Source organism: Podarcis melisellensis, assembly GCF_964234715.1.
Source record: "Podarcis melisellensis genome assembly, chromosome: 12".
Lineage (NCBI taxonomy): Eukaryota > Metazoa > Chordata > Lepidosauria > Squamata > Lacertidae > Podarcis > Podarcis melisellensis.
In genome coordinates, this window is record NC_138544.1 from 3,212,693 (window position 1) to 3,474,617 (window position 261,925).

At 43.1% G+C, this 261,925-nt stretch overlaps 3 protein-coding genes and 2 long non-coding RNA genes across 14 annotated transcripts; 3 read left to right on the forward strand and 2 right to left on the reverse strand.

Moving 5' to 3' along the window:
- The first annotated feature begins 4,433 nt into the window (after nt 1–4,433).
- On the forward strand, nt 4,434–15,172 carry COA1 (cytochrome c oxidase assembly factor 1). Of its 2 annotated transcripts, XM_081931192.1 has the most exons (7): nt 4,434–4,680; nt 7,616–7,670; nt 9,014–9,146; nt 9,338–9,441; nt 11,784–11,935; nt 13,137–13,213; nt 13,724–15,172. In XM_081931192.1, exons 3-7 carry the CDS (start codon nt 9,127–9,129, stop codon nt 13,821–13,823), a joined length of 453 nt encoding a protein of 150 aa, XP_081787318.1. In that variant the 5' UTR covers nt 4,434–4,680; nt 7,616–7,670; nt 9,014–9,126; the 3' UTR covers nt 13,824–15,172. The 2 variants fall into 2 exon arrangements, with proteins under 2 accessions (XP_081787318.1, XP_081787319.1); XM_081931193.1 differs by lacking the exon at nt 9,014–9,146 and having other exon boundaries at nt 4,442–4,680; nt 7,616–7,671.
- A 2,860-nt stretch (nt 15,173–18,032) lies between these two features.
- On the reverse strand, nt 18,033–37,000 carry STK17A (serine/threonine kinase 17a). 2 transcript variants are annotated; one of them, XM_081931141.1, is made up of 7 exons: nt 36,839–37,000; nt 23,982–24,194; nt 21,872–22,016; nt 21,417–21,543; nt 20,490–20,538; nt 20,227–20,403; nt 18,033–18,480 (listed from the first exon to the last, which is right to left on the reverse strand). In XM_081931141.1, the coding sequence occupies exons 1-7, from the start codon at nt 36,886–36,888 to the stop codon at nt 18,156–18,158; spliced, it is 1,086 nt and encodes a 361-aa protein (XP_081787267.1). In that variant the 5' UTR covers nt 36,889–37,000; the 3' UTR covers nt 18,033–18,155. The 2 variants fall into 2 exon arrangements, with proteins under 2 accessions (XP_081787267.1, XP_081787266.1); XM_081931140.1 differs by lacking the exon at nt 36,839–37,000 and adding an exon at nt 35,243–35,553.
- A 4,066-nt stretch (nt 37,001–41,066) lies between these two features.
- Nucleotides 41,067–42,692, forward strand: LOC309380983. Its single transcript, XR_014173255.1, has 2 exons — nt 41,067–42,352; nt 42,615–42,692. It is a non-coding gene; the product is annotated as an uncharacterized lncRNA (long non-coding RNA).
- Nucleotides 42,693–42,832: 140 nt separating this feature from the next.
- HECW1 (HECT, C2 and WW domain containing E3 ubiquitin protein ligase 1) lies at nt 42,833–234,877 on the reverse strand. 7 transcript variants are annotated; one of them, XM_081930971.1, is made up of 29 exons: nt 234,819–234,877; nt 184,595–184,652; nt 168,124–168,448; nt 158,004–158,111; nt 137,788–137,882; nt 133,086–133,164; nt 128,954–129,123; nt 109,313–109,455; nt 108,624–108,724; nt 103,520–104,884; nt 98,832–98,933; nt 92,931–93,081; nt 84,375–84,505; nt 83,603–83,724; nt 79,746–79,931; nt 78,495–78,629; nt 74,383–74,488; nt 73,244–73,340; nt 70,725–70,808; nt 69,339–69,448; nt 68,633–68,753; nt 64,288–64,401; nt 63,503–63,655; nt 56,840–56,938; nt 54,518–54,647; nt 53,176–53,322; nt 51,820–51,934; nt 49,847–50,045; nt 42,833–47,302 (listed from the first exon to the last, which is right to left on the reverse strand). In XM_081930971.1, the coding sequence occupies exons 2-29, from the start codon at nt 184,619–184,621 to the stop codon at nt 47,191–47,193; spliced, it is 4,827 nt and encodes a 1,608-aa protein (XP_081787097.1). In that variant the 5' UTR covers nt 184,622–184,652; nt 234,819–234,877; the 3' UTR covers nt 42,833–47,190. The 7 variants fall into 7 exon arrangements, with proteins under 7 accessions (XP_081787097.1, XP_081787098.1, XP_081787101.1 ...); XM_081930972.1 differs by lacking the exon at nt 184,595–184,652 and having other exon boundaries at nt 133,086–133,161; nt 234,819–234,871; XM_081930975.1 differs by lacking the exon at nt 184,595–184,652 and having other exon boundaries at nt 104,798–104,884; nt 234,819–234,871.
- LOC309380971 lies at nt 218,068–226,534 on the forward strand. Of its 2 annotated transcripts, none has more exons than XR_014173242.1 (2): nt 218,068–218,322; nt 226,252–226,534. It is a non-coding gene; the product is annotated as an uncharacterized lncRNA (long non-coding RNA). The 2 variants fall into 2 exon arrangements; XR_014173243.1 differs by lacking the exon at nt 218,068–218,322 and adding an exon at nt 221,104–221,184.
- Nucleotides 234,878–261,925: the final 27,048 nt, after the last annotated feature.

Consider the following 261,925-nt stretch of genomic DNA (forward strand, 5'->3'; position numbering starts at 1 on the left):
CTGCCGCCGTGCTACAGGAGCACAATTTCTGTTCTCATCCTGAAGCAAAGTACTTAACCTGAAGCACTATTTCTGGGTTAGCAGAGTATGTAACCTGGAGCGTATGTAACCTGAAGCGTATGTAACCCGAGATACCACTGTATAAGGTTGGGGAAGAAGACGGGGGAGCGGAGGGGTGGGTTGGTGAGGCTTATGTCCTTTTGTATAGTGTACCTGTGGGGTTTTGTGTCAACGTCAGCTGGGTAGGTTCTTTTTCTATTCATTTACGGTGGTACCTTGGTTCTAGAACGGCTTGGCTCCCAAACAAATTGGCTCCCAAAAGCCACAAACCCAGAAGTATGTCCTTTTTGGAAGCTGAACGTCTGACGCAGCTTCGGTTTGACTGCAGGAAACTCCTGCAGCCAATTGGAAGCTGTGTCTTGGTTTTTGAATGGTTTCGGAAGTCAAATAGGACTCCCGGAACAGATTAAGTTCGAGAACCAAGGTACCACTGTATTTCTGTTTGATTATTGCATCTTCTTGGGGGGCAGGGTGTGGCTGGTTGTCTGCGGTTGTCTGCAGTGGGGTTTGTTTGCATTTGTGAGGAGGAGGCATGTTCGCATGTTGTCGGTGGATTCCTCTTGTTGTCTCGCTGGGCTGTGTAGGTGATAAAGGGAAGCCAGGCGAAGGCGTCCTCTTCTATTTGTCCCTGTGTCAGTTTCAGTTTATTGGTTAGCTTTTCTAGCAAGGCCGTTTCCCATACAAATAAATCCCATTGGTTCAAGTTTACTCCTGACAGGTCTCTCCAGTGTCCGTCTGTGAGGCTTCTGGCTGCTGAGAGTAGGTGGGTTATAAGCTCTGTGTAATGTGAGCGGTCGCTATGATCTTAGAAGATGTTCAGTAGGGCCAGTTCTGGGGTGAGTTCTAATACCTGTTTAGTTATTTTCCGTGCTTTTGTTCTGGGGGGACACATACCCCTAAACATTTTGTGAATCTAAGTTTGGCCTCATTGAGGGGCAGTATTTCAATATGAGAAGGAAAATGAGAGTACCCCTAAACATCTTTTAAGGGGGAAAAGCACTGATTATTTTGCATATCTCTTATAGGACTGCTGTCCAGAAGGGTTGGACTTCTGAGGAAGGGAGGTACAGGTATTTGGGGCTTATTCTTGGCTTTTTGTGTGAGAAAATAAACGAATGTAGTTTTTTCTGCTACTTCTGGAGTTGGGAAATCCAGATTGGGAGGGTTTGGAATAAATAGGTTAGTTTTGGGAGGGTGGTCATTTTGATCATAGCTATTTTGTCTGAGAGGGTGAAGTTGGTGTTGTTCCATTTCCTCAAGTCTCTGTTGATTTGTCGCTACAGGGGCTTGTCATCGTGGAGGTATATTTTGTTGAGGTTTCTGGTTATTTGAATCACTAGGTACCTGAATTTGGTACGGCAGAGTTTTATCTTTGTGGTGTTGGTGAATTCATTTTGGGTAGATCCCATTACCTGTTGTGCTTGTGATGTTGGTGTATTTAGAGGAGCTGGGTTCACAATGCCAAATTAGGGAACTATTTGTTAAATTGCTGCTAGAATTCTAGTTGTTCAGTTTGGGAAAAGATCAAAGATTTCATCAGATAGTGGAAGATTATAATTGATTATATATGTTAATACGTAAAGCATAGGAAATATGGGAGGTAGGTTAATTTTTCCATTACTGGGAAAGGAACTATGGCCTCAGTTTAAGTAACTGAGTTCATGTTGAGGTGAAAATATGTAGGAGATCAGAAATTAGGTAGCAAAGTGGGGTTTTTTTGTTTGGTTTTGGTTGTGTTGGTCATAATGTGGTCTGAGTGTGACTAATTTGATAATATATAATGTATGTATGGAAGTGAGAGCTGGACGATAAAGAAAGCTGATCGCCGAAGAATTGATGCTTTTGAATTATGGTGCTGGAGGAGACTCTTGAGAGTCTCATGGACTGCAAGAAGATCAAACCGATCCATTCTTAAGGAAATCAACCCTGAGTGCTCACTGGAAGGACAGATCCTGAAGCTGAGGCTCCAATACTTTGGCCACCTCATGAGAAGAGAAGACTCCCTGGAAAAGACCCTGATGCTGGGAAAGATGGAGGGCACAAGGAGAAGGGGACGACAGAAGACAAGATGGTTGGACAGTGTTCTCGAAGATACAAACATGGGTCTGATCAAACTGCGGGAGGCAGTGGAAGACAGGAGTGCCTGGCGTGCTCTGGTTCAGGGGATCACGAAGAGGCGGACACGACTAAACAACAACAACAATACTACAACATTTTAATATGCTTCTGTCTCTTCGTTGTTTTTTTTTTAAGTGTTACATAATTACTTTTTATTATATGCTTCTCATGTAAGTTGCCAGTCCTCTTAAGCAGATGACCTTTGGCAACTCAGTATTCCTCCTGCTGGTCATAATTCAATTGGAAAACCTATCTGGCAGCAATGGTGTGGGAAATTTCAGTCAAAATCAACCATGCATGAGCACTAGTTAGTTCATGAGGGGGTTAAGGTAATAGAGATGGGTTTCTAGATTCAGCTAGGTCATGCCACCCTTTTTCTGATGAGGAAGTGAAGCTTTTCTCTTCCTGTTTCCTGTTTCTCCATGCCATGTAACCTGCCAGGGAGGACGTATCTTAAGCCTGCTCCAAGCTTAGAACATGTTTGAAGTTATCTTTCTGTATTTTATACCCAAGAGCAGTGCTTTGTTTCTTAAAAAATGTTTAGGGGTACTCTCATTTTCCTACTCATATTGAAATACTGCCCCTCAATGAGGCCAAAGTTAGATTCACAAAATGTTTAGGGGTATGTCTACCCCTGCGTCCCCCCCAGGGGAAAAAGAGTATTTTGCCTGCGTTCTCCTTGTTGCTGCTGAATAAATGCATGAATCTGACCTTTGGTATGTTTTGTAAATAAAATGTTTTAAACATACTTCTGCTCGTTGCAAGAGGGGTAGAAAACAGGGAGTGCTGTATTCAACTAAATGACGTACGAAAATAGTTCTAACAACCTATATTCCTAACCCTGTGCTGCTGCTTAACTTCTGTGAGTTTAAACTCTGCTACTGGGAACTCTCTCCTGCTGGAGAATGTGTTTCGCTCCCCGTTTTGAATTTAGGCACTCAGCTGATTATTTTATTCACCCCGTGGGTGAATTTCCACCCAACAAATGGAAGACTAGATGAATCAGTGCATGGTTTGGGAATTGTTAATAAGCAGTGAAAGCCAATTTCTATAATATGTTTTATTCATTGTATTCCTACATATATTGGCCATTCCCTGTGTATGTCATAGAGTTCAGTCCCATGAATATCTCTGCCTCAGACATAATGTGTTGCCCCCAATAACTATGTAGATCTTGTGCCAGTTCCCATTGTGACCACGTGCTCCATACAGCCTTCCAATACCAGCACACATGTGTTTTTGTGGTTAGGCTGATAAGTAGATAAAGCAGTTCTTATAAACTGGTCTGGTAATGAGATAATGTTTGAAATAGAAGTAACCAGGGACAAGGGACATAAAAGAAACCTGTTAGCCTTCCAGAGTGCTGTGATGGACTTGCTTGCTTCACTTTGCCTGTCTGAAGAAGCATGAAGATGGTGATTGATTCACCAGTGACTAGATTTAACTTCAGTGCTCTAAAGCAGCAACAGTGATATAATTGCACTGTTGTTCTTTATAACACACCCCACTATTATAGTGTCTAACCTTTTCGTTTTCCTCCCCCTTCAAGCAGCAGTAAAATTCAGAGTAGTATTATGTAACAGGAATTTGCATTCCTTTGCTCATCCTTGCTTCTCATCTGCACTTAAAGTACTTTTATTTTATGAAGAACCTAAAGCACTTCATAAGAACTGCAGTCACCCACGTTGAGGAAATTACCGATTTATCTTTTTATGCTGGATTTGGGCTTAAGCAGATCATCTATGACCAAGCTCTGAACCATTAGAAATGTTGCTTCTTTTATGAGAAATAAAAAAGTGAGAGGCCCAGCGCTTTACAGGAGGATTTCATTTAAAATGAGAAAGTTTTAATGTGTATATATATAACAGTGTTCATCTCCAAGTGTTCTGAACAGCTGATGATTAAAAAGACAAAGCAGCACCAAACTGCAACAGCCCCCCAAAACAAACCCCAGAATGACAACTAAGATCCAGGTGTATGTAGATGAAATATTGTTCTCAAAGAGCAATCATAGGGTCAGTTGTGTTAACATAGGTGCCATTCTGAAAAATAATACCACAAGATGGTAGAATTTATTATTAAATGATTGAATAGCATCATGGTACATCTATTGCATTTTTTAAAAAAATATTCCTGCGGGACTTTAAATATAGTCAGAAGCTGAAACTAGATAAATATCAAATATTATTATATAACATTAGAAATGAATGAACAAGACTAAATGTTTCAATGCAGCCTCATTTTGTATCAGTTTTGATGAGATTTGAAAAGTGCCTCCTGTCTTATCAGGCTTGCAAACACATCCTCCTGGGTGTCACATTTTTCTTCCCGCTTTTCCTCAGCACCAGGGCAATGCACATGATTTTTGTTGATGCCAGCATGATGCAGTAAGTCCGTCAGTGAACAGAAAACCAGTTTGGATCAAATCATGGTGTGGCGAAGAAAGAGGGAAAATGGCATCAAGAAGGATCAGCTGACGGGCAGAAAGGGCATCAAAACTAGGTGAATGTTTTACATAGTGAGGGTCTCCTCCCACCCACCATGCCTGATAATTTGCTTGGCTGCTTTGAATGGTTAATTCTTACGCAAATATCAAAACTGATGGACATTCAGCACAAACCTAAATAGACCGAGTGAATATTAATAACCAGTTTTATATATTCAGTTTCTTTTTCTACTTGGGGAAGTATGTTCGGGCAGCATTATATGCGTGTGTGGCGGAAAGGGTAAGTGCTAATCTTAACTAAATGCTAAAGGTACCACCGACATGGTGTGAACAAGTGGAATTGAAAAACAGGGTGCCATGAAATGGCAAATGAAAGGTGGGAAGGTGAGAGAACATGCACATGGAAATGTCTGTCACTTATGGTTGTTGGCCATTCTGTTTTGCTGAACCTGCTAAGGATCCTTGGGTGCAGCGACACAATAATTAAATCTAGGACTAGGGTTTAAGAGCAGTCTCTCTTGCAAGCAGGAGCCTGTGAATGTTCTCCACTGCCTGCTTGCACCTTCTTTGTTTCTCTGATCTACTCCAATCCCCTGTAGTGCTTAGCATGGCATATTGCTTAGCAGGGGCAGTGAGCATAGCCCCCACCCCATGACTTTGGCCCAATCACATAAAATACTGAGGGGCCCTTCAAGCATGTGGTTGTTGTTTTTTAATGCCTGCAAATTTCCCTCCACACAAATCCAGTAATCCGCACGGGGAGAATTCCCTCCAGGTGCTGATCCAAATCCTTTTCTCCTGCAGCTGCCCTTTAAATGGGGAAAGAATGGGAACCAGAAAGGCCAGAGTTGGAGAGTTGAGTTGTGTGTAGTTGAAGGTAGAAGCAAGGCTGAAGGTTAGGCAGCTGAGAGAGAGCTATGCCTGATTTCTGCTGGAATCCAAGGCTGTGGCTATGGAGCAGGCAAGGCCCCCTTGGGGGTGTTAATGCTGTGAACCCCTCCATTGTAGACTCTGGTGGTAAAGGTAAAGGGACAGTCGTAGCCGACTCTGGGGTTGTGATGCTCATCTCGCTTTATTGGCCGAGGGAGCCAGCATACAGCTTCCGGGTCATGTGGCCAGCAGGACTAAGCCGCTTCTGGCGAACCAGAGCAGCGCACGGAAACACCGTTTACCTTCCTGCCGGAGCAGCACCTATTTATCTATTACACTTTCAACGTGCTTTCGAACTGCTAGGTTGGCAGGAGCAGGGACTGAGCAACGGGAGCTCACCCCGTCACGGGGATTTGAACCGCCGACCTTCTGATCGGCAAGTCCTAGGCTCTGTGGTTTAACCCACAGCGCCACCCGCGTCCTAGACTCTGGTGGTATATATGTGTAAATAAACCATATATCATAAAACTACCACAGTCTCTGCTGTGCCTCATTCCCAAAGGACACACAAACCCTGGGTGTCTAGAACCCCTGGAATCTCACACCAAGCAGAGATTGGGATGACATGCAATAATATGTAAGATGGGCAAAAATAACCTGTAATGTTTCCTAAAGAGAGAGATTTCATTGTTTTTCGCAAAGTTTTCAATAGTCCCCAGCAAGTAATGTTTATCAACTCCTAACCTTTGATTTTACTCAGAAACAAATGTGGTATGGCACTTCCAGGCCTTGTTTCTGAAAGCAACATACCAAGTATGTGGCGTCATACTAGGGAGGTGAGGATGTCTCAGGCGCTCTCTTATGACTCTCTTATGAGCAAGCAAAGTTAGACATGCAAATAGCATCACCTGAGAAAGATCCCAATATAGACTAAAGGAAGGAAAGGGTTTTCCATTTTCTACATAAGTGGCCATTAGTTTCCATTGTGACATTTAATAAGATGTTTGATAGCAGTTCTGCTGAAGCCTTACTTTCTAAGGTTTCCAGTAGCCCAATGTAGGCTGAAATCCACTTTAGAGACTCTGCTTTCAAAGAAGCCAAAATAATCTGGGTGGGGCTGATTTGAAGAGGTGAGGTAGCCTGAGGGAAGGCAAGAATTTAGTCAGCATCCTTGAAGGAAGTCAGGACGCCAAAACACAAACAGGATATTTGGGATGTGGGCGTTGCTCTGTTTTTTTGTGGAACCAAGTAAAAAAGGAGTCGGACCCTTGAATGAGTGTTTTCCAGAGATTGCTTTCCTAGGGGATTTCTAGCACTTCTCTGCAAGAACTCTTTTTCTCAGATGCCTTTCTGTTGAGAAGAGAGGCATGAGGAGGAGAAGGGTTAAAGACTTAGGTAGATGTACCACAAAGGCTGCCAGAAAACCTGTGGGAAGCACCCGTTTCCATCAAGGGAAAGGATACTTACAGAGAGGGCAGTTCGAATATATATATTTTTAGCATGTAGTTGTTACAATGACATTAGGATTCCTTAAGTTCATGTCTTGTTTCCAACTTCACCAGAATCTTGGGTGTGAGGAATGCTACTTAGAATCAAAGAATTGTAGAGTTGGAAGGAACCCAAGGGTCATCTAGTCCAACTCCCTGAATGCAGGAATCTCAGCATCCATGATAGCTAGCCATCCAACCTCTGCTTTAAAGAGTCCACAACCTTCTGAGGGAAGGATAAGGCCTCGGTTCCTTATCACACAAAGTTACCATTATTTTCTCTGTGCTCTCCAATTGTTTCCTTCTTCTGTGCCTCTGTTCCCATTCAAGAAAATGTTTTGCCGACTCCATCCTGCATGAGTCAATTATGAATGAATAAGATACAACTATCTAAGACAAAAAAAATGACAAGATAGAGAAGGTAGAGTGGAAGAGGGAATAAGCCAGAATAAAAAATGAGACACAGATGTTTCAGAATGTACACATGATCTTGACTACAAGATCCTGAAGCAGAGATGTTTTCTGGCTCCCAAAGTAGTAGTTAGGCCTTGTCATCTGCTCCTACTTCTTCTTCTACAGGAAACAGAGATATTACTGTTGCAGAGGAGCTAAAAAATCCTGTTTTTTATTTCAGATTAGCTTTTCTTGACTAAGAAGATCAAACAACCTGTAAAGGAGGAATGTAAAAAGGTAGGCACATCATCATGATAGGCTTCTGTCCTTTTGTACACCCTGCCGCTTGCTGCACACAAAAGAAAGTTAAATTCTAGTTAGGGGTGCTTTTGTATCCTTCATTCCCCCAAGATATTCTTAAGGAGAAAGGATTGTTATGTTTATGTACTGTACTAGTGTTTCCTCTTATTCCACTCACGTAAGGTAGAACTCACCAGATGAAGAAACGTCTGACTTGAGGGACTTCTCTCCTGTAAACAGCTGTCCCCCTTCAACAGACCAGTGCATTTCTGTCACTGTTATTTGGAACATGGAACATGATCTATTGAGAATATTTTTAGGCAAGCCCCATCAAAGCTAATGAGTGTTGCAGTTAATTCCATCTCAGTGTGGTTTATGCAGATGAAGCTTCTGCTGTGGAGTGCCATGACTATTGCAGTCACATAGGTGTGGCTGATCCTGTGACTCTTTCCGATTTAATTGGGACTGTCCACATAGCCTCAGATGCAGAATGGTACTATGATTCATCTAGAGATGGTAGTTTATAAATCTGTTTCAATTATGCTGTGCTTACGGTGGTGTGTTTTTTTCTTTCTTTTTCGGAAATGATTACTTATAAACAGCAGGCATTTACCCTGAAAGGCGGGGTTGGCAGAACCTGCGGCCCTCCAGATGTTGCTGGACCACAACTCCCATCTCTGACCACTGGCCCCATTGGCTGGGGTTGGTGGGAGATGTAGTCTAACAGCACCTGGTGGGCCACAGGTCTCTGCTTGAAGGAGACCTAAATAAAGGACAGTGTGCCTTGTTCACTCTGCTACTTGGATTCCTGTGATTTATATGCATAAATCACTGAAAATATTTACAACTTTCATAGTTATCCAAGTCCTGCTTGTTTACATACTGCACAGAGGTGGATAAGAGCCTTTCATACAAATAACACAGTAAGCTGTTAAACAAAGGAACAGCTGTAACTTCCTGTACTCAGCTGTTTAATGGTATTCTCTGCTAGTCAGACTCATGCCCTTTTACTTTCACTGTGTATTTGTCATTTGTCTGCATGACAGAACAAAATGACAAATATGTGGTCCACATGAAAAGGGCAGGACAGAAGACTAAAAGGATGAGGGGAGAGACCATTGCAAAACCTTCCTGTTTTTCACTTCTGCCTTGTGTCTGTGCACACGCAAGTGAAAGCTGCTAAAGTGTGGCAACTGTGGACTTACTGGACACTTGGCTTACTTATCCCTCCCCACACCTTCTTAGCGAAATTCACTCATAAGGTTTACTTTCTTTACTTCAGGGTGACATTTCACTAGCCCCCCTAAAACCTGAATAATACTCCCCTGTGTTTTATTTTGCACTTATGGGAACCTGCAGAACAATATGCTGCTTTTCTGGCTGCTGGCCGCACCAAACGAGTTATTTTCTGCTTGGCAATTAGTGAAGCAGCAGCATCCCTAAAAGAAACAGATGAACATATTCAGGCTGAGGTGAGCAGCCCCTGCTCAATTCTCATCTATATATCATCTGAGTGAACCATGGGGCCCTCAAAAATGCTTGAATAATACATGCAGGGCTTTCATTCAGGCCTATTTTGCTGGAATATTGAAAGGGCTTTGGCAACATTCCCTTGTTTTGCTAATATACAATAAATCTATTTCTGATCCTTCTTTCCCCTTAGGGAACAAAACATGCCAGCATCCGTGAGAAAACTTCAGCAAATGGCTCTTTATCTGGCAGTTGTGTCTGGTGGAGGAAGTGCTCTTATGTATTACTACATACAAAGTAAGTTTCATCACAGTTAGCAAGTTAACCCTGAGCCACACGTTCAGCAGAATGAGATGGAAGAGCATTGGGTTGGTAGAATGCAAGTTGCAAATCACATCTTTGAATTTCCAGCATGCTAAAAATTCTGTGAAAAGAAAACCAGTAGTTACTAGAGAAGAACGTTCCTCCCTTCAGTGCTAGTTTTCTGCTTGCAAGGCAATTGTACATAAAGTAGTCTTCTGAAGTAGTATCCCTGTCTGTCACCTTCAGTACATCTAAAACAGGGGTAAGGGATCTGTGGCCTTCAGATGTTGTTGGACTCCAACTCCCATCAGGTCTAGCCAGCATGGCCAGTGGGCAGGGGTGTATGGGGTGGGAGTTGTGGTCCAATGATATCTGGAGGGCTGCAGCTTCCCTGCTATATATAATCATTAATAGGAAGGGGTGTGGCCGAGTGGTGGAGTGCAAAGCAACCCAGATGCAATCCCCGTCACTTGCAGGAATGACAGGAAAAAGTCCTTTCTGAAATCTTGGGAGAGCTTCTGGAAACCAGTGTAGACAACACTAAGTTTGTTGGACTAAGGTCTGATTTGGTATAAAATGGTTTCCTATGTTACTATTTAGAGACAGGGGTGGTAGTGGACATGATATGACTTGACCCCTTAAACTTTCAAGTCAATTTTATGCTCTGTATAAGGTAAAGGTAAAGGGACCCCTGACCATTAGGTCCAGTCGTGACCGACTCTGGAGTTGCGGCACTCATCTCGCTCTACTGGCTGAGGGAGCCGTTGTACAGCTTCCGGGTCATGTAACCAGCATGACTCAGTCGCTTCTGGCGAACCAGAGCAGCGCACGGAAACGCCATTTACCTTTCCACCGGAGTGGTACCTCTTTATCTACTTGCACTTTGACGTGCTTTCGAACTGCTAGGTTGGCAGGAGCTGGGACCGAGCAAGGGGAGCTCACCCTGTTGCGGGGATTCGAACCGCTGACCTTCTGATAGGCAAGTCCTAGGCTCTGTGGTTTAACCCACAGTGCCACCCGCGTCCCATGCTCTGTATGTAAAGGTAAAGGTAAAGGTACCCCTGCCCATACGGGCCAGTTGTGTCCGACTCTAGGGTTGTGCGCCCATCTCGCTTTATTGGCCGGGAGCTGGCGCTGTCCGAAGACACTTCCGGGTCATGTGGCCAGCATGATGAAGCTGCTCTGGCGAGCCAGCACCAGCACAGCACACGGAAACGCCGTTTACCTTCCCGCTAAAAAGCGGTACCTATTTATCTACTTGCACTTAAGGGTGCTTTCGAACTGCTAGGTGGGCAGGAGCTGGGACCGAAAGACAGGAGCTCACCCCGCTGCGGGGATTCGAACCGCCGACCATACGATTGGCAAGCCCTAGACACTGTGGTTTTACCCACAGCGCCACCCGCATCCCATTGCTCTGTATACAGCAGTGCTAAAAACAAACAAAAGTCTACAACCAAGCAACCTAAATTTTGTGCCCCAAATGTTGAGTTCAACTTGTAAAAATTTAGCAACTTTATATAATTGCTCTTATTTTGCATATTCTGCAATGTTTACTATTTTGTATAATTTATTGAATTTTCCCATCACTGGGAGCAGCAGACAATCTTATGCAGTGTTAAAATGCTGCTCTTATCCTCTGGAAATATTATTCAACTACTGGCTTTCATTTGTGCTTCTGAAATTTCAACAGTCATTGCCCACACTCTTTCAAGGAAGCATTCACAGCTATAACCAGAAACTTGTACTAAAAAAAGAAAAGAAAGCAAACATTCTTGGGAAGCTTAATTTTGCACCAAATGCCACATTTTACACCTTTTCTTCAGTATCTTAGAAATGTGACATTACACAGACCTGTCTGTAAAAATTATTAGAAAAGACTAATGCACTTTGTGGCTGGGACTGCTATTGGCAGTGGGTGGAATATAGTCATGATTTGTACCAGTAGAATTATCTTCACCTGCACAAGAGGCTGGTTTTCTCAGACTCCCCAGTGGTTTTTGGATAACGCCGGCTGTTCCAGGCATAGCTCCCAGTATCAATGTTGCTTGTGTAGGCCATGTACATACGTTTTAAACAGGCCTTACACATTTGGAATGAGTAAGTATAACTGCAGTCATCTGTCGCCTTTGATTATATATTTTGAAATAACAAGGAAACCTTCAAATTTAGTTTATCTACAGATAACCGTAGAAAGGGCAGTGCCATGGCCACTGTGACTTTGGTACCTGTCAAGGCAATTAGACACCATTCTGTCTCTGTTTCTGATTAATATTTATCACTATTCCATTTCTGTTTAATATTAATACAATAACTTGTGTCTTTTCTCTTTGCTCCAGAGAATTTTGCCAGAACACAGTACTATCAGCAGGCTCTTGAGCAGCTTCATAAAGACTCCGCCGCCCTGGAGGCACTTGGTGCTCCTCCTCTTAAAGTACATTACATCAGGCTGACTGACAAGACCAATTGTGTTGACATGTCAAGAGCTCAGGTAATACCGGCTGAATTAAGACCTGATGTGAGAGAAGAGAAGCAATGGGGAGGAGTGCTCTACATTATAGCTTGACCACAGGATTTCTTAGAATATGTTTGAAGATGTTGTCTGCCGTGCCATCAGCTATCTCAGCATAAAATTATTATGCTGCAATGTTAATAGGCTAGGATTCCATATACCATTAAGACACTACTATTTCAATCTACACATTTTCTCATAACGTATCTGCTTTAAATCAGCCTTGTCTAATAAATAGTAACCACATCAACTTGGTGCAGATCTTATACACCAGCTTAACTTAAAAGTCTGGATTCATCAAACAATTTGCCCAGCAGCAGAGAGCTGAATGTGCATATGATGAAGTAGTGCTTCAGTGCTGGGGACTAGTTTGTAGCTTAGTACCAGAATATATACTTTTCATGCAAAATGTCTCAGATTCAATCTCCAATATCATCTTCTTCTTGTTGTTGAAGCAGGCTTTCTATTATTAGAATATCTTCTGCAGGTCTTGGAGAGCTGTGCCATTTGACTTACATGGTATTGGGTTAGACAGGCCAATGGTTCGGCAAGGCAGTTTGTATTATGCTAATATAGTCTCTGTTGGATGTGCCCACAAATGGGAATGAGTTCCCTTAGACAGACTCCCTAGTCACACACAAGAAAGCACAACTAGCAGCCTAGCAAGATAATAACCAAATTGAGTGCAGATTGTACTACACGGGGGGGGGGGGGGGGGAGGGATCAGTGGCCCTTCAGATATTTCCAGACTACAACTCCCATCATCAGTGTTTGTTGGCCATGTTGGCTGGGGATGATGGGAGTTCGGAGTCTTAACTTCTGGAAGGTCACAGGTCTCCCAAACTGTCCTAATGGAACAAGCAGAGCTTTCAACAGCTACTAAAAACCTAGATTGGATTTGCCCATTCTTCTGCAGTAAAGACTTAAGCTTATGTGTGACCTAATAAGGAATTATTTGTATGAATGTGCAGAGGATAAATGACTTGTTGTGCTTAGTTAAATGCCTGCATGGTTGTCATCCTGATATAATTTGGAACTTCAAGACAATGGATAATTTAAATTCTGTTCTGAGTTGTAAATTATTAAATATGAATTTTGCTTTGTTTGACTTACTTCTCTCTGTGTGGGGGAGGGATGTATTTACCAAAAAATCATAAGAATTTGACTTTTGCATTTACAGTTAAGGATACCAGTATCTGGAACAAAGTCAGCTGGTTATCTTCATGTCTGTTCAGAGAAGGACTTCACCCTTAACAGGTGCGTACCAGGAGATTATTAAGTGCATCAAGTATGGACTAAGTGCCATTTACAAAATGTTACCTTTGTGAAACAGGTGGCAGTTCTGCCATAGATGCAGTTGCATTGCCAGTAGACCGATTTACATGCATAAATTAAGCCAAGGTGTCAGCTGAATTGCTATTAGGTGCTTCCACCAAGATCATTTCTTCTATCAGTTTGGAAGCAAATTCTGGCTGGATAATATGTTAACGTTACAGTGTTTCAGCCTGGTGCTTCACAGGGCTGGGGCCAATGAAGCTTGTTCCTCCCTCTGCTTTTCAACATTGCAATGTATCACTATATCGCAATGTTTGACTGATACATCACGATGTTGAAAAGCTGTTATCGCCCAGCCCTAGTTCCTTAATGGTAGCATTTCCCAAGCCTTTTAATGTCATTGTGATGTTAAGAAAATACTACATAAGCAAACTTATTCTAAGTACATACTAATTACTGGATTTCTTCCCCTATCTTTCTGTGGTTGGATAGCTGGCATCTGCAAGAAGTCACACTGCAGCTCCGTAATGGCCAAAGTGTTCCAGTCTTCCTTTCGTCACAGAAGGAGGATGCTTCTCAGCAGGAGATGTAAAAATCAAAAAGTTCAAGACTTCAGTGGGGGGGGGGGATGATTTGTGTTGTCACAAGTTTTAAATGCTAGTTGGGAGCCAAAAGGTTTGTTTGGACATCCACAAGGGTCTGCTCTTATGTAGAAGGATATTCTACCACGTAGGGCATACCCAAAGCTTTTAGCTTTCCACATGCTTTTGGAAAAAAGCTATCCTCAGCTAAAAATATTGGGTGGCTTCCTGTAGCCAGGATCCAACAGGTTTCTTCAACTTTATCAAGGTAGCATAGTAGGGGTTTTCCCTGTGCACAACCAGTTCTGGCCTTTTAGCTTCTGGTTACATAATAAAAGCCTTTTTAACATAGGACAGAATAAGACTCATCTCTGTTCTGGAAGCTGCTGTGCATTTAACAGATGAGTTATACACCTTTGGCTCTCCAGGTGTTGCTGAACATTCAATTCTCATCACCCCCGGCCATTAGGCCCTGCTTTCTGGGTTTGGAAGACCAAAAGCTCCCCACACTTGCTTTATAAGTAACATTAAGGACAGTATAGCACCATCCCATACAAATGGCCCCTGGTAGCAAAGCCTAACTCAAAAAAATAAGCTAGCTGATTTGTTGCCAGCATATTGCTACTTCAAGAGTGCATGCCACCTTAATCCTACACTAATTCACAAAGCACATGCTGTTTCATAAAGTACATGCCACTATCCCTTTAACGTTAAAAAAAAGCTGCCAACAAAAGATGCTGCCTTGGGGGGGAAAGTTTAAAAGTTTCACAAAGGTGAACTCATTTATTAACCACCTTAATATTTGAATATATTACAGAGTGTGAACAATTAAAGATGTCACATACATTTTCCAAATGACTAGATATTGCTCTCATTGTTAATGAGACTGATGTTGAAGGAATGGACATTTCACTGTCATTCATCTATTTCCATTAGTAGCACTTTTCAATTGTGTTATTCCTCGCATCATGAGCTGATCAAGCCCAATGGTCACAGAATAATTTCTAGCTACAAAGAGAAGTCAGTGCTTGTGTAGAGCAAATAAACTGATTCAGCTTTGTTGAATATTCAATATGCTAACAGAATTTAAAATAAAATGCTGAAGTCAGGGAAACAAGTTGAATTCTAGCCAGTTCAAGGAAAGAAATGCAGCTTTTATCTGAATTCCTACTGGTGTGTTGACAGAAGAAAAGCAATTACGACAATGTAACCCTCTCCTGATATAGCACCACACTAAATGAAAACAGATTTCTCTTATTGACTTGTGGCAGCAGTTGCAAACCTCAACCTGTTTCACAGTTGTTCTGGACTACTCTTAGACTTCAACTGAACTTCATGGAAAATAAAGGGCTGTCTCCTACCTGCACAGTGTAACATTTGCTTTTTAGTAGACACTGGACACTGCTGAAACAAATGCTACAGTCAGCTATTAGAAGGTGGCAATGGTTTTCGAAAGGCAATGAGGCCATTAATGCCCCAGTTACAATACTTGATGACCAAGCTTTGGGATTCCAGCTACTTCGCTTTAGCACTTATGAGGAACAGAAAACCACTTGAGGTAAGGGCTCCCTAAGACTTGTGGAGTTTATAACATTTTAAAAAAATGTAATGTTACAGTAGGTAAGTGCTAAAAAACATAATCAGAGAACAGGAAAAAACAGTTTATTACATTAAAGCAAATGGTTTCACATTTGCCAACCGATCTTGTGTGTTTAAAGGCACACAGTAAGCATAAATCTGCCAGGAGTTTTCAGAAATATTTAAAGGCACAGCACTTCTTTACATTACTATAAGTTAAATTGGTCTGACTCATTTTGCTTTGGATCTCATTTCATCTTTCCCTTAGATGTACTTATATAGTACTTAGAAGGAGTTGATCATAATCTAATTTAACTCTGCCATCCCAGGTATCTGATACCTAGAGGTGGTAATTTGCAATTGATCCAGCTAAACCCATGTGCTGCTTCTCAGAAACTCAGTAGTTCCTGTAAGAAAAGCACCATAGCTTATGAGAAAGGACAGCTCATTTCAGAACATTATGAACTGCAGCTACAGGAACCAAAGCCCAGAATCCCTTTTTCTACATTTGGAGAATTTCCCCTTCCTACTATATACAGGCACTTATTTACATTTTTCATAAGGTTAATTTTTGTACTGTAGCATTTCAGATTGAAAGTATTACGCTTGTGGAATTAATTGGCATCCCTACGTATTAGCTACTTTTTCCAATACAGAATTACTTACATTTTGCTTATAACTTACATTAGACTTCCACATCATTATACAAACTTGCAACGATTTGTGAACTGCACAAAGCCAATCTTAAGGCACAGCAAGTTAATATAACAGTACAGCAAAGTTTCCAAGCAGCCAACCAAGATCAAGCTGGCCTTGTTAGAAGTACATTTAAAAACTCAATTTTTTTTACCAAATTTACTACTGTACAATGCAAACTGAAAGGTAATGGGACAGACACACACAGCACTTGAAAATTTGCCTTTTTAATGTGTGCTGGAAAAAATGAGTTGTGCTTATTTTCCCCAGCTCCACTCCCTCCCTACCCGAGAGCCAGCCCATTTTGGAGGTTCTACTACTGGCTACAGCCTGCAGTTGTACCACCCACCATTTCAGTAGGCCCAGCAAAGCCCAGCAGAGGGACATGTCTGCCACATCCAAATCCCGCCCAGCACAGTGGTTCAGGACTTTGGATTAGTCTATAGCTACGTCTAATAGCAACTTAGAATTTGGGCATAACTATTTTGGTAGTTTGCTGCACTTGGTGAAAATCAATGTTTATCAGCTTGTCCAAACAAGTGGGATACTTATCAGTGGTCACTTGCACTGGGACAGCAACCCCAACCATGAATAGTTAAAACACAGGATATAGTACAAAAGCTTTACACATACCAACAGAAGAAGAAAAAAGAACTACTGCTTTCTGTTTTTTTCTGTAAGGGCATTTAACTTGCATGGCACAGACACCCCTCCCTGCATACCCATCACCCGAATAAACAGGACAACATTGCTTAGGGTGAAATTAGGCCACAACTTTGCTGGCTACAGATGTAGAGGTTTAGCATATGCATGGGGTATAACCACTGAACTACCAGCACGCCTGCTGGGGTATACCTGTTATGGGTCAACCCTAGGCAAAGAGGTCCTATGACACACATCAAGTAGAAATCCCCTGCAGGGCTGCCGCCTTGAGGATGCTATGATACGACTCCTACCAGATCCCTTTTAAGGGGACACCCCTGAATACTGGACGAGCAGGCAGAGGCTACACCCTCCTCTCCACCAAAGACGAAGGCTTACCCAATGCCTAAACCGCCACTCAAGCCAAACTTGGCTGGTTGCAAAACCCCCTACATATGCAACCAGGACCTAAGGCCCTCAATGATATTTTGAGAGCATTTGAGACATCATTACCCATGCCTCATAGGTGCACACCATCATGCCTGAAAAGCACATCCTTGTCATGGGTGATGTCTGGGTGCCAAATCACCGTTCCGCCAGTCTCCTCAATTCTGTGCACCACTGCACAGTTCACCACCTTCCTTGCCCTGGTAATCTTAGCAAGTTCCAGAATATGCCACCACTGACGTGCCTTTAGCAACTCAGACCAGCATATGGCCATTTTAGGGTATAGTTCATTTAGAGCCTTGAGGCTATCCACGATGGCCAAAATCAGGTCTATGCGCCTTTCCATGGGCCCAGGTCATTTTTGCCCAGCTGGATGACTAACAGATCTAGACAACAAGCTTTGATTCTAGAGGACAGGAAAGGCATAAGTTGTTCCCAACACATACTCCTGTGGCCCAGCCACGTAATCTGGACACTGGATGTTAAGCCAAGTCGGCAGCCCAGGAAGATGAAAAAGCAAGCACACATGCCCAACTCTGTGGCTGCATATCCAAATTCTTTTTGGTGCCATACCAAGGAGGTGGAAAACTGGCCCAGGTGAAGTACCCCAGAGGTGGACCAGCTAGCCAAGCAGCCTGCCACGACTGGCCAATTTTGGGGAGGCTGCGATCTGCTTCCCCCGCCAGTGCAACGACTCAATTTTCATCGTGCCAGTTGGAGAAAACCCCTCGAGACACAGTCTGCTGCCAGATCATGGTGGGGTGGTGGGTGTCATCCTGCAATGCTGCCTGACCAATTAAGGTAAGCACACACATACCACTTCCACAAAAATTAAGATGTTTGGCACAGTTTTCTCATTGACTTTTGAATCCTACTTTATCAAGAAATGTATTTGCATATAAATGTACATTTGGCAATACATAAATTGGTCTCCCAAGTTGATGTTCCAAGGTCTCAAAAGAGCAGAAACAAGTTGCAATTCAGTAAATAAATTCTCCAGGTATTTCTTGCAGCAATGGTTCTTCAAATTTAAAGCGCTTGGAAATGGTCTTCTGTTCAACAATTTTATCTTTTTCCGATTGCCTACATTGGCCCATTGTATATGAAGCTACTACAATCAGCTCTTCTGACACTAATGACTCTTCTGTTTTTTCTCCATCTGTAGAATTTTCAGAAGTAAAAGCTTCTTCATTTACAATAACAGTGTTTGCTTCCTCTGTGTTCTTTATCCAGTATATAGTATCAGGAACATCCATTTGTGCTAGCCAAGAATGTACCAAACATTCATCTGCTGTTGCCCGTTCCCTAGAGAGAAAAGAGGGAACACTTGCTCAAAAAGACTGGCCAAAAGGATGAAATGCTAAAAATCCAGTTCAGAACACATTAGCCATTATGTCAACAGTTTCCTCCCACTAGAGATTCATCATTAAACTGATCTGTGCTTAACATGCATTCAGATGCAAATTTGGCAATTCCATCTTGTCAAAGCCATGTTTAACCTTTTTCATAATAGTCCCCATGCAGTGAAAAAGATGTTGCATTAACTACTTGCGTATAGCATGTTTTGTACAGAGGGCAGGCTCAGGTCCACCTCATACCATATAGTTAGTTAGGCAGCTGGCTGCTCAAAATTGCCTCTATCAGGCAGAGAAGGGTGTTTGTGCAGCAACTTGTCAATTGGACTGGCCAAACTGTTGCAAGTCTTCCACATAAATCTTTTACAGAAGTGTGATGACAAACCACATAGCAGCAACCAAGCTATGTGGTGAGCAACGGTAGACAACTGTATCTAGATACAATTTTGTTGCCTCCATCTGACAACTGTTTTATGTGGCTCACATTTTAGATCACTAGAGAGCAAGTGGATCTTGAGAGCCCCTTCTCAAATTTCAGAATATTTCTACTTCAATGTAAAGATTTTGGATTTTCCTAATGTTAAGATACAGTCCGCAAGTGGGTTTTAAAAGCTGAAATGGATTTTCAGTAGTGTTCACTTTGGAATGGTCACATGAAGTCACAAGTAGTACTGTATATGAATCTGTAGAAATGTACAATCTTCAAGAATTCTAAATATTTTGAACATTCCTCTCCAAAGAGTTCAGCTACTTTACCAATATCATAGCAGTTATATCCTTTGAGCAAGTTTTCTAGTTTAGGCTTCAAAACTACTGAAGAATAGCTAAATTCACTTCTGATGCAAAAATCAGAGACAACTTCCTGAAATACATTGTAACTGCAATTAGCCAGCAACCTATAGAACATGTTTAGAACAGTAGTCTGTGGCTGCCGGAGTGGCTTTTCAAAGCCAAGCATATGAAGAGGTGGGGCCTCCAACTTGCTTGTAAATTCAAGGGTTTCCTAATTGTTCAAATAGCTAGCAGGTCAGCAGTAAATGGATGTTTTTCATTTGCTATGCTGCATTAGCTCCCGCAGTAGAAGATATACTGCTACATTACTAGAAGAACTTACGGAGTAATGTGTAATTAAATTTGGTTTATTTCGGGGGGGGGCATTTTAAAAGGCGGGAAAACTTCTTTAATTCAAAGACATTGATTACTTCAATGTTTAAAATTCATAGAATACCTCTATAAATTTATGGAAGCATAGTTTTATGATCTCAGATCTTATAGTACATAAAAAAGTGAGAAATTGTCAAATGATAGAGATCTGTCCTGTATCAGGAACAATGTGGCCCATGCTACTGTGGGTAATCTGCGAAAAAATTAATCAACGTCAATGGCCTGGTTTGAATGTAAATGCTGCCACCTTCATAGACCATGGTTTATTAATATTAGGATCCTGGTTTAATACCGTAGTTAGTTAGCTGCCATTAAACCAGAGTTCCCCATTTCAGAATTCAAGATTTAAAAATAAGCCAGGATCACCATGCACAAGCCAGCATCTTATGGAAGTAGCCCACGGGACTAATACACACACCTGGCTTCCATAACCATGGTTTCATAAACCAGCAGTGTTTCAACTGAACTGAATTTTATTTGTGCCTTGTATGGTTTAAAGCAATGAAGCAAAAAACTTTTAAATATAACTTACTCAGGCTTTTTAACCAGAAGAGATTTGATGAAATCCACAGCAAATTCAGATATAAGGTCAAAATCCTCAGAGTAATTAACATTCATCTGAGATATATTTAAGAATGTTTCCTGTTTATCGTTTCCTAAGAAAGGTGATACTCCTGTGAGCATAACATATGCTAGCACTCCAATGCTCCTAAAATAAAAAAACACACACATAAGCTTCTTAAGAGGAAAACTTGCAGTTTACAAAACAATTATTCAATAAAGAGCTCTCCTTACCACATATCTGTTGCAGTGCTGATTGGATCATAACTCAGAATTTCTGGAGCTATTGTAGGGGGGAAAATAGAGCTGGTTGCTATGCATTCTACTAAAAATGTGAACAATTTAAGATATAGATGCCAGTAGTATAGAATCATCAACCTACTTCTGTAGCTTTTACCAATGAAGGTATCAGAAGCTTGAGAACTAATAAAGGTAGCTTGCACTAGTTCTGTATACCGTATTTTTCGCCCTATAGGACGCACTTTTTCCCCTCCAAAAATGAAGGGAAAATGTGTGTGCGTCCTATGGGGCGAATGCAGGCTTTTGCTGAAGCCTGAAGAGCGAGAGGGGTTGGTGCGCACCAATCCCTCTCGCTCTCCAGGCTTCAGGAGAGCCCCACCGCCAGCCCCACAAGCTCGGGGGACAGCAGGGTGGCGGAACGCCGCCATCCCGCTGCCCCCCGACCTGGTTTGGAGGCTGCTGGCGGGGAGAAGCCCCCTTCTCCCCGCCGCCAGCCCCGCAAGCTCAGGGACAGCGGGGAGGCGCAGCGCGCCATCCCACTATCTCCCGACCTGGTTTGGAGGCTGGCGGCGGGCTTCCCCCTCCCCCACAAGCTACCAGAGCGATGCCGAAGCTGCGTCTGGGACCCGTTCTGGTGGCGGGGGAAGCTCGGGCTTCCCCCACCCTAGCCCCGCGCCTTTATTCCCCCCCAAAAAAAATCTAGGTGCGTCCTATGGGCCGATGCGTCCTATAGGGTGAAAAATACGGTATGTTTCTTAAAGTGTGTTCTTGGATATTCTGAATCACTGCCACAACTCAATTACCAGGTCTTTGAAGAGAACATGCATTTTTGAAACTATGACTGATACTTTTAATCCAAATATTTGGATTACCCCATTACTGCTTGCCCATTATCACATTAGTTACTTGCTAAGAACTTACCCACATACTCAGGTGTTCCCATAATTTCTCTTAGTTCTTCACTATTCTTCATTACTCTGGAGAGGCCAAAGTCAACTATTCTGACATCTCCCAGTGGTGATTCACTGGTTAGCAGAATATTTTGGGGCTGAAAGTAAGTGAATAAACGTAGTATTAGCAGAATCTATTAAGAAATCCACAGCAGTCCTAATGGCTTAAAATTTGCTACAGCACCAAGATAATAGGTAAGCCTGTGTCTGCTCTTTGAACTGCAGTAGGCTTTGTTGCTTGCTGCCTTTTAATTCTCTGCCCAAATTTAGATTTGAGCAGCTGACACGATGTAAACTGATAGCTGGGTGACCACCTACCTGTCTAAAATGGTCCATAGGGTGGGGCGGGTTATGGAAATGGTCCCTCACTCTGAACTACAAATTTGGTTCTTCATATTGCCTCCATACTTCTAAACCATATCTTACCTTCAAGTCAAGGTGAACTACATTATTTCGATGCAAAAATGAAACACCTTCTAAAATTTGCCTCATGAGACGCTTAACCTCTTTTTCCTTGAAGGCATCATCTCTTTCAGCTACACACTGGTCAAATATTTCTCCTCCAGCAGCACTGAGGAAAAACAGATATATTTAAACTTTTCTAGAGAAGAGAAATAATACCCAACAATTCACTCCAATAGCCTTATTGCTCAAAGAGTATGTGAAATGTGTATGCTTGCCTTAAATAGGTCAAACTGGTAAATAAACAGCTTTTCAGTATTCTGGTAATCTACCTAGCCATTCAGTGACCTAGTCCAAATGAATTGCTAAGCAAAACCATGACTAAGCATGAAAGAGCAAGTGTACTGGTACTCAAGATGAAAAATAATGGGTGCTTTGCTCCTTCCCTACTCTTTCTGCTGCTGTTCTACCCCAAGGTTAATCCATGGCTTGGCTCAGTTAGTGTTATGATTTTGAGAAAAGTCATCTGAATATAGACAGAATCAAAAAAATAATTCTACAGCATCAGGACTAACTTCTCTTTTACTGATCCAGTCCCAAAACTGTGAGCGCCAAAAGAAAATGTCTAGGCACTATTATTATTATTATTTGCTGCCCGCTACCAGACCTGGTGCTGGAGAGTCCCATGGACTGCAAGAAGATCAAACCTATCCATTCTTAAGGAAATCAGCCCTGAGTGCTCACTAGAAGGACAGATCCTAAAGCTGAGGCTCCAATACTTTGGCCACCTCATGAGAAGAGAAGACTCCCTGGAAAAGACCCTGATGTTGGGAAAGATGGAGGGCACAAGGAGAAGGGGACGACAGAAGACAAGATGGTTGGACAGTGTTCTCGAGGATACAAACATGAGTTTGACCAAACTGCGGGAGGCAGTGGAAGACAGGAGTGCCTGGCATGCTCTGGCCCATGGGGTCACGTAGAGTTGGATACGACTAAACGACTAAACACCACCAGACCAAGCAGCCCTGCAGGAACCCCCCCCCCACATATTTTGCTACCATGCTACCCTGCCAAATACCCGATTCTCCCAGCAGCACAGCACACAGCTAATTTTGAACGTTGGTTGATATATCACAATGTCGAAAACCAGGTATTGCTCAGCCCTAGTTGGGGTTTACAAATACTGCAGCCAGTCATTTATTTATCCAGCAATTACGATTACTAAATATAAATGATAAAAAAGAAATTGGATGTTTTTATTCATGTGTAACTGTCTTATTCTGCATTTGGCTATGTATTTTATTGCTGTTAACATTCTTGAGCACCATTTCATAGTTTAATTGCAGGATGCAATTAAAGAACAAACAAAACAATGCAGAGCACTGTGATATTAGTCTCCAAATTCTCAGGGACTTATGGTCCCTGTACTAAAAAACTGCACCAAACAGAGACAAGCATTGCTTTCCTAGTTCAGTCATATATCTAAGCATGAAAATAGGAACTTTCTACAATTCATAGTAGTTATGCTTCAATGAGTCAATATGTTCCAGGAACATTAGGAATCTGCTGGTTAGTGACGAATCTTTTTGAAGCCTATAATTATTCTCTTAGAATAAAACATCCTTAAAGACATATTTGACAATAGTACTGCTGTAAACCTCATACCTCTAGAACCCCAAGAACACTTTACTTGGGGAGATATCTTCAAACACTAGTTAGGCGCCTCATCAGACTGAGGACCCACTAACTTCTCCTTTCAACTTCCTTCAAGGTTTCAGCTCTGAGGTTGCAGTCCTACAGAGAGTAAACTCCCACTGAAGTCAATGGGCTATCAACCAGTATCAACCAATCCTTTCCATGCCATGGTCTGGTTTCCAGTGTTTAGAACCTTAAAGCTATGTACTCCATTTTGCTGAAATCCTGGCAAAGTCAGTATCATTAGTAGCATTAAGCTGCTATGGATGAAACGTTAAGACAATACACACACACACCTGGTTATGCACCATTTTGAAAAACTAACAAGAGCTCCAAAAATGGGGCAAAAATTTGGCATTGCTTTTGAATAAAATACGTTAATGATAAATCCTGTCATTTTATAAACCCACCACATGATTATAATGAAATTAATACTTACTATTCCAAAACCAAAATAATTTCTGTTGGTGTTTCATATACTTCATGCAAGTTAATAACCCAACGATTTCGTTGTGCCAGTTCCAGAACTGCAATCTCATGAATTATCTCCATCCGGCAATCTTGGCCCTTTCTTCTTTTCCTCATGAATTTTGCTGCAAATTCTTTTTCAGTTTCTTTCTTTACACACTTTTTTACTACTGCAAATTTCCCCCTAGAAGAAATAAAAGTTAAGTTGGATGCAAATTTCAACTACACACAGGCCCCACATTACACACACAATGTGTTCCCTGGAAATTGTTCATTAGGCAAGTGTTTGCATAATGAGTTGACGATTTCCATTATATCCTATAGTAATCAATAAATTGATTTGTCTGATCTTGTTCACAAAAATGGCTGTCGCTGATCAACAAAGAACGCATAAAAAATAAGGAAGTAAGGAAGTCAGATTTTCAGATAAGCGAATCTGCAGAGTGTTAGAAACTCAGGTAGATAAGCCAGGCACCACATGAAGCCTGAAAACTAGGTTCTGGGCTCAATAACAGAATGTCTGGGAGCCCTCTTTTTTTTTTTGGTATAACAAGATTACAAAGCAGAAAATGAATTAACTCCAGCTAAAATCTTACGTTCACTTTACATATAGTCCAGTCCTCACCTGAAGACTGAAAAAAAACAAAGCTTCCCCTGCCTGCCCACTTAGTACAGTGGTGCCCCGCAAGACGAATGCCTCGCAAGACGAAAAACCCGCAAGACGAAAGGGTTTTTCAGGTTTTGCGACGCTTCGCTAGACGATTTTCCCTATGGGCTTGCATCGCAAGACGAAAGCCCATAGGGAAATCTCGGGGACCTTTTTTTAAATGCTGGCGGTGGGGAGCAAAGCCTTTTTCCCCCCTCCGGACTTCAGAAGAGGTCCAGGAAGGCCAGCGGGGGCGAAAGGCTTTGCTCCCCACCGCCAGCATTTTAAAAGGGGTCCGGGATAGCAGGGAAGCGCTTCCCGCTATCCCGGATGGCTTTTGAAGGCAGGCAGGGGGGGCAAAGACTTTTGCCCCCCCGCCCACCTTGGGAAGAGGTCCTGGACCTCTTCCCAAGGCGGGCGGGGGGGCAAAAGTCTTTGCCCCCCTGCCTGCCTAACCGGGGGCTTTTAAATCGCCCCGGGACTGTCCGGGGCGATTTAAAAGCCCCCGGACGGCTTGTGAAGCCTCCCCCCGCCGCCCGGCATCGGGGCATCGTCCCGATGCCGGGCGGCGGGGCAGGAACGCCTCCCCCCGCCGCCCGGCTTCGGGGCATCGTCCCGATGCCGGGCGACGGGGCGAGAAAGCCTCCCCCCGCCGCCTGGCGTCGGAACCATGTCCCGATGCCGGGCGGCGGGGCAGGAACGCCTCCCCCCGCCGCCTGGCGTCGGAACCATGTCCCGATGCCGGGCGGCGGGGCGGGAAAGCCTCCCCCCGCCGCCCGGCTTCGGGGCATTGTCCCGATGCCGGGCGACGGGGCGAGAAAGCCTCCCCCCGCCGCCTGGCATCGGAACCATGTCCCGATGCCGGGTGACGGGGCGAGAAAGCCTGGGCGCGCTTGCAACTCTCCGCAAGGAGCGCGCTGCTTGCGGAGAGGTCCGCGCCTGTCCTGGACCTTTTCTGAAGGCAGGCGGGGGGGGGGGGCAAAAGTCTTTGTCCCCCCTGCCTGCCTTCCCAGGGGCTTTTAAATCGCCCCGGACAGCGGAGAAGTCCTCCAGAAGGTCCTCATGCCGCCCGCCAGAAGAGGTCGGGGGAAGGCGGTTTCCATAGGAACGCATTAATTGATTTTCAATGCATTCCTATGGAAAACCGTGCATCGCAAGACGAAAAACTCGCAAGACGAAGAGACTTGCGGAACGAATTAATTTCGTCTTGCGAGGCACCACTGTATTCATACAGTATGTGGGTCCCTTCTCCAGTCTTCAGAGAGTGGGTAGAAGTGGGGAGGCAGATAAACGTCCTCCTTTCCTTCCACTCTGCATACAAACTCTGGATTCTCCCTAACCCCCACCCCTTTCCTTCATATTACATATATCTTTCTGGCACAACAACTAACACGTATTATAGGCCTACAGAACTGACAGCAGACACACACACCTTGAATATCCACTTTAGTTTGCACAAGGCTTCAGTGTCCCTGAATGCCCCCACTCCTTAGTTTGTTTAGATTTTAAGCACCACTGTTGAGAGTCTGAGGTAGATAACACCTTAAAGTGCACTACTTAAAACTGTCGTAAACTAACCCAGTGTTTCCCAACCTTGTGCCTCCAGCTGTTTTTGGCCTACAATTCCCATCATCCCTTGCCACTGGTCTTGCTAGTCAGGGATGATGGGAGTTGTAGGCCAAAAACATCTGGAGGCACAAGGTTGGGAAACACTGAACTAACCTGCTAGTTTATATGAAATTAAAAGCATATCATACATTAAAAGTACATTAAACAAGGCAACTAAAACTTAACCAAAACATTGGGTTTTAAAAAAAGAAAAGCAGAGAGAGATGGGGAGAGAAAGGGGGAGCGAGTGATGGAGGGAGGGAGCCCAGCAGCAAAGCTGAATGGGGCACCCAAATCTCCCTCCATGAGGAAAAGAAAGGGGGGGGGGAATCCGTGCATTGCCACGGCCTGAGTCCAAACCAGAGGCACATTCCCGGTTAAAGGCAAGATACACATAGCCAGGCCATCACATGGCCTCCCTGAGGTGGAGCCACGGTTGGGCTTCAGGGTTTGTGTCCTGGTGGCTCAGACTTGCACTGACCTCTCCCCACCCTCAAACTCCCATCCCGTTCGCTTCTCCTTTCCCACTCTGGTAACTGGCTAAAAGAGCGGGGCAGTGTCAGGAAGCCAACCTGCAATGGCGCCTGGCACCTGTGGGGTACCAGAGCACAGCTCCAACTGAGAAAAAGCCTTGGATGTGGATATGGATACTATTAAGACTTCTCAGATTTATAGTCCACAAAAACTGAAAAAATGTCAACCTATTAACTCTCCGTAGTCTGAAATACCAAATTTGTCCGCATGAGCTGATAAGCAGAACAAGTACTGATCCATTTAAATTTGTAACTTTCATTAAAAATCCTTATGCTTTTAATATGTATACTAAATTTAAGATTCATGTTTTATTAATTAGTCTTTAAAAGCATCATTCATCAAAACTGCCTTGCTTTTAAAAAAATCCCCTGCACACACACAGACTTGGACATACAAGCTCCACTAAAATTAATGGTAATTAGTTTCAAGTAAATGTGGCTAAGTGCAGGGCGTGAGAATTTACTTTAAGAGGCAAACTAAGGGGAACCAGGAAGTTGGAGCACTACAGGAATACAAATGTATTTCCCCCAGGAAAAGGAAGGTTTCTTGGTTGGTTTCTTGCTATGAAACATGTATTTTAATTGGGAAAGAAAATTCTGGGTAAAGTTAAATGGTTTCATTAGCTAAATCTGATGTCTGCAGTATGGCATTGGCTAAAAATCTGAATGGTTTCACTGGAACTCAGAGTTGAATTAAAAAGAGCTCAATGTCATTTCTTGAAACTACCAACCTCAAAGGCATGGTTTAAGTTGGCATGCCTCCTGGCTTGAAGAAAAGAAACAAAGGCCCTACTGATCACAAGTCAAGCTCAATAAGCAAAATACTTTTACGTCATATGTTTACCCACTCTCTGGTTGTCATGGATCCACTAGTGAACATCTAAGAATGTGACATCAAATAATAGTTTCTTAAAGTAAACTACAATATCATGTCACTATTGTGGGTGCTATACGTATTAATAGTAACTTCAGGAAAGAAACTAATTGTTTTGAAAGTGAGAAAGAGGATTTGCAAGTAACGGAATTGCATTTGATTTACAGAATTCCACACTATTTATATAGGGATATTCAAAGTCTTCCCATACATTCTGGTTTGGGGGGGGGGGCATTGTAAAAGTCATACTCTACTGCCAGCAGTTCCTTTTTCAATGAAAGGTTTCATTACTTGTGTTGTTTTACTGGGCAATTCTAAGCATGTTTACTCAAAAGCAAGTCCTAAACAATTCAATGGAACATACTCCCTAGGAAGCAAGACTACAGACTTAAGAGGCTGCAATTAGAAGATGAATGAGATGTAGGACAGAAGTGAATTCTCTAGTTAGGTTCAATATGCATAACAAAGAATACATTCCCTTGATTCTCTTTCCTATCTCAAACATTGTATTTATGAAACAAAATCCACATTTTTGCATTTTAATATGAAAATATTGAACATAGAGTCGATTAATAACATTTATTAAAGTTATCATACTTCATATGATGGGTGGAATTGCCAAAGTCATTTTACCTGGAACCCCATGCCCTTTCTGCCTGTTAAAAAAAGTTAGTGTTTTGCCAATTGCATGAAGCAATACACACAATTTAAATGTGTTTAAGTTGCAGGCTTAATGCAATTTGTAAATAATGAGCATATGAAGCTATCTTATACCAAGTCAGACTACCGACCCACCTAACTCAGTTCTGTCTACAGTGCAAGTTCCACAAAACGTTACAAGGTTCACTAGGAGATATATGAACTTCCTAAGTTGGCTCAAAGGCTCCTGACCAAAAATTCAGGTATACTGATATTTGATCCCTTTTGGGACACAGAAAGTAAAATGGCAAGTGTGGAGTGCACATCATTTTAAGCTGCAATGCTACTTTAAAAAAATCACCAAGTTCACCTTGCTCAATATTTAAGCATCATACTATTTGCATGTGTCATCTCTATTGCTCTAGCAACTAAACTACTGTTATTTTATATTACATTGTAAATTAGGGAAAGAGGCTGGTATCCCTAATGTAGATGCCAGCTACTAGGTAAAGGTAAAGGTACCCCTGCCCGTACGGGCCAGTCTTGACAGACTCTGGGGTTGTGCGCCCATCTCACTTAAGAGGCCAGGGGCCAGCGCTGTCCGGAGACACTTCCGGGTCACGTGGCCAGCATGACATCGCTGCTCTGGCGAGCCAGAGCCGCACACGGAAACGCCGTTTACCTTCCCGCTGGTAAGCGGTCCCTATTTATCTACTTGCACCCGGAGGTGCTTTCGAACTGCTAGGTTGGCAGGCGCTGGGACCGAGCAGCGGGAGCGCACCCCGCCGCAGGGATTTGAACCGCCGACCTTTTGATCGGCAAGTCCTAGGCGCTGAGGCTTTAACCCACAGCGCCACCTGCGTCCCCAGGTGCCAGCTACTACCAACATAGATTTAAGCAGATGCAAATGGAATTTATGACAGATTTAGAAAACTAAAACAATTATCTTAATATTTGAAGGCAAGAAGACTCCAAGTAATTGTATTTTGGGTTGAATTATAGGTTTATCTATTTGTGATCACTCTGGGAGAATCTACATATATGTCTGTACAGCACCTAAGCCTGGTTTTTCTACTATTTCCCTTGAATAAGTACAGGAATTTATACAAGGAAATAACATGGATTGAGGGAAAAGCAGATTATGGCAAGGTATGCAAACATGAAAATACACAATAACCCTCAATATTTTCCACTCTTTCCCCTATAGTCAACCAATGTATTAAATGCTACCCAGAAAATAAGTGATGAGACCCATACCTTGTCCATCTTCTAAGGAAGTGAAGGGAAAGCTATGGATTTACATACCATTAGTATTAGAATGGGTCAGAAGGGTACCCAATCTAATACAAAGTAGATTTTCAGTCACTTTCAGAAATGGTTGGAATACCAGAACCAGAAATGGTTGCCATTTAGTTTTCTATATACTTTAAGAAATTAAAGCCATCCAGACCTAAGCCTGATGTTCTCTAGCAAATCCAGTTACTATAGATCAGGTCTCCCCAGTCTGGTGCCCTCCAGATGTTTTGGGCTACTCCCACATCTGGAAGGTATCAGGTTAGGAACATAGGAAGTGTCTTCTACAAGTCAGCCCAATTTCGCTCATAATCATGGGCATATCCAGGATTTATTTTAGGGAGGGGCAGGCTTTATGTTGGGGGTGGAGTTATCTGTAGCAAAATTGGTCAGTTAGTTAAGTATTTTTATTTATTTACTTGATTTAAGGGGTGCAGCTGCCCCCCCGGCTATGCCCAAGGCTCATATGTACGAGCATGCTACTCTCCACCACATGGCAAGGATGCAATCTTTGATGAACCTCAAGTGAGATTTCATTTATAATAGGTGCTGTTATGCTTTACTGAGCTTCACAAACCAAAACACACACACATCCTTATGTGTGGCAAAGTACACAGAACCTCTACTGAGTCAGACTGTTGGTTCATATAGCTCGATACTGTCAACGCAAACTGGCAGCAGCTATCCAGGTTGTTTACAAGGAGTCTTTTCCAGACCAATCAGGGACATGCCAGGGATTGAACCTAGGTCCTTCTGCATGCAAAGCAGATGGTCAATCACCGAGTTATGGCCCTTCCAGATTGCGGAAGGCTGCCCTTCATCATCCCTTCCCCATTATTGTCCAAAGTGATTTCTCAATCAATTAATTACTGTATTTTTTGCTCTATAAGATGCACTTTTCCCCTCCTAAAAAGTAAGGGGAAACGTGTGTGCGTCTTATGGAGTGAGTGCAGGCGGGAAGCTCTGCTCAGCACTCCCTTTAAAGCCCCCAAGAGCTGCACCCCGCTCGCTCTTTAAAGGGAGCACAGCTTTTGGTGGAGCCTTAGCTGCGTGCAGGCTCTCCCTGGGCAGTGGGGAGAGGCTGCGTGCAGCTATCCCATAAGCCAGGACAGCCAGCGGGATCACTGCGCTGCGATCCCGCTGGCTGTCCTGGATTCTTGCTTAGCTGTGCGAAGCCTCTTCCAGGCAGGGGGAGCCTTCATCCCACTGCCCAGGAGAGGCTGCACAGGCTATCCCATAAGCCAGATCCCACTTGCTGTCCTGGCTTCTGAGATTCAGAATTTTTTTTTTCTTGTTTTCCTCTTCCAAAAACTAGGTGCGTCTTATGGAGCGAAAAATACAGTATATAGAAATCTATCACATAATTTTTTAGTTTGATACCATTATCCTGCTGGCAAAATAGAATGCAAACCTCAGAGAACTGTGAACAATGTAATTTCATGGAAACAGAATTTCATGTAAAAATACACTTTTATGCTATTTAGGTTCAGAGACTGTGTTTACTTCTGATCTCTTCATTGTGGACAATTGCCAATAAAAGACTTGATGACCACTAAGCAGGGACTCAGCTACCACACAAAGTCACAGAAATTATTTCTTTATCTTCCACCTGCAAGTTTTCATAAATTTCTATCAGTGCTTCAATACAAAAATACCCAAGTATAATCCTCAGGCCTTTTTTCAATAGCAGTCACTAGAACTTTTGTGGGCTTTGCTATCACCAGCTTATTTTGACTGCAAGGAGAAAAGTCCCAACAGTCAGCTGAACATCATGGATTAAATAATAATAGGAGGGTGGTTAACATTTTGTGCAAATCTCTGTAAGAAGAGCAAAATACCAATAAATGAACCAATATTTCAGTACAGCCATCTACCCATGGATATGTTATCCAACTATAATTACAACAGGCTAGGAAGCCTTCTCATTCTGCTAGTTATATCATGATCCCCAATACAGGTTTGTTTTGCACATTAAGACCAAATATTTTTTAAATAAATAAGTGTAGGTTATTAGTATACTGGCAGCTTTCACTTTAAATTGTATTTAAATGACATGTTGATTTACTGTATTTTAACATTCCACACTCTGGAATTATATGAACTATGAAGAGGAAGTTATAAGTAATTTAAATAAAAACACAAACAAATATTTCACTATGCAGAGCACTGACTAATATGCAGATTCTTGCTGTAGTACACTTGTTAAGGACTATCACTGCACTATGGATTAGGGAATAGCATCCCACAGTAATTCAACAAAAATAATTTCCATGGATATTTTCATATATGAAATTAAAGAGATCCACATATGAATTCTGTTAACATCAGAGAAAACTCAGAACACCAAACATACAGTCCCAGCCATATTATTATTATTACTACTATTACTATTACTATTAAGCCCAATTTAAGCCTTATGCAGATACACTTAACTCCCAAAGTTGTCTCTGATCTCCTGCCTAACGTTTAGCCACAGTCTGCTATTTGTCAATGAAACACACATACAATTGGTGCAGCCTACATCTACTTTTCATTGACTGGACTTTTTTGTTTTGCATTTTGTTGCAACCTGAAGATTTTGGTAAGGACAGGACGTCTACACCCTTGATGATCATATTATGTTCCAATAAGATGCACAACTCATTTTGAGTCTCAGAGCAGATACTCATGTTACATTTTTATATATGCAGGCCCACACTTGTTTACAAAGATGTGTGCTTGATTTGTAAATGAAAAAATGGCTGCATTTGATGTTTTGTTCTGTTTTTAATCTGTTGGGAGCCGCCCAGAGTGGCTGGGGAAACCCAGCTGAATGGGTGGGGTATAATTAATTAATATTATCATCATCATCAATCTACGGATTTGTATTTTATTTTATTGCTTAACTTGCAAGGAAGTCAATGGAGTAGATGGCAGGATCAGCTAACCAAAAGATCTGGGATAGCTCAGTCAGTAGAGGATGAGATTCTTAATCTCGGATACAGTGGTACTACACCTCGGTTCTCAAACTTAATCTGCTCTAGGCATCCGTTTGACTCCCGAAACTGTTCGAAAACCAAGGAACGGCTTCCAATTGGCTGCAGGAGGTTCCTGCACTCAAGCAGAAGGCTTGTCGGATGTTTGGCTCCCGAAAAACATTTGCAAACTGGAACACTTACTTTGAGGTTTGCAGCGTTCAGGAGCCGATTTGTTCGACGACTAAACCATTTAAGAACCAAGGTACCATTGTATTCTGGGGCGGGGTGGGGGGTAGAGAGAACCACACAATTGGGACTGGAAGCTTTAACTCAGTAGGCCATTGTTATGATACAATCAAAATTAAGCATTTTAGAAACATTTTAATAGAAGTTTACATTTCACCTGGCTTGCACCTGACCATTTAAAATTGGCTATCACCAATAAATCAACTGCCCAGATATCTGTTACAGATAGGTTGGTCTGCCATAGTCAAAACAAAAAAAAATTCCTTCCAGTAGCACCTTAAAGACCAACTAAGTGTGCATGCACACGAAAGCTCATACCAAGAACTAACTTAGTTGGTCTTTAAGGTGCTACTGGAAGGAATTTTTTTTGTTTTGCCCAGATATCTGCAATACAAAATTGAATTGCAGCAATGCACCAGAAAAAAAGCAGATATAGTACTTATTTTTTGACCAATACAGTCAAACCTCATCCCCCAAATGCCTCCATTTTGGAACGTTTCGTCTCCTGAACGCCAAAAACCCAGAAGTAAATGTTCCAGTTTTCGAATGTTTTTCAGAGCACAGCCAACACAGCCTCTGCTTGCGTTCAGGAAGCTCCTGCAACCAACTGGAAGCCGCACCACAGCTGTCAAACATTTTGGAAGCAGAACAGAGGTTTGACTGTATTACTGAATTTCCTTTATTGCTTTTGAAATATTTTCAGGTTTTGCTAAGTTAGATTAGCTTCAACCAGAGCCAGGGCCTTTTCAACTCTGGCTCCGGCCTGGTGGAACGCTCTGCCTCATGAGACCAGGGCCCTGCAGGATCTGATTTCTTTCCGCGGGGCCTGTAAGACAGAGTTGTTCCACCTGGCCTTTGGCTTGGAGCCAATTTGATTCCCTCCCCCCCTCTCTTTTTTCTTTTCCTTCTCCTCCTGCGATGAGGCTACATTTTAATATTTTAATGTTTCAATATTTTTATGTTGTATTTTAATTTTGATTTTAAGTTGTAATCATTCAACTTGTTTTTATTATTGCTTGTAAGCCGCTCTGAGCCCGGCCTTGGCTGGGAAGGGCGGGGTATAAATAAAAATTATTATTATTACAAGGAAACTGCATATACAACATACATGCATTTTTAGATTTAAAAAACACACACCTGACTACAAGATCAGTACTGTGCCTGTACTGTAGTATGAAAACTGTATACCTTCATACTGGATAGACTCACAACTCACGTACTTTAAACAAGGGTGAAGTATAAAACCTTCACTCATCAGTTACCTTGAATTTTTCAAGATTAAGTATACATCAACCAGTGGTGTATCCAAAGTCCGTTTTGGGGGCCTAATCTTTGGTTGCAGGGGGCCTGAACTTTGGTTGGCCCTTACGCATGTAATGTTCACTTCATCAAATCTGGCCCTCTTCGGAAAAAGTTTGGGCAAACTCACACCTCTGATCCCTACAAAATAAAGTACACTTCCAATAGTGCACAAAATACACACTTTTGCTCATAGAAGTAGACTGCCAACAACTCCTATGTGCACCATTAAACCTGGAAACAACACTGCCCCAAAAGGGTGGAAACCTGCTTTTGTAGGGCAGAGGGGTGTGTACGGGGGAAGAGCACAATGTCTCCGTGGGCATACAAAGCCAAGATACCTGATTCCACACATATAGGATCAAATATATTTTGCCAGGTCACAAATGGTTGGGGGTGAGGCGAGGGAGAGACATAGGCTAAAGGGGAATTTGTGGGAACAGTTCTCTCCCACCATCCCCACAAACAATGAAAAACAAAGTCTTTCTTTTACACCTTGAAATCACTCAGACAAGGAGGAGGAGGAGGAGAGTAGCAGGAGAGCCACCAGATCTTATTTGTTTGTTGCATTTATACCCCACCTTTTTCTCCGAAGAGTTCAATGGGGAGCAGCCTGGCTCCCCCCTCAAGTCCCACAACCCTGTGAGGCGGGTTAGGGCTGAGAGGCAGGGACGCCCCCCGCCCCCCCCTTTACGGCAAAGGGAAGGGGAGTTGTTCATCTCATGAAACTTATACGCCGCTTGATTGCAAGAAGTCTCAAAACGTTTACAAAAAGGTAAAGCGAGAAGTCGGGGACGGGGGGGGGGGCCAGAGACGAATTTTAAAAACATGCGAAAGTAAAATACTAATGCAGGTTAAGACTGCCTCCGCCTCCCAGGCACCTGGCCAGGCTCCTCTCGGCAGGGGCGTTTTCAGCTGCCGCCGAAAGGAGCGCAGCCAGCTCCGAAGTGGAGGCGCCGAGGTCTCGCCACCGCGGAGTAAGAGGGGGCGCCACTTCCCTCCCGGCCCCCCTGCGCCCCCGGCCTCTCTCCTCTCGCGCTGCCCCTCCGCCCTGCCGCCTCCCCGCTTCTCCCGCCACGGGCTCCGAGATCCTTGGCCCGCAAGAAGCAGGGCGCCGTCCCCACGTGCCGAGCTCACCTGCCGAGCTCGCGGCCGGGGCTGAGGCCGTATCTCTCCTGGAAGGGCTCGGTGAGGATGCGCGTCCGGATCTCCGTCAAGAGGCCCCCGCGCCGCGGCTGAGGGGGCGCCCGGCTGCCCCGGGAGCGGCGCGGCGGAGGAGGCTTCTCCTCGGGACTCATGGCGAGAGAGAGAGAGAAGTCCGAAGAGAGACGAAGGCGGGCGGGCGGCGTCCTCCTCCTCAGCCCCTCGCCGCTCTCTTAGGGATGGGAGGCAGGCGGCGCTGCCCGGCTTCTGCCGCTCGCTCTTGCCTGAGGTGACTCGAAGCAGCGGCGAGGAGGCGGACTGCGCCTGCGCGGGGGAGGGGCGGAGGGGAGGAGTCTCCACCGCCGTCGCAAGCGCCCTTTGGGCAGACGGCTTAAGAGTGGCGGGAGGAAGCCACGCCCTCCACGCCAAACCCCGCCCCGCCGCGCCCGCCCAGCCAACCGCGCCTTAGCGGAGGGTAAAGGTCGAAAGGCCCCGAGGCAAAGGAGGAGGGTTCCGGGCTGGGCGGCTGGGCAGCGCCCCCTGCAGGCTCGGCTTGGCGCTGCGCGAGCCTCAACGGACACGCGGGGAGGATATAGCCGCCTCATTCCAGTAACCTATTTATTTCCCGCCTTGTCCCCTGACAGGGTCTCAAGGCGGCATACAGGAAAAAATATGAACATAGGAAAACGTAGGAAAACACAATTGAACATTAATACGTAGAACTAAAACACACACACTAGATAGATAGAGAAATGGATAAATAGATCTATTAAAAACACAGATAATTACAGTATCACAAAAGCCCCCTCATTAAAAGCAGTCAGTTCCCAAGGGGCTGTTGGAGCAAGGAAGTCTTTACCTGTCAGAGGAATGAAAGCAGGGAGGGAGCCAGCCGGCTTCTCAAGGCAGGGAGGAGTTCCAAAGGTGCCTGGGAGCAGCCACCACCAAGAAGGCCCTCCTGGTCCCCATCAAGCCTGCCTGTGAGGGAGACACTACATCAACATCTTGGCTCTGCAGCCATCCATGCAGAAAGAAAAGGCGTCATTCGGCTTGTGCAACACCACCACCACACCACACGCCCCGAAATTTGGAGAGGTACTAACAGCCAAGAAGTTAAAACATGGGAAGGGGGAAAAGCAACAAACCTAAAACAGAAGAGAAAATTTAATAAAGGTGTGCAGAGCATGATAGGCATTTAGTGGAACCCTGGCTGGAACCCAGAAGAGGAGCTCACTCCATTGACTTGACAAAAAATAATAATTATGGTATGTCTGTATGATCTTGTCTGCAGCTGCAAATAACTGCAACCTAAAAGACAAAACAAAAAAGCAGCCCCCACAAGGATGATAGGATGATAATACTTTATTCGGCTATAAGCCCACAAAACCAATCAATAAATAAAATAGCATTTTACATTCTAAAATATCAACTAAAATATTTCAACGCATAATCTCCTTCACATTACATACAATCTCTAGAGCCCCCCCAAGACTTCTATTCATGAAGAACTGGTCTTAGTGCTATTTTCAATTCGGGCCAGAAAAACCTATAGACAAGTCCCCAACCAAGAATGCTGCTGTATATACTGACCTGAGCTCCTTGGACTCGTGGATGGCTAATCTGTGTCCTGGGTGCTGCATGTGTGGATGGCCTGTGTGGCCAGTCTGCAGGTCAGGCTTGGCCGTGGCAAGGCCTCCAGTTGCTTCTTCCTGCTCCTCAGCTTGAGAATCAGCTCCTTTGCTTTGGAGGACCTTGGTGGGAACTCCCACCTGAGGTTGATGGAAGTCAATAATACAGTAAGACCATGATTTACGCAAGGGTTATGTTCTGTGGATCACACCAAAGCCAAAATTGTGTCTAGTCAAAACCCATTGGGCTCAATGGTAAGTGGGGTTGCCAAAGTCATTCCTCTTGGAACCCCACCCCTTTAAATTTTATTTTTATTTTTGGCCAATCACATAAAGCCGAATGCACATAAGTTAAATGTGCGCAAGTTGTGCGCTTACTTACTGTATGTAAATGTGAATAGCTTAGCAGCTACCCAACCTCAACATACATACCCATGTTTACTGAGAGCTAAGTGTCAGTTGTGCACAAGGTTGTAGCCGTAATGTGTTTAGTTTACTGGGGACATGTATGAAATTCTAAGCAGCCAATACTGGTTAGAGTGCAGCAACAGGACACAACAGTAAGGTTACCAGAATATTTTTCAAAGAATCTGGGGTCACTTTTTTTTCCTGAAACGAGAAAAAAAGTTATTAAAAAATATTTATTTTTTTAAAAAAAGAAATAATGTCTTCTCTTCTGTGGTCTCCTCTGTCGCGTGGCCTTCCTCCGGGCCCTGGCCTGTTGGAGCGTTAGCCACCTTGGAGTAGGCTTGGGTCGGGCCTGGGCTTGGCCACGTGTCCTTGCCCTCCTGGTGCTCTCCTACCTCTCCTCCTCAGCGGCGGTGGTGGTGCAGCAAGGGTGGGGCTCCCCTCTTTTTTCTCCTTCCTCTTTCTCTCTCTTCCTTCTCCTTCTCCTCTCCTCCTTCTCCCTGCGTCAGCTCCAGGGTTTTTCCTGGTCCCAGTCGGCCGGGCACTCTTGCTCCCGGCTCAATTTGGGTCGCGGGGGTGTGTGTGTCTGCGGTTCCCCCTGTTGACACGCCGGGCATCCCTGGTTCCCCTTCGGTAGTGGTGGTGGCAGCGGCAGTCTCAGCAGCCCGGAGCCATCCTGGTAGCGCAGTTAATTCTGGCTTTCTTCAGGAGCTGCTCGCTCCTGTGGCGCTTGCCATTTTGCTTCACCGGAAGTCCCCATATGATGTGTCTTTTGCCGTTGAACCAATCACACAACATTCATTCCCTACTAATAAATCTACAACACTTAAAATATAAATCCAGGGACATTAAATGAAACCCGGGGACATTCTGGGGATGGATTTAGTCTGGGGACAGATTTGTAAATCCAGGGACTGTCCCCGGATTGTTGGTAACCATATCCAACAGGCCAGGGTTCAAATCCCCACTCAACCACAAAGCTCACTTAATGACCTTGGGCTGGTCATTGTCTCACAGACTTCCTCAGCAGCTGTGAGGATAATATGGAATGTGGTGGGAGAGAAACCATGGGTGTCACCTTGAGCTCCTTGAAGGAAAAAGTGGGATATACATTTAATAATAATTAAAATAAACTGTCACTGTTGCCTAAGCCAATGCAAATCCTGGGAACTGTAGCTTATTAGGTGCTGAGAGGTGTTAGAAGAGCCCTCTTCCCCTCACAGAGATACATTTCCCAGAGTTCTGTAGGAAGAGGGATTGCCTGCTAAACCATTCTGAGAACAGTAGCTCTGCGAGGATAAAAGTCTTCTAACAACTCTTATCATCCTCAACAAACTACAGTTTCCAGAACTTTTTAAGGGGAAGCTATGATTCCTTAAAGTGATATTACACTGCTTTAAATGTATGGTGCAGATAGAGCCTACAGTTGTCTAAACCAGTGTTTTTCAACCACTGTTCCGCGGCACACTAGTGTGCCACGAGATGTTGCCTGGTGTGCCGTGGGAAAAATTGAAAAATTCGAAAGATTTAAAAATAAAGTATTTTATAATTTTTCATATTTCTGTTTACTTACTATTTCATAATAAAGTAATTATAAAATACTTTCTTTGTGTTTATTTGATTCCTATTCAAGAGAATTACTTTATGTATAGTCAATATAGGCACAGAGTTAAATTTTTTAACATTTTCTAATGGTGGTGTGCCTCGTGATTTTTTTCATGAAACAAGTGTGCCTTTGCCCAAAAAAGGTTGAAAAACACTGGTCTAAACTGCCCCAGCAGTGGAGGAATGGTCATGAATCAGACTTTTTGCCAGTACTGAGACATGGATGGAAAGGTGTGTTTATGAAAGGTGACTGTACACATACTTGTAGGGTGAATAATTCCCAAAGAATAAAGAGCTCCCATACTTTTCAGTGTTGTGCAGGAGAGAACATTTCAGCAGGTACACTTTTTCTCGCCACCTGCCAAAATTCTCTTTCATGATTCATTAAAAGTAAGTTAGACACTTTGATTTATTCTGTGCCTTGTCCCTTTACATGCTGGTGAGAAACATAGGCGATTGGGCAGAATAAAGTATGAGAATACAAAAAAACAGAAATAATTTGTGCATGTGCTGGTGAAACAAACAAACCTGAAGACATTGCCCAGCAGCCACTGTGCCTATGGACTGCTCTCTCGTGTGTGCCGAGCTCAGCAGCTTTAGTGGAGATGGTTTCTTAGCAGTGGCAGCGACAGGAAAAAGCATTGACACCTTCTTCTTAATGTTAAATGGTACAGGTACTCTTGGGAAGTTCAGATGTTGGAAAACCATGCTATGTACATATTTAGCTCCTCTTTGCAAGCAGAATTTTACCTGCTTGGAAGCTAGTCGGTAGAGAATTCCTGCGATGCAGTGAGGGGCACTAATCTTCCTTCTTGCATTTGTGGTTTGCTTATAATTTAGAGGAATACTGAATTGTTCATATTCAAATAGTGTTGGCAGATATGTGGACTAACTGCATTCGCCTCCTGCAGTTGTAGACCGATGTTTCTGAACGCATTATCCTCAGTGATACATACTTGGCTTTCAAGCAGTACAGAAAGCTGTGGAGTGGAGGACAATGGCCTCTAGTGTTTTGCTGTGGAGAATGTCCTTTCTGATTTACGTTCTGTATGCACTGAAATGACAGCCTGATTTTTGTGTCGGCCTTGAGAGACTGTGCAGTTTGCAAAGTATAAAGCTCTGTCTCTTTAAGGTACAAAACATGTGTAGTACCTGGTGTTTCAGGGACAAATTAACCCAGGGGTAGGCAACCTAAGGCCCAGGAGCCGGATGCGGCCCAATCGCCTTCTCAATCCAGCCCACGGATGGTCCGGGAATCAGCGTGTTTTTACATGAGTAGAATGTGTCCTTTTATTTAAAATGCATTTCTGGGTTATTTGTGGGGCATAGGATGTCTTTCATCCCCCCCCCATATAGTCTGGCCCACCACATGGTCTGAGGGACGGTGGACCGGCCCACTGCTGAAAAAGGTTGCTGACTCCTGAATTAACCTCTGTTGAATCTCTAGTATTGCAGATTGGGTGATTTACATAATTTGTTACAGAGGAGGAAATCCCCTTCCTGGCTCAAATTGCAACAAACCATATTACCTCTGAAGTGCAACACTGATTTCATCTACAGTCTTTTCTCAAAGCACAGATCTAATTCCTATTTAAATCAATAGATTTCTGCTGGTGGTTTGGTTTGATCTCCCCACAATGGAAAATACATTCAATTATAAAATATCATCCTTCTCCTCCTCCTCCTCATCATCAATAAGTCATTTACTGAAAGCATCTAGCAGACTAACCTCACCAGGCCCCCCAAGTAAAATTTTTATGGCTGCTAATACCATACCAGTTTTGGCAGTAACAGCCATAAAGAGGGGGAAACATAAAGCAGGCACAGCCTTAACCTCCACCCAGTTCAGCATGCTGATAGGGATGCTCATTGCTTCCTCTCTGTCATCAGATTGGCCATCTGATTAATGGAAAAGCATAGATCTGCTAAGGGGAGAGAGGCTGTGTGTCCAGGGTGTGTGTATGCCAGAGTGTGGGGCACGCACACCCCACACTGCCTTATGGTCCTCCAGGGAGTTGGCAAAGTTGAATGCAGCCCTCAGGTAAAAAATGTTAGACTTTCCTGCTTTAGGTAATGTAACGCCTGCTTTGAAGCATGAGATTCTATCAAACAAGAGGGCACAGAAGAAAGCAAGCCATAGGAGGTAAACTATTAATAACCACACCACCTGATGCCATAACAAAGAGATTTTTTTATTGACATTCCTTTACAGTGATATGATTGAATAGAAAGCGAAGCCTGAGTATCATGTGACATTTTCCTGTCAATATAAGCAAAATTAGCCCAGTAACGAGGACCTTTCCTGCCATTGACTTGTATGAAGTCTTTAATGAAACCATAATAGACACTTGGTTTTAGGTAAATTGGAAGCTGCAGGGAATTCAGCTAATGTTTCAATATTGACTATAGCTAGTATCCACTATCTACAGACACCTGTTGACTTGATCAAAGGAACTATGGTGTACTAGGGAGAAAATAATACAACCTTTTGGGACATAATAACTTGGAAATGCTATCCCAGATTTGTGGCATATTGCAGTCAATTTTTTAAGCACTGAGGTACAGCAAGAGGAATAATCGTAAAAAGCACCATCTTTAACGTAGAAAGATTTGTTGGTATATGTATGACTGAACAGGTTCGATTTCCACTGGGAATTCGTTCCTGACATGTGTTTGTTGAAATTAATGGCAGTAGTCCTGCTGACTTCAAAAAGCCTAGGATTTAATTTAGGGCAGAGATAGTTCACTGAAAAATGAATAATAGAATTCTAAAGTCATAACTCTCTTAACTGAAATGGGATTGCCTTCCAGCAACCTTATATGATTGTGGAAAGAATTCCATTGTTTTCAGTAAATTGAGTGCCAGTTAAGTGTGTCCATGGCTTTAGATTATGATCTTAACATATATGCGTTGATTTTATTCAAATTAATATGTGGGAATTTCAGATTAATGCATTTAGGATTAAACAACAAGTCTCATACTGTAGCAGTGCCAAGCTTTTGTTGTTGTGATGAGACCTGTAGAAAAGCAAAGAATCAACCTGGTTGTGAACTCCAAATTTTCTCTCCATTACTAAAACTTCATTGGCACTTGAATGAAGTTGGGATGCTGATCCCTTCCTCCCCCAACCCCCGATGAATTAATGCAGAAACTATGACTGTGCAGTGGGAAACTGGGCAAAATCCACTTTGTGGAATCATCACACCAAAGCAAACTTGAAAATGGCTAAATAGAAGCAAAAATTGTTTTAGTAACATGAAATTACAGTATAGTTAAAATAAATGCAGACAGGAATGTGGGGAAATGAAGCTAGTGTTTACAAGAAAGGAAAATGAATCTTATCAATTGTACTAAGGACAGCAGGGTTTGAGTTTGTGTTGCAAGCAGAACCTGGACTGCTATATAAAGTGGCATTTGTTTTAATTAGCCGGGTGTCTGAGACTTGAAAGGGCTTGGATTACCGTATTTTTCGCTCTATAACACACACCAGAGCACAAGACGCACCTAGTTTTTGGAGGAGGAAAACAAGAAAAAGAAATATTCTGAATCTCAGAAGCCAGAACAGCAAGAGGGATCGCTGCACAGTGAAAGCAGCAATCCCTCTTGCTGTTCTGGCTTCTGGGATAGCTGCGCAGCCTGCATTCGCTCCATAAGACGCACACACATTTCCTCTTACTTTTTAGGAGGGAAAAAGTGAGTCTTATAGAGCAAAAAATATGGTAAGTAGTCTATTGAATGACATAACAAGGTATTAGATTCAGGTAGGGAGCCGTGTTGGTCTGACACAGTAGAAATATATATTTTTAAAAAAATAATTGTCCAGTAGCACCTTAGAGACCAACTAAGTTTGTTCTTGGTATGAGCTTTTGTGTGCATACACATGAAAGCTGATACCAAGAACAAACCTAGTTGGTCTCTAAGGTGCTACTGGACATCCCCCCCTTTTTATATATAACAAGGTATGAATTTCCCCTTCATTTGACAATATTTGCATGTACTTTATTGATGTGGAAACCACATTCCCCTATTGCCCACTCCCATGGTAGGTCAAGACTCATGAGACTGGCTCCACCCATGTGGTTACTTCATTAATGCACCCCCTCCCCTAGAATGAGACAGGTGTCACAGGGGAGCAGCTTACATGCTACTATTAATGGGTCCCAGAATGATATACCTGCATTTTTCAATGCAATCTCTCCAGATTGTGATAATCTGGGTCCTAGGTCCACAAATATATTCTTTGTCACCTGCAAAATGGAATGTTAAAGATTGCCCTCCTCTTTTTCTTAAAATTAATTTATTTTCCTCACCAAGCTAATTTCTCAGCCTTTCTCCTCTGCTGTTTAGTCTCTTGCATAGGAGAGGCTACCCAATGCAATGTTGACTTGGAAAAAAAATCCAACTCCTAGGGGCCAAAGGGTCTTTGCCCCCCCCCGATAAAATATTTGAGGGGGGTAGCCCCCCAAAGTTGATTGGCATTGCCATTCAAATGGTTTCCGTGCGCCATGTCAAGTGACTGATTTTCCGTGGTGGGGTTTACCTGCCTCCCCAATATTTTCGTCAAGTCGGCACCTCTGATCCAATGCATAAATGTATAAAAAGAAATAGATGATGATAAATTGGACAGATAAGTAGTTTTTAATACTGTAATGAGTTGACAAAAGCCCATACTGTGGAACAGATGAAAAATGGATTTGTTTAGGTGTCATGAAAAATGAAAGGTATGAAGAAGAAAGCTTCCTGTCTGGATTCTTTACAGCACTGCCTTTGCCTGAGATTTAGAGAACAAAATCTACAATGTGTTTTCCTAGAAAGGAACAGACAAACATTCTGGGGGCCAAATCCAAAGACACCTATATCCTATTTCAGTTCCCAGACTATATCTGGCATTGGTACATAACTGTATAGTGACATTTTGAGCATCACTCTTGCTTCAGATGCCTTCATTGCATATACAAATTCTTCCGCCACTCTACAAAAAATAGTTTACTTTTTAATAAAATATAGTTTTTAAATAGTTTTAAAAATCCTGACTATACAACATTATAAATAAAGGATGTTGTTTTAATTCTTGGTATATAGTACTGTTATATTTGGCCCGCCTCAAACTAACCAGTCAGATGGTTGTGCCTTCTCTAATTAAGTTCCATTCCATTTCTTGAAAAAGATGATACCTCATCTTCAACACCATACATATGACTTTGTAGTGACATTGGCTGTAATTTTAAATACATGTACACATGCCCAAGATACAATGATTTCCCTAAGATTTTGTGCACAGGGGATTGCAGAGGCTGTATATTGGACAATTGCTTTTAGGTTAATATTTCAGGAACCTCCATTTGTTTTAGAGAGGTATGCAAAGAAGCTCCATTGAAATGAGTGGAAACTGCATTCCAAGTTTTGTTTGGCAGGCTGCTTCAACACTCATCTATTTAGAGGCTTCCTACAGCAATTATGGAGTTGGATCCCAACTTAGTCGTACGTAGCATAGGCCGATTGAAATAAATGGGACTTGTTAGAGGTGACTACTTTAACTACCATTATTTCTAATGAGTCTGTTATAAGCATGACTAAGCCTGTATCCAAACAGTAATATACGCGATATAGTGTGTGCTTGTAAAATGTATATTAAATGCAGTTGATATGGACGTGAAAAATGTAATGATGTCAACTGATTCCAAATTAATTGGTTTTACTGAAACTGGCATTTCAATCTAAAATGCTAGATTGGATTATTTAATGTAAGGTAAGATTTCACCTTGGGGAGGAGTAAAGTGGCTGCAGTTTCAGCAGCATGCAGCAGGATGCTGCTCATTCACCTTTAAACCATAGTTTAGTTTAACAATGGTTTAAAGTTTCATGTGAATAAGGCCACAATATGGTAGTGATGAATGAACAAACCTTTATCAGGTGTTTGCCTAATAAAGGATTCATCACACAAACACAGGTTAGTTTAGGTTAGTTTTCATATCAGCTAAAATAGCCGGCATTCACCAGGCCACTTACTTCCCAGCTCAACACCCAAACCAGTAATGAATATCTGTTCTTCATATACCTACTTGTTCCCAGGTCCCATGGCTTTTGTTTTGTCCATTTTTTCCTCTTTGAAGAGTGTAAATGTTCCCAAAAAGAACATACATGATCCAGCCACAGTTAAGCACAAATGAGAGATGTACAAATGTCCTTAAATTTCTCTTACCCAAGCCTAAAAGTTAGAAACTTTGGATTCTAAATTGCCCATAATTTTTTAAAAATTAGGTCAATTTTTTGTGGTTTACCTTAAAAGTTATATTTTCCTGATTTGGGTGGGGAACTATTCTGAGAATGTTTCCTGTCTGAGCATAGGTTTAGGTTTCTAAACAGAAAAGCAACCTTATTGAAGTGACTACCACATCGCTTTGCTAAATATTGGAGTATCAGTACTGTGTCACTCAATTTTTGGAATTTGTTGGGCATATGCATCAGTTACATAACCAGAGGATCACATCTAGGATAAGTGAGGGAGCATAACTTGAGTTCAGGAGCCCCATCTATTCACATACTTATCCCATTGTCCTTACCACACTTAGACGTTAAGGGCAGTGACCGTGTGTATTAGCATCTCTTCCACAGTGAGAGAAAAGGACAGCATACAAGCACAATACTTGTACCTCCCCTAGGGCAAAAGAAGAGGAGGATCGGTCCCTTTTCAGAGACAGCATATAACTAAGCACCATTTCCTATGATCTCTTTGTTGATGTGATCACATACATGCTTAACAACTTACACTGTCTTGATTTTTAAAAAAAGACTGCATAGAAATAGGGACTACTCTTGATGGAGACAAAATACACATGCAGCCCAATCCTAAACATGCTTACTCAGAAGTAATTTCCACTGAGTTAGCTGGACATTACTCCCATGTAATTGCATGCAGGATTCCAGCCTTATTCTCAGATCTGGCTTAGCTCAAAAAAGGCTGATTTCCCACCCCATCCCCACCCTTTCAGCAGTACCCACCAAAGTATGCATGTTCCAACATGTCTTACTGTCTTGATTTTGGCAACGGAAGGCACAGTTCTCAAAGTTAAGCCATGGATTTTTCCATCTGGTTACAAAAGAGGCCAAACTTTACAATTCACTAATAACTAATGTGCCTGGTAGACAAATGGTGCGTTAGGAACCCCAACAGCAATGCAGACAATACTGTCATTCATATTGCCTCAGCACCATCATTCTCTGCAGCTTCACTAACTAAATCCCTTTACGTAGAACCAATTCCGCAATTATGGAGGATTTGAGATCAAAGAGAAATGAAACAAAAACCACAATTCTGTGTCGATCAATATGCCTCAAATAAGTAATTGCTTCCATTACAGGGTGCAAGATTGTCTATATTTCTTTTCTGTAAGGAAGTATTTAAACATCAAAAAACAAGAAATCAATTAGCAGAACCAGAAAATATTAGGAAGAAAGAGGGTTATTCTTCCTGTTACTTTTGCTATGTACATTAATTAGGTAAGGTGATGTTGTCTATTATGCTGTATAATAAAATATCCTTCTTGGGTGCTTCATGGGTGTTGTCATTACACTACCTCCCATCAGTGCCTCTGCAGTGCAAGTTCCTTCCTGTTCTGGCAATCAACAATTGTCAACAATCACAGGCACACTCTGCTTTGCACTACAGGTTTGTTTTGTTGTGAATGTCTTATCTACACCTTAGGCCTGGCCCAGCTCCAGATGATGTAGTTGATTTGGGTTATGAGTTCTTGTATTAAAAAACAAAACAAAAACAGTTTTGCTCATAGGTGCTATCTCACCTTTGTGTGATATGTACAAGAAAATCAAAGATGAATGACAAGACTCTTGGCCATCTCCCATCAGCAGATACAGCTGTTAAGATGCAATATTAACAGCGTGTTTAATCCTGAAGAGATGTGCATATAAAAGCTTGGAATGCTTGATGTTTTGTTGTTGTTTTTTAATCAACGTAGGTGGGAGTAAACATTTATTAACATTTGGTCAAGTGTAGCATAACTTGCATTCATATTTTCATTGTTACTAATGGAGGTATGTGGAGATATACAGAGACCTTGAGATAGGGTTTTTTTATATTGCATACAGGTGAGTTGTCCATTGGAAATCAAAGATGAAAGCATGAAGGTTAGTTCTTAAAGGAAGGCTGTTCTTCATGCACAGCTTTTGTCAATCCCGATGTTTTTTCCCAGATTATAAAACACAGAAAACCAAAATCATATGGCAGCCGGGAAAGTAGTGATGTTACTGACCAGGAACACAGTCAAAAAGTCTGAATGTCCTCATTCAAGTCCAAAGGTGCTAGTCTCTTCAACAGCTGTCAACAGCTTTTCATATAGCATAGAATAGGATGGATAGGGAGGAAGATCCAGGCGATTGAAACATGTATGTGCCCTGAAAGTGAAAGAACACCATGTGTACAGTTTTTAAAGAATAGAAATATGTAACCCCTTGCATAATCCCTGACTACTAGTCATGTTAGCTGAGGGGTGATGGGAGCTGGAATCCCACAACTTTTGTAGAGTCGCAGGTGAGCCACCCATGGTCTTAAGAAGAGGTTGAATCATTAGTCATGGTGGACGAACCACATAGCAATGGAATCTGTGTCTTGCCTGGACTGAGACTCAATTTATTCACCCTCATCCAGTTATTGTTTGCAATAAGTATCACAAGCACCCAAAGCCCAAATCTGGAGCTGTCCTCAGTGAGCTTCACCAGCATCCCAGGGCAAAACTGTAGTGCTCTAACACCTCACAATAATCTGACAAGAAACTTGCAGGAATATGTTCCTACTCAGGAATGAGAAAGTCACCCTTTGCTTCTGTGGCTAAACCACATATGTGGGAAAGCCTAAAAGATCTAATTTTGTAGAGAAAGCTTATTTTGCAAAGAATTCAGTTATTTAGCAGATGAACATTAAATAGTGAATATTAATATATTCAGTCTAGCTGAATAAAATTCATAAATCTTATCTAGGAGAACAAGTTAGGCAAGTAGAAAGAGGCCAATTACCTTTCTAGTATTTGGCAGGCCAAAAGCCTGAGGCATCTTTCTAAAACTCTAAATCTTTCCTTTCTTCTACCCAGCAAGTTAATTGCAGTAGATTTCTACAGGAAACTTTAACAATGTGTAATTAGTACATTTTCTGAAAAATATGAGCACTTCTCAAAAGCTTTAGGGGAATAGTTAGTCCTTGGAGAGCGTCCTGAAAGGAACTCAGTTTGGGCTGATGCAAAGGCTTTCTTCCTTTGGAAAGGTTTGAGCCAGTCTCTCAGGTGGATTCAGACTGATTCCAGTTATACTCGGGCTCTCCTCCTCCATAAAGGACACACAGATACGTGGCAGTTTTTGCCTGAACATTAATCATTACTTGAATCTGGTGTTTCCAGAAATGAGGCCATTTCTGACTCTCAAGATTTTGAGGGCTCTTGACTGAGACACACATAAAGGCCCCCTGGACATGGAAGAAATGGAGAACTCTTTCATGCCACCTCCAGCCTTCTTGGGTGCTTTGTGAGAATGGAAAGGGAGGGGCATTTTGCTTTTGGGAAATCAAGCCCATTGTCGGTCTTGGAGTCTGGCAAATCCCCAATCTTGCCACCCTCTGGAGCTGTACCAGCTCTTCCCCCTCCTCCCAAATATGTTCTTAGCTTAATTATAGTGAATCTACCCCAGGTGGAGATATTCCTGGCATGTAGCATAGCTGGTCTTTCCCTTTAATTATAGGACTAAAACAAAGGTTGTGAAGTGTGGCGCCATAGTTGTGAGCACCTAGCAGAATCAAAAGCCACATTATGTGTTTGCCACAAGTTGTACAGGTACCAAGTGTGCTGGGCAAATCATTGTTTTGCAGAGCCAGCTCTGCCAACCTCAAGTCACAGGTTCTGGGATACCTTTAAATGGCATCAAGTTCTAAATGATTTAGCTTTTGTGTATGTATATATATATTTCTTCATTTCCATTTATATACATGTGTGTGTGTAAACACACACAAACACGCGCACGCACGCACGCACACACACACACACACACACACAGAGAGAGAGAGAGAGAGAGAGAGAGAGAGAGAAATGGAAATGAAGAAGTAGATATATATATATTTAACCATTTTGTGGTATACTGTTTGAATTTTCTGCCACAGGCACCAAAATAGTTCTTCACTTGCCTATTCTGTATGCTTCTCAATAAGCAGATAACAGGGAATAAGGAAAATGGATAAATATTATCAGAATGCTACAAGTTCCTGTAGCCCATTTTCTTCTTAAGCTATCCTAATAAATATATACAAATGCTAAAAGAAAAGATGACAAAGTGGAAGACTAAGTGGGAATGGAAAGAGCTGGGCAGAGGTTCTTCTAAGTTTATTTTTATTTGTTCTCCAAAGGCCTCAGGGTGCAAACAAGAGACTTTCTCTATTATATATATATGGCAGCACCCTGACATAGGCTAGGCTGAGCAAAAGAGAATACTTCAATTCCTTGGAAGATGGATGAGAACAAAATGTGATAGCAAAAAGTGATAAAATCACTTGCAGTCATTTGAGTTTGGATCCCACTGCTTCAATTGTGCCCTCAATGCCAATTGCCCCTTCTTCTCTGGATCACTTTCAATCTGGTTTTCAATATGCATCTTCTGTGATCCAGGAGGGTATTTAGAGAAAGTGTCTTTAAAGAAACCCAACTTAGCATGACAACTTAGGACATCTAAGTGACACTGTCAGATGTTTGTAAGAGCCCAAACCTCTGCTGAAGAGATGAAACTTTTAGAATGGAAAATGAGCCTTTTTTAAACGAGACATTTAAGTTTCTTTTTAACACTTTTTTCTATTTTACTGAGCAGATCATATAAAGTTATCTGCCTCTAGGATATAAATGGAAATGACGAAATGCCATGAAATGTTTTAGAACATGTATGATCTTATTCAAAATGCAAGCATACCTTGGGAGGGATGTTATTTTACCCCATTTCTCTATACAGAAGCGTCGCAATCCATTGCTCCCTCGAAGGGCTGCAAAGCCCTCATACGGCACACTAGATGTCCCAGTGACAAACTGCAGCAACCGTAGCCTTTGCTCATTGTTGAACCTCTCTACTGCTGCCCAGAACCATCGTATTACGATATGTCCATCATGGTAACCTAAAACAGAAAGTGTGCAAATGAGAAATGTGTTAGAAACATATAAAGAGAAGCCACAACTGCTTATGATGATGAAATAAAGCAGCAGGATTTTTCTGCCTTCCCTTTTTTGTTTTGGCTCTCACTAATGGTACATCTAAAGAAGTACCTCTGGGGAACAATTTTCACCTCAGCTGGTCTGCCAAGAAACCCCTCTGGGCCTGCCATGGAATTCTTGCACTTTACAGAGGATTCTGAGATGGGTGCATATTCATGCCATGTGGGCAGCTTAGTTGAGCCTTACTGAATGAATAGGAAGTGCACCCTAAAACATTTCCAACAACTTTCATGTGGCACATTTCAGGGGCAGGACCATAACAGTGGTAATTCAGCAAAACTTGTCTGCCATTACTAATCTTCTCAAGTAAAAACTTCTGATAGGCTTCCTAAGAACCACAGGATTCCCTGGAACAGTTTGAAAACCACTGAACTAAATGAGTGGCAATGTACACAGAAAAAAATAGTTAATGTGGCAAACTGCATTTGTATATAGCCAACTCCTCCCAATGTTCTAGTCTAGTTATAAGAAATATCAATGCAGTAGGCTTGCAAATTGTGCAGGGGTTACATCCCTGGGGGTTGTGCGTAAAGCTGAAATCATATATAGTCACTCAGAACCACTCCAATCACTCCCTGGGTGATGACCCCTACTTTTCTAAAGCCCATGCTCTAAGCGGGCCTTGCTCTCCATGCAAAGCAAGGAGCTTTTAAGCTCTCTGCCTTGCTTACCAGACTCTGGCAAGGTCTCATGTGGGCTCTGGAGGTTCTCGCAAGATCTCGTGGAGCCATCTGAGCAAAGGAGCCAACTCCTAGGGGCTGAGGGCCCTTCACTCCCCCAATAAAAAAATTGAGGGGGCAACCCCTGCTCCAGTTGATGGGACATTGCCATTGAAATGGTGTGTCTTGGGATCGATTTTGCGGGACTTACCTGCCCCCCAAATATTTTATTCAAGTTGGCACTCCTCCAACTTGCAGGAGCCTCTCTAAGCCCACACAAGTCTTTCCCATAGCTCAGTAAGCAAGGCAGAGAGTTTAAAAGCTCTGTCCATGCTGGGAAAGCCCAGGACAGAAAGCGCTTTTAAGCTCTCTGCCTTGTGTGCCTTTACTTTGTGCAACTGTGTGCTGGCTGGCTGCCTAACATGTAAAGCTGTGATTGTGAAAATTAAATGCGTGCAAGTTGACTGCATTTCCCTTCTAATGCTGCAGTTTTAAATGACCAGGATTCCCAGGACAAGAATAATTGTGCAGTGCTATACATTCTTTTTCTCTTGTTATTCTGTGTCCTATCTGTGATCATATCAGATTTGCTCATCCTCATCTTAAAACTTGGACACATCCTCAGTTGTATCCCATGAGAACAAGAAGTAGACCTATATATTAGTACATGAGACTGGAAAAATTCTTGGAATTGCTACAGGACCATAAAGGACTGCCTGTGCTTAAATGAATCCCTGCAGTCCTATAATATCCTAGTATACATGTATACTTTCTTCATAGTATTTGTAAGTGATTGCAGGTGTGTGTAAGCCTGAGGACAAGTACAAACAAGCCAAGTATGACCATGGGGTGGATTTTTTTGGAGGGGGTGGATCAGTAGTGTTATTAGACATCTGGGCCAACTCATAGTCTATGGTCCAGTCTCTCTTAAGAGGACAGTGAGAATTTCCACCAAGAGGAGGAGGGCAAAAGCATCATGAAATGGAAGATGAGAAGGAGAAACAACTGCATAGTTTACCACCCCGATATTCTGTGTTGTTGCGCCAGTCATTGAGGTCTATTTCCGCAGTGCCAGCTATCACCAATTCCAGCTCTCTAGCGTCGAAAACAGAGACAAGCCTTGAGTCTACAACCTGAAAGACAAACCACAGTTGAAGCTGACAGTACAACACATACAAAGCCTTGTCAAAGTGAAAAACCACATGCAGGCATGACTGCTCTTAGGCAGGCTAAAACATGTTGGCAGATATCTGCCAACTACATTCTGGGCAATGAGGATTTGAACCAAGTTGCCCCCTTTACTAACAAATTCAGGCTGAACAATTAGAGTTGATTTGGAGCTCTTGTGAAACAAGCCTGCTTCCTCAAAAGATCAAACGTTTTGTAATAAGGAAATCAATGAGGAAATGGACTGGAAAGTGTGGACCAATGCTTTATTGATGCAAGGTTGTCCAATCTCCTCACAAACAAGTCAGGACCTAAGTTACCTACAGTCTCCCTGCCCCCAACAACATTATCAACTTATTCATGTAGTATTTCCCAATCCCCCTAATGTACTACATCAACAAAGGCATATTTATTTACTTTTAACATTTGTAATAATGGCCAATTAACTAAGTCCTCTGGGTGGTTATGATGATCAGATATTGCTAAATAAATTTTGCAGATTTTTTCTGCTATATACAATGCTGACCAGTAAAAATATAAGATGTATATAGAAGAGAAAGAATGAGAATAGTCATACAATGTTCCAGCACAAAGATATATGTGCGTAAGATAGGGCACACCTACACTGCAATAGCAGCAACATTTGATGTGGAAGGGGTCACACGTTCTTGTGTGCAACTAGTTGTGTGAAATCTGGGCTAGGTCAGGGCTAGTGTGTTGAACTGCACTTTTCCTGCTACTCTGCTTTTACAAAGCAATATTAATGATCAGCCTTAACCAGCAAGCAATTTTATCCCATGATATCTGTAGCTTCAATTTTCCCCACACCTACAACTGAAAGCATAGGGAACAGTTTGAGGATTACATTCCTTGGAGTGAAAAATTAATAAATCCTCAGACATATTAATCATTCTATGAAAAAATGGACACAGCCACAAATCCCGCCACAATACAGTTTACCTTTTAAGCTATATCTGTCATCTGTGCAAACTGACATTCTGTAATACTGTGCAATGGTCAACAACAGTTTGCAATAACACTGTGCATGCTCAAATACTGGTTAGTCATTACCATGCACATTCAACTAATACAGATGTTCCCTATTAATATTCCATGAGGAAAGCCACTCTTTTTGTTATTTATTTCTCCGGCCAGAATGCCTTTGTGCCCGTGACTGAGAAGGACGCTGCCCCTCTTTGGTACTTACTTCATAGAAGCCACGGACCAGGGCCTCCGTTTGCTGAACCACACCTCTTTCCACTCGCCACTTCACCATCCTTTCAATGTACTCCTTCTTATTCTTTTCAGTCACCTGTGTATTTGCACCTCCTGATTTCAACTCCCTTTCTGTTACCTAGCAAACAAATTAATCAACAAAAATAAACACTGAGCAGCAGAGTAAAAGGAACCATAGTAACACATTTCAAAATTCAAATACAGACTGCAGAACAAGAGTTTTCTATCAATGTATGGTTAATACCCCTTTTTATTATTTTATGTATTAATGCTGTTTTATATTAACTTCTTAGTATTTTTATGGCGCAATTTCAAACGGTGTTGTTTTGTTGTGGCTTTGTCAGCTGCCACAGTGTTGTAATGGACATGAACTAAGAAGGCCTGGGTTCAAATCCTTGTTCAACTATGAAACTGACTAGGTGATCTGGGGGCCATTCAGTTTAGCCTCCTTATTGTGAGGATAAAGTGGGGTGAAGGGTAGCATACAAATGGGTGCCTGCAAAATGACAATTTTTTTTTTACATATTCCAGATTGGTATTTGCATATACGGGTTATCACAATCAGTGCTTTTACACCACAAAGGGTGTGTGTGCGACAATGGTCAACTTTCAATTGTAAAACAAACCCTCTGTAACCTCTGTATTTGTGGTCATCATCCTGAATTTGTTTTTGAAATATCTGCTGGTTGCTTGAAAGTCCACATTTCCCCATGAAATTCACTGGATGACTTAATTACTTCACAGGGCTATTGTGAAGATAAAAGTGCAGTAACTCCCACTTCTGCCATCCTGAACTCATTGAAAGAAGGAGAGCATAACTGGAGGAAGGCTATGGTCCCTGGGCAGAGAGGAGGACTCCATTTAAGCCAATGGTGTCAATGCAGCCGTACTACTTTCTCTCACTTGACATTGCTGTGAACTACCTCTGTGGTGCAAATGTACCTTATTGAAACTCATGATTCTCAACCTTCTTTTGCCCTTTTGGTTTGAATATGGGTTTTTTGCTCAACTCAGGCAACTGAATTGCAGGGGACTGGACTGGATGACCCTCAAAGTCCCTTCCAACTCTGCAATTCTATGAACTTCCTATTTCCTCCAATATCACCAGCTCTGCTGATGTGTCGCCAACCAGTTGTGTGCCATCTCTTATTTTCCAACTCTCGCTTATTCAGCTCTCAGTCTCTTATTCCTTTTATGTTGCACCAACAGCGACTCATTTTGTCCAAGTGATTGTGGTCTTCCAGCCTGAATATACCTGCTTCACCCTATTTTCCAAATCTCTGGTAGTTTATCACATACATATAATTGCTTACCTGTCCAAACACTTCCTCATTAACTGTGAAAGTGAGGTCCAGAATATCAGTGATGTTGTTGTCCTTCATCCACTGTAAACTTTGATGGAACTCTTCATCCAGGTACTCCAAGTCGCTTAGATCACATGGCCTGATTGTACAATAGAACACAGATCATACCACCACCTTCTGGCTTCTACAGAGATGGCTTATTGCACAAAAGTGGCTGCAGTTCAAAGTCTAGCATGAACAAAAGTTCCCAACTGAATGGATTCATCAGTGGCTACTAGCCATGATAGCTAAAATAGCTAAAACATCTGTCTTCAGAGACTGTAGACTTTTAAATATCAGATGCCAGAGAAAATCTGTTCTGGGCTTCTTCGGCAGTCTGGCCACTCTTGGAAACATGATGCTGGGCTATGTCAGCCAATGGCTTGACCTAGCAGGGCTTTTATGTTTTTCTGGCTATGCTGGATGGGGTGCCACAAACACGTATAGTTTGTTCCCTGTAATATGCTGACAATAGAGAAGGTTTGCTTGTGCACCTGATTCCACCATTTTGGATCACAGCTACTACTGCCCTTTTCTGACAAAGCAAATGCTACTTGGTCTTACATCAAATTCTGTTATATAGATTTTCTTTGAAACAGGCAAATTCAAAGTGCTTCAACCACAAAGTGAACAATATAGATGTTCTGCCTCTTTCCATATGAACCTACCTGGACCCTGAGATCATCTTCTGAGGCCCTTCTGCATGTGCCTCCTCAGCAAGATGTCCAGAGGGCGGCAACATGAGAATGGGCCTTTTCTGCAGTGGCTTCCTGTCTGTGGAATGCTCTCCTCAGGGAATTCCTCCTGATGCCTTCATTATACACCTTTAGGCGCCAGGCAAAAACATTCCTCTTTAACAAGAGCTTTGGCTGACTGACATTCAATGCCCTTTAAAAATGTGTTGGGGGGGTTATTGGGTTAGTCTTGTTTTTATTTTGATTATGTATTTTGTTTTTATATTGTGATTTTATCATGTGAACCACCCTTAGATCTGCAGGTATAGGACAGTATAACAATTTAATAAATGATAATAATAATAATTGTGACTTAAACCCTTTTACCTGCCCAGGGTTTGCAAGTTTATGCAAGGACAGCAGATTCAGGTTGTGAAACACAATTGTGTTTGGTTCTTACCCATAAAATAATAACATAAAATGTAATCTTAGATACGTACTATAAGGTCCCACCACTATTACAAGGGCAAGTAAACTATTTTCTACTGAACAGCAAGCAATCTCCTTTTGGAGCTCTGCTACAAATGACTCAGTGTTACTTGAACTCAATCTGAATGCTTTTCAATGGCATTTACAACAGTACATTTTGGAGCAACAGGGATTGCACATATGATTTTAAAAAGTATGCAATGGAGATCAGCAGTATCCACAGTCAAAATCAGCAGTTGCACTGAAATAGCAGGCAGCAACAGAGCTATTTTGTTGTGAGTGTTGCTGGGCTTGTGCTTGTTTCTGCTCTGATCTGTTGGCATTCCTCCCTCTCACGTGCCCCTGCCCCCTGCATGGCTGCTACAAGGCATGAGGGTGAGGGCACTCTGGGATGCTGAAGCCCTGCCCCCCCCCATCTGCACTGTTTGTCTCTTGCTTCACCTGAAATACTGCAGGTGGGAGCATCATCCAGTGCCTTACAGTGGGACTGCAGTTATGCAGTCCCAGTCTATGCATCTTCGCAATATTCAATGGGGCTTACTAACAGGCATGCATGGACAGGATTGCAACATTTTTCTATCAAGTGCTAACAATAGGCTTGATTTTAAAAAAATGCTTTCTGTCAGGCCTGGTCGTTGTCCTCTTCAGATCACCACACAAACGCTTCTTGTTCTTTTATAACTTTTTATTGTGTATTAACAAAATAATCTTATAAACAGTTCTTAACTATTATTCCTCAGAGTCACTTCTTTCAGATACCTTCTGAGCTCTGCTTCTCCGTGACCAGCCCCCCTCAAAATGGCGAAGGCGCCCTTCGCTTTGTTTTCCTGCTCTTTTTCCTACCCTCCTGGCTAGAGCTGGCCTGTATCTCCCCTCCTCCCAATCTGAGCTAGAACTGAACCCTTGCCTTTCCTGTGAACAGCCAGTCCCTCCCTTTTGTTCCTCTTGCTCCCTTCTCTTCAATTCACTGCTCTCCTTCCCCCCTTGGGGAATGCTTTCTCCCTCTGATAAACTGGAAACTTCTAACTCTTCCCTGACACTTTCCAAATTATTTAATTCCCCTTCCACCCCCAAAAGGGGGGAGATGCAGTTTTGGATCAGCATCTACCATGATGTGCAAAATACTCACAGTCTCAACAGTGCTTTGTAGAATGGCCTTGTGAAGAAGGCGTCAAGAAGGTACTGATGAATAAGAGCGAGGCCAAGGATACGGCCACTGAAGCGGAACCTGCCACAGGAAGAATGCACAATAAATGGTGTTATTCAGGAGACAAGAACATGGAGCATATTCTCCTGTAGTCTCATTCGCACATACAACTAAGTCAAATTATGGCTCGGCGTGGACAAGCAAGCATGCTGCCACACTAGGAAATGTAGTCATTTCGCTGTGCTGCTCCTGCTGCTGCTGTGCTATTAAGAGCTAATCCACAGCTTGGTTTAGCTTTTTTTAAACCCCCCCCCAAAAAAATCAACCTAAATGAATTCCCTTCTCAAACACAAAACTGGGTTGAGCCATTTTGAAAATAATTGAAGGAATTTGGTCCCAGAGCAGCTTTGTTCTGATCCTGCTTTGCATCCACTCCACACAAGTATGGTGCACTAGTATCATCGCTAGAATACTTGATGTCGACACAATATGTTTGAACTTACTTTATTGAAAAGTAGTGTGTAGAAAAGGATGTGAAGTGATATCAAAATTGTATATGTGGCTACTAGACCTGCGATAGCTCATTCATACATGGAGGGTCTCATGTGTGACCCACCCCAAGGGTTTGAAATAGAGAGTGATTGAGAAGGCCAAGCTAGCTTTTTTTTTCTTAAAAAAAGAAAAACACTGATCTTATTAAAGCATCATTTCTCCCTATCAGGCAACTGTATCCTTGTGGGGATAACTCAGGAGCGCAGTTTATGCACTTGGGACAAATGTCATGCTTTGGACTCCTGCGGCCCTTTGTAATCTAGTTGGAGCTAACTCTAAATTCTCTCCATTTCAGAGAAGGCGCTTATGTTGTTCCAGTGACCATTAACACATGATGGGGTTATATGACTCTTACAGGTGTTTCCACACCCAAGACAAAAGGCCAATGTTCAGTATGCTTGAAAAATTGCTTCATTTCATTTTTGTGGCAGTGCAATGTGTTGAGAAGCCGAGGGAGAGAATTACACAGGAATGGCAGGAGGCTGAGCAAGGTTAGAAACTTGCACAATGAAAGCCAGATGCTACAAGTTAAAAATATAAATCAGATTGGGTAAAAGATCTGTCTCAGCAATTACAATAGGTATTGTAGCAATGTAGAAACATGAGAAACACCCCACTCTTTTACTATGGGTCAAGGGCAGAGGTAGATAGAGAAGCTGTAGCAACTTTCAAAGAACTCAGATGCCTGCAATGGAAGTACACTCTCATGATCCTATTTGTTTCCGTAAGACTTCCCAGTAAATTAGTCATGATTATTTAAAAAACTGACATATGGACAGCCTTCTAATCCTCTCCATTTGATGGTTCTTGAAGGAACAATGTTCCTTCTTTATCAGCAGCCTTCCTGCAGAAGAGGTTTGGGCATATTGAAATCTCTTGCCTGTTAGACTCTATCCAATTTCGGCTCTGATAATAGTAACAATAATAACTATGTTTTCAGATAAGGTGACAGTTTCTTTTAATTTGCTTTTGCTTTTTCATCTGTATGTATAGTTGAGAAAATTAAAGAGAAATTAGTTAATGCAGGGCAAGTAATCCATTATGGATTCCTATGCAGTTGGATGCAATCCAATCAAATTATATGCTTGGATTCTGTTTGTATTAGGTGGGTGTTTTCTGTAATAAGACAATGTAAACCAGATAATAAATAATGCCTTGCTGAGCTTAGATTGCACCATCTAAATATCACATCTGGAAGGTCTGTCAAAAAACAAGAATGGCTATTGTGAGATTGCAGTCTTTTCTGCTGACGGAGACTTGGGGACAGAGACGGAGACTTAGTATGTATACTGGGCGACAGCCAATTAAGTCAAAGAGAAGACCCACTGAATTATGTTTCAATGGGTCTGTTCGAAGTATTCCAGTCCAACACTGGAAAGCACCCATTGCCTATAGAGGGACTGGAGCTGCTTTGACAGGGCCACTCCCACACTATTGCCACATGCAAAGTGATGCGGTTGCTTCTCACGCCTGCGTTGTTGTTCCCTTGGGTAGGGTGATGCTTGTGTGGAGGGTGCCATGCATACAACCGTGTTACTGCTAACCATCTTAGCAGTGGTGTGGGGGCAGGTTCATCACAGCAGACCACTGCTGATAATGTATGAATGAACTCTATATAGTATGCATATAAGATAAAGCAGCAATTTAACAAGCAAAGAAAGTATGTCTATGCCAGAAACAGTGTGCAAGGTTCTTCCCTCACAACAACCCTATGAGGTAGGTTAGGCTGACCCAAAGCCACCAAGAGAGTTTTTGGCAGAGTGGAGATTTGAACCCTGGTCTCCCAATGTCTTAGTCTGACATTCTAACCACTGCACCAAACTAGCTTTTACCCAGTGATTTTTTTACATTACCATGCAGCTATTAAAGACACAGGAATCTTAAAAAAGAAGGTAGCAGCCCTTTCATTGGATGTTCCAGTAACACAAAACCAGGGCCTTTGTCCCTGTGCTAACTTTAAAATAAAGCATTTCCTTTTGAAAGGGTGTGTTTTAAAATAGAAATAGTTTAAAAATTCACTGTATTATTTAAAAAGGATAATGAATTTTTGACAAAATCTACATGAGATGTTTCTCTCAAGGAATTGAAATATGAGATAGTTTGGTGAGGTGTGATTTTCAGGTAAAATAAAACTTATATAGAAGAACGAACAGAATTAATTCAAATCCTACCTGGAGGGCAAATACTTCAGTTAAACTTGACTCTTGTTTATCTTCCTAACTATACAAGTGGAATGTTTGGGGGAGGTGAATTCTAGCAGAAGGAGAAGAAAATCGGGAGCAGGGATGTGATATGTAAGAACTGGTTCACATGCTACCTCATTTCTCTACAGATGCACTGTAGGCAAACATAAATCTCCTGTTTAGGGAAGTTTTTAATGTTTGATATTTTATCATGTTTTTAATATTCTGTTGGGAGCTGCCAGATGTGCGGGATACACGTAATCAAATAATAATAATAATAATAATAAGAAGAAGAAGAAGAAGAAGAAGAAGAAGAAGAAGTAAATCCCAATGAGTGATGATCCTGCATCTATATATGTTGGAAAGTTGAATATTATCCTGGGTACATATATGCACAGTGAAAACCCAGATGTATGATCCTTACATATAACAAGCAAAATTCACAGAGGATAAGTCTATCAGGGGCTAATACATATTTTAGCTAAAGGAAACCTTCAAGGCCAAAGGCAGTATACCTGAATACCAGATACTTTGGACAAACCATGCAGGATGGCTATTGCCTTCATGTCTTGTTTGAAGATTTGCTTGGGCATCTGAATGACCACTGTTGGGGGTGGGGTGGGGTGGGGAAAGGAGGCTGGACTAAATGAAACCCTTGACCTGATCCAAGAGGGATCTTCTTATGTATTTATGAGGACCAATCCTGGTCTTTCTGTTTATTAAGGTAGATCCCGTCCCTTATTTCTGTTCATAATTGCAGTAGGTTAGCAGCTTTATACATAAAGGTTGTGTTGCTTAAGACAGGAAGAAACTCTGCAACTATTATTGCTGTCAATGGCAAAAGTGCACTTTTATCACCAGGCAAAATAAATAGATGGCATGGTGCTATTTGGCTGCTGGCTTACTTCGTATTTCACTCCTGCTAGCTCCTACAAGGACAACTGCCCCTCGCTGTGGCTCTGCTACAGTAGCTCTAACCACATCCAGCCTGCCATGCAGAAATACGGCAGGTGAAGTTTTCCCTATCATTTTATCACCAAGTGAGGAATAACTTTCCCTGCTATGCTTCTGTGTGTAAGGCTGTTCTTAAAGGCAGAAGAGCAGAGCTACTAAAAAGCTGGCTACTCAAGCACCTGAACTACCAGGGGCAAGAGGGAAAATGAGCAAGGGAGGGCAGGGAAGGTTAATGAGTACAAATGCTACTTAGCTGTGACTGCCTGTTGACACCTTTAATCCAGCCAAAAAGTTCTCTGCGCACACCTGCTTCCTTTCTTCCATAATGCTAATCCTTCAGCACTTACAATTTCCTATGCGCTCCTTCATCAGCCAATTGTACACAAGTCTTTCAGACCATTCCGTTTACACAGACGCACAGCCTGGTACTATGCATGTTTAATCAGAACTGAATCTTATTACATTCAGTGGAACTTGGTCCCAGATAACTGTGCTTTGTATTCCACAGAACTCTACAGTACTTTGAGGGCTTACTCCCAGGAAAACAGCCATAGCATTGCATCCTTAATGACAAAAGACTCTCTCAATGATACGTTATTCAATGTTGTATTCTTTTTATGCCACAAATAGTGAATTCCCTGGGAAAGTTCTTAGGTACAACCAGTAAACAGGAATAAAATTTTATTTTTAAAAGCGCTCCCTGTTCATCTCTGCATCAAAGCAGACCAGTATGATAAAGTTCAGAGAAGGATTAATAGCCTACTGTGATAAAACACTGGATGAATCTGTTATACTGTCCCAGATTGATAACACTGTTAGCTTCTGGTGTTAATTTTCTGTAAATGTTCATTTCTGTCTCACTGGCTGTTTTAAAAAAAATTGAGTCTTTTTTAAAAAGAAAGAAGATTGCTGCTTGGCGCCACCTCCTTTCTCCCCACCTCTCCTGCAGCTCTGTAACACATGGTTGCTGTTCAACAATCTCTATCTCATGGGCTCCAGGGGATTTTCTTCCGGGCCCCTCAAAGTCCTTCATTCCTCTTGACCTTCCTGCCCCAAGATGAAGGTGGGATTGCAATAGGAATCACCTCAAAAAGTAGAGTGAGGATAGGAACAGAAGAAAGCCCCTCCTGAGCCTTCTGTAGCAGTGTGAGGACTTGGCATGGGACCAAATATTGGCTGTGACAGGGAAGCAGAGAACGTATCTCTGCACGCTATCAGTTCTTCTGTGCTTGCAGGGGCAGGGCACTTTCCTACATATGAGTAATACTGTTGATGTTCAACATTAACCAGATCGTAATAATTTTCCCTGCCTGCACTAAAGCTTCTTATTGTGGAGCAAGCCCCTTTGCCCTGAAATTATGTATACACTATAGCTTACAATTGTGCTCCACGGTTGTGCCTGCATGGAGTTTCCTATCATGAACTGAGAAAGGTGCCTACATAATAGCTATGCATTGTTGAGCAAGGTTGTTTCTGTTGCCTTACTATTGTTGAGGGAGCACAGGGACCTGCAGTCAGTCCAGAATTTCTTGATCCCCTCTAATCCAGACCCCACCACCACAAGTATGCTTGCCCTTACCTCGTCCAGCAGTGTTGCGGGCTGGTTTTGCCCTCCTGATGCAATGTGGCGACAGGGCACCTTTCAGGCGGCAACCATTGGCCACCAGAGGCTTACAGCCTACCTTGAAGGCTGTGGCTGATAGGCCAATTTGCGGGTAGGCTATCACCAGCAGGCTAGGGGGCTGGCAAAGCCCAGGGCACAGGCCCAACTGTGCCCGCAGGTTTCGCTTGGTTCCATTCCAGGGGTATATAAGAGCCACCCTCAACCTTATCATCCACTTTGTTGCCGGATCTCCCACTTCTCCCTCCCTTATATTCTGCTCTAGACCTTGCTATGGACATTGTAGGTCGCTGTATTCGGGGCCAGGCAGAAATTTTGTCATGTGGAAAATTGGCTCTTGCCTTGTGGCTTTGCTATCTCATAGCAATCGTTACGACTTTGGTGGTTTAGGCACTGCAGACACACATTGCAGTGACTGATGGGGCATGAGAGCAGCTTGAGGGAATCTCCCCCACCCAGCCAGTCAGCACTCTATCGCCACTGAGCACACTCAGTCCTGGGGGGGGGCACTCCTTGGGCTTCCCCCTAAAGCTTTTTTCTACTTCTGCAAATATTGGCCCCCCCCCCTGCAAATCTCCCTCTTGTAAGTGGATGGTACTCTTTCAGCTACAGGACATGGGGATGAACCCTCACTCCTGAACGTTGGAAATAAAAGGAGCAAGTGAGACCTGAGACAAAATCTTGCCATGTCTTGTTCTGGTTTCTAGCCATTCGGTTCAATGCAGACCCCATCTTTCTCCCCACAACAGCCAGTCAACATTTTTTGCCCACTAATCATGGTAGTCCTCATCAGGCAGCTTTTTTGGGGGGGCTTCTTTTAGGAACTTTGCAGAAAGATTTTTAGACTTTGTGGGGAGAGGAAACCTCACCCATGACAAGAACTGAAAAGTATAACAGGAAGGAAAGGGCCTGAACATAGCACCACCTTGTGGTGCTTGTGGAAAAGACAAAGATGTTTAGGTGTACATGTTATTTTTATATGTCTATTACACACACACACACACACACACACACACACACACAGACTCATAGGTCAGGGAACTGTGGTTCATTCTAAGCAGAAGTTACTAAAATATGATCTGAAACCATGGCTTAAGAAAAGGGAAATCTAAAGAAAAAAAGAGGGTTCAGAAACTAGTAAAAAACTTAGCTTGGACAGGAGAGCCAGGAGGAACGTACTGTCTGTGTCTAGACGGGAGGAAAAACTGAGGGAGTTCAGCCTGCTTCCCACAAGTCTTTGCACCTGTCTAGTGTCTTGCGACACCCATTTCATTGGATACGATGCCCCACAAACTAAAATTACTGTTACAAATAGCACCTAAACAGGAGGCTTACCATTCCAGGTGGTTTTCTACAAATGCTGACATGGGGCTGATCTGTACTGTGTAAGTGTCATTGGCTGAATACTCAAAGAGGCCATAGTATGGATTGAAGAGCTCCTGAGACAAAAGGAAGAAGAACTCTCGGGACGGGCCGCTGTAGTCCAAGCTGGAAAAAACCCACACAGGACAAACACTTTTACAATTCATACACGTTTCACGACACAGGGTGCTGTTGTCTCCTAATCAAGCCTATGCAGGTACATATTACTTTCAATCTGTGTTGTGAGTAGATTGTAAATCTATTCAGATAAAGTACTGGAGTGTATCCCTATCCAACTTAACATTCTGTTTCTAAATAAACAGTACAAACAACAAGGAACTCAGAACTATTAATCTGTAAACTTTCCATTTGTGGCTATTTTTATGGCTTCACAATTCATAAAACCTGATTCCAAAATTTGTTTAAAGCAGTGATACTGCCACAAAGTTGTATAGATTTTGTTTGTTTCCACTATGTAATTGGAAAGGAAGAAACAGGGGAGCTATTGCTGGCATAGAAGAACCATGCATGCACTGGAACTCTAACACTTCTGCTGTTTTCTGAACTGGGCTGACTACTTCCAATGTGTCTAGAATGATGAACACTAGAAAGTGGACTTTAAAAAAATTCTGATTCTGTGCCAGCTGTATTGGGTGCCATATTTCATATGAAGTTCAGTGCATACAGAACTGCAGAAAACAAACTTGTTTCAGCCATGGGGCTTAGCATATCAGGGGTTCAGACTTCTCAGCACCTACCCTTCCTCTCCAACAAATGTGACGTAGAGTTTGTTTCTTTGGAGCTCTTTCCGAGAGTAAGCCATCACCTGATTAAATGTGCCTTCCAGCAGGTGGTCGCGCCGTATTATTAACCTACAATGAGGTAGAGGAAAGACAGCCAAAAAGTTAAAATTGGGACTGCTGGAATTTTAAAATTATTATTTTGTAAACATTGGTCACAGATAGTTATTATCATACCTTATCAGTTTGTGAAGAACAAACATGAAACAGTAAAAACCCATTTGACCCATTATTTTTCATCATTAAAAAGTTCCATGGGAATAAAAATGGGCAGACAGTGGCTCAATTCAGATGTCATAGCAAAAGTTCTTTGCAGAGAACCAATGTGAAAAGTGTGTGAGAAGTGTGCAGTTTTCTGCATAATTCATTGTGGGAGAGAAATTCAACTCAGTTCACAGTTAAAGGTAAGCTTACCAAATTACACGCACATACACAAACACATACTAAATGCTAATTTGGGGAATAATCAATACTAATCAGGATATTTACTGGAGATAATTGCATGCAGACACACTGCTATGACCATTTTGAATTATACCACAAAGTTAGTATAATTATGCTCACAAGCGAGTATGTCTTGCTTGGGGAAATTAGCACTGACCAAATAAAACTGATATCACTGTGCTTGCTCCAGAGAGCTGCTAATAACCACACCTGGGTTGATGTTATATATTTAAAAAGTAAGGCCCATTTTTCACCACATCTGGGTCCTAAAGAGGCTTAAAAAATTGCAACATACAGAACTGTAAACATCAGAAGCAGGATCAAAATATCAGAACAGATTTCCAGCTGGTTTTATTCCTAGTTTTATTGGCATATGAGGACATTGGGGGGGGGGTGACTCCATACCCTCCAAGTGCCCCAATTTTCCAGGGACACTCCTGGAATTATGAAAGCCATCCCAGCTTCAGATCCAATGCCAGAATGTCCCTATTCCCCTACCAGCACCACCAGTGCTAAGCTTGGGAAGGAGGGTGAGCCAGCGCTTTTCCTGAGCGATGGTGGCAGTAGCTGCTGTGAGGGAGCATCCTGTTGCCTCTCCATGGCCTCTCCATGGCTGCTGTTGGCCTCCTCCCTTGGGCAGCTCATAGTGGCTGCAGGAGAGCAGCTAGCAGAGGCTGCCACCACTAAGGCCCAGCCCTGGGTGATGCTCTGGCTCTGAGGGGCAGGCAGAGTGCAGGGTGGGAAGAAGAGTGGCAGTCAAAACTGACTGAATATGCCCATTTGGCAAATCTATAACAAATAGAGATCAAGAAGATGCAGACTATAGGGAGTACTGGAAACCCTTTGTTGAATATTTAAAGAATTATTGTAAACATGTAAAGACGCAGGTCGGATCTGAATGAAGTACAGCAGTAAAATATGTACTGAAGACTATATATGACACAGAATAATCATAATATGCAGCAGTTTTAGAAAATAAGAGAAAACAATGGAGGGGTGGAGGGGAAGCCAAATCTGAAATGAATGTGAATTGGGAAAATATGTATCAAATTTGTAAACTTTTGAAACCTAAAATATATTTTTTTAAAAGAAAAGAAGGGGGAGCAGAGCGGAGCATAAGGAGTCTGTATTATGATTTGTGTGTCTGCATTTAATCCTGCTGCTTTCTAAATTTTATTCATTGGTGTATGTTTTTCTTTTTGTAAATCTACCAAATAATAAAATAAGATTGGGATTAAAGAATTTTCTCAGGATGGTGGAGCGTGTGCTGTGTCCCATTTGAGTAGTAGTGGTGACACCCACCCTTCTTCTGCTAGGAAATGCTCAGGGGTGGGGGGTCAAGGGGGTCAAGGAGGGATTGAGAAGTGTCCCTATTTTCATCTGAGGAATGTTGAGGCGTATGGGCTTTGTATGTTGGGCTTTTCATTAGCCCACCTGATTATGAGGGGCTGTGCCAGCACCTACTGTAGAAGGAGGCCTTTAGGCGACTGATATTGATTTTATCATTTATTGCATTCACATCCTACCTTTTTTTGACCAAGGAGCTCAAGCTGGCATACATGGTTGCCCCCCCCCCCATTATTTAATCACAACAACAACCCTGTGAGGTAGGTTAAGCCAAGAGGCAGTGACTGGAGTCAAGGTCACTCAGTGAACTTTATGGCCGAGTGGGGGATTTGAACCCTGGTCCCCCAGGTCCTAGTCCAGCACTCTAACCACTACACCACACTGGCTCTTTTCAAACCACCATGGCTCCAGAATAAGTACAGTGTTTCAGCTGATAACAGAGGTATCCAAGATTCTTTAATATTCATATCATATCAAGCTGAAATGTCTTCCCAGATTGCAATGCCTGAACATGTCCCATAGTACGCCTACAACCTTCAACATATAAATGTATTATATAAGGAGAAAGGTTTTAGAAAAGTATCCGAATAATTTGACATGTATAGGAAATGCTTATTTTAAAATACAGAATTGGAATGGTCTAATTTCACATTCTTTTCAGCTCCCCTTCAATAGAAGCACTCAAGTGTTCAATAATATTTCAATCAATGCAGCCCTTTTAGGAACGGAACATTACCCTTTTCTGGATTCTCCCCTTGAACCTGCATAGCAAGATCAGATGGCATGAGCAGGTAATCAGCAATTAGGGCTTCTCCTGGCTCAGGGTAGCATATTCTGCCCATGACACTCGTCTAGATTTAATTGTTTAGTTTTCAAAGCTATGAAAGTGGTTTGGGACAGAAGCCAGGCTGAACTTTCAAGGCTGAGGTATTGCATATTTCTGACTATCCCTTGGAAAAGGGTATAGATAGGCAGGTCTGCTGCCAAACCACTCAGAATGTGAATTGCACAGCCCAGCATCAGAAAATTATAGAGGTCAGATCTCAAAATATTCAGAAAGCATGTTAAGCAATGCATGTCTTTAAGCCACAAAAGCTCCTTTCTCATAGGGAAAAGCAGATTTGAGAGGGGCAATTTGTACTGAATAATCGGGAAGAAGGAGAGTTTAAATCTTTTCATGCCTATCATCTTTTGAGTACTATTCCTCCCCAGCAGAGCTTTCTTTCTTTCTTTGTTGTAACATAGTTTTTATTCATTTTCATCTTTATACTGCTTAACATGGTTGCATTGAGATATATCTTTGTTTACATTAGAACATATGACATGCAACAATTACATAAAATCAAAATTAAAAGAACAAGAAACACTCAGATAAACATTTTCCCAACAGGGTGTTCTCTATGGGGCTCTGGAATGTATTTACTGCCTGACACCTTGCAGGAGACCTTCCACTTCTATGGAAGATTCAGGACAGATAAAAGAAGTTCTTTCTTCACCGCTCCCCCCCCTTCCTCTGCCACTGCCTCCTAAAACTGTGGAACTCACTCCCCCAGGAGCAGTGATGGTTCATCCAAACTTCCGCTTGTCCCACCACTTTCCCCCAGGGAAACCCTCCTTTTACTGCTCAACTGTAGCAAACGTCAGTTGAGTTTTCGGCAGATTGATGTTTGTTCTAATTCAGCATTAAAGAGAGGGTTTGCCTGCGGAAAGTAGCAGGGCAAACAGAAAACTGCTTGGACCTATGCGTAGAAAGCATGGGAGAAATGGATGCTGTGGGAACAGCCTGATCCAAAAGACTATTCTTATGTTCTTATGCTGAAAATCCTGTCTCCATGGATAGAGCTACTCCCAGGGAGAAACAGCTTTAAACACAATCAATTTTCCTTACTTACATGTAATGTTTTAGTTTGGTCCAAGTATCAGCGAAGAAAGTCAACATACACAGCATCTATATACAACATGTATTTAACTTCTGGACTTGTTATTAGACTTTTTATGAATTAGAAACCTTGCCCGGTTGCACAATTTGGAGTGAATGTTTTGAGTAAAAGGCAGCAGCAGCAGCAGCATTTTCTCTTAGCACATGTGCTTCAGCTGCACAACTGCCAGAAACAGGACTGTCCAGGGAAGAAGGATGTCTGGTATGTTGGGCTAGAAAGCCCTCCCTGCTTTCCTCACCCCAGTTAACTAGTGGCTCTGTGATCTCTTGTGATCAGGAACTGCCTACGTTCAGAACAATGGACCACAAATCACCAACATACCATTAACACACCACTAGCATTCCCCCCTAGATGACACGTGATGAGTGGGAGATTTTTCTTGCTTCCTATGCCCCAACCGACCCATCCTGAATGCTCAAAGATCATAGGCTGCATATTTTGCGCTTTCCTTTGTTTCCTGTTCTTGATTTGTCTCTGCCATTTAAACTGTAAACATTCCCAACAGGGCCCCCTCCCCTCTTTTTACTTGTCCTCAGGAAAATAATAGAAAGGGTTCAATAACACACACTTACTTAATTTTACCTGGTCCCTGACCAAATCCTTTGGCTTCTAGTTTTCGGTAAAAGTTGCGAAGCTTGGCTTCAAAATCTCTCCTGTAAGGAGAGGGGGCTCTTGCACTGGCCCGCTGCAAGCCTGAGGAGGGGAAAACAGAAGACAGCATTTAAAGAAGCGTTGCAACTTCATACAAGCAATGTTTTCAACAAACATTTGCTAAGGCACCTTACACATTTATTTCACAGGGACAACATATGGCCTGTTTCAAATGTTTGGAAGCTGACATGCAATTGCCTAGGGGAGCATGTGCGACTGTTGGAGGGCTTCAAAAGGATTTCTTTCCATCAGAATACTCACCATGTTAGTTTCCTTAAGATTTTTAGGGCCAAGCTAGATGTGGTTGGGGAGGGGTGCAGTACATTTATGGTTTATGTATCTGCCCTGTAGAGATATAAAGTGGGTGGGTGGGGATATCTGCTTTTTTGCACCCAAAGGGACACATGCATGGAATGCGCGCTGACTCTCCCCCACTCCATTGCTTCAAAAGTACTTTTATTCTCTGTTTACATAATTCTAGCAACATATCTTGAAATAAAAATATAGCCACTTAAGGGGAGGGGGAGACAACATGGTAGTCCCCTCCCCTTTCTTCTATCACACAAAACATTTTGAGAAACAAGAAACAAGCATCTGACCAGATAATATTCTCTCCCAGTGCTGTACCTGGAGAATTCTGAGGTGATGAGCAGGGTGAACAGCGAGGAGAAAAGCTGTAGCCAGGATGGAAAGCTGCTTGAAGAGGGATGTAAGACATAACGTCTTCTTCAAAAAGGCTGACAAGGGGAGAAATAGGAGAAGCTTGGCTCATTTGCATGTGACAAATGCAAACAAATATGCAGTTTGGGGAATCTGTGAACTACAATAATTAATTTGTCCACCACTTTGTTACGTTTTAATAGGGAACATTCTATTGATTAAAATCTGTTGTTAGAGTTTCAAATCCCCTCCAGCCCTGAGCAGTCACTCCCCCAAAACAAGCAGACCACTCTGGCGAGACAGTCCGTGGGCAGATAGGGTCTTAGCCTGCGTACCAGATGGAGCTGGCAGACAACCGCCCTGGACACAGAATTGACCTGCGCTTCCATGGACAACTGTGAGTCCAAAATGACTCCCAGGCTGCACACCTGGTCCTTTAGGGGCACGGTTACCCCATTCAGGACCATGGAGTCCCCCACAGCTGTCCCCCCCTGTCCCCCCAAAACAGTACTTCTGTCTTGTCAGGATTCAACCGCAATCTGTAGGAAATAGCCTCAAAAAAGATTAAACAATAAAATTATCACTTAAAAAAATTACAAATACAATTTAAAAAATACAGTTAAAACCACAATAAAATAGACCAATACAGATTAAAACGCATACAAACTTTCTAAACCAAATAAGAATGTCTCCAGCAGGCATCAAAAAGAATACAGTGAAAACAGCTGCCTTGATATCAGTAGGCAGGGAGTTCCAAAGTGTCGGTGCTGCCACACTTCCTCCTCCTACTCAGTCAGCTCTACAAACGATAAATAATGCCAGAGCCCCATTCCCTGAACTGTCATGAGATGACTGAGGTTCCCTTAGACCTATCCTTTTCGGTCTATTCTTTTCTGTGAGTTGGGCATAGGCTCCAGACTGCCCCATACCTAGGTCTAAAAACTGGACAAGAGAAGCCTTTTTATATCAGAAAACTATCAAAGGAGGACATCAGTTGATAGCCAACTGAGTAATACTCAGAGTAGATGTTACTTATTTCAACGGCACTGCTCAGAGTATGACTAATATTGGCTACAATAACCTAGAAGCATGAAATACGGACATACTCTTGCCAATATTTTCATTTTATCTGAGGTAGATCTAGATTTTTTAAAAGCCAATTTACAAGTTGCATTCATTCTAGAGATGTTCTTGCCTCTCTTACAAGGAACTCAGCATTGATATTCTCTCAATTGTGCTTGATACATGCATGGAAATTCCCCCGGATTAGGGGTGTGTCTTGCTGGGAAGCAGCTGGAAGGGACTTGCTTAGAAGCAGGATGAAAAGTATACAGTTATTGCCAATTTTATTACCTCAGTAGTATTACTAAATCTGCATCACAGGACAACTTCTCAAGCCCATGTGTGCCTTCTGTCCGAATGTAGTGGATCTTTTCCCTGTAAAGTGAACAACACAGAAGGAAGTTGCAATGGGACGAAGGAAAACATAGGTGTGCCTTGTTTCTGCAACACCAATTCTGTTTCTCTTCAAAAAGCCAATATAAAAATAGCTAGTGCTGAGAAATAATCTGAATCCTATAATCAATGTCTTTGAGTGAAATCAATTTATATTCCATTGGATTTTCTTTGCAGTCCAGAATGTTTCAGAGAAGGGAATGATGTCAGATTGTCTGAAATTAAAACCTCACGTGAGCATTAGAGATAAATGTGAGAAACTTTTCAAAGAAGGCTGAAGAACGGGGAGGAAACCCAAGGAAGTAAGAAGGCAAAATGCTCAAAGGTACAGAGTGAGAAAGGGGTTGAAAAAGAAGAATCTGAAGGAAGTGTAAAGGAAAAAGAGGAAAAGGAAAGAAGGGGCAACAGGAGTAGAAGGCTTTGTAAAACCTGGAAGTCGTGTATGGAATTTCACAGTACTGGTGGTGGCAGGGAGACACAGGAGGGCACAGAAATGGGGGAAAGTAGGCATATTTCTGTGTGTCATGGCTTTCCCCCTTCTCTGCCACCTGTAGCCTGGCAATCTCAAGGGGATGATAAGGCTCATTTCTTTTTCTGAAGCAAAATTGTCTATCCAAAATAGCAATCACCGAGGGCCCACCTTTTAATGTTGCAATTGCATGTAATGTTGGCTTAGCAGCCAATTTCCCAGTTCTGAAATAGGAAGAGTGATTTGCCGAGGGAAAGCAGCAAGCATTGGAGAGAGAGGGTGCCTAACTCTCCTGCAAGAGCTCTCCCTCTGCCGACAGTTTTTACTCCTACTGGGTTTCTAGACCTTTGTTTATCTCAGATACAAGGGTCTAACATACATTTCCCCCCATGGTGGTGGTGGTGGGGGGGGGGATGAGCTAGTGGAAGAGCAGTGAGTGGAAGAGAGGCGAAGCATAATTCCTTGTTGTCTCTTTTGACTAGTCTTCAGAACTAAATAAGACAAATTGGCAAGCAAGGCAAGAAAAAAAATGAGAGAATGGGGGGGGGGTGAAGGAAATTGGGCAGGGGTGGGGGAAAAATCTCACTACGAAAATCTGGATATTCTCTGTTATATTCGTAATAAAACAGACTTTATTGATAGCCTCCCTAGACCACAGTGGAGTTTGCAAAAATTAACATCCTTGACAGGTGACAGTTAAGTAATGCTACTTCCATCAGTTCAGGGTCTCCCTGAAAATCCCAATTCATTCCACCATGTGCATGTGAGAGCCCATTCAATAAACCTCCTGCTTTTGCTGCCTGTCTAGGACAGCAACAATGGTGTTTCTGAGGTTGTGTGTGTGTGTTAAGGTTCTATTGGAGGAAACTGGTTTGCTAGATCCATTTCAGTTGGGAGCTTAGGCCCGGTTTTGGCACAGAAACTGTAGGATGATCTATGTCAGGAGACAGGGAAAATGTGTCCTTGTTAATTCTCATCAACTTCTCAATGGCATTCAATACCATCAACCACAGTATCCTTCTGGAGCGGTTGTCTGAGTTAGGGGTAGGTGGCACCCTTCTGTGGTGGTTCTGGTCCTACTTGGATGGTCGTTTCCAGAGGGTGATGCTTGGGGGGTGCTTTTCAGCCCCATGGAGCCTTCAATGTGGGGTTCCACAGGGCTCAACTCTATCTGTTCAACATCTTCATGAAACACGGAGTGGAGTCATCTGGGTTGTTGGAGTATGTTGTCAGCAATATGCTGATGACACAAAGCTCTACTTTCCCTTTTCATCTGCATCTGTGGCAGCAGATGTGCTGGACCATTGTCTTGCCTTAGTAATGGACTGGATAAGAGCCAACAAACTGAAGCTGCCAGGCAAAACCACTCCTCTTTCCCCAGGCCTTTGGCTAATTAAACAATCTATGGCCTTTTAAACTTGGGGGGGGGGGAGTTACTGTTTTGTTTTTATTTTATGTATTTTCTGTTTTTATACAGTAAACCGCCCTGTGATCCTCAGATTAAGGGTGCTATAGAAATATAATAAATAATAAAAATGATAATAATTAATCACCTTGCCCCAACCATAATATGTGGCTGTTGGGCTGTGTTTGGCTCAAGTATCCGGGTTGTGACTCAAGTATCCAGGGTTTTTTGATTATAATTTATACACTGGAACAAGAGGTTTATTAGACTACGCATGACTAGGGGTTATTCTGCTGTTATAAGCATTGCTTACAATCTGCTTTTCAGCACATAATGCTTTGCTGCTAAAATATCTGTATTAGTAGGCAACAATATTCTCCATATAGATACTTTATATATAGCAGAGATCTTGCTTAAACTGGAGACGCCAGTGAATGAATCTGTGACCTTGTGCACGTAAAGCACAGTCTACCACCAATCTATGGGTCCTCGCATTTTACATGCAACAAAAGAATTAAATAATTCAACTACAGGAAGCTGTACCTGAGTGCATGATTTCTTGCCAAACTTGGCTGGCGCTCCTGCAGCATTTCAAAGATGTTGGGCTGGCGTAGAAATGCAACAATTTTATCATTGTATGCTGGATTGGGGGAAAGAACACAAACATCATAGAAATTTCAGTTAAAGACATATTCTGTTGTTTTAGCATTTTTAAACATTAAAGCACTTGGGTGCCTTGGTAGAAAAGGTAACATGTAAAGTAAGTAAATAAATTTTGTTTAACAAATAATTTATTTTAAAAGATACACTGCTTATCAGGATTCAAGGCAGAACAAGACACTTGGAGAAGGAAAGCAGGTTTAACAGGTAAAGGGGTGGAGAGATACATGCCAATGAAAGCTCAGCTGAAGAAGGCCTGCTTCTTGGGAGGTGGGTTTTAAAATACGCCTGGTGTTAAGTTGTGGGTGAACATATCAGATGACACAGTGACTCTCCAAACAGCTCTTGTTTATTCACAGGTCAGAACAGAAGTGAACTGAAGGGTTCAACCAGCCTGCTTATATAGAGCTCCAGTACAACGTAATTGTAACAACTTTCTGTAACTATCCAATCACTGAACGTCACTTTCGATCCCTTATTTGCATATATGGACCTGAGTAGAAACTATCTACAGTATCCCCTTGCTGGCCCAGGGTGAGAACTTCAGTACATAACACCTGGAAATTCCTAGAGCCGTCCAGGCTACCTCACCTAAGGGAGTAGTTTATTTATTCAAAGCCCTTTTATCCCACTTCATCATGTGTTCGAAGTGACTTGCGTATAAAGGGCTTGAAGTAAGCACTCACCAAAAGGTGTAGATCTAGGAACCTGAGTGAATGCTAAAAAGCTGCAACAAAGAAGGAGGAGAGCTATGATTTGAAGTGGAAAAGCAGCAGGCTGGAGGGGGTACTCAATCCTTCTCCTGCCCCCTACTTTTGCTCTGCAAACCTAGATGTGACGCACCCACCCACTCCAATGGAGCTGAGAGACTTGTTTCAGCCAGTCATCCTCTCTTCCTCTGCATAGGATCACAATGAAAAAACAAGAATACACAAAAAATACGCAAGATGCTGTTTTCTTCCTGTGGGGAGAGACTTATAAAGAGCTACAATGTAAACTCATTGAAAAGCAGCCATACATACCCAGAGGTAAAGACTCATGATGGTGCTGATTTCGAATTGCGGTTACAAGACTGTTGCCTGGCCTGGTCAACAGAGAAACTCCTCTGTTTCGAGAGACCTCTGACGCCTAGAGGGATAGAACCATAGAATTGTAGTGTTGGAAGGGACCTCAAGGATCATCTAGTCCAACCCTGTACAATCTTTTGCCCAAGGTGTGGGGGAGGGAGGTGCGATTGGCTCTGAGATTAAGAGTCTCACACTCTACTGACTGAGGGGTTGCTAGTAAAATACTTTGTGTGATTTCATAAATAGTTGTTGGTGTTTTTCTGTGTGTGTGTACTTACAGGCAAGTAATGTTTATCTGTCGGACTATAGGTAGAACAGGAGAAAGTGTTTGATGGTTTTGGATGGATTTGGAAAACATGAAGAGTACCGGTATGTTATTAATCGAAAGATAATGTTACTAATGACCGGAGTTTAGCTGCACTCCTGCACTGTACACATCAGTGGCTCCCAGCCATGAGGCCTACGATCTGCCACAAGACAGGCATATGCTCTTTCTGCTGTGGTCCTGCTTGTGGGTTTCTCACAGGCATCTGTGAGAAGAGGACGCTGGACTAGATGGGCTACTGGCCTGATCTAGCAGGCTCGTCTTATGTTCTTATGCTTTACTTGCCCATAAATCCCAGTCATATACTAATCCAGGCAGACACAATATGCATGTGTTCCCAGCCGCCTACATACATAACAACCAGACATTCAACTCTTATCCTTTATCCAATAGACAAGACTGTATGCAGTAAATTCTTTTCAAAGAACTGTAATCTCACCAAACATCTGTTGGGAGGTAAAGGGAGAGGGGCTGCATTTAGCTGATACTCCCTCTTGCCAACAGCTGTTTAAGTATGACTGCTTTCTGAAGAGGATGTATAATAATAATAATAATAATAATAATAATAATAATAATAATAATAATAAATTTATTTATATCCCGCCCTCCCCAGCCGAAGCCAGGCTCAGGGCGGCTAACAACAATAAAACAGTACAACTGTACAGCACAACACAACACTCTAAAATCATTCCTTATAAAATTAATTCAAATCAAACCAATGTCAACCATTGTGCCAGAGCTCCGCGAAGATTGCCGAAGGAGGGAGTCAGGCTGTGCCCTGTCCAAAGGCCTGGTGGAACAGCTCTGTCTTGCAGGCCCTGCGGAAAGATGTCAAGTCCCGCAGGGCCCTAGTCTCTTGTGACAGAGTATTCCACCAGATTGGAGCCACAGCCTCAGTACCTATGGACTTCTCATTTGGATCAGGGCTACTCATTCTGTGTTCAGGTTTTCAGCCTCAGACAGCTGATTTATCAAAATCAAAAATATTAATAATTATCCACGGCATTTGAGAATTATTGCAATAAGAAAGTGCACATATTCAAGGAGTTGGTGTTAAATTCAAGGTTTCAGGTGTACCTATTCAATTTCTGTATCACAGTAAAGCACCAGTTCTTTTAAATTATCTATTTATAAAAAGTAGCTACCGTATTTTTCGCCCTATAGGACGCACCGTCCCATAGGACGCACCTAGATTTTTTTGTGGGAGAAATAAAGGGGGGGAAATTATTCTCCCCCCCACAGGTGCAGGGCTGGGGCGGGGGAAGGCCGAGCTTCCCCCAACCCCAGAACGGGAGCCAGAGCAATGCCGAAGCTGAGCGCACATTCGGGAGCGCAGGCAGCTCTGCGCAACCTTCGGGAGCCCGGCGCGGAGCTGCGCCGAGCCCAACAGCGCAGTCAGCTCTGCACAACCTTTGGAAGCCTGGCGCAGCTTCGCGCCAGGCTCCGGAGGATTGTGCAGAGCTTCCTGAAGCCTGGAGAGCGAGAGGCTTCAGCGAAAGCCTGTATTCGCCCCATAGGACGCACACACATTTTCCCTTCATTTTTGGAGGGGAAAAAGTGCGTCCTATAGGGCGAAAAATACGGTAAATGTGACAAATCACTTCTGAAAAGGAGAACATACATGTAGCATATAGGTAATGAGGAACCACCCAATATAGCAACGTATGTGTTGAAAAACAAATTGCTGCACACTATTGAGAGAATTTTAAAAATATGTTCCCTACTATTCAAAATAGAAACACGCTGTGTACTGCCTGCTAAGAAAGGAAACTGCCTGCTTTTGATTCCCGCTCTTTTGTATGTGATGGGCACCATTATATCAGTCTCAGTGGAGTTATTCCTATTGTGTTTAGATAGATTTAAGCACTTAACAAACCAACATGAAAATTGTCACAGAAAGATTGCAGAACAAAACCCATCCACAAAGCAGATAGTTCACCTGAACAACAAAGACGACAAAGCTGGTGAAAGGTAAGACCCCAGCCTCCAACCATAATATTTCGTTGCAATTTGGGACAGGGGGAATAATACACAAAGGAAAGAAGAATTAGTGAAGCCTAGCTTCTAAGAAATGTTGGAGAACTGCATGCTGCAATGAAGGCTGACGCTGAGCATGTGTCAGAAGGATGGGTCTAAGAGACTCCCTCACCCAAAAAGCCCATAGGTACCAAGGAGTCTTTTATGTTTTTCTGGCCCCAAGGCCTTCCTTAATTCGCAGCTCCTACTTTGTTTGAACTGTCTTATGGCCCATCCAGCTACTATGCCAATGCACTCCAGGCCAGAACGGTTAGTGTTCCCACCAAGGCCTGTGCTTTGTTTCTCTGTGTTTTGTGAATGACAGAAGGACCCACATCTTGAAGTTGTGCATTCTACAGAAAACCTAGGCAACTGTATAATCTGTGGACGGGCAGCACCAGCCCTAAAGACAGGCAGCTGCAAATAAAAAGATGCATGCATGCATCATTTTATTTGTATGCTGCCTTTCCATGCTCAAGGTGGCTTACAACATGGGAAAAAGTACATTACAAACATAACAAAAGTAGTCATAAACAATAAATAAAACATCAAAAGGTACACAACCAAATTAAACAATTGCCACATAAATCATAAGAAGATCTAAAAGTAAAGATACAAAAAAAATCAATAATAGCAACAACTCCCCTCGCAACCCTCCCCCCCAAAAAACTCTTAAACTATACCGCAGTCCCAGAGTCTCAGCCTCAGCTTTTGTAGCTGGAGTCAGTCAGGGCCCCTCCTCCCCAGGCCTCGTGGGAAAGGCCTGCAAGGCAGGGAGCAAGTCTTCCAGGACTCACAGCCAAGATACAATCTGCTGTTGACAGCCAGCAAATGAATTGCTTGGAAACAAGCAGATATAAATCTGTTCTAATCACTTTACAAGATATGAAGGCTGCAAGAGGCATTGATAGCCGTGCTGAAGCTAATATCTGCAGATGTTTATAAGGTCATTTATTTTTCGTACCACACTGGCAACTTATAGCTGGGTAAGCTCTGTCTTTCTTTACCACTACGATATGCCTTCTTGCCCCCTCCCCAATATGGCTTAGTCCATATCATTTAATCTTCTGGAATTTTTCTTTTCTTACTAGACTGTGTCATGGTGAGTGTAGCCTGCTCCTGGTATCTACCAAGTATTGAATGGGCTGAATAGGGGTTCAGTTAATAGGGTATACGTACAGTGGTGCCTCGCAAGACGAAATTAATCCGTTCTGTGAGGCTCTTCGTATAGCGGTTTTTTCGTCTTGCGAAGCAAGCCCATTGACAGCTTAGCGGATTAGCGCTACAGCTGTCAAGCGGCTTCCAGCGATCAGCTGTTAAGCGGCTTATCAGCGGAACAGCTGATAAGCGGCTTAGCGGCTTTAAAAAAGGAAGAAAAAAGCGAAAAAAACCCGCGGGGGGATGCAAGATTTTTTTCGTCTTGCGAAGCAACCCCATAGGGGAATTCGTTTTACGAAGCGCCTCCAAAACGGAAAACCCTTTCGTCTAGCGGGTTTTTCGTCTTGCGAGGCGTTCGTCTTGCGGGGCACCACTGTATCTGAATTCTAATTCATCATCATTCTCTCCCCCCCCCCCGGTTTCAGGCCACAATATAATAATTATTTATTACATATCCAGCCACTTCCTACAAATTATAAAGCTAGCAAGGTGAATACGAAGAAATTGCTTTGTTGTGAATATACCCATTTATCCAGAAATCCTAATGAATTAGAGCAAGAAATCATACCTCTCCAGCACTGTAGCTGCGGAGTCGCTGAAGATGCTGTCTGTGAGTCAAATGATTGGGTAGGCGGCCATTTTGAAGTGGGATCCTGGGATCAATGAAAGTAGTAGCACGGCTGTTGTGGTCAACAAAGAAGGACTGTAATAAAATAATGTTGGAAAAGAACAATGATTATAATACTGATAGAGCAACCAGAGTAAACAATGTATTCGGCAGGATTCTGCATGGTCCTCTAAGGCAGTGTTTCCCAACCTTGTGCCTCCAGCTGTTTTTGGCCTACAATTCCCATCATCCCTTGCCACTGGTCTTGCTAGTCAGGGATGATGGGAGTTGTAGGCCAAAAACATCTGGAGGCACAAGGTTGGGAAACACTGCTCTAAGGCATCTTGCCTGGCTCTTCCATTTGAACAATTAGATGTTCAGGTGTGGACTTGTTGCAAGCGGTCAAACCCTATAAAACCCCCTAAGTTTCTTGTCAATAAGACTCAGGAGCTGGGAGGAGATAAAGTCCAGCCATTTATTGATCCAGTGGGATATGTTCTGCAAAGTCTGGACCCCCTCCTAGTGGCAAGAGGGGGTATATATAAGTTTTTTACAAAGCATTTCAATTTCCACCTGCCATATACGGCACATCATTACCTCATTCAAGTTGTTAGACCAAACATATGCATAAAAATACATCTCAAGTTGTTGCACTTGCACGCAGCTTTGATTCCCACCCATGGCCGTTGCATTGTTGCAAAAGCCCCTGTGTGTGCTGGGAACCTGTGTAGCAAGTTACGTGTAGCCATTTGCGTTCTATTATATGCTATGTTTCTTCCTCTAGCTTTGTGCTGTGGCTTGTGATTTATGTGTTAGCTGTTTTTCTACCCCAATGGGGAAGGTGAACTTTTCTATTAGCAGCAGACGCAAGGGCTTACAGGGGTACACCTTATCACATTTACTGTAGCCCTTTGGACCACCTCCACCGACTGAGGTGCTTGTGGTCCACTTGTCCTTTGTGACTGCTCAGCGGCCTGATTGGCTGTAGACGGCCAGCACTGGCAGTTGTGTCCTGTAAATGTATTCAGGTCCCCAAATTCATATACTTAGCCTATTAATGTGTATGCCACTGAATGACTCAGGAGGAGACATCTGAGAATAAGGCACAAACTTCAAAGCTAATACATTTCAACACCTTGGGCATTCTTGGTCAACTCATAAAATAAGTCAGATAAATTTGCAGAGAACTCAATATTGTATAAATTATTGTACCTTGCCTTGTTGATCAGTTTTGATCTCCCAGCCGCGGGGAAGCTCCAGCCGTGTGTCAGCAAACATGTTGATGAAATTTACCAGGTCCCTGTTGTGCTGATACCGCTCAAAATTCCGAGCATCTCTGCGGATCTTTAGAATCATATGCTTTAAGCAGGTGCTGTTGGTAAACACTCGATAGGCACTCTGGATACAAAAAGCAGGAGGGGAAAACAAAGATTTCACGACTGCAAATGTGTCACCTCTAATGACCTTTTCCAGAATCTGTATGACTCATACAGGCAACCCCCTCCCCCCAAACTCTCTTGTCTGAAATAGTAAATCATGTAACTGTTTTTAAGAGCCTTGTGAGCTGCTAGACTCCAAAGTCTGGTTATTTACAGAAGGATAGGCTTGTCTTTTAATAAAGGGTCCAAAGAATATGCATTTAATACAGGCAATGGCCATTTCATGTGCGGGTTCCATTCCTTCCTGTCCCCGTTCCATCCCTCTTCCGGGTCCAAGAGGACCTGCTTGTCATTTGGACACACCTAAAATGGTTGCTGCCTGTATGTCTTCTCCCACATTAAAAGGTTAAGGGATCCCTGACCATTAGGTCCAGTCACAGACAACTCTGGGGTTGCAGCGTTCATCTTGCTTTACTGGCCGAGGGATCCGGCGTACAGTTTCCAGGTCATGTGGCCGGCATGACTAAGCCGCTTCTGGCGAACCAGAGCAGTGCACGGAAATGCCATTTACCTTCCTGCCGGAGCGGTACTTATTTATCTTCGTGCTTTCGAACTGCTGGTTGGCAGGAGCTGAGACCGAGCCACGGAAGCTCACCCCGTCGCAGGGATTCGAACCGCCAACCTTCTGATTGGCAAACCCTAGGCTCTGTGGTTTAACCCAACGTGCCACCCGCATTAAGAGCCTTTAAATGCTCAGCAAGAAAGTTCACAAATACCAAGATTATTCCAGATCAAATTGAGACATGGTTGGTCTTAGTGGTCAGACTATAGCCATCCAGAATGCATAACACTACATCCTCCTGTGATTCAGTGGGTCCCTTGCCCCTGTAGCAACATCTGTAAGAAAGAGCCATGTGGCTCTGGTAAGTAAGCAGTCGTTGCCTGAGGGCCTATGATATTGGCATGGGAAGGAATCATATCATGTGCCTCAACCTTCCAGTTCCTTCCTACAGATATTGCTGCAGTGAAATATCATGTAGGCACATGGAAGAGGCTCTCACATTGCTCCAGCACGCATGTAACTTGCTAAGTATTTATGATCACACACAGTGAATGATCGTTAATTTCTGGAAATATATGATAATGTTCTTGCTATTTAGCTTGGGGTTGGGATTACAGAAACTTAGTAGTACAAACTCTGGAATTCCACCACCAGCTCATTGACCATTTTAGTAGCTCTCTGAGACCTTAAAAGAGACAAAAAATTTCATAGGTTTTTTTAAAGCCTTCAAGTAAAGAAGAGATCTGTTTTCCATTTCGGCTCCAGCTGCTGGATAATATTTTCCAATTCAATTTTCATGGCCATAATTAATGCTTCTAAATTTTAATTGGAGTTTGTGGTTAAAATATCATAACGACATTAAGCCCAAATTTATGTAGCATATTATTTTTACATAAGTGGAATTTGTATTACTGCCTTAACAGATGTTTCAGCAGGTCATTCTGGTTTCTTTGGCAGAATCGAAATCATTGCTGTAACAGAAAAGGTGTTGCTCTGTTCAAATTAATTTGATACCTGCTTTGATGTAAGATCTACTAATATAAAGTGAAAGCCACAAAAAGTTCAAAGAGGAATATTCAGATTAATCTTAGACGTTTTCTTTCTGAATAGTATTTGACTCCCCTGACCAAACCAAAACTGGATCATAAGAAAACTGCTTATGCTCTACCAGTCATTCCAACATACTTCTCAGAGAAAGCTTGAAATGATTTTTAAAACTGTATTTGTTTCTGCTTAGCCAATTATGAGGGGAAAGTGTGCATTTGCCAAAAGAGTAGAGATAATTGATAAATACTGTACTTTCTTGCCTTGTGACAGTGCAGTTTTCAAGTTTTCAACTTCCTGGGGAACTTCTTTGTATCAACGTGCCTACCAAGAAACCCCTGAACATCTGCCAAAGAGCCCCAGGATAGTGCACACTATTCTCAGATGAATTCTAGGGCATATAGTCAGTTCATCTATGGCACGAACCAGCTGCTGAACCCCACAATGCCTTGCATGAATGAACAAGCAACCTAGAATACACACAACATTCCCATTTGGCTGCATGTTTTAGGGGCTGAGATGTGTTGATTTAATATTTGTATTCTGCTTTTCCAACAACAAATGTTGAGTTCAAAGTGGTTCACAATAATCACAACACCATTTAAAAAGCAGCAAGCACTGCAAGCACTGCTATAATATCAAACACAAAAGCATATAAAACTAACAACAACAAATTCATCAAAACAATTAATGCAATTCAATAAAGTCACAGTAACTCCCTGATAGCATTGCAAGGATACTTCCTCATCACTTGGAAGCTTCCTTCAGAACAACAAAAAAAGGGGGGGTTAGCTTTTCAACACAGCCTCATTCACTGTCATGAAGTATAGAATCTTAAATGGAACTATGCTTTTAAAAACCATTTTGAGTGGGTGGGAGATCAGTAATGCCACACAAGTTCTCTCTTGGGGAGGTTGTCTCCTACTACTGATTTTCTCCTTGAGGATGTGAAGCTTTCAAAAGGCATTCCAGGATCTGAAAACCTCTGTTCTGAGATACTTGTTAGAGTTTGGTAAAATACTGATTTAGTGATTGTGTGGGAATTCCTTTTTTACTACAAAGGAATTTCAGAAATAGACTGGAAAGAGAAGCTGCTGAATTGCAACTTATTACCAAACTTAAAACCATGGAGAGACCTGGTCTGAACAAAGACATTGGATTCTTATCTCATTATACATGACAAAGCCACTTTTCACCTTCTCACCCCTTGCTTTTTCCTGTAATACCTATTGCAGTCGTTAAGAGTCGTCAACAGGCTCATCACAGCTATCTGCCCATCACCCATTCCCACCACCCTTCTGAGTAATACCCCTCCCCACCTTCTCACTATATAGAAGGGTCTGGTAACTTCTGTTTCAGTGTATCTGAAGAAGTGTGCATGCACACGAAAGCTCATACCAGGAACGAACTTAGTTGGTCTTTAAGGCGCTACTGGAAGGATTTTTTTTTTATTTGTGTGGGAGCATGGAGAAATGGGAAGAGTATGAGTTGTACATATGACAAGCTAGTGGCCTTGCTAACCAAAATGTTGCATAAGGATTATAATGTAGATCCAGGTCTATTAAGGCAGAAACAGATGAGCACAGTAATTGTCCAACATCTTCTGAAATATCTTAGCAGCGAGAAAAGCTACCTTTATGCATTATGATTCCCCCTGAACATGCATGACTCAACAATACTCTGTTGTGGATCAATGACTAAACATCTCATTGTAGTTTATGTTCAGTGATAAGGTTTGATATCGTACATTGGCAAACCACCAAATGCTCCTTTTTCAAAAAGAAGGCACATGTAGAGGGGTTTTTGCAAACCATGCTGCTGGATTGCTGCAAAGCCAAATTTCTTCTGCATGACCATCCAGGTGTACAAATTCAAGTGGGGATGAATTTATCACTTGGATAATTGTATTTTCTTCCCTAGAATTCAGTTCTCTCCCCGCAATTCTGGATTTTGCGTAGTTTCTCCGATCACTTTCATTCTTTCTCACACATTCTCAATTGCAGAGAGAGAACTGAAGTGCCACCTGGATGCTGCTATCAAAGTATATCAGCAATTTGAAAGATAAATGAGGGTCAAGCACTTACATAGTTTGCATGCAGCACCGTGAAAAACTCAGGGTTGGTGATGAACTTTACAGCTGGAGACTGCAGCAACAAAGTGATTTTTTGAGAATTCACAGGTGAAACAGGTACTTCTCTTCTAATTTCTGAAAATAAAAAGGCTTCCATGTAATACACAGCAAGAGAACATTTGAATTTGGAATGACTATTCTCCCCTCTTCTGCTTTCCCCCTCTAAAGTACGGCTTCTGGCCAACTTCCTGGTAGTTACAGAAAGGACTTGTTAATCCATGGCACAACCCTCCCCAACAAACCTGTGCTTCTTGTGTTTTCAAATCCTTATTTGTCGATTCCTTTAGCTAAGTCTTGGCTTTTAGGCAACAAGTTCTTTCCAACTTAGTTTTATAAATAAATATCCAGTGTAAAAGTGAATAGTTCTTTTTATCTCTGACATCCACAAGTATCTTTTCAAGTATCTTAACTTCTTGTGCATTTAACATATTAAATATTTTTCCTGATGTTATGGTTTTGGCTTTTTGTTAACCGCTCTGGGATTTTTTACAGTCAAGCTGCATATAAATTTTATGAAATAAATAAACCAACAGGAGGGAATATGGAAGCGCAATGACACTTGGGACCCACCAATTACGGCCCCAACATAGACTTTATCACAACAGTGAGAACCAGACCCTCACTGAGAAGCATCTGTGAAACGTGATGCTACCCCCCCCACTCATCTACAAAGCTCATACAATACCTTAGTAAGAGGAGGACCCTGACTCATGTAAATGTCTTACCTGAATTTGGCTGGGAAGGGTCTGCCTCAGAATCACTTCCTCCTCCAGCGGGAAGCCTCTCTACCCTGCTGCTAACCACAGTGTCCTCATCTGTTCTTTCCGTAGCAATAGTTCGCTGAATATTTTGGTACCTTGATTTTGAAAAAGGGGAGGAAGTAAAATATGTTAGTCAGATGCACATTACCCCTTCATGCTTAGCCACGATTTGGCTTAGTGTTATGTGTGGTCATTGCCTGTTGTTATTTTGAAGTATTTGGGCACAGTGAATTAACTATGCACGATCTCCTTAAGTACAGCCTAACAGGAAAGAAAGACAGAAAGTGAAAGTCTGGCTCCTCTTGGCCTGACCTTACAGTCAGCTATGGTTGCCCTAAATAAAGATTATTTATTTATTTCACAAAATGTATATACTGCTTGATGGTAAAAGAAAACTCAAAGCAGTTTATGAAAAAGATAGAACAATAAAATTATTACTAAAAAGTTACAACCATAATTTAAACCATACAGAAAGTTTTAACGACAATAGAATAGACTAAAACAAATTAAAACTCACACAAACTAAATAAAAATCTGGGTAGACTTGTCTAAATAAAAATGTCTTCAGCGGGCATGAAGGCCTGTTAAAAATAGGCAGGGAGCTCCAAAGTGTTGAGGCTTCCAAACTAAACAATTGAGTTCTTATAGATGTGGTGCAGGTATTATGCGGCACCCGTAAAAGTGCAAATTCTGCCGATCAAAGCTGTCAAGTGGGAGCATATCGGGTAAGTCAATCTTATAGGTTAAACTGAAGAAAATGTGAAACTTTGATATTAGGTAGGCTTACTGGCTTGGATTGGCAAATTTTGAGTATTGGTCCAATATTATTAGCTAAATATAATTAGGTAGTTTATATTTAATATTTTTTAGAATTATGCTTTAGGTTTCTCAAGTGTTTGTGGCATTTGGATTGGAATAATAATAATAATAATAATAACAATAATAATAATTTATAATTTCTTATACCCCACTCATCTGATTGGGTTACCCCAACTACTCTGGGTGGCTTCCAACAAGAATACAAATCAAACAACAAAAAATCAAACATTAAAAGCTTCCCGAAACAGGGCTGCCTTCAGATGTCTACAAAAATTTATATAGTTGTTTAACTCTTTGACATCCTCCAGGAGGGTATTCTACAGGGGGAAATGATATAAGCCTCCAAATAATTTCATTCTTAGTAAAGATGCAGGGAATTAATAATAGTAATATTAATAATAATATTAATAATAATAATAATTTTGTTTTTAGGTTATTTCTTAGTTTGGTTTGATTTATGATTTGACAGTCTTGGAAGTTTTAATAAAATACTTGAATTGAATTGAATTGGGAAGAAGGTGAAAATATAAAGATTTATGCTTGGCTGAAAGAGTAGACTGCTTTTGTTTCATTAATTTCCTCAATAATCAATTCTTTATATTTAACTTTACATGCACATACACATATTAGCAAGAAGGCAAATAGCATAATAAAATTAGCTTTAAAAAAACACTACAAGAACTAAGGATTTGTTGTTTTGCCTTTAAATATGCCCTTTGCAAACAAATTATTATATTTGGACTTCACACCATATTAACATAGCTCTATTTTCCCCCACTCTCTCTTTTATAAGAACCTATAAACATTTTTATTCACTTCACAGCAGGCTGACTGAACAAACTTTCCATTCCAGTGCAGGCTGAGTTTTATGCCCCCCTCATGCAATAGCAGAACAGAAAAACGTAGTTCACCTATTTAGAGGGATATACACAGTGCATAAGCTTCCCATTTAATTAGATGGTAGAAAAATCCCCTGGGGGCTAATAATGCCTAGGAAGGAAAGCAATGGACCAAGAGACTCCTGAAGTTTAGTCAAAACTGTGTAAAGCAATCTTCAAGATATTCTGAAAAAACGGCCACATATGTGGAAAAAACTTGAAGCAGCTATGTGGGTGCATTTGAAAAATCCAGCACTTTTTCAAATGATGATTGTGATGGTGGGTACATTTACTGTGTATGCATTATAATGGTGGTTTTGAAACTTTCTGTCCTCAGAGAGCCCCTAAAGACTGGTTTTCCAAGGAACTGCCACAGCATGCTGCAGGATATGTGCTCTGGGACACACTGCCAGCCTGATGTGCCTCGCTGCCCGATTCCCTCTTCTGTAACTGGCTTTTGTTAGGTGAACAACCAGTCTTTCAGGGAGGCTTCCTTGATGGCCATCATTAAGCATCTCGTTGAGATGAGTCGGTGCGTCTCAGGCGAGATGGGAAGATGCCGCTCTGCCTCTGCCACCACCAAAGCCTTCCTTACATGGCAACACCCAGAAAGCAGTGGCAATAACAGTGGGTTCTGGTGAGATCTCACACAAGGTCTCACAGAGTACATTAGATCTCACAACATTTTGGCAAGATATTGCCGGTAGCTACCAGAGCTGCTGCTGGTACCCCTTCTTCACCAGTAGTGGAGCATGAGGCATGCTCTCAGGGGTGCTGCTTCCTGGGCTCCCGCCACCCAAGGCAGCTGCCTCACTCAGCCAGCCTCATGAATAGGCCGGCCCTACACTGAAAACCCCTTGGAACAACCCCAGTATGCTTTTCAATAGTTTCAAAACCATAGTTTTGTTTAGTCTAGTCTAGACCCTAAAGGACCTTGAACGCTGTCTGTGCCAGCTGAAAAGAAGACGAGAGATGAGGGACACCAGCAAACCCATCTGCATGTCTCTACCTGGCAACTCTGTGGTTTTCTCAGGACTGGGAAAGGGAGAGAAAAACTGGCTGGGGTTTATCGCTACCTAGTTTTTATTTTGGGTGTGTTCTTTTTTCTGTTGTCATTGTGGATAAGAGATGGGAGTTTCTTGCTGTGGATGCTTGTGGGCAACCATTTACACTGCTCAGGGTGAGATCCTGGATGACTGGGGGGGGGGGCTGCAGTTGTTAAGTTATTCAAAAGTCACAGATTTAGGGTCTGTTGTCACACAGACTTTGTGTGAGAGACGGAGAGGGAGGGAGTAGACCGCCTAAGTGAGGATTCAGATGGGAAGTGATGCTAAAACCTTTGGTTGTTTCGTCTGCTTCTGTCTGCTTGAATGTTTTGTTTACTTTTACCTAGTCATTTGGTTAAATTTGAAATATTAATTTTTGCTGCTGTAGTTTTGCTTGTTTACCTTGGGTTAGAATTGTGTTTTATTGGACCTAATTTTGTAGTTTTTGTACATTCAAGGAAGAGCCGACTATAAATACTGCAAACTAACAAAAGTATTTTGTTCATTTTCATCTGAGGAAAAGCCTAGCAGCTGCACAAATACTGCCCAGTTCATCTCAATATTTAAGCCTAATGCAGAAGGAATGTTTTCTAAACTAGATAAAAGGCAGTACATAGAATACTTTAAAATGACCTTCATGGACCTGCCACAACCACCAGAGGGAAGCAAGGTGAGGCTCAAGGAAGGTCTCATTTATATGTTACTGGTATGACGTAACTGTGGCTTTCTAAAGGATGGATCCCGCAATGTATTTGGCTGAAGGAATCTTATGGGATAAGTGGATCATAGGACGTCTCCCTATCAGTCTTGCTGCTGGACCACAGAGAAGTTTGGTGCCAATTCAATTATTTCTCACATAATTTTATAAAGGTGGGCTTTTATTAATTAAGTTTAATTATTCCATGTGCTGTTTCTATTTTCCCTTAGCTTTCAGTTGTTTAATTACTTATTATTTGTTTAACAGGGTTTTTAAAATTGTTGTTAGCTGCCTTAATCTTTTTTTATTCTAAAATAAAAATACCCCCTCCACACACCTCTTCCGGCACCTCTTTTTCTAGAAAGAGTTCTGGCATCTCTGTTTCTTGAAAAACAGCATTGTATGTAAGCGTAATTTGAGATCAAGACAGCATATAACGGGGTGAGGAAGCAGCCCTGTCTTTTGGAACATCAGTGTAGATCTGGACTGCAGAAGGTGCCATGTGCTGGCTGACGCAGGAGTCCCGTCCATTGCTGTTCTAAAGTGTCTTCGGAAACTAAATGAAGGGGTGTAAGCACTGTTGCCTTCTTTATTATTCTTATTCTTATTATTTATTTATTTAATTAATTAATTTCTATACTGCCTTTCAGCCAAGGATCACAGGGTGATTTTCGATATAAAAACACAAAAATACATACCACAGTAGCAAACAAAAACACTAACCCTGCCACACACAGTTTAAAAGACCACAGACTGTTCAATTAGTCAAAGGCCTAGGAGAAGAGGAATGTTTTTACACCTAAAGAAGTGTAAGGAAAGCACCAAGCAAGCTTCCCTGGGGAGAACATTCCACAAGTGGGGCCACCAGAGAAAAGATCTGTTCTGTAGCTTTATGCCATAGCCCAGTGGTGGCGAACCTGTGGCATTTGTGCCAGAGGGGGCACTCAGAACTCTCTCTGCACAGAGCCGGCAGAAGGTGAGGGCAGGTGCATTGAGTCCTCAGCTCAACGTGTGTCGAAGCAGAAGCGCCTCAGATGGGGCGTCAGGGTGTGTGTGTGTGTGCAAAATGGAGCCACAACCTCCAGGGTGCGCGCTTTCCCTTGGGGAGCTTCTGCTGTGGGTGGGGAGGGCACAGCGCTCTGCAAGCGCTCAGAGGCGCACTGCCGCATTGGTGGGCTGTGGAGTGGAGGGTTCGCACTCCCCAGCTGAGCTGCCTGCTCCCGCTCCTACTTGTGCAGGAGCAGGGTGGGGATCTCTCAGCTGGGAAGCACGAAGCCTCCACTTTGCAAGGAGAAGCGGGAGAAGGCAGCTCAGTTGAGGAGCGGCTGGCTGCCTTCAGGTGGTGCAGGGGCTCTTTTAAACTTCTTCCTTGAGGGGAGTGCAGCCGAGAACCCCTCAATGGAAAGTGTGACAGAGCCTGCACCTCCCCAGCTGAGCAGCCCCGATCCAGCTCCTGTTCCCGTGCAAACAGAACAGCCTGATCCCTCTCCTACTTGCCTGCAAGCAGGAGCAGGCAGGGGTGGGAGTGACGCGCAGCGTAAATTAATAATGCAGACTTTTAAAGAATAAAAGCTTTTCTGATTTAAAATAAACTTCTTCATAAACATCATGGTTCCAAACAGTTTGACTGAGATGCCATACTGACTCTGCTCATAACTGAGGCAGACTGACTCTGACTGAAATCTTACTGAGAACACAGAGAGAAAATGGCTGCTCTTATAAGGAGAATGAGTCCCATGTCAGAGTGACTCCACAGTTAGCAGTTAGGCCTGAATAACTTGAGTAGGCCCAAATGATTGTGCAGTCCCAGCACTTCTGCTCTCGTCTGTCTTTGTCACATGACAGGGGGGGGGGGTGGCAACATCCCTTGCCTGCTCGCTTGCCAGCCCAGCCTTCCCTCATTCAGCGTCTCCGGAGCTGGGGGGGGGGGGTTTGCTGTTGTGGCTGCAGAGGCAGAGGGACACAGCGCTGGAGAGCGGCAGGGACCTGTTTGCTTGCCACCCAGCTCGTCTTCCCTCATTCTGGAAACGGAAGTGTGGCAATCAAAACGAAAGTTATACTCAGAGCATGTTCTGCTTCCAAAAAAAGTTCAAAAACCAGAACACTCATTTCCAGGTTTGAAGTGTATGGGTTCCAAGTAGTTTGAGAACTAAGCTGTTTGAAAACTGAGGTACCACTGTATTGCTCCACTCTCTCTCCACATGGATGCGCCAACCTCCCCTTCTAAACCAAAACCTCAGTATTCAGGTTAAATTGCCGTGTTGGCACTTGGCGATAAATAAGTGGGTTTTGGGTTGCAGTTTGGGCACTAGTCTTTCTTTGCATGCATTAATGAAGAATTTCTAGCCTTCACCTATTATTGTATTCATTGTCTCTGAATCTTAAAAGAACCACCGCCTTCTGGCAACACGTAGGCCTGTGTTACGTAAGTGTGTAGGGCAAAGAGAAAGGAGCGCATCTTGGGCAGGAAGTGAAGCATGCATGGCACAATTAACAGAGAAAGGGGAGCAAGAAGGTTGTGTTAACAGCATACCTGGCACACAAGCTAGCACATTCAAAATAAATATTTCAAATATTTCAATTACATCAAGCTAATCTTGATTCAATTAAATGTTATTTTTATAAAATAAACCAAATGATCTCTTCTAGCAAGGTCTGGAACTGGTTTTTTTTCCATTGCTCCCTAAAAAAGTATTTTTTCATTGCCTAGTTCTTGCAAACAGCAAGTGAGATGGTAAACCTGTAGATTGATGGTACCATGGCTAAATTGTCCTCCAGACATAATAATAATAATAATAATAATAATAATAATAATAATAATAATAATAATAATAGAAAACTGGTAGAAAACCAGGGCTTTGGTGTAGTTGTATTCCCTACACATACATTTATCACAGCAAATGCAGCAGCTTGAGGGCACCCAACCATATTTCTATTTCACCTTCCTCGCAGGAGATCTGGATGACATATCCCCGGCCCACACACATACCTTACACTTTTTTGTTCTCACAACAACCCTGTGAGGTAGATTGCACTGAGAAAGAGTGACTGGCCCATGGTTACCCAGTGAGTTTTGTGGACGAATTGGGATTTGTAGTAGTCTGACCTACTACACTAGTATGCTTGAGATAATACTTTGTGGGACTCACTGGTGTTATGTTCTCTTATGCACAAAAGATATTTTTAGAGGAATTAAAGCCTTTAGGGAAACTACTAAAATTCCTGGTGGCTGCCGCTTGGCAGCTGATTTCTATAATCCTTCTTTCTGCAAATTGGACTGAAGAACTCCCATCCTGTTTGGCTGTCTTGAAAGGAAGAAACTTTGAATTTGCCTGCTTAGCACACCAAAGATAATTATCCCACATTTTAAAGTATAAGAAACCCCCAACTAGCCTGCCTGTTCGCTCTAAGGTGTGTAATTAGAGGATAGATGTTCCAGGCCCAGGTTTTTCCAATGGAAAACAATATCATTATGGTAAACTGAGAGAGGAGGAAAAACAAAAACATTTCCTGAGGTTATAGTGAAAAATGATTTTGCTGTCATATAACGTCTAGTGAAATTATAAATTATTTAACAAGAGAAACAGAAGCATGCATCTTCATGTACTGACCCACTTTGTTTGGTGTGACCTGGATTTAGGTCAAGTAAAGACATTTAAAATAAATCTGCCCATAAACATCTCAGACAGATTTGTAAACTGACGCTCACCTGCCTTATACTGGAATACTAGGACTGCTGCCCCTGCTTGCTTTGCTCACCAGCCCCACCTACCCCCACCCCTGCCATCCTACCCACCCTTGCCAACCACCTCCCTTTACACCTCACTCAACGCCACATCCCACCAGAGCTCCTTCAACCCCCCCACACCACCCCATTGTCAATTCCCACCCTCTGTTTGCTCCAAACTCTCCCTCCCTCAGAGTTCACCCAAACTTCCCCCTCACAATCTGACCCCAACCCCCCATTACCCCACAACTCATCCCAATCCCCCAATCCCACCGCTGCTGCCATTCACAGACCGCCCTGGCTGCCTGTTCACTCATGTGCTTGGCTGGACCACCTGTTTGTGTGCTCAGCTGCAGCACTGAGCTTCCCTTGTATATGCAAGTGGGCAGGCATGTGGTGGTGACAGGAGGAACATGGGAAGACCATGATGAGGAGCATCAAAATATCCTTCCAGCAACACTTAGTAGCCCCTGATTATTACTTTAAAAAACTCATACATGCTTGAGAATTCATAGATCCAGCTGTGATTCTGAAAGCAAAATTAAACATTACAAGCAGCAGGAGGTTCCTGCTGAAGACTACGTTGAGCTCTTCCTTCTTCTTAACACCTATCAAAGCATACCCTGTTTTCTCTATGTAATGTAAGATTTTCATTTATTTCACCCCACATTTTGGTCCAAAAACCTAAAAGGCACCTCACACTTAATTAAAATGCAAAAACATAATATAAAACAAAAACAACAAAGAAATTAACAAACTACTGCACATACACCCACCAATATAAAACTTACAGGCGGTAACATAACATAATGTAATGTAACTTAATATATAATAATAATAATAATAATAATAATAATAATAATAATAATAATAATATTCACTCAAATAATAATCTTCACTCGAAGATCCCAGGGCAGGTTACATTAAAATACAATATAAAGTACAGTTTAAAACAACTTGCAATCACAAAAATAAGCTGGCATTGATTGCATTTATGCTGTGTATTGTCCAGTGACTCTGTGTATGTTGTAATATTAACTCTGCCCTCCTTGAGAGAACATCTTTTTGTGTGTCTCCCTTTATACAATTTTCAAATCTTTTGGAAACTGCATTCTGCCTCTAATCTGGTAAGCACCTTTTATGATGCTCCCAGCCTGCAGTTATATACCCACTTACCTTGAATTAAGCTCCACTGAAGTCAGTGGGGCTCAGTTTTGAGCAGACATGTATAGGATTGCACTTGCAGTCTCTTGTCTGCATAGTGTGCCAGATCCTAAAGGCATGGGAGATGAAGGCAAATAGGATGGTTTTCAGCTAGAACTTTTTTAGAAATTTGGTCCAGCATAAACTCACCGCCGATTGAGTTGCTCCATTTGTTGGATTGACCCTGATCTGCGTATTCCATCAAGAGTAGCTGCTGCAGTCGGACGCTGCCAAGTTGTAGTTCGATTCACATGATCCACATAGAATACTCGACCATGGCTATCTATCCGAGCTTCCCAGTCTTCCATTAAATGGTTTTTTAGGAAATTGGAAAAAAGACAGAAAATGAGGTCATTTGTGGACATCCAGAAATCTAGACTATTAGGGGAATCCAGACATATAAACATTCCTGCCCAAAATGTATAGTATTATGCAGACATATTTACCAAAAAGAAAACATTCCTAAATTAAATACAAGATTTAAAAAGTGACCAACAACTTGTAAAACACACTGTTTAAGAACATCAGCACAGGAGCATTCTAATGCTTAACAGCGAAGGAATCCAGAAGCAAAGGAAACACCACCCTGGCAAAAAAGTGGGGGAAATACGGTGCCCAAGTCACATTTTGATTATGTGGACTTCCTGAACTGCACTAGCTCTGCCAGCTAAAGTACAGGCAAAAATGGATCCAGCACAGGTTCAGATTCCAAGACCATGAGGTGCCCAGGTTTTTGGTGGAGGGAAGCTGAACTGGACAGGGTATCCCAACACTGCAGAGTGGGGCTCTTGCCTAATGCAAATTTTGTAGTTTTACTTCTTGAGCTTCCTAATCAGTCTCCAGTCTTAAAGCTGTAACCAAATGGTGCTTGTCCCATCCACTGAAATTAATGGTTCTTAAACACATGAGATTTCTAAGTGTGCTTTGGCCCTCCTGCCCATAGAGAAGGCTTTCTGGATCAGGGCCAGTATCTCAAAATCACATGCATTTTTTAAATGGGTTTTTAAAAAGGGTTTAGGACCCTGATGGGGGCTAGAAAATCTATGGAATTGTCCTTTATCCCATATTTAGCCTTATTCATAGTCCCAAGTTTCATGAGGGAGATCCCTAAAAAGTAAAGGGTACATTTTACCCATAACTGTGGGCATGCGTAGAAGGAGATGAAAAGTAGATGTATGCTTTGCTGGACAAAAAGCCACACTATGGAATGTTTGGACTCCAAATCAACATCCTTAAATTACTTTACATAACAAACAAACATGCAGTGTTTGGGACACCATTTCCTGCCCAGGTTATATTTGAATTACTATGGCTAGTAAGCCTGCCACAATGTGCAATAATGCAATGGATCGTGTAGAAAGCACTCACAAATCACATACAATGGTTAATGCCCACTTGAAAGCCCAGAGCTAGAGGTTTGCCAGCTTAATTGGATAGCACCATAGTGGCATGACAAGCAGTGGGGAAGGATTGCAAATACTAGACATTATGGTACATGTACCCACATAATTGGTGAACATTGAAGATCTGCCCAACAGTGCAGATGGACAACGTATTGCAAAGAACACAGACAGTTGTGAAAGAAGGTCTCTGAGTTAGGGCCATTTCATGTTTAACATAGAGTTTGGGTGTAGAAAAAACATAGCATATGAAACAGCCCAGCCAGTGAAGTAGGAGCTTGCTGACGTACAATTGCTAAAAAGGAGAATATGGTGGGGACCTGCCAAGATGATGGGGACAGAGTGGCAGAAAGTGGCAACAATCCAGTTGGGCATCACTTCAAGCAGATTGTGTGCATGTCTTCTCAGATGTTTGTCCCAAAGAGCCGGGCATGATTCTGAAGTAGGTGTATTTAGGACTGCAGCTATTCAGTCACATCCTATGCATACTCCACTACGTACAATGGTTCGTGTTCCCTATAAGTGTGTGTTTAGGATTACAGCTTAAATCTCACTGACAGCAATAAGATTATTTGTTTCAACAGCACTGAATTTTAACTGGAATGGAGTCAGTGGTTATATCGGGCTAGTTTTTTTTGAAAGGTACACATAAGTTCTTGCCTCTCAGGTCCCAGAAAAGCTGTTGTGAATATTCTGTGGTCCTTTGAATTCTCCCAAGTGGCCATACCCTAGACCTTTCAGGAAGATTTCATCTTATTCTAACCATCCCTCCTTGGCTTTCACTGGAAAAATACTTTAAGACAAGCACATCTTTCTCCATCAAGTCAAGCATACGATAATCCATGTTTACACCTTCAGATATAAAATAGATTCTCCCTGCTTAAGGGCGAGTTACTCAGGAAGCAATAAAGGCATATTACAAATGCCAGAAAAAAATGAAAAATCTTTAGATCAGGCTGCAGTGTGTAGTTAAAAAAATGTGCTTTAAAAATTCATGCCGCTGAGAATTATCGTCCCTATGTGGCTTTCAAATCAAATGGAAAACTGAATAATTCAATTCTGGCAGCAACTATTCAGTTGGCATGGCACATGAAAGACAACAAACATGTTCAGGGACATAGAATATATAGCTACTAAAGATTCAGTGATACGAATGGATATATTAGTAAATACCTTTTAGTTGTTTATGCTTCTATGTTTGGGATTTCGTATCAATTAATCTCCACAATAAACACTGTCAATAAACCTATCAGTAAAATATAGATGAAAATGTAGAAGGGTGAATTAAAGGGCCCCTAGGACTGAAAATAACTGGAATCCATAGAATCTTCATAGATTTAGGTAAAGAGTCCACATAAGCATTCTTCCTAAACTACAGTAGGCCATCTGGCTGTAATCTGAAATCTAATTTGCCTTCACTTGCAAAGATTTTGGAGGAGAGACATATTTGCCTATTATATGAACTTCTCTTATTTCCTTCTTCTCTCTTAATCTACAGCAGACTTCAGCTAAGGCTCCAGGCAACTGACGCTTCCTTTGGCTTTACTGCATCAACAAAGTAAGAATCAAATCCAGTGATGAAGTTTAGGGATCACCCACAGCCCAGTGGAGGAAGGTCACCAAAAACAAAGTAACCGGATTAAAAACAAAAACATAAAGCTTTCTTTGCAAACTTTACCTAGTTTTTGAACACACTGGGCACTTTCTATAACCAAGCAGTAATATCTTAGACCTGAAAGATCACAACAGTGCTACAGGTCAGAGTGTGCCATCTACTGGACATTTTTTGTTAATGCAAGATGCTAGGTACTCCTTATGAAGAATAGGCATATTAAAAGTGGTGAAAAATGCATAAACCCGGAAGGACAAAACAGAAATATTCAAGTTCTGCTCCAGAAATGTCACTGCCACTCCAGGAATTTCACCCCACTAACATGCTATCTGTTAATGAATACTTTCCAGTCTGCACAGCCCAAGGATGTACGGGATCCTAGGAAATGTGAGAGCTACTACACATTTAAGGAGGCCGTTATAAGACCTCTATTGAAAAAGCCCTCCCACACTGGCAATCTCAATATCCCATTTTTGGGATCCCATCTCATCTCCAGGGGTTTCTGGAGGACACTGATTATCTAGATCCACTTCAATCTTGTTTCAGACCTGGTTACAGGACAGACGGCTTTGGTCACCTTGGTGGATTTCTTGATAATTGGATGGAGGAGTGTGTCCCTGTTGGTTCTGCTGGACCTCTCCGTGACTTTCAGTAGCATCGACCATGGTTATCCTTTTGGGCCAATGGTCTCCTGCTGGGAAGGGACTTGGAGGCCCTGTTTTACAATGGCTCTGTTCCTTCCTGAGGGGCTTATGCCAGATTGTTGACTGGGGCTGCTATAGGGAGCATCCATAACAGTTCCCAAGCTACATAACAGCTCCCCTGCTAACCATCTGTTTCTGGGCACAATTCAAAGTGCTGGTTGTGACCTGTAAGACCCTCTATGGCTTAGATCCAAGCGATCTGACAGACTACCTATATATTCCCTCAAATGAAATTGCCCAGGTTTTGAGATCTTAGAATCATACAATCATAGAATCATAGAGTTGGAAGAGACCACAAGGGCCATCGAGTCCAACCCCCTGCCAAGCAGGAAACACCATCAGAGCACTCCTGACATATGGTTGTCAAGCCTCTGCTTAAAGACCTCCAAAGAAGGAGACTCCACCACACTCCTTGGCAGCAGCAAATTCCACTGTCGAACAGCTCTTACTGTCAGGAAGTTCTTCCTAATGTTTAGGTGGAATCTTCTTTGGAGTTGGAAGAGACCACAAGGGCCATCGAGTCCAACCCCCTGCCCACCAGACCTTCTGTCTGTCAAATAATGTTATTTTAAAAATTAAGGGAACATTCTCACTTTACCTTTGATATCTATGCTACTAATATGCTACAGCTTTAATTTTAGAGAAAATGTGCTAATTTAAAAAATTATCTGTACTATAAAATAACAGTTGTAACTATATGTTACAGGTAAGTAAATGTTATCAGTTTTAGACCCCAGTTTTAGACATTACCCCATTTGCCTTTACATTATTCCATCCTTATTTCAGACATCATGATATATTGGTATATAGCAGTTTAGCTTGTGATAGATCACAATGCTGAAAACCAGAAATTACCCGGCCCTATTCAGTGTGACATTAATTATCTCCAGATATTTGCCCTCATCTTTTTTCTTTTTTTAAAAACAGCTGAAGATTTATTAAACACATCAAGGCCACGATCTGCCTTCCTGCAAAAACCTAGCTGAAATGAACAAGAGCTCTGATTCAATTCTGCAAGGCATGTTTGTGAGAACTTTCGAGAAAGTTTTGCATCAAGTGCAGGATACACTGATGGAGTGAAGACAAAATATTTAAAATGAAATTATAGAGCGTTTTTAAAGATAATTTTTATGGTGTGAGTTCCACTTCCTTCCACCTTCACAGGAGAGAGGTATACCCTATTGAATCCTCTGCTATACTGGCCATCAATCCTGTCCTTGTAAAAACGGTAAACTGCCACAGTTCAAGAAAAAAACCATAAAACAAAACAGCAAGCAACAATGATAAAAACAGGACACATGCCAATAAAAAACAGTAAGCCAGCAATTTACATGGGTGTTACATTCTGGGGATCATGCATAAAGCCAAAAAGGGACCCCTGACCGCAAGGTCCAGTCGCGAACGACTCTGGGGTTGCAGCGCTCATCTCGCTTTATTGGCCGAGGGAGCCGGCGTACAGCGTACAGTATGACTAAGCCGCTTCTGGCAAACCAGAGCAGCGCACGTAGTCCAAGCCTATTGGGTTCAATGGCAAGTGGGATTGCCAAAGTTATTTTCCCTGGAACCCTGCCTCCTTTCTGCCCCTTTATATTTATTTAGTTTTGATGCACTTTTAAAGCTGAATGCACACAAGTTAAATGTGTGTACGTTGCAGGCTTACTGTAATCAAATGCCGGCTTAAAAAACAAACAAAACCTTGGACGCTTTATAGAAACCAGCCCAATTTGTACTCCACCTCATTGATCATTGCAAAGTCTGGGGGTCGCTCTGCTGAAAACCTTGCCTCTTGCTAATGTAGTTCTAACTGCCTGCAATGATGGCCTATGATGCTGGAATTGATCACCTGAATACAACTAGTCTATGGACTTCTGCAGAAGAAAACGTCCTTCAGATGGCTCAGCCCCATCCTGTGAAGCACTTTATGGATCAAAACCAAAACCTTGAATTGAGCCTGGAAGTACATGGTAGGCAGTCCAATTAGTACAATACTGGTTGGATATGCTTATGTTTCCATTGCCTACAAGGGGACAGGAAGCAGCAGTTTGCACCAGCTGCTTGATTACCTGTTTGAACTGCCTACCTCTTTCAGTTCACAAAGCTGTTGGCTCTGACTGGCTTCTCAGTTTGAGCAACTTCAATTGCTTAAAGCGAAATTTTAAACATATCTGGAGGTTCATTCCTCATACGTAATTCTGGAGGAATCATAAGAGTTTCAGAATGACAGGTGAACTTTCTTCAGGGTTTTTTACACACCGCCTAGTTATATGTACCCTTCAGATAAACAGGAAAACTTGAGTTGAAAAAAGTAGTATATTTTTAAGAAACTAAAGCTTACTTGGCGGAAGAGGTTCATCAATGGCTGGGTAGTGATGTTGGTCAGACCTCATGGAGGGAAGCTGGTTGATTGGCTGAGAATTATGGAGTAAAGGGCAATCACCTATGGATAAGACAGTCAAGATGTTCATGTTCATTCATGGATGCCACACAGTGGTTACAAATGCACTGCTATAAACACAAATGACTGGAAGAACTTCAGATAAGGGCTAACAGCAATCTGGTGTATTAGCTGCCTCAAGCCCTCTTTAAAAATAATGTGCAAGGCAAAGAACTATTGAAATATGAAGTCAAAAGGAAGATTTTGTGAGTCACTGCATAGTAAGGATTGATGACTTACAATGTAAACCCAACTAAGGACTGATGGGTTTGGTTCAGTCCCTGACCTCTCCAGCTATAAATTAAATAAGAGGAGAGAGATAGAGATAATAGATAGAGAGAGAGAGAGAGAGAGAGAGAGAGAGAGAGAGAGAGAGAGAGAGAGAGAGAGAAGAAAGCGAGAGAAGGATAAGCGAACAAGAGGGACTGAGCTGAGACAAAGATAGCCAAAAGGAACATAGGGGGACCTGAGGTAAGAAAGAGAAGAGATGAAGTGTAGAGCCCAAAGCAAAATGGAAGTATTTTCTGAATACTAACATTCAGTGCAGGTATTCTTGCCTCCATAATCTGAGCAAACTGTCACTCATAAAGTTCTGCTATCACTAGAGTCTCTTTGAGATGCTGCAACCATCTTGTAGTAAAATACCATTCTTATTTTGAGAACTTAAAACACAACACATAACCAAGTTCTTATTGGATTCAAGGGTTCAGTGAACATTTTTCAAATCCCATAGAATCAACAGTTTTATCCCATTGCTTGTCATTTACCCTTATTTTATTATGTTTTAGAACAGGGGTACATAATAATGATAAAAAAACTTAGGGTAGTTGTAATGTCATCATACCATTTTTAACCAAAATGAAATACTTGATTACTGGCTTGGACATTTTTTAATGTCAGAATCTTTCCAGCTACAGGACTGACATTATTGGGGGGTGGGGTGCACAGAAAATAAGGTTTTACTTCTTAAAACCATAATTTATCAGCCATCTAACTGATGTTAGAGAAACTAAACAGCAATCCAAACCTTGGCTGGGAAGCAGCAGGGCCAAGTGCAGTGTTGGGGCAACTGCTGCATCCCAAACCCTCACACTGGCCAGGGCAGAAGATGGTGGGGAAGGTTAATTTACTTTGTGCTGTGCCGCCCAGGAGCTGGCGGGAACCCCAGGAACTCGGAGGGATGGCCCTGCTTATGATCCAGCAGGTCAATGGCTGCCTGTGCTCTAGCCTCACAATCCATTTTGGGACCTAATGCCGGCAAGTGCTGGATGGAACAGCACCAGTGATAGTGTTCCCCATTCACCACACTTTCCGCGGCTGCAACGAGGTTCTCCATGGTGGCAGAGCCCAAACTGCTGCCCCCAACCCCCTCCAGCAGCACAGACCAAGGGGTTTGAGTTACTCTGCAAATAATTTTAGGTGGCTTTTAGTACTGCAGCCAAAACAAAATGGAAAATTCAAATGACCGTAGTTTGAATAAGTAAAATGTACACACTTAATTCCACGTAAAAACAATTTTAAGCTTGAATTTAACAAAATACTTCGTTTTGGTTTCCTAATAAAAATCAGTTTGAATACACTGTCCAGAAAAAAAATTGAGCCAGATTTAAGAAAAACAACCCTCCACAATTTTATATATAGTTCTCTGATCTTCAGTGGTATCACAACCACAAAAAGAAATGTCCCAAGCAAAAGCCATTGATGAATGTATATAAGTAACACTTGTTTACATGCTGGGGAAAATTGGTATTTTAAAACTTACTGCATGTTCCTAGAGAACTAATACCTTTACTCAAGTTTACTACTAGGTCACCAAAATCAGGCTTCCTTTCTGCTGCTCTTTTACTTACCACCTTAAAGGTATCCAATCATATTAGGCTGGATTTTACTGCTTTGATGGCCAGTGTCAAGGGTCAGCATCATCATATTGGTGGTGTGCCACAATGGTGTGGTCCACTGCCTGTCCTTGGAGTCTCCTGGCCCTGCTCTTCATCCTCCCTGTTCACCTGCCCTTTCAGGTAAGTGAGCCATGAATGATCAAGGAGGAAGATGTCCACTTTCTGGTGTGGGCTGAGCACAGAATGGGGGAGAAAGGCACACCTAAGAGAATCTTGGTGCAAGCCTCTACGTTGGCCTGGGAGCCACTGTGATAATGTAAGAATTCCCGAGCCTTGTAGGAGGAGTTGTGCTACAAGCTCCTTCCTGTCCTAGGATTAACCTTCAGAAAATTGGGCTGATGCTGGTGTGGGCCCAAGATGTTTTGGTGCCCAAGGCAAACTACAAAATGGCACACACGCCCCCCCACCAGACAAGAAGAGAGTGAAGATCTACATTGGGAACAATGGGGGAAATCAAATCAACCTTGCACAACAGTTGAACTGGGAATCAAAAGTCATTGTGGTGGAAAGCCCCCCCCCCACTTTGAATCAAGCTGGGTGGGTGTGGAGCGCAGAAGACCCCAGAGGCCAGCCCCTGCAATTTCCTCCATGGGGTGGGAGGAGACCAGCTGCACTTCCTATTCACCAAGAGGGGTGGCTTCTGAGAAGGCAGGAGATTCAAGGCCTTCAAGGAACATACCACAGCCATTGCTGCCACCATGGAGATGCATTCCTTGGAGGCCCTGTGGATCATGGGTGGGCCGGCCCTGTGTGGGGAGTAGCCACACAATGGTTTCAGAGCAAATCCATAAACACATTTTATGCTACACAAGCAGCCGCACACTTTCCTGGGTACGCATTCCTGGGGAGAAAACATGGTGAACGAATCACCTGATCATGTGGTTGTGCTGATCTGGTTGTGCTGGCACATTAGGGAATAGGAATTGACTTGCTAGTTCACGATTCTCTTCCAGCAATAACCAGCCACATGCAGCTGGTGGCCGCCAGCTTCTCTACAGCATCTAACTGTTACTACAATCACAGGAGTTGTGACTGTCCATCTCTGGGATTACCTGGCTCACATAATGTGATCATCAACAGAGCTTGTATGGCTCAGAAATGCCTTGTGTGACTCATGCTCTACACCAAACTTTCCCAAACTTTTCATGTTGGTTACAAACTTTTTAGATGTGCATCATTTCGCAACACAGTAATTCAGTTTTACTAGCAAACCAGAGCCCTGTGGGGAGCGCAGGGAGCATTTGGGTGACACACCTACACACTGACATGTCGTGACACACAGTTTGGAAAGCTTTGCTTTACACAATATATGAAAACCTGTAGAGCAGGCATAGGCAAACTCGACCCTCCAGATGATTTGGGACTACAATTCCCATCATCCCTGAGCACTGGTCCTATTAGCTAGAGATGATGGGAGTTGTAGTTCCAAAACATCTGGAGGGCCTGCTGTAGAGATTATCCACCATGTTCTTTTTTTCAACTAACCAAAAGCAAAGACTGCAATCTATGCTATTTTTTTTACTATTTTGAAAATGTGTGCCCTGCCTCCCCCCAACAAAAGCAAAGTCAAGACAGCAAACAAAAATGACAAAATATCAAAAAAGCTCAGTGCACAAGTACAATGCAAATCAAATTGCTTTGAATGCCTAAATCAAATGAAATTTGAGGTTATTTTTGCTTCTGCAAAGGGGACAGAAGGAAAGGGGTGGTTGAAAGGTGAAGCATAAGCATGCCATTTTAATCTAATTGTGGAGATTAGCATTTCACCACAATGATACGGCATAGACTTGATTCACCACAAGAAGCCCTTTTTACACTGCCCCCCCCCAATTTATATGTTTTGCCAAGAAGTGACATGACTGGTAGAGTCTGAAAATACTTCATAATACAAAGAGAGATTTAGATGTTGGCACACGAAGTCCTACTGAGCGAGATCCTCACATGCTGCACACTGCAGCAGCTTAATACACCAGATGAGGATGTAGCCCTCCCCATGCACTAACTCTCTCTCCTCATCCACACACACACACACACACACACACACACACACACACACACCTGAGGTGAAATGAAATATTTTTTATATAAACCAGGAAAAAGCCCCACTGAAAAAAGGAGTGCTATTAAGGGACTACTGATTCTGAACTAGACATGTTTTAAATCTCCTGGTGGTCTAGGCAACGAAGCAACCACAAATCCTCCCACCACCTCCCTCCCTGGTCTTGTACTCCCCACACAGCTCTTACTTTCTGCAGGGAGTAGGGCTGCAGGTGTGTCACGTAACAGTGAGGGAGCAGAGATGGACCTCACGACCAAGGAGGGAAGTGGTGAGAAGAGGCACAGCTGCTTTGTCTCCCACAGAACCAGGTGATTTAAAGTTATGTGTTTGGTGTCCAGGTTGCAAAGTGGCAATCCTAAGATTCCCTACAGTGACATGCACAACATATAGGTTAAGTGTGCAGGAACTCATTTATGAACGTGACCAAGAGAATCCAGCCGACGCATCGTTTGTGCCTACCACCAGTGTCACATCAAAAATAAACTGACCGTGTAAGAACACTTAATTCCTGTTTCTTTCCCCCCAAGCAGGGTGTTAAGTACTGCCCAAGAAAACTGACCAGAGCTTGGTCATTAGTTATCTCTCATAATGCCTAATATAGATAATCAACGTATTGCTCCTCCAAGTCTAACCTTCTCTTCTGTTGCTTGGGCCTGCTACTGGAGACTCTACGCTTTCTGCTGTTCTTGGCAGATTCACTCCACGAGCTACCAATTCCTCCGGCCAATGGGCAGAGCCATCCCCCTGCTCCCTGTCAAGCTCAGGGCTTTGCACCGAGTCTGGCACTGACTCAAAAGCACTGTTCTCCTCTTCCTCATCATCCTGTGAAGAAAAAACTGTGCTCTCAGAAATCTTTGCACTGTCCACAGAAGAGAATCGGGTATGGCTTGAGAACCGGTTGGTGCTGTCCTGGCCAGAGGTGCTGTAGCAGGAAGTACTGTAGCAGGAAGTGCTGTAGCAGGAAGTGCTGTAGCAGGACGGGCTGTAGCAGGAAGTGTCGCACATTTCGCACTCGGCATCACCATTAGGCCTAGGACTCAGTTCACTCTCACTTTCCGTTCTAGGCCCTTCACCATCCAGCTGTTGTTCATTTAAGTCAGCTAGGTGCTCCATGGAGGCCTCTTCCACTCTGCTTTCGTGGGGAGCTTCTGCTAAGACTGTTTCTGTCTCGCTGGCCATGTCTTTCTCTGACACTTCCCTGACTGTCAGCTCTTCATCATTCTCTACCACACTGCCTTGTTCCTCTTCCCCTTCTCCATCATCACTGCTCATCTGGGCTGAAGGCAAGCTGTGGAGGAGATTGTGTATTCTTATGTAGTGTGTACGTGGGGTCTCAGGCTCTCCACAGGCAGACGCTATCACCGTCTCAAGTTCTGACACAGGCAAGGAGCAAGGCCTGTTCTTCCTTTTCGCTGTGGTCCTCAGCTGCAGCTTGTTCTTCTCCTTTTCCTCATCATTGTCTTCTTCTTCCTCCTGGGCTGAAGCTCCCTCATCATCCTGACTCTTCTCTAGATCCTTGAGAGCTTGCATATCCCCACTCACCTCATCAATTGATAAGGCTTCTATGCTGGCAAAGATGTCGTTGTCTCCCTGCGTAACAGAATTGACTTTATTGTTTTCCCTAACTTCGGATTCAGGGGGTGTGCATGCCAACAGAGCCAGTTGCTCAGTGAGGTCCATGGCACTCAGGGAAGGTGTCATTTCCCCTGGGATGGATTCCAAGGGATCAGCCGTGTCTGCTGGCACTGCGTCAGCCTCCCCATTTCCTGCTAGCTCTTCTTTTAGGAAGCTGTTCAGGGTGAGCTCCCCAGCACCAGAGCTATCAACATTGATGTAGATCACTGGGTATCCATTTAGCTTCTCTGGAGCTGCACTTTCTGAGCTCACTGTGCTGGTGCACGGAGGCTCACCAAGGATCTCCTCTGCTGAGATATTCATGGTGCTTTCCTGGAAATCCGCTGACTCAGGATCTGCAGTAATAGAGACCTCTTCATCATCTGTTGGGAACATGAAGGAAAGGTGTTACTTAAGCAAGCAAAGCCGTTTGCTGAATCATGTGCAGAGGTATCACATTGGCTTGTGCTATTGTAACCTAAACAGAAATAGGTAAGATGCTTTTCAATTGAGGCATGCTCAGGAATAAAGGCCACATCACATATATCATTAACAGCAGGGTGGCTAAACTCCCCCACAACCAGGTTTTTTAAATTAAAAACAAACTTTTACATTTTAGATCATTAATTAAAATATAATAATAATAATAATAATAATAATAATAATAATAATAATAATAATATTTATTTATACCCCGCCCTCCCCAGCCAAGGCCGGGCTCAGAGCGGCTTACAAGCAATAATAAAAACAAGATGAATGATTACAACTTAAAAACAAAAATAAAATACAACATTAAAATAATGGAACATTAAAATATTAAAATGTAGCCTCATTGCAGGAGGAGAAGGAAAAGAAAAAAGAAAGAGAGGGAGGGAGGGAGGGAATCAAACTGGCTCCAAGCCAAAGGCCAGGCGGAACAACTCTGTCTTACAGGCCCTGCGGAAAGAAATCAGATCCTGCAGGGCCCTGGTCTCATGAGGCAGAGCGTTCCACCAGACCGGAGCCAGAGTTGAAAAGGCCCTGGGCTCTGGTTGAAGCCAATCTATCTTCCTTAGGGCCTGGGACCACTAGGGTGTTGTTACTTATGGACCTTGAGGCCTTCCGTGGGGCATACCAGGAGAGGCGGTCCCGTAGGTACGAGGGTCCTAGGCCGTGAAGGGCTTTAAAGGTCAAAAGCAGCACCTTAAATCTGACCCTGTACTCCACCGGGAGCCAGTGCAGCTTGAAAAGCACTGGGTGAATATGCTCCCATGGCAGAGACCCCGTGAGGAGCCTCACTGCAGCATTCTGTACCCGCTGGAGTTTCTGGGTCAGCTTCAAGGGCAGCCCCGCATAGAGCGAATTACGGTAGTCAAGCCTGGAGATGACCGTCGCATGGATCACTGTGGCCAGGTCGGGGCGGGAAAGGTAAGGGACCAACTGCTTGATGCGGCAAAGGTGGAAAAATGTCGCCTTGGCTGTTGCTGTAACTTGCGCCTCCATGGAAAGGGAGGCGTCAAGAATTACACCCAAACTCTTAACAGAAGGCAATGGCACTAATTGGGCCCCCGCAAGAGAAGGGAGTTGGTCCCTCATCCCCATGCCATCCCGACCTAGCCATAGGAGCTCTGTCTTCGAAGGATTTAGTTTCAATCGGCTCCCACGAAACCATCTAGCCACAGCTTCCAAGCATCTGGTCAGTGTGTTCGGGGCCGAGTCAGTGTGGCCATCCATCAGCAGATAGAGCTGAGTGTCATCAGCATATTGGTGACAGCCCAGCCCAAAGCTCCGGATAATCTGGGCAAGGGGGCGCATAAAGATGTTAAAAAGCATCGGGGAGAGAATTGCGCCCTGCGGCACTCCACACACCAAGGAGTGGCGCGACGACATTTCCCTCCCTAGTGCCACCCTCTGTCCCCGACCAGAGATAAAAGAGCACAACCAGTTACGGGCTATGCCCTGTATCCCCACGTCTGCAAGGCGGTGGTCCAGAAGATCATGATCGACCATGTCAAAGGCTGCTGACAAATCTAAAAGGATCAGCAGTCCTGACCCGCCTCGATCCAGTTGTCTATGGAGATCATCTGTTAGGGCAACCAGAGCCGTCTCCGTCCCAAAACCAGGACGGAAACCGGACTGAAATGGATCTAATGCCGATGTTTCCTCCAGAAACCTACCAAGCTGTTGAGCAACCGCTCTCTCAATTACCTTACCCAGGTATGGAAGATTTGAAACTGGGCGGTAATTGGATAGGTCTAAGGGATCTAATGAAGTTTTTTTTAAGAGTGGACACACCACTGCTTCCTTCAGTTCCCCTGGGAATGTCCCCGTGTCAAGGGACAAATTGAGAATTTCAACTATTTCAATTTCAATCATAATATATTTTTAACAGCCTAGCTTTAATGCTGCAATGTTTTAAGATACTAAAGCAAAGCATATAGTTCACATTTTTTTAAACTGAATCCACTATATAGTATCAAACACACCTTAGCTAAAATCCTATGCACACTTCTGGCTACAAATTCTTAGGATTGTATTGTAAGTTATTGAGTGCTTTTCACCATAAAAAATAATCCATGACTAAAATAGCTACCTTTAATGTTAGCAGTGGAATCCCATGCATGTTTACTCAGAAGTAAGTCCAGCTGAGCTTGGTGAGTCTTACTTCTAAGTAAATATAGAATTGTCACTGACGTATTGTAAAACTTGGGAGAATAATTCCTATACAGGCAGCTCCTGTTTTGTGTGTGTTCAAAGAATGTGTGGCCATTAATGTACATAACATCGCAATCTGGAAGTGGCCAGAAAAGTGGGCAGAATGGTGGCGGTGGTGGAATGGGGCAGAGCACAGTGGGCTTTACATGCACTCCACAGGGGGAGTGGGGGGGTAAGAACCACAACCCCTGTGCAAAACAGTTGTTGCCTGTACCATATTTATTGAGGCAAGAATGGTCCATCTTTCTGGTTTTGAATGCAAGAAAAGTAAACAAGAAATAGAAGACAATTTATCTGTTTGTTTTTGCATGAGGTTAACTTCTTGTTGCTATCCGTTTGCATATTCACACAGGTATAAGCATATGCTGTGTCATGCACAATTTCTAAAAATTAAAATGTCATTATATTATTAAAATATATTCTCCTATGTAGGTTTAATAGCTCCATTTACTTCAAGTCAATATTTGAAATGATTATGTCAAGCAATTACTATGCCCTTTTGCTTAGGAAATATCTAAAATGCAAATGGTTAAGGCGACTAGGAATGCTCCCCCTACCATCTTTTCCTCCTCTTCACACCATGTAAGGGGCTCTCCCCAGTCAAAGGGATGTACATGGCAGGTAGTTATTGTCAATCCTGACACTTAACAGTAGTTTCCACAGCTCCAAATACCCAGTTATTCTCAGGTCTGTGTTCTATGGAGCAGTTGCAACAAGAGCAGGCTATGCCCCCTCCACCAGCTTGTATTTTCCTCCAACAAGCTATGTTCATGTAGCTGGAGACTATGCCTGTGCTCTTTCTTCTTCAATCCCCTCCTGGTTCTGGGAGACAGTGGTGCAGGCGAGGGTGAGGAAGCACCCGGACCTTCACTTGCCTGACCTGCCTCTTCCTCCTCTTCTTCCGATCCATCCTGTGCTCCACCCTCCAGCTCTGAAGCTTCCCTTGCCTCTGACTCTTGCCTCCTGGCTAGTACAGGTTCCCACAAATCACTGCTCCTGTTTCTGGAGTCCAACTCCAGCCCCCCTGCCCCCGGTGCACACTTCTCAGCATCCTGCCAGTCCCTGACACACCAGAAGCATGAAAGAAAGGTAGCCACAGTTCCCCATTGCATACAATCTCAGGTTACTGTAGCTTATTTCAACCAAAGTTAGCTACCACAAACCAGGCTCAAGCCATGGTTTCAGATCATGGTTTGTTAGCTTCCGCTTAGAACAAACCACAGTTCCCTGAGCTATGAATAACGAGGAACTGTGGTTTGTTCTAGGTGAAGGCAGAAGCTTTCTCTCTTCTTTTTTTGTGTATGAATGGGAAGAGAGGTAAGCCTATCATGGTTCCTTCCCGATCATCTGAACAATGGTTTAGGTAACTTTCTGAACTAGGCATATGTTAAGTCAAGCAATACAGAAAGCAACACTGTGGAAGAATACCTGGGTGGATTGAAGAAGTTATCTCAAATCGAAACTGTAGCTGGCCACTGACATGGTCTGTTGGCAGCCTTCGTCCCAAAGTGTAGCTGACAACCCTGTCACTGTAAGAAAACAAGGCTGTGCTTACAAGAATGTTATTACTACAGCACTTTCATTCACTACAATTAACTTGTTTTATTTATTTATTTATTTATTTAATGCATTATTTATGAACTTAACTTATTCATGTTCATTAATTTCAATGGGTTTACTCTAAGTAAAACCTAGCTCAATACCTCCCCACCCCACACAAAAAACAGGCACGTTAAATGATTACATGCACCTTAAGTAATGTCTACTTTGGCCCCAGACTATGTATTTTTGTGTTTTTATACTGTAAACCCCCTTGGATGAAGGGCAGCATATAAATTTAATAAATCATCATCCACAACAAAATTTTCAGTATTATATATTCTGGTTTTTTTAAAAAAATACATCGCAACCCAGACAATAAATGGTCATGAATATAGTCAAGTCAAATCTTTATTACAGCCACAGGCCAGCCTAAGGTAAAAGCACCTGCATACATAAAAGTAGAGCAACTGCTTTCCAAAAGCAAAAATAGCACAATGTTTTTTATGACATAAAGCAATAGTTGCTCTCCTTTTCACCAACACTTAAAGAGCAGAGAGCCGTGCTCAGAGGGTTACCCAATGGCATGTTTCTCCAGGAGCCGTTGCACTGGCATGGAAAGCTTCCCCAAGAAGCGCTTAATGATCGGCCGACTCTTTGCAAACTTGTCCTTCACCTCTATTTCCAGGACATCAGTGGGCAGGGAGACAAAGCTGAAGAGCTACAAAAAAACACAAGAAACGGTAGACAGCTTAGAGGTGGGCTGTGCTGGTTTTGACCCAACTATCCCTGGGGCACATATATCTAGTTATCTATATCCAGCAATCTAATAAATCCCTGGAGAAACTATGAAAACAGACCACACCATCCAATTGAACATGTAAAAGGAACCAAGTTTAATTCTGGAATCTGCAGGCAAGGCTGAGAGAGATCCATGACTGGAACCCTGAAGGTGGGATTGAGTTAGGCTGAGTTAGCTTCCTACCATTTGTGACACCTTGTACTTCTGTATGGGGCTGGTTATGTAAACCATGGAGACAAGATACCGAATCACAGCAGCCATGTGGAGGTGCCAGTTGGAAGAATACAGTACTCACCAGCATAGAGTACCAGTGTGTCAAAGAGCGAGCTGGCAATAAAACAATCCTGTCCCAAGTTAGATTTAACTCTCTTTTTTAGCAAAAACACAATCTCCACAGACTCGGTTGACTGTCAAGCCTAATGAACACAGCAGCTCATCCTGGGTGGTCTTATTCCATGAAAATCAGTTGCTGAGACTGAAAGGCCCCACCTCCCCACAGCTGTCTACGTCCCCTCTTCTCCAGGGCTTTCCCCAAGCAATCAGAAACTGCATCTGCATGCAGCCTGTTGCTCCTCCACCTGTTTCTTGCCTCTTCTGGTTCCAAGAGACATGAGGGAAGGGGAGCTTGTCGTAGCAGAAATGGGAGACGCCTGCCTGACTCATCTGTGTCTCCTGGCCTCTCTCCTCCCACCCTCCTGCTTCAGCTTCTGCCTCTGATTCTGCACTTCTCTCTGCCACAGACTCTCCCAGCTCACTAAGCCCTGTTACCTCTTCAGCTTCCAACACCTCCACTTCCCAGCCTTCTCCCTCTGACTACCCACCACCACTCCCCGCGCTCTGGGCCTTCTTCCCTTGGTGGTTTCCTAGCTGGTTCCTCTCACCATTCCTCCACATCAAACTGGTCCCTAACACAGTCCCTCTTGTTTTGCTGTCCATGCAGTTATACTCTCAAGGATATCGATTAATGCTCCCAACATTAATTGCATAAGCATGATGGAGCAACCATCAGATGTATTTTCTAATTAACACTGGCCTGTCAACTGGACAAAGACTGTGGTAGGAGACTAAAAACCTTACAGGCATTGGGAACTGAGAAGCAACACCTTTGGGGGGAAGTGTTAGAAATCCAGTCCATTGAGTGTACCATGTTCAGGTACACCACATCAGCTTCTTCAACATTCCTTAGCAGGGGGCTTAGCCCCCCCCCCATATTGAGGGGGGAGGAGGCTGAGTCACTGAGCCGAGCACAGTGCAGCATCAAAGGCAAGCTCCTCCTGAGCACAAGAGCAGGAGCCACGGTCACTGAAGCTGGGCAAGGCCTCCTCCTGATGCTGTGTCCCACACATGTGATGTCCCTGACGTCACATCACACGTGTGCCTGATACTACACTGTCCCTCCAGTTTTTGGCCCAAGGTGGCACCTCTGGCCATGTTGGTCACTTAATAAAAATAAAAAGCCTAAACCATTAGTTACTTTGAACATTCAGGTCCATTTATTAAATTCATTGGAAAAACTGACTCCATGTACAACAGCATAGCAAATTCAATCCAAGAAAACTCTGAGGCTCAATTTCTTTTCCTGCTTGCAGCATCAGCCCCTCATACTGACCACATCCAAATCCATTGCCCTTTACCATGGAAAGAAAGGATTGCTGGTATAGCTTGCTGGTAAAGACGCATTTCCCAAATACAGGTTTGCCTCATGGCATGATCACAGCCTGTTCAGGAGAGAAGAATGGGAAGAAACAGAGGTCCTCAGCCTTTCATGCACCTGACTACTCTCACCTACAAATACCCCTGACCCCTATTCTACCCCCATCCATCCCATGCAAGGTTTCTTCCAACTAGAGAGCCAGATCTGTATTAAAATGTCAAGGACAGATCTGCAGGAAAGAACTGGTGGCTGCAGGAAAAATGAAGCATCTCTCACCCACCAATACTGCTCTGCAAATGTCCTACCTGCCCCATATTACCAGGGACCCTATTTTGTTGCATCCTAATTAGCTCAGAAGTCCAGTCCTTTGATTCCAACCAGAGCAGCTAATGCATCTCTAGGTTTTGGGGCTCTCATTCACTTTTCTGCTGCAATCAGCTAATGTAAATAGCTAGTTAACGCCACATGCTAAAATACACCTTGCTTCTTTTGTTTGCCTATTATTTGGCAATTCAGATCAAATAGCCAGTTTTTCTCTCTGTAGCAGTTAGGCTGCATATCCATGAAATTCTTTTTATATAAAAAACCAATTAAGAATTATATGGTACCCTCGAGCGCACAGAGGTATGTTGCAATGAATAATTCATACTAAGAGCTTGCTGTGTGCTTGTGTGTGCATGATTATGGGGGCGGGGGGGGGCCCGACTTCATGAAGCTAGCATTAGATTATAATTCTTCCATTTCCTTGCTTGTGCCTTTTCAATTATTCAGGTTGCAGCATCCTTTTAATTTGGATCTCAGCTCCTTAAACTAATCATCCTAAGTGATTGATGTTTGAAAGGGCTGGTTCTAAACTTTGCATGCATGAATGGTAGGATGTGAACTCGTACACATCAATAGCCTAGCACAGGAATGACCAAGATGTATTTTTAGGGGCCATCCTATTCTTCAGACAGGAGACTAGAGAACAGAAGTATACAGCTCAAAAACTACTGGTGAAATCACTTCACAAATGATCAGGATTTATGCTAAAGCTGTTGAGATATAACCTTAAAGGCCTCATAGTTATGTCGCATATACACTCAAGTACTTCCAGAGACAAAACTAAAAGAGAAATGTAACATTAAATTATGTGGAATATTCAAGAACAGCCTTGCTAACTAAAGCAACAGGCTGTGCACACACCACACATTTAAAGCACGTAATCTCTGCATCCCAAGAATGGTTGTTCAACCCAATTCCTGCCCCCCCACCTCTGACTCCAGACGGCCCACAGCCTCTTCCTGCTCCCTAAACCCTGTTGCCTCTTCAGCTTCTGACACCATCTCCAAGTTTGCTCCCTCTTCGCCCTCTGACCACTCTTTGTTGTCCCACTACCACCCCCCTGGCTCAGAGCCTTCTTCTCTTGGGGTTTCCCAGCTAGTGCCTGCCACCACTCTTCTGCACCCAGCCAGTCCTGACTAGGGTTTTAAAAATATTTTAAATTTAATTGTGAGCAACACTATCTGTTCCCCATTCCTTTCAAGACATTCTATTTCCATTTTTAGACGCTTTCTACAGTCCCAGTTTAAGAAATCCAATAACAAAATCAAATTCTTTATTGTGATTTCACTTAAAACAGATTCCCCCGCCCCCCGAGCTCAGAGATGTTAGTGTTGTTTCCAAAAGTTAATGGCTGTTTCTGAGTGTTTGCTGAATGATGGGGAGGAGGTAAAACAGAGGCCCAACCCAACATGAAGCGAAGTGCACGACTTCTGCTCCCTGTTTATTCCAGCTGATTTCAGGAATGAAGAAATCGCTCAGTTCTTATTTCTGGGGAGTTAATGGAAACATAATGAGCAGAGGAAAATGGGGAACTTGTAACTGTTCAGCTTGCTCTCCTTACCTGACCTGGCCTACTTTCAATACTACAGCAATACAACACTCATGTCACCTTCAGTTTTCCTAGAAGAGATGTTAAATGCCTTTGCATGCAGGTGTGTGCTCATGGTGAGAGAAAAGTTAAGAGTGAAAGAAAAAGACGGGGGGGGGGGATACTTGGTTTGCTGTCCAAGATGCTTGTGCTGGGAGCTAAATCTAGCTTGAGTGGTCTATTTATAGTTACAGCACTTGCTAATAAAAGAAACAACTGACTCTTGATCTCCTGCTCAATACTGTTGTGACTGATGTAAATTTACCTGCAAGTGCAGCATGGAAAATACAGAATTTAGGGGATGCTCATCAAATTCGCAGATGACACCAAATTGTGAGGGGTAGCTAATGCTGCAGAAGACAGAATCGGAATTAAAAATGACCTTGAACAATTTGAAAACTGGGTCCAAGCTAACAAAATGAATTTCAGTAGGGACAAACGTAAGGTTTTGCATTTAGGCAGGAAGAACCACCTGCACAAATATAAGATGGAGGACACCTGGCTTACTAACAATACATCTGAAAAGGATCTTGGAGGTCTTAGTTGACCACAAGCTTAACATGAGTCAACAGTGTGATGCAGCAGCAAAAAAAGCTAATGCTATTCTAGGCTGCATCAACAGTATAGTGTCCCGATCAAGGGAAGTAATAGTATTGCTCTATTTTGCCTTGGTCAGGCCCCCACCTAGAGTACTGTGTCCAGTTCTGGGTGCCACAATTTAAGAAGGATGTTGACAAGCTGGAACATGTGCAGAGGAAGGCAACAAAGATGATCCAGGGTCTGGAAACCAAGCCATGAATGGTTGAAGGAGCTGGGTATGTTTAGCCTGGGAAAGAGGAGACTGAAAGGAGATATGATAGACATCTTCAAATATCCTAAGGGCTGTCACTAGCAAGGCAAAAACACTCAAGGAGGGTGTGCTCAGTGCCTGGGGAGGGGGCATGGTGGGCAGCTAGAGAGGAATGCAGGGTTGCTTCTGGCCATAGCTGTCAACTTTTCCCTTTTCTTGTGAGGAATCCTATTCAGAATAAGGGAATTTCCCTTTTAAAAAGGGAAATGCTGACAGCTATGCTTCTGGCTCTCAGGCCTGAGTTTCTCCACCTGCCTTATATGGATAACTCAGCTATAGGCAAGTGGTTCTCCCTAGGGGCCACTCCATGCACCACTGAGAAGGCCCTGCTGACTGGGAGGTGCTTGGCTCCCTGGCCCTGGTTTGGGGGGGGGGCACTTGGTTGGTGTCTGCAGGAGTCAGGGCAGATGTTGGGAGTAGGTCAGCAACAACTCACAAGGTGTCAGTGAAGTTAACTCTTTATCCAAAGAAGCAAAACAGCTTAGGCCTAGTGAGCACAGCAACTCTTCCCAGTAGATCTTGGTCCATTGAGACAGTTGCAAGGACTGAAGGTCCCCACCTTCCCACAGCTTCCAAGTCTCCCCGCCCTGGTTCCTTCCCAAGCAATCTGAGGCTACTTTGTCTTGCCTGTCTCTGCTCCACCCTCTTCATGCCTATTTGGGTTCTGGGGGACAAGGGGGGAGGGAAGCTGGTTGCTGCAGAAGGGGGAGACAGCCTGGCTTCCTCAACAGCCTGACTCACTGCTGTCTCTTGACCCCTCTCCCAGTGGCACAGCTAGGGATTTTGCCCCACCCCCAAATTTCAATATGGCCCAGTGTTCAAATACCTTTCCACCAATTAAGACTACACATTCACACACACACTTCTCTCCGTAACTTATCTCTGCCCCCACTCACTTTCTGGCACCATCCCTTCCCTGCCCACTCAGTGGTATAGCTGGGTCTTTCATCGCCCCTCTCGCTGTGCTGCCCCGTGCCACCCTGGGCGGTCTGCATCTCCCATACCCACTAGTTATGCCAGTGCACCCTCCCGCTTCCACCTCTGATTCTGGACTGCTCTCTGCCCCAGCCTCTTCCTGCTCACAAAACTCTGTTACCTCTTCAGCTTCTGACACACCTCCTCCCAGACTGATCCCTCTTCTCCCTCTGACCGCTCATTGTCACCCCACCACCAATCCCTGGCTGTGAGCCTTCTTCCTTTGGGGGTTCCCTTGGGGGTTTCCTCCCACCACTCCTTAGCACGACTGGATTTGGAATTAGGTTCTTGTTTGCTGGAGGTCCAGAAGCCACCAACTAGAGCACCTCACCCTCCTCTGTGCATTTGATAGTCATGGTTCCTCGTTTGCAAGTTACTCCATCCTGGAACAGCAGTAACTTGAGGACTAGGGCTCTGGGGAAGAGAGGGGAGGTTATATCTGCGCAGGACACATGTACATAGACTTTCCCTTGTTCACTGTTGCCCATGCCTGTGTGCCTTAAAGAATGACAGGAACCCACTGGGGTTCTATGGTAAACCCCTCCATGGGCACAGTAGTGCCAAAAAGCCCAGATCGTTCCCATAATTGTGACCCTATTTTTCTTTTTTTGCACAATCTGTTTCAGCTTGTTCAGAGACTCCTGAAAATCTTGCCCTTTTAAAAGCTTGTCTAACAGCTATTTGCTTGCTTTATTTATAGTCACTTTCAGTGTGATGGCAATGGTTCTTCAGTAAATAAAGGGTCTCCCATTCCTCTAAGCAACTCCTTTACAGTTGTTATTATTTCACAGATTAAATGCTACACTGGAAGCTATTGACAGTAAAGGTATTTAAGGCTAGCAACACCCATTCACCACTGTGGTAAGGGCTGATATAAAATAAAGCATTGCAACAAATGGGTATTTTCTGGCTTAAACAGATATTGGAGGCTACTAAAACTAAGGATTAAATAGCATTGAATATTTAGAAGCTTCAGCCCTGCAAACAATAGTTCTTCATGTACAGCTGATTATAAAATGGTGGCTTTTGTAATTTTATAATAATAATAATTTTTTACTTATACCCCGCCCTCCCCAGCCAAGGCCGGGCTCAGAGCGGCTTACAAGCAATAATAAAAACAAGATGAATGATTACAACTTAAAAACAAAAATAAAATACATTAAAATAATGGAACATTAAAATATTAAAATGTAGCCTCATTGCAGGAGAAGGAAAAGAAAAAAAGAAAGAGAGGGAGGGAGGGAATCAAATTGGCTCCAAGCCAAAGGCCAGGCGGAACAACTCTGTCTTGCAGGCCCTGCGGAAAGAAATCAGATCCTGCAGGGCCCTGGTCTCATGAGGCAGAGCGTTCCACCAGACCGGAGCCAGAGTTGAAAAGGCCCTGGGCTCTGGTTGAAGCCAATCTATCTTCCTTAGGGCCTGGGACCACTAGGGTGTTGTTACTTATGGACCTTGAGGCCTTCCGTGGGGCATACCAGGAGAGGCGGTCCCGTAGGTACGAGGGTCCTAGGCCGTGAAGGGCTTTAAAGGTCAAAATCAGCACCTTAAATCTGACCCTGTACTCCACCGGGAGCCAATGCAGCTTGAAAAGCACTGGGTGAATATGCTCCCATGGCAGAGACCCCGTGAGGAGCCTCGCTGCTGCATTCTGCACCCGCTGGAGTTTCTGGGACAGCTTCAAGGGCAGCCCTGCGTAGAGCGAATTACAGTAGTCAAGCCTGGAGATGACCGTCGCATGGATCACTGTGGCCAGGTCGGGGCGGGAAAGGTAAGGGACCAACTGCTTGATGCGGCGAAGGTGGAAAAATGTCACCTTGGCTGTTTCTGTAACTTGCGCCTCCATGGAAAGGGAGGCGTCAAGGATTACACCCAAACTCTTAATAGAAGGCAATGGCACTAATTGGGCCCCCGCAAGAGAAGGGAGTTGGTCCCTCATCCCCATGCCATCCCGACCTAGCCATAGGACCTCTGTCTTCGAAGGATTTAGTTTCAATCGGCTCCCACGAAACCATCCAGCCACAGCTTCCAAGCATCTGGTCAGTGTGTTCGGGGCCGAGTCAGTGTGGCCATCCATCAGCAGATAGAGCTGAGTGTCATCAGCATATTGGTGACAGCCCAGCCCAAAGCTCCGGATAATCTGGGCAAGGGGGCGCATAAAGATGTTAAAAAGCATCGGGGAGAGAATTGCGCCCTGCGGCACTCCACACACCAAGGAGTGGCGTGACGACATTTCCCTCCCTAGTGCCACCCTCTGTCCCCGACCAGAGATAAAAGAGCACAACCAGTTACGGGCTATGCCCTGTATCCCCACGTCTGCGAGGCGGTGGTCCAGAAGATCATGATCGACCATGTCAAAGGCTGCTGACAAATCTAAAAGGATCAGCAGTCCTGACCGCCTCGATCCAGTTGTCTACGGAGATCATCTGTTAGGGCAACCAGAGCCGTCTCCGTCCCAAAACCAGGACGGAAACCGGACTGAAATGGATCTAATGCCGATGTTTCCTCCAGAAACCTACCAAGCTGTTCAGCAACCGCTCTCTCAATTACCTTACCCAGGTATGGAAGATTTGAAACTGGGCGGTAATTGGATAGGTCTAAGGGATCTAATGAAGTTTTTTTTAAGAGTGGACACACCACTGCTTCCTTCAGTTCCCCTGGGAATGTCCCCGTGTCAAGGGACAAATTGATAATTTCAACCAGGGGGGTCCGCGCAACATCTGGACACTCCCTAATCAGCCAAGACGGGCACGGATCAAGGAGGCAGGTGGTGGGCCTACCAACTTGGAGGAATCTATCCACATCAGTAGGGAGTATCCGATCGAAATGGTCCAACACTGGACCTGAAGTCAGTCAAGGGGCCTCCAGTTCAGTCACTGTATCTAAATTGGCAGGGAGGTCACGGCGGAGCAACAGGACTTTCTCCGCAAAAAAACTCGCGAATGCCTCACAGCTGTGGGTCGAATTTGTGCTTAAATTTGGTTGTCCTCCTAAGGATGTTATTGACCTAATTATTTTAAAAAGTTGTGCTGGGTGAGAGCTAGCGGATGCAATGGAAGCTGCAAAGTAAGATTTCTTAGCAGCTTTCATAGCCATCTCATAGGCTTTCATAAGCGTCCTATAAGATGTTCTTGAGGCTCCGTCACGAGTCCGTCGCCATACTCGCTCTAGCCGTCTGAGATCCCGCTTCATTTTCTGGAGCTCCTCAGTAAACCAAGGGGCCCGGTTTCGACGGGGTCGCAGAGGGCGCTTAGGTGCGATCTCATCAATGGCTGCCAAGAGCCGGTTATTCCAGTCCTCAACAAGGTCATCTAATGAGTTGCCAGGAGGAGCAGGGTTCTGCAAGGCTTGTCGGAATCTATCAGGATCCATCAGTTTTCGCGGACGAGCCCAAATAGGTTCGCCACCCGAGCCGGGGAGGAGCGGGAAGTCTATCTTGGCTTTCAGAGCATAGTGATCAGACCATGGCACTTCCACAGCAGGGAGCATGATCACATCTATGCCAGCCCCAAAGATCCAGCGTGTGGCCTGCTTGATGAGTGGGGCCCAAAACAACCTGGGAGAGCCCTAGTGTTGCCATGGAAGTCACTAGATCCAGAGCCTGTGAGGAGGGAGCAGCATCGGCATGGACGTTGAAGTCTCCCAAAACCAGTAGGTTTGGGAACTCCAAGGCCCAGCCCGCCACCACCTCCAGCAGGTCTGACAGGGTGGCTGCAGGTGCGCTGGGTGGTTGGTACACCAGCCAGACAGCCAAGCTCTCCTTGGTGCCCCACACGAGACCAGCACATTCAATGCCGGAGATCGCTGGTGATGGCTGAGCTCTGAAAGAGCAATCCTCCCGGAATAACAACGCTACTCCTCCCCCCCGACCCACAGTCCGCGATTGATGGAGGACAGAGAAACCTGGGGGTGTTATCTCATGTAGGAAGACTACTTCGCCTTCCCGTACCCAGGTCTCCGTCACGCAAGCCAGGTCAATCCCCTGCGAGACAAAAAAGTCACGCATGGTGGCGGTTTTGTTGCCTATGGACCTGGCATTGCACAGCACCAATGACGGAGGTGTGTAATCCTTGCTCTTCCTACCCTCATCCCTTGGGATGGGGCGTAGATTGGAAGGGGTTTGAGGATCACTGCATCTCGAAACCCTTCGCCGGTAGAGATATCTAGCCCCACCGCCATTCCTCCCTAGCCCTTCAATTGTGGAAATCCCAGATCCCATACTAGCCTCCCCAATAGATGGGTAACATCCCCTCAATAACAAGTCATCCTTGGGCCAGGACTCATGGGTCAAAGTGGTATGGGAAAGAGGTAGAGGTCTGATAGGGTAAATATCCCTAGAAGATAAAACCCAACCAACCGCACCCCAAGCGGGGGGGACAGTCCCATGGTGTTTCATTAACTGTCAATTATACAGCTATTTGTAGCCAAACATTGCTTAATGAGGTCCTGATGAACAAAATCATGTAAGAAAAGTTAGATATAGATTTCTGGATGCCTTATTTCCTCTGACTGCTGCAAGAGAAGATTGCAAGTTTCACAGCAAACATATTTGTTATTATTATTTATTTAAAGTTGATGCTTATTTTATCATTTTCCCATTCAGACCCAGACCCATGGGTCAGTGTCAGAGGCTGGATTACCAGGCACCTACATATACCCACTACCAATTTACTATACTTTTCACTGAACACACATTTTATTTCCACATGCTCAATTCTAAACTTGCATCCAACCTTCAAAGGACCACACACACACACACACACACACACACACACACACCCTTCTGCCTCAGGAGCATAATGGAATGGCTGTTGACAAAACAGGAAGGAAATCAAGAGTGGTCAAGTGCAACTATACAGATTACCCGATGGTACACAGAGACATCAAAATCTGGGCAGTATAAAATGCTCAGCTGCCCTTCAACAAAGAATAATTTTTCAGGCCCTCGCGGTGCATCTCATGTAATAGATAGGACCTTTAGAACTTAAGCACACTAGATGCACCAGCCAATTTTTGACGCTCCCATGGGCCCATTCCCCAAAGGTATAAAACTCAATGAGAAGGAAATAAATTGAGTAACAGAAGCCAGCTCAGGGAATCTAATATAGTTACTAAAGAAAATAAGAATGGCTGTCATTATCTGAAGAAGTCATTCTGTAATCTGTAACAACATTTTAGCAGTTCAGCTTGACATTCTTATAATCTTTAGTTGCCATTTTTTACAAACCACACAAGCTTCTAGACCTTTTGAAGGCATAGAAAACCCAGAATCCAACAGGCGCTGACAAAGGTTTCTTAAATACACACAAAATCTCTATTATGAACTACCACTATAGCTCACCAGTAACAATTTTGTGGCGTGGCCACATTTTGTGGCCCATTTGCAGCACAAAAAATGTAGCTTTTCTCAATCCAAAATTATTCACGCTCATTCTCAATATGTTGCTTTCAATCTAGATCAGTTATTGATTCTGCTGGCCACAACTGATTTTGCATATTTGATATGCACTTTAAAACCCTTCCCTTGATCAGATTATCCATGTCCTTTCCTCCCTGCACATGACCCAGGTGAATGAAGAAGGAAGTGGTGATGGTGATCTTGGTAAAAGGTAAAGGACCCCTGGATGGTTTAAGTCCAGTCAGAGGTGAATATGGGGTTGCAGCACTTTAAGGCCGAGGGAGCCAGCATTTGTCCACAGACAGCTTTTTGGGTTATGTGGCCAGCATGACTAAACCGCTTCTGGTGTAACAGAACACCGTGATGGAAACCAGAGCACACAAAAATACTGTTTACCTTCCCACCACAGTGGTACCTATTTATCTACTTGCACTTTGACATGCTTTTGAACTGCTAGGTTGGCAGGAGCTGGGACAAAGCAATGGGAGCTCACCCCGTCGCGGGGATTTGAACCACTGACCTTCTGACTGGCAAGCCCAAGAGGCTCAGTGCTTTAGACCACAGCGCCACCCGCATCCCTGTAATTTTGGTATACACCCACTCACAACATCATTGTGCAGGTGAGGATATACCCTTCCCAACATCCATTGCCAGGACCATCTATGTCTGTTTTCATCTATTTTCAAATAGACACAATGTGGGGTAATGCAGAAACAAACTGCAGTGTGTTTTTACTTTCAGAATGAAACCACTTTCTCAAGAAGACTGAAGAATTGTACCTGTCATACAAGTTCCCTAGGAAGAACAGTGTTCTAATAATACCACTCCTACCCACACGTGAGGGTGAATTTGCCAAACCCCTTGTTGGTTTGACCCTGGGATGGAGCTGGTGGTGGCCAATTAGCTATTTGGAGAGAGGAGGAAGGCAGGTTTTACAAATTGGCTCCTTTCCAAACTCTTCATTCATTTTTAGGGTGAAGGAGGGGAGAACTATGTGCTCTTTAAAGACCAAGGCAGAAACCTTTGAGCACATGGTATGGCCTGGTTTCTGTGGAGGTTTCAGCTGTACAGAACCTTGCTATAGACAGTGTCTGCTGGTTGTCTGGGACCTGTTCTTTCTCTTACTCCAGGTGTAAGTGCCTATTTCCCTGGATTGGGGCCTTCTCTGGCAGCTATATTTGTGTTTGTGTGTGATAGGAAAGGGGAACCTTCCATACCTACAACCTTCTCCGTTCTTCCTTTGCAGTACAGCAAATGTAGGGACGTTAAAGGGAAGATCCCTCCCAACTCCAATCCTACACCATCACTTTCAACATGGGAGTCCTCCTCAGTGGCCGAGCTTCATGCTCCAGCACTGGGGGCAGGGGGCAGGCGGAGAACAGGCGGGGCGTGTGGTGCCCAGCATAGGCGGGGGGGGGGGCAGCCACAATGGCAACCCACTGGGATGGTTCTGCCGGAGGCGGTGCACTCCCCCCGCACTCCTCTTCCTCTGCCAGTGGTCCTCCTCCTCCTGGGTAGGGAAGGGAAGGCATCAGGCCTGGGGCACAATACAGCTTGCATACTATCATTACAATTTAATTTGCCACTTAATATTATTCTGGTTTTGTTTGTATGTTTGCCCCTGTGAAGTCCTTATTTAGGCTGCAGCTGATGTCACTGTTTTTGCTTAAACAGCCCTTGCCTCAGTTGGCATTCTTATAACTTCATTTTGACACAGGTCCCCTTTCTTGTTGCTCAGCATTACTCCTGTACCGTTTGGCAAGTTCTTATTTAATATATGACAAGATAAGAATTCCTTCCAAGCCTTTGCTGCAGGGCCACAGGTGGCACCTGCAAAAGTGCCCAGGAGTGGGGAGAGAGACTAATCCCTCCCTCATTAAGGAACTTCCCTGCCTGGACTGTCTTGGTTTAGCTAGTTCTGTTTATTAGGCTGTTCTACAGATCTTTTGTTATATTTGAAAAAACTTAAATCCCCCCCCACCTTTTTTTGGCACCACAGTATCATGACTTCTTTATGGGTGTATTGGCAAAGAACTTTTCTTGAAGAACGATGAGGACTTATTGCTGAAGCAAACTTTTTACCATTCTCTCATAGTTCAAAGTATTCCTTGTAATTTTGGAATTCTGTGTATCTTTGAAAAACTTTCATGTTGTTCATCATTGGTGCTAGTTAAATATAGATACTATTTGTATATATTTGAATCTCTATTTATTGTGCAGATGGTTGTGAAATCCCTGCAGTGTGCATTTTTATTAATAATGTATGTTTGGACACTGTGTCTTGAATTATGCTTGCCCAACTCAAAGAGGGAAGAAGCCAGAAGCCAGAAATAGGCAGCTTTTGTTGAGAGAGAGAGAGAGTACTAAAGGCAATTTGGAAGAGGGATCACCGCATATTATGTGCTGGTTATGACCTATAAAGCCCGATACGGCTTAGGTCCAAGCTAAAGACCATACTCCCTCTTACCAACTTGCCCAGACTCTGAAATCTTCAGAGAATGCCATTTTCTTGGTCCTGCCACTCTCACAGGCCTGCTTGATGGGGATGCGCGAGAGGGTCTTCTCAATGGTGGCTGCTCCCAGACTCTGGGACTCCCTCCCCAGAGAAGCCAGACTGGCTCCCTCCTTGTTGTTCCTCCACCAGCAGGTGAAGACCTTGTTCCAACAGGGAACTGACTGCTTTTGATGAAAGGGCTTGTGCTGTGCTGTTTTTACTAATTCTCTGTATATTTTTAATATAGATGATAGATATATCTAGAAAGCTAAAGATAGTTTTAGTTCTATTAATGTTTAATTGTTTTTAAATTATTCCTCTATAGGAAGCTGTCAAGGAAAAAGGCAGGGTATAAATAAATAAATACATATCATATCATATCCATCCCAATTTCACCTCTGCAATGAAATTTTCGATAAAAATGGAGGCACTGCAGAAATTGTTTTCTGCCTCCACCATCTGGCAGGGCTTAAATGCTTGTCACATGCCCACAAATGCTGCCTCCTCACATCTCAGAACCTTGTGCGAGGAGACCAGGTGGGCCTCCTTCACACAGCTGAAGGAAAAGGCCAGTCTTTCCTCCTCTGCCTGGGTGGAGCCTGCCCTGCATCAAACAGTTTGATCAGGGCCAACCCTGGGCAAAGGAAATATATATGCACACAATAACTGAAGTCTCTCTCAAAACATTTCCCATTCTCTTACTGACATTATCGTTTTGCTTACTGACATTACTGATTGTTTCAAATACATTGTTTTGAATTGCTAATAGTTGCTGTTGTTCATTTGTGGAAAAATAGCATGCAATTAAACATAATGACAATGATCTGTCTCCAGCCAAAATTATGTGTTGAAGAAGTTGACATATAAACACATATATTAAAAGTACAACTTTCTGTTTTATAGCAAGTTAAACATAGTTAAATATGCATATCTGACTACACTGCTCTTGTTTACAACATTATATAGAATACTTCTTGCGTAGGCAACGAGTTCTGGGGAAATCAGAGCTTGTCAGTTAACTGGCCTTTCAGTTTAAAAGAAATTGAGCTGTGCAGTCATAATGGTGACCTGGTTTCCATACTGCTTAAAGCCAACCAGCTTGTTGCACAGCGCCGTGTTTCTGAGAGAAAATTCTCAATTGTACGCAGAATGAAGTTGCTCACTAATGGAAAAACCTTCAGGCATTTGCAGATTGCTTCTCAGCCACAAGACGTCAGCAAACTGAACATTTAAATACAGTGAGAACTGAGCTTAAACCATAACACATTCAGTGAAATGCTGTATTTTGTGCCCTGCCAAAAGCAATTCCCTCTGCCTTCATGTCAGTGAATCTTGTGAAATGATGTGAAAATGTTCATTCAAAGTGAAGGCAGAGACACTGCTCTCTGATTTGGCTTTACCGTATCATTCAGAGCACAGCTGGATTCACTGTGTGCTAATATGATGCCATCCTGTTGCCTTTGTGGTCCCTGATCCACTGTGATCACCATGATCATAGAATCATAGAATCATAAGAGTTGGAAGAGACCACAAGGGCCATCGAGTCCAACCCCCTGCCAAGCAGGAAACACCATCAGAGCACTCCTGACATATGGTTGTCAAGCCTCTGCTTAAAGACCTCCAAAGAAGGAGACTCCACCACACTCCTTGGCAGCAGCAAATTCCACTGTCAAACAGCTCTTACTGTCAGGAAGTTCTTCCTAATGTTTAGGTGGAATCTTCTTTCTTGTAGTTTGGATCCATTGCTCCGTGTCCGCTTCTCTGGAGCAGCAGAAAACAACCTTTCTCTCTCCTCTATGTGACATCCTTTTATATATTTGAACATTGCATATCACCCCTTAACCTCTTCTTCTCCAGGCTAAACATGCCCAGCTCCCTTAGCCGTTCCTCATAAGGCATCGTTTCCAGGCCTTTGACCATTTTGCTTGCCCTCCTCTGGACACGTTCCAGTTTGTCAGTGTCCTTCTTGAACTGTGGTGCCCAGAACTGGACACAGTACTCCAGGTGAGGTCTGACCACAGAAGAATACAGTGGCACTATTACTTCCCTTGATCTAGATGCTATACTCCTATTGATGCAGCCCAGAATTGCATTGGTTTTTTTAGCTGCCGCGTCACACTGTTGGCTCATGTCAAGTTTGTGGTCAACCAAGACTCCTAGATCCTTTTCACATGTACTGCTCTCAAGCCAGGTGTCACCCATCTTGTATTTGTGCCTCTCATTTTTTTTGCCCAAGTGCAATACTTTACATTTCTCCCTGTTAAAATTCATCTTGTTTGTTTTGGCCCAGTTCTCTAATCTGTCAAGGTCGTTTTGAAGTGTGATCCTGTCCTCTGGGGTGTTAGCCACCCCTCCCAGTTTGGTGTCATCTGCAAATTTGATCAGGATGCCCTTGAGTCCATCATCCAAGTCATTGATAAAGATGTTGAATAAGACCGGGCCCAAGACAGAACCCTGTGGCACCCCACTAGTCACTCTTCTCCAGGATGAAGAGGAATCAGTGATGAGCACCCTTTGGGTTCGGTCAGTAAGCCAGTTACAAATCCACTGAGTGGTAGTATAGTCAAGACCGCATTTTACCAGCTTCTTTACAAGAATATAATGGGGCACCTTGTCAAATGCCTTGCTGAAATCAAGGTAGGCTACATCCACTGCATTCCCTTCATCTACCAGGCTTCTAATTCTGTCAAAAAATGAGATCAGGTTAGTCTGACATGACTTATTTTTCAGAAATCCATGCTGACTATTGGTGATCACAGCATTCCTTTCTAGGTGCTCACAGACTGTTTGCTTAATGATCTGCTCCAGAATCTTCCCTGGTATTGATGTCAGACTGACTGGGCGGTAATTATTTGGGTCCTCTATTTTCCCCTTTTTGAAAATAGGGACAACATTTGGCCTCCTCCAGTCTGCCGGGACTTCGCCTGTTCTCCAGGAATTCTCAAAAATGACTGCCAGTGGTTCTGAGATCACATCTGCCAGTTCTTTTAATACTCTTGAATGCAGTTCATCTGGCCCTGGAGACTTGAATACATCTAGACTAGCCAAGTATTCTTGTACTGTGTCCTGGGCTGTGTTTCCTCTGCTGAATCATTTGCTCCAAATTCTTCAGGTCAGGCATTGTTTTCTTTATCGGAGAAGACTGAGGCAAAGAAGGCATTGAGGAGTTCAGCCCTTCCTGTGTCCCCTGTTTGCATTTCGCCATCTTCTCCTCTGAGTGACCCCACTGTTTCTTTGTTCTTCCTTTTGCTACGAACATACCCATAAAAGCCTTTTTTGTTGCTTTTAACCTCTCTAGCAAGCCTGAGTTCATTCTGTGCTTTAGCTTTTCTGACTTTGTGTCTACATGTGCTGGCTATTTGTTTGAATTCCTCTTTGGTGGTTTCCCCCCTTTTCCATTTTTTTGTACACATCCTTTTTAAATCTTAACTCAGTTAAAAGTTCTTTAGATAGCCACCCTGGCTTCTTTAGGCACCTTCCATGTTTCCGTCTCATTGGTATTGCCTGAAGTTGTGCTTTTACTATCTCCCTCTTAACAAACTCCCAGCCATCATGAACTCCCATTCCTTTTAGTATTACTGTCCATGGGATCTCACCCAGCACTTCCCTAAGTTTTATGAAGTCGGCTTTCTTAAAGTCAAGAAATTGAGTCCTAGTATGCTTGGCTGCTCCTTTCCGCTGTATAGTAAACTTCAGAAGAGCATGATCACTCACACCTAATGATCCTTCCACATCTACCCCACTAACCAGGTCATCAACATTGGCTAGGACCAGATCTAAAATGGCTGTTCCTCTTGTTGCTTCTCCCACTTTCTGGACAATGAAGTTGTCTGCAAGGCCAGTGAGGAATCTGTTTGACCTTATGCTTTGGCTGGGTTTGACATCCAACAAATATCCGGGTAATTGAAGTCCCCCATTACTACTATCTCCCTTCCTTTTGCATGCTTGGCCATCTGTTCCAGGAAGGCATCATCTATGTCCTCTGGTAAAAACAATGGTAGTAAAAACAAACCAACCAACTCCCAGAGGATCCAGATTGAGAATATAAGCAGCTACAAACAGCACACAAAAAAGGTAAGCAAAAGGGAGACTTTCTGGAAATCTTTTCCTTTTACAAATTGTCTCATTTTGCCCATAAATGTTCAGGTTGGATCCAGACTTAGCTGACCTGTCCCACTGATTTCAATCAAACCTAGCTATAGGGAGACAGTATAATGTAGGCCTGCACAATGTACATTACTGTAAGCTACCTCTATTCCAAACTCTGTTCAGAAAGTGGAGGGGCTACTGCCACCTGAAATGGCAAGTGAATGGGTCTTAGTTTTGGAGACTGGACCCAAGGTCACATGACCAAGCTGGTTTGGAATAGGTGTCTCTCCTTTCCCCATCTTGCCCCTGCCACACTCTGTAGCCCCCCCCCCTTTTCCTTCTGCTGGCGTAAGTTTCACCAACTGAGGCAGGGTGAAGGGACTTAAGCTAGTGTATCGCCAGCTCAGCTGGAGTCAGTGGTTTATGCTGGCATAGCCCCAGTTCAGCCAGGAAAGCCATGTTTTGCCAAATCAAAACTTTCTCACTCCAGGAGAAGCTAGGTTTGGACTGCGCTGTAGGTCTGGATCGAATCCAATAAATTTATCAAAAAAAGTGTTATATCTTGTTTAGTGCAAACCACAAAGTGAAGTGAAACTTCAGTAGGTCCTTAATATTCTCTGTGTTCAACCTACTGCAACAATTTCATTCAGTAGCTAACACAGTTTCTACCTTTGGTGGGCCCTTCTTATGCAAACTGACTTTGAAAGCAACCCTCCTCCAGCAGAATCTCTGGGCTTGGATTCTGATGCCATCCAAATATAGCAGTTGTTAATTTAAAAGTTTTCAATGATACAAATACATTTTCATTTCCTTGCTAGATTTCTTGTACCCTCACGCTGCTTGTTCTCTTCTTTTCCAGTAACACTGCGAAGACTTTCTGGCACCTAACAATGGCATCCAACCACCCTCTAATTACGTTCTTGTAATGCCAAGCTGTGCCTTTATTTAATAATTACCAACCCTACAAATAACAGTTTTGTAGTACAATGTCTACCAAAGGACTAAAGTAGCATTTGTCTTAGTAGCAAATTACACTGTTGTGGCTGAAATTTAAGGAAATTTGCATTTCAAGTGCAAACCATTAAATGATGATTTGGACAAGGAGGATATATCAAATCATACATGTTACTCATCTAAGTTCCAGCAGCCCAACTTAGAGAGTAAGCCTGGTGGCAAGCCCCTGGCTTGATGGATTCAGTTTTCTGCTTCCCCAAGATTGCAGCCACCTCCCCCCAGCCCCTCCCCATTCTTTATTCTCTGTATCTTTTTTGTTCTCTCTTGTACACATCCGTCAGACAGTAGGACCCAAATCAATGGCTTGATGTTACAAGAAAGGAGATTCCAATTAAACAAGAACTTTCTGACAGTGGAAGGGACATTCAACAGACATTTAGCAGTGGACTCCCTCAGAAGGTGGTGGCCTCTCCTTCTGTCATGTATGATCTTGTTGAGATTCCTGCATTGAGGGGTTGGACTAGATCACCGTCAGGGTCCATTCCAACTCTACAGTTCTATGATTTTATGATTTTATGATTCCATGATTCTTAGATTCACATACTCTTTCACTCTCATTTCCTCTCAATATTTTACACCTTTTCTATTTTTATACACCCTTTTCTTCTGATGGACATTGCTTGAAGCAGGACTTAATGTGAGCCTAGGCTTCCCAGGGCACAGCTTCACAATTTCATTGACTATCACAGCTCAGGCAGAAGGTGCACAGTGTGGCTGAGAGCCCATGCATGGTGCTTTCCCCTTCCTCTGTAAGTCATTATCCACTTCCTAGGGGAGGTTCTCAAGTCAGAAGCTATGACTTCAGATAAACTTAAACCCTGCACCTTTTCATTTAGGCACTTGTAGACGTTGGGGACACAGAGGTGGCAGGGCGTGTGTGGAGATTACATTGTACCTGTGAGAAAAGGCTCTCTTCAAACATCCTCTCTGTTCCTCCAAGCTTTTATAAAATGTCTGCACCTTGGCTAAATTTGTACATTTGCTCCAAGGGCATAGCAGCTTTATTTCATTTTTCAAAAAAGCTAATGGCTTACCTCTCCTTGCCAGATGGGATTGACCGTGTTACACATGATCTTGGATCTCTTCTCCTGTCCATGGTGAGGAAGAGCTGGGAAGATGCTGTGCTTCCCAGGCTGGATTGAAATCTTTAGGTAAGGGTCTGGATTGAAGAACATGCCTTTCTTCAGACCAAAGGCTTGAAAATCTGCAGAAAGTTGAGTGGGATCCACTTCAATCATTAATAATTTTTAGCTTCCCCTCTTTGTAACCTCTTTGAAAAATGTTATCTAATTTTAATCTTGAGAACTGTATTCTCTGCCATCAAGACCCTCAAAGCAACAGACATAACCAGTGAGACAAGTCTCACTGATTGCCATGGGAAATGTACACACCATACATTTGAAGCCCATTTCCTTCATCCCCAAGAATCTTGGGAACTGTAGTTTGCCCCTCATAGAGCAACCATGGCCGGCATTCTTAACAAACTACAGTTCTCAGGATTCTTGTGGGTATGTGCTTCTAATACATGGTGTGTATGCATCCTTAGCTGCATGAAAATAGTTTAAAGACTGTTGCTAAAGCCTGTAGCTGCATGTGTGATGGACAAAGGCCTTCTTATGGGCCAAGAAACATGGGGAGGGTAGGAGGCATTCAGAAACTGGTCAGAGAGTTACAAGGATGAATAAAATCATGCAAGGGACATGGAAGAGATTTATACCCAGTGTTTCTAGAGCTCCTTGGGCTCTGCAAATATCTTGCTCTGCCAGCTCACACAGGGAACAATCAGAATGTCCTAAATGTCAGTTTGCTATCTGTTCAGGAGATCAAGATACCACCAAGGAGTTTCCAGGCAAGCACTTTCCACTCCTATTTGTAATCCACTGCTAGCAGAATTTCCCGAGAAAATATGGATATATTTTCATCTCATCATAATGGCTCTGAAAAATGTGTTCACCAAGGCTACTGACTTCCAGAAGGCCTAATGTTTTTGTTAAAAATGAGTTCAGCACACTCTGGTTTTCCCAAGGCATTTCTTGGGTGCACATAAATTGAAGGAAAACCAAGAAAGCAGTTAACAGCCTCTGTATATATATTTTAAGTCAAACCTAATGATGAATGATATTAATACACCATATACCATGCATCATTTCTGATTGCTCATAAATCACTGCCCTCCCCACAACAAGTGGCACATATCAATCTGTTTGAAAATGTCAGGCAATTTCTCAGAAACAGATCAGTGGAGCATGGAACAAACAGAAGGCAAAGCAAGCACATTTTTCTGTACATTTTCTCAGTCATTCAAAAAACTAGAATAAAGTCCATAACAAAATGATGGAGTGGGTCATTTTGTAGAAGTAAAGCCATTAACAGCAGTGGAGTTTGGAGGCATCACTTGGAAGCAACTATATTTGTCTGGGAGATAACAAAAACACTTCCATAATACAACTAGTTGCACATAAGAGAATTGGGGCAGTAGCAGACACTGGATAATTGAGGCAAAACAATATTTGAAGAAAGCCAGTATGCTACAGTGAATGGGGTTACGTTTCGATGCAAAGATGACCTTTGGAGGAGCCATAACACATAAGTCATGATTTCTCTGCACAATCCAGATGACAGCTTAAGCGAAGATAGATAGTAAGGTGCCCTGAACCTATCAGGTACCATTCTGAATCAAGGGAGTTTAGTTATCGCTAGAAGAATGAAAGATAGGAGGCAAAAAAGATATGAAGATGACAGCACTGGAAAGAGAATGTGGGAGAATAATGGGAAGGAGGATGTTGGCAAGGCAGGGTCTTTGAAAATGATCTCAAATGATAAATAGGTTCAAATGGGAGTGAGCAGTCCTTCAGTTGTTAAGAGTGTTATAGGTTAAAAGTGGCCCTTTGAATTATATCTGGAAAGAGAAGTTATTGGAAAATCTTTAACACTGGCATGATAGATTCTGATCAAAGAATCATGATCAAAAGTCTGGCTGCCATATTCTGAAGCTGCTGTGAATGGTGTTACAATCATGGTGTTACCAGGTAAGTGTGGCATTCAGTCATACCACCATGTGACAACATAGCTTGTGTTCTGTGCCTTTATCAAAATCTTAAGTTTGAGGCTATCTAGTTCAGTAAAATATGCCTCTGAATGTAGGAAAATACAGCAGTATCTTTCATCGGGTACATAGAAAGGAACAGTGGAGGCGTAGAAAGATGTTTGAGGGGACTGGAGTAAAATACGATAAAAGTTTTTAGTACAATTTGGCATGGGATACAGGAAAGTATGGTGGGGTATTTTTCCAAATCAAGAATGCCATACAGAATCTCTGCTGCCCCAGAAAAGTGATAAGAAAATGCAACAGAAGAATTTAAAGTAATATGGTTTCACTTTTGCTAACGAGAGGCTCACAAGAAAGCCAGAGGAAGTCTACAGGGAAAACATTTGAAGCCATGGGTGAAAAAGCACAAAAAATTAACTTAGGAGGGCGGTTGATTTTTTAAAAAAAGCCTAGGTCACAAGAAAAAGATGAGAAAATATTAATTATTAACACATTGCTAGCAGGGATAAATTGTTAATTGTCTTCAAAGAGAATGCAATAGAAGAGAAGAGTAGTTAATTAATGTTCTGGTGGGCTTTGTATGCATAAACCAGTGACAGCCAGCGCAGCACAGTGGGAAGAATGCTAGGCTTAGAGCAGGGAGACTCAGGCTGAAGAACCCTCTCAGGTACAAAGCTCACTGGTTGATCTTCACTCTTTCAGCCCAGTAGTTATCAACCTGTCTTCCAGGAACACTGGAGTTCCTTAATAAGACAGTCAGGAATGGCAGGTAGGCTTCCTTGAAAGATCACTTATCCCTCACCTCAGTTCAGCTGTATAGGAGTGCTGTTTATATGCTGGGGTGCATATTCAATTCATACAGGATTACTGTGTTACTATACAGAATATGCTCCATGTTTCTTGGAAGGCAAGTTGATGGCACAGAAGTTCAAAAAAACCACTGTTTTAGCCTAGCTTACCCCAAAGATTTACTGTGGCGATAAAGGAGCAGATCCATATACATTGCCCTGAACTTCTTGGTGGGAGGGTAGGATGCACATGTAATAAACAAACAAACAAATAAATCAGACTTAGAGTTGCTGGAAAAGTCAAGGTGATGGATATTATACAACATGACTTCTCTGAGCTCCATAAACTGATCACTGGATACAATGACTTTTCAGGCTTAGTTAACTGCTCTAATAATTCCTTTGTGCTATTACAAAATCATTTAAGTAGCTGCCACATAGCTACCAATAACCTGAAACCACCTTTAAACTCTGTGCTAAAATAGATTTTTCTTAAACCTAACCTATTAGCCAGAGAAAGGAATGTATGCAGTTAGTTTATCATAGATGCTAGCTACAGATCGTGTGGTCTGTTGGATTCTCATGAGCAAATTCCTTTATGATTTGTTCTTATAACTTTCTAGGCATAGAAGACTGGATAAATGGATCTAGTTTAGATTAGACTGAGGAGAGCCAATAAAATGACTGTCAAGATCAAGAACCGACAGGAGCTAGCAACTGGTAATGAAATCTACTAATGATGAAAAGTCAGTTGCAGATCAGTTGCACAAGGGACCTGAGAGTCCCAGGTTTGATAGTATGTATGTGCTATTTGTGCCTCTTCTTAGCTCATTCAAGTAGCATGATGTACTAGTTAACAGGAAGAGGCTGGCCCATAGCTGAACAGGTGTCATGGAAAACCCAACAGCATTCACCTTTCCAGACCTCAGTAATGGACAGCTATTCCGATCTTGAATAAAAGACATAAAGCTGTGAAATTTTGAGGTTTGAAAGTTTTGCAGTAATTGTGATTTCTTTAGAATTCCAAAATATTGTTGAAATGTTCATGACTTTGATTTAATCAATGAATTTTGAAATTTGATCAACATGGAGACTTGGGAAATGGGAGACTGGCTTCAAATGTCCCCTCAGCCTGAGGGGCCTGGAAGGCCTGAGGCAAGTTGCCATTTCTCATCCTAAACTACCTCAGAGTGGTGTTGCAATGATAACATGCGGCAAGTCTCTCTGTGTGGCCTGGCCTAATCTCATCGAAGCAAGGGCAGCATTCAGGTCAAATGACTTGGGGTTGCTGAAACATCCTGTACAGAAGTGTATCAGAGCAAGGCATACCTGACAAAGAAAAACTGATGAGTCTTCTGCTTCCCTGGCCCTGGACTGCATCTTCATTGGTGATGCTTTTAAAAATCTGCTGGAAGGAGAAAAATAGCAAGAGAGCTGGCATTAGTATTTTTCCTTTTCTTTTTAAAACAACAATGCTACCTAATGACTATTATTCCTATGGTTGCAATCAAGAACAAATCAATGACAAGGACTCATTCGGCATCTATTGACCAAAACACTTCTTTTGACAAGTTAATGCTATACCAGTAAAGGGGAAATAGAGGCTACTGGAGAACATCATCTCAGAGAAGGGGAAGATGAAGCAACGGATTACCGTAATCTTTTAAATGCCCATAAAAAGAGCATTCTCTTATCCTACTGTTTGTAAACAGCACTTATTACCGGGGGGCGGGGGGGGGGGTTAAGGCATTTGCCAGAATGCAGTTGTTCATTGTTCATTTTGGAAGTAACTGTTTGTGCTAACAAATGGAAATATGGGTTCCTGTTGTTGGCTTGCACCTGTCTGTCTCAGGAGGCCATGGAGGAGTGTGCCATTGGCTGTAGAGACTGATAAGGGAGAGACATGCTCTGTTGCATCGTGGACAGAGGAAGGTGTCTGGTGCTGCTGCTGCAGATGCACCATGTCATTTCTCCTCTCTGTCCTCTTCCCAGCAGTCATTGCTTCTCTGGTCACTGCTATAGATGCAAAACCTGACTGTCTGTCTCCATGCTCTATGGTCGTCTGCAAGGGATTCCCGCATGGCAGGGTTGATTTTGACGCTGCCAAGAATTTTTCTTTTCTTTTCAACTATTTTGTGCCTTTATCCTATATTTTTATCTTGTGAACTGCCCCAAGATCTTTGGGTGAAGGGCAGTATATAAATTTATAATGATGATGATGTCACATTTGCAGACATCTCTGTAGCACAGAACCGGTCAGGTGCCTGAAATCAGCTCACTGCAGAGCATGTCCTTGGGAATCCTGCCATCCTCCATTATACGGACATGACTATTCCCAGTGTAAACATGCTGGGAATATGGGCTTGGGAGAGCACATTTTTGTTTGAGACTCTGCCCTGCCATGTGATGCCCAAAACTTCCTGATGCAGCACATGTGCAAGGCGTTGAGATGTCACTCCCGGCAGCTGTAAGTTGCCCATGACTCACATCCATAAAGCAGTGTGTTCAGCATGCAGGCCTGGTAGACCTTCATATTGGTATTGGATGTTAAGATCACATTCTCTCATACTCTTTTGGAGAGACGAGCCATTGCCATAGCTGCCTTGCCAATATGCCTGTCCAGCTCAGTGTTGATGGAGAGGTTGCTGGTTATGGTGGAACCCAGGTAGACAAAATCATCTACCACCTCAAGTGTTTCATCACCATGGCTGATATGTGGCATCCTGGCAACATGAAATACCTTTGCATGTACAACATCACAGAGCTGCACTTTCAGAGTTGTTTTTGAAAAAGATGAAACCAGCAAGTTTGGCCGAGAAAATATGGAATCCAATCCCCTCTGCTCCTGAGTAGTAGTGGCGTTTTAGCTCTTTGAAAAGGGGGGCACACACATATAGACTTAGCTGTTTGATCAGCAAGGGGAAGGTGCCTGCGGAGTGCCACTAGCCATTCAGAAATATTTACCCAGACTCCCTCTGTTACCAGTGGTACCTCTCTGTGCCCACCAGTAATGATGCAGGGACCTTTTCATTCACCACTCAGATCATGGCAGCAAAGCACAATCTCAAGCCCAACACAACTTCAACAGTCTCCAAGTTGCCATTCTAGCAATCCTGGCTAGGTACAGCAGAGTGAGATTAGCATAGGAAACTGCTCACTAATCATAGCAAACTGCTTTGCTCGATTCACATTAAGTTAGACCTTCTGCTGCTCTTTTAGTAGAGCTGCTTGTATGAGCAAGTTCCTTCCCTAAAATATCCAGCAAAGCACAATCAAGGCCAGAAAATCAGCATTTTTAAAAAATTGACCAGATGTTCCTCTGAAAGAGTTTCTAGGTAGTGAACAACTAGCAAAACCTTGTTAGTTGGTTTTGCTGAATTTTGCTCTTCAAGTACAGCCTTTTTCATTATTTACATTTTAAATTAATACCAAGTTGTGGTCTGCTACACTGCAACACAACTTTGTTTACCCAAATTATTTTCAGGGTTATTCACCATTTAATCAGGGCTTAGATGAGAGGCTACACATCTTGGGTGAGATTCAACCTTGTGCTAAGGCAATTGTTCTGCCAGGTCAAGCATTTCTCTTTGCCAAATGAAATAGTGTCTCCTCTCCTCCCCCTGCATCCTGTTCTGGGTGTTCTCCAAACTGCTCTCCCCCCCCCTGAGCCAATTTGGGGGACTCAAGGAGTATGCAGGGGGAGGAGAGGGAGGAATTCCTGTTGCACGAGCAGTACTTGTTGCCCTAGCTCCTGCTATTGCAACTATTTAGTTGAACCCAGCCCTTAGGGTGCAATCATATGCATACTTATCTAGAAGTCGGGATGGAGGCATCTGTCAGTTCCAGTTCTCTCAGTTTCTCATTATTCCAATTTTAAATTAAGTTCTCAACATTTTGTAGTAATACACAATTTTTTAAAATCACGAAAATTCACCAGCATTTGGTATGAATTTCTCCTAATAAACACATTTTTATGTGCTGTTTTGAACAATGCGGTTTTATATATTCTTTTCACTTTCCCCAAATATATGCATTTCTGTTGGAACTGTTTGTTTGTAGATCTGCATTGCAAAATTCAGGGGGAAAAATGTGAAATTTGAAGGCTAACTGTGTTTCAGTTTGCACATTGTTTTGGAAAGTGGGAATTGGATGGATTCAGCTTTAAATCAGTACTGAATCAAACTTCTCCTCCATTCCTCCCTGGAAGTATGCTCCACCAAATGCAGTGGGGTTTACATCCGAGAGTGTGTGCATAGGTTTGCACTGCTCATCTGTCCAGCCTAGAGCATTGAATAATTAAAGCTCAGATATCGCAACTTCCCTGTATGAAAAAATCAAAACCTTACCTAACAGACCTGATATTAAGAGTATGTTTAAAGATAATAATTAAAAAATGGTTCCTTTCCAGTAAGTTTTCCCTGGTGCAATTTCCATTCACTTCACTAGACTGAGAAACACTTTTAACCCAAATTGCCACCCTCCCCATGACTCATTTTTAGAAAGAAAAATGTTCTGAGAGCCCCAAACATGAGGAAGCCATGCTGCATCTAGTCTGATCCAATGCCACCATACATTGGAAACCAAGACTAAAACAGTAGCATACTCCTGTAGGGCAGGGGAACAGATTTGGCATTTCCCCCTAAAGGGTATGTAGCTTTTATACAACACCCCTTTAAAAAAAAATTCTGTGCCTCAATGGAAAATCCAAGTACATGAAGAACAGATCATGCAGATGCATGCAGGTAAATAGCTGGAGGGAGGAAATACCCCAGGGAGGGAAAACCCAGATTGTTGCTAGACATTTGAACTTGTAAAATGGCTGTTGAGTGATGAGGTCATTAGGCAGTAACCTAGAAAATGAAATCCTGTTCAGATAATGGGCCTTCTAAGGCTGCAGGAAATGTACATTGGGGTGGATGGACAGCCCTTCTCTTCCTTCCTCATTTTAGCTCATTTTAGCCCAAGAAGTGAGCTCACCTGTTTCTCAGCCCTTTAAAAGCCTTGTGACAATCAATCCCGTACCCTTATCATTTAGTAAGTCATTCATCTTGCCTTGATTTTCTCCCCAGCCATTAAAGTAGAACCATATTAAGATCTGTGGTGCTTGTGCAACTGACCAGTGCTGTCTAAACAAGGGAATTTGTTACCTGATGTGTGTAATAAGCTCAGAAGAGCCACTGAAGCATGCAAGTTTATGGATGTACTTTGCAATCACATATCTCTATATAATTTTTTAGATTACAGTGTTATTATGTACAAGCTATTAGTGCTTCTATTATATGGTCATAACAGGAGACATGATCTGAGCAGTACAACAGCTAAGAGATATCATGTGTGCATCAAAGCCATTAACAAACAAATGGCCTTTATAATGATATTCTCTATGCTCATAGGAACAAGTGTGTGTGTGTGTGTGTGTGTATGCACCGGTATACACACACACACCAGTTACTTCTTTGTTATCTGCTTTGTATATTCCATTCCAAGTGCCACAGTTTTTGAGAGCACTTATATATGCAGCTGAGATGTCATATTGAAATAAAAACTAACTCTCTGAGCTGGCATAAACCAATGTAGGACCTTGGTTGAACCTAGCAAAATCTGCATTCATCGTTAAAAACTGTTTATGATTTTAAAAAGCCAACGATCCTGATTTACCCAGAATGTTTAGATGTACATATCTGAAAAGGAAGTGATCTTATTTCAGAGGGGGTAGGGCGTCTCTTCCTCACTAACTACTGCCTTCCTGCAATGTGATTTCTGTGCCCCAGGTTCATTCAGCTGTGAGTGGCACTAAAATAATGTGGTGGAGGAGCTCCCAGTGTGAGCAGAATCCACTGCATGAGACCTGATCATACAGAGTCCTGATCCATGTGATTCTTCGCTCTTAAAAGCAAACACTTTGTTCCTCTCTGAAAGGTGTTGCAACCTCACAGCTAGAACTGAAAACAAAGTAGTGGGGCTTAAGACAAAGTCAAAAGGCAACACAAAGTTACTTGATGAGCACTGTAAAGAAGCAAGCATAACTTACAGGAGCTGCATTATTCTTCACTGTCACACTGGGGGTTGTTGCACGCAGTGCCCCACTCACTCCATGGTAGTATTTGAAGCAGATCTTTGTTTCAGCTAAAAGAAAAAGTCATCATGGATTAACAACAAGTAGCTATTGGTCTTCATCTATTAGGTATAGTCAATCAGAGGGCAGAAAATTTTATTCTGAGATTGCAGTGCTTCTCCTTGCCATAAAATGAGAGAGCTCTTCTGGACCTTGTGCAATTTTTGCTTAGAAACTAGTGCATGTGAGACAGACTGCCAAAAAATGCCCACCCCACCAAACATCCACATTATTGTCAGCATCCCTTTATTCCATGAGCTATTGCTTCTCATAATCATTTTCCTTCTTTTTTTGTTCTTATATTTATCAGACTAATTTGCCCACAAATTTGACATTGCACGTTCAAGTGTTGAATACATAACATCATGGACAAAATAATGTATGCCATCACAACCAATAGGCTTAAATGGTTGTAACTTAGTGGTGAAAATTAGTTCAAAGTGAGAGGCACTTTTCAATGCAGTTGAGAAAGAACACAAGGACGAAGTAAAAAGTTTAGGCTCAGCCCTATTGAAACAGCAGTCAAACAGTGGCTGTTAAGGTACAGAACTCTCAATCCTACTGTGAGCAGGACTTGTACATGTCTATTCTGGAATGAAATCAAGTTGGGTGATCACAGCAGCTGAACTGCAAGCTCAGATTGAATTTTTATTCAGCAATTTTCTCTGCAGGAATTTTAACAGCTCAGCAGCCAAACCTTTTACTCATTTGCCGTGTATCATAAAAGTCTGATGATATCAAAATAACTGCATCACAAACAATAAAGGGATGAGACTGATCTCTCTAAATTACTGAATTTTTACTTGCACTCTTTCTACCTGAACAGTAATATGGAGCACCAGGAATGGAATGAAGTTTGTAAATACTCCTCTCTACAGGCTCAAATAAATCCCTTTAGGATGTAATCATACACACTTATCTCAGTCCCAATGAACTCAGTGGGGCTTACTTCTGAGTAGACATGGATAGGATTGCATTGTTAATTGCTTGCATAACCACCAGATGCCTTGAAGACAAATAATCTAAACTTTTCAATTTCCTGGTGCTGCCTTTAGTAGGCAATATGCTGCTGTATATCAGTAAGGCGAACAATGTAATCTGCTAGTAGCAGCAGACATTGTGATTTTCAAATTGTATTCCAAAGAATTTATTGGAAGCTGATCAGGGAGCTCCTCAATGCAAAGATGAAGAATAGTGGACAAGCTTCCCTGAAAGTCCACCTATTCTCCACTACTGATCTTCCCCCTGCAATCCACTGCTGCAATGGAGCTTTTCCATGCCAGGTTCCAGGATGCATCCTTAGCTGATTTAGGGTAACTGGGAGGTCCCAAATGAAGAGTGTCTGTCCTAAACATGCTGCACAATTTTCTGCAGCATGAGGGGTTCCACTATGGATGCTCAGGGGTGCCTAAGCAATCACATTCCTATGAAGCTGAACACAGAGAATTTGAAGCATGCTGTGTCAAGACATGCTTAGTTAGCCTTTCCTTTTTACCATTTTGATACTGGTTTTAGTTTTCACTTTGAGTTTGGACTTTTAAAAAGCTATCTGCAAGGCAGGAGATTGCTACATGACCCCAAATTATGTCTGGTTTCTATCTTTTTGGGAGAGAACTCTGACCTTCTGTTTAAACCCATGATTAAAATTTTATTGATTGTGACCTGGCTGACAATCAGCCAGAGTTGGAAGGATGCTTTGACATATGGTTTATGAAAGCTTTGCACTTCATTTGAAAAAACTGGCTCACAAACTCAAAGTCACCTGTGGCAAATCGGCACCAGAAGACTTCACTGCTATTTAGTGTTCCTTCATGATGTACAAGCAGTGACCATTTCATGTGCATTTGATAAGTGCATGACTGCCAACACTGGTACCATTTTCAGGGGCGCCGACTTATAAAAAATATTGGGGCGGCTCATACCGGGGTCCTGCCCCGGGAAGTTTTCTAAATTTTAGATGAAAATTAGTGAGTTTTAAAGTTTTTTAAAAGTATTTTAGAGTCATATGATCAACATTAAAACCCCGAAAACTCGATTCTCTATAACTCCACACTCTGGGAAACTCGACAAGCCTGAAACACTTTTTGGCTTTGAAAAAAGAAACAAAACATAAACACGCACGGTATTTTCGTAAAAAGCTAATTTAATTTACAGTAACAATTATGCTTATAGACTATTACAGAGCAGTGAATATATAGCTCTGAAAAGACTGAAATGATATTTAAATAAATCCTAAACTATCATTAAAAGAATAAAATATAAAATATTGCTGTCGCACAGTAATAGCACTTTGATTAATAAGTGAAATAGCTAATTTAAGCTTACTTTGAATAAGGCTGAGGGTTAATTAAATAAAAATAATATCTAAAAGTTAATGCTTTAATACAGTTAATAAAGTTAATACAGTATGCCTAATACTGTATGTAAATACTGTAATACTGTATGTAAATAACGGGCTTTAATTGGGTCTTACACCCTAAAAATATTTAAGTATTTGAAAATAACTAATACAGTACTATAGTAATATAGAAATACAGTACTAAACTAGTACTAATATTTCGAAACTGAAAATTTAACATTCTGTATGTATTTAATTCTCTATTTTATAAAGATTTTTAATATCTGACAGTGAGTTTGGAGTAGCCCAATGCAAAAATCCTGAGGATCCATGTGGATCCATGCTTTGTAACCACGTTTTTGCACCACTGTGACCCTAGGCAACAGTGGGTGCGTGATTTTTTTGGTGCAAGATGTAGCCATGGGCATGCTATGTGATCTGATGGTGAATTTGGGGTGACCCAATGCAAAGATCCTGAGGATCCATGTGGATCCGTGCTTTGTAACCACGTTTTTGCACCACTGTGACCCTAGGCAACAGTAGGTGCGTGATTTTTTTGGTGCAAGATGTAGCCATGAACATGCTATGTGATCTGATGGTGAATTTGGGGTGACCCAATGCAAAAATCCTGAGGATCCATGTGGATTCGTGCTTTGTAACCACGTTTTTGCACCATTGTGGCCCCAGGCCACAGTGGGTGCGTGATTTTTTTGGTGCAGGCTGTAGCCATGGACATGCTATCTGATGGTGAATTTGGGGTGACCCAGTGCAAAGATCCTGTGGATCCATGCTTTGTAACCACGTTTTTGCACCATTGCAGCCCCAGGCAACAGTGGGTGCGTGATTTTTTTGGTACAGACTGTAGCCATGGACATGTAATGTGATCTGATGGTGAATTTGGGGTGACCCAATGCAAAAATCCTGAGGATCCATGTGGATCCGTGCTTTGTCACCACGTTTTAAATGGGGAGGGAAGGAAAAACACAGAAGGGACAAGAAGCACAAGAGGGGTGTGGGGAGAAGCAGCTGGCTAAGAATGCAGGGGAGGAGTTTAACGGGGTGGGGGGGAGGAAAGGAAGGCAAAAGTCCCCCCCCCCCAGCCAGCCCTCTCTCTCTCTCTCTCTCCCACCTGCATGTTTTTCGGCTGCCTGCGAGTCCCTAGAGAGGAGGAGGTGGTGGGCTGGAGCCTGCACGCAGTGTGACTAGGAAAGAATTAGAAGGAAGGACTCGATCCTTTCCTTAACCCTCTGCTTGCCAGGAGGGCAGGGGATTCCCTGCTCTTTGTTGAGTTTGAGCAAACGCAGCAACAGAAGCGGGTGGGCAGTAAGACCCTGAGGCAGAATGCAGGAAAGCAGCAGCTTCCGCCTTCCCTCCGCCCGCCCAACCGCCCGATCTTATTTTTGCCTGATTTTTGCCCCTGCGCTCCGGCTCCAGGGACCACACATTCGCTCAATAACACACACAGACATTATAGAGCGAAATTTACGGTAATAATTTTCTTAAATTATTGGGGGGCAGAGCCCCCCCCAAATGAATTTTTGAGGGGGCTCGGGCCCCCTCAGGCCCCATGGAGTCGGCGCCTATGACCATTTTCAACTGTGGAATGGGGTGGAATGGGGTGGGGCAGGCTTATGCACAAAATGACCTGGAACATCATTTATTCTGTTATCACTAGGTTGGGTGTGCATATCTCCTCACCAACAGCTCCTGAGTAAGTTTAGCACTTGCAGGATAAGAGAAAATGTCCCATTATAGATAAGTAATCTTTTAAAGAACAGGAAGAATAAATATATGGTTTTGACAATGGAAGGATATAACAAATGAATCACTATTGGGAGTCATTTATTTTTAATAAACATATTTATTTTCAAGAATACAGAGTATATAAAGAAATAAGAATTAAACTGGTAAACTTCCAATTGTTTCTCCTGTCCTTTTAAACTGTCCTGTGCTTTTAAACTTGTTCATAATTGACTTGCAGTTAGGGCAGAGTAGTAAAGTGCCCACGTTTATGGATGACAAAAGTGGTAAGAGTAAACAAAGATCTCTGCAGCATTTGTTAATGGGCATGATGTGGTTAATGGGTTCCAACATAAATTAGTAAAAAGTGATACAGGTAAGCCTGCCTTCACAAAAATGCTTATGGAGTCTGAACTGGTGAACTGGGATCCTGGGGTCATGGTGATGAAAACATTGACCCAGTGCATGACAGAAATCCCATGCTACAGCTCATCAGTAAAAGGTTTGAACCCTGCCAGCATCACAGTGTTGTTGTTATACAAATCTATGATGACATCACACTTGGAATACTTGTGTACAGTTCAAGTTGCCATGTCACAAAAAGGATACAGCCGTACCCTCTGGATACGTAAACTTTAGAAGTGCTCAATCATGTCGCGCGCATGCGCAGGAGCGGTCCTCCGGTTGCGAATTCCTTGGGATGCGTCCGACCTCCGGAATGGATCCCGTTCGCAACCGGAGGTACCACTGTATTGTAGAGCTGGAAAAGGTTCAGAAAAGGACAACAAAAATGTTCATGGGGCTGGACAGCTCATCAATGATGAACAGTTTTTATTTTAGAAAAAGGGAGGGCAACATGAGTACACATAGACCTGCTGAAGTTCTCTCTGTGCCCAAAGAATATATCTCCTAACAAAGCTAATATTAATTTAGCCCTGCGGATTCATTTTTGTGCACAGTCTTCTCTGACTTAAAAAGTAAATGTTGCCAAATACAGTGGTGCCTCGCAAGACGAAATTAATCCGTTCCGTGAGGCTCTTCGTATAGCGGTTTTTTCGTCTTGCGAAGCAAGCCCATTGACAGCTTAGCGGATTAGCGCTACAGCTGTCAAGCGGCTTCCAGCGATCAGCTGTTAAGCGGCTTATCAGCGGAACAGCTGATAAGCGGCTTAGCGGCTTAGGAAAAGGGAGAAAAAAGCGGGAAAAAAACCACGGGGGGGTGCAAGATTTTTTTCGTCTTGCGAAGCAACCCCATAGGGGAATTCGTTTTACGAAGCGCCTCCAAAACGGAAAACCCTTTCGTCTAGCGGGTTTTTCGTCTTGCGAGGCGTTCGTCTTGCGGGGCACCACTGTATAAACTTCGTAGCATGACCCTTTGCACATTTACTAGGAAGCAAGTGCACTTAGGATTTCAGCCTTATGGTTCCTGCATGACGCTGCTTTTCTAGATTTTGTCAGGAGAGCCAGGTTAATCCAACATAACAAAGCATTCCTGGCAAACATGGAAGACCTCTCTTCAAATAAGTGATTTCAAGTTCAAACATGTGTATAACTAAAACAGCAGCTCTCTTTCCACTGTGACAAATTTCTTTTGAAACCAAAGGGACCTTCAAAAAGCATTTTGAGATCTAGCAGATGACTCTGCTGTAAAATCAAATAACTAAAGTAAAAAGTCCTGCAGGCACACATAAGTCCTTGAGCAAACGTCAGGAAGCCCTTTGGATCCAGGCCACTGTGAGGTAGGATTTTGCTAATCCTCCCTCTTGCCCTTCTACTGTGAGAATGAATAACTTAAGGGCCTAGATCCAAAGAGCCACCTTAGGCAAGCCCAAGAGCTTGAGGGTGCCGCATACTTTGAAGTATAGGCTCTTGCACTAGACTTCAGAAATAGAAATCCAGCTCCCATTAGGCATGAATAACTAGTGGCATAATTTTTTGATCCTGGCACAATACTGTTAAGTGCTAATGAGGTGCTACAGAACTAACAAATAAAGTGTACACATTTGAAGAGACATTTGAATACTGATAAAAAAGATAAGACTTATAAAGAAAGTGTGTAAACATCTTCTGCTCAAACAAGCAGCCAGAAAATCCAGACAAAACTCAAAAGAGAGGCTTCAGATAGGGAAAATAAACAAAACCGAAGCCTACATGAAATTTCACAGAAGATGGCCATATTCCTGCTTTACTGGGGACTGAACTAGATGACCCTGCGGTTCTATAATTCTACTCTTATAAAACAGCAGGGGTTTGATTTAAGGCTGGAACGAGAGAATCCGCTAAGTTATCCTGTGATAATGGGTGCACTAAATTAATCAAGGGTTAAAAACTTATGAGTTAAAAACTTCTGGAATGCAAGTAAGGACTAATGTATGTTTTTGTTCATTTTGAGTGCCCTATTTATAGGCCCCAAATAAATGTTGGCTACTATAAGGGTTTGGACAAAGGAATCCATACCTGAATCTAGACACAGCAAGTATGTTCTCTGGCTCAGGTTCCCTAAGCCTGAGCAGGAACCTGAAGAAGAGGAAGCAGAAATTACTGCTCTGCTAGCCAAGCAAAACTCAGGACGAGGGTCCTAGTATTTCATATCAGGCTTGGCCAATCAAGAGGCTTCAAACTGTCAAACACTCACAGTTGTCAGCTCTCCTTTGTGTGCTACACTATTGTGGCTCACCAAACTTGATCCCAGCCTCCATTCCTGAAGTCCTTGTTTCAAACCCCAGAGTAGCTTAATTCCTTGTGGAAAATTTATGGCTGCCATTTTTCTCTTGGCAGTAAGAGTTCACTAGATCAGGTAACCAAGGTCACTTTCTCTTTTCCATTAGTGCTGACAGAAGTTGTGTTAGCAAATCCATCCAGCTCCCTAGAGATGATGTAATGTCAAAGCACTTGTGTGTATATCAGTTATCATGCCAACCCAACAATTTCTAAAATATCAAGAGGATATCAGGTCATTTTACAACCTGCAATGCATTTTGTATTGCAAAAAGAATAAGGAAAAAAGAAGGGAATCTGTGGGTGAAAGAAGTTTTGTTGGCACTTTAATACTGCTTTGCCTGGGATGTTTCAGCTTCTTATTTCAGGCTCACTGCAAATCTGGCTTCTTCTTCTTCTTTTACTACTGAAACTGTATCGTACATGGATGTTGGCACGATGACGACCCATTCCTGTGCAAATCTGAACATCTTCCTTTTTGCCAGTGCTGTTCTTTGCTAGATATAAGCAAAACAGGAAGTCCATCTGTGGACACAATGGCTGATCTCTAGCTACACTATGTAAAATGATTCACTGGGGATCTTCTTCCATGGCACTAGGTAAAAAATTCCCACATTCAGGTAAAATCAGTTCCTAGAACTATTCATATACAGTAGTACCTTGGTTCCCAAACTTAATCTGTTCCGGAAGTCCATTCCAAAACCAAAACATTTCAAAACCAAGGCACGCTTTCCCATAGAAAGTAATGCCAAATGGATTAATCCATCCCAGACTTTAAAAACAACCCCTAAAACAGCAATTTAACATGAATTTTACTCTCTAAGAAGAGCACTGATCCATAAAATGAAAACAATAATCAATGTACTGTACTATAAAATAAATAAGACAGTATTGCAGATGATGAAAATTAAAATTACCGTATTTTTCGCTCCAAAAGACGCACCAGACCATAAGGCGCACCTAGTTTTGGGAGGAGGAAAACAAGAAAAAATTATTCTGAATCCCAGAAGCCAGAACAGCAAGAGGGATCTGGCTTCTGGGATACCATGTGGCTGTTCTGGCTTCTGGGATAACTGCGCCAAGCCTCTTCAGGGCAGCGGGATGAAGGCTCCCCCTGCACGAAGAGGCTGCGCACAGCTAAGGCAGAAGCCAGGACAGGCGCGTCATTGAAGGGGCACTGCGCAGTTCTCCCTCTCTGTGCAGCGCCATTCACTCACATTTCCCCTTACTTTTTAAGAGGAAAAAAGTGTGTCTTATGGAGCGAAAAATACGGTAATTTTTTTTCTTACTTGCTTTGATGATAGTCATTGTTTGGAGGGAGGACTTTTATCCATTTCTGCAGTCTCACAATCAATCAATCAATCAATCAATCAATCAATCAGCTGAACTGGGTTCCACACAGTCACAAAAAAAAAAAAAACCAAAAAAGCCTCAAAAACAAAAGCGCAAAATAGCAAAACCAAAAGTGCCAAATACAGTGGTACCTTGGTTCTCAAACTTAATCCGTTCCGGAAGTCCATTTGACTTCCGAAATGTTTGAAAACCAAGGCACAGCTTCTGATTGGTGCAGGTGCCCAGGAAACAATAGCTGACAGCTGCATTGGATGTTTAGCTTCGAAAAATATTTGAAAACCGGAAAACTTACTTCCGGGTTTTCAGCGTTTGGGAACCAAAGTACCACTGTACTACCCCTTTTTCTTTTAGCTCTCTTCTTCAAGATAAATATCCTTTCACTTAGAATTTCACTTGTTCTTTATAATCCTTTCCGCTCTTCAAGGTTAGCTTGGCTTTAGAAGCTTAACTTTCCCTAGAAGGGGTGGATTTATTATCTTCAATATAAAAAGCAGCAATGCCAAGATTAAGCCAGTTTCCCATCCTGGATTATCAAATCCTCTCAAACTTCTATTCATGGAACAGCTAAAACTGATTTTATCTGAAAACATACCCCACATATTTACTGTTGAGTGTTTCCCTACAAATCTGTTAAGGAAGGTTTGATGAACAGTGGAGAGTATCAAAATAAGGTTGAAATTTACTTTATGGCATTGCCTGCTCAATTACGAAACGAGTTGATTCATCCTTAGCTAAGCATTTCCTTGCAAATAATGTAAAGATGAAATATAACCACAAAAAGTTGCTTTATAACCAATTTTGTCAAACAAGGAAATTAAGCTACATTTGCATTTATTAGCAAACACTGATTGGTCAAATGGTTTTAAAAAACTGAAGACAGGAAAACCATTGGGAAGTAATTTGTGTATCTGTGCAAACAGGGAATTAAATTGAAAAGAAAAATCGCTGCATTTTGGCTTGATTACTGCCCAATATAGAGACCCCATAAATTAAATCAGCACTGTACTCAACCTTGTGATAATACAGTATGATCAGATTACTGTTTCACATTCCTTAATTACACTGGACACTGACACTGATCACTACTGTGTGATTAAATTACTTCTTTCTTTCCATTTAGCCGTTATCTGACTGCTCATCATTTTCTTAGGATATTTCAGAGCTAAGATTTATTCAGATCTAAAGGACCTGTGATGGCCTGGGATTCTGATTCTGAGAGTGAACCGGAGGAATCCCAGCCGGCACAGGAGTCCCCGCCTCCAGGGCCGGCTGAACTGGGGCAGGGCCTTGATTCCGAGGAGCCTGCACCTGTGCCGGATCCTCAGGAGCAGGCACCAGGTGAATCCATTCTGGCCCCAGAGGTGCTTGAGGACTCAGTGTCTGCAGGTGAGCCTCCTCCGGGGCCCAGTAACCCTTCGGCCTCTCCTGAACTGCAGAGGCTGAGGGCGGAGGGGCGAAGGGAACTGGTTTCTCCCAGGAGGAGTGCTCACCTTAAGGCCAGGAGAGGCGGGGCTCCTGGGGGCCGGGACCGCCCCTGGCCTCAGAGAAGATAAAGGCCAGTCAGCCCGGTCCCAGGTTGCGGGAGCAACGTCATCATTGAAGAGCTGTATCGGGCAGCATCCAGTCCTGTTCCTCCAGTGTTCCTGTCCCCGCCCGGCTCCCTGTTTCGGGCCTCGCCTCTCATCTTGTGGACTATTTCCAGGCTAGTGACTCAGGACTGAACCTTGACTACGGTAGCAGTAACCTTCCCCCCGGGACCAGCAAAGGACCATGTGTGGAACTCCACCTGGAGTTCACTTTAGAGGCCAGTACCTGTCTCACCAATACTTAAAAACACACTTATATTAAGTATGCTGGCTCTTTGCCATAATAATAAACATTCACTCACTCACCTATATTATGTATTGCAATAATAATGTAGCTTGGAAACCCACATTCTAAGCATATAAACTCGGGTGCATTTGGTTTTTCATCATGTATATTGTAACTGGAAGAAAAAGAGACCCCTAGGGAAATAATCATAATATAATAATAATTTATTATTTGTACCCCACCCATCTGGCTGGGTCCCCCCAGCCACTCTGGCTGGCTTCCAATAAAGATTAGTAATGGTAAAGGGACCCCTGACCATTAGGTCCACTCGTGACTGACTCTGGGGTTGTGGCGCTCATCTCGCTTTATTGGCCGAGGGAGCCGGCGTATAGCTTCCGGGTCATGTGGCCAGCATGACTAAGTGAACCAGAGCAGCGCACAGAAACACCGTTTACCTTCCCATGGGAGTGGTACCTATTTGTCTACTTGCACTTTGACGTGCTTTCGAACTGCTAGGTGGGCAGGAGAAGGGACCGAGCAACAGGAGCTCACCCCGTCACGGGGATTTGAACCGCCGACCTTCTGATCGGCAAGTCAAGGCTCTGTGGTTTATCCCACAGCGCCACCCGCGTCCCTCCAACAAAGATTAAAAATACATTAAAATGTCACACATTAAAAACTTCCCTAAACAGGGCTGCCTTCCAATGTCTTTAAAAGAAGCACCTTTAACAAGGTGCTTTAAAAGAAGTGTGTCATAAATCAAATCATTAGCACCAGATAGGTGGAAACCAAGTAAGTACAGAGTTTTCACCAGTTTTGATTTTAAAGGTTGAAATAAACAGTGCATTTCAGTAGATTAACTTTTTTCTCATTTTAATAAAAAACAGGTTGTGAATATTTCAATGCGGTTTAGCTTCACTGTTTTGTTTGGTTGCTGTTTCTTTGGCACCATTTCTGAAAACATCACACTGGCTATAACATCTTAATAGGAACTGCAAAATAAATAGAATGATATCCCACAACTCTATATCTGACATGATGACGCCACCAGACATTGGCAATGAACTCATGTTGATCAACACAATCGGTTGGCTTGGGCTACATAAAGGACATCTGAGGGCAAATGAGCACAGAGCAACCAAAACAAATAAATGAACATTTTTGCAAGAAGGACCAAAAGGGAATGAGTTTTTGGTCCTTTCAAATACTGTGAGAAAAACTGGGAATAGTTTCAACTCTGCCCTGGTTCAAACAGAGTTTATGTGCCAAAACCCTGATTAATCCTCACCCCTACCTCACAATGGTAAGTAGTACAGGGGCCCTGATTTTTGGGGCCTTTGGGCACATTTGCAAACTGAAAACACTGCCATGGACACCACACATACCAAGCAACCATATTGGTAACAACCATATTGGTAACACATGGCAACAATATTCTGGCTACAATAGCATGCTTCTCTCAAGTCTGATTTCAATGCTGGGAAGGGATTCTGTGGGCACCAAGGAAGGAAAGCCTCTATGAGAATGTATATACCTGCAGGCACCACACTGGTGACACATGCAGTATAATAACAGAGGTCTATTTAAAGTGCATGCAGACAGTCTTAATTTGGCTCCAGGCATAATCTTTTTACTCCTGTGTATACTAGAAGAATGATGTATTTTATTGATTAGCATATTGGATAGATTTCTCAGGATAGGTGGGTAGCTTTGGACTTGATGAATCATATCAAAAGACACATTCACTAAATTCAACATTATGCAATCTCAGATAATAAAATTTAAACACATACACAAAAATGAGGCCAGCTCTATTAATCACTGAATATTTATCCCACATTCAGAATCAATATGCATGCATTTCTTTTATGTCAACTACACATCTTATGGTATTTTTAGCCTAATATTTCCATGGCAACAGAGAATGCTCCATTTGAGAAGACAGATGTTTCAGAGCTGTGTAGCTGGGGAATTCAAATGAGAGGTCTAAGCAGTTTTTCAGAACTTACTGCATCTTCCAGTCTTTTATCATAGAGTCATTTGTTGATTCTTATAGCTTCTGATTAAATCTGATTGCATTGGAGTGGTCAAAAAGCCACCAATATTGTGGGGTTTTTTTGTTCAGATAAATACTCTTGTGGCAATAACAGTAGTGAATTCTTAGAATTATCTGAATCTAACTTGTGAGAACATAAATGCTCTGACTTCCCTATTGAGCATCAGTAGTACAAAATACCTCATCTTAGTTTTGTGAACAATTCACTTGTTTTGGACAATCTCTATTAGGTATCTCAAGTCATCTTACTTCAGGGTTTCTCAAGCACTCAAGGGAAGAAAAAACACTTAGGACAGATCCTAGAGTTTGGTAGTAAAATGGCTAAAGCACACCTTGGGGTTTCTTCATTTTAGATGCAAAATAGAGAAGAGAATCAAGAGCCTTTAGTTTTTAGCTCTGAAAAGAACTATATTTATATTAATAAATAATATGCAATGCATGGGTTGCTCCTTTCTTTCTGCAAAAACATGTACCCTGTTCTTCATTCTAGTTATAAGTGTCTGGTGATAAAATGGTCTCTGTGTAAATGGTTATTTATGGTGTCATGTTCTTGGGGTTGGTTTTTTTTTAAAAAAGGAGCAATCAAGCTGTTTAATTATCATGCATTTTCAGCATAATATGAAATAAACAGTGGCTTAAGAAAGCAGAAATGCCTCATACTGCAGGGGCAGGGAGGAAAGTAATGTTAAAAAAACAACCCAACAATTAGAGTTACGCAACCTCGCACTGGAGCTCGGTGGTAGAGCTAACATTTTGCATACTGAAGTTCATTCCCTGACATGTTGAGGTAGGACTGTGAAGTACCCCTTCCACAAACTCTGGCGAGCTGCTACCAGTCCATGAAGATAATAGACCAGGTGATGGTAGACGATGGGTCTCAAACCCTCAGTGACTTAGGGACTTCCCCTGCATGTGAAGATAGGCTCAAGTGGATTGAACAGATGGGACCAATAGTGGGTCCAACATCAAGAAGGTGGTATCAGCATGTGCTGTAGAGGGAAGTGAGGGGCAGATGGGGCTCGTCAACCTGGAAAGGCAGCCCACCTAGGAGAAGGAAAACTCTGATCTTAAACCTCTATTGCCTTGCGGGATATCTTTGGGATAAGAAAAGACTAAGGAGTAAACCCTACACAAATCCTAACATGGTTAGATGGCGACTGGTACACCTCCTTCTGGCAACTCCTGCAATGAAGCTGATTCCAAACATTTTGCTCTGCTTTCCTTTGGGCTGCAAGGCCAAGAGTGGGGACTTGTTGTCTGGACAGCTCAGGACCTCCATACACACTGACCAGGCTTGTGCTCCGGGGAGATCATTTCAGCGCTGCTAATGAAGCAATTTGACTTCACCTCTGGAGGTGCTGTCCATTGTGAGACAGATGGATGCCAATGACAAGATGGACCAATGGTCCGACGTGGTATAAGACAGTGTCCTATTATCACTTGCTTACTCAACATTTGGTGGTTAGCAGTTGAAAAGGAGAGGTGGACTTACATTTTTTATGTAAGTTATGCACAGTGAAAATTTGATATGTAACCTTAGTGCAGTGATGATCCATTAATACAAACCAACATTTGGTACTGGAGCTCATCTGCATTGGTTTGCTCTATGTGAACTGGCCTTTGTGTTCTTTGAAATTAGGCTGTTAACCATAGCAGCTCTAAAGACAGAACTTCCCACAGCTTATTCACATTGTTCAACTATTGCTACAAGTGCTCATTTATTTAGGACATGCCAGGTACATTTTGCATTTGAGCCTCCCTTCACTTCCCTCTGGTGTTTCTGACCGTTCTCTCAGACTTTTAAAAAAGAATTCTATTACTAACTTCTAGATGGTTTGGAAGTCCTCTGTACACCTCCACCATAGGTTAAAGAGAAACCACATTATTCAAGACAGGAACCAAGCGACCCAAATACATACAAGCCTCTGCAGTGGTACCTCGGGTTAAGTACTTAATTCGTTCTGGAGGTCCATTCTTAACCTGAAACTGTTCTTAATTTGAAGCACCATTTTAGTTAATGGGGCCTCCCGCTGCTGCTGCCGCGCCACTGCTGCCCAATTTCTGTTCTCATCCTGAAGCGAAGTTCTTAACCTGAGGTACTATTTCTGGGTTAGCGGAGTCTGTAACCTGAAGCATATGTAACCTGAAGCGTATGTAACCGGAGGTACCACTGTACTGTAATTATCACACTATTGGTTTCCATGAAATGTTGTGTTTCGTTTGTTCCCAGAACATTGCATTTGAAGAGTGTGAGAATAGTGTGGTGACGTTGTACTGGTGTAACTCCTATTAGCACTAATTAGACAACAGAAAATAGAACTCTTCTACAGCATATTTTTTCCTCCCACATAGAAATTACCAGCTGGTGGAAAGCTCCATGAGAAACTGAATGAATCAAATTAATGTCCTGGCATAAGCAGATGAAAGCTCACCGTAACCATGGAAGCTGCATCTATTCATTCATCAACCAAGTAACAATCTCTGATCTGGAGATTGTTGACTAGCACCTTCCATTGTAAGTCTGACTCTCCATTGGAATGCATCACTGAAATGGGATAATATCTCTTGTTTGCCTGGATGTAAGATGGAGAGAGGTGTGTGTATCTGTGGTAGCCTCTAACCTTTGTGTGGCTGGCATGCAGCCTACTGTACACAGGTAGGAGTCAATGACTGTCGCTTTATCCACTTTTACCTCTGCCCCTGCCCACCAATAGCTCATGGAGGAATATGGCCCCAGGCCTGAAGATGTTAGCTTCATATAGTTTCATAGCAAATGAAACTATAGTTTCATAGCAAATAAGGTTAATTCCAAGTCCATCTGAAGCCATTGCATAGTTTAAAGTGGAATTTTCAATGTCTATTTTTCAAAAATGCTTTATGAAATTTCCCGGCTACCACAGAAGTTTGAATTCAACTGAACACCATAATGGCATCCAGAGTAAGTAAGTAATTGGGGAAGAGTCTGCAACTGTCAAGGATCCCTTTATTAACCCAGTTTTCATGGCCTTCTAAATCAGTCACAAAGTATGCATGCTCAAACTTTCAAGCCAGCATTTTTAAAGAAAATGCTTTGAAAGCATATATTTTCCGTATTCTTAGATGTTGTGAATCTTTATCCCACTCTGCCTAAGTCATGGATGTACAAAAGAGAGAAGGGGTAATTCCAAATTCTTATACTTTCCCAAGAGTGGAAGAAGTTGAATTACCTTAAAAGAAATATGCAGTTTTAAATTCCCAGCATGCCCGGCCCTGGCCCTTCAGCTGCCTCTTTCCTGACACCTAGGGAAATGCGATTCATGGATTATTAAAAGCTCAACTGAAACCCAGCACAAACTTTCTTACTCTCAAGTCTTTTGTTCTTTCGAAGACAGTGGGCTCAGTTCTCCTACTTATTTGCATTGCCGTAAATTATCAGTAAATCCAGAATGGAAAATAGTATAATTTGTATAAAATAATCATTTTCAAGTATCATATGTAAAAGCTGGTGGAATTTTCATTATGATCTGAATAGATCAGGCAGAGTATCACTGTTCACTAAGTATCTGATTAATAAATCTCCCCACAGTATACAAGGGATGAACAACTCTGTTTCTGATTCATATAACATTTGCATGTTTTTACCCATAATTCCATTCCACTCCATTCTTGTATTAACATTAATCTTGCAAATTGACATTAATCCTTTCAAAATACGTATTTACAAGGCACATTCAAAGATGTACACTTTCTTCAATTCCAATGTAGTATTCTGAGATGTTACAAGAGCCAAAAATTGCCTTGCACCATTCAAATCAGTGCAAAATCCGGTGGATTTCCTAACTATGCGTTTGTCAGGGGCTCAGGAGCAGAGGCGCAGGGAAGAGAGGAGATGGAGAGCGAAGGGGAAGAATCCGAGGGGAGCGTAGGAGAAGATGACAGTGGCCCGAGAGATTCCATGAGCCTCTCCAGCGAATCGAAAGATTCACAGAAGGAGGCGCCTATGGCCAGGGCAAGGGGGCCCCCAAGAGGGACGCTCCAGGAGCAAGGGGCCAGCAGGGACTCCCAGAGCAGCAGTTGGAGATCAGGACCAGCTTCCCCACCAGAGCGTAGTGGGGGGGAAGAGTCCCAGGCATTGGGGCCAGCGTATCCCCCACCAGGGAGAGAAGATGAGTTAGGGCTGGCCACGCCTCCATCGGAGAGTCAGGCAAAGGAGGGGAGGTCAAGTCCAGCAAGCCTCCCGGAAGAGGGAAGCAGTGATAGGAGCAGTATAACGGTCAGGAGGAAGGTCACTGGGTTGGCGCGAGAGACAAGTTCAAATGTACAGGAGCGCGGGACAACAGAGAATGAGGATTGGGAACCAGGTCCTAAAGCCCGCCGGAGGCAGGGGGAGGAGTCAGGCGACTCAGCGTCAGAAGAGTCCAGAAAGGGGAATGCCACAGCGGGCAGGAGGACCCAGAGGAGGAGAGAGCAACGGAAGAGGTGGAGCAGGGCTAGGATCTTAAACTGGTGTCAGGGGGGAGGAGATTCAGACGGGACTTCAGCGGTCTGGTTTGAGACGTAGAGCTGCGCGCCGCGGCTTTGGAATCGAAACTGAACCTTAATAAAGACTTTTGTATATAACAAGAACTGGTGTTGGTCCTCTGTGAGCTGGGACCTTGGGCAGCTCTGACAGCGTTAATTTGAGAAGAATGGATCATTTTATTCACAAAGCCTGAAATCCTCAAGCATCCCTACTTACAAGTCCACACTGCCACATGGATAATCAAGGCCATGACTGCAAGATATGCAAATATTGCAGGCTTCCTTTATGTTGGGAATTCTGTATTTCACAGTCCTAGTGGAATCCAAGATAGCCACATCTACACTGGAATCCACACTGGGAGTTGGGGCAAGAGGAACTATGAATACAGTTAGTGGAGGAGGAGTTTGGATTTGATATCCCGCTTTATCACTACCATAAGGAGTCTCAAGGGACACGCGTGGAGCTGTGGGTTAAACCACAGAGCCTAGGGCTTGCCGATTGGAAGGTCGGCGGTTCGAATCCCCACGACAGGGAGAGCTCCCGTTGTTTGGTCCCAGCTCCTGCCCACCTAGCAGTTTGAAAGCATGTCAAAGTGCAAGTAGATGAATAGGTACTGCTCTGGCGGGAAGGTAAACGGCGTTTCCGTGCGCTGCTCTGGTTCACCAGAAGTGGCTTAGTCATGCTGGCCACATGACCCGGAATCTGCCTACGGACAAACGCCGGCTCCCTCGGCCTATAGAGTGCAGTGGCGTAGCATGGGGGGTGCAGGAGGGGCCGGCCGCACCGGGTGCAACATCTGGGGGTTAGGGTTAGGGGGCGCAAATCCACGGGTTAGGGGGCGCAAATTACTTGCCTTGCCCCGGGTGCTGAGAACCCACGCTACGCCACTGATAGAGTGAGATGAGTGCACAACCCCAGAGTCGTCAGCGACTAGACCTAATGGTCAGGGGTACCTTTAACTTTACCTTTAAGGAGTCTCAAAGCAGCTAACAACCTCCTTTCCCTTCCTCCCCCACAACAAACCCTCTGTGAGGTGAGTGAGGCTGAGGGACTTCAAAGAAGTGTGACTAGCCCAAGGTCACCCAGCAGCTGCATGTGGAGGAGCGGGGAAGCAAACCCGGTTCCCCAGATTACGAGTCCACCGCTCTTAACCACTACACCACACTGGTTAGAGAAAACAAAGAGGCCTACCACCTTCTGTTTCTTGATAGCACATGCTCAACAGGTGTCGCTTCTCCTAGCAGGGAAATTTAACTATTTATGACCTGGAATAACTCAGTCAGTACAGCATGATACTCTTCATCTCAGGGTCGTGGGTTTGAGCCCCACATTGGGCAAAAGATTCCTGCATTGTAGCGGGTTGGACTAGAAGACCCTTGTGGTCCCTTCCAACTGTACAATTCTATGAAAGCTATGCTTCGGCGTTTCTGCCTTTTGCGGAGCTGCTTGGAAGCAGAGAGAGTATCTGTTAGAAAGACAAAGATGGTACAAAATCTCAAATGGTTATCCCAATAAATTGGGGGGGGGCATAATAAACACAGACCAAAGAGCCCCACCTGTACCATACCAGTGCACCACTCCCCAACTGACAATTAATATGGAAGGACTTGCTGTCCTGAGTAAGAATTAGAGGCTGCTTGGAAGCAGATTCTGAATCCAGAAGAGCATGCTCCATACAAAAAAAGAGGAGGGGTTCATTTAAGAAAGTACGTGGATAATGAAATCATACTGGTAATATGATGAAAGAAAAGCATATGGCAGAACTCCCCTTAGAGTTAACTGAATTAACAATCAATTACAGAAGAGAATATCTGAGTAAACAAAAAAGAAAACCTAGTTCATCCAAAGTCCGGAGCTTTCATATCTGTATCACTTTGCAACTTGATAATGCCTCTTCTACCATGCAAGTTAGGGATGGGTGAATCTGTAATTTTCAGTTTCTCATTTTTTTCCAATCTCCAGATTTCCACATCAGCTCACAATTTTCCCCAAGTCCTTTATTAACATTGTGGTGTGATTTTATCCCAATGCACACATTTGTTTGTGCAATTTTGTGTGTGTAATTTGTACAAATCTTACAAATCAATATATCCTCTCCTACTATCCTAAACATTCCCACAGTTTTTAAATACAGGCCTTTTGTTTTATTATTACCTGACATTTTCAGAAGGCAAAGTTAAAATTCTTTGGTTTTTCAACCCAGTTTATGTGCTTCTTTGTCAAGTGTGTAGGCTTCCAAGCTATATTTTTGTCCATTTACAAAAATAAAAGCAGATTTGAATTCCTGACACCCAAAAACACATTTTTAAGACCCCTCACTAAAGAAATGTGCAAAAATTAAGTTTTGTACCCTAAAATGACACACCCTAATCAGACACCCCTAAGTCAGATACCTCCTGCTGTGTAGCTGCCCCACCCTGATGGCACAACTAGAATACAGCTGTGTTTGAAGCAGACAGAACTGGTACAGAAATCTCACTGGAGTTTCTGGCACATTGCAACTTGGTTCTTATAGTCCATAATCTGTGAAACTATTTAGCTTAGGCCAGTGAACGGAATCTATTTTCCATTGTCTACCAAGGAAGCTTTGCATGTCAGCCATCAAAACCCTGCATGCTGCCAATAATTCTGAGGATTTTTTTGGTTGACACACTTTGTACATAGAGCTTGTTGGTCCTGACCCTTGCAGAGGAAGACTAGTAGTAGAGGCAAGAAATCAATCTTTCTAAGAAACTTGTCCTTCACAGCAGACTTCCTCATTGAGGAACCCCCAATAAATTTCCAGGGACCCCACCGTATGCTCTGTAATCCATTTTGAAACCACAGTTTTAAATATTCAAAACCTCTGTCACAGGTTGTTCACAAATGGTTTAAAGTAACCTTCCTTAGGTCTGCCAGAAAATTGTTCCAGTTATCCCAGTTAACTTCCTATCAAGCAGTGCTTTGTTTTAACAATGTTTCATTTTCCTTTGCAGCCAGTTGTCACACAACACAACCTGTTTGGAGCGCCTTTATTAATCTACATTTTGAACTCCTTACAGCAGCACATGCAACACGTGTTAAGTATGACGCCATCAGGCATGGACGCAACAATGAAAGATTCACCTTTACTATGCTTGAGCACATAATTTTTCACAACCCAAGCACATAGTTTATTGAGCATCAACGGTATGTTATGCAGTGAGCTCAGCCAATGCAATATGGAATTAATTCCCTTTAAAAAAATACTTTCCTGAGATTGCCTTGGAAATGGTCATTCAGAATACTAAAACAAGACTAAAAGCTCCAGCAGATTTAATAATTTTGATGTTAAATAAATATAAATGAAATTGAAAAACGCAGAAGTATTTAGCACCTGTTCTGAAACCCTCTCATGTTATGAGATGTTCATGCTTAATAACACCAACATATACAGAGTTATAGATGCAATTTCACCCACTGCATCCTTTCAGTAGCAACTTCTGTTATTCATGAAGCATAGTTTCTGGACAAGCAATTGATCATTTTTCTTTGCCACACACATTAAATTTCCCCCAAAACACCCATGGTAGTGTGGGAGCTCAGCTCTTCCTGTTTTCACTGAAGTGTGATGTAATTGCACTATGAAATACTTACGTTCTACGAAGTAAGAGCTGGCATCAATCTTCCAGATAATCTGACCTCGGTGAGAGCCATTTACCCCACGATTTTTGTAGTCTAGGAAATTTTCAGACAAAACTTCATCTGCAAAATTAACAAAAGAGAGCCAGTGAAATCAGAGCAAAGGAAAGGACTGAAAACAAAGCTTCTTTTTTTATATAATTTGTCACTGAAAGGCAGGAAAGTGTTCTATCTCTCACCAGCAAACCCTCCATGATACTCCTCCATTTTTTAAAAAAGCCCCAAACCTTCCACATATAAACGTAGACATCAGAGTAAAGGGGTCTAGCCTAGCCTTTTCCTAACCCTGGTGCCATACTTTTCCATGGCCTGGTTTGCATAACATGGTAAACCAAAATATACCTGGGAAAAGTAAAGTGACTGCAAGCTCCTCCCCAGGTATCTGCACATTTGTGTAGTTTGGTTTATAGTGTTGGATGAACAAGGCCCATGTGAAGTATGCCATCATGTGAGCCATCAGCTATGGTGTGAAGCTGTGCAATCAAGGAAATAGAGACTTCCTTATCTTCTGTTTGTAACAACGTAAAAAGATCTCAGGATCTTTTAACTTGTTTGGGTCCACAGCATCCCTCTGTAGAAGCAGAGATTCCCTTTCTCCATTGTGGGAGATTGTGTAGTTTTGTTGTTGTTTTTTTATTGTTTTTGTTTTTGTTTTGTATTGTTATTGTTATTGTTGTTTTTATTGTTTTATTTTTTATTGTTTTATTGTTTTATTGTTTATTTTTGTTTTTGTGGTTTTATCTTGTATTTTTATGCTGTGAACCACCCTGAGATATTTGGATAAAGGGTGGTATACTAGAAGAAGAAGGAGGAGGAGGAGGAGGAGGAGAACAACAACAACAACAACTTTGTGGCCCCCATTACATTCCAGTCAATTATCTAAAGTTTTAACACTCTCCTCAAGGGTTTTAACACTCTCCACAGATTGTTCCATTGATTTCAGGAAAGCTACATGAACAAGGTTCTGCCGCCAAGGGAAGTTGGGAGTTCCCTCAGAACAACCAGCAACTATCATTTTGCTATATAGCAGACATATGCTCCAGTGAACTTTAAACCTGCCATATTTCCAGAGCTAGTGTTGGCAAGACAGGTATTGAATCTTGCCCACACGAAATAATTTTTGAAGAGAAAATTTCTATCTCTGATGGTTTTCTAATCTTTTAGTAAATGCTAACCTCTACAAAGATGTAATAATGAACATACAACACCACACTTTTATCCTTCCTCTGGCAAGAAAACAATTAACTGGTTTGGGGGAATGTGAAGCATGAACTTCTGAGGGTGGTGGCAATCATAGATCATTAATTAATGTTTCTATTCCACTCTTCCTCCATGGACCTTAGGACATTTTAATTGAGATTGATTAGGCAGAGAGTGGATGGCCGGCACAAGGTCACATATTGTGCACCATAGCTGCTTCTAGTCTGGCAACTAAAATATGGTTGATGAGGATGATGAGGAAGGCAAAATAGTCAATGGCATTAGATCTAATTGAGCCAAAAAGCACCAAGAGCTTTTTACAATCTGCTTTTCTCCAGTATAAACACTGACAGAGACTTTGGAAGAACCTTTTGCCTATCAAGCACTTCAGCTACTCACTGACTAATGATTTACTAAAGAAGGGCATGTGAGTCCCTAAGACTGGGAGTTAAGCTTCACTTTGCTTGCCAATTGCTTTCCCTTACTAAGGATTGTCTTTTTAAATAAATGCAACCCAAAAGTAAAGGCTGAAGGGTGCAAAATTCAGTTTGTCCAAGAAGAGTTCATGCTGTTATCTTTCCTATCAACAATAACTTAAGAGGGTGACTTTATCCCACCACCAATGATGACTCATAATTCAGTCTGCTCTTTCTCTTTATTTTTAAATGAGAATGTAGCCAGAAAATGTAGCCCCAGACCAAACTGATCCCCAGTGAGAAGCATCTTTGGTACACCCCTCCATTTGTTCAACGTTTGAAAACCTATTTTAAAACAAACAAACAAACAAACAAACAAACAAACAAGTGCATTTGTAGCAAATTTCACAGCTTTGATGCATGTGAAAATCATATCATATATCATATCATTTCACTCATATCAGCCACAATCCCTCACACACAAACTGTTGAATGGGCACCAGTGTTGAAAGTGTACACATGAATTAAATGAATTAAGCAATCCTGGCTACACAGATCAGTGTTGCCAGCTTGACAAGTTAAGATGAACTGACATGTGTCGTGCCAGCTTCTGACTTGTTTTGCACAGGAAGCAAAAAGGTGTCCCCTGGTTCTGACCTTGAGTTCTTTTTGATTGAATGAAGCAGCTGGAGGCCTTCAATGATTATGCGCGCGGTCTTTGGAAACAGATGCCCTAATGCTCCAGTCCAGAGCAGAATTATATGCAGACAAAAGGTTTCCACATTTGGATCTTCTGGGTATGCTTTATTACACATGTGTTTACTTAAACACTTGTGGGAGCAGGTGGTGCTGTGGTCTAAACCACTGAGCCTCTGGGGGCTTACCAATCAGAAGGTTGGTGGTTTGAATCCCCGTGACGGGGTGAGCTCCCGTTGCTCTGTCCCAGCTCCTGCCAACCTAGCAGTTTGAAACCATACCAATGCAAGTAGATAAATAGGTACCACTATGGCTGGAAGGTAAATGGCGTTTCTGTGTGCTCTGGCACTTGTCATGGTGTTCCATTGTGCCAGAAGCAGTTTAGTCATGATGGCCACATGACCCAGAAAGCTGCCTGTGAACAAACACCGGCTCCCTCAGCCTGAAGCAAGATGAATGCTGCACCCCATAGTCAAGTTTGACTGGACTTAAGCATCCAAGGGTCCTTGTCCTTAACTTATTTTTATGTTTATTTAAACACTGTGGGTGTTTGTTTCAACCTTTTTACTGAATTGTTTTATGGCATATTTTAATTATGTGTGTTTAAATTCATAAATCACTTAAAAGTCACTTTGCCAATTAAGTGGTATATCATCATCATCATCATCATCATCATCATCATCACCATTACTATGCAAATAACAATAACAAGCAAAGTCTTCACTTATCTGTTATATGGTGATGGAAAGGATCAATCCCAGCTTCTAGTAACACTTCATATGTCACTCCACAGTCAACCCTCCAAGATTGTGTGTCCAGCCATGTGCTATTCCCACTATTTTCTGGGCTGAGGTACATTAATTTTTCTACTCCCAATCATAAGCCAATAAGCCAAAAACATCCCACAAATCTTTATCTATATGTATGCTTTATCTGTATGGAGGCTGAACACAGGCATAAGGAATGAAGGTAATGCGACACATCAGTAGTTTTCAAACTGTGTTTCAGAGAAACTCTGGAAACTTCCTTGGAAGTTTCTCAGGAGTAACTCAGTGAAAAAATTACTAATAGCAGACAAACTTCTATAAAAGTCAGTAACCCCCTGCATGAAGGCAGCGTTATACATTTAGAAAGGAGCAAGGCACATAGTTGTGCATAGAAGCCTGTGCACAACTAGCTGCTTCCAGACCTCTTCACTGCAGACAGACCATGACAACCTATGGGGTCTGAGGGTGGGGGCCAAAAGCATGCCTGATGCCCAGGGCTGTGGCCAAGAGTGCAGCCCAACTTCCCAGAAATCACATTATGTCCCTTGACATGATTCACGCATGAAAGGGGCTAGGTTGAGTACCAGAACCAAGGTTGGCCCACCACAAAGCGGACAGAGGCGAAATCCCAAGGGGCAGCCCACCCCTACCACAGGACAAACCAGGAGAAGCGGTGACAGCAGCTTCCAGTGAGCTCTTGTGAGATCTTGTCATCATCACTGCTTCTTCTAACTTCTCTGGAGTTGCTGTGGGTGCCACCCACCCCATTCCAACGCTGGAGAAGTGGCTTCCAGCTTCCTGTGAGATCTTGCTGGAACTCAAAAGCTGCAGCTATGCAACCCCAGTGAGTAAGGCTTTCCCGTTTTGCCTCAGGCGGAGAAACGGGATGGGCCTCCCCTAATCACAACCAACCTTCTCCTACAATGGGCAGCCATACTGAGGACGCTGGATACGTTCCAGTGCCCACTCTCAGTTCAAGTGGAAGATTGGCAAGCCCACTAGGTCTGGCTATCCTGCATGTGAGCCGAAGATGCACTTCCGAGCATACTTCCGAGATCCTCTGAAATGCACAGTTGTTCCATGGCAGGCATGTTCATGTGGGAAGGCTAGTCAAAAATCGCAGTTATATACCAGAGCTATAGGACAGTATATGCTGTACCCCTACACACAACACATGCAGCTTGGTCCAAAGCTACTCATTTTTCATGTGCTTTGATTGTGAATCAATGGACTTGGAATCAAATCCTCGTGCAAGGAATAAACTAAAGCAGTCAGAAAGTCAGGATAAACTCAGAAGTATATTGAGAGAAACTTCACTAATTAGAGTCTTGCTGGAATTACACATAGCATTAGAGATTTTTTTTGCCTTTTAGGAGGGGAAATAAAATTAAAGGCAAAAGAGAAAAGAAAGAAGCATGTGGCTTTTAAAGCAGAGTTTCAGCTAATTAGGTCAAAAATATTTTTGATATAAACTTAAAAGAAATGGTTGAATAATAAAGAAGAAGAACAAATACAGCCTAGAAATTGGACCCTAGAGGTTTTGTGCATAATGAACTTTTATCAGACAACTTTTTAAAATGTTTTGGTTTTCCCAGAAGGATAGTGAAGAAGAAAGCCTAATGTATATCAATAAGCACTGTGCAATATTACCCTCACATGCAAGCAAGGACTCAGGCAATGAAAGGATAGCCTATGTTCTGGACTTCATGTAAAGGCCTTTGTGACCCAAGTTAAATTATCTGAGTACATTTAGGTAGAGTGGAACTTAAAACAACAGCTGGAATTTGGGCATTTTTTTTGTTCTGCCCAACAGAACCAGCTACTATTTTGAGCATTAGGGCAAAGCAGAATGATTGCTTAGCCCTTTCCCTTTAGATTCAAAATCTTCTCATTTAAATAAAACAAAGGCAGAACAGGGAATGGGGATTCAGTCTGTGCTGGATGGTGTAGCACTCCCTCAAATACACAGGCTTGCAGTTTAGATGTACTTGTGAATTCAGTCCTGAGTTTGGATGTCCAGGTCTCTGTGGTGGCCAGGAGTGCGTTTGCAGTTAAAGCTAGTTCACCAGCTGCACCTGTTCCTTGAGAGGTCTGATTTGGCCACAGTGACACACGCCTTAGTTACACCCTGCTTAATGTAATTCACTCTACATGGGGCTGCCTTTGAAAAGTGCTCAGAAACATCAACGGGCTAAACTGTTGATTGGGGCTGGTTACTGGCCTACAATATTGGGGCTGGTTTTTGGTTACAGCTGCTACAACAGCTTCACTGGCTATTGGTCTGTTTCCATGCACAATTCAAAGTGCTGGTTATGACCTACAAAGGCCAACATGGCCTAGGTCCAAGCTATCTGAAAGACCATATTCCCTCATAGGAACCTGCCCAGGTTTTGAGATCTTCAAGGGAGGCCCTTCTCTTGGTCTTACCACCTCCTAGGCCCATTTGGTGCTGTTGCAGGAAAGGGTCTTCTCAAGAGCTGCTCCCATCCTGCCCTGGAGAAAGCAGACTGGCTTGCTCCCTGTTGTCCTTCTGCTGGCAGGTGAAGACCTTGTTCCAACAAGCTATTGGGAATTGACTGCTTTTAAGGACAGGGTTGGTGCCATGCTGTTTTATTGTGATTATTGGTATGTGTTAAATAAATTTCATACATGTTTATTGTTCTCTCTCAGTGTTTAACTTTAATGAGTGATTTTTCTATATTCTTTGCAGTGCTTGTTTTTAGATTTAAGCAACCTGTCAGGGAAAAGGGAGGGTATAAATTAATCATAATAAATATAATAGTAACAAATATTAAATATTACTTTGCTTATACCCTGCCTGTATTGAAAAAAGACAGGCCTCATATTTCACCAGGAGTGGGAAGGATATATTGCAATATTGTTAGAAGGATTTCAATAAGTTAATGAGAAACACTCTCCATTTGTTCTCTGGATCAAATAAACTGGCAAGTTTCACTATTGTTTGCAATTTCCAAGATATCATGCCACTGATTATCCCTCAGTTCTTTCAAGTAAGAAGAGACTTTAGAGCCTAACACACGTCAGTCCAGAGTCCACACTCACTCTTGAGCAAACTTGCGTAGATGCAGCAGCTAAGAGTAAGAAAATGTGCTGCAGGCTGACTCACTAACTCTTCTGGGGATGCATAAAGGAATGCTGACAGCGTCACACTGATATCAGAGACCCAGAGTTAAAGGCACAAAAAGACAAATCACAATGGCAATCTACACTTCAAACATTTCCCCCTGTTTTGAAGAAGGTTGTGGTGCCATGTAACAAAAGACAAGCCAAGGAAGCACTCTATGAGACAACCATCCCACATACAGCTTTATCTTACATACTGTGTCTTATCCTGCAATAAACCCAGGGCCAACTTGCACAATATCCTTCCTAACAACAGAATATGTGACAGCAAGCTTTCAGCTACTATAATGCGCTGCACTGGCTGCCTTGAAAGCAGTTTGAAAACTTCAGTTGGTCCAAATTGCAGCTGAGTTACTTGCCTAAGCCAGAGGTACTCAATGCAGTCACCTCTGGGTATTGCTGGGCTACAACTCTCCATCCCTGGTCATCAGCTATGCTGGCTAGAGCTGATGCGAGTTGCAGTCCGACAACATATGGAGGGCGCCACTTAGGCTACCCCTGTCCAGTGCTTAGTGCTTAGACACTAGTGCTTAGAGAGTTAAACCGACTGCTGATTCGTTTCTGAGCTGAATTTAAATGTGCTGATTTTGATCTTTAAATCCCTACACACACAGTCTGGGACTAGAATTGCTTCTAGTACTCTTCATCCCATCTGGCAACCACTTTACAATATTTTCAGCACCAAGGAAACACCTTTATTCACACCCTCTCTGTGACTAAAATATTGATATTGATCCACTGGAAAGATAAATTTGTGGTGCCCTTTAATCAATGGATAGAATATATGACAACTCTTGCAAAATACAGACAGCTTATAGACACAGATGGTGTATACCAAATATAATGACATTTGGAATGCATTTATAAAGAATATAGTACAATATATCAATATATAAATAAATGTATATGTAGTAGAATAATAATTTCACTTTTATAGTTTTGTATTGGACAAGAATTATAGAGTCTTTCTTTCTCTTTCTTTTTCTCTTTTGTATTTTTATACACTGTTTAAGAAAAGGGGGGGGTCAAAATTGTTGAGCTTTTTGTAGGGAGGAATGCCCAGAGCTTTTGGGGGAAATTGTAGAAAATCACAAACCCAGCGAACAAACACTGACAATCGCTCGTGTCAGATAAGCCAACAAGCGCCTGCCCACTCACCAGCAGCAGCCGGCAATCGCATGACTAATTGCCACAGCGGCAGCCAATCCACAGCAGCCCTTGCCACAGCAACCATTCACACACCAAATTATCACAGAATCAGCCAATCCACAGCAGCCCTTGATGCAGTCACCAAGCACCCATCCCTCCTGTGCACTATCCGTGTATAAGATGACCCCCCTTTTTAAACATTATTTTAGAGTAAAAAAAAGCTTGTCTTGTACACCAAAAAGTACGGTAAATCACCTACAGGTTGTCTTGCGTGGTGACTTGGAAATTTACTATATCAAAATAATGAATAAATAATAGTTATTACAATGTGAACTTCCTCAGGCTCTTAAATAATCCGAAGAAAGGTAGTTAATAATAGTTGAAGAAAGGTTAGCAGCCATAAGCAGGATGAGGTTTTCAGTGCTGGCAATCCATTCTTGTAGCATTGCTAGGTCTCTGATAGTCTTTGTTCGGTTAGGTATTGTTTGGAATTAGTTTTAAAGAGTTTTCCTTACTATTATGTAAAAGGGATTTTGAATTTTTGCATTATTAAGCCACCTTGAGGACTGAGGAGTGGATGGAAATGTGGGATATTTATAATATTTATAAAAATATTTGTATACCACTATGTCATAAAGAGATATCAAATCTGTTTACAGCAATAAAATCATAAAATACAAAACATTAACAAAAGTTAAAAAGAGAAGTCAACCATTGTGGAAGGATGCCTTCTTAAGGATGCCTGCACCAGCCTGGCAGAATAGAAAGTTTTCAGCAGGCATTTAAAAGTTGGCACCGAAAGTTGGCAAGCAAGTGACCTAGGAATAGTAGCAGTCTGGAGATTTCTCAAAACAGCTGCAGAGTTAACTCCTCACCCAACCCTCTGCACTAGCAGGAAGGAAACAAACTCCACCATTTTACCACACCACAGGATTTATTCCCATTCTTTCTGTTTACTATGATTTAGCCCAATTAGGACAAGGAGCCACAGATATTTTCTCCTTACATGCCTAAGTGCTAAGATGGATCTCTAGACCTCACTGACCTCCAGAAGAAGAGAACCTGTTCCCCACTTCTGGTTTGGGAAACAGGAAGCAAGTAGATTAATCCCAAACACTGTAGTATTTGACTTTAACTTTGTGAAGGACTGCCAGGGACTACCACCCACCACTGTCCCCTATGCTTCCCTCCTGTATGGATGCAAGATCAGGACCCTGGTCAACAGGCCTTGCTGGTAGAGAATGGCTGTGAGACAAGCCAGACAAGACATGCTCTTCCCTGCAGTGGGTCCTGACAAGACACAGCTGTAGACAGTGAGGCTTCAGGGTTCCTTATAATTGTGGAGGAAGAGAGGGCTTGACAGGAGATCCAGGAAAGTCAAAGCCAGGAAGGAGGTGGTGATGGAAAGAAGCTGGATGGGCTGGCAGGTTACAGGGCAAGGCCTCAGGTAACACCTCCCTGGTGCCTCCCCAAGGAACTGCCAGGATGTGTTCAGTGTGGACATTAGAGTGTGATACAACACCCTGTCACAAATAAGCAACTGTGAATTGAACATTGCAGTGCACATGGCTGTTTGTGCAAAAGAAGAGAAGGGCAGTGGCACAGGGGAGCCCAACAAGCATTTGCAGCCTTTTATTGCTAACTCTTTTTATAGCATTTGAAATTCTCCTTAAAACACAGTGTAATTGTCTTACAATTTATTCTTATAAGGTCACACTTACTTCCATTTTACAGGTGGGGAAGCAGATCTTGAAAGACCATAATGAAGTGCTTTTTCTGGGGGGGGGTACGCAGGGGTACGCATACCCCTAAACATTTTGTGAATCTAAGTTTGGCCTCATTGAGGGGCAGTATTTCAGTATGAGTAGGAAAATGAGAGTACCCCTAAACATTTTTTTTGGGGGGGGGACTTCCATAATGTATGTATTTGGCTTCACATTTGACCCCATCTTATCAAGCCCACCTTAGTCACTGAGCTATGTTGGCTCTTCAAAGAAAACCACTATTAATACAGTGGTGCCCCGCAAGACGAATGCCTCGCAAGACAGAAAACCTGCTAGACGAAAGGGTTTTCTGTTTTGGAGGTGCTTCGCAAAACAAATTTCCTATGGGCTTGCTTTGCAAGACGAAAATGTCTTGTGAGTTCCTGCGGGGTTCCCCCCCCTTTTCCCCAAGCCGCTAAGCCACTTATCAGCTGATCCGCTAAGCCGCTAAGCCGCTTAACAGCTGATCCACTAAGCCGCTTATCAGCTGATCCGCTAAGCCCGCTAAGCCGCTAATAGGGCTAATCCGCTAAGCCGCTAATGGGCTTGCTTCGCAAGACGAAAAAACCACAAGACGAAGAGACTCGCGGAACGGATTCTTTTCATCTTGTGAGGCACCACTGTATGGCATGAAGGACAGCATATTTAAGTAAGTCCCATTGAATTCCATGGGATTCAAATACGCATGCTTATTTGGTAATTAGAACAAGTCATTCACTCATCAGTTTGAAGGGAGCCCTACAGGAGTTCAATAGACCTCCTGTTGTGGCCAACTTTGTTTTGCAGGTTTGGGTAGGTGTGGGGGTGGAGTACTTCAAAACACATGGAGGTGTGAGTTAGATTTAGCTTGGTGAGTCAAAAAACTGTGCTGGCCCACTTTAGATACACTTCATATTTGCAAATATATATTTTTTAAATCCTAAGGTTGGGACTGACTTACCAATGAGATACATGCCGATCCAATCCCCAGCATCCACTTCTTCTTTTATATCCCAGTAAATCACGAGGTCCTGCGAATGTCCTATGGAATAATAGGAGCTGCTGACCATGAGTGTAGACCGGCTATCTGAGGTGACCAAGTCTGTGTCACTGGTAGAGCGTGGAATAGTGACTGCCTCATGGGGACCATTCCCAAGGTCCATGTTGTGGAACTGGTCTGGGTTGTAGCTGTACCTCAGAGGTTCTTTGCACCGGCGCCGATTCTGTGCGTTCCTAGATGGCGATGCCATGGCAGCCAGGCCAAGGAACCTGTTCTGATACAGATTCTGTCAAAAGGAAAGAGGGGAGTCACTGACAAGCACAATCCATTTTTTGTTGAATCCAATATATCAACATTTTAGAAAATAAAAATGAGGAAGTGACCAAACCTCCATGCATGACTGCAACATAGCAGAAACCACCTCACAAAATGCAGCTTACATCCTTTATTTTGCTTACATCCTTAATGCACACTGCAGATAGCTACATTACATAATTGGTAACCATTTGTCATTAGCTGGTTATAATTAAGACTGTTACTTATATTGCCCATCTCTTTTGAATGTGAATTAATGAAACACAGGATTTTCATCAGCAAAATAACATTCCATTTAATTCTTTTATTTGGCCCATAACCAGCCTTTGGCAGCTAAACTAGTGCCTTAGTCTGTCTCCTTTTGCAGTCATCTTTCCTTTTATTGCCTGGCCCAACTGCACCATCTGTTTCTGCAAAGTGATGCAGAGTCACCTTCATATAAATTACTGGTGTTTGCCAGCTGAGCTCTTTTCCTGGGCTTGGTATTCCTAGGCTGCAGTTATATTGATGGTTAAAAAAATTGTGCTCCATATTAATACTGTGCCAGAGGTAAGCGTATCAGCTGAATCTTTATTGCGCTCAAATGCTGAGCTACAGTACCTTGCCACAGTTGGCTCTACACCATCTGCTCCTGTGTAGCAGCCATGAAGCACCATCACAGATGGGAGGGAGGGAAACAGAATGGGTGCCAGGGCAACAAGGCTTGAAGACTCCTTTGCAAAGAGGTTGCCTGGAATTACTTTGTATTGCAGCTGCTCTCCACAGCAAGCTGCTTATGTGCAGCAGGCACCCCATATTTCGGCCATGTGGCTTGTTTTCACACCACAGCAAAAGATTCCAGTTAGTGGCACAGCAGTAATGTGAAGGAAACTAAATGGTGGCAGAGCAACTGCATAGCAGCACTTGGGGACGAACACTGCACACAAACAAACTGCTCAGTAGTCTCTAGGAGAATGCAGTTTCATGCGGCCTCCACATTTTGCCAACAAGTCAATGAAACTCAAAATGAACAGACTCACTCCATCCCTCCCTTTCCATGGTTCCTCTCATTTCATGATTGTTGTTGGCTCAGTAGTGACCAATGTGATGGGACAGTGCATCAGATCTGTCCTCCCAATGCCACCATCATTACAGCTTACCTGGGCAGTGCTGGGGAAGGGTCAGAGCTGAATGGACACACTGGCAGAGCTACCCGCTGGTGCACCACACAGCTCACTACTGCCCTGAGCCATCCCAGTACTGCCCAGGTAAGCTGGGGCAGCACCAACGTTTGGAGGGCAGCTCCATTGCTATTGCACACCATACTGGCCACTACTGAGCTGGGCAGATGCCAATTTAAGTTTACAATAGGCCACACATCTGTGGCTGTCCCATAGTTCTCAGTGCTTATTAACACACTCTTCTTCCTTGTTTGGGTCTTAAACCCTTGTCCCAAGGTCCCTGTGTATGTCCTCTTTGTAGGTCTCATGCCCAGGCAGCTACTGGGCCATTGTGTTGCACGGTCTCTCATTCTCTTTGCATGCTGCATGTAAGCAGCATAAGGGGATAGGCTCGTAGAATGGGGGAGCTATGGTGTCATTTTGCGGGTTGTGTGTTGTAACATAAGGAGATGTGCTGCATGTGAGTTCCCACTGCTGTGAGTTCCGTGGTTCCCTCTCACTGTGGGCAGTATCACTGGCACAGTCTTTCACCGGTGGGCTTTGAATGTTTCTATGGATATGTGGGATGTCTGCCATTTTACTGCCATTTTGGGACTTCCTGAACTGTATATTTCCCCTCCCACAAGGCAAAGCATGTATAGGATAGCATGCACTGTTCTGCTAGCATAGTGATAGCATATCTCTCCCATAACCCCACTGTGTAATTGGTGCACAGGATCACCCTGCCCAATGCTGCAGAAATTGTTACACATAATTAGAATGCTGGGCTTCGACTACACTTGAAAATGTGGTATAAAATATTAAATCTTCTTGTTTGTCAGGAAAATAAATATTTAAATATTATCATGCTTTGACACATAGAGGACATGCTAATGCCTCAATACGTTTTTGTAGATCTTTCTTAAAATGAGTTCAATCCAGTGTGTCCCATTTTAAAGTAAACTGTAACCCAACTATCAAACCCAGCCAATATCCAATCTATTTCTGGCAGTCAAATGATGATGCCCATAATAAAACTTTGTACATATTTTTCAATTAGAGCACAGCATAGCACAAGAGACAAAAAGAAAAAGTATTTCTCAGTTGAACAGGAAAGACTGAATCCAATGTGCTTTGACTATATGCGATTTTGACTTTAGGCGCAATCGGCGGAATATAACCCTCACATAAGTTTCAGGCCTACTGTATATGTTCATGTCTTGGGGAGTGGGAGGAAATTGGCACACCTGTCCCAGTCTATATTAGAAGAGCTGCATAAGTGTCCCCTAGTCGTTCAGCCAGGTACATAAATCAAGAAATGCTGAGAGAATGCATATATAAACTCAACATTTCTGAGCTCATTAACATCTTATGAGGTACGTGCTTTTTCTGAGACAGAAAATGCCAGTTGCTTTTAAACACAGGTCCAGGACAATACTGTTTCACTATGTTCTTTCCAGTGAGCAAGTTATTAGATCTGGAATAGTAAAACCTGTTGAAAAGATCAAATGTTCGGGACTTCCAGGTTGTCACAAGTGAGATCGGATAGCTGGAACCACTCGCTCTGAGCAATCCAGCTGTTGCAAGCGGAAAGGGGGAAGAATGCAGGCATTGCCTTCCATTGAAAGGCCTTGGGGGCCTGCAGCGTGGTTTGCCTGCTCCCCTGACCTCTTACAGTTCCTTGGGGGACTGTTTGTTATTGGAGGTTGAGCAGCGGCGCTAGACGCCATTGCTACCTTGTAACAGGAACCAACCCTTAGCGGTAACTTTCCCAATCTTCAAACAAGCAATATATTTAGATTTTAAAATTGTATATTGATTTTGGCAATATTTCAGAATGAAAAAGTGGGTCCATTCTATAGAACAAGCAACTTTTTCTTATAAGTTAACATTCAGTAGCCCCACCCACATCCACTTGGAGAATACGCACAGTAGAATTATTGTGGTAGATGCTTTTAACTCTCACCTGAGTTTCAAAGCATTACAATAAACTACAGAATTATTTTTTTTGCAGTTGAAGTGGAAATTCCAGGCTGAGACAAAATTGAGAGAGTAGTTCCTCTCTGCATAGCAGCAGAAGTATTAAAATACTCTTACAGTGCAATCCTACACACAAACACTAATGTGAGTTCAGTAAGACTTACTCTCAGGTAAATATGTACAGGATTCCAGAACTTAATCTAGTTACAGGATAAATTTGTAGAAAGCCTTGAAAAAGTACCCATTCAAAATAAACAGAGTAGTAAGGTAAGCAAAACCTTTTTCACAAGCGTGCAACAAATTTCATTCCAAAGTATGAGAGCTCCATTGTCAGGCTCATTGCTCTACATGTGCATCTTCCAGGTACCTTGAAGTGGTTTACCAAGGAGTGCGGCATCATTGCGGATGCAGGAAAGAGTGTGTTTGCCTCTATGTCCTAGGCAAGCCTTCCAGCTCTCCTGCTTGTATATTTCCATTCTACATTCTTAAGGGGTCTTCTTTATTTAATCAAGGATAAGGGTGGCACAGCTTGTGTTTCACTGTATCAAATGCAGCTCAACAGCTATACACTGAGGATTGCCAGGTACTTGACAGTCTCCCCTGTAAAAGAATTTTTGCAATTCTTGGCAAGCAAAAGAAATATTAAAGCTCTTGTGGGCTTTTGGTTTGGTGGGTCACAAGTTGTTTAGTCTGCAGAATCTAGGATACGACTGAGTAGGTGTACTTCTGCCCAAAGATGTCAAATGCTTTGGTGTCTGTGTCATGGACTGGCCACCTGAACTATAAAGAATTGGTTTTCAAACTATGTGCCAAGGAATCTGGTGGGTTCCTTGGTTGCTTATCAGGGTTTGCTCAATGAGAAAATCAGCAATAGAGGACATGCTTCCCACTGCCACTCATCTTCTCCTTCAATGCACACCTGCAAGTTGGATGTGTCCTTGGCCTCACTCTGCAACTGTGAACCCGGACAACAGACCCCGTACATAAAATAAGAAGGTGCTGGGATTCTGTGTCAGGCATGCAGAGGTTCCTGGAAGTTGAGTAAATGCAGAAAGGGTTCCCTGAAGGCATAAAGTTTGAAAATAAGCAAAATAGAAAATATATAGGATGAAGCAAATTCCACCAGTCCGTAGCTTTTAATTAGCCCAAAGTGACAAGCTTCTCCGTTTTCATAAACTGGGAGAACAAGCTTATTATGGGTGGTGTCAGTGTAGCAGAATCTTAATTGTAATTCCTCTGACACTTCAAAGTTGATTCTGAAACTCTAAATTCTCTTCCCGACAACCTCCTTGATCAAGAACAAAGCACAAGTGATGGGTGTTGCACATTCCAAATCTGCAAGCCCTGCAGTGTGAATAGAGATGTTATAAGCATGCAAGATATGCACAGGCATCGTTTATTATTTATAATGCTCTAAATCTAAAGGGAAAAAGTCGGCACAGATATCAAAAGCTACATTAATAATTTTAATCAAAACCCTACAGACGAAGAGCGTATCCCTGGAAGCTGAAAAATTGCGTGGGTGTACATGAGAGCAGAAACTGACCTATTTGGCTCATCATCATCTGTGTAGTATTGCTTCTACCCACTATTGCCCTTCTTTCATTCCTACAAATACATCAAGTGTAAGGGGGGGGGGAGGGCAGAGATAAGTCTATAAAGAGCATCCTTATTCCATGCAGGTGATCAAAAATACCTGGCATTCGTAGGCCTGCTTTCACTCAACACTGTCTTACTATCTAAGCTACAAGCCTCCTTCCTCTAGCTATAGATATTCTCCTCAGAATGGATGTTAAACTCAAATTTGAACCAATTCTCCCTCAGATAAACCCTATCCTAATCCCTATCTCCCATCTCAGGTATCTCTCCCTATCCAAAAACTCCCTCGGAAACGGCTCCTTTTATTCTCCCGCCCAAAGTGCCACTCCAGCTGTCATGGTAGCCAATCAGAGAGAGGCTCCAGCCCTCTGGTGGAATTCTGAGGCACTGCATCACCAGACTCTGGTCTGGCTCTGCTGTCCATCAACAAACACTCTTCACAGATTCATATGTGTAAATTTGGGTAAATAAAAAGCTTTACAAAGCCTTGAGAGCCAAAGTACTCAGTTCCCTAAAGCACTGAAAACACGCAAGCAGGAGTGTTGGTCATTGTCCCAATATTAGTACAATTCGCAAGGTTTTGCTAAGCCACATAATGTATCATTTATAAAATTATCATACGATGCCAATATAATAAACAAATAATAAATTTTGCAGCTGCCAGAGCCTTGTAACTTTTCAACAGAGATTAGGCAGAGGGAGAGGATATCATTTAATATTCTCATCTTCATAGCAGTCTCATATATACTGTAACCAAAACATGTTATCACACCATCTCCAGCCACTGTCGGTGGGCAAAACCTTGAGTGTCACATGTTTATATTTCATTCGTTGTTTTTTAATCATAAATAACAGTAATTCATAATAATGTCTATTAAAATGCAGTACCTTTTAGTCTATTACTTCCCAAACTGTGTAGGAGGCCACACTACTCTGCTGCAAGTGAACTAGTTTGATACTCTGAGAAACAGATTGATATATTTTAATAGTTAGGCTTCTGAGACCCCAGCCCTCCAGCCATCATGGCCGTTGCTCAGGATGTCTCTTTCTGTGTTCCAATCTTGCTTCCCTCTATTTAGCCTTTACTTGGGAGTAGGTAACTCTACTGTGTTCTTGCACTGGGTGTGAGTAAATGATACAGTCACTTTTAATGATACAGAATTATGCATTCCAGAAGAAGCTACCTGTTCTGTATTTTAAAAAATCTCTGCCTCTCTGGTCACAAAACATTCCCTTTGCAGAGGCAGGCTATTCTGACACAAACTCCAAAACTACCAAGCAAAGTATTTGTTCATTTTAAAGTCGGATCACAGACACACCTGCCATCTCACTTTTGATTCTTCTACATTTGAATGCTGTAGAAAATGTAACCAGGAATTGCTCAAATAGCATAAATCCTAATAAATACAACAACGTATCTTGGGATTCTGTAGAATAACAAGTCCATGGAATTTGCCCATGTTAAGGGTACATTCACCGTTCTATAATCCTTTGAGATAATAACATTCTCATTAATTCTTCTAGCAGTCTTTGCAATATAAATCAAGATAAGTTCATTTGATAATCAACTGTATTTTTCTCATGTCATTTAAAGCCAATTCGTTTAATTAATGTCAGATTAGATACTTGTATTAAACTGTGATTCATTAACTGTGATTCTGCAAATGGTCTGTACTCATTCTGACTTTACCAAAGGCTGCTTCAGCCTTTACACGTGACCCATTATTTGCCTTGACCCAACAGAGGCAAATTCACATCCTTAGCTACTGTGAAGCTTCCTGGCTTCTTGGCTGAATATATTCCCAGAGATGCATGAAGCAGAAACAAGTTTATACTTTGCTTCGCCTGGAACCCTAGAGACAGGCCAAGGAAAACTTCAATCTGATCACATGGCGTCACATGATAAAAAGATAGCATAGGTGAGCATTCTGTTGTAATTCTGAAGACTTCCTCACCCAAAGGCAAACAACACTAGTACAGTGGAACCTCGGGTTACATACCGTCCTCCTTACGAATGCTTCGGGTAACGAGCTCCGCTAACCCAGAAGTAGATGCCCCTAGTTCTGAAGTTTGCCCTGGGATGCAAGTGGAAGTAATGCGCCAGTAGTGCGGCAGCAGCAGGAGGCGTCATTAGCGAAAGCGCGCTTCATGTTAAGAACGGTTTCAACTTAAGGAAGGACCTCCAGAACGAATTAAGTTCGTAACGTAGGTACCACTGTACTTAGCTATACAGCTGCAAATAAAACGTTTTAAGTGTGCTTTAAGTGCAATATACAATGTGACATTAGATGGCATTAGTGAGCCTTATAGAAAATTCAATGTGTTTTTAAAAACGCTTTTTAAAAAAGCATTTTCAGAACGGTTTTTATATGTGTGTAGATTTTGCCTTAGAGATCACACTCACAGTTATATGGAAAGAGAAGCTGCCTTTGTTTATGGTTCCCCTTCCAAAGCCATTAATCCCTCCTCCCAATTATTAGGTGAAATTAACTGCTAACAAGAGAGGTGGGGACCCGTTTAAGTTTCCCTCTACAGATATGCTGAACATGGAGAAGAGGAGCATGACTGCACCCACTGGTGCTGCCCCCAACCTTTGTGGGTTGAGTGGAAAGAGCCTGGACATGCATGCTGTGGTCTGTGTATAGAGGTACCCTTTCTGCCATTCACTGAATGCACTGAGATCTGGATGAGGCCAGCAAGCATGATCCCATGGAGGAAATGGAGGTTACAGCATCCGAGGTTGAGGCAAAGCCAGCACTGACAGCCAATATTCATCAGTAACAAACAGGAAATTACTATTTGCACTAGAAACACATTTAGATGATTAAGATAATTTGTTAAAATGGGGACTTCCTGTTTCCTGCTGAGGGAAATGGCTGCCTCCCATGCGATCAGACCCCCAGTCGTACCAGAAATTCAGAGTTAATATGAGGGTAATTAGCTCTGCCAACCCCCTTAGGGTGGGGGGCTGCCTCTCCCGCAGATCGTCCGTTATCTGTCACTCGCAACAAGATGCGAGGACTGAGGACGCTGGGTGCCAAGCCTGGCACGGGAGCCAACTGGGAACTCTCTGAAAGCTGTTCCTTCGTGCAGGGGATACCTGTTTGCTAAAAATAAAAAGATCTGGACAATAAACTGGTGTGTTCTGGAAAGAAGGAGACAAAAAAGATCAGCTAAATGAAACAGTTGCTGGATGCTAAGATTTTGAAAATGACTCCTATCGTATTTTCATTAATGTGAGCTGAGCGGCTATTTCTTTTCTTCTGTACATCTACATCTATAGATGTATACATCTACATTAACATTAAACGGAATACAGGTGAAGTCTCAATTGTAATTTGTTATTTGGCCGCACAACCCTTGTTTGAAGTTGTAATTGGACTTGGTAATTGGACTTGGCAAAAGACAAAAGAGCTCATAAAATGGCGCTCATTAGCTGTGGCGTAGAAGAAAAATCTCCTCCTTCTGGTGGAGTGGGAAACATCTTTCTTTGGACTATAATATAGACTACAATATGGGGAAATATTTCACAAAAAATAGTGCATCCGATTTCACAGAACATTGTTACAAAAGGTGAAAATGAAGGCAAAGCTGGTGTTTAGCAGGCCCCCCGCCCCAGGCCCAGGGAGGGGGCAGGTGCCAATACCAGGAAAAGCTGATAAATCACCAAATGAGTTCTGAAAGCATTAAGTGAAATATATCGTATTCTATCTTATCCTTTTGATTTTCTACAAAGTGCTTTGGAATAACAACTCAAGAGCCTACGGTGTCATTAATCTTCAAATGAAGTAGATTTGGACAACAGCCCAGAGTTGCATGGAGAATTCTTTCTGATGGACAATAACATGAATTAAACTGTGTTCCGGCAGGCAAATGGACATACGGACTTATTTAAAACGATACCGGCGACTGAAGAGATTTTGAGAAGTTAACATCAGAATTTGGAACAATAGAGAAGAAAGCAGGAAAAAAAATGTGTGAGATAATTGCTCTGGACACCCAGAACATGGGAAGTCCTTCCCTGAAATTTTAATTTGGAATGTCATTTGGCTTTATATGTTTGTACTGTGATTTGATTTGATTGAATTTATCATTAATTGGGATGTTTTTAATTGAAAATTAATAAGCATTATTTACGAGAGAGAGAGAGAGAGAGAGAGAGAGAGAGAGAGAGAGAGAGAGAGAGAGAGAGAGAGAATTTGTTAAAATGGAAGAGGGCAGACTTTAGCTAAATGCAGGGCTGGCTTCCCCGTGAGGTGGGGTGAGGAAGCCATCTCCAGTGGCAGAGAAGTGAGATCTCATGGAGTGCATTTCAGCAAGATCTCATGAGATCTTGCCAGAACCCACTATAGCCACCACAGAGTCGTCCGCAACTGGGCCTAATGGTCAGGGGTCCCTTTACCTTTACCTTTAAGGTTTCACCTCAGGTGATGAAGCAGGATGTGCCACCACTGGATAAAAGGTCAATTTTAAAGCATACTGAATCATCTAGCAGGATTAATTTGGAATCATTTTATTCAGTATTTTCTACTAGTGACTTTGGAAAAAAAGTCAGTTTATGTTAATAAATACTGCAGGATCCATCAGGTGGAAAATCATTTCTAAGATGAGGAATCACCAAATTTTACAGGAAGAACTGAATCACCTCACAAAATGGAACAACGGTTTCCTAGAAGAGAGCAAATACTTCTGACTCATAAATTCCCAGCTTTTCTGGGAAATATGTCCTATAATACGCCTTCTCCAGATTATAATTATTGACACTAGGCTAAGCCAAAATGTGAGGGTTCTCCTTGTTTTTACCTCTTGTGAAAAACCTTTGTCTTCCAACTATTTAGGGAGAGCATTGTGAGAAGCATCCACATTGCCACCCAAACCCCTCTGCTGCCCCACTCTGCTGGCCCCTCCTGCCAGGTGCAACTGCTGTGGACAGGCAAAAGGGCAGGTTTTGCAAAACCAAAAGTTGGAACATGATAGTAACAGACCAGCTGAGATTGCTGCTGGACAATGTTCAGTATGGTTATGGCAAGTGGCTGCTAAACACTTCCTCTACCTGTTGACTTTCCTCTGTAGTATCCACTGCCCAAGACTGTTTGCCCCGCACCCCAGGGGAGCTCATGAGCAAGCGGAGGGCAAGTATTGTTGTTATTAAACAGCATCTTTTAACTGATATTGGTTAGAGAGATTACAGCCTCCCAGTGTTTTAAAAGCTTCACTGACTACCAATTTGCTACCAGCTACAACTCAAATGTCGCTTCTGGCTTTTAAAGCCCTGATGGAGTGGAAGGACCTCCTGCTTCAATATGCAAATGCTAACCCTTACAGGGGTTTCCTACTAATACCCTCTAGTAGTGTGATCTTGCAGAACACGGCCTTCTTGATTGTGGCTCCTCATCTTTGGAACTCTCCGCCCTTGGGATTGTCAGGCAACTACATCCACAGACAAATGTAAGGTTCTACACATAGGCAAGAAGAACCAGCTGCTCAAATATAAGATGAGCAGCTGCTTCTCCCTCCTGCAAAAAACACCAAGGGCACCAAGCCAAGGGGGCACAAAAATGAGAAGATGCAAATTTTGGCCTTGCGTAGGATGCCACATTACAAAAGATTACCAAAGTCCACCCATAGGATGGGGGACACTTGGCTTGCCAGTACTACATGTGAAAAGGATCTAGGGGTTTTAGTAGACTACAAGCTTAACATGAGTAGCAGTGCGATGGAGCTGCAAAAAAGCCCATGCTATTCTAGGCTGCATCAACAGAAGTATAGTGTCCCACTCTATTCTGCCTCGGTCAGACCACACCTGGGCTGGATCTACAGATATATAAAAAACACCAGGAAAATGCTATAAAAGAAATGCTATAAAACATATATATGCAATTTGCCTTTGAGCTCTACAGCGCCACCCGGTGTCACATTTTTATAACACACATAACATTATAATTGCAGCTGTGTAGCTGAGTGCCCAGTGTACTGTGTCTAGTTGTGGGCACCACAATTTAAGGATATTGACAAGCTGGACTGTGTGCAGAGGAGGGCAACCAAGGTGATTAACGGTCTGAACACCAAAGGAATGGTTGAAGGATTTGGGTATGTTTTTAGCCTGGTAAAGAGGAGATTGAGAGGGGATACGACAGCCATCTTCAGATATCTAAAGAGCTGTCACATGGAAGAAGGAGCAGGGTTGTTTTCTCCTGCTCTGGAGGACAGAACTCGAACCAATGGCTTCACGTTACAAGAAAGGAGATTCCAACTAAACATACGGAAGAACTTTCTGATATTAAGAGCTGTTCAACTCTTGGAATGGACTCCCTCAAAAGGTAGTGGACATACATCTTTAAGCAGAAGTTAGACGATTAACTGTAATGTATGTTTTAGTTGAGGTTCCTGCATTGCAGGGGCTTGGACTAAATGACCCTTAAGATCCTTCCAACTCTACAATTCTATGGTTCTATGATTCTAAGCCATTTTAAATGTTCTCTAGCTTTTAATTGTATTTTATTTAATTTCCTTTTGCTGGCTATCAATTGAATGTGTATTTTATTGTTTTATTAGCATCTGTGATTTTAATGACTTTTGTGTTTAAAAATTCCATAAGCTACTTTGAAACTGAGAGATAGGATTACAAATGAAATAAGGCACAGGCAGGTGAAAGATTCACCCCCTTTGGTCCATTACTTCTGTGATGCGAACTGAACCATTTACTCCACCACTTTATGGTTGTTTGGAGTAAGCTCACATTTGAAGACACAAATACATAGTTCCATCCCAAGTTCTCCTTCTTTGGAATTCTTTAAAGCTAACAGGTGCAAGCTGGTTGGTACAAGAGTATCTTTGATTCGTGAAGCAAGACAAATGTCATGTGGGTTCTACTCTAATGCAGAGGAAGGAGAAAATGCCCCCCAAAATTCAAAACTTCTCAGAGACGGCAGCAGAGATGCCTCAAGGTGTACAGGCCATGGCCAGTCCACACACCTTCCTCACAGAATGTGTGATAGCGCAAGGCTATAAGGAGGACGGAGCCAAGGGAGGGGCAAGGTGAGACGGATCCTTCTCACCCTGGGTGCACCAGCTGTGTCTTACGGCTCATAGGCTGCAGTAGCAAGTATTCAAATTAGCTCACTTGTTCTCCTGAGCAGGGAAAAGGGAGGAAAGGCAAGTGGCTCTTGTACAGCATAACAATCCCAATGCTTTTCTTGATCGTCACAGGGCTTTCTGAGCTGATGTGGATAATCTTGATGGGTGGCAACCCAATTTACATCAGACAGTTCAGTGAGATAGAACGTCTTCTTTCAGCAGCCGTGTTCCATTGTGATAAAGGAGATGTTTCCCTTTATGCTTGATAAATAGCAACACTTTTGCTTTTTGAGCTGCCAGTAAAAGATTTATGATGTCCTTAGCTATTCGTTTACTCACTTTAAATGCTTGCATTAGGGTTTTCCTAAATTATACGCTAAGGCGCTACACTGTTAAACTTCTAACTGGCTTTATAAACAGACGGCTTATTGTCTGCATGTTAAGATCTGGATGGGCACTATGAATCAAGGCAGCCAAGTACACACAGTAAAACTTGTGTATTTAATCACATTCCCCCCTGACCTTGAACTAGGCAGGCGCCCCCATTACACATTAGCTGTGTGAAAGGACTCTGCGGTGCATGGCTCCTTCCTACCCATTCTGCCCAGCCGCTGCCACTGACCTGCTAATGGAACATAGGCAGCTGTTTTATACTGAGTCAGACCATTGCTTCACTTAGCTCAATATTGTCTACACTGACTTGCAGCAGTTCTCTAGGCTGGTTTCAGGGAGGGGACATTCCCAGTCCTGCCTGGATATACTGAGGACTGGACCTTCTGCAAGCACAGCAGAAACTGAGCTAGTGTGAACGTCTGAGGCAGAAAAGCCTTACGCATGTAGACCTCTCCTTGCACCGGCTTCCATGGATTCTGGGGGGAGAGCTGGATGTCACTGGAGGCAAGTCCAGATTGTTGCTATGTATTTGGTCTTTGTTTAATGAGCTTGGGGGGAAATACAACTTAGGACATCCATTTCTCTTCTCTTCCCCAATGCCCCAGCTGTGTCTGCCTCATCTCAAACTCTATGAACGGTAATTATCTGAAGATGCCAAGAATTCATTGTTCAAGGCCCCCACCCCATCCCAGAAATAAAATCTCTTAGGGCTCCGTGTGCGAGAGACGCGGTAGCTAAAGTCACTTGAAACTGGTATGAATTGGTAGCGTCGACTGAAGGCAATTCAGTAAACCACAATCAAATTTGAACCTTCTTCTCTTGGGGGGGTGCCCTTGGGGTTTCCCCAGCTGGTGCCTCCCACCACTCCTCTGTATCCAGCCAGTCCATGACACAGTTTCTTGTCTATTCTATCTGCAAGGCAGGCTGAATAGGTAATATATTATAGCCCCCTAATGCAGTAGTTTCACAACCAGAAGCAAGTTCCACTGATTTTAGAGGCATTTACTTCCAGCTGTTATTAGCTGGAAAGGGAGACGGGTGGTGCTGGAAGGCATGGCTAAGCTGCGGAAAGTGTACTGTTCTCTGAGCCCACAGCTACCTTTGAACATGTAGGAAAGATGGCTCTGATCTATTAGAATGCGCACATCAAAATTGCAAGGATACGAGAGGCTTTGAGGAGAGATAAGGAAATAGCCGGGGAGTATTTGGAGTTCTTTGGAGATGGGCAGGAAAGAGGGGTAGCTGTAAGGAGTTTGTGGGTAAGCAGGACTAGGGTTGGCATTTGTCCTCTTTTTCCAGGACACATTCTTTTTTTCATGGGTATGTAAAATGAGAGTCATCATAGAGATCCAGAGTTAAAAATAGAAGTTCTCAAATGTGTCCTCTTTTTTGTTCTTCAAAATATGGCAAAACTAGGAGCAGATGGCTGTATCAGGTAAAATCAGGTATTGATGTGTTAGTAAGGGGTAGGTAAGAAATGTTGGAGGTGGAAAGCAGATGAGAACACCAGTTGTAGTGACTGAGATGGCACTCTAGGATGGAAGAGATCACTACTGAGTGGTGACCAAGGAGGAGGATGACTCAACATTGATTACCAAGGAACATCACAAGGTTGTGGGAGACCAAGGAAGCCTGAGCCATGAAGTCAGGAACCCATGCTGGGCACTACTAAGTCATTAAGTAGACGTGTGCCTGCTTAGTGCACATGATGCCTGCACTACTGATGGTAAGAGTTTTGAGTACCCTCAGGTCAATTTGCAGAGTAGCAACCTTTTACTTCCCAGCACACATATTGGCCACTGTTGGAAAATGCTGTAGCAGCAGAGATGCAAGAAAGAAGAGGAGGGTTTGCCCTTAAACTGGGGCACCTTTTACACCTATATAGTTTTTTCATTTCTATGTACTTTCAAAAGACCAAACAGACATCCTTTCATTTTAGCAACGATGAGAACAGTGCAAAATTTAGGAAACATATAAATGCAATAATCGTAAAGTGATTTCATGCATTTCTTCAACAATTTGCAGCACTGTTTTCCTCCCTCAGACAATTAGCTGTAAACATTTTCTCAACAACAGAAATAACTTTCGAGGTTTTTTTTAAAGCCCATATGAAATTAAAGAACATAACAGGAATTTCATATGTACGAAACACATGCAGCACTTGGAAATCTCTGTATTAGTAGGCAATGAAATTGTTCTGTGATTCAGCAACAAAGTAGAATGGAGTAAGAAGCAAATCCCAAAATACTTTATTTATTTATTTCAGAGACAGAAATAGCACCAGGGAAAACACTGCCACATGTTCTGATTTTGTACAAACACATAGTAATTTAGAAGGACTAAGCTCAGCAAAATATAGGAACAAGAATCTACTGCATGCTCAGCATCTTTAAGATCCTCAAATATATACTACTGAGGTGCTTTATATACTTCAGGTTTCATATGTCGTGCACATGATGATGGCTGATTTATGCGCTGTAATGACTTTGAATCAAGTCAAGGTTAACGATTCTATGAATTAGAGAAACGCCACATGCATGAGTGGCAGGTGCACTATCTGTGTTTGGCTCACTATGAATATGATCAGCTGCAATGCTCAAGCTGCACACTGCTCCTTGTTTTATAAGTGCCATAGCTAGATTTCAAAAATAGGATTTATGGGAAGACACTGAAAAAAGGATATGCATGCGGTTAAGCTAAGTAGACTTTTGAGGATGCCATTTCAAAAGGAACACTTTTTAGGCTCCCGTATAAAGCAGTGGTGAGGAACCACAAGCCTGAGGGTCAAATCAAGCAGCCACCACCCCAGCCTACCTATAGGACTCTTCCCAGGCATCACCCCATCACCAGTATTCTGCACCCTCCTCAAGGGGCTTTGCCTGGCTGGAATGTACCCTCGAATAATGCCATTTGCTTGCCTCTGTGGAGGGTGAAGGTGAGCGGGCAGGGTAGAAGCCTGTGATTTTTGTGCAAATGGAGCGTAACCTGTTAGCACTGCTCTACCCTCTTTTGATCTTTCGGTGTAAGGGCTACCCAAAAAGCCAATTTAAAATTAGTTAATTGGGCTGCCCTTAGAAAAAGTTGCATAGGGATTTTTATATGATGTTTCACACACTCTCCCATACACATGCATGCACTGATGCGGTTTTAATAATTTATGTATGTAGGGCATGTCATCCCAGAACGCCCCCACCCCAATTTAGTGGGAGTAGTATTTTAAATAAGAAGGTAAGAGGTTGTGCATATCTGCACCAGTTATATCACTTCCCTAATGTAGGAGTGCTCTGTGTTCGTGGGGGAAGCACTCACAAATAGCTTAGATATTGGAGGCACATGAATGCTCAGCTTGCCTTAGCATGGATGCTCCCACAGAGGAGACTGTGGCTTCTTTGCTCCTCCTCCAGTCCTTCTGGCACTGTGTTACTGTGAGCTAAGCCACTGGGTCATTGTCTGCTGTGGGAATAAATGCCTCAGCGAGCAGGAAATGCATGCCAAATTCACCACACTTTTTAATTTGTGGCTGGCTGGCTTCAAGCTACTATTTAAGTGGTAACCCCCTGCTATAAACTAGGCTTCCTTAACCAGATACATGTCTTACCTAGAAGCCTATTACTGAAAGGTCTTTTCCATGTCCCTTAGATCTTAAAAATGAGTCAAGGACAGAACAAAACCAAAGTTCAACAGGAGTCATTGGGAAACTGCACGGGAACAGACAAAAACCAGGAGAGGGTTCAGTTTGGCCCCTAGGCCCAAAGTTCCCCACTCTTGCTTAAGCAGACCCACACTATCTGAATTGGGCAGACCTTTGAACAGTGTTTACCTAGGGCACCTGCAACCAGCCCTGGGCTATGGCACATTCCATTGTGACTGGTTGTGGATTTATAATGGAATGACATGGATGGCTTTTATAATCAGAAAAACACACTGACCTTAACACTACACAGGTGGAGCAGCATAATGACTCCTCAATTGTAAGTGCATCAATTCCTGGGGAAAAGTTCAATGAGGTTAACTCAGTATGTGTTCCAAAGTGACATATTAATACAGAGACATATATTTATGAAAACAGAACATTGTGTTTTGCCCCAAAATATACCTCCTCCATTCCAATGTGTATTCATTTATGTTTGGTGTGTTTTATGTTGCTTTTTATCATTTTCCTCTTAACATATTGCTGTAGACTTGGATGCTAAGCCAATAAAACTTGCACTGTTAAAAACAACAGAAAAGCTTTGAAATAACTTGAAAACATATTGGAAAATGCAGTTAAAAGTTATTCATTTGGTCTAAAAAAATCTTATAACTAAATCAACATTGTTGTAACAATGACCAAATTGAAAGTACCACCAGAAAAACCTTTTCATTTAAATCTAAAGATTTGCTGCTTGATGGATGGTACAGTCCATTAAACACTAAAAAATAGATGTTTCTAAGCTTCGTTGAAGCAAATGGGATTTATACCTCCCTCCCCCCACCCCACCCCACCAGGATTGTACAGTAAACTCCTATTCATAATGTGGCTCGGTGATGGAAACTATCTGCTACAAGGGGAGAGGAATGCTTATCAGCAATTATCAGGAGAATTATGTGGAGGCAAGGCCACCAGACTCTGCTCACCTAAGGTCTCAGGTGTATGTTGAAGCCCCACAGAACTTTGGATCTTAGCCACTGTGATGTAGCACACTACAGTAAAATCCATGGAGCTCATTTCAGTGCTTTATATTTTGGAGTGGGATGCTACATTCACAAAGAGCAACAGTGTTTTACTTTAAATACCTAAATTCCATTTAAGTCTGTGGGTTTTACATCCAAATAAGTGTGCTGAGAATTGGAGTAGCAGTGTAACATGCTAACTTAAATTTAACCTGTCAGACTAAAGGAATTCAATGCAAGTCTTCACCCACTGATATTAACTGGTGGGGGTGAGGTGAGGCATTCAAATACAAGGGGTTGATCCCTATGGTATAGTTTGCTTGGGATTACTCACAGCAGACCCATTGAAATTGATGAGCTTAATTTAGTCATGTTCATGAACTACAAGAGGTCTCCTCTGAGTAAAACATAGTTGATTATCACCCTGTGAATGCACACTTTAGAAAACTCTTATTTATGAAGCACCAATTACAATATTTGAACAAACAAACAAAAGTACAACTTTCAAGAGATTAACATAAATTAGTGATGACCACCTTCACCTTGATATATTATAACCCACACCAACTAAATAGGCCTAAATAGGTCTGATTTGTTGCAATTATTTATTTTCTTACTCAAGAAACAGAAGCAGAATTACAGGAAACTTCATTCACAATGGATGGATATTAACCCCTTAGGATGCAGTCCTATACTCAAGATCTGCTGGCTGAGAATTCAACAGAAGCCCCACTATACTGATGGGAAAGAAGATAAATTGCCACCATGCTTTCCCCCTTCTGCTTCCCCACCCCCACAACTTCCTTCCATTGTCCTGGACCTTCCCAGTCAATATCAGGATGTATTCTGCTTGGGTATATGAGCCAGAACATGAGTGGAACCATTGTGTGTGCAATTATACTGACTATCCATTTGCAATGAACGAAGGGTACTTGGAAAGGGAGGGGATCCTGTGTGGAACTGAACCAGCAACTTCCTGAGCCGCGGCATCACAGCCTGATCCTGTGTCTGTACCCGCTTTGCAGACTGCAAGGCTGAGCTCCCTTGTTTCTTGCTTGTGCCTTTCTTCCATTGGAGGGAGGGTGGGATGGAGGCAAAAAATAAAAATAAAAATCTGTTGGGGAGGATTTGAACCAGAAAACTCCTGAGAGTGTCTGTCACTGCTTTAGCAGACAGTGCCACAGAAGCACCTTCACGGCCCATGCAGCAGCTGAATGGTTCTCCCTGTTTCTTGCACATTGGGGGCATGGCAATGTGATGACCAACCTCTTTGCTTTGCCTGCATGAGGTGGCCCCATATAAGTGCTAGCAGAGGCTTATTTAGAGCAGGGCAACCATGTCCCCTACACTGGGCGCTGAGCCAATGTAGGCATTGCAGGGTGTCGCAGCTATGACATAGTGCACATGCAGCATGGAAGGTGAGAGGCGGGGGGGGCACTGAATTTGGGCTTTGCACAGGGCGCTGCTGAAATATGAAAGGCCAAAACCCACCCCTGGTGTGAGCAGCATGTAGGGGTTGGTGCTGGCATGGCCTTAATTGGGAAGGTTGGTAGAGTTCCAGGGGTGCTGTGGGTGCGACTGCCATTTTCATACTCTTTTGGAATGTTCTGGTTCTGGTTCTGGTTCTGTGCTTGTTTGTTTGTTTGTTTGTTTAGTATACCTCCCTTCATCCACAGTTCCCAGGGTGGTTCACAACACAAAAGCACAAGGGACCACGAAATACATAATAAAAACAAAAACTAACTGATAACACACTCATCCGCAACACATTTAAAAGCATACTGGATGCTTTCATATTTCTCTCCCAGGCTGAGCATGTATTTAATATGACGGCCTGTCACCATCTCAGCAGCAAGTCCCTGGTCCTGGCTTATTGTGAATATAGGATTTCTCTAGCTATTTCGTTTCAGTCTGTGAAAATTCCTCCAAATATCAGGATGCGATCCAATATTCATTTTCCCCTTTAAGTGTTAAACAATGAATTTGATTATGTATCAATGCTAGTATCATTAAAATGACTCAGTATGGTTCAAAGTATCTTAGCATGCCCAGTGGACTGAAGCTGAAGCTATTGAACATATCATAAAATTAAAACAGTGATATCTAAACAGAAAGGAGTGGAGGGAAAACCTGGCTTGAAATGTTCTGCAACATGCTGCTATATACTGTAAATAATTCCATTTAGCTACATTCAGTAGATTCTAGAGGAAGCCTGCCTCTATATATTTTGTGTGTGTGTGTGTGTGTGTGTGTGTGTGTGTACACACACACACACAGTTCTCCTTGCCCAAACTTCTAAATGCTAGGAAAACTTAAAGACCAGTGAAGAGAAGATTAAAGAATACCATTTATCCTAAAATAGGTGCAACACCCAGACAATGTGCAACACCAACAACATCTGTAGGACCACAAATCAGTCAGCACTGTCTTTGAAAGATAGACTTCTGCAGCATAATTTCACTACCAATTCAGCTCATTATGGATTTCTGTGTCTAAGCCTCACTGTGAACCTTAATCTGCATTTAAGCTCTGGGCCTACCTGTGATTGCACGTTGCAGGTCTATCTATGTGCTCTTATCATAAACCCTAACTGCCATGCTGAAAAAGGGACTTTCTATGGAATCTTTAATCAAGTCAAGTAACCTTTATTGGCATCACATAAGAACATTCAGAATACATTCAGAATAGATAGGCCAGTGCAATCTCCTTGCCACCCCAACGGCACAGTCACCCACCAAAGGGTAGAAGAGGCGAGCAATGCACCTCATCTCTGTGGGTTTATAGCAAGGGCAGGATCCTGTAGCATACTTTGGCAACAGAAAATCAAATAGAGGAACTTAGCTACTGTCTCTCCCCTGTAATAAGAAACGCATAACCTCCATCTCTGGTTTCCATGTTGGAATACATAGATGGTCTTGAAATTTTTGCTGGAGATCATCATACATTTTACATTTAAGGGCCATGTGAGCTAGAGTTTCCACCAGGTGGGCATCGCATGGGCAGGTCCTATCTCCTTCTGCCAAACCCACAGACCTACCCCAAAGGAGGTTAGAAGGATTAGAATTGAACCTAGCCAGCGAAAAGGCCCTTCTTTCTTGCGGATTGAACAAAACTTGTAAATAATTAAGATTAAATTCCTGCGCCCAAGAGAGTCGAAAATAAAGGGGGGGGACATGTTTTCCCCGCAGCTGAGATTAGTTCCTGGTGATCTGTGTCCCACAGCCTAGTTTTTAACATGGTCTTGGCAACTGGGAAAGCCACAGCGCCCAGGAGATCCTCTGAAAGCCCAAGTTGCCGTATCTTTGTTATCCCACCTTTAATAAAATCTTTAATAAAACTAGGACAGAAATAAAACTATGGGATGTGTGAATGACTTATGATGACAAGGCAGAAGAGAGTATAGGAAAACAAAGGTGAGGACTGAGGAGAGATGCAGAGTCTGGGAGGTTGGAGAGATGAGGGAGAATGAAGTAGAGCAGCAGCAGAATAAGGGATAGGGATGTAACAAGTACAGGGAGGAAAGTGGTTCAGGAGAGGGGGAGTGAAACCTGTTGCAGGAATTGTTGGGTACAGCAAGACACAGGACCGCAAGGGTTAGCCATGACACCAAAAGAGCAAAAACTGTTGGGGGCCTTCTCTATGTCATGAGACCCTCCTCCTCCTCTTATGCATAGAATATTACCAGGTATATAATGCTTACAAGTTACTGGTACTAGACTTCCAGGTAAAGATGACACACAGACATTGTACATTTTACTCTCTCCACTAAAATTCTTTTGAACCAAATGTATTTCCCAATATTCAGTCACACAGGAGTGTGTGACCAAGACACAGAACCACAAAAGAGGCTAATGAGGCTAAAGAGGCGGGGCTACTCAAATGAATGCAGCCTTGATTTTCAATGGCTGGGGTCATCAAGAGCTGGTACACCCTTAATGCTAAAAATGCGTACCAGTTTACATTTTTTCCATGTAATTATCTGGTTCTCCCTGAAGTCAAACCTGCCCTGTACCTATGTCACTGGATGGATCAGACCTGTGTAACTATCTTAATTATCTTACAACACAAAATTTCTTGCAATAAACAAGTCCTACCTGAAGCCACCATAATGTGGGGCATCACCTAAGAAATGCATCAAATGCATTTTCTCAATGACAAAGTCCAGTGCAGGAAGATCTGCTTTTGTCCACGAGGCATTTTCTGGAGTGTATGTGCTCTCTGCTTGTAACACACTATAGCCTAGGCCAGGGAAAGCAGACAACAGAGCTCTGGGCTCAGAACCTTTTAGTTCCAAGTGCATGTTTTCTGTACCTATCTCTGGTTGGTGGGTCACAGGGTTCTAGGAAAAAACAAAAAAGACCCTGCAAACCTCACATTGGCCCAGCACTGCCCTAGGTTAGGTCCTTCTGTGCACTGATCCAAACGTACAGGAGAGGGAGCTGGACCAGGAGGACTTTGTTTCCTTCTAATTTTGTGTTCTAATCAATTGATTAAGATCCTTGAAAATCTGGGAGAAACCCCTGAGGATTTTTGTGCTCCTGTGAGTACTTAACAAAAATATTTGTAGCACATATGGAAACCAAATGTTTAACTAAGATAGGCTATTAATAAATACAATGGAATTTAGTCATAATTACATGCTAATATAAGCAGCTCAATGCAAGTCATAAGCAAGAGAACAGATGAATTTTCTGAATTAATTTCACAGTGTTAAATGCACCTATGTGACAGAAAAACCAACTAGCGATTGTAAAGATGGGCAATTTGGAAAGTTCTAGTCTTTGGGCAATTGATTCAGGATGTCAACTGATGCTGAGAGTAATAAAAAACAATCACAATATTTGACGCTGAGAAAGAATCTGACTTGACAAAGCTTTTCTCCTTTAAGCAAGCCTACCATTAAGGCCCAAAGTCACATATTAGAAATGGCTTTGTACTAGGATCTAGGGGGCATCCATATCCCACACCATCGTTGTATAGGAGGACTGCAGCTTAAATGCTTCCCTGCTGCATCACTCAAGGACTTGTGTATGCCAATTAAAGCTGTGCCATTCACAAACAATGTTTCCACTCTCCCTAAAGAAATGCTTTGCCATTTTGTGAAACATTATTTTTTAAAAATTGTTATTTTAATATCTCTCATATTTTTTCATTTCAAAGTATAGATTCACTCCCCCCCCCCGAATTGATCTAAAATAGTGATGGCCAAACCTGGCCCTCCAGCTGTTTTGGGACTACAATTCCCATCATCCCTGACCACTGGTCCTCCTGTTAGCTAGGGATGGTGGGAGTTGTAGTCCCAAAACAGCTGGAGGGCTAAGTTTGGCCATCAATGATCTAAAGGCACATGAGACTATCACCCTGCTCAGAGCTAAGCAGGTTTCAGTCTGTTCAGCACTTGGGGACCACGTGTATGCAATTTTGGGTTGTGACCTGATGGCTGAATAAAGATGCAGTCACATAGGCTGGGTTGAACTAGAACACTGTGTTTAAGTTGAAACCAATCAAAACACCTGCAAGGGAAACAACTACAGTGGTACCTTGGGTTAAGAACTTAATTCGTTCCGGAGGTCCGTTCTTAACATGGAACTGTTCTTAACCTGCAGCACCACTTTAGCTAATGGGGCCTTCTGCTGCCACTGCACCGCTGATTTCTGTTCTTATATTGAAGCAAAGTTCTTAACTTGAGGTACTATTTCTGGGTTAGCGGAGTCTGTAACCTGAAGCGTCTGAAACCTGAGGTACCACTATATTGGTGTAGGAACATACAATGAAACTGTAGCCACTAGGAAAACCAAAGGCCTACCAGTTAGAAATGCAGTAGGGTGGTACCTCAGGATGCGAATGGGATCCGTTCCGGAGACCCGTTCGCATCCTGAATGCAACCTAAGATGCGATGGCGTGTCTGCGCGTGTGCCGGTTGTGTTTTGCCGTTTCCGCACATGCGTGTGACGTCATTTTGAGCGTCTGTGCATGCGCGAGTGGCGAAACCCGGAAGTAATGCACTCCGTTACTTTCGGGTTGCCACGGAGCACAACTCGAACGCGCTCGACCCGAAGCACATTCAACCTGAGGTATGACTGTATCTCCACCTCCAAGCAGATGAGGCAGATTCACCTCAAAGGCAGATCCTTTCCTGTCCCAGGGCCCCATGACCATGGGTATAGCCACGATTTTTGTTGGGGGGGCAGGCCCTTTGTTGTGGGGGGCAGAGCCTCAGTTAGCTATGTAATTTTATTTATTGTTATTGATTGGGGGCAGCTGCCCATCCCTGGCCCCCCTTGGTTATATCCATGCCCATAGGCCAGAGAGCAAGCCTTGGGGCCCAGTCATCACCCTGAAAGTTATCTAAAGGGAGTCACCTGGTTGAAACTTAAGTTCCACTTTCCACAGACAACCACCACAAAAAGGGGGTAAATCTCTACAAAACATGAAAAAAGGCTCAGCCCTTGGTATCAACATTTGAAGTATGAAGCCACTGGTTGAGAAACAGCACCACAGGCAATATGAATATGCAAGATAGATAATAATTGGCAATACAGCTCAGAATGAGTCTCTGATACCATTGATAGAACTGCAGAATCACAGAATTGTCGAGTTGGAAGGGACCCCAAGGGTCATCTAGTCCAGGAATGTCCAACAAGTCAATCGCGATCAACCAGTCAATCGTGGGATTGATATTGGTCAATTGGGAGAGGGGGAGAGAGAGAGGAAGGGAGGGAGGGAGAAGCCCTGCACACTCCAACTGGCTCCTCAGATCTGTGTAAACTAATATAAAAATATAGTTTTATTTTTCTCACTTGTTTAGTTACTTGTCCATATAGTAACCATTTAGATCTGTCATGATGATATCTAAACATAACTACTGTATCTATGAAATAAGGATCCATTTATCTATCTTAAATGACTTTGGAGGGGTGGGAGAAGGGAACACTTGCTGAAGAATGACAATGGGAGAGTTTGGTAGATCACTGCCAGTTTTTGATACTGGATAGTAGACCACAGCCTACTTGAAGCTGGACATGCCTGATCTAGTCGAACCCCTTGTAATGCAGGAATCTCAGCTAAAACATCCATGACAGGTGGCCATCCAACTTCTGCTTTAAAACCTCCAAGGAAGGAGAGTCCACCACCTCCCGAGGAGACCATCCCAATGTCAAACAGCTCTTACTGTCAGAAACTTCATCCTGATGTTTAGGTGGAATCTCCTTTCTTGTAAGAAAGGAATCCTCTGTGTGTACATGTGATAATTCTCTAAGTTTTTCCTATGAGAAGTAGCAATATGTATTTGTGAAATAAACCATGTTCCACCCAGTCTTCCTTCAGTCTGATAAAGCAGCTGAATTTGGAAGCCTTTGACCTGCCAGCTGAGACAATAAAAAAGCCTGCCAACTGCCAGTGACTTTTATTCAATTCAGGACTGAGCCATGTCCTAAAATATAGGACACAGCAATAAGCAAATGAAATTGCTATATGTATTTCATATATAAAATATTAACAGCTCTAAAACACCACAGACAAAACAGTGGATGCCACTACAACTGAATTTTTATCTACATTTTGGTGAAATCAATCCTAATTACTAGACATCTATGCTATTCAGTGCATTATCTGCGGTATAGAAAATAATTGCAGAGTTGGAAAGATAGAGCCTTTCTATTTTTCCAGCCTTTGTGCTAGAAAACAATGGTCTGTCACTGAATCAGGCACTATAGTCTCCTTGCTAGCATTATGCTAATTGCTGGATTCCACCCCAGACCTAGCACTGGCCCAACAGCAGCTGGCAACTCTACTGATCCAGCAAAGATCTACAGGGCTGGTTAATATGTGCCAAGGCCATATAGGGAATAAAATTGGCATGATAATACTATTTGCTATTTTATGTGCATTTGCTCCCAATGTTTCTGGGAGAGGCAAATAAAAATTACACCAGCCTCAGATAATAGTAATTGGTATGAGTGTTCAGCAAATAGCTGACTGGCTGGATCCATTCAGTCGATACGTCTTTCAGGGATTATTCTGCTTCAATTCCTGCATTTCAGGGGGTTGGACTAGATGACCCTGGGGATCCCTTTGAAACCTACAATTCTATGATTCTAAGGGCAGGATGCTTGTTTAGCTTGCATGCAGTACTTGTGCCACTACATCTGATCCACTTCTCTGCAGTTTTATCATTGGGAAGGTTACATTTCAAGAAGTCACCAAGACCTCCCTTGCTATTATAGACAGGTCACACACAAAAAGTTCATGAAAATGATTCCCCAACACCCCAAGGTTTCATAGCGTACTCACATATCACAATAAAAAATTCAAAATGTATACCTGGAAGTACATGAACATTTGCAGAAAGCTTTATTAATTCAGCCAGAATGTTTGCAGACATTCTGTGACATCACAGCAGCTCATTTTACGCCCGTGGAGCATAATCTGGAACTTTGACCACCAGGTTTCTGTGACTTCTAGACTGGTATACCACTGGCCAGGAAGAATTCAAGGAACTCTTACTTAACGCTGGGAGGGTGTGCCATTTAGCTAGCTTTCTCCTGACAGTTAGGAAGATGTTTTAAACAAGGGTATGGAAACTACTGGACTGCATCTCTCATCTTCTCTGACCAATGGCAAAGTAATACAATTTAAATCATTTAAAACAACCACAACAGGACGCTGAGAACATAGCCACTTCTCTGAAGAGGTACTACATTAACTACGGTATACAGAATCCATTTTCTGTTCCCTTAGAAATGTTTCTTCTTTTTCTAGGAGATAATTTTACACAACATCACCTAGTTAATCCAGTTTTGAAAACACTGATTGAACCTAATATGGCTTGGAGTACAGAAAATAAATGAAAGTGACTGTCTGGTACCCATCTACTTGTTATTGTCAAAGCATATCTGATGTATCACCAGCCATGCAGCTGTGCATGAAATGTGGACCAAGATGAAAATTAATAAAGACTGGGATGGGTAGTTATGGAGACTGCAGTATCAAACGGATATTTGATACATAACACTAAACCACGTCTTGGAGTTATGTGAAGTCCTTGTACTCTTCCCATACAACAATAACCCAGCCCCCTTTCCTGCTTGAAAACAAAGCATACTTTGCCATTTCATCTGAATCGACAAACTATGGTTTATGTTTGTCCCCTAAATCAATATCAAAAAGTGGAATTTGCTCCTAGGATCAGATTTCTGCAGGGTTTGCTGGTTCCGATGGAGGGCAAAATAAGGTTTGCTTCCACCTGGGACTATATGTGAAATCACAATGCACTTAAAAAAAGAAGCAGCAAAACTCTAATTTCAATCCATTTCACAAAAAACACATAGTCAGTGACAAATTCTTTTGGCAAGAGAAAAATTACCACCCATGTTTGTTGATGTGCATTAACGTGGTGTAAATGAGAAAAGAAGAACACACAATTAGGCACTTCAGAATAAATTCTCTTAATTAATTTTCCCTGTATGGTGACAGTGATAGTCCTCATTTGTAATCAAACATGGCAGACTAGTTTGTACAAATTAACAGTGTTGTTGTTGTTGTTTAGTCGTTTAGTCGTGTCCGACTCTTCGTGACCCCATGGACCAGAGAACGCCAGGCACCTCTGTCCTCCACTGCCTCCCGCAGTTTGGTCAAACTCATGCTGGTAACCTCGAAAACACTATCCAACCATCTCGTCCTCTGCCGTCCCCTTCTCCTTGTGCCCTCCATCTTTCCCAACATCAGGGTCTTCTCCAGGGAGTCTTCTCTTCTCATGAGGTGGCCAAAGTACTGGAGCCTCAGCTTCACAATCTGTCCTTCCAGTGAGCACTCAGGGTTGATTTCCTTCAGTATGGAGAGGTTTGATCTTCTTGCAGTCCATGGGACTCTCAAGAGTCTCCTCCAGCACCATAATTCAAAAGCATCAATTCTTCGGCGATCAGCCTTCTTTATGGTCCAACTCTCACTTCCATACATCACTACTGGGAAAACCATAGCTTTAACTATACGAACCTTTGTTGGCAAGGTGATGTCTCTACTTCTCAAGATGCTGTCTAGGCCTGTCATTGCCCTTCTCCCAAGAAGCAGGCGTCTTTTAATTTCGTGGCTGCTGTCACCATCTGCAGTGATCATTGAGCCCAAGAAAGTAAAATCTCTCACTACCTCCATTTCTTCCCCTTCTATTTGCCAGGAGGTGATGGGACCAGTGGCCATGATCTTCGTTTTTTTGATGTTGAGCTTCAGACCATATTTTGCGCTCTCCTCTTTCACCCTCATTAAAAGGTTCTTTAATTCCTCCTCACTTTCTGCCATCAAGGTTGTGTCATCTGCATATCTGAGGTTGTTGATATTTCTTCCAGCAATCTTAATTCCAGCTAGGGATTCATCCAGCCCAGCCTTTCGCATGATGAATTCTGCATATAAGTTAAATAAGCAGGGAGACAAAATACAGCCTTGTCGTACTCCTTTCCCAATTTTGAACCAATCAGTTGTTCCATATCCAGTTCTAACTGTAGCTTCTTGTCCCACATAGAGATTTCTCAGGAGACAGATGAGGTGATCTGGCACTCCCATTTCTTTAAGAACTTGCCATAGTTTGCCGTGGTCGACACAGTCAAAGGCGTTTGCATAGTCAATGAAGCAGAAGTAGATGTCTTTCTGGAACTCTCTAGCTTTCTCCATAATCCAGCGCATGTTTGCAATTTGGTCTCTGGTTCCTCTGCCTCTTCTAAATCCAGCCTGCACTTCTGGGAGTTCTCGGTCCACATACTGCTTGAGCCTTCCTTGTAGAACAAATTAACAGTAGAAGATGTGAAACCAACTTGTGGTTTGGGGGTGCTGCTTTGGTGGCCAGGTTTAAGCTTCAGTGGTACACTTTTTGAAGGGAACTCTGCACGTGGCAGCAGACCTGCAAGGGACCTGAATGCAGCAAATGGAGTTTTGCTTTTTATGAACAGTGATTGGTGTGCTAAGGCCTGACCTGAGGATTGCACTGCTTCAGGTTTGTGAAGGGACTTGACCTTTCTAGAGCCCCCCATCTCCCCACATTTGGTGGCAGTGACGCTTTGCGGAGAGGTGGTCAGTGCTGTTCTGCTCGTATAACATGGCAGTGGTTCAGACTGTTACTCCACAGTCCTCTAAATAGAACTAGTTGTGGTGATGCTATGTTCAGCCTTGGTCTAGCCTGTAATCACTTGTTGATGTGAATAAAGCAGGTGAGGTGACTTGAAAGCTTTGTGGAATTTCCTCTGTGATGGCTTATGCAAGTCACCACTCAATTATTAATTCACCAACTAATTAATATACATGCAGTCATGTAGGCACTAGTGATGTTCTGTCACTATTATAAATCACCATTCATTGAAGATGAGCTTTAATACCTAATGCACATAGAGAAATTTCCAAGCATCATATTAAATTGGGGTAACTCAGGAAACACACTATTGTTTCTCAGGTAAAGGGTGGTGCAAATGTAGAAGAATTAAGAACCATTTTCATTTAAGGTAAATTTATTGGTTCAATCTATGACTATGTCTACTTAAACTTCCATTTGGGGGTGGAGGTGAATTCTCAGGGTAGTACTCTAAGGTACTTTCCCCCGCTCTAAATATAAATGAAAGGGGCCAATATGTCTTCCATGCCAAGGAGTTACGCTCTACTAGTTACGTAATCCTCCAAAGTTGTCACCCAAATGCAGGCTTTGGTACTTATCTAAAATTAGAGAAATGGTGAACCATGAAAAAAGTAGCACGCCACCCTTATATACTGTATAATACAGAATGTCATACAATACTGGGGGAAAGACTGGATTAAATTTAGACAATGGAGATAGAGAATGGAGAGGGACAAATTCAAATACCTTTGAAGTGATCATCAAGCAAGGATTATGTATATATGTGGGGTTTAGTGGTTAGTATGTTGGACTAACTCTGGGAGACCAGGGTTCAAATCCCCACTCAGCCATGAAGCTCACTGGGTGATCTTAAGCCAATCATGGTCTCTTAGCCTAACCTCTCACAGGGGTCTTGTGGAGATAAAAGGGTGAGGAGGAGAACTATGCATGCCACCTTGAGGTGCTTGGAGGAAAGGTGGGATACAAATGTAAAAATAAATTATTATGATTATAATTGATTAAATGTGTATACTGTTCCTCATCTGAAAATCACAGACATAAAAAATAAAAATAAAGGACCTAGGAAACCCTCAGAGCCCCCATCCTCCTTCAAAGGAGGTATGGCAAGTCCCTTGCTCCTTATTAAGGAAGGCTGGGGTATCAGCTCATCACTAGACAGTTTGTTTCTATTTATCATGCACATCCGACTTCACTCCACATTCCTGTCTTGTGATCTCCGTTACCTGTTTTCCTGCTTGTGATTCAATGTCCTGCATTGCCACTGGGTCCTCCAGATAAAATTACCACCTGATTTCATTCATGGTTCTAGCTAAGTCTCCTCCAAACTCTGCTTTATGACAGAGGTAAATAGAATCCCCATTACTCCAATCTCTGGTGTGCTGCTCTCTTCCCTGTCGTATTTCCCCCTTTATATACTGGGGAGCGGGTACACTGGATAATCTGATCCAGAATGCACTGTACCTTCTAGCAGTGTGCTTCATGATAAAACATCATATCTAATTACAGTGGTACCTCGGGTTAAGTACTTAATTCGTTCCGGAGGTCCGTTCTTAACCTGAAACTGTTCTTAACCTGAAGCACCACTTTAGCTAATGGGGCCTCCTGCTGCTGCTGCGCCGCCGGAGCCTGATTTCTGTTCTCATCCTGAAGCAAAGTTCTTAACCTGAGGTACTATTTCTGGGTTAGCGGAGTCTGTAACCTGAAGCGTCTGTAACCCGAGGTACCACTGTAATATTGAAGTATAACATTGTGCCTCTCTTTCTGTGCAGTGTGCATTAAAAATCAAAGCTCCGTTTTAAAAAAATTACAATAACCTTTAAAGTATCAAACGGAAATTCACACACCAAGACTTTATTCTGAACCAAGTTTGGAATTTTTTATGGTTGAACAAAGCTTGGGCACTTGGATAAATTGAAGTGGTTCATATTGATCAGAAAGTGAGACATGTTACAGTCAGCTAAATTTAGCTGCTGACTAGTTTGTAGCTATGGTATCAGAAAAACAAAATTAACCAGTGATGTTCAGACTGTATACTGTACTGTACTAGGACATGCTGGGGTAACTATGTGAAAAAGTAGTATGGACAACAATCTTCTCTGAAAACACAGCTTATTCATCACTACCCATCTTCTCCTGCAGCATCAGGAAAATAAGGGGTGTGTTCTAGGTAACACTCCCAGATCATGTGGGATCACAGTGAGGTGGGGCTTCCTCAGCAGATGAAAGCTTTCCCCTGAAGGCTGTTAACCACTGGACTTCCTCAGCTGTCGCCTTTGACGCTTCTCTTCCACCACCATTGCACTGCCCTGAACTTAAGAGCACATAATGGAGAAGAAACAGGCATTTGTAGTCCTTCCCCTCCTTCTTAGAATATAAATTTATTTCTCCAAATGGTAGTGCCTTGATGAAAGATTGATTTATGTACAAACCTTTCATTTCCCTAATACCCTCTGCTATAGCAGATGTTTTGAAAAGAAAAGTGGCAATGCTGGGTTTGCAAAATGTGTTAACTCATTATTATGCTATGGGAAGCAACATCTTCATATGCATGGCAGTGGTGGACATTTTGCATCTATGACATCACTGTCTGAGAATAACAGATTTTTATTTTATTTTTAAGGAGAAAAACCAAGAATCAATATCTAAACACTGACACAAGTGCCTTTTCCAATATAATTTTGATATACATGTGTTACTACACAACATACATGCTTCTTTCTGTCTTTTGAGACATTGTATGTGAAGTGGATAAGGAAGTTCCTGTGCTGAGTTTTTGGCTTTACGGAGCCCATTAAAATCCCATCTGAAACAAACAAACAAAAAAGTAAAGAGCTCTTCTTACTCTCCAAGCAGAAGCCTCTGTCATCATGGTTTTGGCGGGGCAGGAGGTGCGCGAGGACAGTACATTATGAGAGCTGGGAGTATCCTGTGTGAGTGAAGCCAGCAGTGGAGAGGCGGAGCTCTCTTTCAGGTATTCACAGACCTGCCCCCCAGAGCAAGCTTGAAGCTGACAAGATATTCTGTTCCAGGAAAGAGCATGGCCAGGTTGGGAAGCAAGCTTGGGCCCAGGGGTTCATTCTGGAGATCCTGAATTAATGGAGCTCAGTACTTGGAGGACCTGGATAGCTCCAAACGCAGGTCAGACCAGCTTTCCTCCTGTTGCGAAGAGCAGATATTTGGGGATGGGGGCTCAATTTGGATCAGGATAAGGGCAAAGGGTCACCTTACTCTATGGTCCTAATCCATTTTCTCTTTTCCCCCATCCAACCAACACTGTCTATTTATTTAAAGCTCCATTGGTTAGAGTGTGGTGCTGAATAAAACCAAGGTTGCAGGTTTGATCCCTGTATGGGACAGCTGCCTATTCCTGCATTGCAGGGTTTGGTTATTATTATTATTATTTGATTGATTGATTGATTGATTGATTGATTCAATTTATATATCGCCCTATACCCGGAGGTCTCAGAGCAGTGTGACTAGATGATCGTCAGGGCTACTTCCAGCTCTGCAATTCAATTATTCTAAGTGTGCAGGGACAAAGACCACATATAGTTTGGCCCTTCAAATGTGAAGCAAGAAAATGATCTGCCCTCAGAGAAACCTACTCCTGTGCTTGTGTGTCAGCAGCTGCTCTGGGCATTCCTCCAGAATGGAAGAAGGCAAGCACAGACTCAACCAGAACTATAATGGGCACACTCATCAGCCTTTATTTGCTTTAATTCTTCATGTTGCACAGTGGGGGAATTGCTTTCTTAACATAGTGAGAACAGATTATATTTAAAACTAAGAGACCAAAAGCAATAAATACAAAGTATATTTCTGGTGTGGAACATTTAAAATCCTCAATGTCACTTGCTGTTTGTTTGTTTGTTTTTCAGAATCAATTTGGATACACTACTAGGGCACTGTTGCTGATCCTTGGCAACATGTTACGATTTCAAATTTTAAAGATATATATTTTATAGCTCCTGAATGGACGGAGAGAAACCCAGGGCTGTGACACATTGAGATTTAAGGCAAAGATGCAATGAGCAGTTTCCCTTGAAACTAGACATGTTTTTAATGTTGCTGTACGATCAAATCACACATGATGCAGAGATGTTACAGAATTACCCACTCGCAGCAGAAGACAAGTGGAAGGAAGGAAGGAAGGAAGGAAGGAAGGAAGGAAGGAAGGAAGGAAGGAAGGGCAAAGTAGTGATGCAGCGTGCAGCCTATTCTGTTGGTGACTGCTTCAGGCTCACTGGAGCCTTGAACTTATTTCTTTCAGCACTCGGGCAGGTCTCTTTCAGTTCACAAGAGTGATCCCACAATAAAAACAAGTCATTTATATTCCACCAAGTGTCTGTTTCTTTAAATACAGCTTTTACATAATGTATGCAATACCAAAATCATATTCAAGTACAATACAGGATGTCTCAAAGCCAAAGTTCCACCCAAATATTCCTCAGTTCAATAAAGAGAAAAGAATTTCTACAAGTATACTTGTTGCTAAAGGATAATCCACAGGCTGGGAAAAACCTGTCCACAAACCCCCGGGAGTGTTATAGCTTTGTTCTCAATCACTCAAAGTGCAGTGGCAGTGGCCCAGCTGTGTGAAATCCTAAGCAGGAATCCAGCAACGAGATCACCAGATGCAAATCTCTGTTTTGAATGTTTTTCTCCCGGAGGCCCACAATGGAATGCTGAATTTTACAGCTATAATTAATAAAGCTATATTTAAAGAAACAGATACTGGGTGGAAAATAAATGGCTTATTTTTATATTTGGTCTTTGAGAGGTTCTATATAATTGCATACAGAGTTGTGTGAGCTGTGGGACAAATACAATGGAGCATGTACATCTACAAATCCGAAAACTATTTTTTAGTTTTCCAATCACTCCTTTGATTTGAACTTGGACAGCTTTACAGCACAGTAATTGCTATTTTGGTAATGCTCCTTGAAGAAAAAATGAATGAAACCTGTCCCACTAAGCTTAGAGAAGCATCACTAGGAGCTTACATGCAGAAGGTTTCTCCTTATACTTGCTTCTATTGATACATGCAAATGCTCTACTGAGTCTTTTCAACATTTACTACAATTGGCAGTACTCAAAAATACTGTAGCGTTTTTGTGCCATCTTATGCTGATGTGCCTGTTAGCATGGCTGGTAAGGCATACAAATAGAAACCTTTGATTGCACAAACACAAGCGAATAAGATAATTACAATCTGGCTCTGGGGAAAGCAAATGACAGCATTTGCAGTCCCAGTTTGAGTTTATTCCCAAAGCAGTCGGTGGCATATTAAAAGAAATTAAAACTAAGGTACTATAATCCTTTACAAAATTGTAAAAAGTTATATTTAGTTCATTTTTCACCTTGAAAATTGTTCATTTCCTTACATTCTCACACAATGTAATGTGTCCTTCCAAACTCCATTTTCTGTCTGTTTACATTGGAGAAGTTCCTTTAGCTTTAATGGTACAACTCTACAGGGTGGGTTTTTTTAACCTCTTGAATTGCTGCCTCTTGTTTAAACTGCAGTCTCTGTGCAATGCAATCACAATTGCAAGTTCACACTATGATTACTACCGTGTAGAGAGGACTGCATGGTTAAACACCTCTTCACACAGATTTCCTAACATTTATTCTGAAAAGCAGAACTGTCATGGATTTACTAAATATGAACAAAACCTGGCACACTCTGAGCATGTTTCCTGCTCCTGGACATCCTGGATTGCCCATCTTGCAGAATGAGATATGGAAGATGGTGCACCTGATATTGTCCATGTCCACTGACGATGAACCTTTCAGGTATGCTTCACAAGGTTCAACATTTCAGCTTATGTTCCCAATCATATGAAACACTGTTTTTGTGGCCGCAAAGTATCTGTTGCATTCAGAATGAAAAACAGATTCACGGCAGCCTTGCTGCTAGGCAGTTTGTGTCAGTTCTTCAGAGTACTCTCAACTGCCACAAAACAAAGTTGTGATGTGCAGAAGGAGTGAAAAACAAGTAGCACTATGCTGAGTATTAAAGTGCATTAAAAATTCCTGGATAAAAAGAACTTCATGCTAAAAATATGTCTCATTATCCAGCTTCTTTTTCATACAGACCTTAAAGTAAAAATGCTAATATTCCTGGGAAACTGAAATAAATTAAGGCAGCAACTCTGCGGCTGCTTGCCAATTAGAAGCCATCAACAGCATCCCCTTCTCCCATTTTTTGAAGTATTTAGAGCTACCTGCAGTTCTGTTTATCTTAGATATTTATTTTTTACATTTACATCCTGCCCAAGTGGACTTAAAGCAGTCCTGAGGGTTTTTCTTTAACCAAAAGTAAATATTAAGCAGTCTTTAAAATATGTAGCATCAGTTCTACCAACTTGTCAGTCGAGTTTCAAGTCTATATTTGAAATGAAAGGTCTCTTTGCATCTCATTCCTCCATTCAGTACTGCCTGTAATCTGTTCCAGCATGTCAGTTAAAGAACCAACAACATTTAGCAAGACCACAGCCTAATATTTATTTGTATTTTGCACTAGTTTGTGCTTAAATTACCATCTTTATGACTGAAGTGTATCACAACTGCTCTGAGGTTGCCACGTGTTCAAGTTGTTGCCATAGTGACAACTATCAGTAGGTGTAAAAAGCAGCACATATTCTCCTCCTAGCCTTAGAGCCAGGAAGAGCCATCTGAAGTATAAGAAGCCAGGTGTTCCAAGATCCCTTATACAGTACTGTGCAGATAATGAACAGTAGGTCAGAGACATGCTGGATAGCAGAAGAGCCCTGCTTGATTAGGCCAAAGGCCCAGCTGGCCAGCCAGATGCCTATGTGAAGGACTGCAAAGAGACAAGGGGAAGCTACGCCACAAGAGGCGACAGAGGTACCAGGGAATCTGACAAGACTTCATTGACCCTCGTCAAAGATAAACCACTCACTTTTCACTGCCTCCTTGCCCCTTTCACCGCTACCCAAAGCTATCATAATAGATGCATTTTCATCCCTCTCATGGAGAAAAGAAATCTGGGAAAAACTGGGGAGGGAATGAGACTGGAGAGGAAGCAGGCAGGTGCCATTTTGGTGAAGTCTGCCTGACTTTGCAATTTGCACTGCATTGCTTCTTGCCCAGTGGAACCATCTTTCAAATGCTCTTAAAGGAAGTTGCAGAGTCCCCATTGCTTTCCATTAGGGGAAACAAAAGGTACATGCATGAAATCAGCTGGTGAAGGGAAGCTGTCCCCCCCCCTGAAAAGACCCTGTTGCCCCAAGGGTCCATGACAAGAATGGTTTCCCATCCTCTAGTCACTTTGTGAATGCACTGTGATTCCCCTCCCCAATATAAAACAATGGCTACAGAGTCTTCACTGGTTTGCATCCAGGGAAAGAAAGACTATCTGCACGAATATGGTGGGGGAGGGGGAGCCTGTTTCCCCACCAAGGGCACTTGGGGCAAGAGGGTCCCTCTTGGGGGTTGACTCCATCCAAATCACTGATTTAGGGGCTACAGACTTTCTTTCTTTGCATGCTTAAGAACTTCACTGAAATAAATCATTTTCCAAAATAATCTGGGGGGAAATTGAAAGAACGAAATCTGAATTAATTAAAATATGAAAGCTTTACAAAAGAAATTACAAAAAAAGAAAAAGAAAAAGTGAGGTGAGCATTCTTCCAGAGCTAATTGCTTTTGTTGATTAGCCAAAACCAGAGTGTCATCCTTTGGGAGAAAGTAAAAAATCAACTATAGCAACCACAGATTTTGCCAATTTAATTTCCAAACTTTTTTTTTTTTTTTTGCTCTTTTTTTTGCACTTTATAATGGGGCAAGGTGCACATTTCCTCAACATCATCCTGTAAATTAGGGGCAATAATAATCATTGCCAGATGAATCTTTATCTGGATTTGGAAAGACTCTTTTCTTGAACTAGTGTATCATAAAGTTTGAGAATTGCTGCTTTAGATGTGATTTTATTGCTGACAAACAGCATACTATCCTCCAGGGAGTGTTATCATCTTTCTAACTGGCTGTTTTCCAAAACACGCACCAATGATATCTCTCTGGGGTATTATTAACTTTTGGGGAGGATCCCCATGGCTAAAAGAAAACATTTTGAGAACATTTTCAAAACCTAATGGCTAAAATCAATACCAGCTCCAGCTGGCTACAGCACAGCTCAAGGGCATGGATACTCTAGTTAGAGGGCATCCATTTCATTTCTAAAGCCCTCCAGAAGACTCCTTCCTCCCCACAAACCTGTGAAAATGAGACTCATGAGCAAGACAAATCAGCCTTAACATGAGCCTTAACAGAAATTTATATTGGCACCTATGTTAACTATGGTTAATGCGAAGTAGCAGTCCTTCTTGCCTGGGATACAAAACCAGGGTTACCTAACCCTGGGTAGATTCACAACAGTTAACGTAGGCTCCAGGATAACAAATGCAGTTAAGGCTAGTAGGAAAAATGTGTGTGTGTGTGTGTGTGTGTGTGTATTTGTGCCGGAGGGTGGTGGTGGAAGGTGCTCAGGAATCAATTGCCTCCATCTTGTTCTGTTTTTCCAGCATCCTATGGACATTTGTTTGGTTGCTATAGGAAAGAGTGTGCTGAGCGTATGGAGCCGTGGTGCGATCCAACATCTTTGCCTCAGTGAGTTACTTTTTATGTTAGCACTATTGAAGGGTAAAAGTGTAACATCCATTGTTTTATTCTGTAACAATGAATGGCTTTTAGTGGAAAGCTCCAAAGAAAAATCACATTAAAAATACAAGATCAACATTACAGATATTCCCTTTGGTATATTACAGCCGTTGAAAATGCAGACAGGAACTCTATATGGTAAATAGATTAAGAAAGGGTTATGTACAGGGTTGCTGTTGTACATACAGATAAGGAAAGAAGAAAGGAGATAGAACTGAGAAACAGAAGTTTGTGTTACTGAACATTTATAGAACATAATTTAAAAATTTTAAAAATTTCCAGTAGCACCTTAGAGACTCACTAAGTTTGTTCTAGGTATAAGCTTTCGTGTGAGTGCACACTTCTTCAGAAAGCTTATGCCCAGAACAAACTAAAGTGCTACGGGATAATTTTTAAAATTTTTTATTTATTTCAACTGCGTCAGACCAACATGGCTACCTACTTGAATTTATAGAACATGTTATACTGAATTATAAGCAATATAATTGAACTCTATATGAAAGAATCCTCAGAATGAAGTTCTGAAGGTTCCTTGTCAAGAACTAAATAATTCCTTGGCTAGAATATAGCTTTTCAAATGACTACTACATCACTAAATTAGACTGACTTCACTTGCAAAGCAGGTTAAACCAGGCATAGGCAAACTCGGCCCTCCAGATGTTTTGGGACTACAACTACCACCATCCCTGGCTGACAGGACCCGTGGTCAGGGGTGATGGGAGCTGTAGTTCCAAAACATCTGGAGGGCCGAGTTTGCCTGTGCCTGGGTTAAACAGTTGCAGGCCCAGTCGCACTCAGATTAGACTAAGGCAGTGTTTCCCAACCGGTGTTCCGCGGCACACTAGTGTGCCGCGAGACGTTGCCTGGTGTGCCGTGGGAGGGAGGCGGGCGAGTCGGGCGGCGAGAGGCGGGGCGGCGGCGGCAAGGATCCGCATCGAGCCGGGGGCGGCTCCGCGGTGATGGTGCCGAGGTTTCTCTCTCCATTCTCCCCTCACACACACACACACACACACAGCAAATAACACAGGATCAGCTGACAGGACCCGGCCACAAAAGGGAGGAGCGCGAAACGGCGGCGCAGGGCGGGAGGGCGGCGCATTGCGCGTGCTCAAACCCGCCCTCCGAGGCGCAGAGGGGAGCTGGGCAAGCGCCTTCTTCAACCACGCGCTCGTTTAAAAGTTTCTCTTTCAAAAAGGAAACGTGGGTTTCTTCCACCCCATTGGCTGCAACTCCGCCCACTCCGTCCTCCTCCCCCTCGCCCGCCCGCCCGCCCGCGGCGCTTCGCTCCTCAGCCTCCGCCATGTACCGCTCGCTCCGCCCCCTCCAGCGCCTGAGTTGCGCCAGGGGCGCTGCCGTCCACGCGCGCCAGAGGGGCCCGCCGACCTGCAGCCGCCACGCGCAGCCACGGAGGATGGTGAGCGACGCCCCCCCCGCTGCGCGCGCAATGGAGGGAGGGAGGGAGGCGCAAGGGCGTCAGAGGTGACCTTTGCCGGCCTCTTGCGGGACAGGCGCCTCCTGCGCGGCTGAGGGGCCCCTTCCCGCCTTTGTGGGCCTGACGCGGCCTCAGGGTTCCCTCCCTCTCTCCACATATATAAATTGGCTTTTATTATTAGCGCTTTCGCATTCCTTTTTCTCCCTCCCAGGAGCTCCGGTGGGGGGGGGCGGGCGGGGCTCCCCGCCATTTACCCCCCACAACAACCCTGTGAGGGAGGCCGGGCTGAGAGGATTCCAACCCGCGTCCGCCCCCGCTGCTTCCTTCAAGTGGCGTCCTGGGCGAGGACAACATTTGACGGCCCCTCCCTCAAATATCCCTCATTTTCGCAATAATTCATTTTGGTACAGCTGCTTTTTCCAACGGATCTGTTCAGTGTTGTTATTTGCGCCCCTCTGCCGCCAGCAGCGTCCCAAATACAGCGCTGCTCCCCTCCTTAGGATGCCAAGCACTCTGAATTGGGAAGTGGCCCCCTTGGGAAGAGGGAGGCTTGCCTCCAAGTAAAGATGAATATGAAAGTACCTTGTTTTTAAGGGCCTGCGGTGGTGGTGGCTGTTTAACATCCAAGGCTCACAACACAAAACTACATTACATGGGACAGTGGTACCTCGGGTAACTGAGGCTTCAGGTTACAGACTCCACTAACCCAGAAATATTACCTTGGGTTAAGAACTTTGCTTCAGGATGAGAACAGAAATCGTGCTCCAGCATTCAATTTTTTTATAATAATTAAAAAAGTTAACTACAGCTTTGAAACTTCCCAGGAGAGGCCGCCCAGCGCGGGGCTCTCGCCGTCTGCCTGCCTGGCTGCCTGTGAGCTCGGCGGGCAGCGCCTCCGTCCGCAGCGCCCGCCTCGCGGCTCTCATTCCCTGCCCCTGCCAAAGCTCACCCAGCCAAGCCGCGCTCTCCTTCCTGCCTCGCTTTGCTGCCTCCTCCCCCCCACCCCCAAAGCTTGGAGGTTCCCCGGCGCCGGCCCGCAGGTTTGACCCCCTTCTCACACCTGTTCGCGCTCCTTGCACGGAATGGGGCGGATGGGGAGGAACGGGGCTCGCCGCTGCCTCCGCTCGCCCTCCCCCCTCCGCTGGCGGTTCCGCAATTCTTGGCTTTTTGGCGGTTGGCACAGAAGGAAGGCGGGGGGGGGAATTGAAACTTACACTTTCATGCGTCCCTCCCGGCGTGACGCTGCGCGCTTACGTCACGGGGCTGTGGTGTGCCTCGAGATTTTTTTCATGAAACAAGTGTGCCTTTGCCCAAAAAAGGTTGGGAAACACTGGACTAAGGATCCAACCCAATGCCCTTTTCCACCAGCAAGTTGTAAGAATTGCCATGAGGTAGGCAAAACCACCACACCAGCCCAATTTGTCTGCAGGCAAATTCTTCCCTAGCCCCAAATATGGCCACCGAGTGGAATGGAAGGAGCTTTACCTTCCTTTTCTTCTGGATCAAAGTATCAGGACACCCCAGTAAAGGGGTCCAAGGGGAAGGATTCTGTCTGTATGCCCTAGAACTTCCCAAATGGCATCCTGGAGGGGTTGCCTGAATTTGATGTGCCTCATATGGGAATCTTTATTTTAGGATTGACCCTGATGAAGTAATCAGCCAGCAATCTTGCTGTTTGATTCAGGATACGTAGCCAATGCCTACTGACATCTGTAATCAATAAACTTGTGGCCATTTTTGATCCCCAAATGTTGTCATGTCATTTACTGCTTCCGGTGCCTCCGCCACAGTGACCTCAGCTGCCCACACAAAGGTCGGGTGGGAGCAGACACCCTGTGGCAGCATAGCAGCTATTAAAAAGAGATTAATTACCGAAACATATTGATGAGATAACTCACTTTACTATCTTCTAGAGCAAGGCAATGTTGGGTTTTCAACATTGTGGTGTATCGCTGGTGTGGGGAGCAGGGGAGCTACCTTGTCCACCTCCCCACCCCCATGGACCAAGCAGCAGTAGCCAAGTGCACAGAAACTGTCAGGCTCCGTGTGTTTGACTGCCTTCACCTTCGCCTGTGCGAGTGTGCTCTTTCCTCCAGTGGGGGGTCGTTTCCCAGGAGGAATGATGCAGCCCACCCTTCCGGGCAAAGTCCGCAAAGCACGGGGTGCAAACCCAACCTATCCGTGTCTTGCAGACGGGGGCTGCTGGAGGCCCCTACACTGCCTGGCTGCCTTCCACTGGGAGGGTGGGCTCCGTCTTTCTGGGAGGAAAGGCTCAGCACACCCTCCCAGAGAAGGCAGCCAGGAGGGGTCGGGCTCTCTCCTACTCCCATGCAAGCAGGAGCAGTGTCAAGGCTCTCTCAGCTGGGGAGGGGGAGCACTTTAATGGAGCCCCCATCCTGCCGCTGGTTTGTGCAAGTCGGTGGTGGGTTGGGGGCTCCGTAAAAGTGCTTGGCTGAGGTGAGGGCAGCAGCACGCTCCTCAGCCAAACAGTTTAAAGAAGTGGAGGAAGGAACAAGCTGCATTGGCACCTCACAGATTCAGCTTGATTCTCCCCCTGCTGGGGCAGAGCGCCATGGCGGTTTCACCATATGTATATTGCTGGTGAGATGACCACCGCTTTAGTCCCTCTGCCTCCAGCTCCCGGCTAGTTTGTTTCTCCCTCAGCACACTGGACACTGGAGGCAGAGGGACTCAAGAGCAGTGATGTTTTCACCAGCGATATACCGCTGAGTGAAGCTGTCATTGCAGTCTGCCCCCACATATACTGATATATCGCCCAGGCCTACTATCTTCTTGGAGATTCTGCCGTCTCACAACACACGGAAACACTGAATCACAGCTTTCGTTCCAACAGATCTATTGACAACTCCTTGGTCTGTAACACTCAACCCACATGAAACGTCAACACAGAGAAGAGCAGCAATTACAGAAAAAGAAAAAAAGGAAACAAGCAGAGAATGGGGAGTGTATTATTCTTCCAGCGCACTCAGTGCATGAACAGAATAGCAAACTTAAGTGTACAGTTGTATAGTAATTGGCATGTTCAAGTGTCAATCATAAACAAAAATTGGGCATTTGAACTGCATTGGCATTTATATGAACATAGAAAAACCATTTCATAGTCAGGCTATTTTTTCACCTGGCCCAGCACAATCCCCAACAGAGATTCTCCAACACTTCTTCCCTGCCCTGTCACCTCACATCCTTTTAGCTGGAGGTTATTTGGCTTGAAGCTAAAGACATTTATTATCAAGCAAAGGAGGATTATCTGCTCTTCTGTGCAACGTACCATAATCACTGTTACATATTTTTTCAATTTCATCATGGCACCACCTGTACTGCATGCAAAGCCACTCTCCTTCACAGGAGGGCGGGCTTGCATGCTGGCCTTGCACTCTCCCACTTAGCGGGGGCATGTCAAGTCCCCCGTGTCACTGGGGAGTCCCGGCCCGCATCACAGCTGCAGCCAGCCAATCTGGCTGGCTGGGGGGCGTGGTTTGCCGCATTTAAGCAGCCGCACAGCCGGGAACTCTTCCTTCAGCTTCCTGCTCCCGCGGATCTTGGTTGGTCGCCTGTTGAGGGGGCCTGGTAGGAATTTTTCCACTTGGCAGATTGGCACCAGCCACTTGGTTTTCGCCTACCTCGTAGCTAATCGTCACAACTTTGTAAGGTTTGGAGGTTAGGCACTGGAAAAGCTTGGTGGACGGGAGGGGAGGTTGTGGCCATCACCTGCCCTTCCCCTTTAAGGGCATTACATTAAAGGAATCCGGGGGTCGTGGTTCCTGTCCAAAGCCTGGGTAGACACGACCTCTCCAGTGACCCTGAGGGGAGCTCTGAGTTGATGTACATCAACAGGGCTCCCCCTGCTGGTGGTTAATCCTTGAGAGACTCTCTGCATGGGGTGCAGGAGTCAGATATAGTCTGTTTGGGTCCAATGCCTAAGCCAATACCACTCACATTCTGTAACCAATAAGGTTGTGGCCTGTATTAGCCCATTAACCTAAAATACTGGTGTCCACGTGTTTTATTCATCAAATGGGGTGGAGGGTGGGCCTTGACGCACAACAGTGAAAGCAAGGTGAGCTGGGGCTTCATTCAAAGAGGGTGGAGCTACAGACAGAACATGGCCACCTCTATCTAAGGAGCTCTTTGGTGATGAATACCTGGCAGTCAGGAAGAAATGCTGGCTAAGCAAACACATTTCATGAACTGGCAGACATGTTATTCAATGTTCAGCTGTGCAAGTGAACACATGTCCAGGCATCTAGAAGTGAGTGAACAGGATAACAAAAAATGCCAGTTTGTCATTTTGGACTTGTTCACAGGGAGGAACCTAGATACATATCATAAAACTCAACAGAAGCTAGAGAAACTACCTTTGCGTGTTTTTATTATCATTGAAACGAGTAGATATCTCATCTCACCAATGGCATATTTAACTAATCTTGAAGAAACAAAACAGCTTTCACCCTGGCTCATTGCAAGGCTCTCCCCTCAGCCATCCAGAAGGTCATTTCAGGAAGACAACCTTATGAGGAGAGAAAATGTCCCTGTGGCTCTGAGAAACAATTGAACATGGTTTTTTCCCCATTGCCAGTATTATACAAATATACATGCCATGTTCATTCTGCCAATAATACACAAATTTCCAGGACACATAGACCAATTCTATATATCTTTATTGCTCCAAGATATAAACCCTGATATAACATATTCAGTCGCCAGATATTGTGCTGCTATGATGGACATACGTCGGAGGAGGGTATGTACCACACAACTGAAGGTTTACATCTGCTTGACTTAGATGCCTTATGTGTTTTTATCTTATCCTGGTCTATCATAACTGAGAGAATGAGTATGAGTGCCCCTTACTTTTACAGTTGCCCTCTTGCCTATTTAGCAGCCTCTACTTGTGTTTGTAGGTGCTTTCACCTTATGCTGGCCTATGGGCGTAATAAAGATTTGACTTGATACCTTTCCATCTAACCTACCTAGCAAGGCTGAGAGGAGTTTAAAATGGAGTAGCCCCACACGTATCACCTTTCCTTTCTTGTTCAGTCTGCTCCTAATTCATGTGCTGTTGGCAGATGCTCTCCAACTGCCTCCCCACGCCTTCTGCCATATGGCTTTGCATATTTGGAACAGTCTAACCCACTTTCTTTCACAAGCCACCCCTCCCACACATCCCTCAAAACCCATTTCTTCTTACAGACTTTCCTGAACTGTCACAACTATCTTTCTCTTTTATGGTGTTGTCAGCTGTCAGTTAACTTTTCCCTATCCTTAATTCCCTAATTAAGCACACTCAGTGCTTAATTTCAGTTGTAAGGCTTTGTGAATTTAGGTGCTCGATAAATATTCCTTTCTCAGAGGGCTGCATGTGCGCCTCAGTTCCAAAGAAGGGGATGAGAAATGCAGAATGTGGTATTAGGCTTCCTGAGGAGCTAATTGAAAAACCAAAATGTAATTCTCAATTTATTCCTTTCTCTCTTAATCTACCTTGCTCAATGTGGTTTATATCCAAAACATCAGTTACACAGATCCACAGAAATTGGATGGAACCAAAGGAAGTATTTATCCACATTGACATCACTGATGCTCATGGATAGCTAAAAATGTGACTAACTTCTTCTGGATCCAACTCACATCAAAAACCACAAGTAAATCACAGTATATAAAAAAAGCTCATAGTATCAAGCAGTACCAAATATCAACATTAAGCACTTGAATCCAGTTACAGATAGGTAGCCGTGTTGGTCTGCCATAGTCAAAACAAAATAAAAAAATTCCTTCCAGTAGCACCTTAAAGACCAACTAAGTTAGTTCTTGGTATGAGCTTTCGTGTGCATGCACACTTCTTCAGATACCAATTCAATTTCGTGTGCATGCACACTTCTTCAGATACCAATACTTGAATCCAATTCATCAGTTCAAGATTTTACCCCCTCTAGTTCCAAGATGACTGAAATTGTGTGCTAAAAGCTCAGGGAGGCAGGAAGAGGGCTGGATAAGCTTTCACAGTGGTTGGGGTTGGGACTTTGGTGTTCTCCATGGCTTCCTTCCCTTCCCCACTATTAAATTAAGCAGAAAGAGCACAAATTGCAAAAAAAAATTTGCAGTATGAAAAATATGCACATTTGCTCAATGCAGGTCACCGATTTAAGCTTTTCTTAGCAGAGCATTTGGCTTGCCTGGACACAGAATTGTATGCTGTGAAATATGTGAGTGGGTCATAGAGTGGAAACTTAAAACCATTTAATTCCAATGCAAGCTACATTTTCTCTAACATTATTTTCAAACCAACCCAAATGAGTTTTAACCCATGTACCATGAAAACAAAGAAGCTTGCTTTGATTATGTGTCTGCTGAGTTACACATGGGGCACTTTAGAGGGACACGTGGGGCAAGGTATTATTACAGAGCAAAGCAGCTTCTTCCAATGTAATGGCTTTTAAACGAGAACCTGAATATGAACATGATCTTTTAAAAGGGAATTAAATGGGGAAAGTTAAGTTCTTTAGTCTTTCCCCATCAGTCAAACAATGCACGTGACTAAAACAGTCTCTCCTCTATCGTAGCTTCCCCACTGTTTGATAGTGTGAAGTTGTAATCTCTTGCTTGTGAAAATCTTAAGTTGCCATGGAAACTAACATGGGTTGCCATGGAAATTGCTATGTCCAATTCAGTACTGCATCTTCAGAGGCTGAGGCTGGAAAGAAACAGCAACCAAGCACAAATGTTTGTAGTGACATAGTAACAAATCCAGTAAGGGCTGTTTCACATATGACCTAAGGGGCTCTGAGAGGGGGAAAAATTTGTATGGCTGAGCACAGAGCCGACACACCCACGAAGAAAGGTGAAATGACTGCCTCAGGCAGCAGGGTCCACCAGGGCAGCAAATCCCGATGCCAGTCTTTCTTGGCCCACCTTGTTCCTGATGCAGATCTTCCCTGACCTTTTCTTCCCTGACCTTTTCTTCCCTGGTAGGGAGCGAGGGGAGCATCATATTGAGGTCTGCCTCAGGTACCCAAATGTCTTGGGCTGGCCCTGCCTAAGCACATACACATAAGTGAATATTTTGCCTCCTGGGGGAGGAGGGTTATTGGTTTGTTTTGTTCTTCTTCTTGTTTTTATTATGTATTTTGTGTTGTTGTTTTTTGTATTCTTATACTGTGAACCACCCTGAGATCTACAGATGAAGAGTGGTATACAAATTTAAATAATAACAATAATAACACTATCTTTGCAAAGTACCGTATACAGTATCTTCATTTTAGTAAAAGGTAGTAAAGACTCATCTCTTTATCCTGGCCTTTGAAAACTGAAGAACTCATTTTGGTGTCCTCCCTGTAATGAGCTATATGGAATTATTGTTTTGGGATTTTATGGGTCGTATTGGGTGTTCTTTTATTTTTCTGGTTTCACTGTGTTTTTAAATGCTGCAATCCATTCCGGGTCCTTCTGGTAAGAAGTACAACAAACAAACAAACAAACAAACAAACAAACATGTCCTAGGTATAAAGGACCTGAGTGCTAAACTACACATGACAATGATTTAGAATTATAGGAAGCAAAGCAGATACTCAGCCACAGAGCTACATATGTTCCCAACCAAGCACAAGTGCTGTATCCCCCAATCACATGTCAAGCCGAGGGTAAGGAATACGCAGGCAAGGGGTGATGTACTTGACGCATGCCCCCTTCCAGCTGCTTCTCTCCTTACTGGCTCAACTTCCATTACTGAAGCCCAGATAGGGGAAATAGACTTCAAAGGAAATGGCTTCAGGGGATGCACTGCCAAGGGTTGGGGAGCCATCAGAAGGGGGATAATTCAATGGCCCTCACCCACACGACCCTTTCGTGCTTTCAGCTACACTCCTCCACCACCACCCCGCAGCCCTCTTTAAGACATGGATCTATCACCCTCATGTGAAGTTGGACCTTAAGATTGAGGCAGGTCAAAGGCAAAAGGGTAGTGATTTTGCAGTCTAAATAAATGCAGTGCTTTGCCATGGAGGTGGATTGGGGTTCATGGCACACTAACAATGATGCAAATAATTTTGTACACCTTGTTGGCAATGGTAATGAGATGGAACTATTAACAGATGTAGTTCAGATTTCCAAAATGTAGGTCACATGGCCCCACTAGCAGGGCTCACCAGAACTCAGTTCTGGCACCTCTGTGGTGGGCGCCATTGCCATGATAAGAGAACGAGGGAGGTGTTCATGGTGAGTTCCGGCACCTATTTTTCTAGAACAATAGCACTGCCCACTAGGATTACCAAAACAAAGAGGATGGAAGACATGGACTGCTGAGGGTGCAGTTATCTGAGACCAGAGATAAAGTCACATGTTGAACACAGGATGGTTCATATGAGAACACAGGAACTAAAGTAAGAGAATAACTGTAGGAAGGTTCATATGAGATACTGTAAGCAGGACTGTGAAAAAACACAAAGGGAAGTAGTCAAAAGAGCTGAACAAGTGTAGGGGCGAGGAAGACCCAGGTATGCAGCTCTGTTGGGCATAGATGTATTCTCGTAAAGTCTCAGTAGTGCTGATCTAATCTCTTGCCCAAGGCCCCAAACCTTCTATGTTTTTGCAATGAAAACCAAGAGAACAAGCTGAGCTACCACTTCACAAGTGACAGACTGAGACATACTGATAGGAATTCTCCCAAGGACACCAACTCAGTAATGGACTTTGAAAGCAGGCAAGGGTGCAGCTGTCTACTGTGGACCTCTCCTGCTCCCTTTCTGACAATACAACAAATACAACTAAAACTTTAAAAAGGGTATGCCTACTCAACTACACTTGCGAAAGATGCAAGGATGGGACACTTTGAGAAGAACAGTGTTCGCCTTTAAAAAAATGAAAAGAAAAAACTTGACCTTTTTTGCTTATTTGTATAAGTAAAAGCACCATGGAATCATAGAATCATGGAATTGTAGAGTTGGAAGGGATTCTGAGAGTCATCTGGTACAACCCTCTGCAATGCAGGAATCCTGCAAACAGCTGTCCCTGGGTGGATTTGAACTACCAACCTTCTGGTTAACAGCCAGATGCACTGACCCATTGCGCCAAGAGTTTGCTAGAGGGAACCACTACAATCACCTAAAATGAGAACACCTAAAGAGAACAATCACCTAAAGAGAACAATCACAAAGTAATTGCTTCCACTCAGTGGCATAGTGTGGGTTGTCAGCACCCGGGGCAAGGCAAGTAATTTGCGCCCCCTAACCCGTGGATTTGCGCACCCTAACCCCCAGATGTTGCGCCCGGTGCGGCCGCCCCCCTGCACCCCCCACGCTACGCCACTGCTTCCACTGCATTCCCACGCTTAGCTGTATGTGCACAGCCAGTAAAAGTGATAGGTAGATCAAAGTACGACAAGCACCTTCTTTACAGTGTTGCAGGAGCAAGAAAAATGCACACACAGAATTCAGACATAAAACTACCAACTGACAAGAGTCCCGATTCCTCAGCAGAAAAAATAACTCCCCTTTACAGCAGTGATCACTGCTATTGAAACACCTGTCTCTTTGAATATACTTGTTAGCATAGCTAGTACTGGCAGTGCGCCAACAGCCCTCAGTCCTACCAAACACTGGAGCTCCAACTTGCATCATGGAGCAGTCTGAACCTCACCTCTCAGCTATGAGCATCCGGTAGCATGTAATGCATAATAATAATAATAATAATAATAATAATAATAATAATAATAATAATTTTATTATTTGTACCCTGCCCATCTGACTGGGTCTCTCCAGCCACTCTGAGCAGCTTCCAGCGTATACAGAAACATAATAAAACATCAGACATTAAAAACTTCTAAAGGTTATATACAGTATATACATGTCTTTTAAAGGATATGTAGTTACTCATCTTCTTGACATCTGATGGGAGGGTGTTGCACAGGGTGGGTGCCACCACCAAGAAGGCCCTCTGCTTGATTCCCTGTAACTTCACTTCCTGCAGTGAGGGAACCACCAGAAGGCCCTGGGTGATGGACCTCAGTGTCCAGGCTGAACAATGGAGGTGGGGACACTCCTTTAGGTATACAAGGCCAAGGCCGTTTAGGGCTTTAAAGGTCAGTAGCAACACTTTGAATTTCATATAGAGGCCTGGATTCACAAAGGCTAAAATTGTGCGCGCACACCCTTCAAGAAACTGGGGGGAGCTCACACAGACTGGACCATCCAGCACACCAGTTCCAAATATACTACCTAAGTCACAGTCAGGGGAAGGGACATGCTCTCACTTCACAAAAATAGAAAAGCACACCACTCAATACATGTCTGAAAACAAGCTTTATTGTCATTATGATCCATCTGTGATACACACAACTATGGAACGGGGTTTTATTTAAAGTGTGATCTAGCATTTAAGTATTATAATCTTGACCCATACAAAATTTCTGGTCATCCTAAACTTACGACAACTTCAAAACTTAGCTGCATAATGTACCCCTTTCTCTCCCTACTCATTCTCAAAACTGGGTAGTTTTGAAATCACCTAGGTGTTCCACATAATTAAAGCTGAAATGCCAGTCATTTGCCCATTGTCAAAATAGACCTATTTAGTGCAATGAGCAATTTCTCACAAAAAGGAAGCTATTAGAATAATATTTCTAAGTTTTGTGATGGCTTTCTGGCAGTCCATAATAGGTCATTTTTAATTCAATTTCATCCTTTTTAATTAACTCTTCCCAGAGGCATCATCACTGGGGGATTATTTCCATTTGAATATTTCATTGTATATTTCGAAGCAGTCTGACTAGGCCAATGAGACCATCGTATTCTTTCTTCCATCAGCTAGAGCAGCCTTTGACAACCTGGTGTCCTCCAGATGTTTACCATCAGTCCCAGCCAACACAGCCAACATCTGGAGGGCACCAGGTTGGCGTAGACTGAGTTGGACCATGTTGCCCTAACCCTCAAAGAAAAAGTGCCTTTGAAGAAAGACAATGATAACAAATTTATTATTTTAATGCACACACTGAGCATTCTGCACAAGAACCACTATGCAAGAGGGCAACTAGAAGTGGAGAAATGGTGCACGATTTACAATTTAACTTCATTTTTCACCCTTCCGAGTTATGGAGTTGTAACTCACCAAAATGCATCAGGGTGCCCTCTCCCCTCTGCAATAAAGGGCCCCACAAGGAAGGGGTTAAAACTTTATTTATTCTGATTTAATGTGAAAGCAGGAGCCAACTCCAGGGGCCATGGGTGCTTGGGCACCCACAATAATATAATTGTGGGTGCTGGGCACCCACAAAGTCAATGAGAAAAGCTGGCAGGCGGCAGTGATGCTGCTTCTAAGAGAAAGGCGTTTCAGTTCCACCCTTCACATCCAGCAAGCGAGGCACCCTTTGGGGAGGGGGCTCAGATACAGAGGCAGATTCTCTCTGCCTTCGAGTCTGAGCCCCTTCCCACTGCAACCTGGATGTGTGACTTCACATGCACATGCCTGTAGGTAATGTGTGTGATGTCACAGGCATGTTCATGTGACATCGCACGTCTGTGTTGTGGCAGCAGGCACCTACAATGCTGAGATTGAGATGGCACCCCTAGGGAGAATTGCTGCTATAGCACCGTTAAGAGCAGGAGTCTCCAAACCCAAGACCCAGTGACTTACTAGGGGCTCTGGTATGACCCATGGCAACACCCGTAACTGCATGGAACACACACTATTGAGCCATCTACAGGGGAGAAAGCCACTGCTCTCCATAGCAAAAAGGGGGGCAAGAACAAAATACAGTAGATGTTATCAAGGTGAATGCATGTGGCTCCCATTTGCTTATGTGCTGAGAGATAAGAGGAATACATGGTGTAATTGGTGAGGGCAGCTAGAGTGAAGATTAACCTTATGTGCAGACTCTGGTTCCTCCTTCAAAAGTCTGTCTCCCGTCCGCCCGCCCCCCCCACGCCCTTTTTCACAACTCAGATGGGGTGGGTGGGGAGAGATTGACTACCAGAGACAGCATTTGCAGGGAGAAATCAGAGGGGGAGGGTAAGCTCCCTTGCTGCCCACAAATTCCCCCCTCCCAACTCCATCATTATGGGAGGAGGGATTTACAGTAGGGGAATCCTGTGTTTTCCTCGTAACATTTTGTTCCATCCTGACTCATCACTACCTACCACTACTATCTGGCACAGAAAACCCCACTGATTCCTTTTGACAGCTGACTTTCTGGAAGACTTGTGCCTGGGATCTCCAGGACATAGTAGGGAGATGAATTTATACTTCTGCTTATCCTATTCATTCTATAAATGTTTCACTTTTTAGGAAATGTATAACTTCTGCTTATCCTATTCATTCTATATATGCTTCACATTTTAATAAAATAGATAACGTGGAGCTGCAGTAGCCATTTTTAATGTTAGGAAAGCATTACAGCACAATCCTATCAATGCTTACTCAGAAGTAGGACTGCATTTAATAGGGCTTACCTCTTGGAAAGTGTACATGGGTTTGCAGCTTTTGCCTCTAAAATGGGGGAAATTAGATACAGCAGTATCCATTATCCATTTAATGTTATCCATTAACTGGTGGTAGAATTTATTTTTGGAAATTGAATTTTATGCAGTTGATCTATCAAGTGAACAATAAGAGGTGGTTTCTGGGCAGTTGTTAGATTGTGAATTTGGTCCTTTGCTACAGCTTTGTACATTTCTACTGGGAATGTGCAATACTAAGTGGAACGCTATTGCATTTCTCAGTGGTTTGTAGGTGGGAGAAAAGAGAAACCTAACAAAAGAGTTGTGCTCACCATCAAATGTATCTTACCTAACCTATTATGACTTCCATGAACAGAAACGCAATTAAAGATGCAAGTGTTTAAAATGTAGAAAGGAAACTGGTAGAAAATGGTCATTGAAACAAGCGTGGATTGAACATCCAGGGAAAGAGATACCTGCAGAAAGACCATCCGTCAATATAGGATTTTTTTAAGAAAGAAAAAAAGTGTCTCAGTATGAGAGAAACCTTAAAAACAACAAAAGTCAAAGAGAAGGAAAGGCAGAGGAGCAGGAAGCAATCAGTGAGGCTCCTAGCTGTAGGAGTGGGAATGAGAAGTGGGAATGAGAAGTGGGAATGAGATGTGGAGTGTGGCTCTTTGTCTTTGTTCATCCTTTTGCATGATCTCTGCTTCTCATTTCAGCAGGACCCCACTGGCACTTCCTTTGTCTATCAATCCCATTGTGTTTGGCTATCGGGACAAAATCCTCTTTATCTTCAAAGAAACAAGAAAATAAAACATCTCATCAGATTTTGAAAGGTTATCAAAATCACACTTAGGAAGGATTCGCAAGTCTATGTTTTTAAAAATAGATGGAGAGAGGGAATATTTTTAAAAATATTTGCTTGGAATCAAGGAGTGGAAGGAACAAATCCTCATGATTGGTTTGTCAAGTCCATGCAGTACTGCAGTGACTGGAAGTTTTGCTTTTCAAAGAAAAAATTAATACATTTCCTTCAAAATGCAGATATGTATTTTTTTCTGCTTCAGTGACAATGAGCTGTTAAAACTGCACTTTGTCAACCTACTGTTTTCTTAACAGCAAGCTCTTAACTGCATGCATGAATGAAAGAATGAATGAGCCTTCTGTGGAAAATATGCATCATACAACATCACTATTTCAGTAGATTCGGCAATGTCAATAGTTGCTCAAAATAATATAGTAAGACCGACTTGTGGGGCAAGATAAGAAAAACACCATTCAGAGATAAAAGAAAAAGAATCTCTTTTAAAACGGCCTTTTTTTAAAAAAAAAAAGTGAAGACCATTACTTTCTTTGTCATAGTAATGAATTCTGGCTTGCACTTCCTAGGGAAATGAGAAGCCGAAATAGTACATTTCTGTCTTGATTAGATTCATTTTGAACACGCCAATGCAGATAGCTTGCCTTTTCTGCCTGACATTAGTAAAGCTAGATTTTTTAAAAGGAGCAATAACATTTTCATTTACTAATCAATTTAAAGCAAGGGCGAATAAAGGCACAATAAGGCACACCGTGGATAAAGATTAAGACAGTGAGTCGGTATTTAATTGAGAAACCTGCTCCTGATACTGTTAGTTACAAAAAAGCAAAAACCTTAGGGTAAATAAAGAAAGAAAGAAGGGAGGAATGCAGGCATTTTAAAATACCATCACCAATGAAGTTCTTCCTGTGCCCAGTCAGAAAGGACAAAACGGTGAAGGGGAAACTGCACTTCATTCTCCCGTCTGTTCCCCTACTTGCTATACCAACTTCCATTGCCAGCTGTGAATTGCTACAGCTAAGTAAGACAAGAGGCAAGAGAGATTTCAAACCCAAGATACCTACTTAACAAGGGTTCAAAATCTCACCAATGTAGGCCACAGGCAGCAAATGTATGGCTGTCCAAACCTTTTTGGACTCACACCCATCAGCGAGCCAGCAAGGCTAATGGCTCAGGGATGATGGGAGTTGTAGTGCAGCAACATCTGGAAGGCCACAGCTTCCCCCTCCTTGATGCAGACCAAGGTGTCTTTCAGTCTCCAACATTCCAGCATTTCTCAGGCTGAAGGAAGTAGAACTTTTATTACATCATGAGAGGAACAGCTCTAAGGATCCTTTCTCACATTTGCAATGACTCCTTCCTGGGCCATAAAGGTAAATGTCAGAAGCCCAGAGCTGCATTGGAAGGGTCCAGCTGCAGACATCCTGTTGTATCAGAATCATTCTTCCTGCAAGCTTGGGCTTCTTCTTTGCCTTACGTGAACACAGCCTTAACAGTGAGTCCGTGAGTGGCTGTGGAGGCCAATTCTGGATACACACATCCTTCCACAGAGGTGACATAAGTTTTCACGTGGGCTTTGATCATGGTGAGGGTTTGCCAAATATTGGCAACACCAGCATGAGGAACAGCCATTGTGTGGGCTCCTCCCAGGCAGCCCAGGACTTTTGCGGCACAGAAATGAGCCACATAACATAATGGTTTCCTTGCTTCAAGCCTAAGAATAGGGTCTCGGCTGAGTCTAAATAATGTGAATAAGCAGCTTCCTGTGGGGCACTTTTGCTGGCATACACTTTAAAGACTTTCAAAACCAACTTTCGTTTCTGTACCACCACGGGCATCCTTGCCTCCTGACACACATACAAACAAATTTATAAGTTACTTCTACTTTGTTTATCAGCTGAATAGAGCAACCACATACTATCATTTCAGAAATCAGTTTATACCCCCCAAAAAAGTGTTCAGTCCAATTCTAAGGCAAAAGTGATATTCTAATAGCCAAACCAAACATTTTGGAAAGTGTGGTTCACTGTGAGGTATGCGTACGTTAAAAACGGAGAAAGTAGCTACACTGTATTGTCTCAGTTGAAAGAAATGTGAATGAACACTACTGGAAAAAGAGGCAAGTGGGATCTAGACCAGGAGGAGATAGGCTGTGGCCCCTCCAGACACTGCTGGACTTGAACGCTCATCAGCCCCAGCCAGCACAGTGAATGGTTAGGGATGACAGGAGCTTTAATCCAACATCTGGTGGGCCACGGGTTTTCTATCTCTGATACAGGCTGTGGAGGAGGAAGGTGAGTGGAATCTAGTAAGTGAAGAAATAAGAACGTACAGTGGTACCTCAGTTTTTGAACATCTCTGTTGACGAACATTTCAGTTTTCGAACACCATAAACCTAGAAGTAAATGCTTCATTTTTCAAACACGCCTTGGAAGTTGAACATGCCATGCGGCTTCCACTGAGTGCAGAATCCTGAGGCCTAGCTGTTTGCTATTGAGTTTTTGATTTTCAAACGTTTCAGACCTCAAATGGTCTTCCAGAACAGATCACGTTCAAAAACTGAGGTACCACTGTATTTTTGCAGAGCCTGGCTAGCCTCCAACTAGAAGCCCTGTGATCTTCTAACAGAGTATCCACAATGATTCTACCAGAATTTAACTTTGTTTCAACCTCCAGCTCCACAGCTAGACTTCCTTGCCCAACTCTACGTTCCACTTCTTGGCTTCATTAAACTCCAGCAATTGCCTGTCAGTCCAGCTATATTACTGTCTTGCATGCCCAGTAGTATTTTTCTGGACTGGGAGGTTCTTGTTTCTGTCTTGCAGACTTCCCACTCTGCAGTGCTACCAGGTACTCCACCAGGACTAGGGAGTAGGTTCCAGACTACCCTTCCAATTGAGCTGCTCACTTACCGTATTTTTCGCCCTATAGGATGCACTTTTTCCCCTCCAAAAACAAAGGGGAAATCTGTGTCCGTCCTATGGGGCGAATGCAGGCTTTCGCTGAAGCTTGGAGAGCGAGAGGGGTCAGTGCGCACCGACTCCTCTCGCTCTCCAGGCTTCAGGAAGCTATCAGCAAGCCTGGGGAGCCCGCGGGAGTTCCCGCAGGGCTCCCTAGGCTGCGGATAGCAGCCTGTTGCACGGAGCGGGGGGTGCGCTGAAGCAGAGCACCCCGCACTTCGGGCAGACATCAGGCAGCCCCACAAGCTCAGGGGACAGCGGGGAGGCGTAGCGCCGCCATCCCGCTGTTCCCCGACCTGGTTTGGAGGCTGGCGCTGGGGGAGAAGCACACTTCTCCCCAGCGGTAGCCCCACAAGCTCGGGGGACAGCGGGGAGATGCAGCGCCACCATCCCGCTGTTCCCTGACCTGGTTTGGATTCCCCGACCTGGTTGGGGGGGGGGGAAATAAAGGAAAAAATGTTTTCCTTTATTTTTCCCAAAAAAAACCTAGGTGTGTCCTATGGACCGGTGTGTCCTATGGGACGAAAAATACGGTACTTCAATTTCGGCTTCTTGAACCCAGTCTTAGAGTACTGGTTATTTTCAGTTTTGGTCTCATTCACACTGAATGAGTGTTAAATCTCAGGTTGCTTAGCGAGCCCTAAGACTGACATCCAGAGAACCTTTGACAGTACTGGTGCAGTGGAAAAGCATTGCCACCACTGCTTGTCCAGCTCCATCATTCCATGTTCCTCATGCTTAAAATAAGTAGGAATTTAATTCTGCTCCACAGTAAGAAACAGAAAAGGTGCAGAAATGATGGGACTCTAGAGGAATAGGGTGGGAGGTGGAAGAGTTAGCACCCTCTCCTGCTGTATAAAGCAATTGAGATGGCTCAGTCAATACAGCATGAGACTCTTGATCTCACATTGGGCAAAATATTCCTGAATTCCAGGGGTTGGACTTACATGACCCTCATGGTCCTTTCCAACTCTATGGTTCTACTACATTAGGTAAGAGGTTGCAACCCGGCAATACTAGTAAGCCCAACATGTGCTTTACTCTTGGATTGTCAACTCATGTCTATATTCAACAGCTTGAGTCATGGCCTGAGCTGCTGTGTTATCATTATGTGATGGCTATTTTACCATCAACACAAGACCAAAAGCGAAACTAATATAACATTTATCATGCCACCGAGGGCTGAATGTTCTGGGATGGAATGTCATTCTCACTGAGGAAACAAGAGTTCGCTTGTGATTAAGACTTCATATTTCCCTTGCTTGAAATTTGTGGTGTGTGTGTAAGAAAGAGCAGAAGCTCCCTAAACAATGACGACTAGAACAATTGCTTGAAAGCAAGCTTTTTCAGTAAACAAGCAAATAGCTAGGGCTTGTTTTTGCAAGGATGTATTAAAAGAAAATAAATGTCAATTAAAATATTTTAACATCAAAGGCAAATTTCTCTCAAGTTACAGGCAACAAACACTTGAATTTGATTATTAAATTGAAAAAGCTTTAATTAGCCCACGTCAGTTTGCCTTTTAAAAAATGAAAACATCCTATGCTAAATATACCTCTCAAGGTTTATTTTAACAACAGTATTTTATACACACTCATACAAATTAAATACAGTGTCCTTGAATCCATTTCAGATATACACAAAGAACTTCAGCTTTAAAAAAGAAGAAGAAGAAGAAGAAGTCCCACAGGATCACAGATGTCCCACAGATGTACCTAGGAGTACACCTCACTGTACTTGACAGGGCTTACTTCCATGTAAACATGCATGGGATTGCACTGTCACTCTCGTAATATCTCACACATTAGCTAGTCCTAAAGCTGAGTAATGGATATATAGCCACCAAACAGAATTTTTTCTAACCCAGTGCTTTCCACTCTGTGCTCCTAGAAACACTACCTAGGTCTAGGCAACCTACAACCCAAGGGCCACCCAGCAGTGTAACATGAGTTGCTGGTGCCCAGAGTGCGCAAGCCGCTGACACCACCAGAGCACGCTGTTCCCCCCACTGGAGCCAAATTACTTTCATTAGTAACATGTAGTTAGCCCTTAAAGGTTCACTCACATATGAACACACTTTAGACCACATCACTCAGTGCTTAAGGTGATCTTGTGAAGTGATCATATAGCCACAATGAGCCACATTATCATCTTCCTCAATGGTTTTCGAACTGTGTTTCAAGCAACCCTGTGGTTTCTTCAGAAGTTATAGCAGGGGTTCCATAATATGATGATCAATAACAGCAGACAAACTTCCCAGAAACACAGCTTAGGGTTTGTCATAGAAAGCACAAGTCCAAGCAGTTTTCCATTCGTCCCACACTTTCTAGGCACAGGTCTGAGTGGTTTTGCCTTTGCCCGGAGCTTTCCCCTGGAAAACCTGCTCTTTAGCACTAAATCGGAACAAGCAGAAATCAGATTGCTGATTGTTCTGATTCAGCGCCGGGGAAAACGTCAGCGCAAATGGAGGTGTGGGTGAGTCCTTGTTCACCACTATCAACCATCTGCTGCAATGCAAAGGCATGGGGGAGTGTTGGGAGAGTCCCAGGGAACCGCATTCATTTGCATTTGGGTGTTAAGTCTGCATCTCAAAATATTCCCCAGAATCCTCTGCAATGAACAGGGGTTCTGTGGCAGGAATAAAGGAGGTCCCTAGAAGACAAATGTGGAAAGGGTGTAGTAAAGGAAGAAGGCTTTAAGCTCATATATCTAGCAAAGTGACTACTCAGAGAAGCAAAGGTTCAGAAGAGACTTCCTTCTCTATAACAGACACTCCAAAAGGGATTGGGCCAATAATAGTGAAGACAAAGCCATTGCTCTAATCTCTCAAAAGAAGTCAAAGTGAAAGCCTCACATGCACCCTAGCTGCTTATGTTCTCTTCCAATGTCTGCTGTTCATATTTTTCTTTTTCCTGAAATAAAAAGAATACTATTACATTTTTTTGTTTAGGATGGGCAATGCATGAGGCACTGTGATCATTCACCTCTGACTTTACTAAAATTCCATTTGTATTTCCCAGGGCAACCTTACTCTTGCAATGCGTGAAAGGAAACCGTACTGAAAACTAAAATCCCTTACTTTTCACTTCCTGAGATGTGAAGCAGTCAATATTTTTAGTTCTGTATCTGCTTCTCTCTCTTACCCAAGTAGAAACACAAATCTAAAATCAGAAGTATTTTAGCATTTAGTTAATATTGCTGTAGTATCTCCCCCCCTTTTTTTGTGGGTAGGGGGACAGAAATTAGAACTGTCTTAGTATAGTGTCCAAATATACACATTATGTTTTTTTGCCTACACATCAAATTAGCAGGCTCTGAAAAGGACTACATCTTATTCTAAGAAAATTATTAATCTATGTTCCCATTGTGTGAGACATAAAGAAAATTCTGTGACCTAGAAATTACTGCATTTATAATGAACTATGTTGCAGATAACTGTGACACTTTGCAATTACCCACTTATTTCCTTCTGTATCAAAGCTATTAACAGAACGGAGAAGGATGCGCCAGCTTCGAGGAAAATCTCAAGGGTGGAATGGCTGAAATAATACAACATGGAGCAGTGTGTCATCTGCCCTTTAGCACCATTCTGCTTCCAGAAAGCAAAGGAAATTGGTGGATGTGAAGGAATGAAGGCCTGAAGCAATTTTTAATGACGGCTACTCAAGGTCTCAATCATCAGGCTATCTTACATTGTATAGTCTAGACCAAAACTACTTAACAGTTCAAAATAAACCTTATTAGCTGCTGCAACATATGAAAATGGCAAGTAATCATTAAACAACTCACTACTAGACTGGTCAGCAGGTCAACCAAGGGCAGTCAGTCTAGCGTCCAGATCCCATTCTTCCCTTCTCATTTTCTTCCCTTTCTGATGTCAGACTCATAGATTCATAGCTGGATGAAGCTAAAACTTTGAGACTGGTGTGCTGCTTGTCCTAGGATGGTATGGAAGTTGAGGGTGGGAATTCACCCTTCACAAAGTCAGACAGCAGGGAGTTCATTTTAACAGGCTCTTGCTCCCCTTTAAAAATGTGTATATGTGTGTCTGTGTTGTAAGTAGTCCATGCCCACTACAAAGTGAAAATATACAGTGGTGCCTCGCAAGACGAAATTAATCCGTTCCGTGAGGCTCTTCGTATAGCGGTTTTTTTGTCTTGCGAAGCAAGCCCATTGACAGCTTAGCGGATGAGTGCTATTAGCGGTTTAGCAGCTTTTAGCGTCTTTTAGCGGCTTATCAGCTTAGCGGATCAGCTGATAAGCGGCTTAGCTGCTTAGAAAAAGGGGGGGGGAGCCGCAGCAACTCGCAATACATTTTCATCTTGCGAAGCAAGCCCATAGGAAAATTCGTTTTGCGAAGCGCCTCCAAAACAGAAAACCCTTTCGTCTAGCGGGTTTTCCGTCTTGTGAGGCGTTCGTCTTGCGGGGCACCACTGTATTGAGGAGATAGGAAATCTTAAGTAGGCTGCAAAAGGAAGAACCAATGTGATGCCTTTATTTTCTTACACACTAGAGTAATCTGGAAATAGAAGTAACAATGTCCCCAGCAGGTCTTGCATTCCCTTTTCTTTTTGCTGGCAAATCACTGCCATCTCACCCTTTCATGTTTTTGGCACCCACTGCGAGGGTTTACGCCTTTTATTCACTCACATACCTAGGTGGTAGTGTAAGCATGATCTTCCCATCACCTTGGGGGCACCTGGAGTTGTTCCTATACATCCGCTTCCACCTCATCCCTCCGTCACTCTCAAAGCTGTTTCATCTGGAACAGCCCTACCACAACACGCAAGCTCCAATGTGCACATTCCTAGCTCCTCCCATAATGTAGCCAGGAGCTGCATTGCAAAAGTCAGTGTTAGACAGGGGACAGGATATTAGGGCACTGGAGGTAGCAGGGAAGCAAATGGCTAGGTTGGGGGCTGTGCTGATGCCCTGCCTGTTTCCCAACACTCTTTATCATGTGCCAGTCTCTGGGGGTCTTTGTAGGAGGAGAGGACTGTGAGCAGAGTGAGCTCTTGACTTGGGCCCAAGTCTGAAGGTAACGGTGCCATTGCCTGGTATGGGAAAGGAACTTCGTCCAGTTATGAGAAGACAAAAACTCCAATGCAAATCCTCATTATTACATATTTTACATGGCTGTTTATTTGTATATATTTTAAAATTCGTTCCTGAGAGAAGTGGACCCAGTGCCAGCTAACAGTCCCCTCCCCCAGTTGCTAACCAAATGCAAGGAAAGCGTGTGGACAGGGTGGGAAGGGACATTGCAGTAGTCCACTTTAAGAATGGAGCAGGTTAAGGTGTGCAAGAAAAAATCCTCCATCCTCTTCTCAGGGTGGTCCTCTGTGCTGAATAGCACTGTCTCCACTTTCATTCAAGGTGGTGATGAAGCAAATACCAAAACTCCATCTTTCATTGCAGCAACTCTTGCCAGTTGATTATTTGCCTTTATAGCAGATTGGCAAAATCAGACACTTCTCTCAGGAACAAATACATTGTCCAAGTGCATTATGTCCTAACCACAGAAAGGTTACAAAACTCTAAGAATGACTCATAAAACCATTACTTAGCCTCTTGGACACTATGTATTCAGTATGAGGGAGGGGAGGAGGAGACGACCTATATTCATCTTAGATTTACATTGAACATTCTTCCTGTTCACTTTGACTCACAATTTGTTTGTGTGAAGAAGAAGAGGAGTTTGGATTTGATATCCCCCTTTATCACTACCCGAAGGAGTCTCAAAGTGGCTAACAATCTCCTTTCCCTTCCTCCCCCACAACAAACACTCTGTGAGGTAAGTGGGACTGAGAGACTTCAAAGAAGTGTGACTAGTCCAAGGTGGAGGAGCGGAGTTGCAAACCCGGTTCACCAGATTATGAGTCCACCGCTCTTAACCACTTCACCACACTGAAGCTTTGTTTAATGGGGAAAATGGCATCCTGGTATGTCCTCCAGCATATTAATTCCTCCTTATATTGGTTTTAACACTGTAGGAAAATGTGGTCTGCTAATGAATTCTGAAAACTTCAAAAACAAACAAACATACATATATACATACATTCTTTGATAAGGACAAAGGGAAAGTAATAGTTTTCACCTTCCTATTCTAACTGGTTAGGGTTCAGATCTATAGTCAAGAATAATTATAAGAAGCAGATATTTGAAAGATCTACAAATCCCATAAGCACCAGCATTCCAAACATTCCCAGGTGCATCCAGTAAATTTATGTGTGCTGGCTCCTCTCGCTTGTAAAGAGGCAGATCAGAGGTGGGGAATCTCCGACCAGCATGCCTAATGAGGGCCACCAGGCCTCCCCATTTGGCCCATTTCGGTCAAGTCATGCTCACCAGCCCAGCTGTAGAATTGGAAGGTTCTACACTTAGGCAGGAGGAACCAGCTTCACAAATATAAGATGGGGGGCACTTGGCTTAACATGAGTCAACAGTATGATGCAGCAGCAGAAAGAAGCTATGCTATTCTAGGCTGCATCAACAGAAGCATAATATCCAGGTCAAGGAAAGTAATAGTCCCACTCTATTCTGCCTGGAGCACTGTGTCCCATTCTGGGCACCACAGTTTAAGGATACTAACAAGCTGGAATGTAACACTGATTATTATTATATCCACTGATGATGGTGGTGGTGGTGATATATTTATTTGTACTTCACTTTGAGGGACTTGAGGTAGTGTACAGATAAAATAGGAACAGCTAAAAACATAGAAAAAACCCTCACTCATTAAAAAAAAATTAAACATGTATAGAATAAAAACTCTCTCTGTGTGTGTGTGTGTTTTCTATTAAAAACACACAGATAATTACAATAAAAACAGCATGTTTCCCAAACCTGTTGGAATAAGGTGGTCTTCAACTGGTGGCAGAAGCACAACAAGGAGGGAATCAGTATAACTTCTCTAGGGAGGAAGTTCCAAAGTCTGGAAGCAGCCACTGAGAAGGCCCTCACCCACATCCCCACCAAGCAGGCTTGTGAGGGCAGCAGGACCGAGAAAAGGGTCTCCCCTCAAGATCTCAGAACCCAGGCAGGCTCATATGAGGTAATGCTGTCTTTTAGATAGCATTGGGTCTTTCAAATAACACTATTATTATTATTATTATTATTATTACTTACAGATGAGCTGAGATTTAAGAAGGGCAAGTGTAAGAAATAAAAGAAAGGGGAAAATCATAATGGACAAATATACACAAGTAGCCAACACTTGCTGGGATAAGGCCAAGTGGACCAAAGCTTAGAATGAACTCAGGCTTGCAAGAGAGGTTAATAATAATAATAATAATAATAATAATAATAATAATAATAGATTTATTGAGCTATGTTTGAAGCAAAAGGAAGAACAAACAAGTAGTAGGTCCTTTGTGTGGAGAAGATAGAAATGCTATTGTATAACAGAGAGAGGGCAGAACAGCGCAAAACCTCCTTTGCCTCTGTCTTCACCCGAAAGGAAAGCAATGCCCAACCTGGTGATAACATAATAAATGTTGTAAGGAGGGAGCTGCAGCCCAAGATAGGAAAAGAGGTGGTACAGGAACACCTAGCTACTTTAAATGATTCAAATCTCCAGGGCCTCAGGAGCTGTACCCAAGGGTACTAAAGGAGCAGATTACACCAAGCTAGAAGGGGTAGCTAACGCTACAGAAGACAGAACTGGGATTCAATATGTCCTTAACAGATTGGAGAACTGTCCCCAAATTGACAACATGAATTTCAATAGGGACAAATGTTTTAACAAACAAAATCTTCTACTCCTTGTTTTTTTGTTCCATTAATGCCTTGACAAATTGCATATGGCATAGACGAGAGAACTAAGATATTAATGGGCGCAAAGACTATTATTGAAAAGGCCACAGAAACACATTGTAACAAAACAGAAATAGAAGAGAATGTCTATAACATCAGTCTATAACAAAAAAATAGTGCTAGGATTAATAAAATATGTGGCAAATCCATATACTTGTGACAGCAAGATATTTGCTATGTTGAGAGAAAACTCTATTATATGGGATAGCAGCGTTAGCAAGTTTTCTTTAAAATAATGCACTTAGCTTACAAAAAAAAAAGCACACATAAAATCTGATGGGGATGTCCTGACTCACAACTCAAACACCCAAATCCTAGCCATACTTACCTTGAAATAAATCTCATTAATTCCAGTGCAACTTATTATAAGTAAATACGCTTAGGATTCCAGCCTCGGTCTGGTTTGGAATACAGATAGGCAACTGGCTCAATCCACTTCCCTGAGGGCATCCAAAGCGTCATTCAACACAGACCCTACTTCAAAAATGACCTCCTTATATTATGCACCTCACCCATTTCCCCCATCATGAGCTGAGACACACACAAATGGCTCTTTAACACCCTCCACATGGTTTCAACGGCAACAGAAGCCTTGGCAGAGTTTTCCCATTACACATGTCAGATCTAATCCCCTTATGACAGCCAAGATACAGGCAAATAATATTTGTGAGCAGCTCTCCATCAAAGTCTTCTTTTTGCTGCTTGCAAAGAGGAGCTGAAGGTGCTAAAAAGCCACCTGCCTGCACTTCGACATGGGCCACAGGAGTAAGAAATGAATGACACCAAGGTTGCTGGCCTTCTAGACCTTGTTCAGTTCAAAAGATGGCCCTTGTTAAAAAAAATTGTTGCTGATCAGCAATTTAGGATTTGTGGAGCACAAAATAACCCTGCCTTAGCACTATAAGAGCCACAGCATCATAATCAGGCAGCTGACTGAAGCAGTCACACTTTGTTTACCCTGAGGCCAGGCAAAGGGCTTGAAGGGAAAAGAAGAAACATGGTGGATTCTTCGGATGTAATTATGCATTCCTGAATAAAGCACAGTTGATTTTAAACACTTTGTAGGAATGCTTTCCAAATCAATTTGTCTGCTGAGGAACATCTGAGAATGCAGAGGATTCTGGGGCAAATTCTGAGGTCATCATAGTCATCATCTGACTGGGTTGCCCCAGCACCAACACTTTGAATTATGCTCAGAAACATACTGGGAGCCAATGCAGATATTTTAGGACCAGTGTTATATGGCCCCAGCAGCTGCTCTCGGTCACCACTCTGGCAGCCACATTCTGGAATAGTTGTAGTTTCTGGATCACCTTCAAAGGTAGCGCCATGAAATCAGTACCTCTAGAGTACTCTTTCAGGTCTGATGAGCTTCACTCTCACCCTACATGTGTCCAAATCCTAGTGGTGTAGAACCCACAAGCAGGTCAGGAGGGGCTAAGTCCAGCAGGTAGTCTGGGAAGGAAAAAGATAAGGATTCCTGAAAACAACAGTGGCTGTTTTCAGAACCCTGGACAGAACCCAAAGAGCAGCCTGGCATGTTCTAAAAAGACCTTGGTCTCAACTGAGCTCTTACTACTTTTTCTTGGCAGTGAGAGGTCAAATAATAAGGGCTCACCAGCCCCATTTCCTCCCTCTCTCCTCTCCCAACCTTATATACAACACAAATGTCTCACATCAAATGTAACTGATCGGGGGGGGGGGGGTCCTACAACCTGAAAAAGAGGTAATGCACATACTTTTGTAACCTAAGAAAATCTTTAATAAAAAATATTTTTTTAAAAAAACAACCGGAGCCCTTATTACACTTCCTGAGTCTAACTAGCCTCTCTCAAGCAGCAGCAGCATCCCCTTAAAGTGACAGTCCTCTAGCCTGGCGCCTAGTTCTCTGTCACATCTGCAGGGCCTCAGGCTGGGCACGCTGCCTGTACTGGAGAGCAGGTTTGATGGGAAGGGAGGCCCTGGAGCTCAGGGAGGGGGTTCTCTGGCTGTTGGACACAAAGTAAGCAGCGAGGTCTATAGAGACCCAGAGTCAGCACCACTCTCACCTTGCCCTCTGGGTCCACTTATGGGACACTGCTCATAGGAAACGTTCATGAGAAAATGAAAACTGAACATGGTATTTAGGGGTGTCTTTTGTAATATTCACATGTTTAATGAAAAAGCTATGACAGACCTTGGGAGAATTAATTGTACCTATAAGCATCACCGAAGAAGAAAGCAATGCCTTTGCAGTGTGTGAGAGCATTTCAAAGCACTGCATTATATATAAAGTCCAAATAAATCATTTCGTTTACCAAACTTTCTAGGCTATGATTAGCACCAGTCTGCATCAATCAAATAGTTGTTGTTTTTTCTCAATCAACTATTCATTTAAAAGACATAATAAAAAGGAAAGGAAAATGACTAGATGTTCTCTTTGGAAACTCAGACAGCTTGTTTCAAACTAGATTTCTTTGGTGGCTTTTCAAGCCATTGCCAGGATTTTAACTAAAATGTACCACTTACTGAGTATAATTCTATTCAGAATAGTAATAAAAATAGTACCACACTTTTTAGAAATAATTGTGTGTGTATTTCTGAGGAAATTGAAAAGACAAGTATAGACTGCAGCCAAGACACATACTGTACTGTACTCTATTTCTTTACAAACACACACACAGCAGAAAAATGATAATCCCTTCTTAGTGGAAAATCCAAATTTTCAAATGACTCCCCAAGCTAAAATGAATTACTGTAATAACCAGAATCCTCATATGTTCGCTGTTCAACAAAGGCACAGCTGACCACCTGCTATGTTGCATCTTACAGACAGCAGTTTTCCCATTTCTCAAATGCTGTTCTCTTTAGACCAGGGATGCGCCCCACTGAATCATATGACAGATTACTAAAAACACAGGGAAGGGGCAAGGGGAGCAAGGGAAAGGGTTCTCCTTCTGGCTTGAGTGACTGCTGTACCGCGTCTCTGTGCTTCTGCTGAGTGCAGCATGACAGGGGTGCCTCTGCAGTTCTAAAGAGGAAGGATGTCAACAGCCAGACCCAAGCCAAATAAATAATTGCTTTAATTTGAGGATATACCACACATGGCTGAAATGGGCAAACTGAAACGCAGGAGGCTATGTGTTTGTGTGTGCACTTGCGCTATGCAGCTAGGGAAGGATTATTATTTTAAAAGCTGCATTATTCATGGTTGCATCACTGATCTTAAACCCTCAACCGCATATGACAACAAAACAGAAAAGGTCCTTAGCATGAGTCAATGAAACGTGCCTTTCTTTAACTTGAAAGGAGGCAAGGAGACAGCAAAGGAAAGCAAACAACTTGCCATTAAAGAATTTGCTGCATTGAGTTAGAGGCTGTTGTAAGCAAAATAAATCAGAGACAAAAAATTTTTTTAGCTCAATACAGGATTACGGAAACCCTGTCAAACTAATATGAACTGCAGATAGCACAAGGTTACCCACCTTTGTCCCTTATTTTCTTGCTAGTACCGACAGGCCAATTGATATACGCACCAAACCAAACTGATGCTGAATCCAGAGAAAACATGCACATCCCCTTTCCCCATCCTCCCAGCCACAGAACTCTCATCCTGCATAGCGGACGGGCTTCCAATTCCCTCAACAACCCGGCAAAAGGAAGGGGGAACGTGTGCACCGTCGAGAGATGCTCAGACTGTATCGTACACATAAACACAACCCTGCCCCCTCCCCCACACATCCAGTCATGTGCCAGCGGGTGAGTAAAAACTACACATTTGCTGTCACTCTACACCCATCCATTGTCTGCACCTCTTCCTTAAAAGAAGAAATACATCTCTGCAAGAAAGGAAAGAAAGCAGGCTGGGTGGGCAGGGGGGGAATCTATCTATCTATCTATATCTATCATCTATCTATCCATCCGGTGTGTGTAGCCTGACAATGTCTGGTCCATTGGTCCAACTGACTAGGCTGAAGGCCCTTCCAGGCACCCAGATTCCTTTTTTGCTTTACTTGACGGGAGGTCGCACCGCCTTTCCCCTCCCGCCCCAGTAGAGCTGGCTGCACTTCGCAACACCCAGAAGGCGCCCCGGCACGAGAGAAGCCTGGCCGGAGGGGCACCACAATGGCACCTCCACCACGACAAGACCCGGAGACGTGGATGCCCAAAGCCCAGTCCCGGGATGCTGGCCGAGGAGGTGGGAGGGCAGAGGGGCAGCCGCCCGCAGGGAAGAGGGTCGGGCGGCGCCTTACCTGGAGAAAGCGGGGCTGCGTGCAGAGCATGCTCTTCGGCCGAGGCGGCGGCGGCTCCTCAGTCCCCTCGCGCGCGGCTCCGGGCTCCGCGCTGCAGTCAGGGCGCGCCGGCCGGCCTTCCTCGGGCTGCCCCTTCGCCTCCGCCCGGGCGCCTCCGCCTCCTCCCTCGCAGCGGCGCTCGAGAGGCAATTCCCCGCGTAGGTCCGGGCAGCGGAATACGGCAGCAAAGCGGACGCCTCCGCGGCTCCCCGCCCCGCCCTCTCTGGGTACCAGGCAGGAGCCAGCCAATCAGGAGCGTCGCCCGCCGGCTCGCTTCGCGCCAGCGGGACGCCCCCCCCCCCGCCGCTCCTCCCCGCGCCCGCGCCCGCCCACGCACGGCGGACGGGACCCGGTGCTGCAAGGGGAGAGGAGGGCGGGCAGGGCGCAGGCCCTCTCCCCAACGGCCTCCCTCCGCAAAGGGACCCCGAGCACCTCGCGCAACCTCGCCGCCTGTGCTTTTGTTCAGGGCCGTTCATTCATTCATTCATTCATTTTGGTAAATCGTTTTTATTTATTTTAAACAAAAGGGAGGGAACAGTGCGAACCGTACAGGCGCTGTAAATAATAATACAGTAATAATAATAATACAACAATAACAACAACTTTGGCACAAAGATCAAACGCAGAATTGCATAATAACCAATGCCAGGCCCTGGTTAGCTTAGAAATAGATGTGGGAGAAATAGCTGGAGGGAGGCGGAGGGAGATGGGGTGAACATGGTATTAAAAGGCAAGACGCAAAGCAAAGGCTGCGAAGGCACTGACAGGGAGTGTTTCTTACATTTTCAAGAAGTTTAAGTTAGAATTGAAGGGGGAGGAAAACAGATAAGATAGCACTGCATTGGTTTATTGAATCATCCGTAAACTACAATATGCTGGATGAGCAGCCAAGTTACATGCATCATCATTAACATGTTTAATAAAACAGTACCAGATGAAATAGAATGTTTTATTATACCACGCAACAAGATTGGCTCCCACAAGATCTTTCCAAAGCCCTTATGGCTGTAGCAGCAGTCAGTTTGCAGTGAGAAGGTACATCTTTGGTATCTGAGATGTCAAGTAGGGCCAAGTGAGGAGATGGACCAAGTGTTCAGCCTTTTTAGGGACATTTATGCTGGTGGCAAAAATTAGCTTAGAGCTTGCTTTATTTTGTTTTTGTTGCTACAGAGTTGTTTCTGCGGTACTTCCTTTTAAAAGTGACACTCTGGCAACCTGGTTTCTCTCTCAATCACTGGCGTGTGGGGAATCCCTCCGGTGACTCCACAGTGAGGAAAGGGGCTCTGTCCTTCATCAACTCTTCACATATTTTAGCTGAGTCCAAGCACTGAGAATAGATTTAAGGCCTGAGCCCTGACATAAATGAAGCCCTGAGTTTGTTCTTCTCCCTTCTCCTTGTAGGTTTACTGTCTGCAGGGTGGGTCCATCCAAAGTTAAGTGGGAGACAGTTAAGAATTTATAGGGTTTGATTTGGCTGAAGTTAGTTGAAGTTGTGATCCGTTTTAATCAATGTGCTATGTCTGGATCCAACCAATAGACACTGACTTAGGATATAATTTCAGGCATCTACTGAAGTGGATACAATTGAAGGATATAATTTCAGGCATCTAGCCGAGGGAAATGTATGTCACAATAAGGCTGCAGTGCTGTGTACGCTTACCTAGACTTAAGTCCCACTTAGAGTGGGGCTCACGTCTTCGTAGGCTTTTATAGGATTGGACTGTAAGTGTGTCTTTTAGGTGCTACAGGATTTTTTATTGTTTTATTGCAGGTGGGATTTAACTTCATATTCCACTTGTAATTAAGGCTTGATGACACACTTTTCTCCAATAAAGCAGCATGGGAAAGGAATAGTTGGGAACAAAAAAGCATCAAGGGAAGAATAGACTCACGGTGATTCTTTTCTTGCTCACCACTTCTCTTCTTGAACCTCATTCCCCCCTCCCCCAAAAATGTCCCACCCCAAGGTGAGAAGCAAATCACCCCTCTTTTATAGCAAAGAAACAGGCTCTTGTCCTTTTATTACACAAGTGTAATAATCTTTCGTTAGAATTGAATACATCAGCTGCTTCTAGTTGTATCCAAGACTGTAAACATAAACATGCTTACTCGAGATCTTTGAAATCAGTTGATCTTCTAAGCACATTTGTTGAGTACAGTGGTACCTCAGGTTACAGATGCTTCAGGTTACAGACTCCGCTAACCCAGAAATAGTACCTCGGGTTAAGAACTTTGCTTCAGGATGAGAACAGAAATCGTGCGGCGGCAGCGGGAGGCACCATTAGCTAAAGTGGTACCTCAGGTTAAGAACAGTTTCAGGTTAAGAATGGACCTCCAGAATGAATTAAGTTCTTAACCCGAGGTACCACTGTACTGGAATGGGTGGAAGGGATGTTGGAACTAGTTTTATCTAAGATGGGTTTTTAAAAAAAATCTACAGCACAAATCCATCCATATACTGGCATTTCTCTTTGAATAATTTTCACTTTGGATTCATTTATTGTTAAGATAAAGTATCCTCACATATATCTTAAAACTCCTGTGTTAATAGTTCTTCATGCATAAATGGTTGCTACTGACATATGAAAGATATAGTTCAGTGCATCTAAACATTAACCAACTATCTTCCAGTAAAGAAAATATTCCATACTTATGTTTTGTCTTCACCCCCCACAGATTTTGCAGTACTGCTGTACCTCATTAAATGGTGTGTCTAGCTTCAATGAATACAAATCTGGTGGAAGATTCCCCCCCTCCAGTTTTCAGCTCCCCTCCCTGAAGTGGAGCATGGACCTTTCTATTTTCAGATTCACAATGTGGCTTTAAATGCCTTGTATAAAAAGTAAAAGGGATGGGTTTTTTAGGTCAAAGATTTCCCAACATTTTGATGAAAATTTGTGTTATGCTTTTTTCTGCCAAAAGGCAGCAGGAAGCTTATAAACATGCCTTAGTGGATTAAGCTTGCTGCTTTTGCTTGGAAGAAGGAAGAAGGTAGCATAAGAGATGAATCCCTGTTCTATGAAGACCACATGCCTACCCACCATAACATTTTGCAAGCCATATCAACTATTTCAATACTTTCAATATTTCAATAATTTCAATTTGCTCTTCTTCACGCGCTCTCACACTACATTGGATACACACACATTCACCACACACAAACAGACCAGACATCTCTCCCCCCCACACACTTTACATGTCTACAGCCACACATAAATATGTACCTTCTACCTCTCACTCATAAATACATTCAGTACTTCCTCTCCTCACTCTCTAAGAGGATCTCTTTCTCCCCACCCCACTGATCCTTCTCTCCTTTTCTCTCTCTACCCAGGACCATCTCCTCACCCACAGATCCATCTCTATCTCTCTCTCTTTCCATCTCTTGCCTTCTCCCACCACAGCCCTTTCTCTTTATCCAAGAGCATCTCTTTCTCCCACCCTCACAGATCCATTTCTCCACCTCACTACCCGGTAGTATATTTTTCTCCCTCTCGTCTCACAGATTTCCCTCTCTCTCTCTATACGCAGGAAACTTTATTTCCCCCAGCAGAACAGTTCTCTCTCTACCCAGGATAATCTCTCCCCACCACCACACATCCTCCTCGAGCTCTCTTATCTGTTCAAAGACCTACAACCATGAAGTAACAGGCTAAGCGATCCCACTGCTTTTTCCTCCTACCCCCAACTTTCAAATAAAAGCTTTCAGGGCCTGTAAAAGGGCCATGAAGGAGTTAGAAAACACACAGAGAGAAGGGGGGTGGGGTGAAACTCGCAGGACTTTTTAGTACTTTGGAAAGAGTCCCTACCCTTTTTTTTAGAACCTCAGGAAGCAGTGTGCTGACAATATAGTGCAAATATAGTATAGGCATATATATCAGATAAAATCTCTCCCTCGGTTTTTGCAGGCACAATATCCCCTCTGCTGCCTCCCAAACCCTTTGTTCTTGAGTTTATAACCTTAAACCTGAAAATCAATACAATGCATACAGTTCAGCAACAGAATTTCCCTCTTTCTTTCCTTGCAGTTTATATTGGTTCTGGACCCCTCAATTTTAGTAGTGAAAGATGATTTATTAAGTCTCTGGTATTTTACTGTTATAGAGTGGATCACGAGAGATCCCACCAATTTCAGCTCCTTTCTCCCAGTGTGACTTATGTGATTTTCAGACAGTCAATACTGACTCTCTCCCAGTCCTTTATTTCAGTGCCATTAATTTTCTTCTCCCACACAAAGAGACCTCTCTGAAACGGCAGTCTAGGAAGGTCTTGCTACCGCTTTCACAGCTGTACTTTGCTCCCTTGGGAGAATGCACCGCCACTCACCCTCTTTTCTATCCAATTGTGGATGTTGCTTTCTCCGCAAGATTTTGTCATTTTTGAACAAAAGAAATGCTGGGATCTCCCAATAGAAACAGGAGGGAGTTAAGTTATATGTTGTAAACCAAAGCTAATTGTCTGCACAAAGGTACGATAGATTTCGCATGTGGACTGGCTCATTCATAAATCAAGTGACCAAATGTAATGGGAGAGGACTGCCACTGGAGACTGGACTTGCAGTGCATGGAAACCATCTGCTGCAGAAAAAGTGGGTAGTATGTATGTATCTACTTGGTGAAAGAGAAAAGGCCATCCATTTTGTAAAGTCCTGGCAGGTTTCCTGGACAGGGCCATCTGCAGTCATGTACCAGGATGGGGTGGCAGAGGTGTTTATTCCAGGCAACAGCAAGGGTGCAAGATGGTTATGAAGGATCTTATAACACATTGAAAGAACATTGTTGTGTAATGTTTTCTCAGCTCATCGAAAGTGCACTGGAGTAATGTACTCAACATCACACAATTAACCTGGTTCCCATAATGTGTGTGCTGTAGAAAGAGGTCTGTGCATGTCAGAACAAATGAATAATAATAGGTCCAGCATGCCTACATATTTGTCTGTGGCTGTATCCTAAGTCCTGTGTCCTGACAGAGCCAGTCCACCAAAGATGTGGGGTGAGGCAGCTGCCTCCTGTGGCATCAAGAAGGAGGGCGAAGAGAAAACCAGAGGGTCATGGCATCATATCATTGTAGAGTTAGAAGGGACACCAAGCTGCTTTCTTTGGCAAGATTGTACAGTGATTTTTCTTCCTCCCTTGCCCACCCATGGCCTTGCTTGCTTGCTCCCCCCCACCCCACCCCCCGCAACCTGCTCCTTACTAAAGGATTCATTAATTACTTTAGTTACGGCACTGTTAGGGGATACTTTGCATCATGTTGGGGTCTTTTAGCCCTGCCCCTATCCTTGCATGTACAAGGTTTCAAATTCCTTCATTTTGCTGGTGATAACTGATCCCAATGCCATTTAACAAAAACCCTAAAACTTAAAAGGTTGGCTGGGATGAAACCACTCAGAACACTGGTTCTATTTCAGAAGTGGCAGGTTAGATGAGGAAGTTTACCAGATCTTACAAACTTCTTTGTGGTCAGCTAAGGCCCCTAACATGTAAAAGGCTTAAATTAAATGATAAACAAAGCTGAAGGAGAAACAAATAAACTTGTGTTATAGAGTGTAAACAAGTGCATGCGAATAAATTGGAGTGTTTCAAGCAAAGAACTGGGACACAAATTTCACACTTACTGACTGCAGATATTCAGTCAAAACTGTTCAAAGGTTCAAGTGTCACTCTCTTTGACATGGTACACAGGCAAAATAGATATTCTAAGCACATACCATTGACATTTAGGGTAATAAGCCCATCGAATATTGTCACAGAGTCTCTTTTTCCTAACTCACCCCCAGGTACCTCAAGTTCAGATGAGAGAATAAATTGTACTTAGTAAACACATTTCTCATATATTCTAGTTAAATATTTTACTCTGGTTGCAAATTTTGCATTTTATTTTGCAAAGTTTAGACGTTTTTGAATGGCAGGATTAACACAGTTTAAATATGGGCATGTTAGAGATGTTGTGGAGACACAGTCCATCCCCAAGAGTAGGAAGTATCGTGATGTCGTGGCATTCAGTCCTTGGAGGCTACAGATAAGTATGGAAAGCATATCTGCAACAACAATAAGCACTTCTTTCCACATTCAATAAATGCTTATTCCCACATTTCTCATGATGTCACATAGCATTAAACATTTATGAAGACAGAAGGAGGAAATTGAGGTTATCCAATGCTCAGTAAATTTCTTATGGCACCGAAATGCAAAGAATGGATGAGAAGGACGAAACACTGCATTTATCATGTTGGAAATGAAAATAAAATGCAGCTTACATATTTTTTGTTTCCCTGAACTGTAAATAATACAATGTGAGGAGCATATATCATCTCCTTGTTTCATTCCACATAGTGTTTGGCTGCATGGGTGCAGTATCAGAGTGCTAAATTATGACAGCCTGTACCCCATCTTGATCAAATTAATTCCAGCCCCAGGGCTACAGTAATTTGCATAGCCTAGTTTTAAAAATGGCTTTCTATGTGAAAATGCACCAGTTTTACATTTCCCTCTCTTGAGTCTCTTTCCCTCCAACTTCCTTTTGTTTCTGAGATGCCTACCTATGCAGTGGAGAACGGACAGAGGTTAGCAATTACCATACTTGGCAGCAAGCTCATTTCCATTTGCATAAAATATTAATCTATGTGGGTAAACATGTCCCCATATTTTCTATCTTAAGCTACTATAGGACCATAGAAAGCTGCTATAAATACAACAACTGCTTTTTATAAACAAGGTTCACTGTAAGTGGGAACAGAGGAGAAATCCAAGGCGTGTGTCTAAACATTATAATCTGCACCTCAGTTCAAAGGACCTTCTTGACGCCAAAGCACCCACAGCATCCCTGATCAAGCACAGTTCTCCAGGCACTTCAAAGGCTGGTGCGGAATCATGTGCTCTTTATGGGTGTAGAACTGCTTCTTCCATTTTTAAAAATGAAAAGCAGCTTTGAGAGGGGAGGATTTACAGCTGAAAATATTTGCCTTGTTTATTTGTTTTGTATACTGGTCTTCAGCCAAAGATCACAGGTGCTTGAGCTTTAGTGGTCAAAAGCAATTTAGGGCTTTATAGGTCAAAACCAGCAATTTGAATTGGGCAGCCAGTGCAGTCAGGTCAGAATCTGTGTAATATGCTCAAACTGTCTTGCCCCGTGAGAAACCTGGTGGCCAAATTCTGCACCAGCTGAAGTTTCCAAGCTGTCTTCAGAGGCAGCCCTAAGTGTAACACATTGCAGTAATCTAACCTAGAGGTTACCAGAGCATAGAGTTAGGTTATCCTTGCCCTGATGGGGGTGCAGGTGGGACGCCAGCTGAAGCAGATGGAAGGCACTCCTTGCTACTGAGGCCCCTTGAGGCTCAACCAACATCAAACGTTTCAGAATCACCCTCAAGTCACATACTAGCTTCTTCAGAGGGAGTGTAACTCCATTATGAGCAGGCCGCCTCCCATCCATCTGGTTTAGGTAATCTAACAGTGCCTCAGTCTTATCTGGATTGAGCTTCAGTTTGTTGGCTCTCATCCAGTCCATTACCAAGTACAGCACCTCCAGACGATGTACTCCAAAATTTTGGAGAACCCCACCTTCTGGAAGCAACTGCCCAAATAAGACTGGAGCCACTGCAAAATGGTGCCACCCACTCCTAACTCGGACAGCCACTCCAGAAGGATACAATGGTCAATGGTAGGGTGGTGTAACGAAGCACCTCTCTTTGGGAAGGGTGTGGCTCAGAGACCAGGGGCAGTGGCGGGGGCTGCCTGGAGGACTCCCAAGGAGCGGGGAGAGGAGAGAAGGCTGAAGGAACACATCACAAGAAAGGGTGTTTGAAAAGGGGTGAGGGGCTGCCAGATCTGCAGGCAAGGGGTGACATAACTGGGCTTCTGAGGCTTGGAGTGTGTTTCCCCACAGGGGAGCTGCAGAAAGAATGTAGTTGGTCAAGGGAGCCATGGACTCAGAAAGGTTGAAAACCTCCGCATTACACCTTTAATGGAGCTGAAGTCTAATGCTGGAAGTGACAGGGCATGGGTGTGGAATACACATGCTGATTTCACAGAGAAGAAGAAGACTTTTATTATTTATACCCTGCCCTTCTGGCTGGGTTTCCTCAACCACTCCAAGAGTCCACTGCATCTGGCAATTTGGTTTTTAAATGCAGAAAATGCACAGAAATACAAGCCAGAAAAAGTCCCTCTATCCCTGGTCTAGACCCTCATGGAAAATCTGCCACTTGTAGCCTCCATTGTAGTGACACAATCATCTGCCTTATACCAAATCAGACTATGGCTGCATACACACTGTCATTTAAAGCCAGAGGCAGATTTAGAGCAGTGTAACTAGTTTCCCTACCCTGGGCACCGGTAGCCCAGGGTGTTCTGCATAGTGTCACCCTGATGATGTGGTGAATTGAGCAGAACAGAAGACAAGGAGGGAGGCACACTGAATTTTGGCCTCATACAGGGTGCTGCTGAAATTTGAAATACCAAAGTCTACCTCTGTTTAAACTACATGATTTCCCTCCAAGAATCCTGGAACCCTAGTTTGTTAAAGGTGCTTGGAATTGTTGCACTGTGGGAGGGTGGGGAAGTACAGTTGCCAGGATTATGTGGTGGTAGCCATGTGCTTTAAATTTGGGTCTGCACACAGCCTGTCCATCTAGCCCAGTATTGCCTGTTCTGACTGGCAGTTGCTATCCAGGTTTTCAGACAGAGAAGAGTCTTTCCACAAGATCTCGTCTTATTTTTGACTGTAAATGAATCTTGAACCGACTGTATTACTAAGAGCTTTCAGGAGGAGATGCAGACTATGGAACTCTAACAGGCTTGCCCACTTCTTGAACATAACTGGCAGACTTACTCTAAGAATTACTGAAAATCTAGGGGGTAATGATCTTGCTTTCAGCCCCTCCATTGGGAACTGCACAAATTACACTGGCGCACAGAGAAGGGGAATAGACATATATGGTCTTTGTAAGCAATATGCTTTTAGAAATCATGCCAAATAACAGGCACACTGCATTTCCTTGGGTGTTAATGGCCTCTCTGCTGCAGCTCTACAAAAGGCATTGCACGCAGATGGTTGTTGGAAGCAATTGTGTTCTGGCTTAGCTAACCAGATGTAAGCTCCTTGAAAGCTATGATCCAGTTTCTGCTCTCCAAAAAAGCAAAGCAGGCGTTAGCACCTATTGACCTGTTGGAACAGAAAATTCTACATTGTAGGGGACTTGGTCCAAATTCACCAAACTCAAAACTCATGGTGTGATATGATGTAGTGAAGCTCACACAATATTTGTTGCCATGTAAAAGAGCCCCATTTAACCTTGTGATACAAGACTAGAGCTATTATTTATTTTTGAGCAAGTGCTCAGTAATCAAGATGAAGAACTTCAGAAGGAGGTATCAAGGGAGGGTTGGTAAATGTATTACGTAAAGAAAGTAAGAAGAGATTTTAGGTCTTATAAAATACAAAGAAGAATAATTATCTAAGAATACAAGGGAAGCCCTCCTAGACCAGAGCAGGTGCTCCATCATCTTTCATCCAACAGTGGACAAATATAGGAAATGCTTGAGCCTATATATAGGATACCCTCAAGCAGGGCTTGAAGTTGCCCATCCACATTGTTGGTCCTCAGCATGAGCCCTTCCCTCAGTGGTGCCCTGGGCTCATGCAACTTCTCTGTTGATTGCTTTTATAACAATGTGTAAACAGCAGCATACAAAAGGTTTGCCTGAAAGCTAATGTACTTGCTCAGAAGTGTGAGGGAAGCTGTGACTTATTACAGCAGCTCTTGTCAGAATTTATGACTTGTGAATGCTGACCATTCACACATCCCATGCACAGTTGGTGCAATGTAATTTGTTTTCTTCGGTGTAACATGGAGGTTTCACTGTTAATAGCTGATGAAAGATCTAGCCTTCATGATTTTGTCTAATTCTCGCTTTAAAACCATTAGACAATGTGACATGTCAGCCTCTGGTGGCTAAAAGGTGGTGAGATGTTGGTGTGACACATGGCCTGGCCTGCATCTCTTAGATGGCCTGCTGTTCCCAGTGAAAGATCATGTTGAAGTAAGACCCAATGTCAAGAAATTTAATGTCAGGAGATTTAAAGTATTCTATAGCAATGTAAAGCCTTATGATGAACAGCTGAGGGAGTTGAGTATGTTTAGCCTGGAGAAGACTGAGAGGTGATATACTGCAGTGTTTCCCAACCGGTGTTCCGCGGCACACTAGTGTGCCGCAAGACGTTGCCTGGTGTGCCGTGGGAGGGAGGCGGGCGAGTCGGGCGGCAAGAGGCCTTAGGCGCCCTGCAGAAAGGCGTCCTCTTTGTGGGTGGGTTCTCCCCCTTCCCTTAGCGCATCGTATTTAGTTGGGGATTCTGGAGAGGGGGGCGGGGGCGCGCTGGCCCCGAGCGGAACAGACGCGCCGTCGTCCCCACCTCCCTCTCCTCAGTAGCTCCGAGCCGACTGACTGAGGGTGGGACGCGGCCAGCGGCGTCCTCTCTCTCTCTCTCTCTCTCTCTCTCTCTCTCTCTCTCTCTCTCTCTCTCCACCTCCCAGCACCGCTTTTCCCGAGGCAGGCGCGCGCCTAAGGCTGAATGGGAGCAGCCTGGAGGCTTGACGGCCTCTCAGCGGCTCATGACGGGCGTCCCTGAGGCGGGAGGTGCTGAGCAGGGGCTCTGCGAGAGGGCGCGAGGGATGCGTGGTGGTGCCTGCGCGCGCGTGACTTAAGAGGGCAACCTGCTGCCTCTCCTCTCTCTCCCCTCCCTCCCCTCATGGGCACGGAGTCCCCGGCACAGCTTGGCGCTACTACAGCTACAGCTGCTGCTGCTCCTGCTTGGATGAAGGCGGCTGCTTCTTCCTAACGCCCAGCCTCTGAGGGACCGCAGTCTCCCGCCCTTTTTTTGGGGGGGCGGGATGCTGAGGTAAAGGATCCCCTCGCGCGCGGGCGGGCACCTCTTTGGGCAGGGCGCGTGTGGAGGCTTAAGGTGGGGAGTGTGGAGGGGTTGCCGCTTGCGAGGGGAGGGTTCATATTGTATTGGGCTGCGGTGTGGGCGACACGGCTCTCCAATGGCCAGCCCGCGGAGGAACATTGAGTTGGAGCATTTCGAGGAGAGGGACAAAAGGCGCACTGAATAAAGTATTTTATAATTTTTCATATTTCTGTTTACTTACTATTTCATAATAAAGTAATTATAAAATACTTTCTTTGTGTTTATTTGATTCCTATTAAAGAGAGTTACTTTATATATAGTCAATATAGGCACAGAGTTAATTTTTTAAACATTTTCTAATGGTGGTGTGCCTCGAGATTTTTTTCATGAAACAAGTGTGCCTTTGCCCAAAAAAGGTTGGGAAACACTGATATACTGAAATGGCCATCTTCAAATATCTGAAGACCTGACACATGGAAGATGGAGCAAACTTGTTATTTGCTGCTCCAGAGGGTAGAATCCAAACCAATGGATTCAAATGACAGGAAATGAGATTCTGCCTGAACAGTCAGAGCCATTTGACAGTGGAATAGACTAACTCGGAAGGTGGTGGAGTCTCCTTCACTGGAAGTTTTTAAACAGAGGTTGAATGACCATCTGTCAGAGATTCTTTAGCTGCAAGTCCTGTATTGGGGTCCCTTCCAACAATATGTTTCTATGATTTGAGAATGGGTTTACCGCCATCGCATCTGGTCCTTCACATAACAAAGTGGCATGTCGATTTACATGCACCATTTATTATTAACCTTTTCCTATAATGTTCAGATTGGTTCACAAAAGGAGTTTAAAGATAATATGGAACTTCCTGATCCTTGCTTTCTTTTGCTTCTTTTACCCTCAGCCTTGTAGCAAAATTTTCCTGGCCTCTTTTAGCAGTAACTCTGAATGTACTGAGAAACTGAATCACATTAATTGACTGAGCAACTACATAGGTCACCAGGTCACAGTCTTCCACACTATGGTAAGACATATTGAATTTCTATTTAAGTAATAGTCATTATTTATCCGTTTACATCCACATATGTAAGTTACCATATCTATTCTTCTATTTTTTATGGACATTGTGACCATTTTGGGGTGATGCATTTTCACTTTGGGAGGCCAATGTGCTGTGCTAAGTAGCTGCTCAAAGCATGATCAACACTTGTGCCCGCCACACCACAATAGGGCACAAAGGTTACCAATTAGTAGGGCCTCCATTACCACAAAACAAATAATCCCTCCCCCTCAAATTATTGGTCCTAATCAGGAGGAAGGAAAGCTTTAAAAAAGAAAAAGGGTTGCAATGTACCAAGAGTAAATATGGTATACAGTACTTGTGTTGCTGCATAAAGTCACTGTATAACTACTGTCCTTTAGACTGAAAAACAGCTGTCTCCTTTGAACTGACCTAAACTGAGGCCTTTTCACACCATCTCCCTGTGATTTATTATATATAACAGATAAACAAATATAGGGCTTATCTTTTAAGGTGAAAGGCAGAATACTGTGTTAACACTTGGAGGTTGATTTCATTCTCTGCTGCTGCAATGTAAATCCACCACTGTTAAGGGAAGACACCGAACAGGAATTTTTCACCTTTACACCAAAGAAAACAAATTACATTGCATCAACTGTGCATGGGATGTGTGAATGGTCAGCATTCACAAGTCATAAATTCTGACAAGAGCTGCTGTAATAAGTCACAACTTCCCTCACACTCCTGAGCAAGTACATTAGCTTCCAGGCAAACCTTTTGTATGCTGCTGTTTACACATTGTTATAAAAGCAATCAACAGAGAAGTTGCATGAGCCCAGGGCACCACTGAGAGAAGGGCTCATGTTCCCTGTTGTAGAACCCCAGACTGGTTGGAGGGAGGGAAAAGGAAATGGGTGGTCATGAAGAATGGTTTTCATGCAGCTTCTGCAGGTGTTGTGCACAGGTGTCAGCAGGATTTGTGGGTTGAGCTGTATAGTAGCCATGAGAATGGTTGCTGCTGATGCTCCACTTACTGTATTTGTATACCCCTGTTCATGTAACTTTTGTGTGGAGAAGAGGGAAGTGGAACCACATTGCTAGAACCCTGTGATGTTATGCCCCATGGTGCCCCCTCCCTCAAAGCCTGCGGAACATTCAGTGGCACATATTGCAAGGGTTGCCTAAGCATGATGAGATGCCCTGCACGATTGGGGCTCCCAGTTGTGTGGCGCGCCTATGCATCTTTGGCTGCTCACACACACACACAACCCACAAATGTGTGGGCACTTATGGGATGATGCCAACACAGTGCGCCACATCTTAGAGTGGGGTAATCAGTGCAGTCCTGCTCTCCCTTTTGCATGCACTAGAAAAGCTGACATTTTTGTTTTTATGAGTTGCTTCTGTGTGAAGACAGGATAACACACAGGTGCATGCAGTAGCCATTTTGGCAGAGCAGTAGGACTGGGCTGCCCTCTTTGCCAAATTCCCAGATCCCACCAATGTCACTGCTCAAAATATTTTCAAATACTATATGACTGACCTACACTGAATGATACAGAAGCAAATTGCTGGTATTCGCTCACTGCTTCATGTGGTCGACCTATTGTTTATGATGAATTCATCTCTTAATTTGAGTGCTATCAATTAAAGAAATTACTGATTAATTCCCTTCTCTGTTCCCAATCTGTCAAGCAATCTTTCCCACACTGTCTTAAAAGTATAAAGGCATTTATGCAACATGACAAGCATGACCATTTTTGATGAATGACCAAAATGGTCATTCATTGCTGCCAAGGAGTGTGGTGGAGTCTCCTTCTTTGGAGGTCTTTAAGCAGAGGCTTGACAACCATATGTCCGGAGTGCTCTGATAGTGTTTCCTGCTTGGCAGCGGGTTGGACTCGATGGCCCTTGTGGTCTCTTCCAACTCTATGATTCTATGATTCTATGGACATCAAACTGCTTGGCCAGATGCTCATATCCTTGACAAAGAAATAAATACAATGAGTCAGGAGAAGCTGAGGGAAGGAGAAATAGCCCCCTGTAGACCAGGTGTGCCGCAGCAGGAAGCTGAGCAGGAGGCTTCAAATTCTGATCCCAGCAGATACTATTTTCTCCTAACCACTAGCCACAGCCAAGGTCCTTGGTGAAATTCACATCCAAAATTCAGAAGCACCCACTCCACAATACTGAAATAATTGTTTGGCAATGGAATGTGCAGGGATGCGAAAGGAGCACAGTCACCGGGCAATGGCAAAGCAGGCAGCCTCTGAACCTATGCAGTAGTGGGTTTGTGGGCAGAGAAAACTAGTTGCCATAATTGTAAGTTATTACTAGCCTGTTTACTGTTGCGGTTACTTCTTTTTAAAAAGCTACGAAAAGCACCATAAAAGCAATGATTCTGAGAAAGGCCTTAGCGCTGGACATGCATCAAACGACCTTCTGCCACATCCACAGAGTTGACAGTTGCTGCAGACTTTGAAGGAAGTTGTTTTATTTTGCAGCTCCTGGTCTTGTTCTTATAGTAACCCATCTCTTAGGCACATGGCATCGATTAATAAAAGGGTGGATTTACATGGGTGCTTATACAATTGGTTTCTGGAATGATTATGCCAAATGTTGCTTCATGCAAGAAAGAATATAATATATGCTGACATTTCCTGATATGAAGAGTAGTTTTTAGGGGTGATGGTGATTACAAAATTCTGGCATGGAGGGAAATGGGTCTTTTGCATAGGAAGGAGAGCTAGCAATCACAGCATGGTTGGAATTCACACTGCATATTGATTTTCCACTTGATGCCAACAAATCATATCCACACTGTATTTCTGAGAGGCAGGCTAGGTGGAGACAGAGTGATTTGCCCCAGGCAACCTAGTGAGCTTCAAAAGATGAGCAAAAATGTAAATCTTTCTTTCTAATTTTCAAACCCAACACTCCCTACTAAACAAGACTGGCAGGACTCACTTGAGGAAGCCACCAATGTTGTAGGGGTTTTCTGGAGACTGGAGGGGAGATTTAAGAAGAGGAAATCTTTATCTATATCCCTTAATAATAAGATTTGGCTTATAAACCTGACTTTAATTTCTCAGAAATGGAGAACATTGTTTGCTTCTTAATCCCAGGATCCTTAGGTATGTACGGTAACTTTATATCTGTGGCACCTTGGACTGGGAAGACATAGTCATCCTGCAATCTCCATCTTCAAACCATGTCTGCAAGCTGACATCATGGCTGCAACACCCAGTCTAATTTCTGCAGGTGTTTCACCCCGAGGCCCCAACAATTCTCCCACCCTCTGCTTTGCCTGATGAAGAGTTGTAACATTTGGGTTGGTCTGAATAACTGGATTTTTAAGTTAATGATAAGAGCATTGTTGGTTGGCGGTTGCAAAAAAATATTATTTCCCTGCTAACTAGTAAATCACCATGCAATGACAGAATTTCAGATTTCTGTGGGAAAAGAGAAGCAAGCTCCTTAGATTGCACCCCAGCACTGCATCAAGATACGATGACATCATTCCTCAGTCATTTACATTAACCACTTTGCAGAAGAAAGGTTGTTATTTTTAGCTGCCTAAGTACAACTTCAACCACCATGACTCCCTTCCATGTGTCACTTCTTCAGGGTTAACAGAAAAATAATTATAGATAATGACATGGAGACAGTGATCTATGCTTTTAGGCTATAGAGACACTGAGCCTGAACAATGACAAAGACCACTAACTTCACACATAAAGTATTTTAAATTTGCTTCTCTCATCCATCTTTGTTTTGGCTAAAATGTCGCATTACTCCCTATCTCCCACCTGCATCTGTGCTTGCCTTTACAGCCCCCTATTCTCCTGGGATAAAACCTTCCTCCGTTGAAGTGCATACAACAGTTTAATATTCTGTACTTCAGTTTCCAGCAGTTTAAGTTACCTTCTATGGAAATTAAACAATACACTTTGAATGCTTGTTTTCTCTACAATACCATGTCTGTGTCACTGCCCAAGGTGGACTAAATGATACGAAGGCACCACATCTTTGAAACAGCAGGGAACTCTATTCTTTTCAGGTCCTTCTGCATTTATTATGGAAATTGCATCCATTTCTTCCTTGCTTTCACTAGATAGGCACAGCAAAATGTTGTAGTTAGTCATCATGAGGAAAAGGAAAACAATAAAAGGCCCAAGAAAACTGTGCTCTTTCATCTTTCTACATATGTTCTCTTCCATCCCAGTGTATTCTGGGGAGACAAGAGTTCTTAATCCTGGCCTAAGGGAAGCCAGTGTGGCATGCATAAGTGAGCAGTCTGGAGATGGAGATGGACGGTCTCCTGCTGATGAAACCCACCTGCTTGGATGCAACCCTGTAGGCCCATATTCTGTAGGCTCTCAGAGCGGCAGCCACTGCTAGCAACACTAATGATAATATTCTATAAAGGAGATGTGTGTGAGAGAGGCAACAACCTTGTGCACAGTGGTGACAACACACCCCTGCACATGGTTATTTAATTCAATGTGCTCAGCTTTATGTGCTCCATTACCCCTCATGCAACTACTTCTACTCATGGTATCAGCATCTTGCCCTCAGCATGATGAGCAACCACCATCTCTGGATCAGGGGCCTTGTTTCAGATTTTCGTTGCAGTAATGGGAAGATATGGGGAAGAGGACTAAGTCTGTGAAAGTTGAGATTCAGAAAAGTTCAAAGGGTGCACTTAGATGGTTAAATTGTGGAGGGGTTGAAGTGTAAAAGAAAAGGAAAGTATTTTGAGAGCTCCTCTTATGGTTACTTTTTCATGCATGGTAACAACAATAGCAGTCATATCAGTACAAGATAAGCAGACACTTCTTTGGTGAAGCAAAGGGATTGCAAAGCAAAGAGATATCCTTGGTATGCTTACCCTGTACATAAGCACAATTAATTAAGCTCAGTTAGTTGAACAGAAATATGCTCCTGAGGAATAATCAAGTGCTGTATGAAACAGAAGGAGGGTGATTGCTTGTTTCCCACTAAACACCCAAAATGGCATTATTAGCCAGGAGCTGGTAATATGAATAGGCCCTTAGCATTACTGTCTTTCACTTAGCAGAGGTGCAGCACTTTCCAGCTAGTGACAGGTAAGAAGAACTGCTGGAAATTTGGAAACCTCACCTCTGCCAAACCCCACCTCCTCATCTGAACACTTGTTTTGGAGGCTTCATAAACCAAACATAGACTTTCTGTTATGTACTGAAGTTCTCACCCTGGGCCAGCAGGGGGGGTACTGTAGATAGTTCAGGTCCACATATGCAAATAAGAGATCGAAAGTGACGTTCAGTGATTGGATAGTTACAGAAAATGGTTACTGTTGCATTCTGGTGGAGCTCTATATAAGCAGGCTGGCTGAACCCTTCAGCTCAGTTCTGTTCTGGCCTGTGAATAAACAAGAGCTGTTTGAAGAATCGCTGTGTCGTCTGATATGTTCACCCACAACTTAACACTTTCCCTAGGCTGAACTTCTGGGAACCTCTCACTGTGCTAGCATGCAGCCATTAAAAAAGAAATTAATCAAATGAGTTTAATCACTATGTTTATTTTGCTTTCTTTAATTGTATAATTTCAGGTTATACCTTTTTGTATCACATTACTATTTTGCCTCATTATTTATAGCATTACCCCCCTTCTTAATATACCCCTATATTTCAAAAACTACTAACTAGGAATAATTCTTCATGCTTCTGCTTATGTAGATTTTTGTCCACATAGCTTATGTCATAATAAATTCATTAGTCTTTAAGGTACTGAAGGAATTTTTCATATTTTTGCTCTGGGCCTACCTCCTTCTGATCCAGAGCATGTTCAGGAGAGTAATTAAAACAGAATTGTATGGGGTGGGATTTTCTTGAGAGGAGGTAATTATTACCATTTCATACTCTCCAAGTAAAGCTTTTCAAATGCAGGAACAGAGAATGATTTTATTTTAATTCAGAAAATAAGCATACCTCAACTATTAGATGATTGGAGAAAATAGATATAGTATTTGCCTTGCTTTTTAGCATCAGGAGTTATCCCTTGAAGAAGTAATTGGATAGCATGTGTCTACAGTGGTACCTCGGGTTACAAACGCTTTGGGTTACAAACTCCGCTACCCTGGAAGTAGTACCTTGGGTTGAGAACTTTGCCCCAGGATGAGAACAGAAATTGCAGTCCACCGGTGCAGCGGCAGTGGCAGGCCCCATCAGTGAAAGCACACCTCTAGTTAAGAACAGTTTCAGGTTAAGAACGGAACAAATTAAGTTCGTAACCCGAGGTACCACTGTATTCACTTCCACAGTTAAGAGAAAATCTAGTCTCATACTTGACTGAAATTTATTTATTGTGTGTTTTTGTAAAAAAAATAACCTCAACACAGTTCATCACACACATTTCTCCAAACACCTCCAGTGTGCCTTGTAGAGTCTTTCGCATGTATTATTCCAGATGCAGGCCAAGGAATGTAGTATATATTGGAATATTATAAGTTCTAGTCATCAAGAAACCAAAAGTCACTTGGCCACACTTTCAGGGTCAGACTTTCCTCATGGGTATTAGTGAGTGTGGGTCTTGATTCCAGAATGTGTCCCAAACAACCGTCCAAAAAGCACATGTGACATGTATCTCCATCTAAAGCAGATCACAAGAAAGAGAGTGGGGAGGGGGGAGCTCACTTCAAAAATAGGATTTAAATCTCCTTTCAGTTTAGAAAATTTAAATACTATTTAGACAGCTTGCTAAGTGTATCTCTTACATGCTATTTCAGTGACTTAAAAGGCAGCTGTCTTCTTTTGGTTTAATTTGGGGTTTTTTAAAATCACATTATTGCCTGATACATGCAATCAGTTATCTCCAATTGTACATATATGGGTCACCCTTACAACATCAGAGACTGAGAATTTCTACTATCACAGCTGCCTAAATTTGTAACTAAGATTGCTGCAAGTGTTACTCACCTCTCCTAAAACTTCTCAGAATTATATGTACATTAACAAACGACAGGGGAAATCATAGCACCTGTTTATTCCTGGCCATTCCACTCAGTGGGAGACCTTTCCTCTCCTGCATTTTTTAAAAAAATTAATTAAAAATGCAGTAAAATGGCTACATACAAATTCAATAAAACAGAATGCAGCACAAAGCAATACATAGTGCAACAATAATAGTTCCAAAGCAGCTCAAAAAAACTGCATTTTATTTTTTTTAATGAACAACTTCATTTTGAATTTCTTCTCACCATCAAGATTTTGGTGCAATTCATAATACTTATTAACTGGTAAATGTCTAGTGAGTCAAATATTAGGGGATTCTGGATAGTACAAGAGCAGTCCAACATGGAGCACCATGAGTTTAGAGGTTGCTTCAGCACTAGTTAGGTTCAAAATTGGCAGCTTTCAGAGTCGGTAGAAGAAGATTGGAAGAAATTTAAAGACTATTTACAGAAACACTGTAAAATTAAGGAATGTTAGAAGGATGCTGGAATGAAGTTATGTGGTTTTAGCAATAATGTTATAAAGGGGTATGTAAAAATGGATTGTTAACAGGTGAAAATGTAAAGTTACAATACATTAAGATAAAATATCAAGATAAAAGCAAAAAGGGTAAGGACTTGCTGAAACAACTACTGAACTAGAATACAAAAAAGGGAGGTGTGAGGAGGTCAGGGAAACAAGCAAATGAAAGACAAGACATGGAAAGACTGTTTTGTTTTTAATTGTTTTTTATTTTTCTGTATTTTGTATTTTTTGTTTATTCCCCCTTCTTTTTTCTTCTTTTCATTTTTGTAACTTCTTTGAAACTTTAATAAATATTATTTTTAAAAAAAAGGCAGCTTTCAAGTTCATGCTGCTTCCTCGTTTGCCCTGACCCACAGCACTTGAGGAATTGGGCATCCTCCTTACAAGGAGTGTTCAGAAGGAGCTGTCCTTGAACTACTGGGTGGGCACTATGACTCCAGCTTTCCACACACTGCCACCTCTGCATCTGAAGCCCAGGGAGTAAACTTGCTGGATTCGATAGGAGGGAATAGAATGAAGCAGGGGGTTGGAATTTCTCCAAACCGGAGGCCTCTTCAAGTGGAATATCTTCTCAGGGGAGGTCTTCAAAGGGTTATTGGTCTTTGCTAATATCTCTGCAGGGACGCGGGTGGCGCTGTGGGTTAAACCAGAGCCTAGGACTTGCCGATCAGAAGGTTTGAATCCCTGCTCCTGCCAACCGAGCAGTTCGAAAGCGCGTCAAAAGTACAAGTAGATAAATAGGTACCACTCCGGCGGGAAGGTAAATGGCGTTTCCATGTGCTGCTCTGGTTTGCCAGAAGCGGCTTAGTCATGCTGGCCACATGACCTGGAAGCTGTACGCCGGCTCCCTCAGCCAATAAAGTGAGATGAGTGCCGCAACCCCAGAGTCAACCACGACTGGACCTAACGGTCAGGGGTCCCTTTACCTTTACCTTTAATGTGTCTGCAACCCCATCTATATTTGGGCCAGCAAGAGGGTCCTGCTCTTTTATTGAGGTCTCATAAATAAATAAATAAATTTTATTTATATCCCGCCCTCCCCAGCCGAAGCCGGGCTCAGGGCGGCTAACAACAATAAAATAATACAACATTCTAAAATCATTTCATTATAAAATTAATTCAAATCAAATTGATGGCAACCATTGGGCTAGAGTTCTGTGAAGATTGCCAAAGGAGGGAGTCAGGCTGTGCCCTGGCCAAAGGCCTGGTGGAACAGCTCTGTCTTGCAGGCCCTGCGGAAAGATGTCAAGTCCCGCAGGGCCCTAGTCTCTTGTGACAGAGAGTTTCACCAGATCGGAGCCACAGCTGAAAAAGCCCTGGCTCTAGTTGAGGCCAGCCTAACCTCCCTGTGGCCTGGGACCTTCAAGAAGACCTTTGAAGACCATAAGTTCCTCTGAGGGACATACCAGGAGAGGCGGTCCCGTATGTACAAACAAGGGTACAAACAGTGTAGCATCCAGTGTAGAGATGCAGTAGAATATTTCACCTTCAGCAGAGGCTGAAAAGAAAGAGGTAAAGCCAGACCAGTGCATTTACAGCAGGCAGCTTCCTTTGTGGGCATTTTGTGCTTACAAAGGCAATTAATTAATTTCTCAGGACACACCATTTGGGAATGTCTACAGTAGACCAATCCTTAAAATGTTATTGTTAACTAAGACCCAATTATAGTATTTGCACAATTATGAGGTAGTGATTGAAGGGAGCTAAATCCTTTAAATGCTTCTGCGGCTTGATCACCTCCTACTGAAAGGCTTCTGGAGTGTGACACAGTTCAAAGCAGCCCTTCTGAAGGTGGCAAAGTCGTCCTATTCCACCCTCTCAAAATCAGCCGATGACTGTTATAAGTGAGAGAACTCTGAAAGGGATTCTTGGTGTTTTCACACCAAGGAGGGGATGACAAAACTTGTTCCATAATAAAGTGAGTGTGATGTCAAAGGTTTTGTTAATATTCACACCGGGAATGCAGAGGGTCAGGGTTGGGATGAAGGAGACTTGGATTCAAATCGCTGTTCAGAGATGAAGCTCACTTGGCAGCGGTGGGCGGGTGGGGGGAGTGTTTACCAAAGAAGCAGACCAAAACCATGCATTTCTTAGGGCAACAGGATGACTAGGTACAAATTATTCAATCTAACAACCCACAAGACAAAAGCAAAGTAACTTTCAGGGAAGGCAGACATGCCACCTCCTCAGTTTGTAAGAGAACCTACCGTAGCTTTTGTTAACTCTTTGACCATTACCAATATTTGGTTCTAATACAGTGGTACCTCTGGTTACGTACTTAATTCATTCCGGAGGTCCGTTCTTAACCTGAAACTGTTCTTAACCTGAAGCACCACTTTAGCTAATGGGGCCTCCCGCTGCTGCCACGCTGCCGCCACGTGAATTTTGTTCTCATCCTGAAGCAAAGTTCTTAACCCAAGGTACTATTTCTGGGTTAGTGGAGTCTGTAACCTGAAGCGTATGTAACCTGAACCTTCTTCACCGATGGGGCCCTTCATATCCCATCGGCGTTGAAAGTCTTCAAGGCCAAGGTGATCCCGACAATTGCTTATGCCATCTCAATTTGGGGGACTTTTGCCAACCTATCTCACCTGGAGGTCATTCAAAATCAGTTTTTAAGAGGGATATTGAAACTGCCCAACTGTGTAAGTAATACAGCGTTACGCATGGAACTTAATATTGTATCCCTGGAAGATGCTCTGTGGAAGCACATACTTTGTCACTGGTTAGCTCTATGGCACAATCTCCCAAACTTGTACTTGATACAATGTATGTGGAGAGATGATTTCCAGAGCCCATGGGTAAAAAATTTACAGCTGAAAATAAGGCAATGGGAATCTCCCCATCCAAATTACTAGAGCAGGACATAGTTCCAGCTAAAAGAACAGTAACCTGTAAGCTAGAGGAGATGGACTTGCAGCAGAAAATGATCTTGGGCAATGGTACCTGCTCACCTCTAAATCTTGGTTTATTACCCCTCTTAAGGCTTCCAAACTATTTGAATTCTTTAACTTCCTCAGCTCATAGATATGCCTTTGTAAAGGCAAGATTCAACACCTTCCCATCAAACGTGCTGAGAAATAGATTCTCCAATGGACAGATATCGCTCTTATGTGATTGTAATTGTGGGGCACTGGAATCGTTGCATCACATAATTCTTGATTGTGCTTTTCACTTATCGGCCAGGAGCAAGTTTCTTGCTCAATATCTTAAGGGAATTGCCGATGATACGACTGAAGCCAAACTGAGATATCTATTAAATGATGATGACCCCCTAAGATCACTCATGGTTGCCAGATTCTTGGTCAGCGTCCTATCCCTAAAGAAGAGAAACGGACTCCTGTGTGGCTCGGATAATCCCTTTAAACCATGATCTATGTTTTAGGATGTAATTAGGTAATATCACCATTGATGTCTTCTATTAATTTATGAGCAGAGGGCGATGTTTAGGCTACAAATTTGTTGTAATGTATGATGTTGGTCTTTTGTTTTTGTTTTGCTTTGGTTCTTGTCTGTTTTTTTGTAAGTTTTGGCGGTTTTAAATTTGGAGGTTCAAGTACATTATGGTGGTGTGACGGGCCAATGGCCGTAATAAAGATCAATCAATCAACCTGAAGCGTATTAAAGGATTTGCTTTTGCGTGTTGCATTTTGCTCTAAGTGGCAAGCAGAGCTTCCAGTGCAGCAAGTAAAGATTGGTTTTAGAGATCAGGAGCACTTCCTTTAATTCACAAGGTCACAGGCAGATTCTGTTTACTTTTCTCAACTAGAGGTGCCCACCAATAATAGTCAATGCTAAACTTCTCCTTGGTTTTGCTGCTGACAAAGCTGCCCAAATATTGCTTAGGCAGTCAGAAATGGGATGCACCAAGCCAAGTTGGAAACATATTTTGCCATAGCATCAGAAAAGACAACAACACAAAACTACCTTTTTGGATCCCCACCCCCATAGAAATGATAACATTTACCTATGTTTACTTCATTGATATTTCATTAAATTCAGCACTGGGTAGGCAACTTTAAGGAATTGCAATCTATGCTGCTGCTGCTCTTGCAGCAGAAACAGAACAAGCAGCTCACCTCATTCAAGGTCAAACCATAGTAGGGAAATCTCTTAGCTGGAATCTGAACAGCTATTGCAGGCTTTGCGGTCATGCTGCAGAAGACAATTAATGGACTACAGCCTGCACGAGAAGTGGATATTGGTTTTCACCTGATGCTTATTAGTTTGCATTCCAGGAGGTACCTTCTGAGTCATAATGATAATCTAACTTTAATAAAGTTCACAAAGTGGCAAACAGGTAAATAAGGTCTAAAGTCTGGTAAGACACAGTGGTGCCCAAAATGTTTTGTTTATTTATTTAAGACCATTTCTGCACTGCTTAGTATATAAAAACTATTGTTATTATTATTATGCTGCCCATCTGAATGATTGCCCCAGCTACTCTGCGTAGCTTCCAGCAAAATATAAAAAACAATAAAACATCAAAAATTGAAAATTGAAAACTTTCCTATGCAGGACTGCCTTCAGATGTCTTTTATAAGTAAGATATTTGTTTATTTCCTGGACATGCGATGGAAGGACATTCCACAGGGTGGCGCCACTACCGATAAGGCCCTCTACTTGGTTCCTTGTAACCTCACTTCTTGCAGTGAGGGAACCACCGGAAGGCCCTCAGAGCTGGATCTCAGTCTGAACAATGGGGGTGGAGATGCTCCTTCGGGTATACAGGCTGTTTAGGGCTTTAAAGGTCAGCACCAATGCTTTGTATTGTGCACGGAAACATACTGGGATCCAATGTACATCCTTTAGGGCCGCTGGTTTATGGTCCTGACAGCTGCTCCCAGTCACCAGTCTGGTAGCTGCATTCTGGATTAGGTAGTCCCAGGTAAAGCACATTGCAGTAGTCCAAGCAGAAGATAACCAGAGCATGTACCACTCTGGTGAGACAGTGCGCAGACAGTAGGGTCTTAGCTGGCATACCAGATGGAGCTAGTATACAGCTGCCCTGGGCACAGAATTGACCTGTGCCACCATGGACAGCTGTGAGCCCAAAAGGACCCCAGGCTGGTCTTTCAGGGGCACAATTACCCCATTCAGGACCAGGGAGTCCCCCACACCTACCTGTCCCCTAGAAACAGTACTTCTGTCTTAACCCCCATCCACTCCCCAACTGCCTCCAGACACTCACACAGGACATTCACTGCCTTCATTGGTTCTGATATAAACGAGAGGTAGATTTGGGTATCATCCACATACTGGTGAACACCCAGCCCAAACCCCCTGATGATCTCTCCCCGCCTCTTGGCCAGGTAGTCTCCCCCATTCCTCCTCATCTAGCCAGTTCCTGACATTATTTGACCACTGTTGGTCAGGTGTTGAACAGGAGGAGAAACAGCACTGCAGAATGACCAAGGCAGACGAGGAGAAAGGACATTCCAGATGCTTCATGGAATACTGACTTTCCTAAGAATCAAGCCTGCTTTCCCCTTCATACCATGGCTCTGAGTTCTGCTTCTTGATCACACTGATTCTTCCTCTCTTGTCATGTTCTGCAGAAAGCAATACTCAGTAAGCCATTTTATGTGATGTTTTGAATTTAAAAGGGTATCTAATATGAATGGTATGATCCATGTCAGTTGGAAAATTATTCAGTAGTTGGGTTGCAGGAAGCAATCCAGAAGAATCCATTTCCCAAACAAAGAAGATAAACAGTGGTGGAGAGGTGATTTGTGAGGATGAAGTGGTACTGGACACTTCCCACGGCAGCCATCCCTCCCAATTACTATTCTCTCAGCTGGGTTTTGGGACTGGAAATGAGCCAGGAGGGTGTGCTTAATTAGTGACAAAGGAATAGTGACCCAGAGGCATTCAATTTTGCAACTTTGCATATTCCAAAGCTGAGCAAACAACCCTGGTTCAAATTAGATATTCCATCTGCCACAAAATCACAGTCAGTGATATTGTACTGAAGAGTGGTAAAGATATAACATCCCATCAACCACATCCTCAGTTAGTGCCATCTGTGCAGTTCCATTGATGTCCGTCTCACACATATTTAAACTGCCTGCAGATCTGGCCCATTGCACTTGGGTACCCATGCCAGATGTTAATGTTGCTCACTACAAAGTGTTTGCACTTGGCTTCACTGAACAGATCAAGGAACTTTGGAATTGACCTTCTGCTCATAAAGTACACAGAGTCAGTGTGAGAAGGTCTGTTGTGAGATGGACACATGCCAATACTGTCATATGAAAAGCAGATGTGTCTAACAGCTGGATTGTCTCAACCTCCCAGAAACAAAGCCTACAATGAAAGAATATAATGTGTGGTCTGAGTAGATGGATGAGTGTGTATTATGGTTGGTTTCGACACTTATTAAATAATCAATTGAGGAGCGACCTCACCCCACACAAGAGTCGAGCAGTGGGGAGCCTGGCCAGCCAACGAGGCACTTGGTGGGCGTGAACCCGGTGCTCCTCTCTGCGAGCATTGGAGGACCGGGCTGGGCCGCACTGGGGGCGTCTGTATGGGGGCGCCTGCTTCGTGCCCCCTCAAAAATTCACAACCGGGGCCGTGATCCCTCTGCTGCCCCCCCCCCACTATGCCCCTGCACAGCAGCCTTGAGTTCCAGACCTTTTGCTTCTTTTTTGAGCCTGTTAAATTGGATGGGAACATTTGAAGTGGCCCATTGGTCCATCTAGCTTAATTATCACTTACACAAAGTGGCAGCAGCTCTAATAGATGCCCCTTTGACACAACAGTTATTGAACCTGGGATCTTCTGCAGGCTAAGCATTAGTTCTGTGACAAAAATGGAACACAACCTGTATTTAAAGCTTTAGTCAACTAACTCTGCCAGTTAAGTGGCTACTTGCAGCCTTATGCCCCATATATAAAAGATTTCTATAAGATTTCTGTGCTTTTATCACTTTGCTTCTTGTTAACAGTTCAAATGATGTCATTTGATCAACATGTCACTTGACGGACATCTCAATTAAGCCTTTTCGAAATACAACTATGTAAAGAATATTAATAATACAAAATAAATGTTGCAGGGAATCTCTCTGTTAACATTTATTTTTATGCAACATGCAAATGAGTAAAAATTGTGAGCAACAGGAATGTTAACAAGCTGCCTCATTATTAGTGGAATTTTAATAGCATCTCCTGAGAATGAATGGCAGATCCCGCAGGGGTGGCCTACACGCTGGCTTGACTGGCTGATTCCCTGAGGACAGGTCTGGATGCCTGGCTGCCTTTCTCAAGACTTGTAGATAGGCAGAGCTTATTAGCTGACTCCTCATCAGGCATTTAGGCTGGCAAACAAATGGTGGGTTTCTGTGATACAGTGATCCTGCTTTTCAGGAAAGGTGTAACACACACACACACACACACACACGGTAAAGAATTGAAAGTGTACTTTAAAAAAGAACGTAATGTTGGTCATCTTTACACAACCCCTGTAAATTACGTAAATGATGTCCTAACTTCTGTTGTCTATGTTCTAGTAACCTCTAGATTAGATTACTGCAATATGTGGGGCTGCCTCTGAAGATGGTCCAAAAACTTCAGCTGGTGCAGAATTCGGAGGCTAGGTTGCTCACAAGGGCAAGGCAATTT

Bases quoted from the DNA above. Each gene is read 5' to 3' on its own strand.
- STK17A (XM_081931140.1), bottom strand. From the start codon at position 35,403: ATGAGTCCCGAGGAGAAGCCTCCTCCGCCGCGCCGCTCCCGGGGCAGC. The intron at 22,017-23,981 runs GTAAGTATTAAT...GTTTTTCCTCAG, and splicing joins ATTATTTTGGTTTTGGAATA to TGCTGCTGGAGGAGAAATAT. The intron at 21,544-21,871 runs GTAAGATATGGT...ACTTACTTTCAG, and splicing joins TAGTTCACCTTGACTTGAAG to CCCCAAAATATTCTGCTAAC.
- HECW1 (XM_081930970.1), bottom strand. From the start codon at position 234,848: ATGCTCTGCACGCAGCCCCGCTTTCTCCAG. The intron at 93,082-98,831 runs GTAAGCTTTAGT...ATTTAATGGAAG, and splicing joins TGATGAACCTCTTCCGCCAA to ACTGGGAAGCTCGGATAGAT. The intron at 83,725-84,374 runs GTAAGACATTTA...TTTTATTTTCAG, and splicing joins CCCTTCCCAGCCAAATTCAG to AAATTAGAAGAGAAGTACCT.
- COA1 (XM_081931192.1), top strand. From the start codon at position 9,127: ATGAACATATTCAGGCTGAG. The intron at 9,442-11,783 runs GTAAGTTTCATC...TCTTTGCTCCAG, and splicing joins TATGTATTACTACATACAAA to AGAATTTTGCCAGAACACAG. The intron at 11,936-13,136 runs GTAATACCGGCT...TTGCATTTACAG, and splicing joins TTGACATGTCAAGAGCTCAG to TTAAGGATACCAGTATCTGG.